This window comes from Meles meles, chromosome 21, assembly GCF_922984935.1.
Source record: "Meles meles chromosome 21, mMelMel3.1 paternal haplotype, whole genome shotgun sequence".
Classification (NCBI taxonomy): domain Eukaryota; kingdom Metazoa; phylum Chordata; class Mammalia; order Carnivora; family Mustelidae; genus Meles; species Meles meles.
Genome location: NC_060086.1, coordinates 24,974,404 through 25,262,761, shown reverse-complemented (window position 1 = coordinate 25,262,761; position 288,358 = coordinate 24,974,404). Strand labels below are relative to the sequence as shown.

The following is a 288,358-nucleotide window of genomic DNA, read 5'->3' as shown; positions in this document are numbered from 1 at the left end:
CTCAGCTGAGAAGTGAGATCTTTATTCATTTTGCTTCTTTAGAAAGTAGTGGGACTGATCACAACAACAACAGCTATCAAAGAGTGACTATTTACTATGTGCCTGACTCTATGTTAAGTGCTTTCTATACATTATTTCATTTAAAGCTTATCACTACCTTCTGAGCTGGGGTCTACTGTCATCCACATTTTATAGACAGAGAAAGGAAAGCTCTTAAGAAGTGATGTGATTTGGGGCACCTGGGTGGCTCAGTGGGTTAAGCCTCTGCCTTCGGCTCAGGTTGTGATCCCAGGGTCCTGGGATCGAGTCCCGCATTGGGCTCTCTGCTCACCAGGGAGCCTGCTTCCCCTCCTCTCTCTCTACCTACCTCTCTGCCTGCCTGTGATCTCTGTCTGTCAAATAAATAAAAAAATATAAGTGATGTGATTTGCCCAGATGGTAAAGGATGGAGCTGGTTGTAAATTTGGGGATGCTGGGCAGGAGGCAGGGGTCCTAGACAGGAGGATATGAGAAATCTTTTCTGGTTCCCTTTGTATGCAAGATTGATGATGAGGTGGCTAGTTAAAGGACATAGAGGCAAAGCAATATTTTCAGACATGAAATCTTTGCCACAACTATTCCTGCCTCTGCTAAAGGAGAGAAGCCACCATTAGAATCTCCTAAAATCGGCCTGTCGAGCAATCCCCATGTTCACGTAAGTTACTGGAGGACCTCAAGAGCTCACAGCCCCTTAAGAGCAGTAGCAAGAGATCCTGATCACCACACATACAATATCTGGGAAAGAAAGAGCCTTTGAAGATAATATAGGCTATATGATTCTTTCAAAGGAAAGAAGCAGCCATATACACCAATGGTTGGAATGATGTGTATAACCATCTGAGTGGTAGAATTCTGGATGGATTTTTCCTTATATTTGTTTTGTATAATGAACCTATTTTTAATTTAAAATAGTCTCTGAAACAGTTATTTAAAAAAACAAGCATTAAAACTCTCTTAAAAACTTAGCTGTGGATATAAACCATTTCAAAGAAAGTGGAAATGAAATGTAACATCTTTGGTTTTATGGGATAAGCTAAAGCTGGATTCAGGAAAAATAATTGCCTTAAATGCTTTAGCCATTAAATAACTAAAGTGAAAACAAATGAAATGAGCATTGACCTCAAGAATTAGGAAGAGAAGGTCAACAAAATAAACACAAGGAAATCAGGACAGAGCACTAAAAAAAAAAAACAACCAAACTGAACTAGAAAGTTTAAGACCAATAAACACTGATAGCTAACTGCAAGACGAGGTTCTTTAAAACAGCCAGTTAAATAGACAGGCCCCTGGAAATGTCAGAAAATAGGCAAAATTCAGAATGGAAAAGGAATCAGATGTATGGAATTAGAGGATCTTTTATAAGCATTATCAAAGGATATACTACAATACATTACAAATGAATTTAAAAATCTGGATGAGATAGCTTCTTTTCAAGGAAGATACAAATGAATGAAATTGACTAAAGAAAGAAATGAAAAAGTGTAGATGGATCAGTAGCCCTAAAAGAAATAGTAAAAATTATAAACAAACAAAACTCCACTTCTTTGAAAGATTCTACCCTCAGATAATTTTATGGATGAGTTATTTATTTATTTATTCACTTGAGAGTGAGAGGGCACAGGAGCGTGGGTGGGGGAGGCAGAGAGAAGGAGAGAGAGATCTTTCCACATCTAGTAGGTTCCACATCCAGCACAGAGCCCAACTTGGGGCTCGATCTCACAATCCTGAGATTATGACCTGAGCTGAAATTGAGAGTCAGACATTTAACTGACTAAGCCACTCAGGCACCCCTTTTAATTTATTTTTAAATTTTTTACTTATTTTTTGGTTTAAGTAGGCTCCATGCCTAATGTGAGGCATGATCATGACCCCAAGATAAGGAGCCACATGTTCCCCTGACTAAGCCAGCCAGGTGTCCCTATGAATGAGGTTTTTAAAAAACATACAAAGAACAAGTCATTTCAGCCCACCTGAGTAGGCAGAGCAAACAAAAAGAAAAGTTCCTCCAACTGTTTTATGAAGCTAGCATAACTAAAAACAAAATCTGATTATAAACACACAAGAAAGGAATACTACCAACCAAACTTTCTTATGAATACTGATGTAAAACCCCTAAATAAACCATCATCAAATCAATTCCAACCAAGTCGGTTCTAGTACTAACAGTACAATAAAGCATGACCCAGTCAAGCTTAGTCTTGTCATGCAAGGATGGTTTAATATTAGGAAAGTTATTAATACATCTGATTATGTCAGTAAGTACAGAGGGAAGTCAAATGATCAACGTTGTAGATTTTGTGGAAACAATGAGTATCGTTAATGTGTATTTTTCTTAACAACTCTAGGTAAACTTGGAATAAATCAGTAGTTCCTATATATAGTGAAGAATGTCTATCTTTTTTTAAAATAAGCATGTAATGTATTATTAGCCCCAGGGGTACAGGTCTGTGAATCGCCAGGTTTACACACTTCACAGCACTCACCATAGCACATACCCTCCCCAATGTCCATAACCCCACCACCCTCTCCCTACCCTCCTCCCCCTGGCCCCCTCAGTTTGTTTTGTGACAGTAAGAGTCTCTTATGGTTTGTCTCCCTCCCGATCCCATCTTGTTTCATTTAAAGAGTCTATCTTAAAACAACATCCACATTAACTTAAAAGCAAAATACTAGACATAATCCCATATGGTCAAAAGCAAAAAGAGATGCCTATTATGATTCTCATAAGATCAGTATTTAATACTGCCGGCTTTTAGGCAAAGATTTTCAAAGATAACGTTACCTAGCCAGAGACAGTCTGATGTCGCCTCTTCTAGGCGTGCTACTATTTGGTGCCTCTTCAAATCTAATTTTAAAAAGTGAATATTTGAATTACACAAGTTGTATATTCTTGTTGACACAATTAAAACAACTGACATAATTCAAGCATCTGAAGTAAAATTAATCATCTCTTCTTCCCCTCTACAGACTAATATCCCTAATAGGCACTGTTAAAATGTTGTATATTATCGTCCATATTTTCCTTTGCTTATAGAAGCAGATGGAAACATATGAGTGCGTATCTAAGTTCTCTTTCAAAAGCAGGGAACACAGAGGCTCAGTTAGTTAAGCATCTAGTTCTTTTTTTTTAAGTTTTTTTTTTTTTTTTTATTTGGCAGATAGATCACAAGTAGGCAGAGAGGCAGGCAGAGAGAGAGAGGGAAGCAGGCTCCCTGCTGAGCAGAGAGCCCAATGTGGGGCTCGATCCCAGGACCCTGAGATCATGACCTGAGCCAAAGGCAGAGGCTTTAACCCACTGAGCCACCCAGGCTCCCCAAGCATCTAGTTCTTGATTTCTGCTCAGTCACGATCTTGGGGTTGTGAGATCGAGCCCTGCACAGGGCTCTGTGCTCAGCAGAAAGTTTGCCGGGAATTCTCACCTTCCCTCTCCCTCTCCCCCTCCCCCTGCTTGCATGTACTCTCTCTCTCTCTCAAAAAAAAAAAAAATAATAGTAAATAAAGTTTTTAAAAAGTGCAGAGTGCAAAAGATATTGTTCAGCTTGCTTTTGTCAGTTACCAGTTACCCTGGATATCCCTCCAGTTAATACAAAATACTCTACATGATTGAAAGTAATGTCCATTAAACATTTATTCAGTAGTTAAAAAGGAAAAGTATCTGAGGAAGACAATTGACAGCAGTTTTCAGCCTCTGTCTGTGCCCCAGCAGTTTGGCTCCGGCCCTGAACTTGCATGCTCTAATATCCAAAATAATATCCCTGTAGTTATTTGGACCGACCTTCCTTAGACAGCAGGTTCATGGCCACCTCATTGTTCTTTAAGTAAGCCTCTAGAGGGGCTTCAGCCCCCGCTCTACAAATGGCTCAGCATATTTCTTCCAGTCACAAAGGAACCTCTCTTAGAGAGTTTTGGTTATTAGGATGGTCAGTACCATTTGAGTCTCCTGGCAGTGCTTTCATTGATGACTCAGTTGGGTCTCGCCTCATAATCCGGTTCTCACCCCATAATCTGGTTCTGAATCTACTACGAATGAGGGGGTAGGGAAATGAGCACTCATACACAGTATGTGAAAATGGGTTGTACTATTTATGTGGGGTAACTTGTGCATCCAAATTGGCATACACTTTGACCAGGTCATTTAACATAGAATAGTATAATGTAAAGAAACAAATTTACAATAGAAATAAAACGATCACGGCTAGGGGCGCCTGGGTGGCTCAGTGAGTTAAAGCCTCTGCCTTCGGCTCAGGTCATGATCCCAGGGTCCTGGGATCGAGACCCACATCAGGCTCTCTGCTCCGCGGGGAGCCTGCTTCCTCCTCTCTCTCTGCCTGCCTCTCTGCCTAGTTGTGATTTCTCTCTGTCAAATAAATAAAATATTAAAAAAAAATACCTTAAAAAAAACGATCACGGCTATGGGTAAGCTTTTCTGGACAACGTATTTACAGCATCAAAAAGTTGGGAACAATCTTTATGCTCATTGCCAGGGAATATAATGAATTTACCTTCATGCAATGGAATTCTATGTGGTTTTTTTTTTTTTTAAGATAGTGTTAATTTATTTGACAGAGAGACAGCACAAGCAGGGAGAGCAGGAGAGGGAGAAGTAGGCTCCTTGCTCAGCAGGGAGAGCTGAAGGCAAATGCTTGACTGACTGAGCCACCCAGGCACCTCTCTATCTGGCTGTTAAAAACAATGTTAAAGGGGCGCCTGGGTGGCTCAGTGGGTTAGAGCCTCTGCCTTCGGCTCAGGTCATGGTCCCAGGGTCCTGGGATCGAGCCCCACATCGGGCTCTCTGCTCCGCAGGGAGCCTGCTTCCTCCTCTCTCTCTGCCTGCGTCTCTGCCTAGTTGTGATTTCTCTCTGTCAAATAAATAAAAAAATATTAAAAAAAAAAAAAACCAATGTTAAAGAGGGGTGCCTGGGTGGCTCAGTCAGTTAAGCATCTGCCTTTAGCTCATGTCATGATCCCAGGGTCCTGGGATCGAGCCTCACATCTGGCTCCCTGCTCAGTGGAGAGCCTGCTTCTCCCTCTCCCTCTGCCTCTTTCTGCCTCCCTGCTCATGCTCTTTCTCACTCTTTCTTTCAAACAAACAAATAAATAAATAAGTCTTTAAAAAAATGTTAAAGAAAAATATTATTGTCCCAGAAAACTAGCTATAATGCGTGGTTATGTGAAAGACATGATTTTGAAATATTAAATATTATATATGCACATACACAGGGATAAAAATATTGAAAGAGTGTTTACAAAGTTCCTCACTTTTTTTTTAAAGTTTTTTTTTTATTTATTTGACAGAGATCACAAGTAGGCAGAGAGGCAGGCAGAGAGAGACGGGGAAGCAGGTTCCCTGCTGAGCAGAGAGCCTGATGTGGGGCTTGATCCCTGAACCCTGGGATCATGACCTGAGCCAAAGGCAGAGGCTTTAACCTGCTGAGCCACCCAGGCACCCCACAAAGTTCCTCACTTTTAAACATAATGTTTTGTTAGAAGTATCTTCGGAAGTTAGTTCTCTGAAAGTGAAACTGTAGGCTCACATATTACAGAGAATTTCTATTCCTAGAGAGCTAAAAGCAATGAAGATCCTGACTTACAGTTGCTACAAACCTCATAAGGGGGAGGGGAGTTTCTTTAGAGGTGCTGTGCCAGAGCCTGGGGTGGGAGGGTGTTGACAGTACAGATCTGTCCTTTCTCCTTTCACTCAGTAGTGTTCACTGAGGACCTGCTTTGTGCCAGTGTCTCCACTGGGCACCAGAGACATACCAGGGAATGAAACCAGATTCATTTCTTACTCCCACGTAGCTCACAGCCCAGTGGGTGGGACACATCTGACTGAAATAATCAGATGAATGAATGTGTTCTCAGAGAAAAAACACTTCATCTGTCCCCCTTAGTAGAGACAATTGGGAAAAAAATGGCCTTGAGCATCTGCCCCTAGCCAGGACCTGCTGTCCTTTCCCTGCTCTTCCTGGGAGCCCCCAGTGTTAAGTCTTTTCCCTAAACAGTCTTCTATGGCATCAATGAAAGCATCACTGGGTGCCTCAAATGTTGCTGTACATTGTGCTCACTGAAATTCCTCTCTAAGAGAGTTTATTTTTTTAAAAAATTTTATTTATTTATTTGACAGAGAGATCACAAGTAGGCAGAGAGGCAGACAGAGAGAGGCGGAAGCAGGCTCCCTGCTGAGAAGAGAGACCCATGCGGGGCTCGATCCCAGGACCCCGGGATCATGACCCGAGCTGAAGGCAGAGGCTCTAATGCACTGAGCCACCCTGGCTCCCTTCAAAGAGAGTTTCTTAAAAAGTTTTTTGTTTGTCGTCATTGTTGTTTTTAGGTGGGAGGGCCAGAGGAAGGGAAATAGTCTTAAGCCGGCTCCAGACCCAGAGCAGAACCTGACACAGGGCTCAATCTCACCACCCTGAGATTATGACCTAAACTGAAATCAAGAGTCAGACGCTTAGCAACTGAGCCGCCCAGGTGGCCCTCAAAGAGAGGTTGTTTTACGGTTGGAAGGAATATGATGATAAGCCATTTGTAGAGGAAGGATGAAGTGCCAGAGAAGTGCCAGAGGAAACCGTCTTCTCTCTTTGTCTTAGTGGGGCCCTTGCTGACTGCCTCCCTGGCCTCCCCACACCCTTACGCCCCCCTGCAGTGCCCAAGTATGGGACAGTTAGAGTGAGACTCCCAGCCTAAGAATAGAGCTGTTGAGGCCACCCCATGGAGAAAGCAAGGATGACTGGTATAGGAGAAAGAAGGGGGAGGAGAAGCTTCACCAGATACCCCACAGTCAAGATTAGGCCTATTTGTTTTGTAGAGTTGGGTTTTTTTTTTTTAAGATTTTATTTATTTATTTGACAGAAAGAGTTCACAAGTAGGCAGAGAGGCAGGCATAGGGCCGGGGGAAGCAGGCTCCCTGCTAAGCAGAGAGGCCGATGTGGGGCTCGATCCCAGGGCTCTGGGATCATGACCTGAGCCAAAGGCAGAGGCTTTAACTCACTGAGCCACCCAGGCACCCCTGTACAGTGGGTTTTTAAAATTGAATTAATTTCCAACATTTAAAAATTAGTGATGTTATTTTAAAATCCAGATTTCTAGCCTCCTTTGAAAAAAATCACATTATTCTGGCACCACTGGTCCCATATCCCTACATTGTAACAATTCTCAGGAGCTGCTCTAGTCCCTTAGTTTACCTACAACTTGTATTGCGTTGTCTTCCTAGGCCCTGTGACATGACTGCTAAGTACAGCTGCATAGATTGTGCACTGCACAACTTCAGAGGGTGTCATTCCCACAGATCAATATGAACAGTGCCCCTGGAATTGTGCAGTGTGGTGAAAACAGATGGTCCTATTTTACTTGCATTTTGGATCTCTAGATTAGGGATTTTTATATGTAATGTGCAATTTGCACAAAAGCCATATATAAGAAAGTCAAGGATCACTTACATCTCCATATAGTAGCAGTGCTTATTTCTGGCTGGTGGCATTATGGTTGAGTTTTATTCTTTTTGTGATTTTCCACATTTTCACATTTTTCTGCAACAAGCATGTATTCCTTCTATAATCGGAGAATAGGAGGGAAATGACAACAAATGTAACATTAAGAAAAAAGTAAATGAGGTGCCGTGAGATTCTGGCAGGAAGAAGAGCAGAGGCCAGCATTTATTTGCAAGTGAGAGGCTGGATGCAGGCAGCGAGAGGATTTCTAATGAGGCCAAGAGTCCAGGGAATGCACCAGAAGGGGGCTGTGATTACCATCTGAATCTAACAGCCGTCTTTAGAAATTACTAAGTGCACAGTGTCCTGGGAACACAGGAAGACACGGAAACCGGCACAACCAGGGTACATTGCTCTAGGAATGTGGACCGAGGTTTGCTTTCTTTTCTCTCAGTCCGCCAAAAGGAAGTGAACGTAGGCTCCGAGCTTGGGAGAACTTGAATAATTGCCAAGCTGTGGCTGGTGAATAAAAGTTCAATTACAATTGTGCTTGTTAATGAAATCCAAGTGCTAGAGTGGGAGACCAGCAGAAGCAGCCCTCTTTTCTGAAAGCACAAACAGGGAAGCTGGTAAGGGTGGGGCTGGGTAGGGGGTGCTGGGGAGAGCAGTCAGGTGCTCCCCTGGGCTGGAAGTGGCAGGGGGGCGGGGGGGAAGAGTGATTTCAGAAACAAATTGCGTTCAAGTGTGCAAGCTGTAAACCCTTTTGTACTTCAATGACCTCATCTGTAAAATGAGGATAACAATGCCTTCCTCACGGGATTATCATAAGAATGAAATGGTGTTACTAATACAAAGTTAGTTCTCCCCCTTTTTCCCCCCTCAAGCTAATTCAATATGTCAAATCCTGAGAACCTGCAGAAGGCAGACCACTGTGCTAGGCTCTGGGGGGAGGAGTAGACAGAGGGAGAAGATATGGCACCGTACTCTTTTTTTTTTTTTTTAAGATTTTATTTATTTATTTGACAGAGATCACAAGTAGGCAGAGAGGCAGCCAGAGAGAAAGAGAGAGGGAAGCAGGCTCCCTGCTGAGCAGAGAGCCTGATGCGAGGCTCGATCCCAGGACCCTAAGATCACGACCGAGCTGAAGGCAGTGGCTCAACACACTGAGCCGCCCAGGCGCCCCCAAGGCACTGTATTCTTTATGAATGTCAGCTATTTTGACATTACCACAATCCCATAAGATGTGTGTGTGTGTGTGTGTGTGTGTGTGTATTTATATTTATATATATTTAAGATTTTATTTATTTATTTGAGGGGGAAGAAGCAGAAGGAGAGTGAGAGAGAATCTCAAGCAGACTCCATGCAGAGCTGAGATCATGGCCTGAGCCAAAATCCAGAGTCTGATACTTCACTGACTGAGCTACCCAGGCAGCCACCCCAAGATAAATATTTTTACAATATTTTTTAACTTTATATTGGAAATAATTTTCAGAGTCGCAGAAAAGTTGAAAAAATGGTATAGAGTTCCTACGTACCCTTCATCCAGCTTCCCCTAATATTAATGTCCTGTGTAACCACTGTCTGGTTTTCTTTCTTCTTTTTTTTTTTTTAATTTATTTATTTGACAGAGAGAGAGAGATCACAAGTAGGCAGGGAGGCAGGCAGAGAGAGGAGGAAGCAGGCTCCCTGCTGAGCAGAGAGCCCGATGCAGGGCTCATTCCCAGGACCCTGGAATCATGACCTGAGCCGAAGGCAGATGCTTAACCCACTGAACCACCTAGGCGCCCCAACTGTCTGGTTTTCAACACCAAGAAATTAACATTGGTATGGTTCTGCTAAGTAAACTATAGACCGTACTCTAATTTCACCAGTACTCTCCCCCACCCCCCACCCCGTGCCCTCTTTCTGGTGCAGGATCTCACATTACTTACAGTCATTATGTTTCTTTAGTTTCTTGTCTTTCATAATCTTGACACTTTTGATGAGCACCAGACAGCTGTTTTGTAGGATGTCTCTGGATCTGATTTTGTCTGATGTTTTCTCAAAATCAGATTGAGGTGATGCATTTTTGGTGAGAATGCCACAGAAGTGATGTGTTCTTCTCAGTGCGTCCAACTGGGGCGGCGGCGAGGGGGGACTCATGATGTCTTAGAATAACTTTTTTTAAAAAAGAGGAGAGTTAACTTGCCTGATGTTCACAGTTTGGGACCAAGCAGAATCACTTACCACATAAAAATAGTCTTGGAAGCAGGAGAGATTTATAGATGTTAGGAATGCAGGATTGAAATGTAGGTAAGCGATCATGACTGCTCCTGATTTAAATTGCTCTTTGCATGTGGGTGTGAACTAAGCTGAGAATGTCCTTCTAAGAGGAAACAAGGAGCTGTAGGTCGCTGATTCAGTATTGGCATTAAGAGGGCAGGGGACACCATGGGACTGTTGCTTCATCCACAGGGGCAGCTGTACTCATCTGAGCTGGGTGTGGCCATAAGGGAATGTGGGCCCAGTATGGCCTGATCTTGCAATTTTTTAAGAGCGTCCACTAATCTGGATTCCCATGTGAAATGGACTATTATTTTTTAATTATTATCTCCCCCTGGTTTTACTGAGATAGAATTCACATTTAACACTGTGTAAGTTTAGGGTATCAATGTGATGATTTCATTGACATCTGTATTGCAAAACAGTGACCACAATGAGGTTAGTTAACATATCATCATCTCACATAATTGCAATTGGGTATGTGCTGGGAACATTCACGATCTACTCTCTTAGCAACCTTCAAGTGTATCAAACACTGTTGTTAACTGCAGTCACCCTGATGAACATTAACTCCCCAGAGCGTCTTCATGTAACTGAAGTTTGTCCCTTTGACCAACATCTGCCCATTCCCCCCACCCCCAACCCCCAGCAACCACCATTCCACTCGCTGTCTCTAGGACTTCGGCTTTTGTTTTGGATTCCACATATAACGGAGGTCATACTGTATGTGTTTTTCTCTGTCTGACTTATTTCACCTAACATAATGACCTCAGGCCACATCCATGTTGTCACAAATGGCACGATGTTCATCTTTTTTATGGCTGAATAATATTCTGATGTGTGTGTGTGTGTGTGTGTGTGTGTGTGTGTGTGTGAGACAGAGAGAGAGAGAGAGAGAGAGAGAGAGATTCTTTTTCTGTTCATTAGTTGACGCTTAGGTTGTTTCCATGTCTTGGCTATTGTAAATAATGCTGTGAGGAACCTGGGGGTGCAGATACCTCTTCAAGATAGTGAATTCATGGGGCGCCTGGGTGGCTCAGTGGGTTAAAGCCTTTGCCTTTGGCTCAGGTCATGATCCCAGGGTCCGGGATCAAGTCCCACATCGGGCTCTCTGCTCAGCGGGGAGCCTGCTTCCCCTTCTCTTTCTGCCTGCTTCTCTGCCTACTTGTGATCTCTCTCTCTGTGTGTCAAATAAATAAATAAAATTTTTTTAAAAAGTGAATTCATTTCCTTCGGTTGCATACCCAGAAATGGATTAGAAATGTAGCTCTATTTTTAATTTTTTGAGCAACTTCCATTCTGTTCTCCACAGTGGCTTCATCAACTTACCTTCCCACCAACACCACTCTGGTGGGTTCCTTTTCTTCACATCCTTGACAGCATTTCTTAAATCTTGTTTTTTTTTTTCTTTTTTAAGTTTATTTATTTAATCTCTATACCCAGTGTGGGGCTCGAACTCACCACCCCAAGATCAAGAGTGGCATGCTCCACAGACTGAGCCCGCTGGGCACCCCTCTCACTTGTCTTTTTGATACCAGCCATTCTAATAGATGTGAGGTGATATCTCACTGTGGCTTTGACTTGCATTTCTCTGATGATTTGTGATATTGAGGATTTTTTCATGAACAATTGACCATTTGTATGTGTTCTTTGGAAAAATGTCTATTCAGATCCTCTGCCCTCCCCCCACCTTTTTTTGCTAATAAGTTGCATGAGTTCCTTACATATATTTTGGATATTAGCCCCTTATCTGATATATGGTTTGCAAATATTTTTTCCTATGTGTAGGTTGCCTCTTTATTCGGTTGATTGTTTTTTTAGTTGTGTAGAGGGTTTTTAGTTTGATGTAAATGTTGCAAATGAATTAATTAAAAAACAGTAAGAGCAGCCCTTTATGGGCAAGCAAAACATGTCTTTTTGCTGGGCATGGCTCACATACCATCTCTGGGAAGTAAGAGCAGAAAGCTGAGAAATTATTATATTTGAAGTGGAGCAGGGGAGAAGCCAGCCACCCCCCGACCTCCGCCGCCCCAGCCAGAAGTCTTGGCCTGCTGGCTGATGTGGACCCTAAGGGCAGCACCCCAGAGGCTAACTCGGGGAGTGAGGGGAGCAGTGTAAGGTAGGCATGTCAACCCTGCTGAAAGCTGCAGAAAAGCCAGCAGAGACTGCCAGAGATCTACTCCTTCTCCTCAGTAACAAGATGCTTCCATGTAGTGGAGCTCATTGCCACTTGGAATAAAAGACCATCTTCCGCTTTCCCTTGTAGATAAGTACGGCCATGTGACTAACTGAGGACTACTGAAATGCAAGAAGAAGTATATAGGATTTTGGGAAAGTCTCCTTAACAGGCGTGGGTACACCTTTTAAAAAGGTAAGGGACACATGCTTCTTTCCTCCTATCTTTCCTTTGGCTGCCTGGAATATGGATGTAATGGCTAAGCACAAGCAGCTTTCTGGGACCGTGAGGTGACTAAAGATAATGACCATCAGGAGGCTGGGTCCCTGATAAGCAAGGAGTTACCAGAGCAATCCTGGACTCCTCCTCTCAAGACTTCTTACTGTTGCAAGAGATAAATAAATCTCCATGTTGCTCCAGTCACTGATATTTTGAGGGTACTTGATTGCATGCATCTTGAGCAAGGAATAAGGAAACGTCATTTGGAGAAGAGAGCAGTTTCCATCTGAGAGTAAATCAGTGTTTCTCAAATGGGCCATATTCCACCAGACATCATGGTCCCACAGAGTGGCCACGCAGGTCCTAAGGGACCACCCCAGATCTCCTAAATCAGCCTTTCTGCAGATAGATTCCAGAAACTGCCTTGAAACTCATTTCCTGATGGTTTTATACACATTAGAATCTATGACCTAGACGGTATGTATAGGGAGAGGAAGAAGGAAGTAGTGTATGAACCGTTAGCCTAACTCCAATTTGCTTGAAGTGGAAGGTTATTATATGCTGCCCTCCCTGTGGGAGAGTTACACATCCCTGCCCTGCTAAGTTCAAGCAAAACAGTGAGATTTGCTTTAGTCAGTCACATGTGAGCAGAAGTGACATGTGTCACTTCTCAGCAGAACGCAAGGTTTACCTTGCGGTAATACTCCAGGTAGGGCCTATCCTGTCAGCCTGTGTCCTGGGAGGAAGATGACCCGGAATGTAGCCTCCCTCAACGTGTGCTGGAAATGTAGAGTGAGCGAGAAATAACCCTCTCTGTGTTAAGCCACGGAGAGTGGAGGGTTGTTACTGCAGCAGAACTTAACCCTGACTGGTAGCAGCAATTTACCTGTAGACCATTCACCTAGTTGGCTGTGCATATCAGTCTAAAGCCATTTTCTTCCATTGGTCTAAGGAAATTTTTTACTTAATATTTTTATTTATTTGAAATGTCTAAATTTGTATCACTTCATTCTTTTGGATGTCTTTTCCCTTTTCAGTCTTCTAAATAACCTTTCTTTAATGTGTGTTTCTCCCAATACATATTTTCAGACCCGCTGCATTTTGTATAGGATTTACCAAATTCATCCCTTTTGATTATTTTTGTCTCCTTCTTGAATTTTGTTTTGTACTATGCATGCCTGAGTGTATTTCATGAGCTAAAATGAAATTATTATGTAGCTGGCATTCTCTCCTGTTTAAGAAGGCACTGGCATTTTGACAGCAAGGATGAAGACATGAGATAGAACGGTTCGGAATTGTATTGAATTCCATTCTATTTTATTTTTTAAGGTATTAATTCATAAAGGAATTCTGGGATTATGAGACACAATGATACATATAACATCGCTACCAAATGTATTTATTACTAAATTATAAAACTTCCAGAAAAGGGCTCCAGACAAGCTAGTAGAAAGTCACTAATGTATTTGAACATTCATTCGTTCAACAAATATTTATCGAGTGGCTCAAATCTACCAGGGCAATGGCAGGGATAAGACAGAAGCAGGGTGTATGGCCATTAGTACAACCCGGCAATTCATTTTATCCTCCCACCCTGGAGCCTCAGTTTCCCTATATGAGGATGATCGTAATTCACACGGTCATATGAGAAACAGATGAGCTCATGACACAGAGCTGGCAGAGGGCACATGCTTAAGGACTGGTGGGCTTGTTGGCCTTGGGCAGATGTCTTAGAGGAAGTGGAGATCGTGAAACGAGGTTGCTTTTCTAGAGAAAAGTATAATGGTGGAGGAAGAAAGATGATAGAGGTGCTGAGGGAAAGGGCCATTGGTTTAGCTCAAGACTCTCAAGGATGCTTCCCAGAAGAGGGAGAATAGAAAATTATTGAAGACTCAAGAAAAGTGAGGCAATAGGCAGGATTAAGCCTGGGAAAAACCCTGGCTGGTGTGGAATTCAGGGCTTGCGGATAAAAATTAGATCAAATCCATGAGGTGGGGTGTTCTACAGAGGCAGTAGTGAGCCCCAGGACTAGAGTGCAAAGGTGTTCGGTGGTCCTGAGGCAGAGAGGCAGAAGCTGAAGGGCCCCCTCGGTCTCTGTAAGGGAGAGGACACTTGATGTGGGGTCTCCCACAGCCTGTGGGGTCAACGGGTGCCAAGAGACCTATGGGATGATGCTGGCCAGAAATACTCTCTCCTTCCTTAGCTTTTTTTTTTTTTTTTAATAGAAACATAAAGATGTGTTTTTATTATTTTCACCTACATAAAGACATGCAGATAAATGTAGCAAAGTGTTTCCAGATAGAAGTTTTGTTCATGATGGAAGAGACTGGCGTCCGGTTAGCAGGATTCATTTGCTTTCAAATAATGACTACGTCTTCTTCCCTTAAGTTCCTTCCTTAGCTTTTTAAGAAACTGCCTTCTTCCTTGGTCCCCTAAAATTTCATTTAAAAAAAACTCACATAATTTCTAACCTGAGAAACACAACTTTTTCTCCCTCCCCCCTCCTTTTTTTTTTTTGCCTCAGGCTTCCTAGGAAACTTTTAAAAATAGGCAGGCTGTTGCTCTGTCCCCAGAGTGCCTGTGAGGGAGGAGAATCTGGTCAGCTCCCCATCACTCAGCCCTTTGATGACTTGCCATTTGCCCTCTGTTTGAGAAAGGCCAGGTGGGTTAACCTGGCTTACAGGGCTCGTGGTGACCTGCTCTCGCTTCCTCGCCTGCCACACCCCACCTCCCCTTCTCCCCAGAGGTGCCTCAGATTTTCCTATGTAGAAGGCGGGGCACCTGCCTCCAAGCCATACAAGCTTTCACAGTGGCAGAAACACTTACAACACTTTGCCTAAGACTGAGACCACCTCAGTTGTCCAGCTCCCAGAATGGAGAGGTTTTGGTGGGACCAAACTTAGAAGGCACACACTGGCTTCTCTCTCTATGCTGCAGCCATACGGGACACTTGGCTGGGTTGCTCCAGTAACTATCCGATGAGGGAGGTTTTGTGCTGCGCTGGTGCTCCACCCTGGGCCTCTGTCGGTGCTGTTCCCTCTGCATGGAACATATTTCTCCGCCCTTCCTAGCCTGCGTAATGTCTGCTCATCCTTTGGACTGTAACTGAATGGTCCCTGTTCCGGCAGCCTTCCTGGCTTCCCACCCCTTTCAACTCTGCATCTCTCCTTGTTATAATCGCCTGCTTAAACGTTTGTCTCCTCTGCTAGACTGTAGGAATGTTGTGTCCCTGGGCCCGCAGCCCAATTCCGTGCTCCTGGCACAGAGCAAAAATCAATACGTGTCTGCGGAATGACTCACCGAATGAGGGAATAAATGAATGAATTCGGTGGTGGCCCAAAAGAAACCGTGACCAACTCCAGCTTCAGGTGGAGATAGCTGGAGTAGGAAGGGCTCTCAGGAGCCCGCAGCAGGGAGAAGGAAGCAGCCTGGGATGCTGGTATGGTTCCTTACTGCCCGAAGGTTTTCATCTTTGTGGCTGGTAAGCCATGTTATACTTACGCGGCTGCCTTTTGAGGCTGAAGCTGATGTAGTTTTGGACTGTAGGTGAGGTCCTGAGTTGACGGTTGAGAAGGAAGTCTTAAGACGCCTTTGGTGCAAAAAGGTGATTTTATTAAAGCACGGTGACAGGACCCATGGGCAGAAAGAGCTTCTGCACCGGGGTTGTGAGGGGTGACTGATTATATACTCAGTGGAGGGAGGCAAGGAGAAGGGAGGTTTTCAAAAGCACTTTCCTATGCTAAAGAGGACCTACAAGATACTGGAGGCCTTGCCATTGTCAGGTTAAGGTTGTTTTCCTCCTAGTAAATCTTTAACATTAAGACAGTTGGAAGTTTGCTTCTCGAAGTGAGGCTTATTGATAAGAATGCTTTTTTTCCTTGTAAATCACTAAGTCATTTGTAAATAGAGTGAGACTCACGTCTTGCTGGACTGTTAACCACTTTTTTCCCCCTTCCCTCAGCTTTAAGGCAGCCAGAGGGCCTGGGGAATGTCACACAGATCCCACCTGGGAGTGGGGCAGGGGATTGTGGGGCGTCAGCTTGGGCTCTGCTCTCAGCTTGCCTTCTGCTCCCTCATCAGAGTGATGGCTTTTATCAAAATATGGGTGCTGAGCAGTTGCCCCGTGATTAAACCAAGACCATCAGCTTTGGAGCTGGACTTTGGGAGCTTAAATCCAGACTTTGCTACCTGCTGACTGTGAGATCTGGAGGAAGTCACTTAGGTTCCCCTGAGCCTCAGGCTTTTCCTCTGACAAACAGGCTTTATGATAATAGCACCTAGGCCCTCGCCCTCGAGATGCTAAAAGTGGCAGAAGCAAAGTGTTCAGGGGTGCTGGGCACGGACCAGGGTGCCAGCACTTAGGGATGATGTCTGAGAGGTGAGGGTTCGTAGGGTTTGGGGGCACTGGGCTCCCCTCCAGCTCACGCAGCAGCGTGGGGGCGGTCCTTGGGCAGGGCATACCGGCTCTGAACTCCTGTAGAGGAGCAGTAGAGGTTCTGGGGTATGCAGGGCTTGCGGCACGCGTCTCCACTGCTCCCCTCTTCCTCTGGTGAAAGCAGCGCTGCGACTTCCAAAGTGGCCCTTTAAATGGTTTTTATAGCGGTGTAAAAGCGCCAGCAGGCGGCAGGGACCCTCCCGTGACCTCCGGAGCTGGTGGTAAATTGTCTCTTGGCAGAGGCTGCAGGGGAGCACCGGGATCAATAGCTAAGCCTGGGCTGCGGAGGGGCACGCTGGGCGGTGCAGCTCTGGCCTGACTGCTCGCCCTGTGGCGGGGTGTCGGATTGCGGGGGTGGGAGGATTGGACAGGCAGGGCTGAAGGCAGGCCACCACGAGGCCCTGTACTGCCTGGGAGTTTGGTGTCCCTGGGTGCTAGAAATCCTGGGGATCAGAGGGAGTGTGTTGGAAGGTGGGGTGGGCAGAGACGGCACTGGGTCCTGGGTGTGAAGGGAGGCTCTAGCCCGAGCCCTCAGCAGCCCCCACTGTGCCCTTCCTGCCGGAGGGCCATGCAGGGGCTGGTGTCAAATTAGGAGACTCTTCCAATAAGATCGTGAATGCAAGCATCAGGCAACAAGTCTAGGTGTGTGATTCCACCTTTGCCTCTGTGGCTTGGAGGAAATGACTTCACTTCCAGTCTCCCTCCCTTATCTGCAAAATGGTATGATAATGTAGCCTGGCAAGCTGATGGGTTCTCACTGGTATGGCCCCTACAGTTCCTGTCTGGTCTGCCGTGGTCTGAGGGCATGTGCTCACGCCCCACTCATCTGTTCAAGTCTGCGGACAAACACAAAACGGTATTAGGAGGTGGGGCTTTGGGGAGGGGATGGGTCAGGAGGGAAGAGCCCTCTGGGATGGGATTAGTGCCCTCACGAAAGGCCCCAGAGCATCCCAGCCTCTGAGGACACAGAAAGAAGTAGGCTGTCGGTGAAACAGGAAGAGGGCTCCCACCAGACACCTGTGCCCTGATCTTAAACTTTCCAGCCCTCAGAGAGAAACAAATTTCTGTTGTTATAAGCTCCTCTCATTTATGGTATCTTTGTTACAGCAGCTGAAGGGATGAAGTCACAGTTTAATGGCCATGCAGACATGACTAATCGATGGCTGTAGCATGGATAGCCTCAGCCCTTGCTCTAAGAGCCACCAAATCAGAGTTGGGCTCAGGATGAAACCTAGAGTCCCTCACTGACCTTGGACCTTGGCAGACTAAGGGCTTCAAGCTACATCACAGTGACGCCCACTTAGCCTCACCTAAGAATGAATAACCCTGCACTTATTACCCATAAGCTTGTTCCAGCTTTCACTGCACTAAAGAAGTTTGTGTCAGCCAGGATATTTATGCATAAATGTGCATAACTTCTCAGATGTTATTTAGAGGAAGACAGTGTACCTGAGGACATTTTGTCTGCAGAATCTAACGAGCCTCAGATACTTGCTTAAATGGAAACTCTGGTTATCATTTGCCCGTTAGGACCTATCATGATGATGTCAGAGCTCACCAGGTCTTGAAAATTAAATGAGAAAATATACATAAGGTACTTGGCACCGTACCTAGAACATGGCATTTGCTCAGTAAGAGTTAGCTAGCTCTGACACCAGGATACCAGGGACTGCAGCTCAGAGGGTGAGAGCGAGCATCAGTGTTCAGTCAGGCTTAGTCTCTGCTGCGTAAGCAGAAACCACTCTGCTTGATGAGGCCATGGCCGTGCCTGACCCTCTGCCCTTCCAATCCAGCTCTCTCACCCCCGTCCCCCCAACCCACACGGGCTTCTCTTGGGAGCCCAGCTAATGAATGACTCTGATGTGAATCCTTGTTTTGAGGCCCACTGATGGGAAACCCATTCTAGGACCACCACCACTACTCACTGATACGGGCACCAGTCAGATTCTAAACCAGTTCAACTGATCAGAACTCAGTAGCAATCTTTCCCCTGCGGGTCATGCTCGCATCCATAGTAGCTAACATTCATGCCAGCCACTGCAACAGCTGCTTGACATACATGAACTGATTCCATCTTCACAGTAACTCTATGAAGTGCATACTCCTAATACTCACATTTGCAGGTGAAGAATCTGAGAACAAGAGAGGTCAAAGGATTTGCCCAAGGTCCCACAGTCAGTACATAATAGAGCCTGAATTTAGACCTAAGCAGTTTGGTTCTTAGAGTTGGGTCTTAATGGTACACTCTGTAGCCAGTCACTATAAGGCACCCAGGAGAAGTCAGGCAGGGGACATAAGGTAGGGAACTGGAATGTTCAGGAGGGCTGCTTCGTTCATGCATAGGTACCTGGGCGGGGATGGCTGAAAAGCCAGATGCTGGCTGGCACCCTGTCTCTCTGTCTCTCTGTCCCTCTTTCTCTTTTCATGTGACCTCTCCTTCTGGCTGGCCTGGGATTTCTCACAGCATGGAAGTTGTATGGTAGTCTGACTTCTTACATGGGGGTTGGCTTCCACCCAAGTGTGCAGTCAGGGGCTGTTCTCCCTCTAAAGACTAGACCTAGAACTGGCACAGCATCACTTCTGCCAAATTCCATTGATCAAGTCAGTCAAGGGCCAGCCCAGCTGAAGGGGGAAAGGGAAAAGACCACATCTTTCTGCTAGAGAAGGGGCCAAGAATTTACTTTGCCACAGACTATGATGAAGGAAGATATCGTTGGGATGCCTGGGTGGCTCAGTTTGTTGGACGACTGCCTTCGGCTCAGGTCGTGATCCTGGAGTGCCGGGATCGAGTCCTGCATCGGGCTCCCAGCTCCACAGGGAGTCTGCTTCTCTCTCTGACCTTCTCGTCGCTCATGCTCTCTCTCACTGTCTCTCTCAAATAAATAAATAAAATATTAAAAAAATAGATTATCGTTAAGCTACTAGGATGTTGGAGGATGTTGGGATTGTTTGTTACAGCAGCTGGCTTATACTGACAGATACACCCTCTCATTACTCAAGTGTAGGGGCTCCTTTCTTCTTCCCTCCTGTAGAAAGGAATTCCTTCTGCAAGGAGCATATAGTAAATGAAGCAAAACTAAGAGAGAATTGAAGACACTGTACAAGGGATAAGCTCTGGTTCTTTTTTTTTTTTTTAAGATTTTATTTATTTATTTGAGGGAGAGAGTGAGAGCTTGAGAGGGGAGAAGGTCAGAGGGAGAAGCAGACTCCCCATAGAGCTGGGAGCCCGATATGGGACTCGATCCTGGGACTCCAGGGTCACGACCTGAGCCGAAGGCAGTTGCTCAACCAACTGAGCTACCCAGGCACCCCTAAGCTCTGGTTCTTATGAAGACCTTTTTCTGATCTTCCAGCTCCTTTTGCATGAAAGGCAAATAAGTTCAAGCAAGAGATATAGGGACTCATATTTGGTTCAAAGGAAGATTTTATTAAGGAAATTGACTGGACTGTCTTGGAAGTATTGAGCTTCCCATCACTGAGAGGTGTTTGAGCTGAGGCTGGTGTCACTGAGATATTGGAGGAAGAATCCATTCGTTGTTTCTTCCATCTCCCAGATGAGTTATACCCAAACCCCATGAGATCCCAGTTTGGTGGAAAACTTTCCCACCCCAGAAGACCTCCTGGTTAGGAATCTAAGCTCTATAGCATACTGAGCAGGCAGCTAAGGAGCACGAACGTTCATTTTTCTAGAAAGTTCCAAGGCCAGGTAATAAGAAATTGGTCCCTGGCATTTGGTAGGAGTAATGTATTTTACAAAAGTCTTTTATGGACTACTGTAAATTTCTCTAGAATAGGAAGAATGCCTTACACATGCTTTGTTCCTTCCTTTCTGCCCTTCACCCCCAACATCCAGTGCTTCAGCATGACCTGCCATCCCTGTCTCCAAAATATATCCGGCATGTGTCTGCTTCTTGCATCTCCCCTGCCTCCACCCTGGTGTTGCCGCCATCATTTCCTGCCTGTAGTACTGCACCAAGCAGCAAACTGGCTTGGTCACGTTCCATTCTGTACACTTCAGGCCGAGAGACCATTTTGACATGAGCCATGTCCTCTCCTGACTAAGCTCTGCAGTGGTTTCCCGTGGTGCTTAGAATTCCTGCTATGACTAGAGGCTTTACCGGCTGGGACTTCTCATGTCTCATTGACTTCATCTCCTACCCCGTTGTTTTCGCAACTTAGGCTCGGCCCACTGGCTTTCTCCCGGTTATTCCCACACACCCATACAATCCCACTTGCTTCTACCTCGAGACAGAATGCTATTCTCTCCCTTATTGTCATCCTTATCCTGCTCAAGGTCACCTCATCAGGGGACCTTTCCTGATCAGCCTGTGTAAGATAGAGACCCTTGGGGTGTCTGGGTGGCTCAATCATTTGGGCATCCAACTCTGCATTTTGGCTCAGTTCATGATCTCAGTGTTGTGGGATCAAGCCCCATCAGGATCTGTACTCAGCATGGAGTCTGCTTGAGAGGCTCTCTCTCTCTCTCAGTCTCTGTCTTTCTCTATTCTGAGCTTGCACCTGCCTCCTCCCTGGACTACTTCACACACTCCTGCATGAACATCTGATCCAGCAAGGAGCTGGTGGGCAAGTCAGTAACTTCAAGGCTTGGTTAAGACACCGTCCACACTCTAAGTGTATTGGCGTGTTCCCGAAAGGACAGACTCTCTGGGTGGATGTAACATGTAGTCGAGAATTTCTTAAGTGCTGGTGTTCGGATAATATTGTGAGACAGGAGTTTGTATTTTCTTCCTTTTCCTTTCTCCCATGCAAGCAGGTGGCAGGCTTGGTGTTTGATTGTTTCGGGGGAGGAATGTGTCAGGGCTGAAGGCAGAAGTATCCCCCGAGATTTCTGTTGTTGTTGCTGAAAGCCTAAACATGTTGAGGATAGGTTTGTGGGAGGAGGCAGACTATCTTGGAAGACTCAGAAAGGAGAGAGACTAAAAAAAAGAGAGAGAGAGATCCCCTGGGTTGGGGTAGGGGAGAAAGGCCAGTGGGGTCCCAGAGCAGTGGGAAGTAATGGGAGTAATGGGTACATGATGCATCCGTGGACATAGAGCGTAAGGACCTGCCACGTATTCCACGTCCCACCCTGGAGTGGAAGCTGCACAAGCAGACACAGAGGTAACGATAGAACTCTCGGGGGTAACTGATGGCTGAAGATCCCGGGCCCCATGTCTTGGCATAGAACCCTGGATTCTTGACAGCACGGTCCGCACTGAGCTCAGGGGGGCCCTGGGAAACTGAGGTGGAGGTTCCTGCCAGCGCCGCGAGACTTGGAATGGAGAAGTAGGCTGGTTACTGAAAAGAGAGAAAGGTGACCATTCGCGCATGCCTGACTTCTGAGGGATTCATATCCGCTCTGTATTTATTATTGATGGGCCGAGAGAGCCGCGCGGGAGAGGAAATCATCGGCGAGCGCAGTGACCGCGTTTCTGGGTGACCGAGGGGGCGGCTGAGTCTGTTCTTGGTTTCCAGTGTGTCCTTGAGGAGTTCTAGAGCTGCTGCTTCCCCTGGGCTTCTGTGTTCACAGTTAAGGAAGCAATCCATGCCTAATGATGCCATAAGCACCATCACACCTTCTTTGTGTAAATAATGTCTGGTAAAATGAGGTGTGAGCCTGCTGTTGCAAAGAACACTTAGCTGTTAAATGCTTTCCATTCCACTCCATTGGCTTTCCCTATTTATAGCGATTCCAGTGGAGCATTTGTGTCATATTCGTTTCCTGCCAGCTGCTGGTTTCCTCATCTTCGTTCTGCAGCGAAACCCACAGGGACCTCCCCAGGACCACCCGGTCCCCGAGGCACCAGCCTCTGCTTGGGTCAGGTGTCACCAGCGAAAATGCAGGGTGAGGCCTCTTTTCACTTTCCCTCTGGGCTTGGCCCAGAAGCTTTTTTTCCAACTGAGGCAGTAACAGTTCCCTGACCTGGGTGTCACTGCTGGTACAGAACCCTGCAGAGTAGAAGGGCATGTCCTGGGCGGGGGGAAGGGGGGGGATCCTGGCAACCCCGAGTGGGAAGAAGCGTTTTTGTCTTGAAAAGAGGGTGTATGGGGAGGTACAGCCAACGTAAAGGACTCCAGTGACTCCTGAGGAGGATGGTAAGGCGCCAATACGGAAAGCAACATTAATACTAATAGTAATACTGGTTGTTAATCTTTATTGAGCTGTTTGCTATGTACTGAGCACTGTCCTAAGAACTTAAATACATTCCCATTTAACCTCATCCTGCCCCCACGAGGTAGGTCTTGAGTAGGCGGTATTGATCAGAGGGGAATCCGCTTACAGGAGGAGAGAAGATATTGCGGCTGGTGAGCAGAAGTAAAATGAATTATGTGGTACATTTTGGAGAAACCATAGAGGTCAACTCCAAGTTGGCTGGAGAAAGACAAAAAGCAAGGAACTAAAGCACGAGGAACTGTGGGATGTTTTTTGTTCTCTGACCCTCATGAGTGGATTTTAACCAAGTAGAATTTAGGTCTCGGTGAAGAATCACATAGACACTACTTCCGGGTGCCCCGGTAATAGGACTCTCGCTTTGGGATAATGACATTATCATGAGAAAATGTAAATGAATAAGCCGCAATTAGAGAAAGACCTGTGTGTGGCCCAGTGAGTGCCACCTTGGGGAAGACAGACCACTGAGGAGGGCAGGTGGGAAAGCATTTATACTAGATACAAAAGTCACCTGGAGAGGAGGGGGCATTGCACGTACCTCTGGTTTCCTCCCATGGCCTTTGGTGGAAAATGGAAGGGATGGTAAATTATGCAGCTGCTTGTCTGCATTGGTTTCCTTTTCGTCCATTGGCTTTCCCTGTTTATAGCTGCCTGGAGAAGTGTTTTCCTGGGTCGTCTTCATGGTGACCCATGGCTCTGTACTGGGCTTTGGACACTGGGGTCATGGCTGACCTGGGATCTGAGTGGACAGCATAGAGACAGCTTTTGCCTCGAGGAGGCTCAGGGCTACACCGCACAGTGATTCTGATGATCTGCTGTGTAGATTTTTCTTCCTGTCCTTACTACCAGTGGGTTAGGCATGCCCCAGTGGAGTAATGGGTATTCGCCAAGGGGTCAGAAGTTCTGGCTACTGATGTTACTGTATAGTTGAGGAAATGGAGGCTCAGAAAGCCTAAGTAATACCTGTGCCAGAGCTGGGGTTAGAACCCACATGTTCTGACTCTAGTCCAGGCACATCGTCCCCTTCAGCCTCTTATGCCCCTTCTTGAACTTCAAGAGACCCAAGTGGGGCCAAGAGGATATAACGGATTGATGATTTTAAAAAATGGTAACAGTCCTTCCCCTCTCTGAATCCCTTTGCCTCGCAAGGTGACCCTGAAGTTCCTCCTGTCAAGAGGCACTTGACTCTGGAGACTGGGCTGCCCTGGTTATGCACGATGGACGTGATGGTGTGTCCACCCTGAGCAGGCCTCAGGGGGCTCTCGTAGGCTTCCATTCACCTCTTGGAACCCTGTCATTGCCATGCAAAGCAGGAGGCTGGCGTGCTGGAGGACAAGAAACCCCATGGAGAAGGGCTGAGGACCCCCGCTGACTGCACACGCAGATCAGCCAACGATGGCCCAGTGCTGCAGAACAGCTTGGCCAACCCAGGGGCTCGGGAGTCACCTAAATGTTTCTGTTTGATACCCTGTAAGTTCTGTGATTGTTTGTTACACGGCCCCATACTGTGGCCGTAGATAATGAACACGGAAAGCTGTGGAGACTCCATCCGGAAGGATGCCCAGTAGAATATTGGACAGCAGGATGGCTACCTAGATTTGGCGGGTCACAAGGGCTCTAGACATCTGAAAGCCCACGCACTCAGATATGGATAGGAAAAAAGAGATCTTATGTAGTACCATCCTCCGGGACCCTGCCCTTGGAAGAAGAGAAAGGAAACCCAGATTCTGCCCCAGGAAGTCCAGGGTCACTCTTCCATTTTGTCCTCATAGCCACCCCCAAGGACACCATTCCACAACCAAGGGAGGAGAGGGGGCATGCTCAAAGTCACAAGGCTAGGAAGTGGCAGAGTGGGGATTCACATGGAAGTCCGATGGACCCCAAAGACCGCCTTCTTCTCCATCAATTCTGTCTTTGCCACTGAGTCACGGAGCACTATTTATTCTGCTGGGCCCTGCGCCCAGCTTGGGATTTCCTGGTTGAAGGAAAGATAGTCTCTGCCCTCAGAGAACTGGAAGTCTATGGGAAATCAGATGTTTGGGTGTCATGAGTCAGGTCTATTCAGAGTGTGGTTCCTTCCCAGTAGAGAAATGCTGGGTCAGAGGGTTGTGGATTTAGGTAATGACGAATGCAGGATGGTTTCTGATAACTCCTTGCCTTTGCCTCCCCACCTTATTCTTCATCCCGACGTGGGCTTGGGATTTGGACCCTGGTTATGGATTTAAGACAAAACTGAATGCAGGGCTACTATTTTACTGGGTTCTGGATTGGGCAGGGTTCCAGCATGAGTTATGGAGAAGGCTCTAGGGTTATACTTAGATTAGACTTTGGCTTATGTCCAAACTGCCCTGAGACTTGTTGGGTCCTTGCCTGCCTTTGAACTAAGTTTTGTGTTCCATCAAATTCTGTACTTGGCTTTGGACACTGAGGTCTTGGTTAAGCTGGGATCTTAAATGGATAAGGCAGCTGACCCTTCTGCCTTATGGATACTTCCTTCCTTCTCTTGCTCAAACAGCCCCTAACATCTCCTGGGAGGCCTTCTTCATCCTGCATTCATCATTTTCTGAATCCACAACCCTCTGACCGATACTTTCCTCCCTCACCCAGGAGTGGACATGTCAAGGCATCGTTTGGATGATTCCTTATTTCCTACTCCCCCAAACAACGATACCACTTCCCTGACACTTGCTATCGGTACATCCCCCATTAATCTATGTCCCAGAATCCAGAGCAGGAGAGCACTAAGGACAGATTCTGACTATAAAATGCCAAGGCAGTGCCTTCTGAGAGCCTGCGGCCACTGGGTTGAAAGACCCAGGTACTCCCTGTGGTCACCTTCTGGATGGGCTGGGGCTGCCAGGCTGAGAGCTGAGCCAACCTGGGGACCTGGGATTCTTTCTGGGCTGAGGTTTTTTTCGGGGGAGGGAAGGGGGTCTGAACAGAAAAGTTGTTGGTGCCCTATTTCTGCAGGGTCCAGGCCTCTGTTCAGTAAAAATCAATAGGACCAGAAACAGGTTTGCAGAAGTAAAATTCAAGATTCAGGGGACGACAGCACTGACAAAGATGGGACCACAGCTGGAAGCCTCACTGAGAGAAGATAGAGGAGCAAGGAGATGGGAAATTTAATAATCACATTAAAAAATTAAACACCAGGCCCCAGTAGTTGTCGCTTCCTCTCCGCTGAGATTCACAACACTTGACATCCAATTATAATTGTGGGTTCCTATAAAACAGCCCATTAACTGCAACTATAAATTATTATTGCTTATGGGGAGTAGGCTGCTGGTTTAGTAGCTGATACTGAAGATTATGGAAATTATTAACAAGCAACAGTGTCTCTCTGAGCCCTCCTGCTCTGCGCGAGATGTATGGATCAGGAGAACGAAGACAGCTGCCTAGGAGCGTGGAAACGCACGTTCCGCCACGGCCTACAGCTGCCTTTGTATCTGATGGAGGGAGGGCTTCTTCCTCTGTGCTCCTCCAATTTCCATCCGGTCACCTTCCACAGCAAGGAGCTTACGTGGCTGTGCCTGAGGATCTAGAATACAAATAGGTGCATGTCTGTACCCCCGCACCCCGACACCCCCATACCCCCCCACACCCCCACTTACATGCGCATGCGCACACATGCACGCACACACCTTGTGTTACTCCCGCCGCCAACCGCTGCATCTGTGAAAGAAGAATCCAGGAAACACTTGCAAAAATTCTTTAAGTGCCCATTCCATTCTTTCCTCAAGCCCTGAGTGAGCAATTCTGCTTTCTTCATTTCTCCTCCCTGGGCAGCACTCCCTCCCTGGAGGGGGCGCGCGGGAGAGCCAGCGGCCAAGGATTCTTCCCACCCCTAGCCGTGCTGGAGTGAGCAGCTCTGTTGGGAGTTTGCCATCCGTCTGTCTGCGTCCTTTTACATCTTCTGGGAAGTCCCCAGACTTCCTGAGTGTTGGTAGTAGCTTTCCCTCTCTTTCAGGTTACTCGGGTTTTTGCTTTATATTATTGCAGTGGTATTTGGGGGAGAGAATAGAGGTAAACATAGGCTAAATTCACTCTCTAGAAACCAGAAGCTGTCCATTGGATTTTGAAATTGACTAAGGTTTTTTGTTTGTTTGTTTTTTGTTTTTAAACAGCAAGAAGAGGGGTGCCTGGGTGGCTCAGTGGGTTAAACCTCTGCCTTTGGCTCAGGTCATGATCTCAGGGTCCTGGGATGGAGCTCCCCATCAGGCTCTCTGCTCCATGGGGAGCCTGCTTTCCCCTCTCTCTCTGCCTGCCTCTCTGCCTACTTGTGATTTCTCTCTGTCAAATAAATTTTAAAAAATTTTTTTTTAAAAAGCAAGAAGAATATGTAATATTAGTAACTGCTTTTTGCCAAACATCGTATGTATAGCATCCCATTAATCTTGAGAATTCTATAGGATAGGGACTATCATTACCAGCCCTGTTTACAGATTAAGAAACTGAGACACCAGAGAGATCAAGCTCACACAGCCAATACATGGCAGAGCCGAAATTCCAGCCAGGGTCATCTAAATCCAAAGCCTGTCCTTTGATCCTAACCCATGCTGTCTTTGGGCTAAAAACAGTGTTTCTTAATTACTGTCTTTTTATAAAATGTAATGTCTTGTCAAATCTCAAGAAAAGATGAAATAGGAATCATCATAAAAAGCTTCCTCGTTTTTCCTGACTTAGGTCTAACACAATCTTTATTTAAATTCCTGAATCTTCTCTTAGTGGCGCCCCACCCCCACCCGCATCCTTGTGGCCCCTGCCCCTGTCAGTTTTCTCTTCTTGGGCATCTTTGCAGAGGGAGAGCTGCCTGTCCAATCCTGGGTTTTTAAAAAATAGGTCTGTCAGAGAGCCTGGGGGTCCTTGTTGAATCTTTTGTCTCAGACAAAAGGGAGATGGAGAAGCTTGTATTTTTGTATTTATCTTTTGCTGGATTGGGGTTTTGGTTGCCTGCAATGAGTAGGAAGTGAGTTTCCAGGGGAGTCAGCATTGCAGGAGAGAAGTTTCCTGCCGGGCAAAGCAGTTTCCTTTCCGAGTTTATTTTGGCAGCAAAAGTTAGTAGGGCACTGCCCTCCCCTCTAAGTGCCCTCATTAGGAGCTCGCTGCAGAAATGCCTCCCCGTGGCTTGGCATGCTCTCTGGGGGACTCGCCAGGGCCAGCAGCTCCATGGGCCCATGCCCGCTGTCCCGTGTCCTGCCTATGTCCCACGTCCCGTGTCTCTCTATGCGGTGGATTCTTTGTGGAAAATAAGCATTAGGATTTCTGCCTGGCAGGCTCCTCTGTTTGTCGATGCTAATGAAAGTCTTTCTACCCTACACCACCTACCCTTTTTATTTATTTTTCTGTGACCATTTCAACTGGGATTTATGAAGGAGAGGAATTAAAAGCACACACTTACCTAATTATAATAAAAGGAAAATTTAAAATGTCCTTTTTAACAAGAAAGGGACTGAATGGATAAATACCCAAAGGTATGTCTGGCTAGTGGAATTATGGGTGATTTTTATCCTTTTCTTTGCAGTTCTTCTTATCTCCGTTGGCTATCTATTGCTTTTACTTAATACTTTTTTTTGTCTTTTAATTTCAAAATTTCAAACATATAGGGAATAATGTAGCAGACGTCCAGGTACCCACCACAGATGTTTAACAAATGTTAGCATTTGCCCTCTTGGTTGCAGATCTTTTTTTTTTTTTTTTTTTTTTAAGAGCATCTATTCCTTTTATAATCGAAGGTTTCCATACTCAGAGAAAGTGAATTCAGGGACTCTGTAAAGTCCTTCTGAACATAACTCATTTCTTGACAGTAAAACAGGAAGCTAACACTGTTAGCAGGAGGCAAGTAAGTAACCTGGCTGGCTGCCCAGGGACCCAAATCTGATTTGGGGGCGCTGCTCCTATTGCCACAGCCCTCAGGAGGGAGGCTGGGGGGGGGGGGGGCATGCGCAGCCTGGTCCCTGGGAGCGAATTCCAGAGGCTAGTGACATCCACTCCCTGCCTTCCAGACCCTGAGAGCCTTGCTACTCAAAGTGGGGTCTACAGACTAGTAGGGTCCCTTTGGAGCTTCTTAATCTTTTTTGAGTGGGAGAAGAAAATCTTTTAGTACTGTCTTTTTAAAGCAGCTTTATTAAAGTACCATTGTATACGAAACCCACAAACCCTGCGCATGTTCAGTGTATACAGTTTGATGAGTTGGGACATGTGCGTACACCCTTGATACCAGCACCACAATCAAGATGACAGAGTCAACACCTCTCGAAGTTTCCTTAGTTCACCTCCCAAAGTTTCCTTAGTTTCCTTGTGTCCCTCTGTGATTTAAAATATATACATATATATACATATATAACTACTTAACATGAGAGCTACACTCTTAACAACATCTTAAATACACAATATGTTATCATTAACCGTAGACACTATACAATATAACAGATCTCCAGAGCTGACTCACCCTGCATAACTCCAACTTTGTACTCATCCGGCAACAATTGCCCATTTCCCCATCACCACCCCCTCAGCCCAACCCCCAGGCAGCTTTTCAGAAATGCAGCGCTGTGCTTCTCATTCATTAACACACATTAACCTGCATATGAATCATCCGGGAAATTGATAAAATGCACATTTTGAACCTATGGAACTGGCATAGGGCCTGAGAGTCTGCATTTCTGACAAGCTCCCCAAAGGCTGATGGTGCTGGTCTGCAGGAGGCATTCTGGGTAGCAGAGGTTTTTGCATTGCTTCAAGCTGAGGGAGGCCACCCTAGCTGTGTACGGCTGGAATCTGTTCTCCTTGTCCCAGTACAATGTTGTACTGGTTTAAAAAAAATTTTTTTTTTGTTACGTTAGTCACCATACAAGTTGTACTGGTTTTTAAATCTTTTGAATATCACCCTGCTTCTGGAGAGAACATTTGAACACTAAAATGCTTTAGACTTTGCTCTCAGTTTTGAATGCCCCAATTATTACAAATTATTATCATTAACTCTTTGCATAGAGTCCATCAGGGTAAACTCAATGTAGAATCTATTCTAGAAAGAAAAAAAGGATGAATTTCTATAACTACCCAAATTATTGTTCATTTTTGATGTATTCCAAAGTGGGATGAATGTCTTGTTGGTGCATGAGAGGATTTTAGGTAGTAGATTGATAATTTCTTTAAAATGTTAATTTTGTTGGGATTTGAGGGACATAATAAGTTTTGGGGATCCAACCTTATTTTCTCCATCTGAATTCTGAATCTACTGAGAAAAAAGACCAAAGCACAAGGTGGATGGGAGATTACAACAGCATCCTTGACGATGAAGGCTAGACTGAAGCCTGGTTCCTTAGCTTCACTCATACCCTCCCACATCGCCCCCTAGCGGACACCTTGGGCAGCACACCTGAGGAAAGAGCGAGGAACAGACCCAGTTGTGGCAGATTATTGCCTTATTCCAGTCCAGGCATATAGAGAAGGAGAAGGAGACAAAAACCGGATTTTTTTTTATATTATCCCTACCAGTCAGGACATTTGGACCAATGACTATGCTCACCAACCAGGTAAATTCTCGTCACCTTTGTCTGGTCAGAGAAAAAAATATTCTACAAGATTCTAGGAATGTTTTGTGAAAATCCAGTCTTCTTAAAACCAGAGGAATAGGGGCAAAGACATTCCCTCATAGGGATAGTTACGCTTTTGTGTTTTAATTAATTTGGGCTAACGGGACTGATTTTCCACATATGATAAAAATGTAAGGTTTCCTTTCAGCATAAAAGTAAGCAAGTGAAAAGGGATGATTAAAACAAAGAGATGAAGTTAACGATAGCACAGGTAGTATGTGGGTATGACCGAAATTGTAAAGATGGTGCTTAGATGGAGAAATGCTGGTTGAATTAGTATTCCTTGAAATCTCAATGTCACATTTTGCCTTTACAAACTGCAGACCAGGGTCACTTGCTACAATGTGCTCCAGGAGGGGCAGGCGGCTTTAGTTTACTCATTTGGCCGTTGATCATGGTTTGATTCTGTTTCACTCACTAGAGAACATTTAGAACGAATAAACTAAGGCCCTTGATATATTATTGGCCTTGATTTCATGTACATAAATCATTGATGGTTCAAGTCATATGATCTTAATAGTATCGATCCAAGGCTTTTAATTCCCTCTCTTGGTTTCACCCTCTCGTTTTTTCTAAATTCACAAGGAGAATAAGAGTGGTAGGTAGGTTAGCAAATTCTGTGTGTGTGTGTGTGTGTGTGTTTTAAAATGGCATACAATGAGACTGTCCTTCAACAATCTGGCACAGTTTTTACATGAACTAGAAACATGTCCTCTTGTCCTGGCAAACAGGGAGACCAGTATCCTTTTATCCGTTGGATGTCAAGGTTATATTCACAGGCGCCAGGAGACAACATGAAACAGTCAACCAGGATAGCTAAATGGTGCCAGGTAGAATTAGCTAAATGTGAATTATGCCAAAAAGAAAACCTGCATTTGCCCCCCCCCCCCCAAAAAGTCTTGGTATTCAAATGGGAAACACTAAATTACCTACTGAAAAAAAAGTTCATTCACTCAGTTACCTGGGGGCTGTTTTGCTGCCGAATTTTCCAGAAAGGTTAATAGCTACACACTTGTACTCAAAATTGAAAGTAGTCTCCCAAATTCAGTTTGTTGTTGTTGTTGTTTTCCTTTAGATTTTATTTACTTATTTGACAGAGATCACAAGCAGGCAGAGAGGTAGGCAGAGAGAGAGGAAGGGAAGCAGGCTCCCTGCCGAGCAGAGAGCCCCATGTGGGGCTCGATCCCAGGATCCTGGGATCATGACCTAAGCCGAAGGCAGAGGCTTTAACCTACTGAGCCACCCAGGAGCCCCCAAATATGTTTTTTTAAAAGATTTTATTTATTTATTTGAGAAAGAGAGACAGAGCATGAGAGGGGAGAAGGTCAGAGGGAGAAGCAGACTCCCTGTGGAGCTGGGAGCCAGATGCGGGACTCCATCCCGGGACTCCAGGATCATGACCCAAGCCGAAGGCAGTTGCTTAAACAACTGAGCCACCCAGGTGCCCCCAAATATGTTTATGTAAGGAATGGCAGCTCCCCCCACTAAAAAACTCCTCCCAGAAAAGATAGAGTCACCTTACATTCGGGTCCTTAGAAAGTCTCCTTAGTAAAGGACTGTCTGTAAATGACTCACTTTTGAACTACGGCATATTGCTTGCACGTCCAGAAGCAGACTCAGTGCCAATCTGGGATGTGTACATAGGTTGCTGGATGGACTTGGTACCAGAGAAAGCAAACAAATTGAACACGGGTTTAGTCATCATTCCTTGTGATATGAGTTCAAAGGCAAGCGTCAGATGGAATCAAGCCATCAGAAGGTCACCTTACAGAACGAGATGTTAGGTGGTTTTGTTGATGGAATCATGACATTGCCCCTTCCTGACCAGTGATCCCAAAAGTCAACTGTCCTAATGTCCTGGGAATGGGTGTAGGGGACGGGGACTCTGGATGTCAGTTTGGATTCCAGGGGTAGGCTTGGGTCAAATCCACACCCCTCTCTTGCCCTTTTTTGCCCCAGACAAAAACCAGGACTTATGCCCAGTTTCTTCCTATTACCTCTGTTTCTCAGGTATTAATATCCTGGCCTTTGAGCATGCTAGCTTAAAGATGACACCTAGCTGTTCCTCATTCCCAGACCTGGCCATCTTTATGGATGTCAAGTATTTTCCAAAAGACAACTGATAGTTTAATGCTACAGCGCCAAGCCCCTTCCTCATAAAAGCAAGGAATTTAGAGATTTGAAGTTACAGATTTGGGCCCTGGCTGGGTGACCTTAGACAAGTCGCTTTAAAACATTCCCTGGGCCTCCATTTCATCCTTTGCAAAATGGCACTAAAAATCTTGGTTATTACAAAGAGAAAAATGCTGTTAAGGATGTGAAACCAGCTTATAGATCCTGTCATGGTTATTCCAAGGCAGGAGAAAGACTCAGGTCTTGCTTAATACCTTTGTTTCCCAAATACCTGGCCTTTGCCGTTTTATCTTTGTGCTCTGTGTTACCCCGAGTCTCGTTGCTCTGTCCCTGCCTAAGGGCTCTGAACAGCCACAGCCTCTGGAGAGATGCCTCGAAAGCCACGGTGAGGGGCCTAGCAGGGGCCCCGAGCCTGGGACCAGGCTTCTCTGGGTCATGTGAACTGCGGGGCCCCTGCTGGGCTCTGATCCAGACGTGCGGCATGAAGGAGGGGCCAGACCAGGGGCTGAGGAGCAGCTAGGCCGAGCTCTCCAGGCATCCTTCGCCCCGGGCCTGCAGAGGACCGGAGGCCTTCCTAGAAGCCCGCGGGCAGGACTGAAGGCTCATCAGCATGTGGCACGATGACAGCTCCCCCGCAGGACTGAGCCCCCGTCAGTCAGACCCGTTCCCGCAGACAGGCTCCAGGCTGAGGTGTGCTTGCTGGGTGGGCCGTGCCCACAAAGCAGGTGTCCGTCAGCCGTGATCCAATTAGTCATGTGTCGTCAATCACGTTCCAGTCAGACAGGGATCGGCGAGGCACATGTCAGTCACACAGACGCCTCTCCAGTCCTTCGAGGCACACACAGGCCCATAGTGTGCATTTCCACCGAACACTCTGCTGACCGAGGAAGGGGCGCAAACCGTGCACCCCCAGCCGTGAGCAGGGGGAAGGATGAGGGAGGGATAACGAAGCTGCTGGAAGGCCTTCTGTCCTCCCCTGCTCTTTTCGTGCCTCTTTTCTTTCAGGTTCTGGTCCCTTCCTCAGCAGTCTGGGTGTGTGTCCGCGGGCGATGCAGGGGCCAAGGGGCGGGGCACAGGAAGTGGACTGCCACTCACTTGGGGACTGGGTTCTGCAGTCACCGGGCCACGTGATGAAGGCAAAAATCACCTTGAGAAATCCCCTCAGCACCGCCACGTTTCCCTCCCATCACTGCTGTGGATTTCTGTTTATTTACCCAGCCAGGCATCTGAGGAAGGAGTTGGCTTGCGTGTAGGGGCCACGGACTATGAAAACAATAAGTAGTGGTGGACATTAGAGTCACGGCCACGGAGCAGCAGGCTCACACTGTGACGGGGAGGTGGGGCCGGAGGGGCACCTTCTCATGGTCACCATAGTTTATGTTCACAGAGCACCATGGTAGATGAAACTGCTCACGCTCTTCCAGTCCCCCTCCCCTTCTCTCGGCGTAGACTAGAATTGAATTTGGGTGAACCGAATGCTGGTATGACGTGACTCCTTGCATCATCAGGTGAAACGCAGTCAGCTTTGCCGTGGAGGTGTTGGGAAGTATGCTCGGCCCAGTGCTCAGAGCTCAGCGTCCGTCCAGGCACGGGGCACACAGGAGCATAACAGGACCCCAGGGGCCTCTGACTCGTTCTCTCAGATGTTTCCTGGCTGGGGAGGCAGGGGGATGAGAGATGAGCCACTGGGTTGCACAGCTGGCTTTAGAACAGACTCCTGAGGGCTGATATTGTAGCCTCCGGGGAGAGGGGACTTGACCTCCAGAGCATGAAATGGCCTGGGGTGGGTACCTTCCCACCAGGGAAACTGACAAAGGATGCAAATCAGATGTCTCCTCCCCACCGCCACTCACAGAGCCAGTTTGGGGTTGAGGGTGGGGAGAAGGTGGTGCTGGGGGACATGTGTCTTGAGAAGTCAAGTGGAGGTGATGGGAAGATGAATCAGAGATCGCAGACGGGGAGATACTAGGAGGTTTCGGAGATGATGGGGAAATATTGGGAAGCTAGGAGACAGCTTTTTCAAGCAGCTGGGAGTTTCACTGTAATAGAGATTGTGAATTATATCCACTCTCCTCCTTAGTATCAAAATCTTGGATTGTCAGGGAGGAGATGTATTCAGCTGAGAGACTACATTTTCTGGCTTCTCTTTCAGTTAGAGATGGTCAATGAGATAGAAGTTACTGGTAGAATTTCTGGGCAATCTCCTCAAATAGGGTTGACTCAGTTAAGTAGTTTTTTTTCTGACTTCTTTCTTTTCCTCCTCCTTCTAACTGGAACATAGATGTGGTGGCTGGTGCACCAGCATCTATCCTGGGTCATGAGGACAAAACCAATGGACTAAGGACGATGTGGCAGAAAGAGAGGAGGAGCCCAAGTCCTTGATAACAGAATGGAGCTACTATCCTAACTCTAGGCTGACCAACTCCAGATTTCTTTAAATGATCTCTTTGAGAGAAGAAACACCCAATTTGTTGAAGCAACTGTTGTCAGTAAAAAGCAGTTAGGAGTAAAATTTCTCAATTGATATGATAATGAATGATACATTCATATTTCCATTTCACATTAGAAAATGAAATAAACTTTGTCCTAAGCTTGTTTTGGGAGCTGAGGTATATAAGCTTTCTTTCTTTCTTTTTTTAATGATAAAAGTAATATGTTCCCCTTATTTATCAGGAAGCCAAGTTTATCCAGAGCCACATTCATTGTCGAGGTGGGAGGAGCCCCATCGGGCCACTGATTTGGTTCTTCAGATTTCCAGTGCTGGGCTCTGGGAGGCAGGGAGAGAGAACAAGGTCACAGATGTTCCCCATAGAAGGACTCTAAGTTAACTAGTGACCATCTTATCTGAGAAAAGACTGGATCTGCATTTCTCCTCTCAGTGTCTGGTAGGCAGTTATGAGGTACACTCTGAATTGGTTGAAAAAAAAATGAGAGAAGCCATGGAACTAGGGTGTGGCAGGGGTGGGTACAATCCAGGGACCAGAATTTAGCCCAGTCCTCTGATTCCTTGGTCACAGGTTAGTCTGGGAGCTCCACGAGGGGAGCTGAGAGGAAGACTAACACAAGTACATCCTCTGCGCCTGGCTCCTCTGCCTAACGTGTTCAGGAAATTAGATGGAGTGAACGAAATCCCATCGATGATTCCTTGTTGGATACTTCATCCAGGAGGGTCTCCGCCCAGTCTGAGGAGTGGTCCACATGATGCCATTCTTGTTCCCGGAGACGTAACGTGATCATAACCATGGTCTCTCATGGAAAAGTTGAACTTTACCTGAGAAGCCATGAGATTGGTATAAGGGGAGAAGGATCAGGAGGGATTTTTTTTGTCTTTTTAGTCTTTGCAGATTCCACCTTCAGTCCCTGCATTGGCTTCAGTGGTTGAACTTGCCTTCCTTTCTTAGGCATCTTTCGTGTGAACTGCTCCAGGACAGCATTCAGACAGCAGCCATCGAGGCTGTGACACCCTCACGTTCTAGCGATGGGAAACAGAAGCACAAGGAGCATAAAATAGCTTGTCAGAGATCCCAGAGTAAGAGAGTAGTGAGCTACACTTACAACTCAGGCCCCTTTTTCAAGTTTATTTTTTAAATTTAATCTTTACACCCAGTGTGGGGCTCGAACCCGTGACCGGAGATCAGGAGTGGCATGCCCTTCTGACTGAGGCAGCTGGCCACCCCCGGGCAGCCCATGCTTTTAACCACCATACCTGCCATCTTGCATTTACTGCACTTTGAAGCTGGACTTGCTTTGAAGGGCCGAGATATGAAAAACACAACAGTTGCCACACCAAAAGCACTCCATAAATGTTGGCTCTCCCTACGCCTTACCCTCCTCTGGTAAACACTCAGTAAGTACTTGTTGAATAGTTTTGAGTGTTCATAAGTATGAGTGAGGATCCAGGAAAGAAACAGACACACACACGAGCACGCGTCCACAGAGACACATGCGTGCACGTACCGGAGAGATGACACGTCATGGGTGGGCAATCCCGAGGCACCATGACACCAGCAGGGTTAGAGGAGCCCCTCAAAGACGGGCCAGCAGCCAGCAGAATCAAAAGCATTTTGGATGTCTCAGTGCTAATTCCAGGAGCATTCAGAGCTCGGGAATCCCAAGCTCGGGAGGAACGGTGGTCAGGGCTGCCACCCATGGTTGTACCATCTGCGTCCTACACAAAGATGGCAGCTGGGGCTGGGGAGAGTGGGGGCTGGTAGGCAGTCCACGCTGCATTTGCTATACATGCTGTGCACCTGAAAGGCTGTGTGCATCCCAGAGGGGCACCCTTTTCTCATTTATTGGCCAAGGGGAGTAATTTTTCTAAATCTCACAAAGATGCTGTGTAAGTTAATAATGGCAATAAAGGTCCCCAGAGACGGAAGAAATCCAGGACAGAAGATAGCACTTAGGGGCGGCATGCATTCTTGCGGGTTAAGCAGTAGCCCAAAGGCTGGTGTTTAGGGTCAGAGCCCCAGTAGTTCCTTTACTCAGTTATTAAGTACCTACTGTATGCTGGACATTCTGCTGAAGAAGACGGATATGGACTGCACATCCACGGAGCGTTACCGACCCACAGGCAAGACGGACGTCAGACAAGGAAACAAATCTATAATGTCAGCTAGAGGTTAAGGCCATCATGGAAGGAAAACAGAAGGAAAGACTGACAGTGACAGAGAGGAGAAGGAAAGCAATGCTGGGTAGGTGTTTGAGTTGAGAATGCGGTGATGGGAAGGAGCCTGCCGTGATATCTTGAAGATCAGCCCCTGGAGAGGAATGAACGAACTGGTGTTGGGGTTCAGGATAAGATCCAAGTAATAGAGAGCAAGTGGTTGGAACCAAAGAAAGGCAACCTAGAAGGACTGACTTCTACCCAAAGGGATGTGAGAGAGGAAGTAGTACTACTATCCTCGCACAAGCCCGGGGGGCCCCACTCACGACACGACGAAGCTGTGAGTAGGAAGGATGTTGCAGCCTCAAATGGAAGAGGCTCATTCTGCCTGTACCCCCTCTGCCCCCCAAGAGACTGAATGTTCAAATGGACAACAGCCCGGCCAAACAGACAGCAGAACTCTGACCCACAGCTTCTGGGGCACAATGTTCAGGACCTGTTCAACGCCTGCCAGGACTCGTATTCCGAGGTCCCTGCTTCCACCTCAAGACCAACCAGAAAAAACGACATAGCTCTGCAAGCCAACTACAGAGGAGGCCACACTTCTAGCTCACCTGCCTCCAGCTTCCCCTGGCCAACAGCGTCCAATCAGGGCAGACCTGAAGGCTTCCCGACACAGGTCCCTTTGCTTCGGCATGCTCTGTGTCAGCAGGCTATGTTCTCCCGTGGGAGGGTCTTCTCGGGTTTCTAGACCCTCTCTCCGCTGCTGAGTGGGGATGCAGATACGGGGTGAATCGTGAGCACTAGAATGGAAGGAGCCTGGCGGACTGTGGAATTGCCCTGCACTCCGGACTGTTAGAAACACACGCACGCAGCCAGAGGAGGCCTTTTGGTCTCAGATTGAATGGTCAGACTTCATCTGTTTAAACTGCACGGATTTGGAACTTGTGCAAGTTTGCCTGGAGTGCCCTGGGCGAAAGGGTCTATTTGCACTGGATTGAAAATGAAGAGTTTGCCGAGCAGATTCACCTACACCAGATTTCGCTCATTTAAACTGGGATTTTGAGGAACTTTAGATTCTTTCATACTTGCATACAAGGATTGATATGCTAATTACAATAGACTCCCATCTATTCAATAGTACTTAGAGTGCACTTAGACTGGGCAGCCTGGGAATGCTTAGAATGGAGAGGAATAAAGCCGCCCTGGGACCCACAAAATTCCGAACTCTTGTCACTTTTGACTGTGGACTCCCCAGTCAGGATAAAAAAGCAAATGTTACTCTTTCTTGGGTGTTTTGTATCCCCAATGTAAGTCTGTCTCTTTGGACAGCTCTGGCTGCCACGTGGCCCAGGATCACAGGATACCACTTCTGGGCGGGGGAGGGGGTCGTGTAAGGCCAGTTCACTAATGTCCACATCCAACCGGTCCTTCTTCTTGTCACCCCAGCTTCTTGGTGGTGACAGCTCCTGCTGGCCTCCATGTCACTTCCCCTGTGCCCACAGGGGAGGCACAGAGGGGGCAGACTCCCAGGACTGGCTCCGTGGTACCATGGTCTCAGCTGATCTCCTGTGAGATGCCTGGTGCAGGAAGATGGGCCAAGACACAGAACAAATGTCTTTTTTTTTTTTTTTTAAAGATTTTATTTATTTATTTGACAGACAGAGATCACAAGTAGGCAGAGAGGCAGGCAGAGAGAGAGGAGGAAGCAGGCTCCCCGCAGAGCAGAGAGCCTGATGTGGGGCTCGATCCCAGGACCCTGGGATCATGACCTGAGCCGAAGGCAGAGGCTTTAACCCACTGAGCCACCCAGGCGCCCCCAGAACAAATGTCTTAAGCTTTTGTGTCCTCCACTCTTCTAAGTCAGACTCTCATTTTCAGGAACCTTGCACTGCGCCTGACCGAGCAAAGACCAAGTGGCCCCTGGAGGTTTGGCGATCCTTGGCTTACCGGTGAGTGCCGTGGAGCTACCTGGGAACCATAACCAGAAGTGTAGTTCCTTGGAACATTCCTGTCGGTACCCCAGGCCCCCAACACCTCTCCACCCATTCACACATTCATCCATCAGACATTTTGTGTGTGCCTCCTGTAGGACAGCAACATTCAGTCTTGACCCTCGAGGAGCCGTGGTCTACGGCGAGACAGACGTTGACACAAATAATGCTAATCTAGCATGACAACAGCTGTAACTGAGATGTGTGCGAACAAGTCAATGCAGAAGAGTGAGCAGGTAACTCAGCTTGGTTAGGGAAGGCTTCTCGAATATCAAGCAGGTGATGCTTGAGTGGAATCTTATGGAAGCTTCCATTAGCTAGAGACCTGGGGTGGGGAAAGAGGGTAGGGAAGGGAGGCATTCCAGGCAGAAGCGGGAGGACTTAGACGAGCTAAGAAAGGCCTGGTGTTCTGTGAGGTTGGAACAGAGGACGAGGGAAGGAAGGATCCCAGAAACTCGGGCTGGGGTGGTCTTGGGCATCGTGCTGGAAGACATGGGCTGTGAACGCCCATGCCAACAGGGGCCGGGCAGATGATGTCCATCAGGGAGGTGGGCCTGAGTGGGCCCGAAAGACCCGGGAGCACAGGCTTCATCCAAAGGCGGCAACTGAGTGGTGCCGTGCTAGAATGCAGGCTCAGTGTCTCACGTTCCCATTAAGAAAAAAAAAATCATCTGTATTTTTATATGAACACTCCCAAGTTTTAACTGTTGGACATTATTTCAAAACATCACGCTGGCCAAGCAGAAACAACTGACGTCCTATCAGTCCCCAGGTTTCTAGTTTGGCACTCCAGACACAAAGCTTACTCAGAGAGCTGTCACAGTCAGACTGGTGTTTCAGAGCTGTCCCCACAGATCTCCACATGAGGTTTCTGCAGCAGCCTCTGCCAGCAAGAACCTCTTTTCCCCATCTTCAGCCCCTTGCTCCTTGCCCAGGTGGTTTTGGATCCCTCACTACCCTCTGGGGCTACGGCCACCCTGGCTGCCCTCCCCGACCACGCCCACCCCTCACGGCCCGCCGGGACCACGCCCACCCACAGCTGCAGGCGCCATCCTCAGCACTGACACCCCCCCCCTCATCTTGCACAGGAGGAGCCAGATGAATGAGCCGTGCTCCGGGCCTGACACACAGAGAAGAGCCCAGCATTAAGACACGAGAGAGCCATATTTATTTCACATGGACAAGCATGATTCCTTCGCATGCTGAACATGAAAGCTCGCGTGAGTAAAGTACCCGTAACAGCAGAATTCATGTGCTTTTGTCCATAGGGAGCAGGGAGGGTCACAAAGTGGTTTTCAAAGACCATTAACCTTCAAGCAGAGTTGAGACCACAGGCTTTGAAATCTCTGGTTTATTTCGTCATCGAAGGGTCTGTCTGCTAGGAGTGACTGGGGGTGCTTCTGGCCCTGCAATGTCTCGATGAGCTGCTAAGGTCAGGAGGAAGAGGATGGTTTCCTGTCCCCCCACCCGGGGCGGCTGGGGAGAGTGAAGCTCAGAGGGGAGGTACATGCCACTAGGAATTAGCAAGTCCGCGCTGGGGCGGACAGTGACAGGGACAGACTGCTGTGTTCACAGCAACAGAACCATCAGCACTTATAATATCTAGAACAATCAGAAGATCTGTTCTTAAAGCGGTTCCCCAAGGCCTCGGAGGGGCTGAGGGGAAATGATGCAGAACTGACTGGACAAGCCAGAAGCGGGTCAACTCTGCCTAGACAGACTGGGGAGAGCTAGTGGCAAGGATCCCCTGGTCTCGTGGCCTTAGCTGGTCCTCCCAGTTCCAGGACGATGGACCCCGAGATGGGAAAGGGGGCTGGAGCTTGGGTTGGGTTTGCTGGGGGAAGAGGCTCATGGGCTCCAGGGGCCAGCCTCACAGAAGAGACAAGCAGAAGAGCCCTTACATCTTGGTGGCTCACTCCCACCTGAAGTCCTGTCCAACTGTTTCATAAAATTTAATGTTATAGGGTCTATAAAATTCCCGGAGCTGGTCTATCACTTCTGGATCAATCTGTACATGAGTTCTGCCTTTCGATTTGCCCAGGCACCGAGGCAGGAGGCTCGATTCTGTTTTTCTCAAGCAAGGGAATCCTTTGGTCTTGTTGAAGTAGAAGTGCTTGTCCGTGATGAACCTCTTGATGCCCAGGAAGTCCTGGACCCGGCCCATCTCGCCTGCCGGGTCGGTGATGAGCCGCTCGCCGCTGACGAAGTGGATCTGAGCCAGCGGGAAGTACCGCAGCCAGCTCTCCAGGTGCAGCGCGTACATGCCGATGCGGATGGCGTTCCACGACACGTCCACCTGGCCCAGCGTGCGGTTGCGGAAGGACAGGCCCTCGAAGGTGGGGATGTCCGGCTTCTTGGAGAGCGTCTGCGTGTAGTCCGAGATGGCCCGGGTCACCGGGTTCCGCACGACCACGATCAGCTTGGTGTCCCGGGACATGTTGAAGATGCGACGAGGGGCCTCCTGCGTGACGAAATAGCTCGGCGTCTTCTCCAGGGTGATCTGGCTCTCCAGGGTCCGCGGCATCAGACTCCTGTAGGGCAGAAGCAGCACACTGTCAGACAGGGTCCCCCTGGGGACGGGGAGCAGAGAGGTCGTTTCCCTACACCCAGCCCCCCAGTGGGGGCCCCCCTCCTCGGTGACATCCGAGCTCCACCTGCATTCACCGGGGGGAGGCGCGCACCCGTCTCAGCCAGCACGATGGACGCCCAGACTGCTGCGTCCAAGGCTACAGGCCCTCCACGGCGTCAGATCTCCGGGGAGGGACCCACTTCAACTCGTGCTAGTTGCTTAAAAATATCTTTAACAGGTTTGCTTAAAGAGAGGAAGCAACCTAAAAGTTCATCAGTATGGTTTAAATAAATGATGGACGAGCCAATTAACAGAAATAGGCGTATCTGTTGTGGACAGAAAGGGAATGATTTCCAAGATACAGTGTTGAATGGAAAAAGGCACGATACAGCATGTTCACCTAAAGGACACATAACGGGTAAGAATGGCTGCTTCTGGGGAGGGGGTCTTGAGGTGGGGGCAGAGTATGGGGGTCAGGGATAAAGGAGAATTACTTTTATTGGATAACCTTTAATGCTGCTTAAAATTGTTAATGTATTTGTTGAATATTCTTTTGGCAAAAGATATTTCTCCAAACATATTAAGAAAATCTTTTTTTGGGGAGGGCGGGAGGAGAAGGCTTGTTTTGTAGGAACAGCAAGTGTGTTTTAGGAATGAGTCCTGATGTCTTTCTCTGCTGCAACACATCGGAAATACATCCTCGGTGTAAGCCTGAAACAGCACGAACTCCAGGCCAGTCAGGACCTCAGCCAGAAGCCAGGGAATGCAACCTTCTTACTCTTAGTCTCCTGGTTCTGCTGGAGACTTTGAGACAATGGTGGGAAGCTCCAAAGTCTCCTTCCCCGATGTGTCTCCTTCAGGCCTTGATGGAGGGGAAGACTCCTTGGCTCCCACTTGGTTCTTCTCTCTGAAGGTCACGTTTTACACTTTATATATATATATTTTTTAAGATTTTATTTATTTGTCAGAGAGAGAGCGAGAGAGCGAGCACAGGCAGGCAGAGTGGCAGGCAGAGGCAGAGGGAGAAGCAGGCTCCCTGCCAAGCAAGGAGCCCGATGTGGGGCTCGATCCCAGGACGCTGGGATCATGACCTGAGCCGAAGGCAGCCGCTTAACCGACTGAGCCACTCAGGCGTGCCACGTTTTACACTTTAGACCACCCCAGGAATTTTTTTAAAATGCAGCTGTCCAGGGTCTATCCTAGACCAACCGATTAGAAATATATGGGGTGGGTACTTTTTTAAAAAGCTCCTCAGGTGGTTCCAATGTGGAGGCAGAGCTGGGAACCCCCCAGATCATCGTTTCCCCCTGCGACCCCCTAAGCATTCCTCGTCCCCTTCTCTCTCTGGAGCACACACTCCTGGCTGGTAGTCGCCATCTTTCCAGTTCCCATCATCCACTCCATCCAGCAGCCCCCCTCCATAGCTCTTTAACCAAAATCTCCACTTTCTCTTTCCTTTTAGCAATCCCTCCTCCTCCCAATACGTTGGGTCTTGTCATTGGAACTGCCCTAATTCTGAAACGGTTCCCCCTTTAAGTTCCACTCTATGACTGTGGAGGGGTCGAATGGTGACCCTCCACAAGGTATGTCCACTCAGAACCTAGGACTGTGACCTTATTTGGAAAAAGGTCTTTGCAGATCTAAAGTTGAAGATCTCAAGAGATGAACCCAGGCGGGCCCTACTCCAACAAGCAGTGAGTAGCCTTACGGGGAGAAGCGGGGGAGAAGCGACAGTGAAGGTGAAGGCAGAGCGTGGGGTGACTGATGTACAAGGGAGAAATGCCAAGGACTGTTGGCCACCACCAGGGGTTAGTGGTTTTGTCCCCCCAGTTTGCGGTCAATTGTTCTGGGAGACCCCCAAAACGAATACAGACAATAACCACCTTTCTTTCCACCTCAATTTTACACAGTCTCAAACTCCTTATACCTGGTCTTCAAATTCATCTATGACTCCCTTGACTTCACGCTCCTCCGTGCCTGCTCTGGACCCACAAATACCCACCGCCGTAGCGCCATGGCCATGGTCATGCGCACCCTCCCCCTCATGCATTTCCTTGTTCGAGGCGTTCTCCCCATCTCGAGCAATGCACGCTTCCCGTCCCCCGTCTCCTCCATTCTCTCCCTGGACTGACAGACAGCAGCAGAGAGCACGACTGACCCTGACGGCTGGGTCCTGGATATCCTTATTAATTCTGGTTTCAGTGGAGCTCTCAGACACTGCTCAGTAAGGGCTGGTATTTGTCTTTCCAGAACCCCTTATGGTTCTTTCGAACAAGTGCTCCACATTCTCACCAGGAGCCCCAACTCGACTCCTGTTCCTCCGCCTCCGCACACATCAGCTCCTTCCTCCTTCCCCTCCTCCGCCTTCGGACTGTTCTCTGCACCCATCCTGTGTCCCTCCCGCTGGTCTTGGATGACAAGGTGGGCTCACTGATCTGTCCACCTGTGCTCACAGATCCCTTCCCCTGGCACCTGCAAACCCGCTGTGTACCTGACAGACGGACACAACTGCTCTCCTGCTTCCAGGCTCGAGGTCTAGGATGGACCCTTGTGAGTTGAAAGTTTAATATTTATTAATAGCAAGTAGGCCGATTATTTTTAAAAAACAGGATATCATTACTAGCAAACAAGTGTACATGAATAGAATTCCTTGGCTGGAATCCCTTAGAAATGTAGCTAGAGCATATTTGACCCTGGCACACCCTGTCATTAGGCGCTGGCCTTTAGGACAAGAGCGGACGACATTACGCCGGGGTGATGGTGCACTGAAGGTTAAGGACTTTCTAGGGGGGTTACTGATAGAAAGGTTTTCTCCAACACAAAAGTAGACTTGAGAAGCTACTCAACCAATTTCTGTGCAATACCCTTCATCGCACTAACAAATACCCAGGAGAGAAATGTGTGGGTACAGTTTCTTCCCAAGAGACTAAGGAGAGAGACTTTTGCCAGGAGCACCAATGAACACCCCTCTGTTACCAGTCTGGGAGAATTCTGACCAATTCCAGTGGTCTCCGGAGTATCCCGTCATGCCCCGAGCTGTGCACTGAAGGCAAGCCCTGCCCTTCCCATTCCTAACTGGTATCTCAGCTGCAAAACCAAGTTACAGACACTGAGGAGACGCTCGCACCAGACCGCAAACAACCTCACACAAGCATCGTCATGCCACGAGCCAAATGGTTCCTGTGCCCGGCGCGCTTTCTCTATCCCTTCCATACCTGCTTCTCCTTAGGTCATCGGGATAGACGGCTGGAGGCCGATCATGACTATGGGCAAGGAGAATCCACATATTCCTCGTTGCTCTGGGCATGGGCAGGTATGTGGGGGGGTGGGGCAAGAGACTTTTCCTCGAGGCTTACTTTCCCTCTTCATGTTATTGTTTAAATTTTGCTTACCCGTTTCCAGCTGCTAATAGCTGGACTTCTCTCTCTCAGTTCTGGCCTCCTTTCCTTACTAGGCTGCTCTGCACAAATTACTGGAAGCACCGTCTGACACCCCGCAGTCTGGACTCACTCACCTCCCATCTGTTAGCGTGACCTGCTCGGTGGCAATTTCCCCTACATCTGGCAACAGCCCCCAGATTTCTCGCGGAGGAACTCCCACTCCGGCTTCAGATAAAATCCCGGCAGGCCAAGGGGGTGGTTGCGTGACTGAAGCTAAGACAACCAGTGCAACTGTGTCATGGAGACCGGAGACTGTGGGACTGAACCCTCCCGGCAGGCGCGGGAGCCTGGAAGGGCCTCCTCACCAGCCTCGTCCACCAAATCCCTCTGTCTACATTCTCCTCTCCTCTTTTCTATTTATTTATTTTAGACAGAGAAAGAGTGTGCATGGGGGGAGGGGCAGAGGACAAGGGAGAGAGAGTATCTCAAGCAGATTCCACGCTGAGCGTGGAGCCCAAGGCAGGGCTTGATCTCACGACCCTGAGATCATGACCTGAGCAGAAACCAAGAGTCAGACGTTTACCCGAGTGAGCCCCCTACATGCCCTCATTCTTGTCCTTTCTGAGACCTGATTCTTCCACTTTCCTTTGTCTGTCCCTACATGTCCTTCCCATAGAGGACTACTGGTTTAAGTTAGTGAGCCTTGCTTTACCTCAAGAACCCAAATCTTATCTTTTTACAACCTGGCTTCCTCCCTATTGAAGCCCTGCTCGCCCCACTGGATTACCAGCTCCAAGAGGACGGGGCAGGGAGGCATTTTGGATCTTCCCAATGGTCTGTGGACTGGATGCCCGCCCTGACAGCTGAAGCCCCCATTTCCGCCCCCAGACTCCCTTATCTCTTTCGCCTGTCCTTGCAGGTGATGTCGCCATGAATCCACTCACAAAGCAGAAAACCCTCAGGGTCATTTCTGACTCCTCCTCGCATCTAAGGTCTTTCATGCCGGTAAGTTCTCAAGGAGCCCTTCTTCTCCCGCGCACTCACGCGGCATCCGGCTTGTCATCTTTCTCCCTGACCTCCATGCTTCCTCTCTCCTCCCTCTGTCTGTTCTGCGTCCTGCGTCCGCCACGGAAATCTTTGTAAAGCACATCCCGGCTTGTGAGGCATCAACTCTTCTTTGGAATGAAGCCCATATTCCTTGACTCAAGGCTCTGCCTTACCTTTCCAGAATGAATCGTTTGCCACTTCCTGGCAACCCGATGCTCCTGTCGTGCTGAACACAACCTCCGCTCCCTGAACACATCCGGCTCTGTCCTGTGTTTCGCTACTTGCTGAGTTCTTAGCTTTTGTTAGGACTCTGGATCGTCTTTCTTGTCTCTCTCACCCTGAACAACGCGGACTCATCTTTCCACGTCCAAACCAGAAGTCACACCACCTGTGAACCCTTTCTTATCATTGCAGGGCACGCGGCGCATCCCACTACTGGCACCCTCACCGCACCCGCATCCCTGCAGACCCCACGCGGTAGGCACTCACGCAGTGCGGCCCGTCGGCCACATGGGCAGGCTCCTCGTTCACTTTTGCCCTCCCAGCACAACACCCGGCGCTCCGCAGCTGCGCGACACAGTGTGAAAGGCAAGTATCTACTGACAGGTCATCTTGAGTCCTCAGAACCCAGTGTTCATTCAGGAGGCCTGGCCTTTTCTTGGCGTTCTGGCCTTGGGCGGAGGAAGGTTTCAGCAGACTGTCCTGGGGAGGGAGCGGTCATGGGGCCGTTTTAAAGATTTTTATCACGGCCACAGGTGCGCCGGCTCAGACCGAGGGAGGTCCAAGCTGGGCTTCAGCCAAACCTCCACGTGGAAGAAGGTAAAATGGGATGTAAGAAGGAGCACGCCTTGTGACCCGTTCTGCCGACTGCACACACTCCTTCACCCGAGGCTCCTGCGGTGTTTAGTGAGAACCGGGCCATGGTGCGTCTGCCGTGTGACCGGGCGGGGGTCGTGCTGCCCCCTGAGACCACCTGCAGCGCCTCTGGAGGTATTTAAATGGTCGGGCCCTGCACCGGACTATTCAGATCAGAAACTCTGAAAGGGGGGCCTGGACTCCCGCAATTTTAAGGCTCCCCAGTCGGCCCCAGGGTGTCCCAGGGCCAAGGACCCCTGCTGCAGTCGCATGTTCCTTCAGCCACTCAGCCTTTATAGAGTCGTTCCCGAGCATCAGGCGGGGTGAGCCTTAGAGGAAGAGAATGCATGCCCCGGCCCCGGACACTCTGCTTCGGTGGATTTGGAGAGCAGGAATCTCTATTTTTAACAAGCTCCCCCGTGATTCTTACCATCAGAAAAGCTTGGGCAGAGCCGCCTTAATAAGACGCCCGGCATCAGGAACGTGCGTGCGCTCCTTCCCATCTAATGCTCCCTGCACGTTCGCGTCTCTGCCCGTCCCCGCCTCCGGCCGCAGACGCGAAGTTCCAAGAGAACAGGGTTGGCGTCTGTCTTGCTCTCTAGTCTCGGCACCAAGGAGGACACCGGCTCTTCGCAGGGGAGCAGGAAACGTTTGCCGAAGGGAGAAACACCGTCAGGGTTTTCATCCGGGAAGAGTGAGGAAGAAGCCATTCGTGTCACTGGACACGTGCGTCTCTTCCGTGCCCCAGCTGTCGGGACTCTTAGCTTCTTCCCGAGGGAAGGATCAGACCTCCTGAGGACCCTACCACTAAAGGAAACAAAATCTAAATACTCTCTTGCCAGCGTTCTAGCCGCGTGGTGGGGCCGAGGCCGCTCCCAGGCCCTCCGCTGTCCACACCAGGGACGTCCTCTGCGTGTCAGCACACGGGAGCCAGGCCTGATGATGACCAGTAAGACTCTCTGGAAGGTTTCATTTTCTACGAAATCGATACACTCCACGTATGTGTTCTGGGAGGCCCAGCTGCCTGGGGGACTTTGGTGATTTATTAGTTCCTAACTGGGCAACTAGGCTCCTTGAAAATCACTGCGGTCTCCAGAGGGATAATTAAGAGAAGAGGGAAAAAGGCTTTATTGCAAGAAACTGGTTCTTCCAACGAAAGCTGCTCACCCCTGCATGCCGAGCCAAGCGCAGGCCTGGCCCCTGTGGCCATTGATCCCTTCCTGATTGAGAGGAGACGCGAGGACCCCTTCCTTCCAAGCCCACAGCCCCAATTCCTTATACTCATGGGACCCCCAGGAGCAACACGTGAAGTCTCATCCTGAACTCCATGAACAACTCCTCGCCGCACACAGGATAAGGCCTTGATGGCTTTATGTGGCTCCTCTTCATCTGGCCCATGGCCACCCCGGGCTCTGGCCAGACTGGACCATTCAGGGTTCTCCCGACAAGACTATATTTCAGGCTAAGGGGCTTTTCACAGGTGGTGAAGCCCTTGGCAGCTTGTCAGGCTGTAGTTCATTCAGCTCTTAGCTCGTCATCACCTCCACCAGGGAGCCTTCCTCGCTCTCCTTCCCGGAAGATGTAGGCGTTTGCTGCCCTTGTGATTCCATGGTGCCCACTGCAGACAGAGCCCCCACTTTACACACTATCTGTGTCTATATCAGAGCCCTAGAGTGTAAGGTCATGGAAGGTGGGGAATCAAACCTATCACACCGCGACATCAACAATGCTCGGCCTATGCCCGCTAGGCACTCACGTAGTCATTCATTAAACAAGCATTCATGAAGCACCTACTGTATGCCAGGGATACAAAGATAAGCAAGGTGTAGCCTCTGTCCTCAGGAGTTAATAGTCTTGTGGAAACGGGGGGGGGGGGGTCCCTTATTTCCCAATGTGAGGGCCAGTACCTGAACCTGGTTTCCTACAAGAGCTGGGGCTTCTTCCCTCTGGCCAGAGGGGCTAGGCCTGAACCCAGTTTCCCCCATAGGTCATCAAGGAGCCAGGCAGCTGGCTTTCCCAGATAACTCCTGTGCCCAGCCTGCCTGGTGTCCCAGTACTGTGTTGATTCCCCCAGCTGGCAGGGCTGCTCTCAGCCCACCACAGAAGGGAAGCCGCTGGAGGTGTGGGGGCAGAGTCCCTTCCCTGGAGCATAAACCCAGTCTGTCCAGGCCCTGGCACGTCCCCCGGGGGGGGAGGTCAGAAATCAGTTAACCCTGTGCCTGCCTCTTCTTCTGAGAGCCCCAGTGTGCAAGTTTACCCAGTAAGGCCTACTCCCTCTTCCATACCTCGTGCATTACGGAATTTGTCCCGGGTCCTGCCAAGTGACAGACAGAGACCAGAGAAGGACCCTCCTTGTGTGATCTACACATACAGAGATGTTTGGGGGGCAGTGAACTACTCCAGGGGCTGGTTGTGAGTGTGGGATCTGGAATCAAAGAGACCCTTGCAAACCACAGAAATGGGCACACAGCTTATTTCTCCGAGCGTAATAATGTGCCCCAGGTTCACCCCACACTGTTAAAAGGGGCAGGATTGCCTTCTATTTTTTTAACGGATGAGAGAAATAAGCCAGACACAGAAAGAAAGACAGATACCATACGATTTCACTTAAATGTCGAACTTCTAGAACCAGAGGGTAGAATGGCGGTTGCCAGAGGCGGGAGGGAGGGGCACTGAGGAGGTGTTAGTGAAAGGGTACAAGCTTCCAGTTGGAAGATGAGTAAGTCCCGGGGATCTAATTACAGCACGGGTGACTCCGGTTAACAATCCTCCATTGTGTACTTGAAATCCGCTGAGAGAACAGATCCGGAGTCTCCGCGCACGCGCGCACGCACACACACGGTAACTATGTGAGGCGAGGGATATGTTAATTAACTTGATTGTGGTTAATCGTTTCACGACGTATACACATATGAAATCATCACGTTCTGGATTTTCTTTTCTAAAGAAAGCCACACAGGCGCAGCATGCGTCGAATGTACACATGGTCTGCGAAGGGCTGAATGTTTATATCCTCCTTCAAATTCATACTTTGAAGCCGACCTGCTCCCTCACACCCATGTGACCATCTTCGGAGGCGGGGGCTGTGGGAGGCAATGAGGTCACGAGAGCCAAGTCCTCACAGATGGGCTTAGTGCTTTATAAGGAGCGAAGCAAGAGAGAGATCTCCCCCACGCCCCCCCCCCCCGCCACGGGAAGATCCGGCAAGAAGGCGGCGGTCCGCAAGCCAGGAAGAGAGCTCTCACCAGACACCAAATCGGCCGGCAATCGGATATTGCACCTCCAGCCTCCAGAAGTGAGAGAAGCAAACGCCTGTTGTGGAAGCCCCCACACCCCTCCGTGGCAGTGCTGAGAAAGCAGCCGGAGCCCACAGAGACGCGGTCCCCGATGCCCCGCACATAAGCTAGTGCCCGCTGCCCACTGGCGGGGGGGGGGGGCTGCTCTGGGGGGCGAGCCACCTCCCTCGGTCTCCCCATGAACTCCAGGAGGCCGCCACCCTCCCTCGTTCCTGCTCACGGGCGGAGGAAACTGGGGCACCGAGAACGCGCGTCATCGCCAAAGCAACGGCAAGTCACAGAATCTGGATTCAAGTGTGACTCTAGCACTAGAAGAAAACATGAGAATGTAAAATTAATCTTGGCACGAGGACAGCCTTTCTAAGCATGAGACAAAAATCATGAAGGAAGAAACGGAGAAGTTGGACTCTGTGAAAAATGGCAGTCTCCGGCATGGAGGCAAAAGAGAACAACAGAAATAGAAAGAAAGCGACCCCCTTGGAAACATATTGGCGGCATGTGAGAAACGAAGGGACGACTTGTTTCAGAGCGGCTGCAGATCAGTAAGAAAGAGAGAACGAGCCGGTAGAAGGAAGGCACGCAGGCCATGAAGAGAGTGAACAGTGAAAGAGCTTGAATTGAAATAAATACATGAAAAAGATACTCCAACTCTCGCAAAGTTAAAGAAATGCAAATTAAAACCACGATGAGATGACATCCACCTTCAACACTGGAAAAATACATTTTCCAAAAACGCTAACCGTTATTGCTGGCCACGGCGTCCTGAACTAAGCACTCTCCAGTGATCGGCAGGGCTGTCGATGGGGTGCAGGAGGACGGCAATGTGCAATTATCCCCCCAAATGGAAAGCGCACGCTTTAATCCAGAAATTTCACTTCTGGGGATTTATAGTCCAGGTGGGGGAAGACCTGTGTACTGCGTGTCTGTTGCAGCATCTGGGGCAGAGATGGGGAGGCCCGACCAGACTCTTGTTCCTCCCTCCAGAGTAGAGCTATTTCCAGAAGGCGGCTGCCCAGCCAAGGGCCACACTTCCCAGCACCCACCGCCTCCACACGGGGTGCTGTGCCTGCAGCTTGCCACAAGGCGGGGAGTAGAGGCCGTAGAGGCCGATGTTACCCTCAGGCCAAGGGGCTCGCACAGTAGGGGCGACCTCCTCACGGTCCCTTCTGCCCACGGGCTGAATGCAGGGAATTCTGGCAGTCCCAGAAGGGCAGAACGAGTCTGGATTTCTACCTTTCTCTTCCTGCACTCAGTGGATTTTTCTTTGCCATAACTATGTATTCTCTGTAGTTAAAAACGTAGCTAATACAAAAAGTGATGTTAAAAAGTCTCCATTGAGAACTGTTTCAGAAGAAGATGGCCTGTCTGGAAGCGGTTTCGTGGAGTGAGGGGGAGGAAGCGTGTTTGGAGGAGCTGAGGTGTGGGTGGAAAGCGAGGCATTGGGAGGCCCAGAATGTTCAGCTCCCCTCTCGGAAAGGAGGGAGGGTGACCGTGGGTGTCGGATGAATGGTGTTCGCTGCTGCATGTACAGCTCGCCAAGTTTCCAGGCAACTGGACCTCAGTCTCCCAGGCACCATCTGTGGCTAGAGTGGCCTGACCGTGGGGGTAACTCCGCGTTCCTTCTTTCTCAGTCTGGGCTTAGCTCCTTCCCCACCTGAAGCCTACCCTCCCTTTTCCCTGGGAGTGGACCCCTTCAATCAGTGCTTTTCAGACTTGAATGTGCCTCTGAACCTCCTGAGGGGTGGGATGGGACTCTTGCTGGAATGCAGAGTCTGAATGGGGAAGTCTGGGGGGGGCCCTGAGACTCTGCATTTCCGACCAGCTCTGCAGTGAGGCTGACCTGTGGTGCGTGGACCACCGCTGGAGTAGCAAGGTCTTACAGGGTCCCGATGATAGCTGCACAAACCGCAGACTCAGCGAACGTTCACGGCACTCAGTGGAATTAGCTTTTTTTTTTTTTATTTCGTTAGTTTTATTGAGCTGTAACTGACTTATTAGTTTCAAGTGTGCAATGTGTATATGTCACAAAATGATCACAATACGTCTACTTAACCCCCATCACTACACAGCGACACTCTCTTCTCCTGATGAGACCGTCTAAGACCTAGTCTCTTAGCAACTTTCAAACATACCACGTGATTAATCGTGTCACCCTGCTACAGAGTTCGAGGACTTCTGAGTTTTGAGAAGCTAATCCTCCGTTCCTTCTCCATCTCCTGCCACAGTCCTGTGTATGTCCTCTTCTCCCCCAAGTTCTTGAAATAAAGCTCAGTGGCCCCACTTGCCCTCCTCACATGCGTCCCCAACTTGTCCCATCTGTCACCCACCCCGTCACCCCGCGAAGCGGCACTCTCTGAGGACACGCTCAAACAGCAATCCCAGTTCTGTCCTGGTCTTGTCACACTTCCCCATGGCAGCAGAAGCGCCCACTCCCTACTTCGTGAGACATGTGTCTTTTCTTGGCTCTGGGAACATCTTTTGGTCTTCTTCTCTGCACATATTTACATGATTTTTCCCTCCACTTACCGCTTCCCTCTTCGTATCTAAGTTCATGACCCCACCATCCACCAGCTGCCCCAGCAGCTCCCACATCTAATCCGTGAGCAAGCCCAACTGGTAACCTCCCACCCAGTCTCTCCTGACGCCGGCCTCAGCCAGCTCACGAGCGGGTACAGCTTCCTCGTCCATGGTCAGAGCTGCAGGGAGCAGGCCAGCACTTTTCCGGAGCAAAGCACTGGCTTCTCGTATCCGTTCCGAGCCAGCTCGCTCTCGTGTGACCCTCCCCAGGGACACCAGCCTCCAGGAAGCAAGACAGCACCTGGGGGCCACCAAGTGGGACCAAGGCTATCGGTGATGATACCAAGGGGTGGCTTAGGGGATCTTCACCCCCTTACAGTCTCCCAAAGACGATCTCTGTGAAAGGAGAGAGAGGAAGGGCGGGCAGGGGAGGCCAGAGCACCCCTGGAGAACCAGCAAAGCTGGCAGACTAGCACCGCTACCAATGCCCACCTGCCAACACAAGGGGCCTGGGCACAGCGGGCAAAGCCCCCGCGTTCTGAGCTGCCCTCTGCACGCCCACCAGTTCGGACCTTTTCCACCTTCTGTCAATGAGCAAAGCCTGCCCTTCGCTGCCTGTCTGCTGCTGAGCTCACACCATACTCCAGAGAGAACCAAAGAAGCCGTTCGGATGGAGTGTTCTCACCATCCCGCGGCCAAACTAAAGCTTTTCCACAGTGACCAACCCCAGGCGGAGGCTGGAGGTGTCAGGCCAAGGGCCTTCTGAAGCCCGTGTCCCCATCTCCACCGCCCAGTGTTCCATGGAGGCACCTCCCTCCACCTGTGCCCAGACCCATTCAAAGGACCTGTCAGGCCCTCCCAGTTCTGAATGCTCCCTGGGCATCTGCAAACCCCCCAGCCAATGAGCGGGTGAGTCAGTGAGTTTATCTTTTTTTTTTTTTTTAAAACACCAAGCTTTACAATCTCACAGTCTGGAGTCCCTGGGGCTACTAAGTTTTGCAGGGAGGAGCTGCAAGCCTGCCCCACTTCCTGCAGCATCACAGTGCCCCCTAGTGGGAGGTGATCCAACTGCAGCTGTTGGCGTGAACCCACTCCCAGCAGGCCCCTCTCTGCAACTCTCCCCTCCCAGGCAGGAGACACTAGCCCCAGACAGGAGTCCCTTCCACCCTGTCTCCCACACACGCAAGTGTACTAGGACACATTAAGCTCCATGGTTGCAAAGGGTTCGCAGGGGCTGGGAAAGCCATACATAGGGCTCCTGGGAAGTCCACTGCTCATGTATCATCCAGGCCTCTGCTGTGCCCCACGCCACATGTATGATTATTGAGTCAATAATACTTCTGCAGGGTCCAAGTCCTGCCCAAACTGTACAAACCTGGATTCTAGTCCAGGCTATGGTGTAGACGGTCCAGCTCTGCCTTTCAGATCTGGAAAGCGCTCAGGATGCCCCTGCACCATGAGCTAGCAGATGCTCTTGAATCCCCCAGTCCTACCCTTTCCTGTCTCGAGGCCTTTGCTCTTCTTCCTGCCTGGGACACGTTCTCTGGCCTTCCCATGGCTCAGTCCTTTTCTCCTCCAATCTCTATTTACCTGTCACGACTCTCAGGTATCAGTCTCTATGCCCTGTGGTTTATTTCCTGAAAAGCTCTAAGCAGGATCTGTCGTCATCTTGCTTATCTGGTTGTACATCTAATGCCTCTCTGGTTGTACATCTAATGCCTCTCTCCGCAGTCTCCCCTCCCCGCATCGGGAAAGGACGGCATCGTCCCTGCTGACTGTGGTTCTTTGGTCCGTGTCCCTGTGCCATCCCTTTACAGGCAGCCAAAACCCCATGCCTCACGCGGGCTCGAATGGAGAATGTGGGAAGGATCAGCGCCCAGATGGAGAAGAGCCGAGCTCCCGGAGGAAACCCAGCAGGCCAAGCTCCTCTACAGCCAGGGCTTCCCCAAGTGCGGTCACTGCTCTTCCATCACCCGTGAGTGACTCTTGGACGGAGCTTACATTTGTTACAGTTACGTGTTTATTTTAATGTGTTTTAGGAAACTGGAACTAGGACATCACCTTCACTTCACAGATTTCACGGCTGAGGGGGAGGCCTAACCACATGGCAAACACAGAGCGTGGTGAGCGTTCAGTAGATAAGAGTACGGACGGCACATGAATATAGAGGAACAGAGATAGATCCTTCCATGACTGAAGTCTGGGAGCCTCTGGCTCAAAGCAATGCCGGCCAGGCCGAAGGGAATCCAAGCCAGAGTGACGTGGACCTACACTCGTCCAACATACAATTATTAAGTGCCTACTGTTTGCTAGCCATTGCGCTAGGCACAGAGGCATGGCTCCAAATAAAACGGATGGGGCATGAAGCCTCTAGTCTGGCAGAAGAGACGACAGACAATCAATGGAGAATTCCAATGTGCGGTGAAAGAAAACGAGAGCGAGCATAACGGGGGAACTGCGTGCGTGGCCAGAGAAACCTGGAGGCGACATCTCAGCAGAAGGTCAAGAGGTGGGTACAGGCTTGGTGAAAAGACCAAGGAAGACAGGAAAAGACAACAGGATAAGAAAAACCGCATATGGGAGAGGTAAGACGGCATTGCAGAGGAGCTACATAGGTATCAGCAGATGACGCTGGAAGCAGCAGAAAGCAGAACCAGTGATACGGAAAATTGAAATCGGAACACACCTGAGTCTGATCTTGGGCTTCTCGAGGAAGGGTCCACAAGACTGAACTGGTGAGGGAGGAGGAAACATGGAAGACAGAATTGTCATAGGCAATGCACGTCTGCAATGTTACTGAGAAGGAAATCTGAAATAGGACAGAGTGATGGGTCAAGATTTCATTGAAGAGGTATTTATGAAGATAAAAGATGGTTATGGGGGGGGGGGGAGCAGATCAAAGACCAGCTTAGTCCTAACGAAATAAAACCCACATCCAGGAATCTATCCACCCATCCATCCATCATCTATCTATACAAACACGTATCACTGAATTCTATAAATTCAGACCAGGACTTTGCAGCATCAAATGCTAGAAAAACAGAGATTATCATCTATACAGTTTTGCAGGAAAAAAAGAATTGTGACGTTCAGTACTGAGCCACTTTGCTTGTGAAGGCAAAAGAAAAGCATTACAAGATGTGCACCAGGTTGAAAAGCATTGCACCTCTCTCTCCAAAAAGTTCCCTGGAAATGAAAGCAAGGACCTGCATGACGGTGAGAAAGAACCCGAGAATGAGGAAGTTGTGCACAAAAGGGCCATGACTCAGATCAAACCAGTGCGAAGTCCAGACAACCCACGAACTCTGCTTCTAATGTCATGATTTTCCTTTCAGAAATTCAAAAAAGTAATCAACAATAAAGTTAAAAATTAGTAATCTGAGAAATCAAACCCAACATCCCAGGTTCAATCAACAAAGAGCTGGTGACAGAGGAAGGAGGGGAGGACGGCAGAGAGTGAAAGTGTGTGGGGCTCTCTCCCTAAGGACACTGCCTCCTCATTTGCTCTATCGGAGCAGAGTGTAACGAACAATTAAAAACAGGACATGTAGGGGGCGCCTGGGTGGCTCAGGGGGTTAAAAACAGGACATGTATCTTCCAAAACACTGGAAAATAAAGAAGCAAAGAAAATGCAGCTTGTATAACAAAGGAGACAGGAAAGGAAAGCCAGGGAGGAAAAACAGCCAAAATTGTAGAGCAAGAGGACAGAAGTGTATGAGTAGGAATGACTGTGGAAATATTAAAAATTACTGAAAACAGGCTAAACACCCTGATCTTTTTTTTAAAGACTTTACTTATTTATTTGACAGAGAGAGATCACAAGTAGACAGAGAGGCAGGCAGAGAGAGAGGAGGAAGCAGGCTCCCCGCAGAGCAGAGAGCCCGATGTGGGGCTTGATCCCAGGACCCTGGGATCATGACCTGAGCCGAAGGCAGAGGCTTTAACCCACTGAGCCACCCAGGTGCCCCTAAAGACCCTTTTATTTTTTTTTTTTTAAAGATTTTATTTATTTATTTGACAGAGAGAGAGAGATCACAAGTAGGCAGAGAGGCAGGCAGAGAGAGAGGAGGAAGCAGGCTCCCCGCGGAGCAGAGAGCCTGATGTGGGGCTCGATCCCAGGACCCTGAGATCATGACCTGAGCCGAAGGCAGCAGCTTAACCCACTGAGCCACCCAGGCGCCCCTACACCCTGATTTTTAAAAATGACAACAACAAAGATTTCTCATTCTAAAGTAAAACCTAGTCATTTTTGTGTTTACAAGACTACCCCAAGACACAAGGACAGGAACATTTTATATGAAAATGGAGAGGTTCAGATACGTTAGGAAAATGCCAGTCTAAAGAGAGCTGGAGTCATGATATTAATGCCAGAAAAAGACAAATCCAAGGCAAATCCAAGGCAAAGACACTGAATGAGACAAAGTGGATCATTTAGTATCAGTAAAGGGCCCAAGTCACAGGATGTCATCTGACCCAGTGGATCAAACACAGTGTTCATCTCCACTCCCTCTTGGGTCACCACTAAATTGATAGTGAATGGATAAAAAATATAAAGTCAACACATTAAGAGAAAGGGTAAGGAGTCGCTGGCAGACAATGGAGAGAGACATATTTTTGGAAGAAGGGAGGCTGATGACTGAGCGTATTGGAAGAGACAGCCAAAAACGTTAAGTGGCTCGGGGAGGGGCGAGGTCACTAATGAGAAGAAAGTGGATTCTTGCTACACAGTTTTCTGGAATTGGAGCCACCAGGGAGCCTGGTGGGGCGAGAGGCACAGGCAAACATATAGTTAGGGCCCAAGATCTCTAGAAGCAGCAGCTACACAGCAAAGCTTGCCAGCAACCCCACAGCCCGACCCAGGCCACTGCCCTCCTCCTGTCAGGGTCGGGGGAGGGGCATGTTATGGTCCACACCTGCTGAGCCGGGCAGCCCCCGGACACCTGCACGGCGGAGTGGGCCCAGACGCCTGCCAGAACGCCGGTAGGCAGGCCCACCTAGGTCAGGCTGACAAGCAGAAGCTCCCTGACCAGTCAAGATTTCGAGCACTATCTACCAAAAGCATAATTTATTAAAAGAAAAGCTGTCACGTCCCATTGAGATCCATTATCATTACATTTAATACGAAATCATAATTCAGCGCAGAAATAGGTCAGAAGAAAAAAAATGAGCATTTCAACAGATTCCGGAAAGGCACTTAGTAAATTCAACATCCATTACTAATCAAGAAAAAAATAATCTTAAGAAACCAGGAAGGCTGCCTCTTTAACATAAAAAAGAAAAACATCCATCTCGAACCCACAGGCACCAGCATACTGAAGGATGAAGTAATACCAACAGTTAACATTTACCGAGAGCCATGGGGCGTATTTTCCCATGTACTATCTCATTTAAACTCCATCACCATCTCGCCAGGTGGGTATTTGTATTAGCCTGATTATTCACGTAAAGAAATTTGGTGCAGAGACACAACCCGCCCAAGGACCCAAAGTACCAATCAGGGAAGCCAGGCTATAAACCCAAGCATTTTTGTCTCGAGTGACTTCGTGCTCCTAACCCACAGGCTCTGAGTCTCATTAAAGTTAGGCAAGACAAAGATGCCTCCTAACACAATTAATATTTAATACTGTTCTATAATTTATAGACAGTTCAATTAAACCTTTAATAAATGGAGAGATGGGAAGTCATAACGTTAGAAAGACATCCATTCTTCTCAAATTAATCTATAAATCAAATGTAGTAGCAATCTAAATCCCAAGAGGATTTGGAAAATCGAATTTGACATTACAATTACGAAGTTTCTTTTGGATGAATAAATTAAAGATAAGAGTTAATGCATCGTGCTTGAAGGAAGAATCACGGGCAGGAAACTACGATGTTGCCCAATATATACTGTGAAGCTGCAGTAATTAAAACAGTGTGGTTCTGGCTTGGGAACAGGCAAATGCATGGGCAGAATCCGAAATCAGAAAGAAGCACGACTAGAAAAGCGCACGATAAAGGGGCATGTTAAGTCAGCTGGGAAATTATGGCTCCTTGGGACTTTTTGTTGGGGACAATTAGCAAATCATGGGGAGAGGGGAACTCAATTAAGTTTCTTCATTCGCACCTACACCTATGTGAATTCAAAATGAATGAAGTAATTCAAAGTGAAAAAGAAAAAATGGAGTAAGGGGTTAAAATATCAGCAAATATGTATATATTCTTGAGAACTGCGAAAGCTTTATATTCATAATACCAAAGGAAGAAAGCAAAGAAAAAGATTTTAACAAAAGCACATAAAAATTCTAAAGTTTTGGGTGACCAAAAAAAAAAAAAAAATCACCATAAGGGGAAATAAAATGCAGAGGAACAAACTGTGCTCTGTATATAATAGATATTTAATATCTATAATAGAGTTTTACAGATCAGCAAGGAAAATATCCCACCACAAAACAGAGGAAAAGAACAATTCCCAAAGACATAAAATTGGAAAAATATTAAAACTCATCAGGTATCAAAGAAACACAAATTAAATCCAAAGAAGACAGCATTCTGACCTATGACAAAATCGAGAATTACTTAGTGTTATTCGCGGTACACGGTAACCTGCTAGGTTTTGCGTGTGAGTTTAAAGTTTACGGAAGGCACTCTTTTTTTTTTTTTTAAAGATTTTATTTATCTACCTGACAGAGAGAGATCACAAGTAGGCAGAGAGGCAGGCAGAGAGAGAGGGGGAAGCAGTATCCCAGCTGAACAGAGAGCTTGATGCGGGACTCGATCCCAGGACCCTGAGATCATGACCTGAGCCGAAGGCAGCGGCTTAACCCACTGAGCCACACAGACGCCCCTACGGAAGGCACTCTTCAGAAGTTCTCGTGTTGAAATGTGAAGATACTTGCAGATGCTTGTATTTTAAGGATGCGTAACAACTGTTTAAATTGGTAAAAGATAATACTAGAAACAACCTAAATGTATATGCATTTAATGAACTGCTATGCTGTGATTATGATAATGTTTCAGAAAATAAGACATGGGGAAAACACTGGTTTTAAACTGGCAGGAAAAAACAAGAAACCACTACATGCACATGATAGCTGGTCTCCGTGCATGCAAGTGTGTGACTTACGTGGCTGTCAGAAGGAAGGACGCAGCTACCCTGTGACATTCTGGTATCCTCGACCTCTCCCAACTGTAGGTATAAACAGACAACCTGCTGTTCCTGATGACTCTCCCTGAAAGATGTGTACAACGGCCTGCTCTTTGCCCGATACTCACACAAAACCCTTCCGCACTTTGTTCCCAAAGCATTTACAAATTTTATTTATTTTAAGATTATATTTATTTATTTGGCAGACAGAGATCACAAGTAGGCAGAGAGGCAGGCAGAGAGAGAGGAGGAAGCAGGCTCCCCACTGAGCAGAGAGCCCGATGCGGGGCTCGATCCCAGGACCCTGGGATCATGACCTGAGCAGAAGGCAGAGGCTCGACCCATTGAGCCACCCAGGCGCCCCGCATTTACAAATTTTAAATAGGAAAATTGAGTACAGAGAAATAGTCCATTTTAGCCAAATATATATATATTATATATAAAAATATATTATATATATTTATATTTCTGTTATATATATTATATAAATATATATATTATATTTCTGTTATATTTATGTGTATAAATTAAATTTATTTTAATTTATACACATATATTTTAATTATTTATTATTTTAATTTATTTTATTATAATTTCTGTAATTTCTATATTTCTATATATTATAATATAATTTATTATATTTCTGTTATATTTATGTGTATAAATTAAATTTATTTTAATTATTTATTATTTATAAATAAAAAAATTATTTTAATTAAATAATTAAATAATTTAAAAAAATAAATTAAAAAAATTAAATTTATGTGTATAAATATAACAGAAACTTCAGAAAGAAAAGAAGGTGTAGATGCATCGAGTACACTGGATGACGCAAAAGAATACGAGGCTGGGTCTCCAGGAAGGAAAACCAGAGGGCTAAGAGCCGGAAGGAAACTCATTTTCCATGACTTAACCTTTTTGCAGGCTTTGACCTTTTTTTTTTTTTTTTCTGGTCAAATGCACTTTTTTTTCTTTTTTTTTTAGAGAGAGAAAGTGCACACTTGCAAGCAGGAGGGGCAGAGCAAGAGGGAGAGAGAGAATCCTCAGCAGACCACACGCCCAGGGCAGAGCCCAACATGGGGCTTGATCCTTTGACCCTGAGATCATGACCTGAGACGAAATTAAGAGTCGGACACTTGACTGACTGAGCCACCCAGGCGCCCGTCAAGTGCATTTTCCCCCCAAATGAAGGGTGCAGAGGAGGAAAGATATAGGCTTTGGGGCCAGGCATGTGTAAGTTTGAATATCTGTTTTGCCACTCACTCACGTGCAGCATCGGGCAAGTCACTAACCTCTCTCTGAGCTCAGTTTCCCCACTAAAGGGGGAGAAAAGAGAAGTTAGTCTGCAGGACTGTGGGGAGGACTGATGATGTCTGGAAATTTTCCAGTGTGATGGCTGGTGCGTAGTAGGTGCTTGTTCGTTGTAGTTCTATGATTAATCCTGTACCTGCCTGAGACCGTCGGGAGAGCCGGAGCAGACTCTAATTATCCGTGCTGGAACAAAGCCAGCACACCTGAGTCTTGCAAAACACGCTGTTGAATGTTCAATCAAGATATGTAAGTACACATAGCCGCAGAACATACCCCGTGCTTTCCCCGAGGGCTCGGGAAGTGAAATGCATTTTACCACGGCACAGCTGCCCGTTTTTTAAAATTCCACAGCTAATTAACCAGAATCCTCATCCGCAATCTCCTTGTGGATTAACTAAACATGTCAGCAAACCCTGGCCCTTCTCTGTTAAACACAAGCAATTTCTTCTACCCACAAGTGCCTCCAGCAAGATGCTGGATGCCTGGGGAGTTGAAGAGAAAGCAAAATCCAACTTGTACTTAACCTGCTGGAAGGAATTTCTCACGCCGGAGGTCAGTGTGATAGCTCTTGAAAATGAGGAAGACACACATACTTAGCAGTTAAACCCCACAGGCTCTGGAGTCGGTCTAATATGATTTCCAATTGATCACCCCCTCAAACGAGAAGTCACCGGTAAGTTACTTGATTCTCTGGAAGCCTCATTCTTCTTATCTGTGAAATGGGGCCAGTGATGGCGCTTTACCCCACAGAACTGTTATTCTAACACTTAAGGGTATAAATGGCTAAGAATTAAATGTATACTTTCCATCAGTGTTGCTCAGCAAGGCCTCAAAACACACAGACCTATGTGCTTTTCATAAGAAGATCCAAAGGAAGGATAATGTCCTCATGAGTGCAATGGAGAAAAGGATGTATGATGTCCATACAATTTCGTGTAGAGAGATGTGGGATGTACGTAGCTGCGCTCTCTTTAAGGAACCCTGTAAATGGCCAGAAAAAATAGTTGCAAAGAACCACCACATTGTCCTCTGCTTATACATGATCTGCTTATTAAGTACCTCCAAGACAAAAAGTGAGGAAAACTGTTTAAAGGTATGATTCCATTATAATCAAAGCAATTTCCTGAAACTAATGTAATAGTGTGTGTCCACTACATTTCAACAAAAAACAAAAACACACAAATTTCAATGGTTTTGAGGGGCAAAAAAAAATACAGCAATGCTCCTTTAAGAAGAAATTCCCTTTAGAAAACCCCAAAGTCTGGTTATTACTGTGAGTATGGAATGGGATCTCTCATATATCAACACTATTCAAAGGAGGGGCTGTCATATAAATGTGATTAATTATTATTTAACTCTACACACTTATTAGAAAAGTAATTTTCTGATTAGTGAAGGAGGTCAAAGGAGGGATATCAAAGGCTTTTTTCCTCTTTCTGATTGTATAGGATTGTCTTGAGGGAGACAAGGGTTTTTTCTTATAATACCAAGAATCTTGAAATGGAAAAAGGGAGCCACTATTTAACAGCTACACCTTCAAATCCAACCTAAAAATAGTCATTGCTCCAAAGGCAGTTCTTTGTTCTATTTTTTTAAAGAAATATTTTTTGTCAAAAGTCCATTATTTTACTGAGAGCCTTTGCCCTAAGGTTGGGTACAAGACAAGGATCTCCACTTTCACCAGGTCTCTCCAGCACAGCCCAGGAAGTCCTAGCCACAGCAATCAGACAACAAAAAGAAATAAAAGGTATCCAAATCAGTAAAGGAGAATAAAACTTTTACCATTTGCAGATGACACGATACTATACAGAGAAAACCCAAAAGACTCCACCAAAAAACCCGCTAGAGCTGATAAATGAATTCAGTGAAGTCACGGGCTACAAAATCAATCTACGGACATCTGTTGCATTTCTGTACACCACTACTGAAGCAGGAGAAAGAGAAATAAACAATCCCATTTACAACTGCACTAAAAATAATAACATACCTATGAACAGACCCTAACCAAGAGGTGAAAGACCTGAACGCTGAAAACGAGAAAAGGCTGAAGGAAGAAATTAAAGAGCACACAAAGGAATGGAAAGACATCCCTTCCATGCTCATGGCCTGGAAGAACAAATATTGTTAAAATGTCTACACTACCCAAAGCATCTACACAATTCATGCAGTCCCTATCAAAATACCAGCATCGTTTCTCACAGAACTAGAACAAACAATCCTAAAATGTGTACGGAACCACAAAAGACCCTGAATAGCCAAAGTCATGTTGAAAAAGCAAACCAAAGCTGAAGGCATCATAATTCCAGACTTCAAGTTATACCACAAACCTACAGTGATCAAAACAGCATGGTACAGGCACAAAAACAGACACCTAGATCAACGGAATAGAACAGAAACCCCAGGAATAACCCTGGAATTATACGGTCAATTAATCTTCAACAAAGCAGGAAAGAATATACAATGGGAAGGAGACAATCTCTTCAACAAACGGTGCTGGGAAAACTGGGTGGGGACATGGAGAAGAATGAAACTGACGGCTTTCGTACACCGCACACAAAAATAAACTCAAAAAGGATAAAAGACCTAAATGTGAGACATGAAACCATAAAAGTCCTAGAAGAGAACACAGGCAGTAGTTTCTCTGACATTGACTCTAGCAACATTTTTCTAGGTATGTCTCCTGAGGCAAAGGGAAATAAAAGCAAAAATAAACTATTGGGACTACATCAAAACAAAAAGTGTCTGTACAGTAAAGGTAACAGTCAACAAAACTAAAAAGCAACCTACTGAATGGGAGAGGATATTTGCAAATGATGTATCTGATAAAGGGTTAGTATAAAATATATAAAGAAATGGTACAGGGGCGCCTGGGTAGCTCAGTCAATTGAGTGTCTGACTCTTGTTCAGCTCAGGTCAGGATCTCAGTGAGACGGAGCCCCACGTCGGGGTTCGCACTGGGTGTTGAACTGGCTTAAGATTCTCTCTCTCTCTGCCCTGCCCCTCATATTAAAAAAAAAAAAAAAGAAATGATACAACTCAACACCCAAAAAACAATCCAATTAAAAATGGGCAGAAGAGGGTGCCTGGGTCGCTCAGTGGGTTAAACCGCTGTCTTCGGCTCAGGTCATGATCTCAGGGTCCTGGGATCGAGTCCCGCATCGGGCTCTCTGCTCAGCGGGGAGCCTGCTTCCTCCTCTCTCTCTCTCTCTCTGCCTGCCTCTCTGCCTACTTGCAATCTCTGTCAAATAAATAAAATCTTAAAAAAAAAAATGGTCAGAAGATGGGGCGCCTGGGTGGCTCAGTTGGTTAAACGGCTGCCTTTGGCTCAGGTCATGATCCCAGGGTCCTGGGATCGAGCCCTGCATTAGGCTCTCTGCTCGGCGGGAGCCTGCTTCTCCCTCTGCTTGTGCTCTCTGGCTCTCTATCAAATAAATTAAAACCTTTTAAAAAATAAAATAAAAATGGGCAGAAGATGTGAATAGGCATTTCTCCAAAGAAGACATAACAGATGACCAACAGACACATGAAAAGATGCTTGTCATCCCTTATCATCAGGGACATGCAAATCAAAACCACAATGAGGTATCACCTCACACCTGTCAGAATGACTAGAATCAAAAATTTAAGAAACAGGAAGTGTTGGTGAGGCTGTAGAGAAAAAAAGAACCCTCTTGCACTGTTACTGGGAACGCCAACTGGTGCAGCCACTACGGAAGACGGTATGAAGGCGCCTCAAAAAGTTAAAAACAGAGATACCCTCCTATCTGGCAACTGTACTCCTGGGTTTCTACTCCCCCCACCAACATACAAAAACGCTAACTCAAAGGGACACATGCTCCCCATGTTTATAGTGGCATAGTTACAACAGTCACATTAGGGAAGCAGCCGGGTGTCAATCAGAAGATGAATGGACACAGAAGACGTGTTACATATAAACAAAGGAATAAACAAAGGAATACGATTCAGCCATAAAAAGAATAAAATCTTGCCATTTGCAGCAACACGGATGGAGCTAGAGAGTATAATAAGAAGTGAAATCAGAGATAAATACCACGATTTCACTCATACATGGAATTTGAGAAACAAAATAAATGAGCAAAGGAAAAAGAGAGACACACCACGAAACAGACTCTTAACTACAGAGAACAAGCGGATGGTGACCAGAGGGGAGGTGGGCGGGGGGATGGGTGAAACAGACAAAGGAGATTAAGGAAGGCACGGGCTGGCAGAGCCGGGGTGACCTGTGGAAGTGCTGAATCACGACGACACTGGAATGAAAAATAAACACCCAATTTTTATAAATTTTTAAAGGTTTTATTCATTCATTTGACAGACAGAAATCACAAGTAGGCAGACAGGCAGACACAGAGAGAGGAGAGGCAGGCTCCCTGCCGAGCAAAGAGCCCAATGCGGGGCTCGATCCCAGGACCCTGGGACCATGACCCGAGCCGAAGGCAGAGGCTTTAACCCACTGAGCCACCCAGGCACCCAAACACCTAATTATTAAAAAGTCCATTATTTCCCAGGAAAAGGTTATAGGCAATTCCCAAACCCCAGGTCTTAACCCCACCTCCTTAGTTGTGGTTAAACATGCATGCACACACACCCCAAAATAAACCCCGCAAAACCCCACAAAAAAACAAAAAACCTACTGAACGTGTAAAGCATGATCCCAAGGAGAATGTTTCAATGGCATAAACACTCAGGCCTGGGTGGCGGCCCAGTGTCTCCCACTGTGAGGTCAAGGCACACAGACCAAGTCACGACCACTCTAAGACTCAGTTTCCACACATAAGAAATGGAGAAAGCCATGTACTTCTGCGACGCATAGCTTTATGTGTCAGTTTGCCTGGGGTGTGGGAGGCCCAACTAGTTGGTTAAACAGTATTTCTGGGGGTGTCTGTGAGGGTGCTTCTGGAGGAGGTTAGCATTTGAACACAGAGTAAATCCTGAGTAAAGAGACCCACACCACCGATCTGGAATAAAAAAAGGCAAAGGAAGGATCAATTCTGGAATAAAAAGGTAAAGGAAGGGTCAATTGGTTCTCTGCTGCTGCGCTGGGAGGTCCAGCTTTTCCTGCCTCCCGACCTTGGGGCTCCTGGTCCTCAGGCCTTCAGGCTCGGACTGAATTTATCACCAGCTTCCCTGGTTCTCCATTTTGCAGACAGCAGATTGCGGAACTTCTCAGCCTCCATAACCGCGTGAGCCAATTCCTATAATAAATCTCCTCTTATATATAATCTATATATATCCTATTGGTTCTGTTTCTCTGGAGAACCCTGACAAATACAATTTCTTACAAGGCTTCTGTGAGGATTAAATAAAATGTATATAAAATGTTAGTGCAGTGCGCCTGCATGGAGACGATGTAATGATGTTCTGCTCTGCCTCCCTTCCTGCTTGTTATCACTGTCACTATGTTTGATTTCGGTTGCAGATTTATCACCCAAATTTTTAAGTCGGAACCTTTCATTGTTCTCTGCGCTTCCTCCTTTGTTTATTTTCAGAAATGCACGTGTGCACGTATGTGCGTTTCCAGGTTTTTCTATTCATGTTACTGTTATTTGTATTTTGTGACTGTTTCGTATTTGTCTTTGTGCGGTAGGTCGGGTAGGCACATCTATGTGTGTCTAGAGTGTAAAGGAAGACGGGTTGATCTCCATTTTCATGGTGCAACGGTCATTATAGTTTCAACTCCTTCCTCCAACAGTCACTGAGAAGGCCGCTTGCAGGTGCCAGGCGCTGTCCTTGGTGCTGAGAGCAAATATCCGGCCTGAAGGAAGAGGGCTTACAATCTGGCAGGGAAGACAAGCAGCTATAAAACGAGGAGAAATGCTGAAGGCATTCACTGAACGTGTAGTGAGGCTGAGTAAGGGAAGGACGCGTAACTCTACTGCAGAAAGTACAAGAGTCAGAAGACTTCTCATGGAGAAGATGTGGAACTTGAGAAGTAAGAATGTGCCCAATGGGCAAGGGGAGGGAAAGCATCCAGTACAAGCAGGGCCTGTGAGCAGGCATGCGGCGTTCTAGGGCAAGAGAGCTCAGGCTGGCAAGAATGAAACGGGAGGGGACGCCTGGGTGGTTCAGTGGGTTAAAGCCTCTGCCTTCAGCTTAGGTCATGATCTCAGGGCCCTGGGATCGAGCCCCGCATTGGCCTCTCTGCTTGGCAGGGAGCCTGTTTCCTCCTCTCTCTCTCTCTACCTGCCTCTCTGCCTACTTGTGATCTCTGTCTGTCAAATAAATAAAATCTTAAAAAAAAAAAAGAGGGAAATTGGGAGTATGAAGCAGCGGGTGGAAGTAAGGGGGAAAATTCAGGTAGGGGCCGAACACAGGCCTTTCAGGGCATCCTTTGGAGTCTGACCTCTACGTGGTAGTTGATGGGGAGCCATTGTAGGAGTGACAGCACGACTGTGCCACGATCAGATTCATGCTTTAGAATGGGGCCAGACGACATATATGAGAAGCCCAACGAGGTGGTTTTTGGGGAAGTGGAGAGCCTATGTCCTACCTTAACAAGGCAGCTACTCCTCAGTGGGAGGAGTCAGGAGTGTCAGGAGTGCGGACATGTGAGTTTCACGTGAATAGCTCAATATTTAGATGCTGACATCTAATGACTTTTAGAAAACCATCATGTAGACCAAAAAAATCATCTGCAGAGCATGGTGATGGCTCAAGACATCCAAAATGCTCAAGACGCCTTGATGGCCCAAGACGTCCCGATGGCAGTGTGGACGGGGCAGACGATGGAGGGAAGGAGACATGTGTGCTTCATACAGCAGGAACGATGAAGGCTTGAAGTCACCGTGTGGTCGGAGAGAGAGCACGAGGGTGTGTGTGTGTGTGTGTGTGTGTGTGTGTGTGTGTGTAAAGTCGAGTTTCGGGGGCTCCAGCTTTTGACGCAAAGGGCAAAGGGAGGAAAACGGACACTCGCCAAGGTAGGGAATCTGAGAGGATCAAGAGGGGAAGGGGCAGGCAGAGGGGCTTATCAGCTCAGGCTTTGGATGACAGAGTTTCGGATGAAGAGGAGATCATTTACGGTTGGCACTGGGGAACCCAAGCCAAGAGAGGAGAAGTGATCCGGAAGGTTGGCCCTGAGGGGTGTAGCCTGGAGGAGCTCCTCCAGAAACAGGCTGTGAGTCATGAGAGAACCATGGGAGGCACAAGAGCCTGATGAGCCGGCACAGGAAGGCGATCCGGGCAGAGGACTGAGAAAAGAGGAGAACCAGGAACACGTGACTGCCGGTTGCCCCCTAAAGCCTATTACCCCTGTCCCCGCAGGACTAGACCCTCTGGTTTCAGCTGCATGTGGGCCCACCAAGGTCAAGACTACACTTCACGGTCTCCCTTGAAGCTCAGTGTGGCCGCTGTGTCTAAACCAGCCAGATGCGAGCAGATGGGACGTGTGTCCACACCCACCCACCCCCCCCACACATGCCTGCACCTTGCTTCCTGCTGAGCCACCCTGAACCACGGCGGTAAGAACGATACTCCAGGGGCAGAGGCCCAACAAGGCAGAAAGGGTGCGGGTCCCTGGTTGGGGCTGTGGGACAGAGCCTCATCCTGCTGGCCCTGGAGTCTCCCCACACTGGTAAGTAAGAGATACATAAACTTCCGTCTTGGTCCAGCCAGTCAGTGTTAATCTGGCTCTGTCCATAATTTAACTGACCCTCTGGTGAAGTGGAAGCCAAGGGATAATAGTTTCCAAAAGTAGCAAGATGGTCAGTCGTGTCTAATGCTGTAAACAAGCCAAAGAGGTTCTTGAATAAGTAGCCCTTGGGGGCGCCTGGGTGGCCCGGTGGTTAAGCGTCTGCCTTCGGCTCAGGTCATGATCCCAGGGTCCTGGGATCGAGCCCTGCATCCGGCTCCCTGCTCGGCGAGAAGCCTGCTTTTCCCTCTCCCACTCCCCCTGCTTGTGTTCCCTCTCTTGCTGTGTATCTCTGTCAAATAAATAAATTAAAAAAAATTTTTTAATAAAAAAGAAAAGAAAAAGTAGCCCTTTTGTTTATGAGATCATGGGTGGTCTCAGGAAGAAAGGAGTATAAGGGCATGGGGACCCACTGGTCAGTTCTAATGAGAAAGACGACCCGTGACGGTGTTAGGGAGTGTCTGGGTTCAATTTTCCGCCAGAAAGCATCATGGAGACAAGGATCTGAGTGCAAGAAAGCTGAAACTGAATGCAATATGGTGATACCAACCTACCGGAAGGTGATATAAGGAGACACCAGAGAACAGGAGGAGGACAGAAAGGCCAAGAACAAAAGCGTTGTCAAGCGAGTTACGACCGTGGGCACTGTTAACGACCGTGGGCAACTGCAGTGCGATCCTGCTGGGAGGTCTGGGAGACGGTACGGAACACACGCCAGCGCCGTCCCGACGAACGAGAATGCTCGAGCGTCTATCCACCGAGCCTCCATCTGTTGTTGACGGAGTGCGGTCTCCAGGGCTGGAACCCACCAGCATTAAGACCGCCCTCTGAGGTGCCTCTGCCGAACCTCAGCCTACAGTGTGTCTGGGCGGCGACCAGACAGGGGCTTCTCCTGGGGCAGAGACCAGGGAAACAGGTGGGCGGGAGATGGGAGGCTGGGAGGGAGCAAGGTCAGCAGCTGAAGGACAGACCGCAAAGGTGCGGCAGAACACTTCTAGCAATGGGAAAGCTCTGAAATGACCCTGGGATCTGGGTGTGGGAGGCCAGCAGGCGCGCACCAAAGCGAACGCTCAGAAATGCTAGGGCCTCGGATGGAGTCTGTGACTCAGAATCCCAGAGTGGAATCGATGATCACTCGAACAGCTTTCAATGGGAGTTTACGAAACAGCACAGAAGAGGGGGGCAAAGGTCTCCTTGGGTTCTTGAGTTTGTTTTGTTTTTAAATACATGGAAACAGAAGCCACTTTGCACCAGGCCCACTACGCTTCATGCTGTGCAAGAGCTTTCCTGCCCAAGGGTGCCCGGCCAGCAGGGAGGCGGGGGCAGGGGGTGGGGAGGCGGAAATCCAGGCTCCATCTGGTTCCCCACACTGTGATGCACCAGATGCAGCCGGGCTCACCTTGAGTGGGGCCTCTGTCTCTACTGCAGGAGGCTGGCGCCGGCCCTGGGCCACTTACAAGGGACCCTACCCACCAAGGTCAGGTCGAATGGAGATCTCTAAAGGTGGGTCTAAAGGCCCCATGTCCGACAGAGTGAGGCAAGCACCCCCTTACTTTCCTGCACCCCTTCCCGAGTTATACTTGCCGAGAAAGATTTTCTGCCTATTAGTATCGGAGAGAGCAAAGAAAAGCTATATTTCAGTTTGTTTATTGCTCTAAAGCATCTGTTACTTTGCTGTGTTTTGCAGGGAAACCTGGCATCTCACACTCATAAACAGGCTGCTTTGGGTTTAATTGTGCAGCTAACTTGAGCTATCAGATGGGATCTATGGTGGCCTAGAAAGGTTTTTGAGGGAGAAGCAAATGAGCCTCAATGGCTCCTTTGCTTAGAAGATAATCTACGTGTTAACTGTACCCCTGAAAAGAACGCACAGTCACTCTGACTTGGGGTGCAAGGGAGCCTGTGCCCCCACGAGTCACGAGAAGGCAGCTGAAATCTCTGACTCCCAGCCTTTTGGCGTCCGGTGATCGGCGACTGCGCCAGACCTTCTGCGCCTCTCCCTAGATCTCGTCTGTCCCTGACCTACCACGGCCAGGCAGGTGCCGCTCCTCCAGGGAAAGGCCCCACTTTATCCCCCGTATAAGAGCATCTCTGGTAAAAACCCAGGACCAAAAGGAATCCACAGGGACACACAGTAAGGCCACTCCAGTAGGAAGTGAGGGCAAGAGCCCCAGGTTCTAACACTCCCTTCTTCCTGGGGTTCTCCTTGCTTCTGTCAACTGCCCTTCCAGGGCCTTTGCAGGGGCTCTCCCGCATCGGGGAACGAGGTGGGAAGACTTTCCAAGCTCACAAAACCTTCGGTGGCAGGGGCAGAAATGGGGGCTCGGGTGGTGGTGGTGCTTTGCGTGAAGAGTGAGAAGCCCGAGGGTTTAGAGCTGAAGATGTCCCCAGCATCAAGGAATGATGGTCAAGGCCAGTGTCTCCATGGCATCGGACGCTCCCTAACTTTTCACAGGGGGTAACACAGACAGCAGATTTTTCCCCTCCGTCTCACAGGTGGAAGACTAAGGCTGAAGAAGGTACTGAGGTCAGCCAGCTGGGAGGTGGCGGAGGTCTGACCCCTCTCCGACCAAGCCGAAGCCTGTCCTAGAGAGTGATACTCTGGGGCCCCTCCTCAGGATCAGGGAGAAGATCTGGAAGTGACTCTCCTTCTGCTATGGAGTCCTGTGCCCAGGGCCACGGAGACTCCTGCCAAAACCTACATCCTCTTGGAAAAGCACAGTGAATGAAGCTTCCGCTCTTCCTTCTGTCTTGGCAGGAGCTCCGATCTGAGTCAGACGGACCAGAGTTTGACGCTCAGCTCAAGCACTTCCTAGTGGGGCCTTAGGCACATTACTTGACTTCTCCGTCCCTTGGGTTTCTTTTACAGAAGGCAGAGATGATAACAGTAACACTCTGTAGGGTTGTTGCAAGGATTAAATAAGATAGTACGGTGAGAGAAATCAGATCGTGTGAAGCCCCTAGAAGGTCCCTGAGACACAAGCACTCTGTGTCAGATGTCTGAAGCAACTGTTACGTGGTCAAGTATGGCTCAGCTTCTTTCTTGAGCCTGTTTCTCCTCCTTTCTCTGTGTCTGTGACTTGCCTAGAATTGGAGTCCTTGTCCCACCTGAGGCAGGACCCACCAGTTCTGGTTTCCAGAGGCCAGACTGGAACCCTCTGGCTTTTCTCTCCAAGACCCAGAAAAGAGTGAGGCACTGTAGGTCCTCTCTGTGGCCGGCTGGGTGGAAGCCCCAATTTCTCCTGCAGGATGGCCCCAAGTCAGGGTTAAGGAGAGATGGGTAGCTGTAGAATGTCTAATTTTGATCCTGGGTTCAAGATGCACTCTGCAGGGTGCCTGGGTGGCTCAGTGGGTTAAAGCCTCTGCTTTCAGCTCGGGTCATGATCCCAGGGTCCTGGGATTGAGCCCTGCATCAGGCTCTCTGCTCAGCCAGGGGTCTGCTTCCCCCTCTCTGCCTACTTGTGATCTCTGTCAAATGAATGGATAAAATCTTTAAAAAAAAAAAAAAAAAGATGCACTCTGCAATCTAGCTTGGGCAGAACACAAGTGGAAATTACATTTTCATTTCCACTAAATTTAGTTGAGAACCACAAGTAGGGAAGGGAGTGATTAACCTCAATTCTCAACAGAAAGGACGTTCAACGACCATTGACGGTTTTATCCTCGAGCCAAAAACAGTAGCAAAGATCCAGTCTGGTGGTTATTCCAACAACTCCAGTGACTTTCTAAAACAGCTCACTCCCTTTTTTTTTTTTTTTGATAACAGTACTTGTGATTCCTTGAACTTGGCATCCATCTTCCACAGCACAGCGGGACTTCCACGTAACACACTTCCATCACAGAACTCTCGTATGAGCAAAATTGCTCCTATTCCCTCAACTCTTGCCCAATGGACCAGTTGTTCTGTTGTGTGTGTGTGTATGTGTCTGTCTGTCTGTCTGCTGGCCTCTCCAATTTATCTGGCTTACTCTTAAGGGTGTGAAACCCTTTGAGCGGCTAGGCTCATGTTCACGGCAGCACTTTCCTGATATATTGAGGCTGAGAAATGTTCTCCAGCCTTTTTTTTTTTTTCTTTTTTTTCCCCCATTTTATTTATTTTTTCAGTGTAACAGTATTCATTGTTTTTGCACAACACCCAGTGCTCCATGCAAAACGTGCCCTCCCTATTACCACCCACCTGTTCCCCCAACCTCCCACCCCTGGCCCTTCAAAACCCTCAGGTTGTTTTCCAGAGTTCATAGTCTCTTATGGTTCGCCTCCCCTTCCAAAATTTTTTTTTTTAATAAACATATAATGTATTTTTATCCCCAGGGGTACAGGTCTGTGAATCGCCAGATTTACACACTTCACAGCACTCACGATAGCACTTACCCTCCCCAATGTCCATAGCCCCCTCCCCCTCTCCCAATCCCACCTCCCCCCAGCAACCCCCAGTTTGTTTTGTGAGATTAAGAGTCATTTATGGTTTGTCTCCAGCCTTTTTTTTTTTTTAAGATTTCATTTATTTATTTGAGGGAGAGAGAGCAGAAAGGAGCAGAGGGAGAGGGAAAAGCAGGCTCCCTGCCGAGCCCAGAGACTGACACACGGCTCGAACCCGTGACCCTGAGACCATGACCTGAGCTGAAACGAAGAATCAAACGCTTAACAGACTGAGCCACCCAGGCACCCCTCTGAGTGTCTCTACTATCATTTCCTTTCACCCCATGCCTCTCAGAGAAGGAAGCACAAACGGGCAATGTGGCCGGGAGCTGGCATCTGTTGGCAGTTTATAGTAATCTGCAAGCATTACACAGTGATCCAAATTTGCCCCAAATGGAGCATATGGTTAGCAAGGATGTTGCTATGGTCTGGGAATCTGAATGCAGCTAAGTTCACGTGCCCCCGCTGATCCCCAAGACTCTCTTTGGAAATCCCACATATGCTGCTTTTTGTTTTTCGGGTTTTTTTTTTTTTTTTTTTTTTGAAAGCGAAGTGAGAAATGAAGATGTTCATGAGGAATTTCTCAATTATATGATTTTGGCAAGTGTTCTTAAACATCAACAGCCATGGGAAACATTAAGGACCAAGTCATACGTGTCCCCGGTGCTGGAGCCTCCCGGCCGCCACTTTGCAACCTGGGTCACTGGCATTTTCTTCCTTTCTAGAGAGAGAAAGCGAAAGAGAGCTCATGAGCAGGGGAGAGGAGCAGAGGGACAGGGGGGAGAGAGAGAGAGAGAGAGACAGGCTCAAGCAGGCTCCATGCTGAGCGCAAAGCCCAATGCAAGGCTTGACCTCACGACCCTGAGATCATGACCCGAGCTGAAGCCAAGAGTCAGATGCTCAGACAACTGAGCTACCCAGGCGCCCTAACCTTTTCTTCCTTTCTTTTACCAGGTGTCTGTTAAAGACCCGTGAAACACCAGGAACCTGAGAGAATGCTGGGAGCAGAGAAGCACGCAAAGCACCCACAGTTCTTGCCACTGTGGTCCTGCAAAGAACTAGACTAAGCTCAGAACCCAGGGCACAAGTCTCTGAGATGCTACAAAGTGTCTTCTCCAGCTTCCCAAGATCACTGGAAAGCTTTCTGTCCTCACTTCGGTGACAAGTTAGGATTATGCCGAGGCAGTCACCCATCCCTACAGAAACCTTATTCCTCCTCCAGTCAAAAAAGCTCTCCTTTCCCTCGCTTCTCACCCCTTCACAGGGCTGGACGTGCACTCTGGTATGTTCTTGGGGGCTGGTGACCAAGGGGAGATGGGGAAACAGGGATCGGGGAGAGACCAGGCAGGGGCAGGACCCGAGAGCAGCCCCCAGAGCTCGCTGTGTCCGTGAGGGTTCCAGCCTCCTGACGGCGCCAACGTCTGCACGTCCGACCACAAGGCAGGCCTCCCTGTGCAGCAGGGAAGGAAGGGGACCCTGGCAAGGTCCCAGAACAGTCAGGGGCATGCACGCTGACCCTCCCACCAGCCTACAAGGTGCGCGGCTACTACGATTCCTATTCTGCAGACGAGCGAAGTGAGCTGAGGGAGGTCCCAAGATCACAGAATCCTCAGACGGCAGAGCGGGGGTCTGAACGGAGGTCTGTCCCTTGGTGCAAGTGATGGAGACTCCACCCAAACTAGCACAAACAACAAGGGGATTTACGGCCACACGTTCTCTGATGGCAGGTGATCTGTCTGGATCCAGGGGCCCAAACAGGTCATCCCCATACATGGGTCTGTCCCCATCACGTGGCTCTGCTGTCCTTGGTATAGTGGCTTCACTTTGCAAACCACTCCCCAGTGTGACCGGCAGAGATGGGCGCTGGTACAGCTGGAGAGCCCAGAGGAAAAGGGCCCACACACCGTCCCTTAGGGAGGGGCTGACTGGCCCGGCTGCAGTCACACGCCATCTCTACAAATCTCAGCAGCCACAGAATGAAGGTCCCTGACTGGCCAGCCTGGGTCGTGTGCCCCCACTCCCCGGTAGCTGGGGCGCAGCCTTCTCTACTCATCAGCCAGGACTGCATGGCACAGAGCAAGTTCTGCACAGGAAAACCCCTGGGGTGGGCATTCAGCCACCTGCCAGCACGGCAGAGGGGACTCGGCCCCCGCCCATGCCCACCACCTGCCTTCATCCACCCGAGGGCGAGGCCAGACACGCAGGACGCCCGGCAAGAACACATTCCACAAGGGGACCTCTGTTACCTCCCGCCCCGGGAGCTCAGTAACACTTGAAGGGCCAGAAGGACAGTTCCTGACACAACGGTCCAGGCCTGTGGGGTGCTGGTCCTCAAAGGCTCTGGGGATGGTCCACCAGATGCCAAAATTCCATAGATTCTGCTGGAATCCCAAGCTGGGTTTTGCTCAGAAAGCAGAGACTGGGTTTGGAGCTGTCTAGACACAGACGCTGGGTTGGTAATGACATAGTGCTAATGTTCCATGTGTGGCCGGAGCCCAGACAGTCTGTTTAGATGGTCTTGACAATGGCTGGTGAGGGCAGGTGCTCAGCTTGTGAAGATGGAGTACAAAATGGCTGACTGAATTTTTCACTACCCTCGCCCCCACAAGGTGGTTGTAGGGATATACAGATGGGGCTTTGGGGAAATGCCAGGAGACTGAACCCTCCCCCTTACTTCAGTGAATTCATCTCTAACCACTTGCCCTCTCCCTCTCTTCCTCCATTCCAGCCTCATGGGCTATTTTGCAGCTGAACACACCAGGCACACTCCTACCACAGGGCCTTTGCACATGATGTTCTCTGTGCACAGAAAGCCTTCCCTCAGATCTCCAAGCCTCCCTCTCCTTCTTCAAGTCTGTATTCAAATGTACCTTCTCAGGAAAGATACCCCAGACCACCTTATCTAGAAGTGTAATACTCCTCCCTCTGAGCTCCTTATCTCATTTCTTGTTTTACTTTTCTCTGCATCACTTGACACCTTCTAATTACTCCACAATTTACTTGTCTCTGTTGTCTGAGTCACACCGTGCCGCTGCTTAATATCCTTCATCCGTTCCCCAAGGCTTACGGGTCTCCCACCGGGTGGGCTAATTTGGGGGTTCCTGGGGCTCAGCATCAATTAACACTGAGTCACAGACCAAAAAGGCTATTCCCCTTCCAACCTCTCCTGCTTAGCCAAGGACAAAGTCACAGTTTGGCATCAGCGTGTCTCTAACACCTGTTATTCTGCATTTTGAACAAAGAGAGAGCACGTCTCAGGCTCCGAGCCCATGGCCGGCAACAAGGTCTACTCAGACGTGAATAACACCATTTTGTTTCTGTTGTATCTATTTCTTTGATAAAAGATACCGGTTTTTCCTTCACCACAGCAAGAGAGAGTTTACTCGCTAAATAATTTAAATAGAAGATCCAAATGCCTGACACCAAGAAAAATCAACCAGGGGCTCCATGAATAACAGACGTTTAAGAAATCGTCACGCACACAACCAGTTCTGAATATCCTCACATGGAGACCTCGGCCCATCGAGATCTGGTACTGGCTTCGATCCCGCCGCTACCCTCCTTCACGAACTCTCGACTCTGGATATTCGGGAGGATTGAAGGTTCCCTGGGGCATGCTTCCCACACCCCTGCCCAGCAGGCACGTCCCGGCATTGTTCTCCAAGCGAACTCCTGCTCCTGCTTCAGAGCTTGGCGTCACCTCCTCCGAGAAGCCCCTTGCTATCCTTCCGTGCACAACAGAGGCTGCCCTCCGCCCTCTCCGCTGTGCACCTCGCTGACCCCACACTGTTGCATGGCGCTGTCTCACGACCCTTCCTCTCCTGCCCACCATGCCCAGCAAGGAGCCTGGCACAGATCAGACACCCAGTAAACGCTAAGGGGGAGAGACACCATCTCACGGACCCTGTGCAGGACAAGCTGCCAGCCTGCTGCTTCGGGGTCAGGGACAGATCTGGGGCGCGATCCAAGCTGACACCCACTGGCACCATCCTCAGGGTAAATTGTGACTGTAGGACACAGGCTCAGAGTTTCAGACCCCCTCCCCATGCTGGGACTCTCTCTGGCTGTCACAAGGGGACCATCACTCTCCTCTGTGCACTGTCACCCGGCCCACCGTGAGTGTTAGAAGGGACCTTCGTTTCCCTGCCATGACAGCCACGTGGAAAGACCTCAGCCCGACTAACTCCTGGTCTCTCCCCCCACCCTCGTGTCGCTCCCCACGGTGACTTAACTAGTTGGCCAGTTTGGGGGACGGTCCCACGGACATGGCGGCCAGCACCCCTTCCCTTCCCGGCTCCCCCACACCTAGGGCACCATCCGCTCCTCGGGGCCCTCAGTGCTGAGGGGCAGCCGGTGGGGGACACCTGCAGTCCCTCCGCTATGCTGGGGCCCGGATGAGTAAGTCTAACTCGGCAGGACGACTAGCAGGCTCTCCTGACCACACTCCCCAGCCACCTCCCCCAGGGACAGGGCTGACATTTCGATCACCTGTTGTCTGACTCTCGACTCCACTGGTCTGAACGTGGGGAGGGAAGTGAGGAAAGCAGTCTTACATGCTACCGTCCCTGTCCTCGCCCCAAACCTTCAACAGCTGTCAAGCCTTGGAAGTCTACGGAGGCCAGAGGTCCCAGGTGCAGCAGGTGACCTGGGCCGGAGCCGCTCCCCAGGGGAATTGGTCGTCAGCCACCCAGTGGCAGCTCCAGGGTCCTGGCCCCTTCAGAGAGATGTGCGTTGGTGAGAACCGCACCACGGCAAGAGTTCATCCTTTCTAGGTCCACTCATTCCCCTTCCTGCTTTCGTCCTTCCCAGCTTCTCCCCGATCTCTCCTGGCAACCTCAGGTGCTCTCCCTGACATCCTGCTGTAGGGCTTCGGGGCGCCCGAGTCCGACAGGCAGGCTCGGGCTCGGTCATCCCCCTCTCCCTTCCTGCTGGCTGAGCCGGCACAAGTGACCTCCTCTCCCGCTGTCTCAGCAACCCTGTCATTCAAACAGCACCACCAATAACACCAGCCCCACAGGGCACGCACTCGCCGTGGTGCCCGGCACACAGCAAAGACCGTTCAGCGTCGGCTGCCGTTGGGACTGGCCCATTGGGGCACGTTTCCGTAGCCTTGGCCTCCAAAGCTCTGTGTGGTTTGTGATTCGGTATCGACACTCGCGCTTTGGCTGCGGCTAAGTGTCCTGCGCCCCATCACCCAGCCCCAGGGGGGTCACACATGGGGACATGCTCATGCTGCCTCCCTGCAGGGCTGAAGGATAGGCAGGCCCTAAGCTGCACAGACCCTGGCCAAGTTCTTACCCAGGAAACCCCAGCGAGTGTCTTCTGAGGACCTCGGGGACTCAGAACACAGCCCCCTCGGGGGCCTGGCTTAGGGCCATAGAGTGCAAATATCTGAGGAAAACCAGGACATCTGCCACTGGTCCAGCCTCTTGGGCCTGCGGGGACAATGGGTCCCGGTACTCGTCCTGACTGTCCTGGGTTCTGGCCCCCGCAGCTGTCTCTGCTTGTTCTCAGCAAGGACGTTCGCAGTCCATCATGCCTTTTCCCAGACAGCATATGGCCTTGGCAGCAGCTGGCGTGCAGGAAGCCCAGACTCCCAGCCGCACGGGCTCGCTGCCTGCGCTATTCTGAGTCAGGCCACACCGGGCTGCGAGGGCTGGGGGACGGGACTCGGTGTCTCCAGGGACAGGCTCGGGCAGAGCACCAGCCCTGCGTGAAGGCTGGTTGGGGCAGCAGCCGAGGCCCAGAGTCCCTGCAAGCCCGAGAACCTGGACGTGGGACCCCGGGGAAGAGCAGGTGCCTTCTGGGTTTTCCACTTAATACAAGTTGAGGGAGTCACTTTCCAGCTTGACTTCGACTCAAGGTCGGGTCAACTGTGCAAAACCGGGGGCAAGAATTCCGCTTCTGGTATTAACGTCCTTTGGGAAAACACCCTCTCATGGTGCCTCCAAACATGACCACGTGACTTCCCCCCGCCAGAGGACACCAGCAAAGGCGACGCGTGCAGACCCTTCCAAAGCTCTCGTGCCCCAGGGCCAGCCCTCTTGCCGCTCTTGGAACCCCACGGTCACCACTGAGTGTGCCGGGGCTAACCAGCTGGAGGGTGGGGGGACCACCGGCAGAGGGGGCCCCCCTTGTCTCAGGTGTCCTGGGCCAAGCCCCACACACCAGCCAGCCTCGGTCAGCGGGCCCGGCCAAGCACCGGCCCAGAACCGCCCAGGGGAGCTCGGGCCAACACGCCGACCTGCAGGGCTGCCCAACTCCATCGGCGGCGGCTGCTCTGAGCGCCCGAGTTCTGGGCTTGTTGGGCAAAAGCACACGGATTCTACGTTGTCAGAGATCACAGAGGTGAACCTGTTCATACCATCCCTGAATGGTCATTTGTAAACTCTAAAGACCAAAGGGAGGGGTTAGGCATTCAAATCTACCCGCATCAGGAACAAAAAGCCACCTGTGGCCGCTGCCTTTCTTCCAGTCTGTTTTAGGTCACCGGAAAGTTCTAGCTGGCTTTACCCAGGGAAAATGGTCCCAGAAGCTCAAGGTTTAAACAAAGTAAGACTTAATGAACACTAAGAGTCTGCTCTGTGCCAGACGATGAACCTGATCTTGATTTTTTTGGTTTTTTTTTTTAAGATTTTACTTATTCATTTGACAGAGAGCGAGAGCATAAGCAGGGGGAGCAGCAGCCAGAGGGAGAAGCAGGCTCCCCGCTGAGCAGAGAGCCTGATGCGGGGCTTGATCCCAGGACCCCGGGATCATGACCTGAGCCGAAGGCAGTTGCTTAACCGACTGGGCCCCCCAGGCGGCCTTGAACCTGGTGTTTTAAACATCCCATTCTCAGTTTCATCATCCACCCCCCCTTCCCTGTAATAGCCGAAGGCACAGAGCGTGCTGTCCCGGGTGGAGGGGTGGGGGGTGGAGGGGCTGGGCTCTGAAACCCCCTCCGCTGACTCCGCGTTCTCACGGCAGCACAGGCCCTCCGTCCTGCGGACTCCTGCTCACCGCCGCTCACAGGCCAGGTCCTTTCCTGAACGCTTTACGTGAACAGAATAACCCTAACTCGGAACCCTAACCCTCTAGCGCGGGGACTCGTGTGGTCTTCACCTTACAGCCGATGGAACAAGGCCCGGAGAGGGCAGGAAATCCGGGGCGGGGGGGGGGGGTGGTCATGAGGGCAGCACTTGCCACCATGGGGCCTTCTGCCTCAGGCCCGTTCTAGCAAGAACATTTAACAGAAGGGGCTGGACATCTGGAAGCGATTGTAGAAAGAGCTCCTTCTCATCAGCCTGTTGCTGGGCCCCAGGCAGGGAAGGAGATTGCCTGAAAAGTCCGCGTTTTGGATTCTTTGAGATGGAGTTTGGGCAAATCTAGAGCTCTGGGGTCCACAGCTATCCCTCCTGCCCCCTCAGCGGAGCAGCCCAGTAACCTGACGGGTTACTGGTGCCTGATGGGGCTGTGCAGGGAACAGGTGAGTAGGACGGGCTGGGGGGGGGGGGGGCGGCGGCAGCCCCTCTCACCCAGACAGGAAAGCCTCTCTCCCTGCCTGCGTGTCAGAAAGCAGAAACACATCCCCGAGCGCACCGATCTCGTCAGAAAGCAAAAATATGGGTCCACCGTTGCCCTATTTCCCCATTTTCCAAGACAATCCAGAAATGTAACATTTCTGTGCTTTTTTAAATTGGCACCCAGTGGGGGAAAAAAATTTTTTTTCCCTCAAAATACCATGTGAGCCAAACAAAACATCTCGGGGCCAAATATGGCCCAAGAGCAGCGTTTGCTACATTTGGTCTAGAAGATAAAACTCAGGGTAGATGACAATAAAAATCAGAATGAGTTTAAGGGGGAACTTATCTCCTGGAAAATAAGTCTGGAAGAATCATCTTTAGGGTCGATATGAGAAGTGAAGGGTGGATTATTAAATAGTCTCTCGCGCGGGTTTATCTCCAGGGCCTGCCACTTGACATCCTAATACTCAGCTGACAAATCACACAGCTGTCCCACTTCTGTGTAGAGAGCGGATTTACAAGCCAAGTTCTGAAACTGTCATCTCGGAGAGTCTGCCGGGCGGCTGGCTCTCCAGCATCTCCAGTACCCAGATCTCGGTTCTGACAGTAGCACGAGTCCCCATCCGTCGACGCCCCCCCCCCCCCCCCACGGCCCCGGCAGCCAAGACCAGGCCTGCACGCCTGGGAGCAGCCCCGGGCCCAGACAAGCAGTTCTGCTCCCGTGCCCACATCGGAGTCCCAGCCACACAGGGCTCTCGCCCGCGAGGGGTCACCAAGACCGGCTGCTCTCAGCGTAGGAGCCTGGTTAAGCTCTCCTGGGACTTTGCCTCCAGATTCCAGGCCCCTGTGAAGACGAGATGCTGGACCAGGTTCCTTCATTCATCACATGTTTATTGAGCATCGACATATGCAAGGCACTGCTCCAGAGCCCAGAAGGAGACCGAGCAAAGGAGACAGAAATCCTTGCCTTCACAGGGCTTGTGCTGTTGTGGGGAGACGGTTGGTAAAAAGGCGAATAAAAGAGGCAGCATGTGGGACGATCCCAAGGGCCAAGGAGAGGCAATAAAGCAGGAAGGGAGCTGAAGGGTCAGGGAGGTTAAAATCTACAAAGGGCATTCAAGGAAGGCTGTGCTCAGAAGTGGGGTTTGAGCAGAGACTTGAGGGAAGGAGGCGGGAAGGCGGCCCCAGGAGGAGCGAGCGTTCCCGGCGGGGCCGACACAGGTGCGCGGTCCCTGCCATGACACGAGCCAGACTCAGCGAGGACACCAGTGTTCCCGGAACGGGATGGGCAAGGAGAGGAGATGAGACAGACCGAGTGGAAGAGACGGGGGCCAGGACCTCGGAGGTCATCCAAGGATGTGGATGTTGACTCTGAAGGAAACAAAAAGGGGAGGAGAGACCTGATCTGACTCCTGTTCCAGCAGGTCTCACGAGGCTGCGGTGCTGGGGACAGACGGGAGGAACGGGCAGAAGCAAGAATCAGGAGGCTGTTGACAGTCACTCGTGAAAGAGAGGACGGCGGCGTGTCTGAAAGTGGGCGAAGAGCAATCAGATTGTGGGGACATCCAAATCCCCAAAGCCCCAGGTGTTCGTTCCTCCCACCACAGCTTACTGGGCACTGCTGGCCGGAAGTGGGGGGAGGGGTGGACTCCTGGAAATGCTGTTTCGTGTCTGGTATGTACCTGGGTGTGGGGGGGTGGTCAGCTTAGGTAGGTCCTCCCAGGGACTGAACCATGCTCGGCAGGCAGACAGCCAGAGTTCACATCCCACAGGAAACCCTTACCCTCCAGAACCCTCCGCAAGCTTTCAAACCTGCCCGAGCCTGAGGAACGGCCGTTTCCCTCCGCTAATGTGAGAATTTAAGACGATGTTTGTAGAACACTTCAGAGCAAGTCCTCGATATACACATCAGCTACTTTTTGTCCAATTTTCTGAAGGCACTGGTGACCCAGATAAGGCGGAGACTCCACGGCTTTTGCCTTCAACTTAAGCTGCAGCACAGGGGATGACAAAGGGCTCCTTCTGTTCCCTTGGCCCAAGTTTAAAAGCAGGTTGGGGGCGCCTGGGCTGGCGCAGTAGATTAGGCGTCCGACTCTCGGTTTTGGCTCACGTCATGATCTGAGCATGGAGTTTGCTTGAGATTCTTTCCCTATCCCTCCCTCTGCTCATGCTCTCTCTAAATAAATCTTTTTAAAAATCACAAAAATAAATAAAAGCAGGCTGAAGATTCGTGGGGTGCAGTCCAGTCCCACTCGATCATCTCGAGTCAGGAAAGTGAGTCTCGGGTGAGCGGAGTAGTTTGCAGTAACCAACCCAAGACCCCAGAGCTAGAAAGCGGCAGAGCCGGGCTGGAACCCACGGCTGGGTGGTCCTAAGGCCACGTCGTTGCAATACCACGTTGCCTCCCGAGTGGGACATAAGACTTCTGCTCCAAGATGCGTCCAGCAGGGCCGGTCAGGAGGCCTCTAACAGGAGGCAGGGTCTGAACCCGCTGCCTTGGAGGGCTCGCTTCACAGAGACGCCCTTCTCTGGCTTCATGGGCTTCCTCCTGTTCTCTGAACCACGGAAATCCTAGCGGCCGGTCTCCCTGGTGAATACTTGTGAGGAAAATGCTAATTTCACTGCAGGTCCCACTGTTGTTGAGATGATCACGAACGGGTCCATCAAAAATCCCCGAGGGACGGCACTTACAAGACTCCCCTGGTAAAGTCTACTGGTGGAGCCTCTTAAAACTGCTGCTTCATTAATGGGCCATCTTCAGACTCGTTAATGTCTAATTACTGACACTAATGGGCCCATGTATTTTAAAAATGAAATTATGGGTTTTATTCAATTAGGAATTGCTGCATAAATCTGGCCAGGGACACAAAGGACTGGTGGTGAAGCAGGCGCCCCCAGCTCCGGAGACCGAAGGATGCTGTGGCAGCAAAATTCACTCCAAAAAGAAACAAATCAATGCCGGGACTTGTAAGCCGGAGCCCGGCTAAGGATGAATTCACGTGTAGATTAACAGCAGGCCTGGGTCGGACCTGGGCTCAGAAATGGATCTGAAACTTAACTGCTACCGACTTTAAAATATTTCCTGACTTGGCATTCTCTGGCTGATTTACATGGAAATAATGCATTGGATAAGCAGAAAGGGGGAAAAAATGAAGATCCTGTATAATCCCACCAAGCAGAGATAAACACTATTAACAGTGTGGTGTATATTTATTCAGATTTTTTAATGAATCTCTTTGGGTGATTTTGTGCACGCAGAGTATTTTCAAGGCTTTTCAACAAATGGCCAAGTTTCCTTCTAGAGCGGTTACACCAATGGACATTCAAAACAGCACTGCAAGAGGACCGGTCTCCTGTTGCCCAACTTGGCAGGTGGAAAAAATGCTATCGTTATTTTACTTCATCTTTCTCATAACTACGGAATGGAGCATTTTCCTTTCATCTGTAAATTGCCCATCTGACTTCCTGCTTTTGCACATTATGTGCTGTGGACACCATTACCCACGTTACCTTCTGCTTTGCCTTTACGATTTCATTTTTAGTGTAAAGATGTCTTCATGTTTTTATGTAGTCCAATTTCGTAGCCTTTTCTTTTACATTTTCCGATTTGGGTGTCATGCTTTGAAATTTTCCACCGCTCCATAACTATAAAGCGGTTTTATTTTTAAATCAAAATCTGTAATCACGTCGAGACATTTTGATACACGTGAAGTAAGATTTGTTTTCCAAATGGCTAGCCAGTTGTCCCAGCACCGTTTGTTGAAAAAATCTTTCCCACAGATTCAAATGCCACCTTATCACATGTTAAGTTCAAAATTTTTAATGGATTTTCTCTTCTATTTCACTGATCTTTTATAGCAATACCATTCTTTTAATTATTACAAACTTGTATTTTATTTATTATTGTTATTTTTTTAAAGCAGGCTCCACCCACGTCCAGTGTGGGGCTTGAACTCACGACCCTGATATCAAGAATTGCATGCTCTACCGATGAGCCTGCCAGGCGCCCCGACAAACTTCTACTTTAATATCCTCATCTTATCCCCCATGTTAACAATCTTCTCCAGTGTTCTCACTGATCTCCAGATGAGCCTTACAAGTCAAGTTTGAAAAAAGTGAAGATTTTCCCCTTCACTGTGGTTTCCATTTATTGAATAAAAGGCCCAGATTAAGGAGAGCAGACACCCAGGTACATGTCATGCTGTCCACTTTAAGTTAGGCGTTGCCCTCTGTTTACGTCATCCAGTAAGTTCTATAGTTTTCTTCATATAGGTTCTTCCTGCGTATTTATTTAAGTATTTAAATCTTTTGTTTCTGTTGTAAGCAACCTTCCTCCTGTAACAACACACACCATATTACTGAACGGGTTACTGTGTGTGTGTGTGTGTGTGTGTGTGTGTGTGTGCGTGCATGTGTCCCCTTTGCCAAACTTTACTCAGCTCTCTTATTCTTTTTTTTTTTTAAAGATTTTATTTATTTATTTAACAGAGAGAGAGAGACACAGCGAGAGGGAACACAAGCAGTGGGAGTGGGAGAGGGAGAAGCAAGCTTCCTGCCGAGCAGGGAGCCCAATGCAGGACTGGATCCCAGGACCCTGGGACCATCACCTGAGCCAAAGATAGACACTTAAGGACTGAGTCATCCAGGCACCCCAACTCTCTTATTCTTCTAACCAACTGCCAGCTGGTTCTTTTTGGTTTTGTGGACACAAAATACCATCATCCTCTAATTCTTGGTGGGGGGGGGGGTACTTCTTTTCAAGATTTGTGTCTATTTTTTCTTTTTTCTTTTCTTATTGCATTGGCGAGTCCATCCAGAACAACACTCAGTTACCGCAGTCTTCTTTGTGTTGTTCTGGGCTTTAAATATCCTGTAGGGAGCCAGTCAAACAAATAAAAAAGAGTATCTTTCAGTCCTAACTCAGTATTTTGTTTTCAGACGTGACCACTGACTTCCAGCAACATCTAACTTAAAGCCATCCAATTCTGCATTTTTCATTCCTCTGACCTGCTGTAATGCCTTGGCGGTGTTGGCAGTCATCCTGGTGACAGGCCAGTAGCACTCTTGGAATACTAGTTGGCCACAACACAGTCCCCCTAAATTCTCTAGATACGTATTTCTTTCTGCGAACGTAGCCAAATACTATCTGTTCCTGTATCATTCGGGTTTTCTGTGTCTGTATTCAGAGTCTGCTATCAGGGCAATCCAGTTACTTGCTAGTAAAACAAACAGGGAAGTGTGTTTTTCATACATATGTCTGGAACAGCACAAATAATCTGGTTCCCTGAAGATCTGACTGAATTCATACATCAGATATTTTTGGTCGAGCAGCTTTTTGTGGACACTATTTTCAAATACACCCATGGTTATCTGTTATTTTCAGTTTTTCTGTATCTTCTTGAGTCCATTTTTCCCCCCTAGGACACCATCTGCTTAAATGACATCTTCCCTAATAAGAGCAACATATATTTAAAAAAATCTGTTTGTCTAACATTGTGCATTTGAGGTTTGTGTGTGTGTGTGTGTGTTTTCCCTCCCTTGATGGTAGAGCTCTGGAGAGGTATATCCAGGGATCTATTCTGCCTTTAAAAAAGTAGCACTTGAGGGCGCCTTGGTGGCACAGCTGGCTGGGTGTCCAACTCTTGGTTTTGGCTCAGGTTGTGGTCATAGGGTCGTGAGATCAAGCCCCACTTCAGGCTCCGCGCTCAGCATGGAGTCTGAGTTTCTCTCTCCCTCTGCCCCTCCTGCTGGTACACTTGCTCTCTTGCTCTCTCTCTCTCTTTAAAATAAATAAACCTTTTTTAAAAAGCAGCTTGGGGTTATGTATTTACTACAGCGTCTTGAGGGCCATGCTCCTGGAAAAAGTAGGTAAGTGTGTGATTCCTATGCACTCAGTCACTACCACAGATACACTCTGGGCCGACAGCCCCCGTTCTGCGAACAGCCTCCTCTCCCCCAGGCCTGGCCCCCGTGGCCGTGTTTGAACTGAATAGCCGCCCCGCCCTGATCTGGACCGGACCAGCCACGGAGGTTTGGCTCGGGCTCCGGCCACCAACAGAGCCGTCTCTCTGAAGAACCGGGAACTGAGAACTGCGAATCGGAGATGGTCGTTCATGTCTGCCGTTCGCCCAAACAGGCAACTGATGCTTTGGTTCCTGCCTCCAGTTCTTTATGAGGTCCTGCCCTGTTTCCTGTACTTGGTTCCATGAAATATCGCTGTAATTTTACAAGAAATCCCCTTCTCTGCTTTACCTGATTTGAACAAGGGCCTTCCCCTTGCCCTCCCCTTAGGTAAGATCCTCAGACAGCTTAGCAAAACCCTGCTATTTTTCGTCTGAATGGACCAATATGGCCTTAGCCCAGAAGCCCCAGTCCTCTGCACACGGACCCCAGTGACAGCACGTGCCCCAGGCTCTGCATCACTCTCCCGGGAGCCCCTGGAGATGGGCCACGTGTTCCCTCCGGGACCTGGGAGTCATGAACTTCTCTATCCCGATCTCTCGCGTGGTCTTCCGTGGAAACTCCTCACCAACTGGCCCCTGGGCTCCGCATCACAAATGCCAATTTAGTGATGTCTTAACACGTGGTCACGTGTGCTCCACGGTCAGGGCCTTTCAGATGGAGCGAGCAACGCTGCCCAACTCCACTCGGGAAGGAACAGCGGGGCCTGGCCATGGGCGCTGGGCGGTAGGGGCGGGGACAGAAGAGGGTGGCGGGTCCTTGCCACCGAGCCTCCCGCGTGGCCGGACCCCTACGGGTCGTGCAAGAAATGAAACACAAACTAACACAAAAGGGCTTAAGTTGGGAGCGACTTTCTGCCACCAAACGGTAAGACTAAGACGCAGACCCCGCTGGGCCCCGGGGGGGCTCGGATGATGTCCTCAGAGCTCGGGCTCTCTCTGCTCCTCTCAGCTCTGGCTGCCTCAGTGTTTTAGTCCACGTGGCAGGACGAGGCCTCCTATGGGCCCCACGGGCACCTGGAAGAATGCAGTCCCCCTCGTGACTCCAGCAGGAAGAGTCCTGCGGCAGACACTGTGGCTCAGCTTGGACCGCACAGCGACTGCCGCAACCCGGGGGACAGATGCTGTGGGCTGTGTGAGATCTGGAGGCGGACAGGACGGCAGAGGCGTGGACGGCACACCTGGGCCTGACAGACAGCCGGCGGCTGGTGCAGAGGTCTTGGGATTACAGTCGGGGAGGGATGGGCTGGTGATGCATTACAGAAGGCTCCGCCGCACCCGCTTTCATCTCGAGGCTCAGAAAGGCGTGTGTCTGTGTTTACATGCGTATGTTTTGACCCCACATGGAGCTGTTTCCTGTTAAGTTCAAGTTCACGGGAGCAAGAAGCCTGTGCGGGGGAATTCGGATACACGGGCATTGGCGGGTGTGCTGAACTTCGTACGGGGCCGCCCACACGCACCATCACTCTGTCCCACGGCATCTTTTTTTTTTTTTTAATTTTTATTTCTTTGACAGAGAGAAATCACAACTAGGCAGAGAGGCAGGCAGAGAGAGAGGAGGAAGCAGGCTCCCTGCCAAGCAGAGAGCCCGATGCGGGGCTCGATCCCAGGACCCTGGGACCATGACCTGAGCTGAAGGCAGAGGCTTTAACCCACTGAGCCACCCAGGCGCCCCTGTCCCACGGCATCTTAAAGGCACGACAGTCTGTGCTCCCTGCTCTTACCAGGTTGGTGGGGAAAGTCATTAAACCTAACTAATTAGGGACACTAATTAGGGAGTACCGAAGCAAATGCTGTCATTTTAGCCATGGTCATTTTACTGGATACGGTTAAAAAAAAAAAAAATTTCACTCAAGTTTTCCTTGGCATCTAGTAGATTCCAAGCTGTGCTAGGTGCTAAGGATGCCTGCCATGAGCAAACCAGGCCTGGCTCCCGCTCTGCTGGGCTGCCCTCTGCCTTCCCATGGGAGACATTCCAAGACTCTGTCTCCAGCCCACCCTCCTTTCTGCCCGGCTGTCAACCAGGCTCAACTTCTCTGGAAAAACGAGAGCCATCCGCCATTCCTCGCGACCCCTGGGCCTGGTTCTCCTGCCGGCCTCCTGAGAACGATCTGACCCCTGAGGAGCGCCGTGGAGGCCCTGGAAGGTGTCCGAGTGTTCCAAGTCTAAATGATCCAGCAGCCCGGGGTCGGAAAGTTCAAACACTACATGAGCAGCACGTAAAGGAAACGCGGGAGGTGGGCAAAGTTCAAGACAATGGATGCCAAGCACCGGTATTGCAAGAACACCGGAGCCCGGTGAGTTCGCCTGTAAAGCCCTGCGGGAGGCCAATCAAACCACTTCAGCAAATCCACAGGCTCCATCCAGCTCCTCAATCTGCCAGCCCGAAACCTCTGCTGTTGATTCTCTTCAAAGGAACGGAGGAGAAGCCCCCCTCGTGAGCGAGACACCCCCACCCGTCGCCTTCAGATCCCGAAACAAGAATGCCTAATCGGCCTGTTGGTCCGTTCATTCATGCCCGCCTTCTGCAAATGCTCACGGAGCCCCCACGGAGCGCAGGCTGCTGTGCGAGGCGGGAAGGCCACGGTGGCAAAGGACGCCCCACTGTGGCCAAGCTCCGGCTCCGTGGCCGGGGGTGGGGGTTGGGGTGGGTGGAGAAGCAGGAAAACTAGACAAATAGGAGAAAGGTGTCAGCAAAAAATTCCATGGGATGGGGGAGGCCGCTCTGGACAGGAAAGGTCCCTCTGATGGGAGGCGCTGGGCTCAGCTCTGAAGATGACCGGGGGTGCAGGGCACTCGAGGAAACAAGGGTGAAGCCCGGAGGCAGGAGAGCAGTTCCACGGCTTCAAGAAACAGAGAAGGCCTGGAGGCTGGAGCGCAGGGGGCAAGTGGGGCGCGGGGGGGTAGGCTGCGGGAGTCAAGATCTGAGAGGCCAAGGCAAGGGGTTTGTATTTCATTATTTTAAGTTCCACTGACTCCTGGAAGGAAGCTCCCCACCCCCTCCCCCAGCTCTGGACTAAAACGTAATTAGCAGTCAGATGATGGCGCAGCTGCCCACCCACGGGAGCCGACTAAGGTCCTGGGGCCACCCTGTCACCTTGCCTCCCCCCACCAGATGGCCAGGGCAGAGCCCAGCCTCTGGTGTCTCTGAAACAAGAGCCACTCGCCTAGCAGGTGCGGGGTCTACACGGTTTGCACCAGCAGCCGCCCGGGTTCGGCTCTGTCCCACCGCCACAGGACACAGGCAGAGACACGGAGGCGGCTGGTGCCCGCAGAGGCCAAACAAGGAGCTGACATGGCCAAACCCTGTGACGAGACTGGCTGTTTCACCCGTTCCCTCCACAAATGATGGGGAACCTACGATGTGCCAGAAATGGTTGTACAAGGTCCGGATTATAGCCCTGAACACAAAAGCCAATTCCTGCCAGGAGGAGGGGAAGGGAACATCCCTCCCCTAGAGCAAATTAGACAGCATGAAGGGATAGGTGCTAGGAAGGAAAAAAAGCCCAGGAGCAGCGCGGGGAATTCCGGCACGTAGAGGAGGAGAGGTTGCGATTTTCAACAGAGCCGTCAGGGAGAATCTCACTCCCACCAAAGCAGAGATTCGAGCATCTCGGGGGAGCAAGACGTGTGGCTATCCTGGGGGAGAGGAGTCCAGCCAAATGCAAGGGCCGAGGTTTTGGGGCCGGGTGTGCCTGACATGCTTGGGGAAGGCGATGTGTTGGACATTAGGGTGGAAGGGGTGGGTGGAGCTGGGAACTCTGGTCCCGCAGCCCCCTCGTCCCACTCACCACCTGCCCGAATGCTGCCTTTCTGTCAGGTTCCACCTACTGCTGGAGATTAAGATTTTAGGTTGACTTCAGCTATAGATTGTTGGAATTTTCCATCGAGATGGGCGGTGGGGATTTTGATTCCGGCAGGGGAAGACCACCCTGGCCCGCTCTGGCTCCCGGCCAAGACAAGAAGGCGAGCGTGCGGGATTCTTGACCCAAGCCCAGAAAGGAGGGAAGCAAGTCTGGCATGTGCTACGCCGAACATGAGAATGAGTAGTTGTAATTCAGTGACATTTTTAGCAGTTAATAACAGAGCATGCAGTAAATGCAGTTTTCTGGACTTCTGCAAATCTGTGAGTCCCCAATCTCTCTTCCAAAATTATTTGAGGCAGTTCGCATTGTTTGCAAGTAAGAATAATTGCAAAATATTTCACACCCGTCTCTAATGTGAAGGCTCAGCTCTCTCCAAAGCAATGGCACAGCTAACACTGCCTGGGAAATCTGGGAGGGGGACACAGGGTCAGAAAACAAGACTGCGTGGTTTTATCGTATTTCTGATCAGCAAGACTTTGAGTTTTATTATATTGGTGGTGCACTTCGCAATCCATACGACAAACTCATGAACATTATCCCAGAGAAGGCCAACGAGGGAGGCGTTTCCCTCCTTTTTCAGTACAGAAACAGACTCAGAGAGATAAAGGGACTTGCCTAAGGTCACACAGTACGAAGCAGGGACTTGAACCTGGGCTGACTGCACATTTCATTCTCCTGCTGATTGGGTTTCCTCGCTAAATGGACTGCTTCCCCAGAATAGCTCACTCCTCCGACAGAAAAAACGGGTTCCAAAATAGGTCTTCCTAGAGTTATATCCGTAATAATACAGTAATCTAATTACCCCGTACTTCATGATCTGGGAATATAAAACATCTCGGTTGTCTCAGCAGCTGAATCTTCTGCCTTAAAGGCCACTGCCGTCCACACCACAAATGAGTGTTTGCGCATCTGCCTCCACAGCCCGTGAGCTGCTTCCAAGGGCCAAGTGTGTGTGATCCTTTTGCCTCCCGTGTCTAGCACCGCGTTGAATGAATGAGCAGCAACAGAAAAGCCATCCTACTTGACGGTCCCTTCCATCTCTCCTTCAGCTCCCTCCGAGGCTCCCAGTGCCTTATTAATTATGGATGGGAATGGAGATTCTGAAACAGAAGCCGATGTGGGTATAATCACACCCTGTGTTTGCATGATCATAAGTAGATTATTAAAAATGGATAAGGCAGCCATAATTGGGCTCCAGCCTACCAGAAATCTTAGAGGAAGCAGATGGAGCATTTGGGCATTTTCTGTGCTTTAATCTAAACCAGCAGAAAAAAAAAATTGATTGGAAGATTGTCTTTCACATTCCATTATTGATGGGCGGGCTATCATTAGCAAACGGGTCACTGTAAGAGCCCTCCCCAGCACAGAATCAGAGATGTGGGGATTTTATTTAGAGAGAGTTAAACTTTGTTCTGTTCCTCAGGGTCTTTGGAGAGTTTGGGCATTTGGCCAAAGTTGTAAGTGAATTTCTCCCCAAACACATTTCTCTTTCATCTTGAAATGGGCCTGGAAAGGAAATGATATTAACGCGTTTTCAACTGTTTATGCTTTAAAATCATCTCAAATACTCATCCAGAGGCTTTGGTGGGAGTAATAAGGCGGAGCTTTCTTAAAGGGAAGTCATCTGGCCTAACAAACGTGCAGAAAGATGCACTAGGGGTCTTAGGAAGCAACGAGAGTTCCTATTTTCTCGTGGAAAATTAAGACTGTGAAACACCATGGTTAATAAATAAATACGTGCATATGATCAAGACAAACCATTTATTATTGAATATGCTTATACCGCCTTGGGCAGGGAACCCAGTGCAGGGCTTGAACCCATGACCCTGAGATCAAGACCTGAGCTGAGACCAAGAGTCAGACACTTGCTCGACTGACCGTGCCACCCAGGCGCCCCGAGCACTTACACCACCTTAGGAAGCAAGTATTATCATGTCCACTTTATAGTATATGTGCTGCCGAAGCGAGCACTCATGTCCACTTTATAGAAGAGAAAATAAAGGTTCAAGGTCAAGAGACAAAGGTGAAGTCTGAACCCAGCCCCGTCTGAACCACATCACACCGTCATCCACACTTGGTGTACATATGGGAGTCATTACAATTAATACTATTTCATCCCTAGGCCTAGCATGAGGAAATACCACATAAAATCATGGGTGTGAGCCCAAACAATCTTCCTTTTTTTTTTTTTTTTTTTAAAGATTTTATTTATTTGACAGAGAGAAAGCACAAGAGAGGCAGGCAGAGAGAGGAAGGGAAGCAGGCTCTCCGCTGAGCAGAGAGCCCGACGCGGGACTCCATCCCAGGACCCTGAGATCATGACCCGAGCCGAAGGCAGCGGCTTAACCCACTGAGCCACCCAGGCGCCCCCCAAACAATCTTACTTTTAAACATCCAGGTGTTAGGGCGCCTGGGTGGCTCAGTCAGTTAAGCGTCTGCTTTCTGCTCAGGTCATGATCTTGGGGTCCTGGGCTCCCTGCTCAGTGGGGAGTCTGCTTCTCCCTCAGCCTGTCCCCCACTCCGCTTCTGCTCACTTGCTCTCTCTCAAATAAATAAAATCTTAAAAAAATGATAAACATGCAGGTGTTATTTAGCCTCTCTGAACCTTCCCTTCCTTACTGATAAAACGGGGGTGTCAGTCATAGATATCTGGGGTTTACTGTGAGGCTTAAATGACAGAGTGTATTGAAAAGAGCCGGGATGGGTCTCATATATGCTGTTACACGTGAGCACTGAAGAAAGGGTTACTGACATTATGTAGCATTGTTGACATGTTGCTATGCTTACAATTGAATGATCCTCCCAGGCATCAGATCTGACAGGTGGGAAAGCTTTCAGAAATTACTCAGCCCTGCTCCCTCCTAGAAAGGCCCAGCAAAAGAGACAGGACGTGCCCAAGGCAGAGACAATTCAAGCTTGCCACTTCCTGGATGCGCTGAAGTAACTCAGGTTGATAAGGTATCGGCTGCCATGTGGAAGCAGACAAGGGCCTCCCCTCTTCCGAAGCCTGCTCTACTGGCCCCAGAAGAGACCTCCTACCACTCTCTGCCACCAGGAATGCCAAGAGGTAAGGGGTGGGGGAAGCATGGTTTCTTAGTGAGAGTATATGCTTTGGGGCTAAGAAGTGGGGCACAGGAGAAGAATCATCTTATATTAGCAATAAGATTTCTATTTCTGGGAAATGACACAAGAGTGAGGACTTACATACTTAAACATGCAAAAGCAAACTAAAGAAACTGCATCATGCCTGCTGGCTCAGGAAAAGGAAGTGCAGCTTACAAAAAGAACCAATGAGTAACAGCACCTTAAGAGGCCTGCACTTTGATACCAGCCTCTAAGGCACCTTTATGCAGTTGGCAAAAGACGCACCATTTGATACTTCCATCTGTCAGAAAACTAAAAGTGATACAAATCTAGAATGTCTATGATGTAATTCGGGCTCCCTGAGATGTGGCATGGTTGTATAGTGCACAACCTGCCCAACTGCATAGAGCAACCCTGCTGGGTCTGTTCACCACTTGCTACTCTGTAGATACAGAGCAGTTTTACAGAATTAAGTGGACAAGTCTTCTATAACGGACATCTATTATTTGTGGCACTACCATCCATTCATCCTTCTTTTAGTAATGGTACCCCGACATTTCTTTTTAGGATTTGGATGTGGCAGATTCCAATCCCTGCTTGAGAAGTGGACATATAATCCGTGCCTAAGCCAGGTAGCATATCCCACCCCCTAGATGTGACAAGCAGTTCAAAGATGAGCATGTGACCCAATCAGAGCCAATGAGTCAACAAGTAAACTTTTCCTGAAAATGCTGGGAGAACAGAAAATATTCCTCCTGTATTTGGAATTGTGAGGATATAAGGGCTGAAGCTATAGTGGGCAACATGCCACCATAACTGAGAACGAAGGGAAGACAGACAGACAGACAGACAGGCACATTGTTTTGGATACCCCTGAACCCAGCCATACCTAAAGCCACAATGACTCCTGAACGTTTCAGTTAAACGAAACAATAAATTATCTTTTGCTTAAGCCTGTCTGGGTTTGTTTTTATGTCATTCACACACAAAAGAGCCCTGAATGTCACAAAAACCCTCACTGAGAGGACTCTGGACACCTGGGGCGTTTGAAACGTGCCACGGTACCCGCATCAAATGCGGAGTCACAGTCCTAGGCTGGGATGGTGTGTGGCCTTATCTTCCTTCTCCTTCCCCCAAGGATGTTCAATCCCTGAAAGTGCACAAACTTCCAGCTCAGGATCCACGGGGAGGGGGAGGGGATTACTAGAAGAACCCACTCGCCCCTTTGTGGGAGGAAGTGAAAGACCTGAACGGAACTCTTATCAACTAAAAATAATAACAAGAGGGTGCCTGGCTGGCTCAGTCAGTGGAGAGTGGGACTCCTGACATTGGTGAGGTGAGTTCGAGCCCCACAGTGGGCATAGAGCTTGCCAAAAAAAATTTTTAAATTTTAAAAAATTTAAAAGGAAAAAACTCGTGAAGCCTATGAGAACTGTTTGTGACATGAAGTGGGCAGGAAAAAAAATGCTTTTAAAAATGATTTTCTGCAGGAAATAGAAATGAATTCCAATAGCCTTTATTTCATACTTTCAATAAAAGCAAAGAAAATGCAGACATCATGAATCAAAAACATAGATGAGATTTTTTAAAAAAGGAATGAAAATGATTATGGTTTCGAGGCAGAAAGGAATTAAGCTGTTTAAACAATGCATTCAGTCCAGTAACAGCTAAATTAGCAATGCAGAAAAGCAATTCCCTGGTGAAAAAGCCAAGCTTGAGAAAGTTCACCAGGATTCAGAGGCGACTACGGTGTGGGAGGGGAGAAGCTCGCAGACAGGCGGTGTGACATCCCACGCAGGAAACGTGTCTCTATATACTTAAATGTAGCAGGGGCAGTATTCGATACAAGAAACAAAGTTTCCTGAATTACAGGAAAAAAACAAAGCTTGCTTCAGAAGAGTGCAAATCGTGTTGGGGGAAAAAAGAAAATTCACAGACACCAAAGCCCAGACGCACCTCCTGGTACAGTTTTAACTTCAAGGAAAAGAAATGGTCAGATACTCTGGGGAGAGCTCACCCACAGAGGGAAAGAGTCAGCTTGGCCTCAGACTCCGCCTCTGCGGCATCAGGCAGAAGGCAACGTCCAGTTTTGAGGGTTCTGGAAGTCTGCGAGCCCAGGGCTCGACACACCAGCCAGGCTGCTGGCCCCGTGTGCAGCGACAGGACCGTCTTCTCCGTTACGAAAGGCCCAGGATGTTCGCGATTCCCATTCCACACTCCCAAACTCAGACTCCAGCCAGCCATCAGCTGATCCAAAACACGATTGGGAGAGTCCGTGTGTCTGGGCGCATCAACGAAAAGTCGGACGAAACGGATGTTTTTCTAGGCAAGGATAAGTCACCCAAACTGACTCACAAGGAGTCAGCCTGCCTAGACCAGTGAGCCTGTCAGGCGTCCTGCTCCAGCAGCCAGCCAGCCTCGGAGGACGTCCGGTCTCCACGGGTCTGTATCGGCCGTGGCTGCCGGCGGTGGGAGATGCCGTCCATGGAGCTGCTCTGCACGTGGCCACCTTCCAGTCTGGGAGGCGGCCCAACCACCACGCTGTTGGCTGTTATAGGGACCTACGCCTACCGGTGGCCCTCCCCGCCCCCCCAACCCCAGGATGGGGAACGCGAGGCGGCCCTCCCTGGTACCTTCAGACCAACCTCACTGCTACCAGCGAAGCGGAAATGCCTTCAAGTTTCTACCGAACAGGTAAAGCTTTTCCTAGAAAAGTATCCCAAACCAGTGCAGAATTTCTCCTGCTGGGTTGACTATTCTCATGGGAGGGGACAGGGATTGTGGGGGGACAGGGAGGGCTTTGGTGCCGGTCTTCTCCACAAGCCCTGAATTCTCTCTTTTTCCCATTCATGGCCTCCCGAAATAGCAGTAGCAGAAGTTTTTACCGAATTGTTTCTCTTCCCTGTGGAGGAAAGCTACTGAGAGTCCTTCGAGCACACGGACAGAGAGAAGCCAGACACAAATGAGCAAACACTTACAGGACTTGTCTTAGGGTTCAGGCTCTGTGAAGTCCTGAGAACAGACAAAATTAATCTTGGGTGATGAAGACAGAACAGTGCTTACCTTAGGGCGGGGGGAGGGGGGTGACGCCTGGAAAGGAGCACAAAGGAATTTTTGGAGGTGATGGAATGTTCCAGATCTTGATCTGAGTCATGGCTACACAGACGCATACAGATGTAAAAACTGATCCAACCATACCCTTGGGCTTGTTGCGTTTAACTGTATGCAAATTATATCTCCATTTTAAAAAAACATCCTTCAAAGTGGGTGGAAAAGGTAAGGATATAAAATGGAATTGCTTGTTTGGTAGGTGAAAGGAAAAAAGGCTTCTGTAATTTCTTTTGGGCAGATTAGTCAGAACCCGATCCTTTTCTCAGTTTGGGAACCAAACTACATAAAAAGGTCCTAGGGGATGGGAGGATTTTATAAAGGACCAAAAGGAATGATTTTCATCTTTTCTGAGAAAATACAAAATGAATTAGGCTCCTCGGAGACTCGAGTCACCACCGAACACCAAGTCGTCAGGGCTGGAGGGGCCAGCCTGAAATGATGAGAAGAAAGGCTGAGCTTTCCTGCAGGAGAAAACAAGCAGTAATAACCAGCTGGAGAAAATTCTTCGGACAAATTGAATGTGACAGAGAGGGGAAGGGCCAGGCCTGGCGAGGCAGAGAGTCATTAAGGGCTTTAGGAGGCAAGGAAGAGGGCGACGTGAGGCTTGAGGGAGGGATCGTCAGGGCCTAGGGTGGTGCCTTCCTTCCCGAGGGGGTGTCTGGGAACTAGTGAGAACACAAGCTGGTGCGCTCGGCCGCCCTTGACTGGAGGAAACGACTGGGGACCGGCACCGTGAGATGGTGAAGTTTAGCGGGAAGGAGCCATCTGGGAACCTGGGTTGTAAAATGTGGTTCCCTCGTCCACCCTTATAACTGCCACTTACTACCCACTAATGCTGCATTAACCAGCCCCTCGATCTCAGGTTTTGGGGGGTTTTTTTTGGTAAAGATTTTATTTATTTGACAGACAGAGATCACAAGTAGGCAGAGAGGCAGGCAGAGAGAAAGGAGGACGCAGGCTCCCTGCTGAGCAGAGAGCCCGATGCGGGGCTGATCCCAGGACCCTGGGATCATGACCTGCGCCGAAGGCAGAGGCTTTAACCCACTGAGCCACCCAGGCGCCCCTCAATCTCAGGTTTTCAATAACAATTAGTTTTGTTCATCCAGCTCCAGGTTTCTCAACCTCAGCACTGCTGGCGGTTTGGGCCATGTAATTTTCTGTCATCGGGGGCTGTCCTGCACACAGCGCGAGGTTTCGCAGCGTTCCTGACCGCGGAGTCCCACTTGATGCTCAGGGCACCCTCCTCCTAGTTGTGACAATCGAAAACGTCACCAGATGTCATCAAATATCCCCTAATGGGCTAACTCGCTTTCAGCTGAGAACCACTGGTCTGGGCTTAGCTGGGGCTGGGCTCCGGGCCGGGGCCGGGTGAGTGCCCCACGTCTCCCGTCCTAGGACCAGCTGGCCAGCTGGTCCTTGCAGTGACTGCAGAAGTGCAAGGGGGCAAGTCCAAGGATGGGAGACGTCCCAAGTCTCTCACCATGTGACACCGGTGCGAACAGCCCTTTGAGCAGAGCGTGTCCCGTGACCAGGGCCAACACTGAGGGGTAAGGGAGCGTACTCTGCCAGAAAGGAGGGGGCAGGCGTGCGAATACTCGTGAACTATCATCCAAACCACCCCGCCATCAACACCATCACTGGGTTAAGATGGTATCAGTCTAGCAAGTTCTTTAGCTTCTGTCTTAAGTCATCCTAGAGGACACAGCCAGCAGAGAGGGGAAAACTCCCGTGAGTTTTCGGGGAATCGGAGAGCCTGCTCCCTCGGGAGGATGACCGCCCATCTGTGTTCTTAAACCCGCGTACAGTGGCTGGACCAGTCCAAGGAAGAGACAGCCGGGCTGCCGCAAAGAACAATAAAATGGACCCGGAGCCGGAAGACCTGACTTCTAGTCCTTGCTTTGCCATTTCCTACCTGTGCTGGATCTCGGGCCTGTCTCTGGACTCCACAACTTCGGTTTCCTCGTCTATGACACGGGGGTACGTTCATTTCTACCCAATAAAGCGGGGGTGGGGGGAGGGGATCAAAGGACATGATGCACATAAAATGCACGTGGCTGACCATTTGCAAGAAGCCTCCAGCATCCCTTCCCTCCCCGTACACACGGGCTGCTCCTCCCGTGAGCGCCAGGCCCCAAGTTCCCCTGCCCTTGAATCTAGGCTGGCCTCAGGGCCTGGCTTGCCTAGGAGAACAGGGCACAAGGGAGGTTCTGGGACTTGGGAAACCACAGTCAGGAGAAGTCCTGCAGCCTCCGCGTGGGCCTCCTGCAATGCTGGCTTTCAGGAGGCTTCTCCTCGGAGCCCGGCTGCCCTGCTGCACTGCGGGGAGAGGCCGTGTGTGCACACTCTGGTCAGCAGCCCCCCTGAACCCGCAGCCAACTGCCAGCCCCACATGCCGGTCTTGTCTCTGCACCACAGACGTCCATCCCTGCAGAACATTCAGATGATCACAGCACCAACGGACACTCACCACCTGTACGCAGGATACCACGCGGGAACGGCCTGGCAGAGCCCCGCCTGCCCCCAGAGAAGCAGGAGCGGCGATAATGAACGCCAGGCGTAAGTGACCACGGAAGGCTGTTTGCTACACGGCCAGGGTAAGCGGAACAGCGTCAGGCTGTAATGAGGCACTATCTAAGGGCTCTATCACCACAGGCACCCGGGGCAGCAGCGCACACCCTCAGCTCTATCAGTTATCACACTGCACAACTGTGCTTTGCACTGCTCTGTAGACGCAGTCTCTTCCTCTGATAACACGGCATCCCACGTTTGCTACGGGGGAAACTCCCTGTCGCTGCACGTGTTCGGGGAGGGGGTTTCCACTGCAGCTGCCCATTTTAGCAAATAAAAATACAGCCTATCCAGTCCAATTTGAACTTCAGATAAACAATACATTTTTTCATCTAAGTATGCCCCCTGTGATATTTGGGACTTCCTTATACCAAAGATTATTTTCTGTTGCTTATCTGACATTCAGATTCAACTGGGGAGGCTGTGTTTTATTTTATGGGAGCAATTGTATGCCTAAACCCAGCCGCAGGAGTGGGGATGACCTACATTAAGCTGAGAGAGTGCACTGCATTGCCCTAGCCATGGCGACCATGTCAGTCTGGCTCTGTTACTTAATCTGGAGCCGTGAGACAGGGACTCTCAGGATTTGTGTGGGAACTACTTGAGGGAACCCTGTCTCTCCAGCTGAACTGGGCATGTGGTGATATAAAGATCAGAACTGGCAGAGCCTGCATAGACAAAGATAATCCAGAGGGAGCAGATCCAAGTGACAGAGCATCGTATGTTCTGGATCAAGCCTTTCCTGAAGCTGCCCCCAGGCAGACACATTAAGAGCCAGTGCACACTATGGAGCATGTTCCCTTTTGGCATCTGTGGTGACCTTGGGAGCACATATCCAGAAGAAGCCTCCATGACCTGGGTCCCTGCATGACCATGATGAGTAGAGGTCCCCTGCGGATCCTGAAGGTCACTGGCACCAGGAAGGGTCACTGGGCTAAGCCATGGACGCACCAGGGCTGTGTGTCAACTTCAGCACAGTGGAGCCTACTCAGTCTGTCTACACGGACTGAGCCCAAGAAAGAGACGGTACAACGGGTGCTTTCCCACAGACAGAAGACAAGCCGTAGTACTTCCGTGTGGCAACATTTCAGTAAAAGGTTTTTTCCTCTTTCATTTACGCTGTGAGTCTCTGGGTGGGCTGGCTGATCTTAAAGAGACGGAGGACTAGACTCTTTTAAAGAGGTGAGTGTGTGTGTCTGCATGCTCCTGCTGGCAGCGGCGAGGGAGCGCGGGTGGACGAGTGAGAACCGGGCGGGGAGTGAAAATCTCGGCTACACCTGCTATTCCAGGCACCCAGCATGCTTCATGGCCCTCGGGGTGTTTTGACGCACCGTGCTGAACTTCAGGCCCGTTTCCTAGATGAGAAAAACAAGGCAAAGACAGAAGCGGCAACGCCCGCCCCAGTCACACGGTTTCGTGGTCCAAAATCGGCCGGGTTGAAAACGTTCAACGTGTGAAAGCTTTTACAGATCCTCAGGTTGAATGCAAGATTTTAGAAAGCAGCTGGATAATTTTACAGCGAATATAACCTGCTGCTAGGATGAATGCAATCAATCTAAAGGCCTCAGAAAATCACCACCGTCCACAGGAGAGTGTCAGGATTTCCACGCTCTGTGGCAGGCGTGGGGGTAATCACCCACCCCTGCGTCAAGTTCCAGTCTCGCTAACAAACGGCAGAGAACAAAAGGGAGGGGAAAGTCAACCTGAATGCACACGGTCCCCTTCTCCCAGCCCCGCAGGGAGGAAGGGGAGCGAGGAGTCCCGGGACCGAATGCGGGGACACAGAGCTGGGAGGGGTACGGTGGAGGCATGTGTGCACTCCACAACCATGCTCAGAAGCAAGCCGGATGCTTTCAAAACAAAACCAAACCAAGCCAAACCCAAAAAAAGCTGTGCAGAAGTTCTATTTTAGCTGGACCCAAAGCCACCATCTTTCATTCCACTCTACCTCGAGCAACAGTTCCTTTCTGTCTACAAATTTTTTTTTAAGATTTTATTTATTTATTTGACAGAGATCACAAGCAGGCGGGGGGTGGGGAGAGGCTCCCCACAGAGCAGAGAGCCTGATGCGGGGCTCGATCCCAGGACCCTGGGATCATGACCTAAGCGGAAGGTAGAAGCTTTAACCCACTGAGCCACCCAGGTGCCCCCTGTCTACAAATTCTTGACAGGACCCCTATCCTGTGCACAGGCCCGCAGGAGACCATAATCAAGGAGACGGCGCTTTACTGATTTACCAAGTCTCTGCTCTCTGCTCTGTACTGGGAAAAGCAGTTCACACTTCCCACCGAGCCCCGGCAATAAAACCCTGAGGTCCTTATTCTCCAAATGAGGAAACCAAGGCTCAGAAAGAGGACGTGACCTTGCTCATGGTCAGATGGTCCATGGAGGAAGCCGGCCGGACCCCCGGATCCATCGACTCTGGGCCACATCTTGTCGCAGCTGTGTAACAAAGAGTAAGACAAAAATGCTGCATTGAAAGAGCTTATCAAGAGAGTGGGGGTGTGGGGAGACGCATAAAATAAGAATTATAGGATTCCAGAGAACATGCGAGGCTGGCCTGATCAGGCAAGAATTCAAGGAGAAAATGAGACTCCCAACTGAACAAATGCTCATTTCTTTTTTCTTCTTCATCTTCTTCTTCTTTTTTTTTTTGTTAAACATCGTGTGTTGAGAGTTAATCATACTCCTTGCTCTATGGCTTATCATTGCTGTTGGTCTGTGCATGGTCCCTTTCTTACCTATATATTAAAAATGGTTTCACCTCTGTTCTCATTCTCCTCTGCCATAGGCAATCCATTCTCCTATATTTAATGTGTATCTTTTTGCTTGAGTGTGTTCTTGCAAAATGTATATTGTTTTGCATGTGGGTTTTTAAAAATTTACATAAATGGTATTGTGCTGAAAATCCCATTCCCTTTCCTGCATTTGTCACTCAGCGCGGTCCTTTTAAGGACTATCCGTGTCGCTCTGTGCTCATCTGTTCTGAGTCGAGGCACCGCAGGGGACTCTGCGCTATGGAACCCCCGATTTGCCCGCCAGCTTTCCCAGGCCAGACAGTGCGATGGTGGCCACCTCCCCACCACCGTCCTCACACCGCTGTGACTTGCTTTGTATGTGTCTCTGGTGGGGTGCCGTGAGAGCGTCTTTAGGCTATCTGTCCAGCAGTGGAGCTCTGGAGCTGCAGAGGTTTCATCTGGCATCAACGCAGGACTGCTGTTCAGAGTTACACCTGTCTGCCTTCCCGCCAGTGGTCCAGGAAAGGCCTCATGTCTCCGTGTCTGCACCAACACGCAGCAGGATCCTAATTTTTGCTAGTCTGATAGGTGTGCAATGACATCTTGAATTGTTTTGACTTTGGTATCTCCAATGACAAATGAGTTCACAGAACATACACAGATTTTTTAAAACTGCCGACCATGCACTTGGCACCGTGGGGGGCAGGACACCAGTACGTGACCCGGATCACACTAAGCTAAAATGAGGGTATGGGGTAAGGTCAGGCAAGTAACAAGGGAGGTCGCAAAGGTGGGAGGACAGAAAGGGCTTGCGGTGAGATCTACCGGGGACACCACCATCTAAAGCCAAAAACAATGTATTAGCAGGTGTTGACTTGTCCTCTTGCCACAATGTGGTGACCAGTCTGAGGGACCTGCTCACGTCTGTCCATCCTGGAGTAGTATCACACCCAAATGGTCTTTTGTTAATGAGAAGAAAATTCAATTTCAAAAGACTGGGACTTTACCAATTTGTTTTAACACAAAAGCCATCTCTTCACTGTTCTGCTAAGTTTCTTATTGAAAGCAAACGTGGCCACAATTAAAGAGACACCACGAGGGCCCATGGCAAAGTAGTCCGAGCCAATGTGAACTTTCCTATCAAAAGGAATGCTAGATCAAATATTACAATATCAAATGCATGGGGGAGTTCATGGAAAAGAAAGGGGAATCCCTGGATGCCACCGACGAAGAGAACACGGATGGTCAGAGTGTGTCACAGCAGCCCAGAGAGATAACAGACCACACACAGGCTTTAGTTGAGGAGCTGTTACCACTGGAGAAGGACCCTAAACTGAGATGATCTAGAACTGAGACCCCGTGTAAAGCCGGGAATCTTTGAGGGACTGCCATTGTTGGGATGAAGCACTAGAGAAACTCTTCCCACTGGCCCAGCAGAACCACCTGGAACAGGGTATTTACTCAGGGGTCAGGGTGGAAAACTTCAGTCTCAAGAAACCCTAAAGTTGTGTTTAGGACACAAGAATTCCAAAGCAAGAAATTAACACAAGAGTTTGTCCCAGTGCAGTAGGAGTCACTCAGCAGAAACACATCCACAGCCAGGACACATGGAACTCACAGGGGAAAAACCACCCTGGAGAAGATGAGCTCACAATTTAAAAATTACAAAACATGCCAGGAATTGATCCACCATAATGGAGAATAAGAAACAGGACAAAAAGGGAATGGATCTTTCAAAGAACGTAAGATAATAAAGCAATTTTTTAAGAAGATTTTATTTGAGAGAGAGATAGCACGTGCACATGAGCAGAGGGAGGGGCAGAGGGAGAAGAAGACTCCCCGCCGAGCTGGGAGCCTGAGGCAGGACTCGATCTCAGGACTCTGGGATCATGACCTGAGCCAAAGGTAGAAGCTTAACCAACTGAGCCCTGCAGGCACCCTATAATGAAGCAATTAAAAAGAAGATAAGAAAGCAATTTATTTTTTAAAGATTTTATTTATCTGACAGAGGGAGATCACAAGTAGGCAGAGAGGCAGGCGGGGGGGGGGGTGTGTGGGAAGCAGGCTCCCCGCTGAGCAGAGAGCCTGATGTGGGGCTTGATCCCAGGACCCGGGGATCACGACCTGAGCCAAAGGCAGAGGCTTAACCCACTGAGCCACCCAGGTGCCCCTATTTTGGTTGAAGATTTTATTGTATTATTTACTGGAGAGAGAGAGAATGAGCATGAGTAGGGGGTGTGGTAGAGGGAGAGAGAAAGGGAGAAGCAGACTTTCTGCTGAGCAGGGATCCAATGCAGGGCTTGATCCCAGGACCCCAGGATCGTGACTTAAGCAACTGAGCACCCCAACCACCCCAGCAATTTATTTTTTTAAATTTTTTTAGTTATTCATTTTAGAGAGAGACAGGAAGCAAGCAAGAGCATAAGCAGCGAGGAGGGACAAAGGGAGAGGGAGAAGCCTGATGTGGGGCTCACTCCCAGGACACTGGGATCACAACCTGAGCAAAAGGCAGAGGCTTAACTGACGGGGCCACCCAGGTGCCCTGATAATAAAGTGACGTAAAAGAAACTGTAAATATCTTAAGTTGAGGTGAAACCTCAATTAAAAATAGAAAGTTTTGGGAAGGTACAAAATAGGACAAAAAAAATACATAAATCTTTAGTCTAATTTAAGAGATTAAAAGAAAAAAACACAAATGAGAAAAGAGCACACTATGGTGGCCGGGGCAGTGCAGGGAACCCAGGCAAATGCAAGTTTGGGCCAAAATTCTGGCCTTTCCAAATTGAGCCTCTTTCTTGTTAAAAGCAGATACTCTCAAACACACGAAAACTACAAAGGAAATTTTCTATAGTTCAACCTGGAGAGCCTCAAGGAAGGAAAAAGGGAAAATGTGAAGAGCGAGGGAGCATTCACCAGCAGGTACAACACATGTACAACAGGCGGCCCCCAAAGGAGGAGGAAGAGAATGTGGAAGCAGAAACACTCAGACACATGACGGCAGAGAATTTTCCAGAACCGACAAAATGGCATTAAGCCCTCGGATTTAGGAAGCAAAATGTGTCCTGACCAAGAGAAAATAAAACCTAGTCCATACTAAGGTACAATGTAAAGAAATTACAGAACACCCAAGGAACAGCAAAAGCAACCAGAGATAGCTGACACGTTGCCTCTAGAAGAATGACGAGTGGATCTGGAGTAGATCTGTCAACGACGGTAAGGAATCTCAGAAGATGCTAGAATTACACCTTCCCAGGATTTGCAGGAGAATTACCACCAACTTAGAATTCTGCCATTAATCAGGAGTGACAGCAACATAAAGACATTTTCAGGGGGGAAAAAAAGACACTGGCAGAATATTTACTGGTGACAAGACAGCTACAGGGCATACTTGGGTAGAAACCAATTCAAGGGGCGCCTGGGTGGCTCAGTGGGTTCAGCTTCTGCTTTTGGCTCAGGTCATGATCCCAGGGTCCTGGGATCGAGGCCTGCATTGGGCTCTGCTCAGCAGGGAGCCTGCTTCTCTTCCTTGCTCTCTCTGCGTGTCTCTCTGCCTACTTGTGATCTGTCAAATAAATAAATAAAATCTTAAAAAAAAAAAAAAAAAAGAAAGCAATTCAACTCAGGAGGAGGAGGAGGTGGAGAAAGAAGTGATGTGAGCCAAGGAATTAGGAAAGTTCTGCGTAAATCTACACAGCTCTCTACTCTCTTTCAAAAAGGCAGGAGTAAAAATCACAGGATCTGGGCTGTATCTGAAATCCTACGCGGTACACGGTCACAGATGTGGGGTGGTGACAGCAATGAGTAGGCGAGGTTCCTGGATTATTTGGGAAGAAGGTACAATCCTGATATGTTCTGAGATGGTTACGGTAAAATCGCAAGGATGAGGCCTCGGAGAATACGGGCAGAAGAGAGAACTTCCAGAGTCATGGAAGGAGACACAGTGAGGCTTTCAGCAGTACCTCTGGAGAGTTCTGTCCTCTGCTCCAGAGCAAAGGAACGTTTCCCTGACAGCGTGAGGCAGGTCACGGAGGGGAACACGAACTATATCACCAACTCTAGCACGCAGCTGGATGTCAGTCCCGCTACCTCCCCACGCAGCCGGCCGCGGACCTTCACCTCTTCAGTGCACCCTGACACCATCAAGGGATTCCTATTTTACAAAAGCAGGCGGCAGCTCTGAAATAATGAAGTTTCTGTGCCAAGCAAACATGCAGACTGGGCTGGAGGTGACCTTCACCTCCTTGACGCACGTGCAAGGGAAACGATGTGGCATGAATTCCACTTAGGGAGTCTGGGAGAAATCCTGTGCTCTTTGACACAAGGCCACCCTCCTTGGGCGAAGCTGCCCATGGAATCGGATTCCATCCACTTCTACTTGCCTAGTCAGGTGCCCATCGCCATCAAGAACAGAAGTCAGAAACAACTGGATGTCAACGACGACACGTGCGCGGCCCCGCAATTCATCTTCCCTTCCCACAAACAATACTGTCAGCACTGACACGGGAGCTGCCCTTCGAGAGAACTTGAAGGCTGCTCTTGGTCTTATTTTGCACAATTTGGGGGGGTTCCCCCCAAAATGACCATTTACATGAGAAAGCGGAGGTCGAGAAAACAGAGCTCCCTGCAGAGACGACATCCCATCGCACGCATCTGAAGGAAATCAATTTCCATTGCAAGAAGATGAATCCTCTGCAAACTGTTGCAGGTCCATATTTATAAATAAGAGGGGGATGGGAATATCGCTTTCAGCACGGTTCAGAGAAATTTATGAGCAAAACGGAGCCAGAAGCATCTGAGGCATTAATTTTAACTAGCAGGAGTGGCGGGGGGGGGGGGGGTGTATATCTGATCTTTGGGTGCAAGGAAGGAAAAACTGTATATCATCCAAAAAAACACAAACCAGCATTTACTGTGCTGCCTTGAGTGGAAGGAAAAGAGTGAAGTCGCGGCCACCCAGGAAAGGAGATTCCCCCTAAAAAACCGGAGTTACCTACGCAGCGGCTTTTGTGCCAGAAAGAAAGCAACGTGAGGTGCGCTGCTCGAAGGTATGATTTCGTGTATCAACTGTGATTGACCGGCCATTCAAATTACAACTATTCTGAAGCCGCAGGCAGAAAGGAACACTGGTGTGCTCCTCCTTCACTACGTGCGCTTTTGTTCTTTTCAAGAGCTCCTTCCAGATTTCCCCGAGAAGCTTTTCACTCTTTCGTGCCTCTGCAGCTGGGTGGGCGCCGGGAGCTGTGCTCAGTCCTGCCCTGCCCGGGGGACGATGGACGGACACACACACACACACACACACACACACACACACACACACACTTGTTCTTTCGATGGTTACCAATGTCGCTAGGTGCCACGCTCTTTGCTAGGCACAGAGGACAGAGCCAGCGACGCGCCGATGCCCCCACTGCACGGCCGTGAAGGTGCGAGCACACAGCTCGTGCAGCGGGGGAGGGCATTCTGGGCAGTTGCCAAGGGCAGCGCGGGAGGGGAGGCATCGGGACCCTCACGGCTCAGCGCACACATGGGGCGACAGTGTTGGCTGGCGTCGGGATGGTGAGATGGGGGGCTGAGGGTTCGGGGCTGGGCAGGGAAGAGCAGCACCAGGCTGGGCTGGGCTGGGCAGTCCTGGGCTTGTGCGGTGAAACCAGGTCAGCAGCGTCACACCCGTGGGTCCTACAGTAATGACACCATGGCAGGGTTTCCCAGGAAGGACATCCCAGGACCCCTCTCCCTCTGCAAACGGCTACAGGGCACGTACCCACCGACACCCTAACTGCCCAGCCTACCACCCGCAAGGGGGAAGAAGGGGCATTTCAGGGGCTGCCTGTCTCCACATGCCGTCATCCCCTGAAAAAATTGCCTCCCCCTCTCTCAGTCACATCCTTGCCCTTCGTTATGACCCCCGGCCTTTCATAAACGTGGCTCTAGGAGCTTCTGCCGCTGGGCTTCAGCGGCCGTGGACACCTAATCGATAGTTTCTCATAACGATTTCCCCCCCAGCGAGGACTCTGAACCCCGCTCCGCAGTTACAAGCACACCTGGACTGAACCACACAAGGACGTCAGAGCAGCCAAACAGGCAATTTACCGGTTATGATTTCTGAGGGCTCGCTCCGTGGCTGCTGCAGGAGAGAGAGGCGTCCGCCAACTGTCAAAAACGCCTCTCTGATCCCATGTTGCCGATGCTGCGTCTGAAGGGTGGTTTGCTGGGGACGCATTCCAGAGGAATCCGAAACACATCGTTCAAAATCCGGACTGTGGAACGTTGTACCCGGAGTCCCAAATGTGTGACCAATTTTTTGCTCAGAGAGATCCTCGAGCTGGAAGGATCCTTACGGTGATTTTCTCCAAATTTAGTCAGTCATATGCAGCCCTCCACAACTCTGGCCATATCCTTGCACTTGCGTTTATTCCATGTTTCTCTTTAAAATCTAGTCACTTTTTTCTTTCTTTTTTTTTTTTTTTTTTTGGCTTACATAAGTCTCAGTCTTTAGGGTTTTTTTTTTTTTTTTCTAAAACGTTGTTAGAGCCACAAATAAAAAACCAGTATCTCTTGCCACAAACAGGAGGCAATTGTAAAAACAAATACAGAGAAGACTTAGTTCTACGCAGGTAGTATCACAGCGTCGGAGACACGTTACAGGCCTGTGAACGCCAAGCTGAGACCTTCTCTTGGATATAATCAGGAGGAGGCAATGAAAACTGACAAGTCACGTGCTCACGAGGTGTTCTGATGTATAATGTGAGCGCGTGTCATCCCCGATCACTTCGAGCGTCACCCCAGACCACCCGGTTCATGACATGTTCCCCTCTCAGGACACCCAAGCCCAGTCTAACTCTGTAATTCTATAAAAGCAAACACAGACATGAAGAACACTCAAGTCATTCGCCGGAGGGCAAAGGCAAGTCCACGAACTTACTGAACGTGGAACACAGGTTTCTTGTTTCTGGACACTACTTACTGTTGGACTGCGATTTCTTCCCTCGTGGCACAGGACCCTGAGCACCACTTAAGATGGTTCCTCAGATGTCCCCAGAAGGGCTGAGCTCCAGTCATCATACTGTCGACCAGCTCTTCCTCTTCCCTGCACCCCTCCCTCCGCACTGGTTCTGCTTTTGGCCATCACTGCCTAAGTAAACTGTCTGCACTCACGTTCTTGTCCAAACTCAGACATATGGGAAGGTCAAGAGGGCCAAGCTCATGGACTCTGGATAAGGTGCTGGATCGAAGAGGGCAACTCCTGTCTCATTCAGCGAGGGATGCTTTCCTGCAGAGACAGTGTGCACAAAGCCCAGGGATGCAACAGAAGGGAGAAGAAAGAGGCCATCCATCGGCAAGAGAGCCAGACTGAGGGGTGCCTGGGTGGCTCAGTGGGTTAAAGCCTCTGCCTTCAGCTCAGGTCATGATCCCAGGGTCTTGGGATAGAGCCCCACATCAGGCTCTCTGCTCAGCAGGGAGCCTGCTTCCCCCCTCCCCCGCCTGCCTGTCTGCCTACTTGTGATTTCTCTGTCAAATAAATAAAATCTTTAAAAAGAGAGAGAGAGAGACAGAGAGGGGTAAACTGAAAATTCGCACTCCAGTGGGAAACACCACAACGAGATCTAGAAGTTCCAGGAGGCAAGAGATGGTGATGATACTGGTTTTAGGTAAAACACCTTCTTGTACCTTCAATGCCCCCCTCCCTCCTTTCCTGGTCCCTTATGCTAATGACAGAAATGGGAGATGTCTGTGTTCTCACTGGGACCTGGGGATGCACTTAAATCACATGCCAGGAGTTCCAAGAATTTTTTTTTTACAAGATGTAATTAAGATGAGACCACAGTAGCCAAGACATGAAAACAACCCAAGTATCCACTGACAGGCGAATGGATAAGGAAGATGTTGTACGTATACACGACAGAAGACGATTTGGCCACAGCAAAGAGGGAAGTGGGTCACCTGTCCACAGCCCCAGAGAGGAGGGAAAGATCACCAGGTACATGGAAGGTTAAGGCAGTTCAAAAACTTGGTACAAGGAACGACATGACATGTTATCACAGTAGCAGACTTGTAGCAAGAAACGGAAGTAAGATCAGAAAATCGCCAGCTGCATTCTCAACTCAGGAAAACATTTCATCTGTGTGCATCCACGGAGAGGGAGTAATCCAGGGGAGTAACAGCTGCAGAATAACCAGCAGTGATGGGAAACGGAAACGCCAAGACTGGAGCTGGAACCCCAGATGCCACGTGTCAAACTACGGGTCGGAGAACAGAACAGGTCAAGAGGAACCGCAGTCAGAGACAAAGGAAGAAAGTCCTAGAAGAGGTGAGAACCCAAGAGGATAACGCTGCAAAACTGACGAAGATTTTTTTCTAATTCTTTTTTTTTTTAAAGATTTTATTTACTTATTTGACAGACAGAGATCATAAGTACCAGAGAGGCAGGCAGAGAGAGAGAGGAGGAAGCAGGCTCCCTGCTGAGCAGAGAGCCCGATGCGGGGCTCCATCCCAGGACCCCGAGATCATGACCTGAGCTGAAGGCAGAGGTTTTAACCCACTGAGCCACCCAGGTGCCCTGATTTTTTTCTAATTCTTAAAAAAGATTTTATTTATTTATTTATTTAAGAGAGAATGAGCAGGTGAGCACAGGCATGGGTGGGGAGAGTAAATGCAGAGGGAGAAGCTCCACTTAGCAGGAGCCTGACCCGCGGCCTGATCCCGGGACCCTGAGATCATGACCTGAGCTGAAGGCAGACACTTAACTGACTGAGCCACCCAGGTGCCCCTGAATAAGAATTTAATGGGGAATCGGACTAATAGGTAAGTGGGTGCTACTGATCAGAAGTGCTATTTAGTGGAGACGTAAAGTCAGGAGCCACACCTGAACATATCCTAATAAAATGTTTTAATTCAAACAATAGAGAAAAATTATATAAGCATCCAGGCGGAGAAAAAATGAAATAGTCTGTCTGTAGAGGGGGAAAAAAATGAATGCAGCTGACACCAAATTCTCCTCTGCCATATACACAGAAACACACACACACACCATAAGATAGCAGGACCACATCTTCAGAGGTGTTTTCGAAAAGATGTTGTCCTCAAATTTTTAATTCAGCCAGATTATCGCTCATGCCTGAGAAAAGCAGGAAGAGTCTCTGAATTTGCAAAGGGCTCAAATTAAAATGCTAACTGAAAAGAAAATTTTTTTCTTCCTAAGAGTTTGTCTACTGGTTGAGAGATAAAAAAAAAAAAAAAAAGAAAGAAAGAAAAGAAAGAAAGAAAGAAAAAATGAACAACTAAAGAAAGGTATTAATTATGGAGAAAGGAAGGTGAGGCTTGGTAAACACAGACTTGCGCTGTTACTACGGTTTTGAAGCTGAAGGACAACATCAAATGTAGCATCTGAAACAGAAGACACATTACAGGAGACGGTTTAGTAACGATCACTTAGCAGCAGAGTCCTGTGCAACAGTGGTTGCCCGTTCTCTGTGGCTCCTGGGGATGACCGCTCCTCAGTTCTCAGCTAAGACTGTGGCTTTTAGCTGTGATGCCTTGTCTAACTCTTCCCGTACCTACACTTTCTCCAGCAAGTCCACGATTTACCAGCAGATGAGAGTCTGGGGAAAACACTGTGCTGAAAATTAGCTTGAAAATGGTTTTCAAGATCATGCTAAGAAAATACCTCTAAGATACACTGAGTGTTTTATGAGAACTAAATATTAGAGTCTGGCTACCTCTTTCACAGCATCGTGAAGATGCTTAAGTACTTCGGGGTTTTTTAAAAATCTGTGGTTACATGCTCTTTCTCATTCCTAATTTTGCGTACGTTAGCTTTCTTTCTTTCCTTTTTTCTTGATTAGATACCATTGATGTTGGCTGATTTTACTGGTCTTTCAAAGAATCAGTCTTTGGATTTATTATTACTTTTTAATCACTGTTACTGCTTTCCTAGACTCATCTTCTGTTTTCATCTTCCCAAGGGACCCCTTCTTTAGGTCTGTTTCATCCTTTGGCTCACTTTTGGGGCGGAATCCTTAGTTCATCTTTTTCATGTCCTAAAGAAGCCAAGTTGCTTCCATATCCAGCTTGGGCTACATCTGACTGGTTTCCACAAATATTGTAGACGTTATCATTACTTCCGACACTGCATAACTTCTGAAATTCTTCATTTACCTGAGCCATGGAAAGGTGCAATTTCAACTCCCAAAGTTAGCCTTTCTGTGATTTATAAGATGTGGCGATATAAACATATTATTTGGTAATATGGAGGGACACAGAAGTCTGAGAGAACCTGAGGAAGCACAATTAGCTGTTCTGCTGCATGGGAATCAGAATGTCGGGAGTCAGGCAGTGGGATGCAATTTTGGTATTAAGTCTTATGATATTATTTAGCGGTTTAGACGATGCAGGCATTATTTCGATAAACATTAAAATCACAAAAGCAAGTGCAATAAAACATGGGGCAACCATAACACAGTGTTGGGGCAGGGGCAGGGAGGCTGGGAGTCCTGATCCTCAATTACTTTTGCTAAGGCTTTGTTTGGTCAGATGTAAGGGCAACCGTTAAAAGCAGAGACCTAGTTTGTATGACTTCCACTCCAGTAGAGGGGAGAAAAGAAAGATACACTGATCAAACAGCAGAGTCAGGGGTGGATGAGGAAAAGGAACAAAGTAAATACTAGAGAAAAGTCCAAACTGGTTGATAATCAGAACACACATAAACATGGAAACGCTCTTACTGAAAGACGATCATCAGACTGCAGAAAAATAGAGAAGCCAAATTCTATTCACCCAGAAACACATCTGGAATGAGAGGACGCTAAAGTATGAAGTGCACCCAGCATGAGCATCCGGAACCCCTCACCAGCTCTTTCAAAAAGAGAAAAGAAAAATCTCCAGAGGCAAAAACAATAGCTAAAATTTTCAGAAAATAAGTACAAACGGGCAGCAACGTGTTTAATTTGCGATCAAAATTTTTCAAATTAAAAGGAGATTATTTTCACGGGTTAGATTGGCAAAGATCACGTCGGTTGTTGATAATCACTGCTGACAAGGTTGTGAGGGGAAAAGCCCTTTCCGGCTCTGCCAGTGGAGGAGAGATGCCTCTACTCGTTACAGGGATAGGGGGCGGCCGGCAGTTTCTATCAAAAACTTTACTTTGTTCTTTTAAGTGTGCTTGTTTTCAAACCCAGAAATTCTTCTATGAGAGACTGATCATCAGGGAAAAGAAGACGGGCAAGAGACTTGCTGCTGACATTTTTATTTTTAAATAATAATATTTTAAATATTTCTTAATATTTTTAACTTTAACTTTAATTTTAAAATTTTACATTTTAAATTTAAAAATATTTTTAAATAATACAATGTGGGGACAACCTACGTGACAATAAGAGATGGGATGAAATAGATAACGGTCTAACTGCAGGCATTTAAAATGATTCTGTAGACCCAGGGGTATTGTGAGGGAAGGATATCCATGTCATACTGTTAAACAAAATCGCAAGTTAAAAAATGACGTAAAATAATATACATGTATGCACAGAATGGTATAGATCTGTCCAGAGGGGTAGAAAGCGGAATGCTAACAGGGGTTCCAACCGAAAGTACCATTTGGAGGAGGGGGAATTTTTAACTCTTTTCTCAGTTTCCTTATTTTGCCCCAATGTGCAGTTCTATTTTAATTTTTTTTTAAGATTTTATTTACTTATTTGATGGATAGAGATCACAAGTAGGCAGAGAGGCAGGCAGAGGGAGGAAGCAGGCTCCCTGCTGAGCAGAGAGCCCAATGCAGGACTCGATCCCAGGATCCTGAGATCATGACCTGAGCTGAAGGCAGAGGCTTAACCCACTGAGCCACCGAGGTGCCCCTTAGTTTTTCAAAGAATATACATACCCACAGTGCTCAACACAAAAGGTGTGTAGTGACATCTCCCTCCCACCCCATCCCCATCTACCCCATTTCTCGTGTGTATCTTGCAAAATTTATGCACGCCTAAGTAAGAAAATTCGGATGTGTATTATCCCCCCTCCGTTTCACACAAAGTGTGTGTTTTTCACCTCACTCTTTTCTCCCCTGAACAACAGATCCTGAGAATGTCCCACGTCAGGTGTGTATGTACCGACGCTGCTGAGTTCACCGCGTGGCTATTATCTTTGTGTGTGTGTTTTCTTACTTCTTTACTTAGAGATAAATTATAATCCAAAGAGTCCAGGTATTTGGGTGCTGGGGACGTTGAGGACGGTGACCGATGTCAGACACCTTGATGTGTGGTGTGATCATGGTGTTTAAACTAGGTCACTATGATTCACTGACGCGGACTGTACAAGCGCCCAGACAGACCAGCAACCGTGGAAAACAGGCAACGTCAAGAAACATAAATGGTCCTTCCCCGGGGCCAGTGCACAGGAAGGGAGGCCGGGCGTGCGCATGCCCCCGGATCCCCCATGGCGCACGCACAGACCACCCTTCGCCTCCTCCCTGTTGCTGCGTCCATTCACTCCCTGAGCGTGCCCCCTCCTGCCCCGGGCCGCCCTCCTTCTCCAGCTGTTCTGGCTCTGGAGTTCTTGCAGCGGCTTCTGCGAATCCGACCACCACCCACCGGCAGGCAAAGCGCCCTGGAAGCTCTGGTACAACCACCCAAGCAGCGTCTCCGCCACAGAAGAAACCCATTCATACCGAGCCCAGGAGAAAGTGGGATTGGGGGCAGGATGCAGGGGAGCCCGGTGGCTTTCGTGGCTGCTCTCTGTCGTGCGCATCGTCTGTGTCCACGCGCATCTCCGGCCGTGGCTGCCAAGTGAAGTCTTGTGGGGCTTCTGGGGCTCTGGGAAGCATGGTTCTTTACCAAGTACTGGGAAGAGGGAACTGCGGGCACCTCCAGTCCATGGTGCTCTTCCCTAGCTCTGGGGGTGCTCTGGCTGGAGAGATGCGCTTGAGAGCTGTTTGTCCCTGCTGGATTGGCCAGGGGTGGCAGGTGGGGGGAGCAAGGGGATGCCTCTAGCTTAGTACTTGGTCAGACACGCTGTCAGTACACTGTGAATGGTTCTATATAAGGGGAACCCGTGGATTCTTCTTCCAACTGTGGTTCATGACCCATTTTCCCCCAGGCTGCATCTCTTCCAACTGTCCCCCGGCCCCCAGTCAGATCTGCTATCCACCAGCCGGCACTCTGATTACGAGAGGCATTTCCCACTGCTGCTTCCCACAGTCCTGACATCAGCGCCTCAGGGGGAAGCCTGGCTAGATGTCTGTGCTGGCGACGGTGGCCCCAAGACCTCAGTGGAAACTTCCCAACCTTCCCATCAGATCCTAGCATCATTCAGGACTGGAGCCTGGGATGGGAGGACTGATTCTAACTCGTGATCAGGACGGAAGTGAGGAAGGCTGGTGAACTCCGGATACGTGGGAACTCGGTTGCTTTTTGGTTATTAGGATTTGGGGCATAGGATGCCCATTAGCGGCAGAGTTGTACAATCCTGGATTTTTTTTAAATCAAAAAATTTTTTTAATTTTGGAAAGTATTACACAGTGAAATAGACTTTTGACTGGTGCTCGGCTCCAGTATAGAGTCCTGTATAGAGTCATGTGACCGCCACCACAAACAGGATACAGAACGGCCCCATCACCCCCCAAAATAAATCCCCTTATCTGCTTCTTTGTAATAATATTCTCCCCCTGCCCTAAACCCTGACAACCACTGATTCATTCTCTATCACTATAGTTTTGTCTGTTTGAGAGTATCATATAAATGGAATCATACAGTACATAACCTTTCTTTCACTCGGCATAATGCCTTTGACATTCATCCAAGTCACAGTTTTTTAAAGGAGCAACAGATAAAGGTTTTACGTAGGTTGTTGGAATTGGAATTGGAAAGCAACTTTGGGTTAGCCCTCAGGTAATAGAGTAGAGCACTGAAGCTTACCAAACCTGGAGTCCAGACAAAATTATACAAAACCGATCCGGGGGGGAAAGAAAAATCTAAAAATACAGCAGAGCTGGATCTTTCCTCCCGTTCTTTGCGTCTCCATTTGCTTTTCCCATGATGCCCTGTCAATTTGCAATTAAAATTGGAATCACAGTTTTTGAAACCACCCAGACTTTGTAATGTCAGCCAGTCCCTCCCAAGCTGTTGACGGACCATGACAAGCAAGTAGGATAAAATAATACGGCGACATCAAAGCAAGAGGCATCTAAGTGGGTTGGCCGGCGTGTCCCCGAGCGTATACACACTTTGGTGATGTGTACCACCGGCTGAGAAAGAAAAATGGCAGTGGCCCATGGACACGACTTGAAATGCCACCTAATCACATCCCTAGAAAACAATGACCTTTCCTTCTTCTTTCTGTTCAAATCCTGCGATTGCATGATGGAGCGAGTCTTAGGTGCTAAAACGTTGTTAACGCCTCTCTAATGGGTTTCTTTCCCTCTCTCCCCTCATCAGAAAGAACGAGACTGCGTCACGCGGAGTATGGGCTTGAACTGCAGCACGCTGTTTGGTGTCTATGGATTGCGTTTATGACAATTTTCTACTCCGGACAAGTGGGGATTCGCAATAGGATGGTGACGTGAAGTTTCATGTTTAAGTAAATACGTTAAAGCAAAAGTTAGGAGCGGGCTCTGAGGTCATGCAAAGTCAATGAAAAATCTGTAGACACATCCAAGCGTCAATCATGAAGATGGCCCCTGAGTGACTGAAGGACCCAATGTGACATCAGATTTCAGACAGAACCGAGAGGACCCAATGCCTGAGGAGGCTTGCAGACAAGGTTAGCCCCCAGGCACCACAAAGCCAGCTCTTCCACTGATGGTTCAAGCATCCAGGCTCTCCATACTGACCATGCCACCCATCCCAACAGAGCTCCCTTCCCATCAAAGCTTTGCGTGGCTTGAAAGGGAACTGTGTCATCTCACCACAGCTGGTCCCCCTCACAGGCAGCTGCCTTCTCGGCTCCATCATGATCTCTCTCCCCAGCCTCCTCTGCAGCCCTCTTCCCAGTGTTTCCCTGTCATTCTGAAGGTGCCAACTCCTGATCAAGGCTGAAAAACAATTCTTCTAGACGGACCTTTATGTCCACCCCTCACCCATCCCTAGCCTCTCCTTGTTAGCAAGACCCACTTTCCAGGGTGGACTTCTGTCTACACCAGACTACCGAGTCAGAGAGGCAGACACCTTCTGTGCAAGCAAGGTCATCTCTAAAGCATGGACTGCTGAGCTGCTCTGTCCTATCCAGCTATAGAGGCCAAAAGAAGGATACAGGAGGATGGAGAGCCCAGAGCGGTTTGGAATGGCACACGCGCTGGGGGCAGCGACCTGGGGGACAGGGATGGCGTCACCAGCTCCACATCCTCCAGGGACCCCAAGGGCACCTGCGGGAATGAAGACAAGGAGCGCTGGGGAATACGGACTCCCTCCCTGGGGGGCCGCTCCAGAACCACACGGGTTCCTCCAACCGTAGGTCATCCTGGTTTTAGATTCTTCTCCTCCCTATTGGCCCAACCGAGAAGACTCCAGCTTTCCTCACTTTGACAAAAGTTCACGTTGTGTCTCGCCCTCCAGGCATGCCCATCAGCTTAGTGATGGTCATACATCCTCCAAGCATGATCCAGGAAGGGGGAATCACAACAGGGATAAAATCTAACGCATACTTATGACATTGAGTCACTACCACAGTCTGGGAGGTAGGAGCACCTCCCACCGCCATCACGCACAGGAGAAAGCAAGGCTTGGGACGGCTGTGACTGAGCCTCAGCCAACACAGACCGAAGGCGGGACTGGCGAACAGCAGGGCCTGTTTCGACGACCCAGCCCATCAAGGCCATGAAAGGACAGTTACAGGTAACATTCAGCTCCCCAACGTGTTCTACAGAAATTGCGAATCAGTAAGACAATTATAAACAGAGATTCGCTTTTTTTAAAAGGTGCCATATTTCAAGCTTCGTTCTAAAAAAAGGAACAAACCTAGAAGATCTGGCAATAAATCTGTTGAGATTAACTGGTAGTTGTTCCCCCTAAATGGGACAAGCGCCCTCTCTACCTGGGCCTTATCCTTATTGTCCCTTCTCTTCACTGTCCCACAGCCAACTTCATTCGTTCACACCTGTGTCTACAGAGACCCTGGAGGGTGCTGATCTGGGACGGCATCATTGCTCCAAACTGTTCCTCCACGAGATGCAAGGTCTGGACAGTCGGTCACTGCCCCTGTCACTGCTCAAAGCTCTCCACGCTTTTCATACCTCCCTGGGCATCAGCCACCCAGATAGGGTAGAGGTGCTCAGGGTTCACGTTTGAGAGATGACCTTGCTGGCACGCTTGTCATTTGAATGATGTCCAAATTTGACTGCCCATCAAAACAGCTTTGAGGGGCGCCTGGGTGGCTCAGTGGATTAAGCCGCTGCCTTCGGCTCAGGTCATGATCTCAGGGTCCTGGGATCGAGCCCCGCATTGGGCTCTCTGCTCTGCAGGGAGCCTGCTTCCTCCTCTCTCTCTGCCTGCCTCTCTGCCTACTTGTGCTCTCTCTCTCTCTGTCAAGTAAATAAATAAAATCTTTAAAAAAAAAACAGCTTTGACATAAGAACTTCCCAGAGTCATTTATGCTCATTTCCCCCTCTTTCTCCTCAGAGGGAAAGAGTAATTGAATCAAGTCAACTTCTTTCTCTCCCAGAGAAATGATGGACACACGGCGATCCAGGCAAGGTGCTCCAGGATTTCTGGCTACGGGAGAGGTCTGTGCTGGAGAAAATACCAGGGCGTGGGGGTAGGGGCGACTTCTGGTAGGGATTTTGCCACCACAGAGCTATGCAATGACTTAACTCATTTTTCACAGAATTAATAATTCAGATCCCCCACGGTTTCGGCCAGAAGTGGCCATAAACTGCAGAGAGTTTAACCAACCACTTCTGAAAATGGGGATTGATCCTGGGAAATGCTACTCCACTTTCAGCCCTCTCGCCTGAGCAAAATGAAAGCTGTGAGGTGATTTCGTATCTTCATTAAAACCATCAAAGCAGAAACACTGCGAAGAGGCTGCCAAGGCAGAGAACATTCCCCCGTGCTCCGGCAGCTCTGCGGAAGCTGGGGAGATTCAGATCCCGATTATCCTGCAGGAAGGCTCTACAGTACTCAGTTCTGTTTGAAGGGACCCACACACGCAAGCCCCCTAAACCCAGCGATGCCAGCGAGGCCACTACCTTGCCGTGCATGCTGATGAGGCTGGACTGAGAATAAGACACTGGGACGGGGACACACACGCACACACACACGCACACCTGGAGTGGCAAGTACCTCTTCTGGGCTGGGACGAAGGTCATTCAACCTTCAAAGGATCTCAAGTGGTTACTTAAGAATGCTGCATTTGCAAAAAGACCTCAAAGACCCCTAGAAGGAGGGACTGTGCCATGTCCCACCTATCTGGGGGTGACCCTGCAGCCCCCAAGTCACAGTAGAACATGACTTTCCTGTCTTTGGTTAGTTCAAGGACACGTACAGATAGACCCTTGGCCAGTCAAGCCAAGGGCTGTCACGGGAAGTCTGTGAGGGTCAAACCCCAGGCTGCCACTTGTCACAAGCCAGCAAGCCCTTCGTGGAGGCTGTCAGCAGCGAGCAGCACCGCCACCGTCCTCATTCCACTGCGGGCTTCCCTGATGCCGACCTCACGCCTTGCCACAGCAAAACCCCTCAGCGTGTCCTGCCTGTGTGTCTTTGCACCACACCCAGCACCCGACCCCGAGGTCTCTGAGTAGGTCACATCTGAGCTGGAACCCACACGATGAGAAGCAGCCAGATCTAGGGTACGGCAAAGGTCAAGCCCCTACAGCTGAGGCATCAGCTCCCCCTTGGGCCTCTCTAACCCAGGCTGGGTGGGGACCCCTCCTGCGTGATCCCACAGTCATCGCACAGTCCCTCTGCTAGTCTCGCTCCTGGACTTGTGTGCCCTTCAGCTCTTTAAAGGAGATCCTAGTTCTCATCTTTGCTTTTTCAGGGCTTGGCACAGCGCCTGGTACGTAGTCGGTGGTCAATAAATGTGTGCAGGACTGAAATCAGAAGGAAATCACCGCATGAGTGTATTTAGAAACACCCTTGACCGCCCCGCCCCCAGCTTCAGCCACTCCCTTTGAAAAATCCCCTCTGCCCCCTGAGACCCAAGTAACATACTGCCTCCTCCGGGAAGCCTTCCAAAATTCTCCTAGTTGGATTTCATCTCCTTTCTGTGCTGCTATAAGCTCTGCTTGGGTCTCCACATGGTATCTCTTACCATCTGATTTTCCATGAGCATCTCGTAACCACATCAAACCGCGAAGAGCCTAGCGGCGGGACCCATGCCCGATTTGTCTCTAGGCCCTCAGCACCTAGCTCAGTACAGATTGGATGAAAAAAAAAAATCAATGACTAATAATGACAGGTAGCCCTTGTTGGACACCTTGCACTTGCCAGAAATCTGAGCACTGGTGCACAGTCCTCACAACAAGCTTAACGAGGTACGGCGACGTGACTCGTCCTGATGTGCAGACGGAACTGAGGCACAGAGAAGCTGCTGCTGGTCGGTGGGTGCACACCTGGCAGGTGGTAGAAGTGAGAGCCCAACCCGTTCATTCTGGTTCCAGAGCCGAGTTTTTAATCATGGCCGGAACTGCCTACTCCGGGGCTCTCTGCTTCCTTACCCCCATATCAAGGTCGTCTCGCCCACGCCCTTTGAATCCTGGCTCCTCTCTCTCCTTCCAATGAGATGCTTCCTCCCATTCCCCCAAAGGAGCACGGCTCCCCCAAGAGCCACAGCTGCAGTGCCTGGTGCATCTCGCTGCCAGCCAGCCTCCAGGAGGATGCAGGACTCCCTCACCCAGCTGTGAGTGCCCAGACCAGTGTGGGGGGTGGGGGGGAGGCTGAGTCTGCAGGAAGCCACCCTTTCATCAGCGCTGATGGCGACTGGCCACGCTGAAGGCAAGCTCGAGAGCCCCGCTGTCACAGACACCCTTACCATCGCCGCTGCTGGATATGGTTCTATCCAGGGACAGTAAGTCCCAGGGACGATTTTTCCCCTGTAGAGCTCCCACTACAGAGCTGAGAAGGCCCAAGTGTCACTTTATCCTGCCACTAGGCTGAAATCTCACATCATGCACCCCTGAGTGAAAGGGACTTTGCATCCTGAAAATTTAAAAAGACACCCTGTCTCCCATAAGCCTCAAAAAAAAAAAAAAAAAAGAAAGAAAAAGAAAAAAAGGCTTAAGCTTAAGCCTCATTCCCATAAATTACCATAAACTGCCGAGTTGCTGGTGGAAACAACTTTATGTGTGACTTTTGCAACACCAAAGCCTGTAGGTGTGTATGTAACGGCCTGCATCAATCTGATAATCGGGGCGGGGAAGAATGCGGTTATTACACCCTTGGGAACAGTGAAAAAACCAATGGCAACTTTGAGAGGGTTTCAGATCTCCCCCTCCCCCCCTTTCTGATATCTGCTATACCCTTCATTCTGGGAACCCTGTTCTTCTGAAGGCTCGACTCCCCTGTAAATATTGCGAGTCAAAATACTTCTGGAATGCTCTTATTTGTTCTGAGTTTTCCTTTGGCTTGTCTCTTCCAATCATTAACACATCAAAGGAATCTGAAAGCTGGAAACCTGGCAGGATTTACTTAGGGTAGATTGCCTGCAAATTCTAGCAGCGCTTCCCCGGATGGGACGGGATGGGACATCGTCGGCTGGATGGCCTGTCGTCGGCTGGATGGCCCAACTCCGTAATTCGGAGTACTCCACAGACCAGGTAGTTATGAACTATTTATGAAGTATCACGGACTATTCCTCACAGAGAGAAAACTTGGTTTTTTTTACATTTTGATTCTACTCCTTCCATTCTCCCACATCAAGGAGAAAGGAAGGGCTCATGCAGAAATGAAGATTTCTTTAACTAGCTCCTACTAGTATCCTCTAGTCCCTTCAGACAAAGACAGGACAGGCCACAGACTTGGAACATTCCACCCACCTGAGAAACCAGACTTTGATTACAACTGTTTTGTTTTCAAACTATCCCGATGATTCCCTCCTAATGATGGCACGTGAGGCTGGTTTTCCATGTAGCGTGGTTTTGAAATCAAGTTGTGTTTTAAAAACACGTATTTTCACTCTATCTGCCTATCCCGTGTTGGGTTTACAAACGCACGTCTCTAGAAGGACACGCCGAAGTGGGCGCCTGTGATGGCTCGGGGAAGAGGAACCATGCACGTAGCCCAGACACGGGGGTGGGGAGGAGGGAAATAATTTTCACGGGACATCCCTTCGGAGTTTGCATTATGTTTCCAAAATATTTGCACTGAGGAGAAAAAAAAAAAAAGCCCAAATCTTTATGAGAAAATTACAGACTGTAAATGTGCTAACTTAAATAAAAATATTATGGATATAAATAGCAGAGGCCATGCCAGTGTTTGGCAAATACTGTGAAGGTGGTACAGGAATGTCTGAAGCTTGGAAAAGGAGGCCCTCAGAGAATGGGGGAGAGACGCTGCCCCCCTCAGAAGACGCAGGGAGAGGTCCTTGGCCTCCACCCCGAGCAGACACCCCAGGTTTCTTCCTTGTGGGAGCTGACAGCCATGGGCACGGAGCCTCTGATTCCAAAGTTTGGAATTCACCAAATCCAAAGACACCCCCCGTGGGCTTGCACCTGGGAAACCACATGTCACCCGAGCACCAGATAACCCAGTCAGCACCCCTGGCCTGGGTCCCTTGGAAGAACATGCCAGTAACACCCCCTTGCCCCTCTCCCTCTGCCATAATCTTGCTGAGAAAGCCCCCCCCTCCCGTGAGCGCGGCCCTGGGCCAACAGCCCAGCTGTGCGGCTTGACACACAGCAATTACGTCTGAAATGCTGAGTTACTTCCACTCACTAGTGGCTTTTACCCACCTCGTCAAGCCGCCCGTGGACTACAAACACCGCAGCCCATGAGGAGAACAAAGTGGCAGCGAGGGCTGGCCCCCGGCAGCCTGGCACGGAGCCTGGCGCACGGTAGGCGTCTGACAAATACATGGCTTCGCCCGCCCCAGGGTCAGCTCCAGAGGAGAGAGGGAGTCCTGCGGAGTCGCATAGGCCGTGACCTCTCTGACCCCTGCAGCCTGACTCACTGGCCACGTGCCGGTCTACCGCCCCTCCACCCCGGCTGCCGGGCCCTCCGTGCGCAGACGGCCTCCCCTCCGAGTCCTCCCGGGGACCCCGATCAACAGAGAGCCGTGTGCTTGCACCCACTCCCCACCCACTCGGCACGCAGGCATCCAGGGCTGACTCACCGAGGTCTCACCAAAGGCAAGAACGCGGCTCTCCAGGCCCACGCGGCAGACGCACGGGCTCATTAGCAAGCGTGCGGGCAGCAGCACCTGTTGGGTACCGACCAGGCCTCGAGCCTGTCAGGGACTCTCAGGATGTGCCTCCCCATATCTGGGTGGCCCAGCAGCCCGCGAAGAACATGCCCACCGCAGTCTCTTGTTATCACCTTGCGGGAAATCGGGCTACACTTTCTCGAATGTCAGGAGGGACATTTCCGGGGAGAAGGCATGGGTGACACAGATCTAAGACGGGCACAGCTCCCTGACCCTCAGAAGAGGCCCCTGCCGGCTGCACAGACGGCAAGCTGGGGGCTCCCTCCTGGACCGGGCGTTTGCGACCTAGCGTCAGGCTCTTGGGGGGGTGCTTCCAGTGGGCCCCCACGGCAGACAGCACCTCCGGGGGAGACAGTTTCCACCCAACCCGGAAGCATCACCTCATCGTGTCTAAGACCCCATCAACTGTCAGATACCCTCATTTAAGTGATGTTAAAATGGGGGGGGCGGGGCATTTATCTTTAATAAGTGGTATTTTCACATCCAGAACAGCCTTAACAGTGTGGCACTGAAAAGCACCAAGGCTGTCAGGGTCTCCCCCCCCCACCCCCGGAACAACCACACACCAGAGGCCGTGGGGACAGCCTGTCCCAGGGCGCGCTCTCCCACCGTCCCTGGGAACCCCAGCGGGAAGGGAAGCTAGCTCTTCAGAACACGTCTCTGGCCGTGACCATCGTGCTTGCCCCCGATGAATGTTCCCTGGTGCCTGACAACCGGACACGTGCTAGAGCTAACTATGCCATCTCCGGCCCGCCGCCAGCTGACAGCGAGCACGCGAAGGACGGGGGATTTATGGACTCGATGATTCCCTTGCATCAGCATGGATGACATCCTCCTGGACCGAGGCAGGAAAACTCCGAAAACCTGTGTCTGCACGGACGATGTAATCGTGCGTGCAAGGGCACACATGTGGGGTGGGCGCACACCTGATGGGCACCGAGCAGCCCACGTCACCTGTTGCTCAGCTGGTTAAAGACGGTGGAGCCTTCTGCCTTTGCTCTTATTTCTTTCTAAAGTTTGGCTTGGCTGTTAGAATCTCAGCTCTGGATTGAGAGGAGCCGGAAGCAGTGAAGACCATATTCTCGGCTTCGGATTCGCTGTCCTACTTAGACGGTTGCGTCCATGGCGGGGGAGTGGGGGGCGCATTGTGTTGTCTCTGCCTTACACCCTCCCCAGCACCACCGACGCTGAATAGCCTGAGATGTGACGTCTAAAGCTTACACAGGCTCATCTATCAAAATGCTGTCACCAGGCACAGAGTCAATGACTGCATCTCAGCTTGCTCATGGTGGCGTTCTGATGCGTTTCAGAGAAGGTTCAGTTCCTCCTGACACCCCGCCCTCACCTCCTGGCCATCCCAGAAAACTAGCAAAATCCGGAACACTTCCGACGACACGCAGCTCCCCCTAAAACTCGAAAAACTACTAGACGATGCACCGTGTGTTTCTCCTGACCAAAGAGAATAATTCTGCCTCACACCCAACCATCGCTCCACAAGGGCGTCCCGCATAGGACCTTAGATGAGGAGCAGCCTCTTCGCATGCTGTCTCACTCGAGTTTGAGACTGTAAAGCAGGTGGGACGTTCTGTTTTAAAGGTGAGCAAACGGACACCCAGAAATGTGAAGCGACATTTTATCGACGCAGGAGGAAGCAAGGGGGATGGGGGGCGGGGGAGAGAGAGAGAGAGAGAGAAGACCAAAAAACAAAAAAAAGCAAACTAAAGCACAGCTGGAACTGGAACTTAAGACTCAGGACCCTGCCTCGTCTATCACGGAACCACTTTTCTAGCAGTTCCTCAATCCCTCAGCCCCATCTGGTAACAGCGGCAGGGCTGGAGACCCACAGCTTTAAGTACTACAGGCCATCCCGAAGCGTCGGTAGGGAAGCACCAGTAGCCACAGGCAATGGTGATCTTTACACACCACGGACGTTCCCAGGGCACTTGCCACACGGGGTTTCATTCATTCTGCAAAACCACCTTCTTCGATGTGGCTGCCAGCCCCATTCTAGGAGGAAGCCGAGACGCAGGGGTACCACGGTGGGCCGATCCCGCAGCGTCTGGAGGGCCTCCCTGGTTCCCTCGTCAGCCTGCTGTCGCTTTGCCTACCTGTCCAAGCCCCCAGCCGACACCATCCCGTAGGTCCAGCTGCCACTGTGGGGAGGAAATTGGGAGAGGGGAACCAGGCCTGACATGCTGGGGATGAAACTCAGAGAAACCTCTAAGGGGAGAGATCCCCAAGCCTAGGGCTGGGCTCTCCGAGGGTGGCACAAACGGGGCTGGTTCCCAAGAGGGGCTCGGGGTCCATGCAAGGCAGGCACAGATTCTGCCTCCTGGTCTCTCTGGCTGCATCGCTCTGCCTTCAGGCGCCAGGCGTCACCTCTCAGCTCAGCTCTACAGAAAACAGGCTTTCCTTCCGGCTGGGACTGAAGTTGGATTTTCCCACTGCCCCTCTGTACTGGGGCCTTGGGACCCAGGAAGTTGCCCCCCCGGGGCTTGGCCGTGGGCAGATCATAATGCGATCCATGCCCTACTACTGTGCCACGCTGAAGCCCACCTCTGGAAAAGTCTGGCAGGGCTCTTCGGCCATGTCTACCTGGTGGGCACTGGCCCTACAGTGGCCAGCTGTGCAGAGCGGGAGTCAGAGCACTTGGTTGGAAATGCACAAGCTACCGTTCACGTGTGCACACACACGAGAGCATATGGATTTCGGTGGGATAATGCATGCCAGTGACTTCTGGCTCGCCAATTTGCTTTGCAACCCCCTTTCAGGTGCTCTTTGTTTTGGGGGCTGCAGTTTTCCCACCTGTGAAATGATGGGCCGTGGACAGAAAGAGGAGCATCCTATCACCTGCTGTCCAAACTCACAGAATTTGGGGATAAAGTGAGAACATGGGTTTCTAAAGGATCCCAGGAATCCCTGTCACTTCTGCAAATTAATGCCTATTTCTTGACTAGTAATAAAGGATAAAGCACAAACAGAGAAATGTTCTGGGAAGTCTGAAAACAGCACCCAAATGGGGCAGGATTACCTAGAAATGGCAATCCACAACCAAACCCCCGGACTCTGAGGGTGTGGGTCTGCAACAGAGAGAAACGCAAACCACACAGCCCTTTCCTGAGCTGTATACTCCTGGCTCTCCTGGGGAAGTGGTGGGATGGGGCAGTCTGGGCCAGACCTCTGGGCTCATCATTCTAGAAACACAAAGGCTGAGAGGGAGGGTAACTCAGACCCTGGGAAGTGGAGGAGAGAAGTGGGGCTGTCAGTGTGCTTAATGTTAAATAAAACCTACCAAGACTCAGCTGAGAATTTTAGCAGAATCCAAATGTGCTATAAAAAAAAAAAAAAAAGGCACGGCTCCCATCTCTAAGGTTCACAGCTAAGCTGGCTTAGAATCACACATGCCAAGGTTAAAAATAAAAAGCAGCCATCTCTGAATGACACGGGCTCCGGGAAGGAAGCCTGGGGTAAGTTGTTTGCTGGTGAACCCAGGAGAGGGGAGTGCAGAAGCTGGGTGTGGGGTACTGGTGCTTATTGGAAGACACAGTATCTAAAAGCCAGATGCTCAGAATTCTGCTGTTTCGCACTTAAAAGGCACTTTGTAGTGGCAAAGGGTTTCATAATAATCTTCAGATTTTCCATCGAGGAAAGCCTGCTGTGCATCAGAGCGTGACCACGGCTGACCCACGCAGGGTTCTGCTCTCCACGCCTTTGCCTCCCTCACCCTGGGGTCTGGCTCTGAAGCCGTCCTCGCACACCTAGGTGCGATGCCTGTGGGTCACAGTGCGGAAAGCGCCAGACCTGTGTCACTCTATTCCATTAAGCCAACACTGCGGTGCCAGGACCACCAAGAGGCCGGAGATCCCCTGTTGGGCTCCAGGGGAGACAGTGTGCGTCCGCCTCCTGAGGACAGTGTACGTCCCATCCCTTGGCCCCACAACCACGAACACTGCAAGTCAGGCCTATCGGCCCCGTCAACCCCTTGCAAATCCAGGGCCCCTTAGATGAGCCCAGTGGGGTCCCCCTTCTAATGAAGTTTTCATTTGTCCAATATGCTTATGACTTCTACTCCCTAAAGGGCTTATTTTTTTCTTAAAGATTTTATTTATTTACTTGACAGACAGAGATCACAAGTAGGCTGAGAGGCAGGCAGAGAGAGAGAGAGAGGAGGAAGCAGGCTCCCTGCAGAGCAGAGAGCCCAATGCGGGGCTCGATCCCAGGACCCTGAGATCATGACCTGAGCCGAAGGCAGAGGCTTAACCCACTGAGCCACCCAGGCGCCCTAAAGGGCTTATTTTTATAAACATTTTTAAAAATTGGCTGTAGTTCCTGTGTCAGCTACCATGTTATTCCTCCCCAGCTGTATGACTATGCAGACATTTCCAGATGGTCTTCAAGGGGTCAGGTGATGATGGGAATTCTGTGACCCATGTGTTATGGGGCGCCCCTACATTACACCACCCTAGGGGATGCTCTGATTCAGCCCACATTTGGGCCAGTCTTACACCACGACACCATGCAGGGATTGGGAGCCGATGGGCACTGAACAGGAGAGGCGGTCACCTTCCAGAAGCTTCAGGCTATCCCTAGACACCACTAGCCTTGGTGACTGTCATCCCTGGCAGGGCAACGGAGGACTGGACAGTCTCTGACTGGCTCTCCCCAGGATCCAGCCAACCCTTATCTGAGGTGCCCACCAGTATCCCAAATTCCATATCCTGGCTGCTGGTTTGGAAGTACCCCCCAGGGACAGGTGTCTTTTTCACACTCTGAAGGCACTTGAGAAAGACCTCGGAAAGCGGATAAGGGCAGGGACGGTTTTCCTGCCCATTACGACGGATGAGAAAATCGAGGCTCAAAGAGTTTCAAGTATTTGCTCAAGCTAAGTCACAGAGCATGACTGAAATCCAAGGTTCCCTTCCACCACCCAAGACCAATAACTCTGGGTCAGAGCGACTGGGGGCTCTCAGCGGAGGCACAGCAGCGAACACCTGGAGCTGGGAAAGAACCTCCAGAAGGGACCTTCCTCATCCCCACACCTCTCCTTGGGCCTCTCCACCCAAGCGCGGGGCCCCGCCACAAGGGGGCCCTATTCTGACCTTCCCTGCTCAGGGTCCTTCAGATGCTTGTTAAGATCGCCAAGGTCAGGAGACGGCCCCCTTCTCCCGGCACCCTGCTCCACCCGAGGCTGGACAAGGAGGCAGCCCACCGGCTCCGCCCCGAGGTTTTGGTTAGAGATCCCCCTTCCTTTCCGGCGCCTCCAAAAACAACTGTCCTTTGCCGTTCGAGAACGCGCCGTGGTCTACACCATCCCTGGAAGTTCTGAGTAAATCCTGCTGGAGTCTCCCCACGTGTCAGTCTGAACCCACACAACGAACCCGGATTAAGGAGAAGACACAGGAGGAGGCCCTAAGGATGAACCCGACTGGGCACCCGACGCGCCCGCTCCTTACCTGTACCAGTCGAGCCCGCGGCCGTAGTTCCTGTCGAAGAAGTGTGGCTCCGTGCCCAGGGCCCGCACGTCCGGGTGCACGCGGATGAACTCCAGCACGGCCCGCGTGCCCCCCTTCTTCACGCCCACGATGAGGGCTTGGGGCAGTCGCTTGGTGCCCATCCTGGCCGAGCCCGAGTGGTTGGCAGCCGGGAGGCGAGGGGCAGACGCGGCGGCGGCGGCGGCTGGAGCGCTGGGAGCGCCGGGCGCGCTGGGCGTGGGCCCCGGGGGATCGCAGGGGCGGGACTTCGGGAGAAGTTTCTGGCCGCCCGCGCCGGGGCCGCGCAGGCAGCGAGGCGCGCCGAGGAGGCGGCTCTGGCCCAGGTCGTCGCAGCAGCACAGAAGGCTGTAGCACAGGTAAGTGCAGGAGAGCGAGAGTGTGAAGGCGAAGAGCAGCCTGCGCGCCCTCCGCGGCTGAGCTGGCCCCGCGCGGCCCAGGACCCTATAGGCCATGGCTCCATGGGCCCGCGCCGGGGGTCATGGTTTCCGGGGGGCGCCGGCGGCGGAGCTGCTGTGGCCCTGCGGCCGCCTAGAGGGCTGGCGCGGCGCTGCCCCGGCCCCGTGGGTCGGGCGTGGGGGGCGCCGTCTTCTCCGAGCGCTGCCGGCCGGGGCGCGCACCATGCCCGGGAATCCCGGGGGCGGCGGCTCCTCGGGGCACAGGCGGCTGCGCGTCCCACATCTCCCCGTCCCGGGCCACGGGGCTCTGGACGGCGTTCCTTGGGTTCTCACGTGCGCCGGCTTCGGAGTGCGCCCAACGCCCGAAGCTCCATGTCCTGCCCCTGGAGCGCGGCGCCCCGAACGCGGCGCGGCCGCGCGGGCTGGCGGGCGGACCGGACGGTGGCGCTGGCGCGGGCCCGGCTCGGGCTCCTCGAGAAATGCCGAGCCGCGCGCGCTACCGGCTCTATTTAAGGAGTCGCCTGACGTCAGCCGCGCGGGTCCCCCGAGCCCGCGCCCCGCCCTGGGACCTGGCCCGCCCCCTGCGCCCCCAGTCTCCTGCCCCTCCCAGGGACGCGCTAGCTTGGGCTGGCGAGACATTTACTCCTTCCGGAGGCTGAACGCCCCCACCACCCCCAAGGCTGGGAACCCCGGTCCAGGTTGCGCCAACATCCAGACCCGGGCGCAGACGCAAGCACTCTACACTGATACACGGTCCCACAACACGCACACACACGCACGCACACACACAGGTACACACGTACCCTGACCAGGACACACCCCCTCACCCCACATGGGCGTGGAAACACGACAGGGACCCACCCCTGTCCCCCTCATCCCTATCTCACCAGACACACACACACAGCCTGGAATCGGACATCGTGCCGTGTGCGCACACACGCGCGGGACTGGGACACACGCTCTAGACGGGGATGGGTGGAGGAGCCGAGCGTGAGTGAGATTCCGTGACTATTCACGGAGCTCCCTAGCCCCCCGCGCGCTGACTCATACGCAGGCGGCTCGCTCTGTCTCACACCCGTGGAGAATGCGCCCCCACCCCACTGTCACCCCACCGTTCCTGGGACGTGTCGGAAGAGTGAGCCCCAAAGGAGCGGACTCCGCGCGGGGCTGGTTCCTCTCTTAGCGGCCGCCCCCTAGCGGCGGACTGCTCCCCGGGGAGCTGTTCTGGGGTCCCACAGCGTCCCTAAGATCCAGAATGCTGCAGATTTCACCCAGGGACATGAGGAAGAAACAGGAGGACTGATCCAGGAACAATTCCACGTTGGTTTCGAATGATTCCCAAGTAATTGCCCACAGTGACCATGCCCAGAACCAGCATGTGTGACCAAACCCAGTGCTGCCCTGAGTGGCCACATCAGTGGATCAGAGCAGACCTAAATGACCCTGTCCAAGAACGCAGTTGTCACTCCACAGCAATGCCAAATCCCCGTGCCCAGGCGTTCACCAAGTGCTACCCCCGCAGAATGTCTGAGTGACCACCATCTCCTCCCACAAACTAATAAACATCCTTCTTCAGGGAATGACCTGATCTGAGCTAAGGCTCTGTGGACCTTAGCCCAAGCCAGGGAATATTCTGTCCCCAAACCAGGCCCATCCTAGAAACCTTAGGCCAACCCTTCTATTACAGATCATAACTACCAACTTCATTTCAAGCCCTCCCATGTTAACTCATTTAACAAGCCTAGGAGCTTGTTACCATTATCCTCACATCACCTCCCTTTCTTAATTCTCATAGTAGCTAACAATTATTGGGTGATTGTCTGGTGCCCGTAATGCATGTATCACTTGACATGCTCTACCTCCTTAGTCTTTGGAGATAGGTACTCGCTTATAATTCCTAATTTACAGACAGTGCGATAAAGGCTTAATGAACACATAGTAGTCAACAGGGCTAGAGTTAACCTGACTTCAGGATTCAAGCTCTTAATGACAGTGCTTTACAGTTCCCTCTCTTCCTTTGATCATTCCTAATAGCATTCCACCCTAGGCTCCTCTCCCAGGTGGAAACTAACATCTGTATTACCTCCAAAACCTGACACCTGGGCCCCAATGAGGACTTCCAGGTGTAGGGTGAAAAGTTCACCGGGAGGTTCACCTTCCTTCGGTAAACTCTGCCTCTGGTGATGCCACCTCTGACTCCATTATCTTTATCGTGTAGCTACGTCACACTGCTGACATTTCAAACTCACAGCCAAGTTCCATCTCTAAGTGTCTCTTACAAGTGCTGCTGATTAAGGCATGTCTAACCCCATACTGTGCTTGTACAGTGGGCTTTTTTGGACCCAACATGTAGGTCCTTATGTATCTGACCTGATTAAATTTTATCTTGTCTCATCAGCTCACTGCTCCAGTTTTTAACAAATGTCTACTTGAATCTTGAATCACAATGCAGCTTTCAGTTATTCAAAAAGAAAACGTAGAAAGGTTGAATTGCGGCAGCCTGACCCTTGATTCCCCGTGTACCTTGGGCAAGTGGGTTGACCTTTCTGAGCCTTGGTTTGCTCAGCTATAAAATGGGGAATTAGGATTAACTAGGAAAACCTCCTGGGGTTCCATTATTCAAGGCATGAACCACACTGCTGGCATTATGGCATCTCTGGGTTTGAGTACAATTTCATTAATTCTTCACTCACATTTTTAATAATAATGTCAAAACAAATATGCTGGAAGGAGCTCTAAGATACACCTTTGACAGTTTTTCACATTGTGAACCTGTTATTTCTGCACTTGATTGTTAGAATTACAAGGTTAAATGTGGATTAATTCACTCTGACAAGAACTTTTTCTTGCAAAAAAAAATGAATGTAGTTATTTCTCATCATTCTCTACTTGGCTCAATTTAAAAATTATTTTTATCCTCGAATTCATAATCTGTGAAATGCCTGGGTATTCCAACCCATCAGAGCCAGGCAGACTTGCCTCTTCAGTTTTCCAACCAGAGTAGTGACCGTGATTTCAGTGGAGTTTTTCAGGAGTAAGACAGCAGACATGCCTGCTCCTCATCCCCCACCCCTCTTTTTTCCAGAAGTACGGCGATTCTTCTTTGAGAGCATGGGGGAGGATTATCCACAGACTAGGACTGGAATCCTTCAAAAATCAGATACAGTTCTAAGATCTGGCTGCTTTTCTCTGTCTTCTCTATTCTTCTCTGGACTTGTTTTATTTTCTTCTCACTCCTATCTGCCTTTTTGCCCCCTTCATTTATAAACCAGGAAGGGCTACTGAGTTGTGAGCAACAGAAGCTAACTTTGGGCTAATAGAAGAAAACGAGTGATTTGGAATAGCTTAGCAGTCGCTCACAGAATGAAGGTGGGGGAACCGGGCGCATACACAGGACACAACTCCTTCTTTCGCCTTCCTTTCTGAGTCATCGTTTACTCGCTTGCATGAGCATTCTCTTGAATCCTCCCTTCCACTCTTATAACTTGCATTTAAGACCTTGAATTTGAAATTATTAAACAAGAAAATTTTCTTTCCCCTAAGTCTTTGGACCCAATCAAGCCTTATTCAGCCGTATTTCCATGTAAGTTTCCATTCCTTTCCCCCTAGAGCCTAGTTTTGCAAAGTGTGAGAAAATGTTCCAAATAGGGTGGTTCCTAAGAGGCAAAGGACTGTGAAATGGGCTCCCGCAGTCTTGCAGGTTGTGTGAGGTGCAGAGTTCACATCTGAGCTGGAGGGTGTGCGTGAATATTCTACCTTTAGGAACAGACTGGGAGTGAGGATGAGAGGTTTTCCGTGTGCTCCACTCTCTGGCTAAAGTCAGAGAGTGAAAATTCAAGGGACCAGATGCTGCCTACAGAAGGGAACCAAATCTGAAAGGCCAGGAACCATGGCTGATTTTAAGCACTTTGTAAGGTTCCAGACCTTCTGTCATCTCCATGTTGGTGTACTTGTGCCGTCGGCAGCATCCACCATCAACATAATAGACACGAAGTATTGAGCGTTTATTAAGCACCAGGCCCTGGGCTGAGGCTTCAGATGCAGTACCTCATCTAATCCTCGCAACAGGCCAGTGCGGTAGGGCTTATTAGTATCCCTGTCTTATAAATGTGGAAGCCATCTCAAGGAGGTTGATTTTTCCCTTGTTCTCCCAGATGCTGTAGGCTGGAGAAGGGGACAACCAGTGGGGGGAGGGGCATGACTGGGGTACCTGGGTGGCTCAGTTGGTTAAGTGTCTCACCCTTGATTTTGGCTCAGGTCATGATCTCAGGGTCATGAGATCCAGCCCCGAGTCGGGCTCCACGGTCAGCAAGGAATCTGCTTGAGATTCCTTCTCTCCCTCAGCCCTCCCCCTGCATGCACACTCTCCCGCCCCCCCAAAATCAATCAACCTTAAAAAAAAAAAAGCCTAAATGGGGAGGCTGATGATCAGCTTCACCCACAGCCTTCCCTTGGGTCAGAACTGCTTCGTGCCCCACCTCCCATCCTGCATTATGTAAACCCACACAATCTTCTGCTCACCTTATCTTACCATCTTGTGTTCTTAATGTGACGGAAAACTCCTTGGGGGCCAGGGACTAAATAGCTAGTTCCTGATCAGCCTGGTACTTAGAATCTGGGCTGCATATTCATTCTGGGACTCCCCTGGATTCCCGATCTCCTTTCTCCTCCTTGATGGACCAAGGACCACTAACTATTACCCTGTTAGGGGTAGGCTTCCAAGAAAGAACTAATATTTCATTTCAAAATTTACCCAAAGTGGATTATTTATAATGTCAGGGAAGATACTGACCTTGTACAATAATGTAGCAGAGCTGATCCAGAGTACCTGGTGATACTCCCTCTCATCTTCTTGTCTTTAACCGAATAGAAGCAGATGAGAATATCACTATTGGTGACTCCCCATTTGCCCATTTCTGAAATGCAGATCTTAGTGGTATAAGAAGAGTACCCAGCTACAGAGAACAACTTGAGGAGACATACCTGTTGGCTTGTATTGAGTCTTCTGTTTCCTTCAACATTATTATTATAGATTATATTATCCTGAATGTAGAAACAAATGAAAATTCTGAGAAGCAAAAAGAAAAAAGTCCCCCGTATAAAAATACTCAGAAATTACTATCACTAATGTTTTTTACATCCTTCCAATTATACACGTGTTTGTTAGTTTATGGATCAGCCCATGTCTGCTATTTTGTAAAATGCTTTTTTACTTGACAATATTGTGAATCTATTTCATATCACTAAATACAGACCTATGTAGGTCTAGTACTTTCAGAAAGAGAAAATACCTTGCTTGCTTTCTATGGATGGGGTAAGCTGGCAGCTACCATGAATGGAGAGAACTTAACACGTTTGTGAACTAATTCAACATGTAAGTAAGCAGAGGGAAAGGGAAAGACTGAGTCCCAGCAATAGTGTTTGACTCCCTGGATCCAGCTTTGCCTGAAGCTGTCTCTTCAAGAGACAGTAAAGCATAGTGGTTAGGAGTGCAGTGTCTGGAAACAGGCTGCCTGAGTTCAAATCCTGGGTCCGCTAGTGAGATTAAACAAGATTATAAATGTAATGCACTTAGAACAGAGCCTGCTAATAGTAAGCTCTTGGTAAACATGAGCCATTATTATACTGCAAACTTTTCAATTACATCCATCCATAAATTCTTTTTACTTATTTTGGTTGATAAAGATATGTACTTTTCAATTAGATCTGCATCTTTCAACCTACTTAAAAAATTTTATCAACAATAAAATTAAGTCAGGGGCGCCTGGGTGGCTCAGTGGGTTAAGCCTCTGCCTTTGGCTCAGGTCATGATCTCAGGGTCCTGGGATCGAGCCCCGCATCAGGCTCTCTGCTCAGCAGGAAGCCTGCTTCACCCTTTCTCTGCCTGCCTCTCTGCCTACTTGTGATCTCTCTCTGTCAAATAAATAAATAAAATCTTTTAAAATAATTAAATAAATAAATGAAGTCAACCTGTGTTCTCAGTAATCACCCAAGATCCCTCCTGCTTTGGATCCAACTTATCTTCCTGATACTTCAGATGCTTCTAGGGAAGTAACCACGTATCCATTTGGACCTAGTTTATGGCAAGTGTGCCATAAATGCTTGTTAGATAAACAGGTAATACCCCAAAGACCCCTGCACCTGGAGGACAATGACTCTAGCATGAGGACATGGGATAACTTATCTTAAAGGACTGGATTTTCTCACTGATCACCCCCCTGCTGCCCCTTCTGCACAGATAAACATGCTCTATAGTTACTTTTTCCTTATACCATCTATTCCTTTGACCCTCTCTCACTGCGCTATTATTTTTTGGTTCAGATCAACTCTCTGCCCACTCCGTGCCCCGTGCCCATACCCACACAGCTGAAAACAGCAAATGCACAAGCACGATGACTAGTCCCACTTAAAATCCATCATTTCTAATTTCAAGTGGACCCTTCACATTTCCTGGCAATCATGCTACATTTCCCTTGGCCACTCATTCTCGGTTCTCCTGTGTAAGTGTTTGGTTCCTTCTCTCTTCTTCTTCTCAACAGCTCCTCCCCATCCTGATCAGCTGGCGGCCTTGCTTCCGCCATCCTTCACCGGCCCCTCCATCTGTGTACCCTATCCAGCCTGCTCCTGTCTGCTCAAGGACATGACTCCAGCCAGCATTCCCTTTTCCTCCCTCCTTATCAGTGCCTCCTCTCCACAGGGTCCTTCCTATCAGTGTATCAGTACATTGATATCTCTTCCATCTTCAAAAGAAGAGAGGCAAGCAGCCCTGTCTTGACCTCCCCTTTCCCTCCAACTAGAGCGCCATTTTCATCCCTCTCGTACTCAGCTCCTCAAAGGTGATCTCTCCTCACCGCTACCCCTATCTCCCCATCCCCTCACCCTGAGCCCATCCCAGTCAGGCTTATGCTCCCGCCTCCCCTCTGAAGCTGTTCTTCTGGAGGTCACCAGTGACATCCATCGTATGAAGCTGAAGCCAACTCTTCATCTTAGTGGCACAACCCGTAGCACAGCCGATCCTCTTTCCTTCCCGAAACTCTGGTCACCAGGATTGGAAGGTGCCACATCCTTCTGGTGTTTTTCCCACTTTTTTGCTTCTCCTGTTTCCTTTGATGGCCTATTTTTACCTCCCTGATCTCCCACTTGGAGTACCCCAGGCACTGGTCCTTGAACATTATCTCTTTCCTGTCAACACTCCCTCCCTTAGTGACACCAGAGGTCTCCTGTGTGTATCCCATCCTATGCTACTGTATCTCACATTTGTAGCTCCTTTCCCTGGAATGTCTTCCGGCTAAGAGCATCTCCACCTAACATGTCATGTAAACGGAACTCTTACTAGTTCCCTAAAACCTGCTGTCACTGTAATTTTGGTCATCGAAGTAAATGGCAATTCTCACCTTCCATTTGCTCAAGCCAAGAATAATCTAGAGTTAGGGGCGCCGGGGTGGCTCAGTCAATTAAGCATCTGCCTTCAGCTCAGGGTCCTGGGATTGAGTCCCACATCGGGATCCCTGCTCAGCAAGGAGTCTGATTCTCCCTCTCCCCTACCCCTTGCTGTGGTCTCTCTCTCTCTCTTTCTTTAATAAATAAATAAAAATCTTTAGGGGCACCAATCAGTTGGTTAAGCCTCTGCCTTCAGCCCAAGTCATAACTCCAGGGTCCTGGGGTCAAGCCCCACATCGGGCTCCCTGCTCAGCAGGGAGCCTACTTCTTCCTCTCCCGTTCCCCCTGCTTGTGCAGTCTCTGCACAAAAAAAGAAAACTTTTTTAAAAGAATAATCTAGTGTTAACCTTGACTTCTCTTTCTGTCATACCCCACATCTGATTTGTGAGAGAATCCTGTTGTCCACACCCCACCCCAAGGCCACACACTGAATATGACTGCCTCTCATCATCTCCACTGCTAATATCCCGGCAGGCTTCGAATTTGTTCGAGTAGCTTGGAGGCTGACGTGGGCGTTCCTGTGGCCTCAGCAGCACAGAACTCATGGGTGTAGCAGACGCTCCACCTCTTAAGACACCTCTGGGGCCTAGAGGATCCTACAGTAGTGGGAGTGTGACGGCCTGGCTTGCCGCTAGGCGGGTGTGGCTGTGGTCCCCGGGGCCGCGGACAGTTGCAGGTGCTCCGGAACCCAGAGCCAGGTAGCAGTCGCCACGACATTTTCCCTTTTGCTTCCTCAGCCTGCGTGGGGGTGGCTCCTGACCTTATTTCGCAGTAACTCCATCCTTCCCTTTTGGTGCCATCTACCCGGTCAGTACTTTTAGAACCAATCTCCTGTATTAAATCATTTCAGTTTGACATACCTAGAGTGTTTCCCTTTTCCTGACCAGACACGGACGGATCTAGCCCCCACCCGGTCTTCCTTAGATCTTCTCAACAACGAGAGGGATCCTTCTGTTGAAAGCCCTCTGTGGCTTCTCAGCTAATCCAGAGGGAGGATCCACCCCAGGGGCTAAAGAATTGTCAACGTGGTAAGAATTGTTGGGAGATAGTAAGCCCAAACTAAAACAGCCAACTGCTTAGACTGTTCCCTTCCACCTCCTACCCCTGCCTCCCCGCTATTCACAAGCAATGAGGCGTCTTAGAATTGACCTCATTCCAAAATGAGAAATAATTAGAAGACACTGGCAGGGGACACCCAGGAATAGGAGGGTGATTTTAACCTCTCCCCTTGGTTCATACCAGCACACTTCTCCTTTTTCTGCACACGGTGAGATCTCCGCGCCTGGAGCTCATCTGAGTCATGTTTCCTATAGAACAAGCGACTCCAGAGTGGGCAGCACACATTCCCAATGGTATGCATGGCAGGCGATACCTAGGGGGCCGGCTGCTCAGCCGGCACCTCTCCCCTGCTTCCTGCAGCACCCGATGCCTCCAACTACTGAGCTTTTGGGGATCCTCTCCAGCAGTCGCTCCTGTTTCCAGTGTTCGGTTGAAGTTTCTCAGCTCTGCGGTGCCAGGTACCGCTCCCGGTATTTTACTGTAATTTCTCATTAGCTGTTGTGTCCTCTCCTTTTGTCCTTGTAGATTAATACCTTGATTTCATTCTTTTAGACGCAGTGGTATTGTAAGCAATGCAATCTGTGCGACAGAGGGGTTCTGAAAGAACCTTGAACTTCTCCAACACGAAGCACTCAGGTGGTGGCTCTTGAGCTAATTTCTGTGTGCCAAAGCGGCTGCCCCTGCAAGTCTGAGTCTGCGGCTCTGACAGCTCTCACATGTGGACCTTGCAGGCAGTGAGCAGCAGGCAAGTGAACAGTTTGAGAAGGTCAGCTGGTGGGTAGGTGGGAAACCTAATTAATTTGTACCATACAGGTAGTACACAAATCATTCCTTTTGTATGAAGGTGGAATGGCGGCGCCAAAGGTAAGGGGCCCTTTGGCCATCCCCAGCAATTTCTCTTCTCTCCCCAAAAGTTCGTAACATTGCACAGCTTACATAGTATATCTTTAGCCTTTCTTCTGTGCTTTCGTGTCTAGAAAACTAGGAAAACTCGACCGAGTTTATTAGGGGTTTGGAGGGGAGAGTACAGGAATGATGAGGCCATTCTGCACCGTGCTTTTTTCGCTCATGGTAATGCCTGTAGATTTATCTCGACCTCTGCAAAGTATTTCTTCAAATATAGGAGGCTTCCAGTTGTTTACAATTTATATTGTTTACATATCATGGTTGATTTAGCCATTTCCCTGTTAACAGGCATTTACCTTTGTATCCGTTGTGATTAAACGTGGCTGCCTGTAACCGAGATAGCCAAAGTAGCAGCAGTTTGACCAGGATATTCTCTGTCTCATTTAAAGGAAGTCTAGAAGGTGGTGGTCTGGGTCAGCCTGGTGACTTCTAGCTCTTGGTAACCCGACTCTGTCCCCCTGCCTGTGGTTGAAGTTGGGTGCTACAGTCTCCGCAAGCACCTCCTCTTTCCTGCGACTGCTTGGAGGAAGGTGAAGAGGGTGTTCCTCCTGCCTCGCGAGATTTCCCAGCAGTCCCACACGAATGCGTGCTCACTTCTCATTGGCTGGTATCTAGTCACGTGGCTGCTCGGGGCTGCAAGGGAAGCTGGGACAGGCACTCTCTTTCTGGGTGGGTGGGAATGTGAACAGGTTCTGGTTTGAACAGATTCTGGGCCCAGAGCTGGAAGGGGGTCTGGGAGTTAATCTCTGGAATTGATTCTGACTCTTCAGGTGTTGATCACAGGACAGTGTGGGGTGGGGTGGGGTGGGGGGAGGGAGAAAGTTAAAGTGGCCTGGGCAGTGGGAGTCAAGGACCCTTGCAGGACGTGAGGTGGAGGCTGTCTGCCAACCGAATGGGAAACAGTTCAGTATCTCAGTAACTGGTAGAGCCCGCCTGTGTGTACCCTTACTGTGTGCCCGTGCTGCTGTTTCTCTGAGTACATCCACGAGGTCATAGGATGTGTGCTTTCAATTTGGATAGCTCTTCCCAAATCGGCTCCGCTGATCGTACCCTCCCAGCAATTCCCTCGCAAGCTCATCGACTCTACGTACTAAAAGATTATGTTTTAAAAGTAACCTTGCCAATCAAACAGTAGAAAACTGGTATCTAATTGTTTTTATTGTATGGTATTTTATTGTTGTTGTTATATACATTGCCCTGATTATCACTGTCGGTAAGATTCTTTTTATATGTTCCTGGGCCATTTAGGATTCCTTGTCTATAAACTGACTGTTCGTGGAGTTTGCCAATTTTCCCAGAATTTACTTTTGTATATAATCTGAGGTAGCACTGTAATGTTTTCCAGTTACATAAGCACATGTCTGAAATCAATACCTGAATAGTCCTCTCTTCTCTTGCAGATACAAAATACTGTGTTTCCTGGGGCGCCTGGGTGGCTCAGTCCAGTTGAGTATGCGACTCTTGATTTCCGCTCAGGATCATGAGATCCAACTTGGCATTGGGCTCTGCACTCAGCATGGGATCTGCTAGATATTATCTCCCTCTCCCTCTGCTCAAACATGTGCATGCTCTCTCTCAAATAAATAAATACTGTTTCCCATGTGTGAATTCTTTGGTTCCATAGATTTGTCAGTATTTGCAAACAATATTGTTTTAATATGCATCAATTTTGTAATAATTTTAGAGGAGTTTCTAAAATACTATTCAAGCAAGAATCAAAGAATAGACAGAATGTTTTTGAAAATAAGAATGATACACAGTTGACACTTGAATACAGGGGTTAGGGGTACCAGCCTCCATGCAGTTGAAAATCCATGTGTAACTTCTGCCTCCCCCGAAACTTAACAATAGCCTATTGTTGACAGGAAGCCTTACCAATAACATAAATAGTGAACACATATTTTGTAAGTTATATGTATTCTGAATTCTATTCTTAGAATTAAGTAAACTAGAGAAAAGAGAATGCTAATAAAATCCTACGGAAGAGGACATTCACAGTACTGCGCCTTATTCATCCAAAAAAATCCACCTATAAGTGGACCTGCATAGTTCAAACCCATGTTATTCAAGGGTCAACAGTACTTTTTGCAAGATCTTAAACGATAAAGTGACAGTATTAAAACAGGGTGGTCTCAGCTCAAGAGAGTACAGACAGAACGATCAGCAAAGGAGAAAGCTCACAACTGGGCCCTTATGTCCAGTATGTGATGGAGATGCCATTTGGGTGTAGATATGAAGGCCATTTCTTTGCCAAAAGAAAGTCCAGGTGAATCAAAGTATTTAGTGTTGAAAACTAGGTCATAAAGTAATTACAAGAACAATTTAAAATAAAAAGGAACTTGAGAACCTAAAAGTAGTGGAAGATACCAGGGAGGATGAGACTAGGAAATTTGGCATACATACGTAATTTATACTTCTATATTTTAAAGTCTCAAAATTAAACATTGAGAAAAAATACTGGCAAATGTACATGACATACAATTCAAAGTGAAATATATCAATATACCATTAATATGCCACATATTAATAACCATCAATACTGTCATATAAAGTCTTTAAAAATCAGCAAAAAATGACCATCACAATGGAAAAATGGTCAAAGCACATGAAGCCACTCCAAAAAAGAAATACAAATGATAATCTACAAACAGAATTAATGAACATTAAAGAAGTACAAAGTAAAATAATCTTAAACAGAATTTATTACTAACCAAGATCGCCAATAATTTTTGAATTATTGAAACTTTAGGAAGTATCTTTACCTTTTTAATCAGAGTAAGAATCTATCCCAAGAAAAGAGATTATGGATCCATACAGAGGTTTGCACATAAGGTGGCTGGTTCATTAGAGCATTATTAAAATAAAATTAGAAGCAATCTTAAAACTGCACCCATCGGTTTTTGCTTAAATAAATTATGGTCTCCTGCTCTTTCAATGCCAATCCTGTGTCTCCACCCCAATTCAGAATGTACTAGGAAGAGGTAGGAGATCACAGAGAAGGAACAAGACTGGCATCCCATGTGTGTCTGAACTCGGCCCCTTAATGATCTAGCCTGTTGGCTCTCGGCTGGGCTGCATATGAGATTCACCTGGGGTGCTTTTAAAGAATGGCTTATATTCAGCCCCACTGACGGTCCTGGGTGAGGTCTAGGCCTGGTATTATTTTTAAAGCTCCCTAAGTGATTCTGCTGTGCAGCCAGGATCAAGAACCATTGCTAACCAGGACTCCCTTTAAGTTGATTAATTACATAGGCTATTGACCAGAGCTGGAACTAACGGCCTCCAGAAGCCCCAGGGAAGCCAAACCATTGCTTGTGCCTGGCTGATCGCAAGTGGGCAGCGGCCAACCTCATGCCCCAAGAGACTGGCCTCCCTGGCCTTGCTACAGCCTATCCAGCCAAGTGTCTGTTAGATTTAATACCACCAAAGAGGTCACGGGTGACCTTGACAAGCACAACTTACCGGCAAGGGATTCTTGACTGTTCTGTGACAAACTGCCATAACAAAGCTACACACCAGTTCATGTTTCCATTTTTAGCCTCTTTATTACCTCCATCTGTTGATGGAGATGAGGCAGCAAGCACACGGAGTGTGAGCTGCAGTGTTCTCTGGTACTGTATAAATAAAGACCGCCAGACTCCTACAGCCTCCCACTTAGGGTGGGGGCCAATGCTTCCTCTGTGGGTCCCTCCTTCTGTCCCTTCCTCTCCACCTCTATGACACGTTTGCAGTTTACACTCCATTTCACACAAACAACTTTCTCGCACTTCCTTGCTTATCCAGTGATGGCTTGAGGCTTAGCTGCAGACCTTGAAAATCCTTCTTTATTTTCATCAGCGACTGCCTCTTCCCTAATGCCCCCCCCAGCCCTATCTCTGCCTGACCCACCCCAACCCCTGTCTAATGATACTGCGAGCTCCAACGATCATTGCTCATTTTAGATCATTAACATAAAGAGGAGGGGATGTATTAGTATCTAGAATCTCCCCCCTTCTGTGTGAATATAAAAGAGGAAAGATGTGGATCGTATTTATTGGGGTTCTTTAATTTTGTGTGTGTGTGTCCTGTCCTCAGATTCCTTAGAGAGAGACAGCAGGAAATTGGGCATGTTCTAGGGTAGCGTACCTTGAATTTCAGTCATTTACATGGCACCTCCATGGCCCTACCTGTGTACCAACAATAGGATTACTTCTATAACATTTCTTTACACCATCCCCTCCTTTTATACTTAGATATTTTGAAAGTGAGTCTGAGTAGTCTTTCCTAGTGTGGATGTATCCATTTCTTTAATCATTCACCCAGGGAAGGACATTTGGGTTTTCCAGTTTTGCCAATTTCAAGTAGAGCTGCTGTGAACATTCCCGTATTTCATGCAGACATACGTTTTTCACTTCTCTGGGATAAGTGCCCGAGAGCTGAAATGCTGGATCCAATGGTGGTTGCGTCTTGACTTTCTAAGAAACTGCCAAACTGTTTTCTAGCTAGCCTCCTCTCCTCTGCTCTGTGAGTGAGCCAGTTTCTCTGCATTCTCACCAGCATTTGGTGTTGTCACGATTTTTTTTTTATTTTAGCCATTCTGCTATGTAACTCATGGTCCCTTATTGTGGTTTTTTACTTACGTCTTCCTGATCACTAATCACACTGAACATCTTTCCATGGGCTTATTTTCCATCTGCATATCCTTTTGGGGGGAAAGTCTTCTCATGTCTTTGGCCCATTCTCTAATTTTTTGTTCACTGCTGAGTCTTGAGAGTTCCTTATATATTCTAAATACTAATCTTTTGTTGAATGCGTGGTTTGCACATCTTGCTGCCTGAGTCCCATCCCCACCCACTACTGTCCCCAATCTGCAGCTTGAATTTTCATCCTTTTCACAGGTCCTTTGCAACACAGAAGTTTGTAGTCGATGAGGTCAAATGCATCAATCTTTCTTTTTACAGACTGCTTTTGGCATCCGATCTCAGAGCTTTTGGGTTCTAGATCCGAAAGGTTTTCCCTCATGTCTTTTTTTTTTTCTAAAAGTTTTATAGGTTTACATTTTTATGATCCATTTCCAATTAATTTTTATATAAAATATGAGGCTTAGGTCAAGATTCAGATTTTCCCCAGGTTCGATATATAAGTACTAGTACAAATACATGTTGTTACGAAAATGAGTTGCATCATATCTTACATCCTGTTCTATAACCATTTTCTCCCAGAGCACAATGTATTGTGCACCTCTTCACCCACCCACTAAATGTATTTATTTTAATCTGTACGGTAGTTTCTAATGGCCGTATAATAAGTCATTGCACTATGTATCATGCTTTATTAAAGCAGACATATTTTAAAGCCTTCTAACACTGTTCTAATACCCATTTAATGGAATTCTTTCTAGCTTACAGCAGACAGTGTCAGTATCTGTTGCTTGAAGCTAAAAATTCACGCAAGCATGTAAGCGGCTTTCTGAGAGGTTATTTAAGCAAACATCACGTGTCAGATGTGTCAGGAAATGTGCTAGAACCTTGAAACAGTTCTTTCCTTGAATCCCTTCAGGCCTCGGTGTCAGGACTGAATCGGAGAATCTTGCAGCGTCAAGCTTACCCTCATCTTCGTGGGTGCGAAAATACTTCCCAACCCATGGTGGTCATGTTCTTTAGGTTTCCAGTGTGTATCTGAAGGCTGACATAGATTTTTTTTTTTTTTTTTTTTTTAAGGACCTGAGTCACTGCCAAGGTTGAGGTCGGAGCTTTGGAGGTCATGCACCTTGCTCCGTGATTCTTCCCTGGGAGTTCTTACCAGCATCATCTGGGAAGAGTTTCAACTTGTACCTGCTCAGCCCTTACCTGACCTTTCTAGATCATACTCTTCTGGGATGGGACTTGGACCTGTGTGCTTGGGGGAAACCCGTCAGGTGATTCTCTTTCACACTCAGAGTGAAGAATCCCTGCTGCGGTCCAGTCTCCCTCCCTTTCAAGTATTCCAAAGTAGGGATTTCTTCTTAAAAGTTCTCCTTGGGGCGCCTGGGTGGCTCAGTGGGTTAAAGTCTCTGCCTTCAGCTCAGGTCGTGATCCCAGGGTCCTGGGATGGAGCCCCGCGTTGAGCTCTCTGCTCAGCAGGGTGCCTGCTTCCTCCCTTCTCTTTCTCTGCCTGCCTCTCTGCCTACTTGTGATCTCTGTCAAATAAATAAATAAAATCTTAAAAAAAAAAAAAAGTTCTCCTCATTGACCACCACAAGAAACATGCTCTCCTGAAGCAGCCCATTCAGGGGTTCACATTCCCTTGACTGTAGAGAGTTCTCTCTACTGGGTATGTGTATATTTGTCTTAGAACCTCCACCCACAGACTGTTTCACGATAAAGTTGTGCTTCCTGCGCTTGACTTGAAACTTGACCTTGAAACCATTTTGGGGAGCTGTGAGAAATGGTGCTGCCTGAGTCCCATCCCCAGAGAGTCTGTTGTACTGGTCTGGGGTGCAGCGTGAGTATGGGGGAGGGGTGGGGGACTTGTAAAGCTCCCCAGGTGAACTGAATGCCAAGGCAAAGTTGAGAACCTGTGGATGAAACGCACGAGGGGTCAAAATGCAAACACGTACCGTAGCTAGACAGGCAATGAAGTGAGGACTGTGGTGAGCTAGAGAGCTCTAGATTCTTCCAGAAGGGACCTCAGCTAATCAGCTCCAGGAAACTGTTGCCGTGCAGGAAGGTGAGCCCCCATCATCAAATGTAGGGATTTATTTTTTATTTTTTAAAGAAAGGGCTGGAATTCCAGATCTTTATGTGAAATCTTAGGATCCTTAAACATTAGCCAGTGGTATAAAAATACCCGTAAGCCTGATCCAGTCGTGGGGCTTGGACCTCTGCTCTACAACACTGCAGTACAGGAGTGCCTTCTGTGGTTTCCCAAGCTCAGCACAGTCAACATTTTGGGCTGGATAATTCTCTGTTCTCCGGGCGAGCCTGTGCACCACAGGACGTTTGGAAGCATTCCTGGTCTGTACTTAACCAGATACCAGGAGCCACCTGCCTCCTCCCACTGGTGACAATCAACGTCTCTCTCTCCCGAGGGGCAGGAGTGCCCCTGAGAACCATTTTCCTGAAACAATGCTGGTTGATTGCCTCCAGTGATGAGGAACTCACTCCGGAAGCCACCCACTGTTGTTTTGACAGGTCTAAGATAAGGAAGGTGTTTCTTCGTCTCAGTAGAATTTACCCTTGCCATGATCTGCATCCCTGAGCGACAGTGCCATTTTCCAATACCACACAAAACTTTAAACTGCCTCCTGCGTCCCCCTGCCAGGCCTTCAGTCCTACTTGCTAAGTTCCCAGATTTGTTTCCTGCTCCTCACGAGGTGCCTTTACCAGACCGTTTGCCCTCTGCCGAACGCCCTCCAGGCTTTTGATGGCCCTCATAAAGTGCGGTGCCGACTTGAACACAGCATTCCAGGGGCGGCCTGACCAGCAAGGCCAGCGCAGGGGCTATTTCCTGCCTTGCTCTGAACATTGTGCTTCTATTAATGCACCTTTGGGTCGCATTAGTTGTTTTTTTGGCAACCACATCCCACTGTTGACTCAGACTGAGCCTGTGGTCAATTAAAACCCACAACTCGCGCTCATGCTGCTCTAAGGACAGTTTTATTCCATCCTGTATTGCTGCGTGTGTATGTGCACGCGCATGTGTGTGTGCACGCACGTGTGTGCACGTACGCACACGCTATGCACTTTAACCTAATTTTAGCATATTGCGCTTCCTGTTGTTGAACTTCGTCTCCTTGGTCTCAATGTATCACTCAAGTATACTAAATATTTTGAATCCATATTCATTGTTCTGTTAGGCCCAATTTTCTGTCATTCACAGGTTATTAGCTTGGCAGCCCTCCTGGGTCCTCACTTAAGTCATTGTTAGAAATGCTGTCCAGGGCAGTCGGGACCGGAGTCTTGTGGAGATTTCCTGAGACAGGTTTCCTCCCCCCATGACACGGTCTCAGTACAATTTCCGTATCCCACCCTTCAGTCTGCATTCCTGCCATTTAGCCACAGGATTTCAGGAGAAAATTTATCCCATTCAAATTGAGATACGCTATTATTCAGCCTTTGAAAGAAAAGAGATTCTGACAGACGGCCACAGGGATGAACGTGAAGACGTTGCACTAAATGGAAGGAAGCCAGTCATAGAAAGACAAATATTGTGTGATTCCTCACAGAATCAGAGAGTGGTCAAATTCACAGAAACAGAACACAGAATGCTGACTGCCAGGGGCTGGGTCAAGCGGGGGCCCTTGAGGGATTCTTTCAAGGGTACCACTTCAATCTGGGAAGCTGAGGAAGTTCTGGAAGGGGATGGTGGTAATGGCTGCCTGGCAACATGAATGTACTTAATGCCACGGACATGTACACTGAGGGGGTTAAAACTGTAAATTTTATGTTGTATATATTTTACAATACAAAAAAAATTTTAAAGATACATTATCTAGTAAAAAAATATATATATATTGGTCTACAACCTGCCCAGAATTTCCTACACCTGAGGAATATTTTGTGGGGCTTCCAGGAGAAAAGGCAAGGTACTGTAAGCTGTTTGGAGTATTCAACAGGAAGCAGGAAAATCCCAGAGTGTGGCCGTGTTGGACTTGCTGGCGGCAGGGGAGCAGTGGCCCTCAGGTTCCCCAAAATGTCCTACCTCAGGTAGAGGAGATGCTTGGAGACAATAAACCATTAGTTCACTGTCATCAGAAGATACTGTACCTGACCTCCCTGGTAAAGGAAGTCACACACAAACACACACATATCCAAGCACGTGCGTGTTCACCCTGTCCGTGGCCTTCCAGAAAGGCCCAGCTGAGGAGAGACTCCTCTACTCACCTTTCATCAGACTGCACTGTAAACTGGGGGGAATATGCCCAGAACCTGGATGGGTAACCTGGTTGCCTAGCTTGTGGGGGGAAAGGGGGGGTAGAAAAACACCCATGAAATGAAGTGGTGGGTTGGGTGGACAATTAACCTTGGGTCTGGGGACTCGATCTCATTTAATGAAGCAAGACTCTCTTCACCTCCCTCTGTTGTTCTTTAAATTTTTAACGGTTTCTTGTTTCAAACCTGAAGACCATTTTCTTTGTGGGAAACAGAGTAAGACCCGAGTTCTACTTTTCCTCTGTCATCTGTTGGCACCATCCTGCCATTTATCTGCTTGCTTCAAATGTGCCCCCAAATCAATTTTTCTCATCCTTCACATTTTTGCAAACCTTAGCTCTTTTTTTTCCCCACAGCCTCCCTGAAACCATTCTTGTCCATGCTTAACGACTTTTGTATTCATCTTCAGTTTTGTGCCTGTCTTTCCATTTTTATGGACTGATCAGTTTAAGATCAGGACTTGCCAGAGAATTCCTTGTAAGAACACACTAATTTCTTCAGGGATTTACTCCCCCCTGCCCCCCATATAGGAATTATATAGAAAATTATCAAACATCCTTTTATAGGAGTTCCATGGATCCTGCTTTGCATTTTTGGCCATAGGACTCTGGCCTATGAAAATGTCTAAGTCCCTGGGGAAGGTATGTGCTATGATGAGTGCTGTGAAGTGTGTAACCCTGGCGATTCACAGACCTGTACCCCTGGGGCTAATAATACATTATATGTTAATAAATTTTTTTTTAAATTGATTGTGGTGATACTTGCATTAACTGTGAATATATTAAAACCCATTTAATGGGGTGCCTCGGTGGCTCAGTGGGTTAAGCTTCTGCCTTCAGCTCAGGTCATGATCTCAGGGTCCTGGGATCGAATCTTGTATCAGACTCTCTGCTTGGCAGGGTGCCTGCTTCCTCCTCTCTCTCTGCCTGCCTCTCTGCCTACTTGTGATATCTCTCTGTCAAATGAATAAATAAAAAATCTTTTAAAAAACCATTTAATTGTATATGTTAAAAGAATAAATTGTATATGAATAAAAAACTCTCAATAAAGCTGTTAAAAAAGGGCCTGAGCCTGGGTGGCTCAGTTGATTAAGCGACTGCCTTCAGCTCAGGTCATGATCCTGGAGTGCCAGGATAGAGTCCCACATTGGGCTCCCTGCTCAGCGGGGAGCCTTCTTCCCCCTCCCCCTCTGCCTGCCTCTCTGCCTACTCGTGATCTCTTTCTCTCTGTCAAATAAATAAATAAAATCTTTTAAAAAAAAAAAGCTGTTAAAAAAAAAAGAAAAGAGAAAATGTCTAAGTCCAGTAACTCATTTGAGCTTCACAGCTGCCCTGTGAACTAGGCAGGACAGATATTAATATCCCCCCCAACCCAGCTAAGGCAGATGAATCTCAGGGAGGTCACATGAGGTTATAATCGAGACAAAGTTCCAGATTAGTTGACTCCGAGTCATCACCAACGACACAGGGCAACAGTCTTGACTGGGCACCTACCATGGGCTGAGCACTGTTCCAGACTGTGGGGATAGAGAGGCAAAAAAATAAAACAAGGGTCTCATGGGACTTGCATTCTGGTGGAGAACGACAAACTGTAAACAAGTAAACAAAGAGAGTACATGAGGTCGTGATAAGAAGGGGAAGGATGTTGCTTTATATTAGATCAGGGGATATATTTGAAGGACATGAGGGAAATGAGGGAGTCATGTGGATAAGAGGGGAAAGAGAGAAAGAGTATTTCAGACAAGAGGAAGAGCCAGTGCAAAGGCCCTGAGGTTGTAATGTGTTTGGAGTCTTGAGCAACACTGAGGAAGTTAATGTGGCTGGAACAACTGTGAGTGAGAGAGAGTAGCAAGAGATCACACCAGAGGGTCCAAATCATGCAGGATTTTATGGGTTATTGTAAGATCTTTGGTTTTTTACTCTAAGGCATAGGGAAAGCCACTGGATTTCCTGGAGAGTTGGACTTGGTGTGTTAGAGTACAAGAGGAGTCAATGATAATTCAAGGTTTTAGAATTCGACAATTGAAAGTTTGGCGGTGCCATTAATTGGAATAGGAAGGATTGTGGAGGAAGCCGGGGGGCGGGGGAGGTGGGGAGAGTGGAGATTGAGCTCAGCGTGGACACGCCACGTATTGGAATAAGGAAGTTCAAAGGAGGAACAAGTGGGGGTGGGGGCAGAGGAGGCTGGGATGTAGAGGCATTTATTAATCACAAGGCAGGAGTTCTAGAGCGTCCATGGAAAGGTTTGAGAGAATGCTGCCAGAGATGCAAAGAAGGGTGAGGCTGAGAACATGATTCCAGACTCACAGATCAACTTGCTTCCTTGGTCACAGCACGTGGAGGTCTTAGTCTCTCAAACCGAACAGGTTCAAAGCCAGTCCACTGATCTGCAGCCTCAAATGTGTGCCTCCGCCCATTCAGTAAATGGCACTCATCTTCCCAACGCATGCACCTGAAACCTGGAACCTTCTTCTGCCCTCGCCCTCTCCACCCCACCGCCAGTGCGGTGTCTGTCAGCAAGCCCTCATATGCCATCCTCCTACAAGAGAGACCCTATACCCAGCTACTTCTCTTCCCCACCATCAAGTGCCAGACCAGGCCCACATCACTTCTTGCCTGGTGTAGGCAAAGCCCTCCTCATTCCTGTGCCCACCCTGCCCTTGGCCTGCTAGTCTGTTCATCACACAGCAGGCTGGAGAGTTATCTTTAAAAAAAAAAAAAAAAATCCATAAAAAAAACCCAAAAAACAAAAAAACATCCATCAAATCACATCACTCCTTTGCTTAGAACTCTTGGGGGCGGGGGGGCTCTTAACTGCAAGTTTCAAAGTTCTGCATCTTTCTACTTGGAGATCTTTGCAATACCATTCCCTCTGCCAGGATCTGATGCGCTTTTGTGTTGTCTTCATACCTGGATACCAATGTGGATGCGTGAGTCAGAGCCTTCTTTCCTCCAAGCCATACAGGCACCATAGGGTCTAGGGCGGCATTTATTGCTGAAGCGGAAAAGCCCGAGCCACCTCTTTTAAATACATTATTTTGTTTTTCTTTTGTGTTTGTGGGTTTTTTAAGACTTTTATTTTAGAGAGAGCTAGAAAGTGTTCATGGGGGAGGGGCAGAGGGCGAGGGAGAGAGGGAATCCCAAGCAGACTCTACGCTGAGCACGGAGCTTGAGCACAGAGCTTCCTCGATCCCAGGACCCTGAGGCAATGGCCTGAGCTGAAATCAAGAGTTGGACGCTTAACTGAGTCAGCACCTTGTGTTTGCTTTTGAAGATGACTATTTCCCTGCTTGATGCTTACACCATATTTTCTTTACTTTCAAAACGTAAGAGACATTTTTAGATTGTGTTTATGCAAGTCTCCTCCCATTAATGTTTTCTTTTCCCTGAAAAAATAATGAAGTTTTTCATTTAAGAACAGGAAATTTTTGCTTATTATGTCTTTTTCATAATTCTACAGTTGCCACACTGCTATTTCCTTGCCCTCTTTTATATTTGACTTCTGCTAGCTATGGCTTTTCCAACGCTGAGGAAGAATACGTAAATCCCGTGAATCGAAACCCTTGACCAGACCACTGGTGGCCTCCCACCACAATCACGGGACTCCTTTTGAGCATCTGGCCCGACTTCCCTTTTGGGTTGTTCTAACAGGATCACGAAAATGTCCATTCATGGGGCACCTGGCTGGCTCTATGGGAAGAGCATGCAACTCTTGATCTTGGGGTCACGGGCTCAAGCCCCGTGTTGGGTGTAGAGATTACTAAAAATAAATAAACTTTAAAAAAATGTCAATTCAGAGATACTTTTGGCCCCATCCTCAAGAAGCAGAGAAGCCAGCGGAAACAGCAAATAAGATTAGAGGCAATATTCTGGCCTTGATATCTTTGTCAGGTTCTGAGTAGAATAGATCAAAGTTTGTCTTTATTTCCACAGCCAAAAAAAAAAAAAAAGAAAGAAAGAAAGAAAGAAAAGAAAAGGGGGCCAAAGGCCAAAAAATGTCACTGCTAATTCAATTTTTCTTCTTCTAATGTGTACGTCACTCAGCACCTTTTGATTTCGTGGCCATTCGCCAGCCACCATATTTTCTAATCCCGTTAGAACTGAACTTCATGGCCTGCTGCTTGGTCTCACAGAGGCACACATAAGACCCTACGGACTGCCTCTCTGTCCGGCAGGGACTCCAGTTATGAATTTTGGGATTACGTGTATCCTATAAAAGCCTCATAGAGAAAAACAGCCATTCACTAAAGTCTTTTCCCAAATACCTACTTTTTCTCTTTCCTGCTTTTTTTTTTAATGAACAAAACTAGTAATTTGGGGTGGCAGAAGTGATACTCCAGGTTTTTTCACTGCAAAAGTTAATTCCACAGGACAGAACCAGGGTTCATTCCACAACGCCCAAAATTCAGGCAGAGTCACGGTTGAAATAGTACAGAGCCTTTTGAGGTCGGCAAAAAAAATCATTAAACATACAAAGCTTCCAGAATTTGTAATCTGAATCTATAAACAGATTTCCATACACTGATGTAGAGAAAACACAATTATCATTCATCACGGGTGTGTTATTGTCAGAGAATCTGAGCCGCGGCCGGTCCAGCAGCTTGAACTCGGGCTTCTGCCGCCACGCCCCAGCTAGAGCCCAGACTGATGGGGACGTGATACAGACACTGAATAATTCAGGCCCCCTGTCACCACCACCCCCCACCAACTCCCTCTCTGTGTGTATCATTCTCCGTGGATCTGGATGGTTTTGTGCACATCTATGAGTTTGAATCAGGAAATTATCTCTATTGATTTTGTCAGAGTGTGTGATATAAATTTACATTGCCTCCCTGCCCCCAAGCTAAATGCCAGCAAGGGTCCCCTTCCAAACAGCCAAGTACATGGGCCATTCAGCTGGCCCTGTCGTTTGAGAGCCTGTGCAGGGGTGGGGAAGCCACGCTCTGAAGGTACTTTCATTGTTGTCATTTTAATTTTTGGGTTTTTATTTGTGGAACTGTTTCAAACATAGGGTAAATAACAGACAGCTCTGTACCCAGAACCCAAATTGTGCAGTTTGTTCACATTTTCCCCAGATTTGCCCTCCTCCCCACACATTTACGCCCCACCTGGTCTCCAGACCCCTCTCCTCAGGTGGAGACCCGGCCAGCCCCAGCGGCTGTGTATCCTTTCCGTGACCATTTCAGTATTTTGATACCGGAGAAATTAACACCGTGCTCTCCTTCTCATCAACATTAGGGTCTGAGATTTCTCCACATTGAAAAATGGAGATCTAGGTTATTTTAACTGTAGGATCATATTCCACTAAGTAGATAAATCTGACCTTTTTTTTTTTTTTAACTAGACTTTCGGCTATTTTCAATTTTCACTATTGCCAACAACCCTACAACGGATACTCATCTTGACCCCCCACTGTGGGAACACGTGTGAGGCTTTCTTTATGGCAGGGTCTCTTTGATTCTTTTCTTTACCATGAACCCCAGAAAGCATACACTGACATTCCCACCAACGCACGCACAATTTTTACAAAGTCAACACCGAATCGTAATATGGGTAACGCATCTTGATATTCTCTGCTTCCTCCTCGTTTGCTCGGAAGGCTGTTTAGGATCTTTCTGATGCCACGACCCCCTCATGGGTGGTGGCCAGGCCATGCCGTGCGCTCAGAGACGGCAGACTCTGAGGGTGTGCGGGTTAGTTTGTCTAGCTGCTGACAAGCCTCCCAGATCTGTGGCAGCCCCGACACCACCAACCCACCGCCATGTGGGAGCTTCCCGCCGTCTCGTATCGGTCCGGGTGCTTGTCCTTGCCAGACTTGTGCCAAGACCTCTGCCGTACTGATAGGTGTACCAGGATCTCATTACTTCGATTTGTATTTCCCCCATTTCTACTGCACTGGCCGCTGTTCGCTTCCATGTGAAATTTTAGAATCAGCATCTGCATGTTTTAATGGGATGCGGTTTTTATTACTGCTTCTGTCTAAATATGTTATGGTCTCCATCAGATTTCTTCTTTGGCCTGTGAATTGTTTAATAAAAGTATAATCATTTCCCTAGGGCGCCTGGGTGGCTGTCCCATATGCAGCCAACTCTTGATTTTGGCTCAGGTCATGATCTCAGGGTGGTGGGATCCAGCCCAGCGTCAGTCAGGAGAGGGTCTGACTGCTTTTCTGCCCTTCTGCTTCAAGTTTCTTGCATCAGCAAGGAAGGTCGTCTACACGCATTGAATCTTTAGCATTTTTGAGACTTGCTTTGTAGACCTGGAAACTTCTTTTTGTATTCTAATTTTTGGTTTCCATATCCTAAACATGTTCATTAGACCAAGTTTATGAATTGTGATATTCAAAACTTCAATATCCTTATTTTTCATTTCCTTTGTGCATCAGTTTCTACAAAATGTTGATTGTAGATTTATCAGATTCTTGTCATTCTGTCATATTTGCTTTATCCGATGCTGTTTTGTTAATTGAACACAGCTTTCAGTATTTGTATTTTACTGGTGAATTCTCCCCGTTAGTAATTACACCATGGTCATTTTTATCCCTAATTATGTTTTGTCCTCTTAAATCATATTTTATCTGATGCCACTCTTTGATCGCCAGCCTTCTTCTGGTCAGCCATTCACCTGAGATATCTTCTTCAATCCCATTACCTGCAAAATTATTTTCTTAGGTTTATCTCTAATAAGTAGCATATACATACCTTCTTTATCTAACCCCAGAATACCCGTGTGTTAACTGATGACAGCAATCCATTCCTATCTACTGTGATGGCACATCTAGATTTATTTTGACCATTTTACGTTGTGAATTTATTTGATGTTACGTATGTCACCGTGTTTATATTTCCGATCTTTGCACTGAATGAATTAGGTGTTCTTTCCTCTCTACTATTTTGGAGGTTATGCATTCTACTTCTATTCTTCTAGCAGTTTCCCTTCAGTTTCTAGTAGGCATACTTTGTCTCCCTAGTTGTTAGCTATTTCAGCTCTGCTCCCCAACACTAAGCAGCCCCTACGAGGATTAGCTCTCACTGCTTTCCTTTCATTACACTCATTTTTGTTAACTGGTTATTTTCTTTCCATCTCCCCCATTATCAGTTACTGTTGGTTTTTTTTTTTTTTTAAGATTTTTATTCATTTATTTGACAGACAGAGATCACAAGTAGGAAGAGAGGCAGGCAGAGAGAGAGGAAGGGAAGCAGGCTCCCCGCTGAGCAGAGAGCCCGATGCGGGGCTCGATCCCAAACCCTGGGATCATGACCTGAGCCAAAGGCGCCTTTCTATGATCAGTTTCCTTTTTCCAGAATGCATCCATGGAGCATTAACCTTCCTCCACCTTTTCTGTCTAGATTTTTTTTTTTATGACCTTCGTTGTTGATGTTTAAACTGAGTACAGAATTCTAGTCTGACAGTTTTCTTCAGCAGGGGTTTAAAGGGACTCTTCCATTGTTCTGGGCTTCTCTTGCAGCTATCAACCTGTGTTTCCTTTGCAGATAATTTCAGTTTTTAGTATTTTCATCGTCTTTGTTATATTTCAGTTTCAGGTTGATGGCTTCTTGTGTATCCATACCCTGTTTAGAACTCAGTGTACTTCCTGCATTCTGAAAATTCTCATTGAATATTGCCCATTTCCCATTTTCTATATTCTTTCCTGCTAGAATGCTCCTCATACCTGTTCTCCTTTTATCCTTCTTGCCCATCTCGTCTTCCATGACCCTTATTTGGGGTGATGTTCTCAGCTCTTTTACTTCCGTAATTCTCTTTCCAGTGGTGTTTAATCTGCTAACACATTTATTGAGGTTTTATTTTCTGTGCCCATGTTTGGTTTTGTTTTGTTTTTTATAGGCAGACATCCTATTTGCTTCTCTTTTCAAAGCTGCTGGTTATTCTTTTCATATTATCTTATTCTTTAAGGATGATTTCTACTTTATCTCTTTACAAATCTTAAACAAGCTTTTTCATATTGCCATCCTGTTGCCCAGAGTTCCTGAGGAGGCTTATTTAACTGTTTGTGGTGTCTAGGGACTCTTCCTCATGGTTGACCATTTCTTCTATGGTTGTACTAGTCTAATGATAGCTAAGTTCTGTTCATACCGTGGGAGTCCCATGGAACCTAGGGTTATGGTAATGGTATTGTAGAGTACTTTTGCTTTTGTGTCTGCAGGGAACCTTGGGGGTCTCACTAGTTTAGAACACGTTTACAATGTGAACTCATCACTTTCAGAAATCCGGCACTTACCAATAGCCTAAGTTTGATTTTCAGCATCACCATGAAGTGCAGACTTGGTATCTTGGCTTCTCATGAGTGAGTTGGTTTTGTTAATTTTCTAACCCAGGCCCTGGGTAGTGACAGAGTCCCTGTTTGCTTCCCTAGGATGATGGACACAGTTTTTCTAAATCCCTTTAACTGAGGCTAGAACCCTCCAAGGGTTCTAGCTTTAGTTTACTTAGACATCAATTCTCAATCCGCCCCCACCACCCTGGGAGGGACAGTAAGCAGAGCAACCCAAACTGACAGGTAAGGGTTGAGCTTTCAATGACCAGTGATGCTGACTCACCATAACAAAGGCCACTGTTTCCACATTCCCCAAGGTCAGTTCTTTCTCTGTTGGTTGTAGATCGACACTTCAAATTTCAAACTCAGATACTCAATAAATATGCCTCTTTTTTTCCCAGCATAATTTCATTATCCAACCGCATTCTCTCTGTCCCTCTGATTTGTGGAAAAAGTTAACTTTGGTCCTTCTTAGGGTCAGTCGCCTCCATGTTTTGCATCCGAAGACTGGCTATATTTGATTCTCAGTTATCTGTCTACACAGGTTGCCACTGATGCATCAGTTGTCCACATCTGCATGGCTTCTTTGTGTCCACTCCCTTTCTGTGTCTTTGTAATGCTCACAGAGAGTCTTCTGGGAGGCTTCCCACGGGCCCACCTATCTGGAAGCACCACAAAGCTTTCGGTCTCCAATGTCGGTCACCTGTCCCCATGGTGCTGCCGGAGGGTGAGCTCATCTCTGTTGCCCAGGGACTCAGAGGGTGCTGTCTTGTTCCCTGTCTCCTTCTCTCTCCTTCCATCCATCTCTCTCCCTTTCTCTGCCCCCGCCCCACACTGCTCATTCCTTCTCTCCTCCTCCAGTCTAGCAGATCCTAATTCTAGTGAAATAAATCTTGCCATTTTTCAAGCCAGCACTCTGTGTTCTTGGATCCCTTTTCCTTAAAGCCTTAGGCTTTGGAAGGAAAAGGCCAAAAGGAGACCCGCTTTTCTGATTTTCACTCCACTATAAATGCCCCATGAGGAAGAGGGCGTCTCAGAGACTTCTCCCTACTTGAATACAGGGAAGGAAATAGGAATACAGAGAAGAAGGGAAATTTGTGGGAAGAGGAAAAAAACACATTAATACTTCATAATATCTTCTTAGAATGATAGTTAAGATTTTTTTGGTTTTGGAATCTGACATACTTGATTTCAAATCCTGGTCACACCACTGCTAGTAATGTGATTTGGTGCTACTTTCATAATACCTCCTGACATGTGCTTCCTCATTTTTGTTGGGGGATAATAAGATTACTTACCCTGTAGGTTTGTTGTGAGCAATAAATGAGATAGTAGATTAAGTAAAGGATTTATTTCACTACCTAGCACATGGCAATTTAATTAATGACTTATTAATTAATTCAATTAATTTTAAAACTACTGACTTAGTAGTTATTCTTACGAACACATAGCTGTTGTTAGGATTCACTTTCTACTTAGAGCTAGATCATCTGGGATGAGTTATTTAAGCTCGGTTCCCTTGCGTGTCATGAGTATCAAGGGACACCATTTTGAATGAAAGGATCTACAAATCCAGAGCCACCAGGACCCTCTAGGCACCCAGCTCCTGGTGGTGACTGCTCGGGCCTCATACTTGCAGGTTTCTTAAGTTAGCTAGAGCCCCCCCTCCCCCCCGCCTGGAGATGCCCCTGAGATTACAATGTCCCTCTCCAGAGCCACCTGCAGCCAACTGACGGGTGTGGAGGGTATAAAAGCTGGCCCCCTTGCTACAAGACAGTACTGACTCTGTGAGGAATTCACCTCTAGAACTCTTTCCAGGCCTGAACTAAGGCACCAAAATCCACCGTATCTGTGTCCAGCTTCTTACTCTGCTTCATCCCACCTCTCTTGCTTTTTCACACGTTCCTTCCTGCGAGTAGTCTCATCATTTGCAAAAGAAGGTCCCTCTCAGGTTGTGCCTCTAGGAACCCCACTAAAACAGAGCCCAGATTCATAGTAAGCCTGAGAACACAAATATTTCAACACCAAGGATGAGAGTCTTAACTTCTCCATTATACTGTCTTCTCTGAATTAAAAGTTATCTTACAGATACATGCTCCAATGCCTAAGTGATGGCATATTTATTCATTTATTCAAAAAAGTATTTACTGAGACTTACTACTTATCGAACAATGTTGTAGACCCGAGAAATTACGCAAGAAGCGTAAGTATGTAAAAAAAAAAATCCGGGATTTTATAATGACATTAATAGTTACTGTTTATTGACAATCTATTACATGCTAAGATACTTTATATATTATATCTAAAACCCAGCACAACACTGCAAAGCTGACATTGTTTTTGCCAACTTTTGTCATAAGGCAATGAAGATCCAGAAAGGTCAAGTGACTTGTCCAAGGTCATGCAGCTAGGAGGTGGTGGAGAGAGGAATCATACAACATACAATCTTCGCTGCCTGCTTTGTTGACCAGAATTTCAGGTGTCTGCTTAACCGTCTCCATCCCCCCAACCCACCCCCACTAGACTTGAGTTAATGGCAAGACAAGATTTTTCCACTTTAATATCCCAGACATGGGGAAATGCTTCACATCATAGGCATCCAGAAGTGCCTGTGGAATCAATAAATGGGGATGAACGGGCAGGACTGGGGAGTAATCTGTTTCCAGAACCGATACTGTGGCCCCTCTTTCCTGCAGGACTCCCATCCACTTCCAGTAAGAGGAGACACCATCTAGCTTTTAGCAGTCATTTTAGTTTAAGTGAGCATCTGCTATGGGCCTGTTCCTAGGGCCTGTCCATTCCCAGCTAACAGTCAAACTTGGCTGAGGCCGATGCAGCTCATGAGTGGAGCCCTGGGCCCCGCACGCTGAGAACCAGTAAGGACAAAAGCAACTGGGGGCAACAGAGTAGCCAGGTAAGGCAAGCAAGATTACGCCAAGTTCTGGGCATACCCTGATGTCTAGAATGAGACTGCACACCCAGGTATGGCCATTTATCAGGAAATGTCAGGTCGAGAAAGGGTCTGTGAAGCAAGCAGACGGCTTTTCCAAAGGTCAGACAAGATAGCATCTGACACAAGCTTCTGTTAGCTGATCTGCCAGTCCCTTATCACTGATTGACATTATCACTTATCCCTGAGCAATATTAATTGCTCAAAGCCATAGCTCTGTGTCTCTCCTGCAGGACGCTTCTCCTGGCCACTGGCGACTGGGTCATGGGCAGACACTTAACCCAAGCTGGGCCAGTCATTTTTCTGTCTCCCGAGAAACTGAACTGATGGCCCCAGAGTCCCGGAGCTGGAAGGTGTGTCGGACGGTCCCGGCATAGGTGCAGAGGGATGGCTGACCGAGTCCTGTCTGGTCCTGGGGTCCCCAGGGCCCTCCTGGTCCCCGCAGTTTCTTGAATTGCTTGCGTATCTTCTCCTTGGATTCTGAGAACTACTATATCCTTCCAACAATTTTCTTTTTTCAACTTAAACTAGAAAGACTGAGTTTCTGTTACATGCAATAAAAAGAGCCTTAACTAAAACATTGCCGGGTAAGGGTGGAGGAGAGACTCCGGTTGCTGCCTTTTATCTGTGTTTATCCTTTCTTCCGTGTATTTCCCCCCTGATTCCTGAGAGAGAAATAGAGGCGGCTTCTGACACTTACAGTCTGGAGGGAGAGGCAGACGTACACAAACCGTTTCCACACGATGTGGTAAGTGCTCTAATAGCTATGATAAGAGTGTCGTGGGAGCAGAAAGGAGGAACCGTCTAACTCTGCTTGGGGCCGGGGTGGGAAGGTTTCGTGCAGAGCGGAGTCTCTGAGGATGAGTGGGAGTTCTGATATACGGATATATTTTCAGGAGGATCAGAAGAGTGTTAACAGCTTTTATATTTCTTAAAAGGATAAGAGATGAAAGAGGAAATAGAGTAGGGTGTAATTTGCTTCTGTCTTTAAGAGGTGTTTTAGCCGAGACAGTCTAGATTTTGCGGAGATAACATTAACTCTGGAATCTCAGCGGCTTTAACGCAACAAGTTCTCGTTCCTTCTCAGGGTGCACACGCAGCCAGGCCACTGGGAGCCGTGCTCCACAGAGACCGTTAGGGTTTTAGGATGGGTTTCAGGAGGCGCTGACATCTTCTCGTTGCACCATCTGGGACAGGAGACCTCCTTGGGCATCAGAACAGTGTCATCATGGCAGATGCTTTGGCCCAGGAATGACACAGGCCACTCTCGCTCCAGCCCAGGATCACGGGGGTCAGACTGCATCATCCTCCAGTGTGCCCTGGAGAAGAGGGCTGGCAGCAGAAGTCTCCCCCCACAGCAGGAGACCATCATTACTCTTCTACCCCGATCTGAGTCTTGGTCCCTGGGCCTGACACTCCGTCTTGCTCATCTGTCCCAAATCCCACTTAGTCTTCTCTTGCTCCGTCAGTGACACCCCTGCCACGTCACAGAAATCGTAGGGATTTCTTGCTACTAAGTAGCAAGGACAGAGGGTAGTGTGGCTTTAAGACCCTTAGGAAACCTTGTGGACTTCAGGAAACCCATCAGCATCAAGGCAGTGGTGCAGCTGGCTTACGTACAACTTAGTCATGAAGTCCTTTCGGAGAAGGATTGGATGGGTAAACCCCGCATCTTCTTCGCACACGTCCCCAGGTCCCTCTCGGGTCCCTTCAGCTCCCAACTTCTCAAGCCACATTCCGTGACAAATCTGAGGATGTTATGAGAAGCAAAAGAAATGAGCCTCCAAATGTCCAAAACCGAGTCCCTTGTCTTCCCTCTCAAAACTCGTCCCACAGCATTCCTCCCCGGCACTAAAGACAGCCCCATCCTTGGACTTGTTCACAGCCACCTCAATTGTTCCCATCCTTCTCCCCGTCACAGCCAGTACATCACGAAACCCCCACCGGTGCAACCTTCGGTGTGTACTCCAAACCCACCTACTCGCCACTTTCATTCTTCTCACCCTGGCCACACGGAGCCACTGTCATCTCAGGACTGTTCCATTAGATTCTTTACTGACCTCCCTGCCTCTGTTCTTGCTTAACTACAGTCTGTTCTCCAAACAGCAGCCATCAGAACCTACTGGGAGGTATGTCGGAGCATGTCATGGGTCTCCGTGTCATTCAGAGCAACAGCCGAAGGACCAACAATAGCCTTCCCACCCCATCTCCTCCATACTGTTTTCCCTCTGTTCTACTAGAGTGTAAGCTCCTAGAGGGTGGGTTCTTTCCCACTTTGATTCACTTGGTATATTCCAACCATCTATTCACTTGATACTTTTCTTGGCACATGGTAAGTGCTCACTAAGTATCTGTGGAATAAATGAATGAAATCTGGTTTCAGAGACATCTGCTCTCAGTGATTCCATATGGTGAACTTTTCTTTAAAAAAAAAAGATTTTATTTATTTATTCATTTGGCAGAGAGAGAGAGAGAGAGAGAGAGGAGGCAGCAGAGAGAGAGGGAGAAGCAGACTCCCCATGGAGCAAGGAGCCCGATGCATCCCAGGACCCCGGGATCATGACCTGAGCCAAAGACAGATGCTTAACTGACTGAGCCACCCAGGGTCCCGTCCATATGGTTAACCTTTCTCATCCCTCACGATCTTGGGATGAGAAAATACCACTCACTAGCACCAGAAAGGTGGCAGAGAATGCCAGAGCACTTCTAATACTCACCCTAAGGAGAACATTGGGTACATTTGTAGGGCATCCCAAAGGGATGAGATAAATTACATGAATCCTACAGACATAAGAGGGGGAAGGTAAAAGAACACTTGGTACAAAGAAGGCAGATCAACACAGGCTAATCCTATACCCAGATAAGAAAATGTGAAGTGTTAGAAAGTTCTAGCAAGAACATCAGTGAGCCAGAGCATCTGAATGTACATCTCTGCCAGAGGCCGAGTTCCTCCTTTTAATATGTCCTCCTTGATGGCCAGTCAGTGCTCACACAGCATCTCACTGGAAACCTAGTCCCACACTTGGCCATTCTGCTCCAGATGCTGCCTCCAGCCTGCATCCCTGAATAGGACTACGTTCATGTGGGGAAACGCAATATGGCAGATTGGGGTGGTAGAAAGAGCTTCAAAGTCAGACAAATCCGAATAGAGATCCTGAGTCTCAGATCCTTCATCTTCAAAATGTGGGTAATAGTGTATGCACATCTACTATGGAGTTATTAAAAAGAGGATTGAAAGACACAGTGGGTGGTAAGACTCTGCACAGTACCTGGCATGGAGTCAGTACTCAGTCACTGCCTGATCCTATTTTATGTTCTGATCGGTAAGGACACTCCCATTTCCTACAGGCCCCTCAACCCTGATTACTCATCCAGTCTATCACCTGTTGTCTAATGATGCCACTGACCCCAATCTGCCCCCCAGTCCTGATGGCTGAGTCTGTCTACCAAGGAATTAGTCTATTACCAGAGCACAGCTCAAGATATGAAGTTGCTTCTACCACTGGAAAAGGAAGAATGTCTCTGGAGTCTTGGGTGGAGAAATTAGTTTTAGTAAAAATCTATTAGTGTGAATCTCCTGAAGGACCAAGTCTGATTCTACATGACTAGAGTTCAATTATGCTTGACCAAAACATAACAAATGTTTTAAGCTGCCAAACTTAATAAAAAATCCTCTGAATACCAAATATTTCCCTAAGGAAGAGACTGGAGAATGAATATATCATATTGAAGGTGGAAAAGGACTAAGTGTGATAACAAAGACAGAAACTACAAATTAAAAGACTGGTATATTTCAAAGAAAAACTTCTTAATGTGTTCCAAAACTTATTTTTAAAAGACAGAATTTTCAAAACTGGTATGAGTCATTTGCATGTAATATATAAAGAGCTCTGACAAATCAATAAGATAAAGATCTACCCACTAGAAAAATGGGTAATGTAAATGAAATATAAATTTATAAAGGACACAGAAATGACTAATTTAAAAAATTCTACACCACGCAAAAGCAAGTAGATGCAAATAATAACAAGAAGATACAATTCCCAGCTGTTGAATCATCAAAGATAAACCAGAAAAATACCACCTAGTATTGGCAAGTTAACATTCCCATATACTACATTTTTAGGACTGTAAATATTTTTCCAGTAATAAAAACTATAATATTAAAAAATAATAATAATAAATAAAAATAAAACTATAATACTGTGCATATGCTTTAACCCATCAGTAATCACAAATGGGCACAAATACTTGGCTATTCAAATTCTTAATCAAAGCACTGATTACATTAGCAAAAAAAAATCCAGAAAGGTAAGGCCAAAAGGAAGTTGATTCTCTAAGCTATAGCACCTTTGAACAACAGAAGATGATTTAGTCATTAAAAACTAAAATGAGGGCACCAGGGGCTCAGTCTGTTGAGTGTCCTATTCTTGATTTTGGTCATGATCTCAGGGCCATGCGATAGAGCCCCATGTCAGGCTCCATGCTCAGCACAGAGTCTGCTTGTCCCTCTCCCTCTGCTCTCCCCCGACTTGTGCTCTCCCTCGCAAATAAATAAATAAATAAAATCTTTTAAAAAATTGAAATGGGAGAGGAAAAGTCCCTGCAATGGAACATCCAGCCATTCAGCTATGTCCACTCACCCAAAACCACGTACTAACTACATACTCCTTATACTTAGTGCCACTGATGTCAAGATAAGTAAAACAAAGTCCCTACCATCATGGGACACACATTTTATTAAGGGATACATTTAGTGAATGACACAAAAGAGCTGTGAACTGAGCGTGGCTCTACTCTCCTCCTTTCCCCCTCAAGAACATCTGTTCTGGCCAGCGGTCCAGATTTGGGAGAACCAACAGCAGCACTTTGCGGTTCTGCACCATAAGTAAAGTGACCAGAGGCAGAGGTGGGATCAGACTGAGAAGGAATTGAGCTGTTGAACCTCCAAACGTGAAGGGAGTGTGCATTAGTTCTCTAGCACTACATAACAAACAATACTACCACACACTTAGCAGCTTAAAACAACTCACATTTGTTCCTTCACAGTTTCTGTGGCTGAGGGGCTGGGGCATGGCTTAGCTGGATCTTCTGCTTCAGGGTCCCACACGGCTGCAACAGGCCTTGTCAGCCAGGTCTAAGATTTTATGTGAAGGCTCAACTCGGGCAGAGCCAGCTCCTAAGCTCACGGGGCTATTGGGAGGATTCAGGTCCTTATGGGCTGATGGGCTGTCAGACTGATGGCCTCCGGTTCTTACTGGCTGGTGGCCAGCAGGTGCTCTCAGATCCTTGCACTTGATCTACCCCACCCCCACCCCCACACCAGCATGGCCACTGGCTTCATCAGAGACAGCAAAGGAGGACAGTCTGTTACCAAACAGATACTACAGTCTTATGTAATGTGACATCCTGTCACCTTTGCTGTATTCTGTTGGTAAGTCACGGGTTCTGCCTACACTCAAGCAGAGATTGCACAATGACACAAGTATTAGGAGGCAGGGATAATTTGGGACCATCTTAGTGTCTGTCTACAAGACAAGACTGGGTACAAGAAAGAAACATCAGGTCACTGAAGTTGAGCCACAGGGGCAGCTAAATCAGCAAAGTAGTGTGGGTTACAATAAAGGAACTCTCCCAACTGAGCCCAATGGAATGGTCTTGGCCTCACCTGACTACCAAATGATCCCCAAATTTGTAAAATGGTCCGTTCGGTGGCTCTTTCTAAGACTGAATGTGTTCTATCTGGGGCAGGAAGCTCAAACTCAAATACCCACAAAAGCCAGGCAGATAACGCAAGATATACGGCTGAAAGGGTAATAGGGAAAGGTGAGGACTGTGGCAAATGAGCCCTCACAGCCCTCTGCAAAATGGCAAGCACTATGCAGCCCAAGGGGATCCTCACTGTGTAGGAACGCAGGCCTGCTCCTGCCAGAGTTTGTTATTTTACAAAGAAGCCCCCAAACCACATCTGTACATGAAACTTCCCCAAATTTAAAATTATTTGTGGATTAAACAAAACACATCTGCTAGTCAGGGCCAGCCCCAAGACCCCAATTTTAGCCCTGGACCTGGCCCCTCTGTGCCTCTTGCAGGGACACCGAGCAAGACCATTTGCTGGACTGCAAGCTGACATTTTCCACTTTGCTCGCTCCTGGCTGTTACTAACTCGTGCTCCTCTTGTTTGAGCTTCTGACTGTGTGAACTCCTCACATTCAAAGTCGTCCAGCTTGCTGATTAGCTTTAAAATTCAGGAGCTTTAAAGCCTCCAAATTTGGAGGTAAGCGGACTCTCATTAAGAAGTCATTTGATAAAAATTAATCCCTCCAGGAATATCTTGGACTCAGAAGAAAGCCCAGGCTCTCTCATTAGCTGGTCGTAACTACTTGGTCCACCTTGGAGGCCCCTAACCCTCCCTGGGTTTGACTCCAAGCCTCCAAACAGCTGCCTGAGAGGCTGGGGATCAGAGGCCAGCGATCTAAAGTCACAGGAAAAGATGCCACAGAACCTGGAACTTGGAACTCCAGCCAGCCCCCAGCCCCCTGCCCCGAGTCCGATTCCTCGGATGTAATCATTTCCACTTGAGCCAGAGAACGAAGGGACAGATTTTCATCTTACTGAGTAGATTTCAGAGCTTACCACGCCTAATCCCGGCAGATCTGTCACTGACCCAGCAAAGAGAGTAACTAAATGAACGTGCAGTGTCGCCCAGAGGGGCTTCTTGGAGGACAGAGCTTCAGAGGAAGCATCCCTCTGGGCTCCCCTCTTGGGGTGGCAGCGGTGCGTTCCTGGAGGCCTGTGAACCCATCCAGAATAGGCCCCCACTTTAATCTCCAACTAACCCAGTTACAAAAGCCTTTATATAAGTCAGTGGTTGTTTTTGTTTTTTTTAATATTTTATTTATTTGACAGAGAGAAATCACAAGTAGGCAGAGAGGCAGGCAGAGAGAGAGGAGGAAGCAGGCTCCCCGCAGAGCAGAGAGCCCGATGTGGGGCTCGATCCCAGGACCCTGGGATCATGACCTGAGCCGAAGGCAGAGGCTTTAACCCACTGAGCCACCCAGGCGCCCCTCAGTGGTTGTTTTTAAGCAAGGTGGTTATATTCTTTTCTAAACGTCTCCATTTTGGTGCTTTGAAAACATAACGCGCACAGACAGGGTTTGAAAACATGCGAACAGAACAAAGGGACTCCTGTGCAACGTCAGCCCTCCCCCCCCCCAACCTCTGTGTCCCCTTTCCTCACCCCACAGCAATCGCTGATGTAAGTTTCTTGGGGAAGAAAGATGGCTGTTCTTAAATTTTCTAATTTGGTCTCAAAAACAGCCTAAGGCCAAAGAGAGGCCACAGTAATGTAATTAAAATGAGTGATGGGGTTATATACCTAAACATGCCATGGGGGGAAAAAATCACAGACACAAACTCACACCTACAAGAGAAAAGTGTGTGTGTGTGTGTGTGTGTGTGTGTCCCCGAAAGTGTGGGTGGAGAGAGTGGGTGGAGGGTGTGTGGAGGATGTATGTGGAGGTATAATGTCTGTGTACTTGTGTGTGGATAATGTGTGGGTGTGTGTGCGCGTGCATGCTGGTCCCCCATCTCTCTGCAAACTTCAGTCAATTCCATAAACATTTATTGTGTGCTATGTGCCAGGCCCTGTTCCCAGTGCTGTGGGTTATACCAAGATAAATCATACAAGGTCCCTGGCTTTGGGGAGCTTACAATAAGAATAACTCACATTTGATTGGCCCCTTTCCCTTTACAGGGGAATTTTCAGGCAGAGTTATGTCATAACTCAGGCTGGCCGCAGCCCAAGGCATGATGGAACCTGAGCAGCGGGGGCTGGCGGGAGGGGAAGCTATCATGGGGGATGGGGAAACGGAACAGCAGCAGGGTCTGGGTCTCCAAGAGCTGCTGATGGCCGCTGGGGCTCGGGCTGGAGGCTGCGGCCCCTCAGAGAGGTGCAGGGAGGTGCCACATCAAAAAAGCAGGGTGCCGGCTGCTTTGGCCTCTAGTTCTGTCATCAGACAGCCCTGCTTCAAAGCCCAGCTCTGTCACTAATTACAAGCGTGATCCTGGGCAAATCACTTAACCTCCGTGCCCCTCAGTCTCTTCAACAGAGACAAATGATAATTCTTCCTCCTACAGCTGATACAGGGATCAGTGAGATAAGGCAAGTAAATGTGGGCACAGTGTTACAAAGTAAATGCTCAGCAAAGGGTGGCCTCACTGCTGTTATTATACTATTATTATTCAGTAGTGTGGAACTCTGAGTCTCTCTGGTTTAGTATGAGGAGGATCCCTGGCTAAGAGAGATGTCTGATCAAGAGCCTGTGGAGGCATCCTCCTGGATTTCCCTTTGCATCGGAGCCCCTCTGATTCTGGCTCTCACTGCTTTTCCTTTTAAACACCAGTCCCAGCATGGCCTCAGGAAAACAGAGCAGAATTTTCAAAAAGTCTGGGCTCAGTTTTAAGGGAAATCAGCACACCACATTAGAATCTGACTCTACCCCATCTAGCCAGCTCACCAAGACTTTTGGGCCAATCTCTTTCCAACAGAATGCCAAGGAAAGAGGCAAAAGTCAATCCCTCACTTCCTGGATCTGTATCTGATAGGTACCAAAGTTTTGAAAGCATTTACTAGGCATTCTGAGTTAGTTCAGGAAAACATCCCAGAGAAAGCAATACTTGGGTAGAGACCTGAAGAATGAGTTGGATTGTGTGGATCAGAGGTGAGAGGAGAAGTCAGGAATGCAAAGAGAACATCCCAGGCAGAGGGGACAGCATATGCAAAGGTCCTGGGACAGAAAGGCATGTGGTGAATTTGAGAGGGCTAAAAGAAAAATCAGTGCACCTGAAAAGTAAACAACAAAGAAAACAAAGAACAAGACTACAGAGGTAAGTAATAGCCCAATTGCAAACAATGTTGTGGCCATGTGAAGGAACACTTGTTAGAATATATAGGAAACTATATTATAAAGAATCAATAATTAAAATATTAATGGAGCTGTAATGGAGCTAAGATACAGAAATGAATGGAACTGAATAAAATTTTCAGGAATTCATATAAATATACAAAAGGCAATGTGTAGCATGTGATAAAATGGGCATTCTTCCTCAGAAGGCTTACTCAATAAATGATATTAAGACATGTGATAACCATTTAGAAAAATGCATAATAGGGCGCCTCGGTGGCTCAGTGGATTAAGCCGCTGCCTTCGGCTCAGGTCATGATCTCAGGGTCCTGGGATCGAGTCCCGCATCAGACTCTCTGCTCAGCAGAGAGCCTCCTCCCCCTCCTCTCTGCCTGCCTCTCTGCCTACTTGTGATCTATCTCTCTGTGTCAAAAAATAAATAAAATCTTAAAAAAAAAAAAGAAAAGAAAAATGCATAATATCCCTACCTCACATCATACACCAAAATGAATTCTAGGTGGTTTTCAAAGTTGTATATAAAAGAGAAACCACAAAGCCACTTGAAAACATTTTAGATGAATTTTAGAATTTGTGACAGGGAAAGACTTCCTAAGCATGACACAAAGGCAGAAAACATAAAGCAAAAGGCTGATGAATTTTATTACAGAAAGAAAAAGTAAACACTTAACTATGTCAAAATCCACCATAAATAAAAACTGAAGGGCAGATGGTACACAGCCCAGCCAAATACATCTGCTAAATATGAAAATATCCTTAATATTGAAAAAAGTCCTTCAACTCCAGCAGAGAAGATGAATATCCCAACAGCACCTGAAAATACCACTCACAACAGAAAAACTGCAAACTCACTGAAACGCATCAAAAGCCCGTTTCACATCAGTAGGAATCAAAGAAGTACAAATTAAGACCATAACCAAATGTCACCTTTCTCCAATGCAATTGTTACAAACTAATGGGAATTATGTGCTGGCTGGGATGCAGGGATGAGGCATAATCATTTATGGCAGGCAGAAATATAAGTAGACTCACTGATCCTACAGTTCCACTATTTCTAAGACTTTACCCTCAGAGGATGATGGATGTATACGAAGTTATAGTTCAATAATGATATTCTTCATAGTGCTTTTCAACATGGTGAAAAATAAGTAAGGGCTACACTGTTGGGAGAAGTTGGCTACATACAAAATGTTTTTTTCTTTAAAAAAGGTGAGAGCAAATATAACAAAATATTAACAGTTGTTAATTGTACATGGTGGGAGTGTAGGCGTCTATTATGTTATTCTTTGTACTTTTCTGTAGCTCTAAATTCTTTCCAGATTGTGGTCAAATATGTTGTTAGTGGAGAATAATTGTTGGCATGGGGAAATAGTCAAAATATATTTTTAACAAAAATAAACACAGATTACAAGGGATGCAGGGGAAAACAACTAGTATGCCAAGTTATTCATGTATGAATAGCTACATAATTTTTATTTTCTTCTTTGTGCTTTTCTGTATTCTCTAGAGTGAACACATTATTTCCTTTGAAACATGCTAAAATCAGTATCTAAACATACTTCGAAGGCATGTCTTACTTCCCATGCTTTATGACTATATACGTACATCAAATTCTTTTTTAAAGCTGCAAAGGTAAGAAGAGCCCAGCACAGCGATGCCTGGAGGCTCGGTCGGTTAAGCAGCTGCCTTTCACTAAGGTCATAATCCCAGGGTCCTAGGATAGATCCCCAGCTCAGGCTCCCTGCTTAGCAGGGAGTCTGGCCCCGCCCCCTGCTTGTGTGCCTGGGTGTGCTCTCTCTCAGATAAATAAATAAAAATCTTAAAAACAAAACAAAACCACCAGCCAGTACATGTCACTTTGGGTGTCACATTGAATTTCTTGATGTAAAAAGGTAGAAACAAAGTGAATGGGATTCAGATTTCTTAAATTTCCTTCCAGAAAGTTCTGGTGTTTTTATCCATTCAATAAACAGTCACGAGCACCACGTTCATCAGGATTCTTGGGTTACATGTGGTGGAGTCCCAAATCAAAATGACTAAAGTTTTGTTTTTTGTGTGTTTTTTTTTTTTTTTTTTTTGAAGAAATGCTTTGTTCACAAAGCTGGTGTTCTAGGGGTTGGTGGGTTAGGCTCTGCTGGGTCCCGAGTAATTTCTCTGCTTCTCAGGTCTCCTCTGTGTTGAATCCATGCTCAGGTAGACTCTTCCCCAGATGGCAGAAACTTTTATTTATTTAAGATTTTATTTATTTGAGAGAGCGAGCGCACAGGCAGGGGAAGGTGAGAGGGAGAAGCAGACTCCTCATTGAGGAGGGAGACAGATGTGGGGCTTGACGCCCAGCTCTAGGGGAGTCTCGAGGCAGGGCTCAATTCCACGACTCTGGAATCATGACCTGAGCTGAAGGCAGATGCTCGCTTAACCGACTGAGCCACCCAGGCGCCCGGGTGGTAGACTTTTACTTTACATTCTCTCTCATTACACTGTATCCTTATAACAGTCCAAAGAGAGGGTGTCTCCGCCCCCGTGGCTCCAGGCAAAGTCCAAGGCGTGGCTCTCATTAGCTCCACACACAGGTGTTTATGTCTGAACCAATCAACATGATCAAGAAAAGCAAACTGATTGGCCAGGCCTGGGTCACATGTTCACCATGTAATTTGAGGGAGATCAGCCCCTACACCAAGAAACTTGAGAAAGGGGGAAGAGCGGCTTCCCCAGGGAAAATGCAGGATGCAGTCATAGGAACAAGGACAGCTGATGCTACTCAGGCAAAAACCACTGTCTCCTTCTTCAAGGACATGCGCACCTTCTAAACAACTCCATGAGTGGGCAGCTGCTTGCCATGAGTTGCCTCATTGGCTACAATGCAATGCCCTGGAGGATCTGAAGTGCCTTCACATTTTCTTAAAAGACTCTTCAGAAGGAAAGGTGGCTGGGACCTGCAGCCCTGGTTTATCTTCCCCGATTCCCTTTCAAACTGCTCACTTCCCAGTACTCCCTTCTCTCCTCCCTTGATTTATGCTGTCCAAAGCACTCTCCGTTTTACTTTGTTTGGTACCTATCTTTTGTCACTAGGAGGTAAGCTTCTCGAGGGCAATGCTCCGCCTCATTCATTACTGTATCTCCAATGCCTAGAACAGTGCCTGGCACCCAGCAGGTGCTAATAAGTATTTCTTGGCTGTATGGATGGATGGATGGATGGATGGATGGATGGATATATAAAGGATAGATAAACGGATGGAAGAATGCAAGGATGCAAGGTTAATGGACAGATGGATAGATGGATGTGTGGATGGATGAAAGCATGAATTAATAAATCTATCAAAAGAAACATGCTTCCCTTTAAAGCTCTGCTCCAACCTCAATACTCCCACCCTATCCTGTAGCAGAGCTAAAGTAGCTGGGATATTCAAATAGTTAAATGCTGAGAGAGAACAAAAGAGAAGCAAACACAGAGAAAAATGAAAAGAAAAACATCACAGCTAACCAAGCAAATTTTTTCATCCTGCCACACTGACCTTGATTCCAGAATTCTAAAGCCTTGTCCAATTTCACATGCTGTCTTGACACCGTGCTCCAGCCCCCAAAGGCTGGTGTAACTTGGCTTCTCCTTTTGGTAGGTCCCATGCCCCCACCAGGAGCTTCCTGCTAGACATTCTCGCTGTGCCTAACCAAAGAGCCTGAGCCCAGCCCTGAGCGGCACTCCCAGCTCTCTCTCAAGTTTCATGTTCTGGTCTGCAACACACACCTCTTTCCTGAGCAAGCAGCACCAGAAAAACCTTATAACTAGACGCCCAGCTCCTACAGAAAGGGAGGAGCTTTGTCTCCCACCAAACCTCAACACTGTAACAATGCCTTATTCAATACAACAGCCATATTCATACAAAGCACCTACGCAGAGAGGAAGGCAGGCTGGGGAATTGTTCCCTTACAGCATCAAAGGTTCAGATCTACAGAATTCAAGGTCAGTCCATGTTTACTGACCTTCTCTGTTCATAAGCGTTTCTTCTGTTCCCTGATGCAGAAGGCAGAGAACAGCAGGAAGAGGATCCTAAGGGCCCTCGGGAATGTGTTGGGAAAGCAACTCCAGGAACAAACGGAACGTTCTCCTTATTTTGGCAAGTGGTGTGTGGAGTTGTTATGTTTGACCATTTGGGGGCGCTCGCTGCGTGCAGGCACTGAGTTAGTCACTTCACATACTTGAAGTCACTGAATCCCCATGACAACCTACTATGACCCCCATCTAATAGCCAAATCAGGGAGGTTACGCGATCTGCCCGAAGTCGGCTGGTTAGTTAGTGGCAGGGACAAGATTTGAACCCAGGTCCTCTGACTCCAGCTCCCACACTCCTGACCACCACACCAAACACACTTCTTATGACTATCAGTTACACATTAAAGGAAATGCATTCTTATTTTTGTCGTCTCAGACTAGTGACTGAGGCGACTGCAGGGTGACAGCTGAGCTCTGTCTGCAGCCCACATTTCCTCACCACGACCGTCTGGGCATCAATTTCTCACCCGTGTACAGGTCTCTGGACATCACCATTGCATGGGGCATGGCCTGATGCCTCCATCCCTAACCTTATCTATGAAGAGATCAGATGCAGATCCTAGAAAGACGCAACTGTAGAATTTATCATGGGACCCCGCCCCCTCTCCAGAGCTGCCACCCTCCTTGCTAGCAATGTTGACTTACAGGTAATGGAGCGTTTCTGTATCAGAGACACAGGACTGATACTCGCTATAAAGCACTTAACCCCCACAAGAGGCCCCAGTTAATCAGTTCTGGAAAATCAGTGAATGCTGTATTAGTCAGCTTGGGCTACCACAACAAAATACCACAGACGGGGATGGCTTTAAGGAAAAGACATTTCTCACAGTTCCGGAGGTGGAAGTCTAAGATAACGGGTGCGCATGTGGCTGGGGTTCTGGTGGGAGCTCCCTTCCTGGCTTGCAGACAGTCACTGCCTCACTGATTCCTCCTACGGGGGAGAGGGGTAGTGAGGGTATTGGGGCAGGGGAGTGCAAGGTCTCTTTACTTCCTTCTCTTCTTGTAAGGGCTCTAATCCCATCATGAGGCCCCCATCCTCCTGACCTCATCTGAACCTAATAACCTCTTAAAGACCCCACCTCCAAACACCATCATTCTGGGAGGCAGGGCTTCAACATACAAACTTGAGGAGAGGAGACACAATTCTGTCCACAGCACACTCCAACATGGAAGAGAAATTCATTCCTGAAACCCCATCAATAGAATTAATACAAGCCAGTAGAATAACAGCGAAGGCAATATACTCCTGGTTCCGTAAGAAGGTAGTAATGATACATGGTTTTCTTTATGAGGGGCTTGAACTCACCACCCTGAGATCAAGACCTGAGCTGAGATCAAGAGTCCAGCACTTAATCAACTGAGCCACCCAGGAGCCCCCTAGAGGTAGTAATATTATCAACAGCTAACACTGAGCCCTTACCCAGTGTCGGGAAATATTTAAAACGTTTTACATCCATCATCTTAAAATACTGCGGTGAGGTAGATACTACTACACACCCATTTTACGGAGGAGGAGAATGGAGTCACAGAGAGGTGGGGTGAAATTTACCCACGCTCCTATGGCTAGCCAGAACACTGACACAGGGAGAGGTGCACCAAAGTGTCGTCCTGATTGTTACTGGGCAAGTTTCCTGAAGTACCTGGGGCTCAGTCTCCTTACCTGTCAGATACCCAGTAGTATTGACTCCACAGGGTCACTATAAACACTTAATGAAACAGAACGTGTAAGCTCTTCCTGCTGCACGTAGCACATAATGAGAGCGCAGCACAATTAGCTAGGAATACGACTAGTACCATGCCTTCAGAGAGGCTCTCTGCAACCATCCAGAGAAGTGCCTGGTCACATGCCTGACCACTCTGTCCAAAGGGAAGCTACATTGGCAAAGCTACTGGAGTCCCCAGGCCCCACGTTCGGCACCATGTAGGTGCTCAGTAAACATCTGTGTTTGAATGAATAAATGAAGGAATAAATGGCCCAAGTAACCTCCAGCTCCAATGACTGAGTCTGCTCTCATCCTACTGGAATGCACATTGATTTGTTCTGGATTTCTTGATAATTAATCTCTTGACAAAATTTAAGACCTGTTAATTACCCCTGATTAATTAGGGTGAACTTTTTAATTGCTTCCCTAAGCTGAAATACACTGTCAATAGACCCCATAATTAGTGACCCAGTAATCAGTTTTAAACCAATTATCCCAGGGTAACAAGTGGAACTAGGCAAGAAGCACCCTAGGGGCTTGGGCCAATTTCAGTGGAACTCAGAATAATACAAATTGGCACTCATGTGGGTGAAGAATGCATGTTCAGTGTAATTGGAAATACGGATATTCATATTCTCTTGGGTGTTTCATTTGTCTGGCTTTTCACTGATGTATTATTTGAAAACAATAAAATAGGTGTACTCCCCACCCACCCAATCAAAGGTCTAGAGCAGCTTGGAGTTGCCTGACTGCCTTTGGGTACAACTAGGACCACTGCATCAGGTTGTACAGGTTGTGTACTGCACAACTCCAGGGTGCCATTCACACTGTGGTCTATGTGGATAGCACCCCTAAAGGTTGTGGAGGGTATAACCTGGGCACAATAACGAGGGGGTCATATGGTGCAAAGCATAGGGGCCTAATCATGAAGAATTCCTCCAAAGGTAGTGATGGGCTTGGAAGTGCTCTGAGCCTTCTCGAAATGGGGAAATGCAAGTGGCAGGCACCTCTCGTGGTCTGCCTAGTGCAATGGAGTAGTATCACCCACACATTTAATTTCTGAAAATCTAACTCGTTGGATTAAAAAAAAAATTAAAAAGAACCAGTAACCTTAAACAGTATAAGCGATCTTTCCTGCCACCCCATTCAGGAAGTGCACACCCCAGAGCAAGACCGAAACGGGGCCTTGAATCTGCTGCTCCTTGTGTGCCTCCGATGAAGAGTACCTCACTGTGTGCAGTATTTAAAGAAACAGAATCCTCAAGCCAGCCATTCACATGATGCCCACTGAAGAAATAGAGGTGTCTCCCCATAGTGGAGGAAAACTGTCTGGGCTGGTCTTTTTAAAAAATGGTACAACAGCCTCCAACATGGCACTTTCCTAAGTGACTTCAAGAATAATTCTGACAAAGTGAGATTTTTCTCCTTTTCTGACTCCTTGAGAACCTAATGTCCTTAAGCTGAGGCAGCATTCTCGTCTGAAAAAGTGGGGTGCTAGTCATCTGATGGGGAGCTCTTCTCAATGTGTAAGACTCCCGGTAGACCAGTTGTTTCTCAAGATACAGCTGGGACCAAATGCACAAGAACTGCTTTGAATGCTTGGTTTTTTTGTTTTTGTTTTTTAAATTAAATTAAAAATTGTTTAAGATTTTATTTCTTTGAGAGAGAGAAATCCCAAGTGGTGGGGAAGGGGCAGAGGGAGAGAGAGGCAGGCTCTGCACTGAGCAGGGAGCCCGAAGCAGGGCTCGATCCCAGGACCCTCAGTCATGACCTGAGCTGAAGACAGACACTTAACCAACTGAGCCAGGAGGCTTGTTTTTGAAAATGCCGATTCCTGGGCCCCACTCCAGGCCTACTCTGTCAGAGGATCGAGGCACGTGGCCGCGGAGGCTGCACTGTAACGAACCGCACGTGCTTCAGATGGACTCCCGGTACCCGTGTCAGCGCCACGTCCTCGTGCCCCGCACGTGGTGGGTGTTCAGCAGGTATTAGCTGACTGAGTGAGAACAAGCCTCTGGCCCTTTGTCCTGACTTACCAATCCACAGGACAGGACAGCAGTGAAGGTATCAGCCAGGTTGGGTCTTGAAGAAGAGGAGGAAGAGATCGACCTCTTCCCCCTTCTCGGGACTTCTTCAGGACCAAGGCCGAGGACTTGCCTCAGGACAGCCTCCAGTCCAGCCTGTTCCCTGCCACCTGCGTCATGTCCTCACGGAAGCCATTAGCCATTCATTTAGTGCCTAATCCTCTAATCCAACTGCTTGTTGATTTGCCAAGTGAAACATATGCAGAAACACAAGCCACTTGTTCCCAGAGTTATTTCCAGCTGGTGGGAAGGAGGCAGCTGGGGAAGAGGCTTTCGGTTTAGTTCTCTGAGCCAGAATGATCCTGGGATGTGGTTCCCCCGCTCAGACCCTTCTGATGTGAGGGTTTCACCCTTCTGATGTGAGGGTTCCTCTAAGAGCCGTTCCCAAAAAGAGCAGGACGTCTTAACAGTCCTGGGGGGCCTGGGTGCTGAGGAGACAGCCGGATGCTTCCAGCCTGAGAACGAAAGCAGACAGCTACACTCCGCCCACGCAGCTCATTCACACCGCAGGTACTGACGGAGCCTGTGCGTGCCAGGCGCTGCTGGAAGTGCTCGGGACACACCAAGCAACAAGGCAGAGTCCGGTCCCTGTCTGTGTGGAGCTGCCAGCAAGCCTCCTGCACTCCCAGTTCTCTGTCCCTTAAGCAGAGGACGGCCCCTCCTCGGGGGCTGAGCTGCCCACCCCAGCCAAGTTCCCGGGCAGCAGTGCTCTGGACTGTGGCCCGCAATGTGTTCTCCAGCCTCTCTTCCTCCTTAGTCAACGTGCGGGTGGGCTAGTGACCTGACACTGCAGAAGGCAACTCGGTGAGTTTGGACCGCACCCAACAGAAGCCTGACCCAAAGAAGCCTTAGAAATCCTCCAGCATCTGCCGTTTCCACTGCCTATGCCTGATGTCCCCATTTGTCCCTCCAGATCACCCCTCACCGCTCCCCTCCTCCCTCCCCCAGAGGATGAGCTGTCGGCACTGTATCCGCGAGCTTCCATGTCCTGCCACATGGCTTTGGCCAGGGGGCAGCGCCAGGAGCAGGAAGGCAGGACACTTGTTCCTCTGGCTCCCTCTCTGCGAGGCAAGCTCGGTCTGCTCCGTCCCTCAGTGGAAGGTACCTCTCCAAGAGCCTTGCCTTGTGCAGCTCTCCCTCCTCTGGTCCCTGCAGGCTGTGGATGGCGACAGCCCCACCCCTGCCAGCCCCCTGGTCTGCACTCCTCTTGAGGCTCCCCACACCCCACCCGTACTTTTGCAATCTGTTTCTTTCTTTTAAAAAATCTCAAACTGTACCCATTTGAATGTGCCATCTCTTTTCTGAATGGGCCCCGACAAGCCCCCTCTCCTCACACTTTTCTCAAGGACTCTCTGTGAAGACTCTAACATCAAGGTTGCAAACCAGTGTCTCAGGTCGTACGGGGCTCAGAAATAGGCCTGCCTACTTGGTAGTTGGGAAGCAGGGCATGAGTAGATTTCTTTGTAGAAATCAAGACCGTTCCTACTTTTTAATACTGAATCCCCTGCCTACTTCACTCATTTTTGTTACCTTCCAGACTCGAGTAAGCATTTGTTGGCTTTGAAATACAGCTTTAGCTAAATCTGTCTTAAGGGCATCAAGCAAGAACTCAGAATGAAAGAGAAATGAGTAAGGACTAGATTAGGCTAAGGTGGGCTACGTGGATTTTAGAACAAGTGCATGTAATACTCCCCAGCTTCTCATTCTCCCTCCCCTGAGCTGTAGTTTCCTGGAACCTGGACTCCAAGAAAAGAGGCCAATTCTAGATAAGTTAGAGTTTACAGGAGAAAAATGAAGATTGATAAAAAACTGATGTGGCCTCACATTATATGCAGACCTTCATTTATGTCACCTTATTTTTTACCTTTTGGGAAATGGGAACTAACACATAGTGAGTTTTAACACACTAGCTCTTTTTTTCTTTTTTAAACACATAGGCACCACACCCAGCTTAGAGCCCAATGCAGGGCTCAAACCCACGACCCTGAGCTCAAGCAAGACCAGAGCTGAGATCAAGAGTCAAATGCTTAACTGATGGAGCTACCCAGGCACCCCTAACATACTAGCTCTTTTATTTTTAAGATTGATTATTTATTTATTTATTTATTTAAGAGAGAGAGACACACACACAGCGAGAGAGGGGACAGAAGCAGAGGGAGTGGGAGAGGGAGCAGCAGACTCCTACTGAGCAGGGAGCCGGATGTGGGGCTCGATCCCAGGACCCTGGGATCATGACCTGAGCCGAAGGCAGAGGCTTAGTGACTGAGCCACCCAGACGCCCCCATACTAGCTCTTTTAAACTGCCTGAGAATTCTGTGCAGTGACTCTTCCAACTTCCACTTTAGATATAAAGAAACTGAGGTTCAAAGAAGTTGTGTAACTTGTCCAAAATTATACAGATCCTAAGTGATGGGAATGAGAGTCTAGCCTTCATTTTTCCCTCTTTATTTCTTATAACCTCAGAACAGAGGGTAAGTTAGAAGCAAGCCGGGTGTTCCTCATGCTACAGGATACAAGCCTCGCTTTCTTTAGTTAACGGTACAGTGGTCTTCCCACAGCACCGCGCATGGATTGCACCTCCTTCCCACTAACAGCTGCAGAGCATCTGGATGAACCACAGAGGATTTCACTGCTCCCCTACTGCTGGACACTTCGGCTGCTTCCCAGCGTTTCAGGAAAGTCCTGCAGTGTCCATATCCGTATCCGCATCTACATCCAGACAGAACAGACACACACACGGATAGAGATACGCAGTGATACTGACTAAGGTCACATACAAAGATACCTCATACGTTTGTGACTAGCTCTACAAAGTAAATTACTGGAATTGGAATCCTTTTCTCAAGGATAGGTCTATTTTAAATTTGGAAAGCTACTGCCAGATTGTCTCCTAAAGCTGTTGGACCGACTCACAGTCCCCACTAAGTGAATGCCTGCTCCACAACAACCTCATCAACAATACGTAGGGTTACTATTCTGCCATCTTCGCCAGACCAAGTAAAAACTTGACATTTCATTATAATTTTATTTGCATTTGATACTATTATTATTGGTTGTTTATTGGTTACTTGAGCTTTGTCTTCTATAATTTGACTGTTATTGTCTTTTGCCCATTTGGGACAGGGGAGCAGCCCTTGATGTATCCCATATACTGAAAATCTCAACTGAGATGAAGTCAAGAGATAATGCACATGATGGCAAAAGGAACCTCAAACAGGGTCTCTGATCCGAAGAAACATAGCGGTCTCTCAGATGCTCTGGTTACTGGGAATGTGTTTGGCCCAGAGCCTTCACCTGATGGCCTCAAGAAGAACAGACAACAGTGCACAAACCAGGAGGGCTAGACAAAGAGCATTTTAGGGGGGATTCCCCCCAGTACGGGGCAGTAGTTCCTGCATGTCACCTTGCTTCCTTAAACTCCACACCCGGGAGGTCTCCAGGTCAGGAGCCCCTGCCCCGCCGCAGCTCCAGGGAGTGCAGTCCTGGTGTGGGAGACAACCGCAGAAGAAGGCCACCACAGACAAGAGCCGAAGAGAAAGCTGCAGGAAGAAAGAATTCTGTGAAGATTGGGTACTCAGAACTCAGTGAGGAACCTGGTACACAGACTCCAAAACACGTGTCCAAAAATGTGCCTGCTTCTTCCCACTGAGAATTGTTGTCCAGAGTTGGAAACAGGGAGAAGGGAAAGAAGATTAAAATGAAGGGAACGCCTTCGCATACGGAGAACAAAAAGGATTATGTGGATCCCACTCTGGTAGGTAAGGTCAAGCCATTTACTTGTTAGAAAGACAAGTTCCTGGGCTGCAACCTGACGCACAGGTATCAGAATCTCTAGGGGAAGTCCTAGAAAGCTGTATGCTTGACTGTATGCGCCCCAGGCGACGCACACCAGAAGGGAAGCTAGGGAATTACTGCCAGAGAACAGTGGTTCTCCACACAAGCTGCCCAGCAGAATACCCTAGGAAGGTTCCAAACAAAAGCCCTGAGCCCCACACAGAAGGATTCGCATTTATTGGTCCGGTATGAGGGCCAGGCACCAGTTTTTGTTGGTGGTGGTGTTTCGTGTTGTTTGTTTTTAGCTCTCTTGGTAATCCTACTGGGTAGCCCATGTTGAGAATCCCTGGCTAGTTCCTTGGTCTCCAGAATCATGTGGGATGCTAGAACACCAATTCTACCATCCAGCCGAATCAAGATGCAGACTCACAGTCTTCAACTCTGAAAGCTGAGGGTATGACTGGGGAGGGACCTGGGAATAGTCACAGTTACAATATCCAGTGGGAGCACAGATTTACTTGACCTGCAGGTTAGGATCCTCTCCCAGGAAGACAAGTTCCCATCATGTGTTAAGACAAGGAGATGGGATGCTAGGAAGCAGTAGCTTTCCAGAACTGTGTGTGTGTGTGTGTGTGCGCGCGCGCGTGCGCACGCCTCCTATGGAATTAGTGCCAAATTGATGTACCTTCCTACCAGGCACCCTTCCAGAAGATTCTATTTGAGTGTGGGTCTTCCCATATCTCCTCCCTGACTATGAGGGCTTAAAAGAGGTGGGCTGGCACTAGGATCGTCACTAATCATCGTGCTGTAGAACAGAGGCAAATTCCCTTGCTGGATACTGCTGCAGCTTCTTCCTGTGAACAGCACAAAGCATGTAGAGGCCTCAGACTTCCCACATTGTCAAGGGCCCAGACCCTAAACCACTGGCCTTGACCAATGTCATGCACCATCGCCCACTTGCTCCCCGATTCCATTTCTCAAGTGTCTCACCTCTCCTCTTAGACTTGACCCTGACCCTCCCAATGCCATGGGGATTAGTGTTTCATCACACGAATTTGGGTGGCGAGGGGGTTGGGGGGGTGGGGGTAAAGGAACATAAACATTGAGTCCACTGCAGCTCCTCTGGCTGGAAGTAACAGAAATACATGAGAAAAGTCACTGGAAAACTGCTAGGATATCAGGGACTTGACAGAGGTTTTGGGTATCCAGTCCTCGGCAAGGACAGGGACCAGGATGATTTGGGGTCTCCCAGCAGTGGGTGTGTGTACCTTCCCTTTGGAGCAGTGACCCCCAAAATGGTGGTATGTGCACACCCTTGGGAGTGACAACTCCATCCCTTGAGATTCAGGAAGAAAAATTCCTGTTCCTATTTAGTATCATCTCACTTTAACTTTTTCCTATTTCTTTCTGCTTTATAATAAACATAACAGTATGGTATTTGTGCAATTTATAAATAAATAACTACACACCCACTGGGGTATATGATCCAGAAATTTCTATTACAAAAAAGAGTATGCTATATAGGTCCTTCCTTCTCAAAACTGGTCTAAGAATCAGCAGCACAGGCAACACCTGGCACTTGCTAGAAATACAGAAGCTCAGGCCCTGCCCCAGACCCACCTAGCTAGACCTGCACTTGCACAAGACCCTGGTTAACTGACATGCAAGGGTGAGAAGTGCTGCTTTAGGGCATTACCCTGAATCGAGTGTGCCCTTTGACCTCTATCCATAGAAAATTCCAAAATCCCAGAGGAAAAAGCTGACTGGTCGAGCTCAGGTCACGTGTCCACCCCTGAACCTATCAGCTATTGCTGGTAGGGGGTGAGGATCACTGGGAGGGAACATGGTTGCAAAGAGCCACTTCTGTGGACAGAATAGGCCATCTAGGGAAGTCCAGGAGGGAGGTGTCCACAACACAGATGCTTGGTAAGTGTCTGGTCTGTCAGGATGTGCCCGGTCCCTACAAGCAGGATTCAGGTGCCTGGGCCCCTACACAAACCAAATGCCAAGCTGGTATTAAGCAACTGAACCTGGCCTCACGGGAACTTTGACCTTGCTATTGATCGTGGAGCTCAGTTTTCTTTTACAGAGACTACCGAACCAGCTGAGCCCCGGCTAGGACTGGGGGGCGGGGGGTGGTCACAAGCCACCCGCTGTGTCCTGCATATAATCTAAGTAATATGCTCTGCCCTGGTCTCTTCCATTCATAAAAAAATTTAGGCCATGAGTATTTAAAGCACTAGTGTCAGTGGCTCAGAAGCACCATGCTTGGGACAGCAGGACTTCATTCCCCGGTCCTTTCTCTCGGGGGTCACCAGTGGGGTGCCCCGACCCACCATGACCTCATGCAGCAGACCACCAGTGGCAGCCACCTTGCAGATCTGCCATCCTCTCTCCCCGTGTGGCTCCCATACGTCCATATCTGGCATCTACAGAGATGCTTGAAGGGGTCTCCCCACCCCACACCATTCTTAACATGTCATTTCCACAGCTCTGTCAGCTCCTCGACGCAACCCCTGACTTCAGAATGGCAGGTTTCTCTTCCCTCCATCCTCTTCCTTTCTCGGGCCGCCTTCCCCACCAAACTCCCTGGGGTGTGAATGGACTTAGATGGCAGCATGGCGGACGGATGGCGTGGTTAAGGAGAGACTGAGCGTTTTCTTCACCAGCATCCGCTAGTAAAGATGCCCAATTACAAGTATAACCGTATTATTTTCTTATCACTCATGTAATGTGCTTTTCTTAAATTGATCTGTGTTCCTTCTAAAGTACCATGGCAACTACTCCTGCAGTTTGGTCCCCGGATTGTGTGAGCTGGTGGAAATGAACATGGCACGTAGGGATGGCCGGGGCAGAGCCAGGACGTTGCCGAGGTCCAGTGGGAGGGACCCGTGGGCTGTCACTCCCAAGCCAGGCAGGGAGGCCACCTGACGCAGGCATGACTTGGGAATCACTGCTGCCATATCATCACACTGCTCACGTCTCTGGTTTGGCTGTTTGCATCGGACATCATTGCTTTATTTGTTCTAAGTAAATACTCAGCAATGCTCAGCTCACCAGCTTCTGCGACCGCATTGTTTTCCACCGCCCTCCAACGTGCATCTCTCAGAAAGGTGGACACACGGGCACATCTGCTTTATCAAATGGAGGCAATCTGCGCGCTGAGACCAGTCTAGAGCCATGGCCTCCTCTTCACTGGCTTTCTCTTTAGGCAAGCAGCCAGGTCAGAAAGGCCAAGAGACCCTCCCACACATGGACTTGGTTCGCCACGTGGAATTAGCTCCATTCAGAAGAATGCGCCTTCCCCAATCCAGTGGTGTCCCTCAGGCAGCGACCCCACTCCCACAGTCCTACACCTCCTCCCACTTACTGTAGCTTTCCAGCTGGTACCTCCCAATGGCCAAGAGGCCTCCCTCCTGATGTAGGGCGAACACGGTTTTATAGGGAGACTTCGAGGAGCCAAATTTATCTGCAAAGGACTGTATTTAAAAATTGAGTTCCCTGCCAAGGTTCCTCCCTGACAGCAAAGAAAAAAATATTTGAGAAATGGGCCAGCCAAGGGACTCACAGTTAATGCAGAGTGTCAACCTCTGAACTCCTAGATGTACGCACTACAATAAGAAACTGATTCTTTCCAGTTGGTTCAATGGCCCAACAGACAGGGCAATGAATATGCTTTCACATGTGTCTTTCCTCCCATCAAGGTTGCTAAAGAGAGACTTTCTAGCTACTAAGAATTTCTGCCTTCATGCTGTCTAGGGGCCTATAATTAGCATAATTATTCCTGAGGTTCTGCATTGCAGGATGGACCAAGCTTCAGAGCAGCCTGGAAGGTGAGGGGTTCTATCTGCAAGAACCACGCCTCTAGAGGATGGTAACACTGACCCAGCACCTAACAGCCATTTTTCCTACAGATATAGTTTAATATAGTTAGAACAAATGATGGATAAGCATTATCTATTTTACTTGGGGATAAGTATTATATATTGGTTAATGCTTAACCCCTCATGGCTTTTCTCCCTTCTATGAGAAGTTAATTAGGAAAAGTCCATCCTCCCCTTCCCAGCCCCCACGCCATAATGAGCTTTCCAACGGCTGTCTCCAAATTAGCTTTTACTGATGAAGGGACTCGTAATCTACTTTCATTTGATCCACTACCTCAGGTGAAATAAAACTCTGGGGGAAAAAAGAAAAGAGAAGACCTTTTGCACCAGAATTATTTAAAACTTCACAAATTATTCACATCAGCTAACTAAGAAGTAGTTCAGCCTAGCCTACCATCTAAAGAGATGACCTCAGTACTTCCTGAAAACAATGACTATTTTATAGGATACCTTCTCTCAAAATATCTGCTAACTTTATTTTTAAAACACTATAGGCTTGGATCTTCTGTCCATGATCTTACCTGGAAAGCAACCCAGACTGAGTGTACTTTCTCTTCTACCGGTCACCATTACACATTCTTCCACCTAATGGAAAAACAAAATAATTTACAATTCATCTTGGTCCTTGATCACGTGGAGAGGAGATGGCTACAAAACAGTGCAAACACAACATCCGTCCACTCATTCAACAAGCTTGAGTGGAGGCCTGCAAAGGGTCAAAGTCCTGGGAACAAAGATGGAAAAAACTGGTCCTGACTACAGAAAAGTGATTTCAAACACCAGGAGCAATTATTAAAAATACAGATTCCAGGACACCTGGGTGGCTCAGTTGGTTAAGCGTCTGCCTTTCGCTCAGGTCATGATCTCGGGGTCCTGGGATGGAGCCCCACATCAGGCTCCTCACTCAGCATGGAGTACGCTTCTCTCTCTGCCCCTTCCCCTGCTCATAGTCTCTCTCTCTCTCTCTCTCTCTCTCTCTCAAATAAATAAAATCTTAAATAAAAATACGGATTCCAGGGGCACCTGGGTGGCTTAGTCAGTTAAGCACCTGCCTTGGGCTTAGGTTGTGATCCCAGGGTCCTGGGATCGAGCCCCACATCAGACTCCCTGCTCAGCGGAGAGTCTTCTTCTCCCTCTCCCTCTGCCTCTCCCCTCCCCCCCACTCATGTATGCTGCCTCTCACTATGCTCTCTCTAATAAATAAATAAAACCTTTAAAAAATATATGGATTCCAGATTCTCACCTCAGGCTTCCTGGGTGAGTCAGATTCTCTAGAGGTGGGGTCCCCCAAAAGATGTTTTAACGAACGCCCTAGTGCCTCAGCCACAGCCAGCGTTGGCCATCTGTACGATGGGAGAACTCCTATTGATAGGGGATGCCAGGAAAAAACCAGCTCGGGACAGTGGCACAGATCCCATGGTAGCACTTCCGACAAGGGTCTCTGCAAGTGGGCTTATCGGTCAGGGTCCGGTCAGAAGGCAGAAGCCATACCTGCCTGGAGAGGGGTTGGGGGGCAGTGGAGGATTTAGGATAAAGAATGTTAAAGAGGTATAAAGTGGGAAACCAGGAAAAAGAGAACTCCAAGGTATTACAGAGACAGCTCCTGCCGGAAGCAGCTACCATCGCTCCAGTTGGGGCAACAAGGGAAAAGGCTGGAATGGTTAAAGCTCAGCAGCCCAGAGGAAGGCCTGCTGGTTCTGGAACCCAGTCCTCTTCGAGGGGGATGCTGGCCAGCTGGGGATGGATTCTCCCATCAGACTGGTTCTGTGAAAAAGCTACAGACGGGATCCCAGGCAGAGAAGTATGGTTAAGGAAATGTGCAAGGGGGCCAGAAGAAGTCAGTCTGACCATCCTCTTGCAGCCTCTCCGTCTCCCTCTAGTGCCCTCTATGCAGAGAGCCTAAATTGGAGCAGCTGACACCACAAAAACGCAGCAGCCAAGTCCAGGTCCCAGCACCACAAAGCTCAGTAGAGAGGGCTGGGTTTGGAGCTGAGAGACAATTTAACAACCACACAGTGGATGAAGGAAGAGAGAGGGATTTACTCTGTAGGCATCGTGCTACTTTACAAATGGTATTATATTTAATTCTCACAACCGCATGAGGATGAAACACAGAGAGGTTAATTCACCCATGAAAGGTCACACAGCAAGTAAGGGGTAGAACCGGGGAAGTCCCTATTAATTCCATGTGATCTGGCTCCCGGGACTCTCTCAAGGGACCCCAATTGGGTGTCATTCTTCCTTCCACAATTCTTTCCCCTGGAACTGGCTATCATTCCACTTCCCCTTCCAGATGGGCTGTGTGTGCCCCAGATATAATTTAGTTCTGTGAGAGGTAAGTTTTCTTTTTCTGATTTTCTGAATTTACTAGCATTTCCATGGAACTGGGGTGTCACCGACAACTGTCCCAACTAGACGGATGAGGAGGGCAGTCTCAAGCTGGAAGTGGCAGGACCCCCTCCAGCGCACCACTACTCCATCAGTATCCTAGATCCCACCCCCAGGGCCTTCTCCTGGGGTGCTGTGGAGGGGCGAGTGGGACAAGGTTCACATGGTGCCTACTACGGAGACAGGAAACCTCTGGTAAGGACAGGCCATGCCTCTGGGTACATCAGACAAGCTGCTAGATGCCCACACAAAGAGCCAATGGGAGTGACGAGAGTCCCTGGACCCAGCAAAAGGAAGTGACCAGCTCCAGTGGAGGCTGGGCTAACTCACCCTTCACTCACTGGCTTAGAATTCAGCTCTGGACCTTACTGGCTCACTTCTCATGTTTCTCCTCCTCTGTAAAAGCAAATTTAAAAACCTTTTCCTAGCCCCACATCCTCCTCCAGGCTTCACAGCCCCCAGAAGACCCTTCAAAAAGTTGTCTACTTTTACAGTATTCCCTCTTCACCTTTCACCCACTCTGATCTGGCTTCTGTCCCCACTTCTCCACAGAAACAGTTCTTACTAAGGTGACAGATAACCTACTGGCTCATAAATGCAATGGGCCTTTCGTAATCCTTCTATCACTTGACTTCCAGCCAACCTTTGGCACTGCTGACCGTGGTTTCCATTCTGAACCATTCTCGCCCGTTGGCTTCCAAGACTCGAATGTAGATACACGTCCATTCTACCTTCTAGCTCAGCCTCATCGAGAGTTCTTTGATCCCAAACAACAAAACCCAACTCTGAGGTAATATCAACTTATCAGGAGGCTCTGAACTAGTTCACGGTATGCCTTTGACTCGTAATAGCTCTGATTCTTCACGGCTCCCTGTGCCCACACTCTTTGTAATGTGACTTTGTACCTCCTCCCACTCCTGTAACTTGCTATGACCAACTAGACATCAGCAGCTGTGACACCAGGAGAGGCTTGAAAAAACATGGCCGCTTCCCACTGTCTCCCTCGTCCCTCTGTCTTTACCTTGAAAACGTGTCCTGCTAACTTGTAGAAGGATGAGACATGTTGGATACAATTGAGTCACCCCATTTGTCCCACTGAGGTCACCCTGGAACTCACTCAGTTCCCAGATGACCCCGCAGACATAGAAGCATCCATCCAGGACCGCCCATTGTTTCGTGGACCTTCAGCCTCCCGTATATCCAGGAGGGAACCTAACAGAGACCGGAAGACCATCTACGTGACCCAGATTCATGAGCTCAAGAAATGCTTAGCGTTCTAAGTCACTGAACTTTGGGATGGTTCGTCAACTAGCCTGGCAGGGCTGCAGTGACAAAACACCATAGATGGGTGGCTTATACGACAGAAATGTATTTTCTCACAATTCTGGAGGAGAGAAGTCCAAGATCAAGGTGTCAGCCAGTGTGGCTTCTTCTGAGGCCTCTCCTTGGCTTGTACGTGACCACAGATGGCTGTGTCCCCACATGGTCTTTTCCGTGGGTGTGTGCACGGGGACCGATTCTCTGTGTGCCCAAATTTCCACTTGTGAGGATACCGTTCAGGCTGGAGGAGGATCCACTCTAATGATCTCATTTTAACTTACTCAACTCTTGAAAGGCCCTGTCTCCTCATATGGTCACATTCTGAGGTTCTGGGGCTTAGGATCTGAACCTATGAATTTGGGGAAGACACGATTTGTCACAATTTGTCACACAGCGTTCTTATGGCAATAAATATCTGATAAATACGATCAAAGGCAAAGCTGCAGAACTCCCGACAGGACAGGGAAAGGCAACACTAAGGATCCCCAGGATAAGATCTGCACACGGTCTCTTCAAGCTGCTGCTCTCAGGTGAACCAGCTTTTTTTTTTCTTCTGTTTTCTTTCTGGGTGGGAAGAAAAGGGTGGGGAGCTTCCCCTGTGCCATTCTCAACAGTTAGGTTGCAGAGAAAGAATCTGATTGGCCCTGCCCTGCCCTGCCCTGTACCCTCCTCCTGCACCTTGATTGACATCTCCACCAAAACTACGTGGGGTGGCAGAGGGATTAGAGCCCTAAGGTGACACTGAAGCACGGTTGCCAAAAATGCAAAAATGGAGCATGACTCCAGGGTAGGCGGGAGCAACATTACACAACCAACACTACAAACTCTGGCTCTTCTTCCGGGCTCTGTAACGGTCCACCTGTTCCACGAGCCAGCACAGGAGGAGCGCTGGCCCACGCCAGTTGACAGACGGAGCCCCCAGAAGCTCCCTGGACGAAGCTAGCGGGCTGGAACTGAACAGGGATTAATGTGAAGGCCTGCACGTGAGTGCAAGGGAAGTAACAGCCGGTGGAGGACAAGATGAGAGTGTCGACGCTTAGTGGTCGCTTGTGCGGAGTGGAGAACACCAGATGCTTGGGAAAAGCCAATAATGGGAGGTCTGGCCAGCGATGCAGGGCTGACGCAAGGCTCAAAGAAAGAGTGAAGGAACAGTGCCTGTCCCTGACAATGCCTGGGGTTCTGTGTGGCTCGCTTGGAGGAAGAGCAGCCTGACTGAGCGCCTGCCACACACCAGGCACTGTTGTAGGTGCTTCACCGGGATCACCTGAGTTAATCAGCACAAGCACACAGGGCTGGTATTGCCATTTTACAGATGAGGTGAGTGAGGTGGGGAGAGGTTAAGTCACTGGTCCAAGGTCACACAGCTTTAATGGAGCCCGATGTGAACCCAAGCGCTCTGACTCCAGGGCCTGTGCTCAGAGCTGCCGGCGAGGCTGGCTCCCGGGAAGTGAGACACTGACACTCTGCTCGCAGGTGCGGGACGGGAGGCAACAGCGCCTGCCGTGTCCTACAGCCATGCTAGGGCCTTTAAGATGCACTAACTTACTCCCTTCTGGAAGATAAGCATTGCAGTCCCCATTTGAAACATGAGCCTCGACAGGAAAAGAAAGGAAAAGCCGGCTGTCTGAAGGAGTCTGGATGAGTAGCTGAAGGACCTGTCCATGCCCACTGGAAGGAAACAGAGATCGGGGTACAGTTAGGAGCAGGGAAATACTCGAGGGTTGTCAGGATTCAATTTGTTCCGTTCTGCCTTAAGAGGATGGAGTTAGGGCAACACGCAGAGTTTAGAGCAACGTCATTTTGTCTCAAAGTTATACAGGTCTTTCTGACATAGTTTATTAATACTTATATCATCCTACATATAATAGTATAAATATTATGCCACTCACTAAGCATTTAGTATGTGCTGAGAACGGCACTGTCGTTATACACAATGTCATCTGAATGATAAAACCGCAGCACTTACTCTAAGCCAGGCTCTGAGCCACAGCTCTGAACGGTGGACACCATTACTCCCATTCTATAAATGATAAAGTGAGCCACAGAGAGGTTAGTAAATGGATCCAAGGTCACACAGCCAGGAGGAGGAACAGGATTCCCGCAGCCCGTCTCCAGGCCACTGTCCCCCTAGGCAGCAGTGAGGAATCCCGGGCTCATCTCTGGGGAACGCCAGAAGTCCATCAACAAGTGTGCGACTGTCCCAGCTCAAATCTGAGGCTCCTGCCACCCTGAGAATCCACAGACCAGGAGCACAGACCCGGGTAAGAGCAGATAGAGCCCCCACACCAAGGGCCTGTGCAGCCGTCCCCCACCCCCGGTTGCAAGGCCAGGATGCTCCCCGCTGTGGGCCCTGCTGAGACCAGAGTGCATGTGTTTTATTAAAAGGAAGTGTTTACCCGGCCTCCTCCTGGCAGAGCTGCAGCGGCAGTTTATTAGGACTTCATTTGGAGTGTAAATTGTTGCTGGTTTATAAAAAGGCTCTGCAGAGCAGCTCCGCCGGGATGGCCCCAATCCGCAGCGCAGGGCATGTGAGGCTTTAACTAAATCATTGATTTCCCTCCGGAAGGAGCAGCCCAGATATGAGCCACTCATTTCGCTGCTTAGTGGCTGTCTTCTTGCACCTGGAGGGCAAAGGTGGCAAGACTCCCTCCTCCCTCCATCTCTGTAGGCGCAGGCACACTCGGGCACACGCATATGCACACACACACCGCTAAGCTAACTTCTCTGCGGGCCTGGGACATTCTCGTACACTGGTCCTAAAAGGCCCTCAGAGGCCAGGAGATTCTGAAGAAAACCTGACTTTGAGCGGCATTTGAGAGCTCATTGCCCGTTGACCTTGTGTTCAGTTACAATACCTGATCCATCTCTAAAGTCAGACAGATTTGGGCCCAAATCTCACTTGGATAACCTTGATCTTGGGATGTCAGATCGACCAAATAAAAATACAGAACACACAGCTAAATTTGAATTCCAGATAAACAATGAATAATTGTTTTGGAATAAGTATGGGACCTGCTTGTCTGAAAATTTACATTTAACTGGGCGTCCTACCTTCTGGCAACACTCTCCTGGGCAGAGGACTGACCTTCCCTCGCTAAACCTAAATCTCGCGATTCTTCTGAGACTCGTGCACAGCAAAGCCTGTAAAGTGTCCAACGTCATGGCTAATGCACTGTTACTGCTCAGTAAATGTTATCTGCTATCTACACGCTGTATAACCCAATCTGCAGCCTACTGTGGCCACCTGTGTACATCACCACCTTGGGATTCACCATAAGACTGGTCCCTCTGAATCCTTGTGCTGCTAATGCCCAGGAAATTCCTGGAAAGAGGAGGTGGACGCTAGGAATGGACACTAATTAACTTAACTGATCATCAATTTAACAGTTGCAAAAAAACGAGGAGCCAGGGAGTGAGAAATCAATGATCCTGGGAATATTTATCCAAAAAGCAAGATTCCCAACTTTTTTTTTTTTTTTTAAGAAGACTACACACCCAGCACAGGGCTAGAACTCACAACCCTGAGATCAAAAGCTGGACACTCCACGAGCTGAGCCAACCAGGTGCCCCAAGATTCCCAACTTTTTTTAAAGAAACTTTTATTTATTTGAGGGAGAGAGAGAGGGTGGTGGAGGAGAAAGAGAGGGAAAAGCAGACTCCATGCTGAGTGCCAAGCCCGATGTGAGGCTCCATGCCATGAGTCCAACCAAGATAATAACCTGAGCTAAAGTCAAGAGTCAGCTGTTTAACCGACTGAGCCACAGAGTACCCCAAGATTGCCAACTTTTAAGAAGAAAGAGCAAAAAATTAAGAAGTCAGGAAACGACAGGTGTCTGCGAGGATGCAGAGAAAGGGGAACCCTCCTACACTGTTGGTGGGAATGCAAGCTGGTTCAGGCACTCTGGAAAACAGTATGGAGGTTCCTCAAAAAGTTGAAAATAGAGCTACCCTACGACCCAGCAGTCGCACTACTGGGTATTTACCCCAAAGATACAAATGCTGTGATCCAAAGGGGCAGCTGCACCCCAATGTTTATAGCAGCAATGTCCACAATAGCCAAACTGGAAAGAGCCTAGATGTCCATCAACAGATGAATGGATAAAGAAGATGTGGTATATGTATACAATGGAATATTACGAAACCATTAAAGAAATCCTGCCATTTGCAATGACCTGGATGGAACTAGAGGGTATTATGCTGAGCAAAATAAGTCAATCAGAGATAGACAATTATCATATGATCTCCCTGATATGAGGAATTTGAGAAACAAGCAGAGGATCATGGGGGAATAGAGGAAAAATGAAACAAGACAAAACCAGAGAGAAAGAGATGAACCATAAGAGACTCAATCTCAGGAAACAGAATGAGGGTGGCTGAAGTGGAGGAGAGAAGGGATAGGGTGGGTGGTGATGGACACTGGTGAGGGTATGTGTTATGGTGAGCTCTGTGACTTGTGTAAGACTGATGAATCACGGACCTGTACCTCTGAAACAAATAATACATTATATTTTAATTAAAAAAGAGAAAGAGCAAGATTGTCCAGGGACATGTACTGATAGTGTCCCAGTTAAGATAAGCACACCGGAGACAACTCACTGTGGTTTCAAATTCTGACTCGTCCTCTGTGGTTCTCAGTCTGCTCCTTTGTAAAATGGAGGTAATAACAGTACCTACCCCAAAAGATTTGTGAATGTTCCTATGTGTAAAATACTTATAGTCCCAGGCATGTGGAACTTGGTATGTTTTAAGAGTAGCTATTATTTATGCCAGCCCTAGTCCTGTGGAAATTGACAGGACAGCAGGGAGCACAGGAAAAGGTGGGTCCTGTGGAAGACAGGGAGGATACCGCTGCTGCTTGCCCACCCTCCAGGCCAGAGCAGGGATGGCCCACCTGTGCCCTCAGAGGAAAACAGATGGCCTCCAGGAGGCCTGGAGAAGGAACACAGTCTGCAGAGAGGCAGGCCCACGACGCTTACGGATACCTGACATATTTGTCTACTGTCTACCTCCTCCTACCAGAATGTGACTCAGGGACAGTAGAAATGCTTGAATTCTTCTTTACCAGACTATCCTGGAGAACACCCGGCATGTAACAGTCAGTTGTCCAGAAAGGACAATGTAGAAGGGAAGTTGAGGGAGATTCTGTATTTTGTCATTTTCCTTCCTTCCTTCCCTTCTCCGTGCCCCCATCCCTCACTCCCTTATTTCCTTCCTCTAAGTTGTAAGATGCTCCTGCATTTGAGGCCATAGGAAAAGAGCCAATGAAGGAGGAGAGATAGAAAATAACAAAGAAGCACACCCTGCAGAGGTGGTGGGAAGGGACGGAGCCCTCCCTCATGTCTCGGGTAAGCTCGCTCACCCAGCAAATCCCTCTCCTACACCTACTGTCATGTTAGGACTGAGTGCCCGCTCTCACCCACCTCCCTCTGCAGGGAGGGTTCGAAAACACCCCTCGGCCACCAAAAGAATGAAGCTTACCTTTATGTTGTGATTTAGAAAGTCGTCCCAACATATATTAAGTTGGGAGAATGTTGAGAGGATTGTATTTTCTCAATAATGCAGGTGCACACGTGTGTGTGTCTTCATATCACATAGAACATTCCAACGACGATGCAAAAAAGAAACTGCTCATAGCGGTTGCTCCTCAGGGAGAGAAGTGGGAAGGGGAGGTTTCTGGAATGGAAGTGAGCTAATTTTGCATTGTATACCATTTTGTTTTATCGGCTATTTGGCCATATACACTAATTACTGTTTTCATGTTTAAAGTAGTATTAAAAATATTTGGGGACCAACCAAAAATATTTTTACATTCTTTCCTAATTATCTAACAACACATTCTGGGAAACGATTCCTGGGATTCCGTCATTCAGATATAACCACTGCTAACATTTTAGTGGATATTCTATTATTTCCAATGTACATAACCTCTTTTTACCCCACCAGATACTGGTGTTTTGTATCCTCAGTGTTTTTTGTGTTTTTTTTTAATATTTAACCATCTGTTGGGGGCAGTTGCTCACATCATTAAAATAGATTTCTGATTACAATGGCCATGGTAGAGCTATCCCCTACTGTATTTAATCAGACACATTTTTGGACATTAGGTTATCCTGAGTCTTCTAGTCATTATAAATAACACTGTAATAAACATCTTGTAGCTACTCCTTAGATTACTTCCTTAATGAAAATTCTTTGATATGAAATTGCTGAAAGGCTAGATGTGTCTATTTTAATCCATATAAACACAGAGAAAAATGTTTATGCTATATTCAGAGAAAGGCAAGATATAAAATAGTGTGACTCACTTCTGCACAGCCATATGTGGGTGTGTATGTGGGTGTATGTATATACACACACACACAAAACACAGTTCATATACATACTTACATCAGTATGATTTAAAGACTGAGAAGATATATACCAAGAAGTTAATCCTTTGCTCGGGGTAGGAGGGTGGGATCTGGGGTAATTTTTTACTTTCTTATTCCTGTTCCTTCTAAAATGGATACTGTGGTGGGATCTGGGGTAATTTTTTACTTTCTTATTCCTGTTCCTTCTAAAGTGGCTACTGTGGTGCCCCCTCACCTCTGCTCTCTGCTCCAGCACCAAACTACTCCGGCCCCCAGTTCTAGACACTTTTCAGAACTTATCCTCATCTGAAGGAGTAGCCTCACCCACAGTCACACCTGCACTTCTAGTGGACGTCGGCAGCCAACGACTGGTCCATGCTGGCATGCAAAGGCCTGGTCTCTTGATCCCAGCTCTCGACCCCCCACAGGATCAGCTAGGACCTTGGTTGTGATTGTATCACAGCCTCATTTCTCTCCCTCTGGCAGGTCCTGCTTTCCAGGTAAGCCAACACACAACATCTAAAATGAACACTTCCTTTCAATATATTAAAAAAAATCCTTAGAAAATGTCTTGCTTTTTTTGTCCTAGATGATTTTCTACTATAAAAAGTTGTCCGCTCTCCAAAGTGACCAACGAAATGCACTATGATATCTGCTCCCCTGGGTCATGTGGTGGTGGTGGGTAGGGGAAGGCACTGAAGGCAATTAATCTATTAGATTTTTTTGTCTTCCAATAAATCCCCTTCCAGCGGTGCCTGACGCTGGCCAGCAGACATTTCCATAACCCACTTGCCACCTTACGTGTGTTAAATGACTTCTTATTGTCCTAAACTTGGAGATTTTAATCTCATCTATTAAGCCAGCAGGCCCAGTAATTCCCTGAATGCATTTTTATTGACTTTGTAAATCAGACTTCCCCACGTCAGGGACTGTGACCAGGAGAGAGGTGTTTATCTGTGAAATTGGCTGGACACAGACCATTGACTGTGATGATAACCAGTGATTTGTGGGGCCAGACAGACAAGCCACATGCACTAAGCAGATTAAAATATAACAAAACAAAAAGGTTCTATTACCAGGAATACTGGCAAAGGGCAGCAGGATGTTTGTGATAAAAGATAGAAAACAAACTAATTCCAAGTCTGGAAGGAAGCCCAAAACAGCGCTTTGCTCCCTCTTCACTGAGCGAAAGAGAAAAGTGTGGGGCTGCTAAACACAGCTAAGTAAACCAATTTCTGAAAGCCCTTTAGCAAAAGTCAAAGAAAGCTTGGCATTTGCCCCGCCGGGGCCCATATTCATGATGTTGTGCACACTTGCCTGCCTCTTATAGGAGGTAAGGCTTACAAAAGGTGCAGTGATGACCTTAAACAGCTTCTAAGAGGAAAGCGGTTCTGGTGGCCTTAATCCCCCTGAGGATGAAATCTAAACTGTCTGGCCTCTGCCTACTGCTCTGACTCTATCCTTCATCAGTGGTCTCTAGCCCCACTGCCTTCTTGCTCTCAATCCAGCACCAACACTTCCTGCCCTCAGGGCCTTTGCACTTGCTGTTCCTTCTGCCTGTAATGCTCTTAGTCAAACACTTCCAAGTCCAGCTTATCCATTTGACTCAGGTCTCTGGACAGATGTCACCTCTTCACAGATGCTCCCCTGGTCACTCAAATCTGCAATGCACCCTGTCCCACCACTCTCAATTTCTCCATTAGCTAGTGTTTCTATTCACGGTATTTACTGTGAACTGTCATCATATTATTTATTCATTTATTTTTTTAATAAATTTTTGTGGAGGATCTACAATAAGCCAGGCATCATGCTGAGTACTGGTTCTTATACAGATCATATGATATATATATATAATCCACTATCAAATTTAAGGTGTCGCTTAGCAACAGTGTCCGTAGTTACTGGAAAGAGTTAGGTGTAAGTTTCTCTTCTATAGTAAACCGGGAGATTATTATTTTGTGACCAAATTCTAGCCAATGGGATGCGCACTTACATGATGTGTACATTTTTCAAGAGTCAGTCCAGTGTTGGCCAGTAGAAATAAAACGTGAGCCACATACATAATTTCAAATTTTCTAGAAGGCATATTTTTAAACATTTATTTATTGATTTGAGAGAGAGAGAATACAAGTCGGTGGGGCAGACTCCTCGGTGAGCATGGAGCCTGATACAGGGCTCGATCCCAGGACCCGGACATCATGACGTGAGCTGAAACCAAGAGTTGTTTTTTGGTGTTTTTTTTTTTTTTAAGATTTTTATTTATTTATTTGACAGACAGAGATCACAAGTAGGCAGAGAAGCAGGCAGAGAGAGAGAGTGGGAAGCAAGCTCCCTGCCGAGTAGAGAGCCCGATGCAGGACTCAATCCCAGGATGCTGGGATCATGACCTGAACCAAAGGCAGAGGTTTTAACCCACTGAGCCACCCAGGCACCCCAGAGTTGGTTTTTAATTTAAGTTTAAACTAAGTAAAATTAAATACAAAACTCACTTCCTCAGTTTCACTAGTCACAGCTCAGGTGCTCGATGGCCACACAGGGCTAACAGCTACCATGATCGATCCTAGAAAGGACAGGCATGACTGCCCTGTACCTTCCCTCCTCCCACTAACTGGGAGGCGGTTAACAATCGGAAGTCCAACTTGGACCACAGATGGAAGCCACATGTTAGTGTTGGCAAAACCACCCTTCCAACCTGTAGATGGTTGGTGAGAAAGAGAGAAAGCCTCTGTATTTTTAGGCCCCTTTTGTTGCAACAGCTGAGCCTAACTAATACATCCGTGGAGAATTTCCAGTACCTCCCGGTCCTAGCTTCATTTCTAAAACATTTATTATTATTAATAATACCATCAGTACTAGTATGTCTCAGCTTATATTTTCCTTGGGGCATTACATCAAGCATCCTTCACTATCTCAGCTTGTTATGTCAGCAAACTTTCAACTTTGGACTCCAGTGGGAGCTCAGGGTGGGCAGAGACTGCCTGGCTCAGGCTCCACCACTCTGAGGGTTAAGTGTATGCACTGACTTGACCGGGCCTCAAGATGCCCACACATTTGGTCAAGCATTATTCTGAGTGTGATATTTGGCAAGGGTGTTTCTGGATGAGATGAACATCTGAATGAGTAGACTGTCCTCCCTAATGTTGGTGGGCCTCATCCAATCAGTTGAAGGGCTGGACAGAACAAAAGGGCTGACTACAGAGGGAATTCCTTCTGCTTGCCTGACCAGGAGCTGGGACACTGGTTCTTTCCTCTCTTCAGACTCTGAAACATTAGCTCTTCCCGGGTTTCATGCCTCCCAGCAGCATCACCTTTACCAGGTCTCCACCTTACTGACTGATGATAGGGACTTGTCAGCCTCTGTAATCATGTCAGTCGGTTATTCATTATAATAAACCAATCTCTGTCTCTCTGAGACAGGGTTCCATTCCCTCTTGCTTCATCTGGAAGACAAGTCTCTTCATTATACGTTGTATCTCTACTTCTTTGACCTTTTCCCTCTGGAGAGGAGAGGGAGATGAGGGAGAGAGAGTGGGGAGATGGGGAAGAAGAGGGAGGGAGGGAGAGAGAAAGGGAGATCCTACTGGTTCTGTTTCTCAGGAGAACACTGACCAATGCAACCACTAACTGGCTGTGTCACCTCTGTGCCTCAGTTTCCTCGGCTGAAAAACGGGAGAAATGATCATCCCCCACTAACTGTCAGCTATTCTTGCTATCTTATCACCATGACACAAGGACTGTGGCACACTGCTGGGGGCGGGGACTCCCCCACACCAGCACGTATGGGGGGCATTTCACACGTAAGGTCTCCAGCTGTGTTTGGTCCTCAGCGCACAGGGCAAGGCCTAACCCCTCCCTCTCTTGCTCCCCTCAGCAGCTGGTGTGCTTCGGACCCACATTACCACCTCCTTTTGGCCCGTAAGTTAGCTGGATCCTCTTAGACTCAACCCTGCCCTCCATTTCAGAGAGAAAGGATGGCTTCCAGGCATGAACTTGTTAATTAATTTTGTTTCATCTGTTTGTGCTTTTGATCCTACGCTCTCTCCCTCCTCAGGGACACTCGCTCCACATTAACTCTTCTCTCTGTCCTGGACTGCCAGCCTCAGAACTCATGCCTGGGGCCATCTGAGTGTTAAAAGCCTCTCTCTGTCCAGCCTCTTCCTAGCACACCCTTGTCCACTCTCCGTCCTAGGACTCCTCATAAACATGGCCTCTGCCCCTACCATTTCACATACTGCCTAGCGCTCCCTCCAGAAGAGCTAAGGAAAGGGAACGAGCCAGGCAGGTTGCTGGGGAAGAAGATTCCAGACAGAGGCTCCCAGGTGTAAGTGTGCTTGGCTTGGCTGAGGAACATCAAGGCCCGTGCGGAGAGTGAGCACGGGGGGTGGGGGCAAGGGACCAGGGGCTGAAGCTGGGCCCACACGGGGAGGGGAGTTGGCTTTGGCTCTGAATGAAGTGCGGAGCCACTGAAGGCAGTCAAGCAGAGGAGTCACGTCTAACCACCTACATCTGAAAAGGCTCCTTTTGCAGAGAAGCGAGAGCCAACACAGGAGACCCATCAGAAGGCAGGTCCAATAACCCAAGCTGGACTAGAGGCGGCTCAACTGGAAAGGACACGTCAGGAGCAGCGGGAGACGCTGTCCCACTCCGACTGTTTGGAAGACAGAGCCACGAGAACGTAAAGGGGCTTCGGGGGTGCATTACATTACAGGAGAGAGGGAGGCACGAAGGATGTCCCCAAGCTTTGTCCTTTCTCACCTGCCACGTGCCCTGCCCTCGGCTACCTGTCCTCCCTTCCAGGGCTGTCATGGGTCTCCGGTTTAGAATTTTGGCCTAAACCTGTTCCCCAAATTAACAAGGTAAGTACATAAAATAATTATAGCAGGAAGATGTGAGAGAGATGTAGCGAAAAGTGAGTCGAATTCCTGTCCACCGTAGCTGGCAGTCAGCAGGGAGTGCACATGTTCATAGCAGAACAGCTGTTTTTGCGTGTCTGTTTAGCTGTAATATGGAGGTGACTGCCAGAAGAAACAGTTTAAAAGGGTTAAGATTGGTTGCTGCTGAGAATCAGGATTTCAAGCGGGAAGCTGCAGGGCAAGAATACTGTTTTCCATTGAAAGCGATTTTGTGCTGTTTCTTTGTCTCCTGCTCTGTTGTTAAAGCGATGAGCGTGTGGTCTTCCAAGCTAGCATTCTTCAGCACAAGACGTATTATATCCTCTTGTGTTCAACTGGTGGTTACATTTCTTTCTTTGTTTGGGTTTTAAAAATTCCCTGTATTGGCATTATAATGTTGATCTTGCCATAAATTTTTTAAAGAGCTTCAGCAAAACAGAAATGTTTTAGCTCCCCAATGGCACTGCCTGTGAACACCGTTTGTAAGCTTGTTTCCCACAACATTTCGAATGAAAGAGCTTAGTATTTCAGATCAAGTGAGCTGTTTACATGTTTGGGGTCTCTCTGACATAGACTGCGGCATGTGTGTCTGACAGCTATAACGTGAAGGCCATCACAGAGAGCTAATTGGCACGGTTTCCAATTTTTAAGCTGCTTATGAAATATCCATGCAAAACAAAATCAATCTTGGCTGGCTCCACGTTGTCTAAAGTCCAAGGCATGGAATAAGTGGCTTTTGTAATCTGGACCTAATCTCTCTTTCCTACGTCACTCTCTGCAAGCCCTGTCTCCCCTTGGTGCCCTCCTCCTGCCCACCTCCTCACTCTGAGTATTCAGCACTCTGGACAGCACTTCCTCGCCTCTGTGACTCTGTCTGTGCGGGTTCCTCCTCCAGGTGATCTCACCTTTCAAGGACTAACTTGAACGTGACCTGATCAGGGACATGTCTTTCTACTGCTAGACCTACTGCCACTGCCCCCTGTGTTGGTTGGTTCCCTAAGCTTTTCTTCTATCAGGCTTAAGAGCCTTGGGACAGACTCTTGGGGACTGCCACCGAACTACTCCATCTCTGAAGGCTGCCGGAGTGGGAAGCTCCGAGCTCCCCTCTCTGTGCTCCCCCGGCAGGCAAGCGCTCTCCCTCCCGCACTGCACACATCTTCATGAGACATCTCTGCTTCCATCAGAAATGCCCTAGTGGGCCCAGTGCCAGAGACACAAACTAATAGGAAGAGACATCCGTAAAAGAAATGACAACAGTGTCATGGGTGCTTGAAAAGAACATGTACAGTGTGATGGGAGAATGTAAGTAAGGATGACTGAATGGGGGAGCAGAGAGAGCTAAAAGGAAGTGATATTTGTACTGGTACCTCAACTCTGTGTAGCAGTTTGACAGGAAGGGGGGTTATGGAAGAAGGAGTGTGTCCCAGCGGACATGACGGCACGTGCAGGAGTCCAGGAGGGCTGGGGATGGAGTCAGTGGACTGCAGTGCCACAGGCATGAGGGAGCAGGGGACAGCAAAAGACACAGGGCTACCCAGAGCCAGCTCATCGAAGGCCTGGCGAGTCAGCTCCCTGGAAAGGGGGGCTGGACTTTGTTCTAAAGCAACAGGGAGGGGCATCTGGGTGACTCAGTGGGTTGAGCGGCAGACTTCATGGCAGACTTCCGCTCAGCTCATGATCTCAGCATCCTGGGATCAAGCCACTCCTCGAGCCCCATGTCAAACTCCACACTCAGGAGGAGTCTCCTTCTTTCTCTCCCTCTGCCCCTTCCCCTGCTTGTGCTCTCTCTCACTCACTCTCTTAAATAAATATCTTTTTTAAAAATTTAAAAAATAACACAAGAGGGAGCGGTGGACAGGTTTTAAGCAGTTGGGGAGGGGCCCAACATGACCAAAGCAATGCTTCTTCATTCCTCTTTGCTTTTTTTTAAAAGGGTTATACTGTTGGGGCACCTGGGTGGCTCAGCTGGTTAAGCATCCGGTCTTGGGTTCAGCTCAGGTGATGATCTCAGGGTCTTGAGATCGAGACCCAATCGGACTCTGTTCAGCAAAAAGTACTTGAGATTCTCTCCCTCTCCCACTCTGCCCTTCCCTTTGCTTGTGCTCTCTCTAAAATAAAATCTTTTTTAAAAAGGGTTTTACTTTAATTCCACATGAAAATAAGAAACAAAAAAAATAAATATGAAGATTTTTCAAGTTGTAAAATCTTATAGGATGTACAGACATGTTTCCGGGCCTGTATGTTTTTCTGACATCCTTATGGGTATTCATGTTTATCTGATTTTAACATTTATTTATTTGAGAGAGACAGAGAGGGACAGAGCAGGGGAGAAGGGCAGAAGGAGAGACAGAAACCCAAGCAGACTCTCCACTGCATCCAGAGCCCAATGAGGGGCTTGATCTAATGACCCTGATATCATGACCTGAGCCAAAACCAAGAGTCAGGCACTCAAACTGACTGTGCCACTCTGGCACCCCTATTTTTTTTAAGATTTTAAATTTAGGGGCACCTGGGTGGCTCAGTGGGTTAAAGCTTCTGCCTTCAGCTCAGGTCATGATCCCAAGGTCCTGGGATCGAACCCTGCATCGGGCTCCCTGCTTGGCAGGGGAGCCTGCTTCCCCCGCCCCTGCCTGCTCCTCTGCCTACTTGTGATCTCTGTCTGTCAAATAAATAAATAAAATCTTTTTTTAAAAAAGATTTTTAATTTATTCATTTATTTTAAAGAGAGAGAGAGAGAGTGCATGTGCAAGCTGGGACAGGGACAGAGGGAGAGGGAGAGAGAGAATCCCATGCAGACTCCCTGATGAGCACGGAGCCCAATGCAGGGCTTGATCTCACAATCCTAAGATCACAACCTGAGCCAAAACCAAGAGTCTGACACTCAACTGACTGAGCCACCCAGACACCTTGTACTCGTGTTTATTAATAATTTTAATTATAAGGTAACATGTAGATATTGCAATGGAGATTTTTATAAATTTTAAAAATTGTGCTGTGACATTAATTATAGGTATTATAACAGGAAACACAGAAAAGACAAATACAAGAGTCACCCCAGGGCTCGCCAGGAGACCAGAGATAACCACCGTTTTCCTGGGCACAGATGCACAGAGCCACATAAACCCACACTAGCCACCTGACATCGCTCAGGGCTCCGTGCGTAACTCACTGTGCAGTCTACTTTTGTCACTTCACAAATATCCTCATCATCATTTTGTCATTAAGCATGTTATTCAAAAACTTCATGCGGGGAATGTTCACGTAGAATTCTATTGTGGTTTTCTATTACTCACGTAGTAATTCTCAATTCAGAAACCACAGGAAAAATGAAAAGTCTCAAACATAAAAGTCAGTCGTCACCAGGTAACCAGTTTAAGTGAATGTCCTTGGCATCTCTTATTTCTTATATACCTGTTAATTTCTAAGAAAAACTCGGGTTTGTTTTCTGGGTCTTTTTTGTTTTGTTTTGTTTTGTTTTTTAGAATGGGAAAGAAAAATACATTTGTCTTAGAAATAAACATTGCACTTGTCATTTGGGAGCCGCTTTTCCTTTAGCAACGTGACGTGCATGTGTTTCCAGGTTTGATAAGTATCTCTATGCAGAGCTGGAAGATGCTGGATGTCTACCCTCCACTTTCATCAAGAGCCAGCCTTACCAGACCTCTCTTGTCGCTCTCAACCTCAAGAGCTCTCACTGCTAGTTCTCAGGGTTGGAACAGGCAGGAAAAAATGCTCCTTTGTTTTAAGCTGCATCTCAAGAACTCCAGCGTGGATTCCTGGTTCCCTCAGCCCTGCAAAATGCTAGTGATCTCCCCATGAATCTCCTGGTGAAACCGGAGCGATGCCCCTCCTGGGAACACCGTGCTTCTCCCTCCCCTCGATGTCCATTTACGTTCACTCATTTTTTTCAATCTTGCACTTACTATTTTATACAAAAGTTAGTTTTCTCTATTTCCTTAGTTATCACTATTTAAAGAAAAATTTTTATTCACACCCTACCGTACACCAGGTTGGTGTCAAAGGAATCAAGTTAGAGTTTCAACGCACACACAGCCGGCAGGCTCATGGAGGGTACATGGACGAGCAGAGAGATGTAATGCTGGGTAACAAGCACAGACTCCGGTGTCAAAGATGGAGTGTTAGGTGTTACGGCAAGAAGAGGAGCATCAGGAGGGGGTGGTGAGGGGGTGGTCATGGAAAGCTTCCTGGAGGAAGGGACAGCTCCCCTGAGACTGCTACTGGTCTTCCCAACGTCATTAATAACTGTCTAATTGCCTCTTTTCAACCCAAAGGCCTCCCTTCAGTCTTCGCTCTGTGTGATTTCTCTGCAGGACTTGACAGTGCCCCTTGCTCACTACTTCACTCATTTGGTTATTTACCAAATATTCATTGAGAATATGCATTATGTGCTGAGGATGGGGACACAATGGTGGGTCCTGGCTTTTTGTGATATTTCTCTTGATTCCACACCTGTGACCATTCATCCTCAATCTTCGTCATGAATCTGTTTTCCTTTCTTCAGTCAGCCCAGGTCCCTGTCCCCCACGGTCCCTCAGCAACCTTAGTTTTTCAGTGACTTTGAGAAGTCGCCAATGATCCATAAATCTCAATCTCTAAAGGCAACTTTTCTCCTAGTCTCCATAGTACACTTCCAGTGGCTTCCTGGCTATTTGACATGGGGCTGGCGTGCTCGCTTCGGCAGCACATATACTAAAATTGACATGGGGCTGGCTGGGGGAAGTTTTGTCTACTCTGTGCCAAGCCCGGTGCTAATTACTGGAACTAGAAGGCAAAATCCATCCTCTCAGAAGCTCACAGTCAAGTGGAAAGTTAAGTCTCTCTAGCTCAAGTACACTAAGCACTCGCCGAAACATGTCCATTCTAGAATATGTAACATCTGGTCTCTGACATGGCTCATGTGATAACACTGACCAGGGGTTGTCTACACTGTTGAGTAAGACCCTCTCCAGTTGAACAGTACACAACCTATACAACTTTACATGGTGGCTTCCAGTGGACTCCGTGTGGGGCTGAGAAATCATAGGCTACAACTGTTGGCCCTAATGGCTCCCTTGATGGTTTCCCGTCAAGGTCAATAGGTTAAATATGGATTATGTTTCTCCACTTTGAAAATAGAGTCCTTTATGAGCAGCGTTCTGAAAATACCAGCCTCCTCCTCCCAATAAGAAAAGAGAAGCAAAGCCCCAAAGGTTGTGGGACCCAACATTTAATCTTCCCTGTTTTCATGAGGGCCACACATAAATGTAAATCATTGAAATCAAAGAATTTCTTCACAATCCAGACCCAAGGTTGCAAGCAGGTGAGCTACACCATCTATGTCATGTGCGACCTTGCAGAGAAGTGTTTTGAATTTAGCTGCCAACTAATTCCATGTAAAAAGCCAGATGTTCAGCTTCTTTTGAAAAAAACAGAAGAGGAGGCAACACTGAGCCCATTCCCACAAGGCAACCTTCAGCCCTCAGCTGAGGTGAGTGGCAGCATCCCCTTAGTTGGGGGGCGGGTGCAGGGGACAGCTTGCTTTCCAATTCTCCTCAGCCCCACCTCTACCCATCACTTCCCTGACCTGGCTGGCCTCCCTCTGTCACCTCCCTGACCCCTGTAGTCAGTCATATTCACTTCAATTTAAAAAATTCTTTTCACCCAGAAATAACCTACTAATTATTTTATTGATTTGCAGAGTCCATTTATTTATTGAATTTTCTAGTGATAACAAGTCTTGGCTACAAAATAAAAAATAAAAAACCTTACAACAGAACAGATTCCAAGAGCCGTTTTTCCATTGCACACAAACAACCAATTAGTCCTGAGGGAACACCATTCCCCTCCCCTCGCTTCTCCCACAAAAGCCACCCAGCAACGATTACATTTTCAAAAATCATCCCTGATCTACCTCAAAATGAGCTCAGAGATCTCCCAGAGCTGGTACAATTAGTCTACCTCTAAGGCAGGGCTCCCCTGCAGGGGGATAAGGCCATTTTCCATTAACCCTTTGTGACCTGAGCAGACACAGATGAAAGAAGAGATCTGACTCGTAATGTGCAAGCCCACAAAAGAACTGTGAATCCAAACAAGGTCCGGCATTTTCCTCCCAAAGAGTACCACACATTAAAAACACAAAACAAAAACAAAACAAAACAAAACAAAAAAACAAACCTTTCCAGTGAAGGAAAAGAGCAAGCATTCTTATTTCTTGTTTTGAGCAGGGTGAGCTGGTTTACCTTTTAGGAGAGGCTCTTTAGTGGTAGGATTCAAAATAATTTATGTCTATGTTGCAATTCTCGAGGTTGAGCGTGGCTTTCTACCACCTCCACTCACGGGTGGCCAACAGGGGGTACAGATGGGGAGCGGCTGTCCTATTAGGCGCTTCAAGAAGTTTCTGCCCAGTGCAGCATAGACAGGACCAGGTGAAAGGAGTTCTTTGAGGTCTGATACCTCCTCAGGACGGTGGGGTGTTGGGAAGTCAAGGGGACAAGCTGGCAGGGACGCCACATACACCCTTTGTCCCTGAGTCAGAGGGGTGTGCGCTCCAGCCACCAGCAGGCTGAAACCCGGCTCCTGACCCCTTCCCAGATGCTTCTGCCCTGAACAGCCTGCAGGACAGGCTCCCTTGGGCTAAGACCAACCTGAAGGGCTCCACGCATGGAGTCGGCCAGGGGAGGTCATCCTCCCGCACCCTGTGAAGATCAACACACCCAAGCGAGCAAGGGAATTTCCTCCATCAGACCCCACACACACACCTGATGCAACAGTTGGTTTTCATACAAGGAAAACAGCAAAAGAAACAAAACACTCTGCCCCCTTCAGAAGTAAACACACCCTCCGGGGCTCACAGGAAGTGGGACTGCTCACCTCTCAGGTCTCGGTGGACGTTCTTGGACCTACTCCTCCTCCCACCCTGCCCACCACCCCCTCCCACAGCCTGAACAGTCTCTGCTTCCAGAGCTACCAACCCTCCCTATACATCCCTGTGGGGCTCCCCTTGCTCTAAAGATGAAGCCTGGGCCCATAACTGGGACCCAGGCAATCCTTCTGACCTCATCTGGTACCTCTCACCACACCCACCCCTCACCTCCTCTGCCCTCCCCTTCCCCCAAGCCCCATATTTTTATTTGTATTCTGATTCCTCAAACAGCTCAGGCTTCCTCCCACCCGAAGTGTTTGCACTCCTTCTGCCCGGCAAGCTCTTCCACCACCCACTCCGGCTTGCGTGGTACCTATTCATCCTTCAGATCACAGCTCAAATGCCACCTCCTCCAGGAAGCACGCCCTGACCTCCCTCCCCACTCCATTACACACTGAGTTTGTAATGAGCCTTTCTTTGTGTTTATTAATCATTAAGTTAACACCTGATGATGACCCAATCGATTAAAGATCCCATGAGAGCAAAGAAAATGTCTGTAGCTCCAGCACCGAAAACAGTGTAACTGAGCCTATTTTCAAAATATAATTTAAGTGAAGATCGAGCTTAGAACCCAGCCTCCCTAGCTGAGGCAGGGATGGGAGATTGGATTTAAAAACCCAAACTCAGAACTCCTTAGCCCAGCCAATTCTCAACTAGTGATTGATGGAGTAAAGCCTTCCACCTACGGATCTGTGAGATCTTTGTATATGGGTGGAACAGTTCCTGTCTTCCCTTAAAGACCGTGCTGTACACATCGTACGCCTGGACCCTAGATGTGCCATACAGAGATGCGGGCTTGCTTCTGGCGCCTGTGACAAAGCCCCATGCCGTCGCACTCAGAGACTCTGTTCCTTCCATTATTCCTGACCTAGCCCTGTACGCACCCCTACACGAGCTTCTGGGTCCCTAAAACTGATCACTGACTAGCAGTCTTCCGGGGTTTCCTTTTCTCTTCCTGGGGATCCCTCTTCAAAAATCTGGGCAAATACGCGAAGCAGCATGAGGCATAAAAAATAGTAAACAGTTAAAGGAGGGGAACCTCTCTGTAAGGTCAGGGGAAATTAATTTCCTACCAAATAAACACGAAGAGGAGGAAGAAGGAAAGGCAGAAGTTAAGAGGAAGGGCAGGGGGAAACATTGTTAAAATATATGATCTGTGATTTCCACAAGATCCAAGAAGTCTTTCTGATCTATGAAATGGGGACAAGTGGTCGCCACAAGAAATTAATTGTGGATTAAGATGTCTTATCTAAAGATGAAAAACAATCAAAATAATCAAGTTAGGCCACTTCAGAGGCAGCTCATAGGAGACAAGGCCACAAGGAGGGCAGAGTCAGCAGAGTAGAAGAAAAACTTGAGAAAATGCACTTCCTCTCCCACTAAACTCAGAGGAAATGGGAACATAACAAAAAGCACGAGAGAAAGCAACCCCCCCCCAAAAAAAGTAGTAGAAGTGGACACACTGTAGAATGATGGAAGAAAAATTTGGGATCTAAATAAACGATTAAGAGTTTAAAAGTGGAGACTGGACTTTAAATTCCTGTGAGTATCTAGAGGAAGCATCATCTTGGCGCCAACATGGACTCCAGAGCACAAAACGGCAGAAAACACTGAAGCCTCAGTTACAAAGCACGAACGGCATGACCAAAGAATCCTAGATCCAGCCAAGATGCAATCTGAGAAGTCGTCACCAGAAAGATTTTCTCCCTTTTTTTTAAAGATTTTATTTATTTGAGAGAGAGAGAGAACACGAGCTGGGGAGAGGGGCAGAGGGAGAGAGAGACACGGACTCCGCACTGAGCTTAACAACCTGAGCCACCCAGGCACCCCAAGATTTTCTCAAACATACAAAGCCTCATCCCGAATAAAATATTGAAGACTCATGCTGGAAAAAATGCAACAGCAGTCAGAGGTAAATACTCAAGAGTGGGGAAGCAGTGGCCAGCTGTGTGGTGCCCATGGCAGCCAGTGGAATAGAAATGGTAGCTCTAAACTGTGGTCTTGGTATGCCTACAACATTGATGATCCCCCCGTCACCACCGCCAAATTTGTCTTTTTATAATTAAAAAAGTGATGGAGTTAAATTCACAAAATCTGAGGCAGGAAAAGTATCAAAAATGAAATTTCTCAGGGCACCTGGGTGGCTCAGTGGGTTACGCCTCTGCCTTCAGCTCAGGTCATGATCTCAGGGTCCTGGGATCGAGCCCTGCATCGGGCTCTCTGCTCAGCGGGAGCCTGCTTCCCCCCACCTCTCTCTGCCTGTCTCTCTGCCTGCTTGAGATCTCTTTCTCTGTCAAATAAATAAATAAAATCTTTTTTAAAAAATGAAATTCCTCATCTTCCATAAAAAAGGAGAATTCCTTCCAAGATTGCAGTTCTGGAACTGACGCAGATGGTTTAATTCAAGGACATCTTTTCAAATCTCGAAGATAGCTACTAAGAAATTTAAGGTGTATGCCTTCTAGGTCTTCACAAAATATAACAGAAATCAAAACAATTTACAGAGGGAAAAAAGAAAAGTAAAAAAATGGCTCAATCAGTTAAGTGTTCAACTCTTGGTTTCAGCTTAGGTCATGATCTCAGGTCCCGCGTTTGCGCCCTGCCTCAGGCTCCACACTCGGTGGGGAATCTGCTTAGATTCTCCCTCTCCCTCTCCCTCTGCTTCTCCTCCTGACTGAACAACCCCCTCTCTCTAAAATAAATAAATAAATAAATAAATAAATAAATAAATAAATATTTAAAATAACAACAACAACAATAATAATAATAAAGAAAACATTAAACACAAAATGATGAAACTCAAGCAGGGTCACCAGTTGGAAAAAGGCTGTTGGCATCATCCCAAAATAGTCTGCGAGGGCCCATACCTGGGAGGTGGCAGTAGGGATGGAGTCATGGCCATGTTTGGAGATCACTGAAGAACTTGCACCTGATAACTTGATGGCCGACTGACTGGACATGAGGTTGGGGAATGGAAGAAAGGGAAGAAATCAAGGATCCCAGGTTCACAGCCTGGGTGACCAGAAGGATGAAAGAAAGACTCAGACATGGAGTGTCAGTCCAGCTTTGGACACATCAATCTGCTGTCCCTGGATGTCTCAGCGCACGTGCAGGCTGTGTAGATGGATGGCCTGGGCAACAGAGTTCCCCCTGCAGTAGGAGGAGAGGTCCGCCCGGCCAACATTTTCACCATTTATGATACCTGGAGGGAGTTCTTAGCTCAGGACTTTATGAAGACCACAAAAAGACTTATTTAGAATTATACAACCCCCACCAAGGAACAGGAACCATATACATTTCACTCCGAGAGGAGGAATAACTAGAAACAACAAAGTACGAATGATTTACACCTGCAGCTCCGATTTCTGTCCCCAGGAAGGAAACCGTGAGGACCACAATGTCACACTCCGTTGCCCAGGCTTATTTTCAATTCTGACTCTACTATTTACTGGCTTTGATGCCTCAGTTTAGTCACTGATACAAGGAGGACGACATTACAGCCCATCACTGGGCTACTATGGGGAATGACACACATTAAGGGCTTGGAAAATGCCTGGCGCTCAGCAGGACCTGACCCACCACAGTTCCTGTCAAGATCCAACCTAGACTCTCCTCCACGGGTCCTTCATCCCCAACTTCACTGTTTAAGGTGGCTTCCACCTCTGCTTTTAATCCAGGTTTTATTGTTATCCGCAAGGATTCTTGCTTCTTGCCCCTGCACTTGCTTATACATCCAAGGGAGCACCAGGATTATGAATGGTTTGTAAGGAGGAACTGCCTCCCTCCAGAAGGACCTCAGGAAGTTTCAATGAAACGCTAAACACACTCGATTAAAAAATATCCTGATCGAAACATCTAACTGCGTATGTGTGGGGGCGGGTGGGGGTGTGTGTTTAGTGGACTGTCGGATTCAACACCTGATCCCAGCAAAGCTGCTCTCCAAGATGCCCTACAGAGGACGGCCGTCTGCTTTATCCTCCAGTTTGCAAATGACTCCACCAGGTTCCAGCTTCCAGCCCTCACTCCCTACACTGCAGGTTAAGTGTTCTGGTCAGCTCTTGCCACACAGAAGCAACGTTCAGGGACTTGGGTTGGATGAGATACTTCTCGAGGCAACCTGGGCTGACAGTGAACTTCCCCCATTGGATGTGACTGCTGGCACCTTCATGCTTCCTTCAGCGCTTTCCAACCTTACAATAACGACAACCAGCAGGACAGGGGTAGAGCCCTGATCTCCACGGGCCAGTTACAATCACACCTGCAAGGGAAGCAGTGGTCTGGATGGTGCAATGCCCTAGCCATTCCCCAAACACAAACTCAGAATGTCCCTGGGATTCATGGCACTGGCTCCTCCGAGTGCAATCCCTCTCTTTGTTCCCTACATAAGCCCCTCCCCAACCTTGCTCCAGATGAGGCAGGCAGGGCCTCGCTCTGTCCTGCCCAGAGTTAACCTTTTCTTCCCTGCTTGTTGCCGCGGAGTCCAGGCCACTGGGAGTGGCATCTGCAATGCCCACGACCTGGGCCTCTGATCCATGTGCTGAACCCTGCTGTACTCTTGGTTCACCCCATTTTATATCCTGAAACACACTCCAGAATTCCTTCTTCTTATCTCATGTGAATCCTCAACTATCTTTCCAATCAAGACGTGTCCTCTCAAACCCAACCCATTTCTACCCATATGAGAGACCACTCCTCAGCTGATTTAACCAAGTCATCAGACCTTAACAAAAACCTGTCAAAAGAAAAAGGATTTCCCCACTCAACAACACTTCTGACACAAAATGGGGGGGGTCCACTCCACCCAACTTTCCAGTTTTCTGTGGACACCAATGGAGTGTCCTACAATTTAATTCAACTCTGATACTAACCTCTCAGAGTGAGCGCAGACCCCACAGGTGAAGGGCTCAATCCCACAAGACTGCCCCAGACGTGTGCCAACCACCTCCATCCAAATTGGCCACAAAGCAGGGGTTCCCACAACCCCTCCTCAGGTTTGATAATCTGCCATGACGGCAAACACCCAGGGAAACACTTTACTTACTATTACCCACTTACTGTAAAGGATATTATAAAAGTTGCAAATTAAGGCACATAAGACAAAGTCCAGAAAAGTCCCAAGCACGGGAGTTTCTGTCCCCATGAAGTTTGGGGTCACCCACCCGAAACACTTCAAATCTCATTCTTCAAGAGTTTTACAGAGCTGAATCTCCAGAAGCACACCCCCTCCCACTCCCAGCACACACACTCCTAAAAGGCCAGGGGGTGGAGCTGAAAGTTCTAACCTCATCATTTGGTCTTTCTGATGAACAGCCCTATCCTGAGGCTGTTGTCTAGGGCTTCCACCCTAGTGACCTCATTCGCATTAACTCAGGTTGTTAAAAGGGCTCTTTTTTGAGAGAGAGAGAGAGAGATGGTGAGCCGAAGTGGAGAGGAGACGGAGAATCCCAAGCAGATTCCCCGCCAAGCATGGGCTCGAGATTCCCCCCAACCCAGGGCTTGATCTCATGACCCCAAGAGCATGACCTGAGCCAAAATCAAGAGTCAGAGGCTTAGCCGACTGAGCCACCCAGGTGCCCCCAAGGGCTCATTTTTAAGTAAGAAAAGGCACTCCTATCATTCAGAGAATACCAAGAGTTTCAGGAACTCTGCCAGAAACCAGGGACAAAGACCAAATATATTTATACCATTCCTGTAAAAACTAAATACTGTTTATATACATACCATCTACACTAATAGACTTCCCTCTTCCAGTATTAAAGGTTTTCCTTCTTTTCAATATTACTCATTGGGGCACTAATGATACTTCATGATACTTCTTTTAATTATTTATTTATTTGTCAGAGACAGAGAGAGAGCAAGCAGACAGACTGGCAATCAGAGGCAGAGAGAGAAGCAGGCTCCCCACTGAGCAAGAATCCCATTTCAGGGCTCGATCCCAGGACTCTGGATCCCAGGAACCATGACCAGGATCAAGACCTGAGCCAAAGGCAGCAGCCTGACTGACTGCGCCATCCAGCTGTCCCGACGATACTTCTAAGTAAGATGTAATTACTATTCCCCCAGGCCAAAGGTCCTCATAGGATTTTCTACTTAATTACCATCCTCCTGGATGATGAGCCTCTGCTTATTCCAATCCTCTCCATCTTCCTGAGTCAAAAATTAGATCCTGGATCCCTTTTTATTGACTTTGTTTTTCAGTTAAAATTCACTGAGCACTAACACAGTACCCAATTCTTGTACCCCTGATGATCTCATCTCTACGACAACCCACCAGTTAGATGTTATTAATCTTCATTTTCAAGCTGGCACAACTCAAGCACAGAGGGGTTGAGTAACTTGTCCAAGGCCACACAGCTGGTGGTGGAACAGGCTTCTAAGCCAGTTGGTCTGCTCCATCACAAAGAGCAGTGTCTCCATCCTCCAGCCTTCTCTGCCATCAGACCTGCACACCACCTCCACCTTGCTAAGCAAGATGCCCACTGCACCCCGTACACAGTTAATGCTTGAGGTGCTTCTCTGAGTTATGCCGGCTCCCACTGACATCCTGATTAGTTGCAGGCAGGCATCCCTCAGTTTAGGTGGGTCTGTCATATGCATGTCTGAAACGGTGGGGACCATCCACTTATGGTTCCTCTGACTCTCAACCCCATGCTCTGAATAATTTCCATACAGTGGAGGTGAGGATGAGTTCCAGACAAGGTGTGGTGTGACGTCTGGGCTGGAGACAGGCTGGGGTTGCAGGCGTACTCTGGGAACACAGTTGGAGGCGCCTGGCTGTGGGACAGGCCAAGGCGTATATGGTCATTGAAGCTGGGTGGAAGGAACACTGCAGGCAATACAGAACCTATCTTGTCACTCTTGCCGGGAACTCTGTTGAGAATCTCACTGTGTTACTAATCACTGAACTAGAGGCCTGTCCCTAACTCAGCTGCACCCTTCCATGACCAGTGGCCACCAGAAATGGGATGTCTGCCAAGCAACAGTGTCCATCCCGCAGTCCCCTCACACAGGACAAGGGCCCTTAGGCATCAGAATCGAAGCAAAGTTGGGTCTGGTTTTTAACGTGCTCCTGGCGCTAACTGGGCATTGCATGACATGGGCCCAGAGTGGCATCTCTAACAGATGACTCAAGCGCTCTATTTCAATCCGTTCCAAGCTCTGCAGTGACAGTCGATTTTTTAAGCCTTGTCATCCTTCAGAGTCATTAAGTCAGCAGGCGCATTTGTCTGGCACCGAGACATGGCTACGGCTTCACAAGGTTTAGCAGATGATCCATAAAAGGCATTTCTCTCCACTCTGCACCAGCCCACCTCCCACCCACACTGCTTCACACGCAAAAAAAAAAAAAAAAAGGAAAAAAGAAAACGGTACTGTCACCCAAAAAATAAATAAGTATAGGGTATGCCTTCGGTGCCCTGAATGTGGTACTGCACAAAGAATCTCAAAGACATCCAAGTTATCTCAGGACTTGAACTCAGCGGGGGCAGTAGCGGCACGTGTTCGGGGTGTGTGCTAGGGTGTCCAGTCGCTTACGAGCACTGGGGTCTCGGGAAGTTCCTTGGCTCCCGTGAGCCTCAGTATCCTCATCTGTGGCCTTCGTGAGACCAGCAGCACCTACCTCCGTAAATTGTCAATTGAATGAGATGATGTATGCCAAATTGCCTGCCTGGGGCAGGGGCACAATCGGCATTAGCGATTCTTAGGAAAAAACAGAGGGAGAGATTAACTGGATGAAAATTATCAGCAAAAATCCAAATTCTCATAAGGAAGCAAACAGAGTCAAGGATAAGGTTCTGGGATGGAGTAAAAGGTATGGTTTCTGACAGCAGGATTCCCCAAGGTTTCCGGAGAAACTCTGGTGTTTCTGGTCTGGTTCTTGCATGTTTAAAAAACAAAACCGAAAACGTCGTAGATTTCTGCCTACCTCACAAGCAGGGCGACATGACCAAACTCCTTGCTGCTCAGTGGACTGAGCTCTCTAGAGGAAGGTATTACCTAAACAAAAGTTACTTTTTAATCTTTTTATAGGCAGCGAAGGTAAAGGACTTTCTTTGAACTTAATTACAGTCAGAGCTGGCCCTGTTTCCAAGTCCCTCTTTAGCCTTACGAAAATGGAAGTCAGATTTCCCAGCAGGGCAGGAGAAAGGAAGGTTTCTTTAGAAGAGGACTGCGGGGCATTTCTCTTCCAGCCTCCTTTGGGCAAGAATCCCAGGTACTCAGACCTCCATTTAGAAAGCCTCAATGGGGAAAATAATAATCATATGTTTCCGTTCCTCCCAGATTTTCGAGGGTCACACAGGTATTAACTAATTAATTCTCCAAAGTCAGCAGAGAAAATTGCTTCCAAGGGTTTCTGAGCACTCTTGAAATGTAAATGAAGTCTCAACCCAAACTGTCCCTTCCACGCCTGAAGAATTCCAATCGCAATCCGTGTACCCGGAATAGAGGCGAGACCTACCTGCAGGTCTCATCTCGGATGCTTCCTAGAGAGGGCTCCCTGAACACTCTCTCCAGCACACTGGAGTGTCTGTCTCTTGTTTTCCATCCAGCGTTTCTCATCAAGTTAAGCTGCCTTATGTCCCCGGTGTGCTTGCTTATCGGTTGATTCGTTCGTGCGTCCCAGCTAGAAGGTGAACTCCAACAGGATTTCTGTTCAGTGCTGTAGCTCCAGCACTTTTTACCATGCACGGCACATAGTAGGTACTCACTCACTTCTTGGTGAACAAATAAATGAAGGTAAGAGCAATTTGATTCATTTACCGATGCCCAAATTCATTTTATTTTTATTTTTTTTATTTGAGAGAGCACAGGAGCAGGGTGAGGGGCAGACTCCCTGCAGAGCGGGGAGCCCGACCCGGGACTCAATCCCAGGACCCTGGGATCATGACTTGAGCGAAAGGCAGATGCTAACCCACCTGAGTCACCTAGGTGCCCCTACCCATGACCAAACTGAAAGTAATGATATGACATTTATGAATAGAATGTCCATCTTTAAGATGCTTGCAACTCTTACAGACATTATGCCGGTGTTGATCCTGTCCCCAAGCGATCTTCCTTTGCCTTGAGTAGACTCAGAATGTCCTCAGAATGCCAAACCCATGCCCTCTGAGGACAAACTGCTGTGCCCATGTTCTCAGCATGGCCCCCAGTACTCTGCCCACTTTGGAGGTTGTGCTTATGGCCCTGCTCGACACCAGTGGAAAGCCCCGGGCCTCGAGATCGTGGGCTGTCTACCTTTCAGAGCTAGAGTTTTGGAGGTGTTCTAACACCTTTGATGAGGAGGAGCCAAGGGTGAGAGAAAAAGGTGCTCACAAAAAGACAAATCCCTAGCGAGCCAAGGACCAAGGGTTAGAGGGGTTGGGCCAAGAGAGTCACCAGGAAAAGAGACCTAACAGCAACTGAGCACCTATGTGCCGGGTACCACGCGAGGCACTGCACGTCCTGAGCCTCGCCTCGTCCTCCCAACACCCAGAGGAGGCATTACTGTGCCGGTTTTACCAACCAACAACCCAACAAGAAGAAAATTTAAGTTCCTTTGTTCCAGGCCATGAGATGTCAAGGTTAAGAGGCCAGATTTGAATTCAAGTCTATCAAACCTCAAATTTTGTTACTTCACCTCCCATCCCTCCTCCTCCCTCTTTCGGTGGTATCACTGGTATCTCTCATTCTTCTCCTCCTTCTTCTTTTCAAGCAGCCTCCACACCCAGCTCAGAGCCTAACGCAGGGCTTGAACTCATGACCCTGTGATCAAGACATCAGCTGAGATCAGATGCTTAACGGACTGAGCTACCCAGATGGCCCTGTATCTCTCATTCTCCTAAAGGTAACGTGGGCTGACATTTCTCACAAAAGCTACCGTATTTCCAACAGTAATATTAAACCAGAACATGAGGGCTTTCTGCCAGACCCCGGGCTGTTATTACCCCAATCCTCCAAGCAGCGCTGGGAGGCGGAGGTGAAACGAGGCCACCCAGATTTCCGTTACAGCCCCTAAAAGCTAGCTGAGCTCCATCAGGCATTATCTTTCTGCGCCTCAGTTTCTTCCTAGTAAAATGAGGGCAGCACCATCTACCTCACAAGGGCACCGTCAGGATTACATTAGTTATTACACGTGAAGTGCTTAGAGCCACACCTGGCACGCAGGAAGCATCAAGAAACGCTTTCTATTATTACTCATTATTGTTAAACCGATGAAATCAAGGTTCTGAGGGGGGAACACAAAGTCTCCTAATCTCAAATTTGAGACGTTGCAGCGGAGCTCCTCATGCTCCTTCCTCCTGCTCCCTGCCTGGACTGCACGGCTGCTCAGATGAGAAACCTCAAATACCATCCCCGCTCCTGCTCCCTCTCAGACCCCCCATTCAAGGGGCCGTGTCCTCTGAACTCTCCCTCCCCATCTTCTCTGCCTCTGCCCAGTTCAGGTTCTCATCTCGGATCCCTTAGAGGCTTGTGGTCATTTCCTCACTGGCCCCCCTCATACCAGCCAGCCCTTCCTGGACACCGCGGACACTGCAGTCTCCCTAGAAAACGGGGCTGGTCCAGTGGGCAGCCATGTCCTGTTGGCCCGAGATCTGTTCTGGCCCTTCTCCTCCCCGCTGTGCTTCTCAGGCTTCCCTGCCAGCTGGGTGCTGGTCAGGTCTGGCCAGTGGGACGCACTGGTGGGGTATCTGGGGTGCAAAAGACAAAAATCAGCTTCAAGCAGTGACTGGCAGCTTCTGCATCTCTCCCGTGGCCTGAGCTTGGTGGGACAGCCCCCACCGTGGAGCTCCATCTCACTGCACGGCCCCAGCTTCTGGATTCTGGTAACACTACCTCCTCCCCAGGTACTGCCAACCCAAAGACAGCAGCTGGCTTCCTGCGGCTGGTAACCTGGGAGGTGCCATCCCATCCTTGGTGGGATCCTCAGCTTTTCCCTCTATTAGATGATTTTTCCTTGAATAATCTAAAAAAGTTTATGTTGTTCTGTTTGGACCTCATCTGAATGATACTTTCTATCAATCCCCTTCTAGAATCTTTTCTCCATGGTAAGTCCAAAAACTGTGGAAATATCCTTTGGGACTTGAAAGTCTGGAAACAAATCACATTTGCAAATGCATCTTACTCCAAGCACACTAGGTTCCAGACACCCTGAAATTTCTCTGTTCCCCTAGACAACACGCATTCCTGACACAGGTCCTGTGGCCTTTCCTCGCTCTGAAATGCCCTTCTCTGCCTGGCATACTCTGTTCACATTTCCAATCTTCTCCCTACAGCTCATTCTCCATCCAGTGGCCAGTGACTCATTCATTCAACACGTAACACTGCATTCATTTTAGGGGTAAAACTTAATGATTTTATATATATATATATATATGTATATATATATATATATATATAGCAAATGATTACCACAGTAAGCTTAGTTAACATCTATCACCACACATAGTTATAAATTTTTTTGTCTTGTAATGAGAACTTTTACAATCTACTCTCTTAGGAACTTTCAAATAAACAATACAGTACAGTTAACTACAGTCACCACACTGTACATTATATGTCCCCAAACTTATTTATCTTACTTATTCATATAACTGGAAGTTTGTACCTTTTGACCACTACTACTCCTGCCTCTGTATCCATGAGTCCGTTTTTCTGTTTTCCTTTTTGCTTTGGTGTTTTAGGTTCTACGTATGAGATTACAGGGTATTTGTCTTTCTCTGAATTGCTTCACTTAGCATAATGCATTCAGGGTCCAATCACGTTGTCACAAATGGCAAGATTTCCTTCTTTTTCATAGCCAAGTAATATTCCTTTGTGGGTGTACACACACACACACACACACACACACACACACACAATATCATGTTGTCCTTTCAACTCCTGCTGGACTCCTAGGTCACTGCCATGCCCTGACTCTTATAAATAATGCTGCAATGAATACGGGGTGCGGCAATCTTTTCAAGACATGATTTTACTTTCTTCAGATAAAGAAACACCCATACAATATGCTGGATCGTATGACAATTCTATTCTCAGCTTTTTGAGGACCCTCCATACTGTTTTCCACAGAGTGACACTTTTAAGTTCAAATCACATCATGCCCTTCTTAAAACACTCTACCACCTCCAAATAAGATCCAAACTCCTCGCCAAGAGATTTAAAGGGCTCTGCGTGGTCTGACCACCTCTCCTACCACTGCCTGCCCGCTGGCCCAGCCTGGTCTGGCTGTAAGGGCCTCCCAACTGGTCCGTGAGCAAACCCAGGTGGATTCCTCCTAGGGCCACTGCCCCTTTTGCTCTCTCTGCTTGGGAGATCCATCCTTGGCTCCTTCCTTCTTGCCCCCATGGGCTCAGCCCAACCATCGCCTCCTCAGAGCGGCTTTCCCTGGTCACTTGCCTTGTGCTGCCCGCCAGCATCACTTATTTGATAGTGAATCCGTCCAGGCCTAGTTCGCTATCAACTCAGAGCTGCCACAGAACATGACGCATTTGTCTCACTGTCACCACCGCTGCTGACTTATTAGGCACTGCACTTACTATGCATGAGACACTTTCTATCTTTATATCTTTATATCTTTATATCTTTCTATCTTTAGCTTTACTGTATTACTTCATTAAATTCTCACAACTCTGTGACAGTACTATTCACGAGGGGGGAAACTGAGGCAGAGGGGCAGGTGAAGTTTCCACGGCCACTCAGCTGGCAATTACCATACCCCCAGGACTGTAAACACCACAAGGTAGAGAACATGACTTTGTTCCTTCCTTGCCAAGTATTTATTAAGCGCCAATAGTGTGCTCTGTGCTAAACCCAGGGTGTGGGGTGGAGGTGGGGTATAGTGGCAAAAAAGCCAGAATGGCCTGTGTTCACACGGAACTTGGGTTCTAGGAGGGGAAGAGACAGTAAACCATATTTAATTACATTTCTTAAATTCTACTTGAGCTAGGTGCTAGGAAGGAGAAGCACAAGGTGCCAAGGGTGGGAACTATAAGGGCCTAGAGTCTTGGGAATGCCTTCCTGGAAGAGGCCTTAACGGGCAGGACAAAGGAAAGAACTTCCCGAGCAAAGAGAAATGCTCCATGCAAAGGTCTTGGGAGAAAGGAACTAGGTGCTTGGAGGGCCTCAAAGGAGGTGAATGTAGCCCCAGAGGGCAGAGATGGGAGCTAGAAGGCTGGAGGGAAAGTCATCCCTAATTCCAGGTGAGCCAAGAGCTCTGGGCTCAGTCGTCTTGTACTCCCCGTCCCAGGCCAGACACAGTGGGCACTCCACAGTGGTTTGTGCTGTTGTCACTGGTCTAAGTGAATGAATGAATGAATGAATGACAGAATGAAGAAATGATTCTGCATGTTCTGGCTGCCAGCAGCTGCACTACCTACGGGCTGTCCAAGTCAGGGATCTTTAAAAGAGAGAAAGGCAGTTATCTTTAGACTTGGTGCAGAAAAATCCCACCAGGGAGAAAATTAGATTTTGAAACAAAACAGACTGGTCTCTCTGCACTGGGAAGGGTGTATGCTTTCATTTATTGGTGTTTGGACAATTGTTATTAAAACCATAGGAAAGGCTAACCTGAATCTCTAACTATGGATTTTTTTTTATTTTTACTTTTTTACTGAACCTGAGCTCAAGAGATTGATGTTCGTTACAAGAAGAGTCTATGGTTTGAGGGAATCTTTTATTTATAGCTATCCAGTATTTGAAATAGGTATATTGAAATGTGATTTACAGGATAGTCACTTAAGGAAATAACTGCACGGGCCTTGGAGAACAGATCTGTTTGTCTAGTCTGAGGCCCCAGGAACTGGTGGGGATTAAGTAGGACAGCACGACTCCCTGTATGTGAATGCACTCTCTGTGTGTCTCTGGGTTGGAGCTGCAGGAAGAAGCCCGAGTAGCCAGTAGACCACTCTACCAGGAGGGGCACAGAACCTCCACAGCAGCCACCAGCCAACTCCCCTTGGCCCCCATCTAAGCTACTGTCATCTGGACTCCACTGTATGGAAGGGAAAAGGAAGATCAAAAATACAACTAAGGGGTGTCTGGATGGCTCAGGTGGTTAAGCCTCTGCCTTCGGCTCAGGTCATGATCTCAGGGTCCCGGGATCGAGTCCCGCATCGGGCTCCCTGCTCAGCAGGGAGCCTGCATCCCTCTCTCTCTCCATCTACCTCTCTGCCTACTTGTGATCTCTGTCTGTCAAATAAATAAATAAAATCTTTTTTAAAAATACAACTATAATGCTAATGCAAATAATAACAGCTGATGTTTAGTGACTATTTTGCAGGGAGCTAAACCAGATGAAACGTTATAATCCTCACAACCACCCCATAGGCCAGAGCTCATTATCTCCCCCGCGTGGTGTGCATGAAAACAAACGAGGTACCATGAGATTAACAGATACACACACTTGATAAGCAGAAACTCTGGGATTCTGGAATCCATCTAGTTTCAGAGCAAAGAGAAGAGAGAAATGAACAGAGGCAATAATCAAACATGCAGAAGAAAATTTCCCAAGCCTGAGTTCAGGCCTCTGTCTTCAACATGAAAGGGCCCACTGAACCATAAGCAGCACAAAGTATGAAACTGGATTTTCAGAAAGTGTTGTGAAGATCAAATGAATGTATACATATAAAAAGCCTAGAGGGGAGCCTGGGAGGCTCAGTTGGTTAAGCGTCCAGCTCTTGATTTCAGCTCGGATCATGAGCTCAGGGTCATGAGATCAAGCCCTGCATCAGCTCCGCACTGGGCATGCAGCCTGCTTAAGAGTCTCTCTCTCTCTCTCTCTCAGATAAAAAAATAATAAAATTTTTAAAAATTAAAAAAGAAGAACTAAAAAGCCTAACAGGACCACATGTGTGCATGTTCAATATTATTAGTTTGATGAAATCATTATCACATTTAAGTCAGTTAAGAAAACTTTAAAAGATGAAAGCAATGCATAAATTCATTTATAAATATAGATACACAATTTTACATAAAGTATAGAAAATTAAATCCATCAGTTCATCAAAAGAATAACAAAGACTGTTAGGAACACAAGGATGGCTTAAGATCACAGTATCTTCACTGTAACCCACTATATCAGCCAGTTAAAGGAGAAATTTCATATGTCATATGGTTATAAGATAAATCTACAAAAATCAAGAGTTTTTTACTAAACTAATAATTACAAATATTACTTTTAATAATGAACTTAGAAAAGTGGGTTTGAATTCTTCAACATAGTACTGGAATTCCTAGCCTCAGCAATCAGACAATTAAAAGAAATAAAAGGCATCCAAATCCGCAAAGAAGAAGTCAAACTTTCACTCTTTGCAGACGACAAGATTCTCTATTTAGAAAACCCAAAAGACTCCACCAAAAAAATTGCTAGAACTAATACAGGAACTCAGCAAAGTTACAGGATATAAAAATCAATGCACAGAAGTCTGTCACATTTCTATATGCTACCAATGAGGCAGAAGACAGAGAAATCAAGGCATTCATCCCACTTACAACTGCACCAAAAACTGTAAGATACCTAGGAATAAACCTAACCAAAGAGGTACTGGAATCTGCACTCTAAAAACTATAGAACACTTATGAAAAAAATTAAGGAAGGCACAAAGAACTGAAAAACATTCCATGCTCATGGATTGAAAGAACAAATATTGTTAAAATGTTGATGCTACCCAAAGAAATCTACATATTCAATGCAATCTCTATCAAAATACCACTAGCATTTTTCACAGAACTGCAACAAACAATCCTAAAATTTGTATGGAACCAGAAAAGACCCCAAATAGCCAAAGGAAGGTTGAAAAAGAAAATCAAGGCTTGGGGCATCACAATGCCAGATTTCAAGCTGTATTACAAACCTGCAATCACCAAGACAGTATGCTACTGGCACAAAAATAGACACGTAGATCAATGGAACAGAACAGAGAACCCAGAAATGAACCCTCAACTCTATGGTCAACCAATCTTGAACAAAGCTGGAAAGAATATCCAACAGAAAAAAGAGAGTCTCTTCAACAAATGGGGTTGGGAAAATTGGACAACTTTATACAGAAGAATGGAACTGGACCATTTCCTTACACCATACACAAAAATAAACTCAAAATGTATTAAAGACTCAATGTGAGACAGGAATCCATCAAAATCCTACAGGGGAACACAGGCAGTAACCTCTTCGACCTAGCCGTAGCACCTTCTTCCAAGACACATCTCCAAAGGCAAGGGAAACAAAAGCAAAAATGAACTATCAGAACTTCAAGACAAAAAGCTTTTGCACAGCAAAGGAAAAGGCCAACAAAACTAAAAGGCAACCTAGGGAATAGGAGAAGATATTCACAAATGTCTTATCAGATAATGGGCTAGTATCCAAAATCTATAAAGAACACCCAAAAAAACAAATAATCCAGTTAAGAAATGGGCAGAAGACATGAACAGACACTTCTTCAAAGAAGACATACAAACGGCCGACAGACACATGAAAAAATGCTCCACATCTCCTGGCATCAGGGAAATACAAATCAAAATCATAATGAGATACCACCTCACACCAATCAGAATGGCTAAAATCAACAAGTCAGGAGACAACAGATGTTGGAGAGGATGTAGAGAAAGCGGAACCCTCCTACACTGTTGGTGGGAATGCAAACTCGTACAGCCAGTCTGGAAAACAGTATGGAGGCTCCTCACAAGGTTAAAAACAGAACTACCCTATGACCCAGCAACTGCACTACTAAGTACTTATCCAAAGGATACAAACACAGTGATTCAAAGGGGCACTGGGACCCCAATGTTTATAACAGCAATGTCCACAATACCCAAAATATGGAAAGAAGCCAGACGTCTATTGACAGATTAATGAATGATAAAGAAGATGTGGGGGGTGTGTGTGTGTGTGTGTGTGTGTGTGTGTGTGTGTGTGTACCCTGAACTCTAGGAAACAAACTGAGTATTGCTAGAGGGGAGGGGATGTGAAGAGGGGATAATTGGGGGATGGGCATTAAAGAGGGCACTTGATGTAATGAGCACTGGGTGTTATATGCATTTAGTGATATGAATCACTAAATGCTACCCCTGAAACTAGTAATGCAGTATATGTATATGTTAACTGCACTGAATTTACATAATTTTTTAAAAATGAAAAGAAGGTTTGGGCAATATGAGAAGATCCCAGAATGCTTGTCCAAAAATCGTGTATTTATTAAGTACACAGTGGGAAAAAAATTAAACTGGAAAATAGCATAAATGGGTCTATTTTTTTATTAACATATAATGAATGATTTGCCCCAGGGGTACAGGTCTGTGAATCATCAAGTTTGCGCATTTCACAGCACTCACCATAGCACACACCCTCCCCAATGTCCATAACCCAACCACCCTCTCCCTATCCTCCCACCCCCCAGCAACCCTCAGTTTGTTTCATGAGATTAAGAGTCTCTTATGGTTTGTCTCCCTCCTGATCTCATATTGCTTCATTTTTTTCCTCCCTAGCCCCCACGGGCCCCTGCCTTGCCTCTAGAATTCCTCATATCAGAGAGATCATATGATAATTGTCTTTCTCTGACTGACTTATTTCACTCAGCATAATACCCTCTAGTTCCATCCACGCCATTGCAAATGGCAAGATTTTGGGGGTTTTGATAACTGCATAGTATTCCATTACATATATATACCACATCTTCTTTTAAATGGGTCTATTTTTGTGGAGATGGGTAGCTGTGGAGATACTGAAGGCAGAGACTTTCTGGGAAATTATTGAATCAGTCTGGTTAATAATAATAAGGAACTGAGGTGGGACAGGGATCTTTCCAGCAGAACCATTATTAGTAATATTTGGGATAAGTCAATAGAATCTGGTAACTAAAGACCAGACTGGAGGAAGGTAATACTGTCAGGCTATGTAGTGAAGGGCAAAGGAGGTAGTATGGAAAAGCTGACATTGAGTTCAGTCAAGCTGATTTCAAAATATCTCCAGAACATCCAAGTGGTAAGAAATACGGATCAGAAGCTTCAAATAAAATGTAAGGACTAGGGGCACCTGGATGGCTCAACTGGTTAAGCATCTGACTCTTGGTTTCAGCTCAGATCATGATCTCAAGGTGGTGAGGTCAAGACCTGAGGTGAGCCTCAAGCTGAGTGTGAAGTCTGCTTAAGATTCTCTCTCCCTTTCCCTCTGCCCTTCCCCCTGGTCCCTCTCTTTCTCTCTAAAATAAGTAAATAAAAATCTTAAAAAAAAAAAAAAGTCAGGACTAAAACATGAATAGACGAATCATTCCTGGGGAGTTGACAGTTGGAGCCATGACAGTACAGGAGGTCAGCTAGGAAGACTGTACAGCCGACAAGGAGGGCCAGAACAGAGCTGCAGAAAGCGCCAACATTTAGGGGATGGGATGAGGACACGGAGTTGGTATGAAGCTTGAGCAGCTGTGGGAGAGGAGCCAGGAGTGTGCGGAACCACATAAGCCAGGGATGAGCTCCAAAGGGACTGCGGTAGCCAGCGGTCTGGAGCGCCAAGAAGGGTCAAGCAGGAAGAACACTCAGCAATGTGGCCTCCAGGTCTCTGGGGGAAAACAACTTGGGAGAAGAGCTGCGGTTGAGTGGAAGCTTTGTGCAGTCTGCTGGCTAAGCAGAGATAGGGAGTAGGCAGACCAAAGCATCTAAGATACTGTTTCCATTAAAGTGAGTAAGAGCTTAAGGCGGGGGCTCAGATGACATGGATTTGAATCCCACCTCTCTGAGCTCAAGTTTTCTTATTTGTAAAACAGAAGTGACACCAATTTCGTAGGAGTTGTGGTAACTGAGCTCATTCATTTCAGGGGCTTCCATGGCAACCAACCCAGGGTAAGTGGTAAGTGCTGAGTATTACTACTACCGTAGAATACATGACGACCATCAGCTGAGAAAGGGCAGGAAGCAGGAGGAAAAGGCAGAAAAAACATGTCACATGTATTTAAGTAGACTACATCTCATAGTTTTGAAAAACAAAACAAACAACCAGGAGGCAGCAAAGGGTCAGTGGAAGCCAGCGGAGACGAACTTGTAATGAGCCCAAACCACCCACACTGTCAGGCCAGTCCTCCCTGCAGCACTCAACCACTGAACAATGCGGTAGGAGAGGAACACATGGATGGCTGGGAGCATTCTGGCCTGGGGATGCAAGGGTTAAAACAAATCTGGTGTGGGAAAGGGACCAGATGTGAGCAAAAAAAGGAAGATCCCACTAGACCTGGAGGAGAGGGCAGGATGTGGGAGTGAGGGTCGGATGAGGGCAAAAAGCAAGCTAATGGATCATGAGGAAGGGAAAAATGTCTAAAAATGAGTACCTTGATGGAGAGGGAGAGATTCAGAGGCCTGGGCATCTCAATAGCCTTTTTCCTTCTCTCTCTCTTTCAGCTAGGCTCCAAGGCCAGCATGGGGCTTGAACTCACAACTCTGAGATCAAGAGTCATATGCTCTACCAACTAAGCCAGCCAACCATCCCCGTTTTCCTTCTGTTTCTGTTGCTTATTCTACTCCTCCTATGTTTAGTCTCTTACCTATGTACCTCTGGTACATTCAATAACCATTTCTTTTTTTTTTTAAGGTCTTTTTTATTCATTTATTTGAGAGAGAGAGAGAGAACATGAGCCGGGGGGTGGTGGGGAGACAGAAGCAGGCTCCCTGCTGAGCAAACAACCAGGTGCGGGGCTCAATCCCAGGACCCTGAGATCATGACCAGAACTGAAGGCAGACACTTCACGGACTGAGCCACCCAGGCGCCCTCAATAATCATTTCTAAGTAACAACACTAGTTACAGTGACACTATTCCGAGCCAGGCGGGAACTGGGTCAAGCACAGTTGCTGTAATCATCCCATGGGTCAGAAAGTCTTTGATGCCCATTCCTATTACTAAGCTTGCTCAGGGTAAGTGGTGGGATTGGGATTTGAACCTGGGTGACCCGAATCCCAAGGCTGGGCAAGTAACCATGGCGCATGTAGCAATTTGAGCATTATGGCAGATGACCTCTAAAATGGCTCTGGTAGTCCCTGCCTCCTGGTCCCACCCTGTGCAAGTCCCTCCCATTGACAGTGGGCTGTATTCTTTGTGGCGGGCTTCTAGCAGCAGACGTGAGGAGAGGTCACCTCTGGGATTAGGTTACAAAGAGACAGTGTCTTCCATCTGGGATGCTGGCTCACTCACCCTCTGAGGGAAGCCAGCTGCCACGTTGTGAGGTGTTCGGTGAGAGGCCATGTGGCAAAGAACTGAGGAAGTTCTCTGGTCAACAATCAGCGGAAAACAGCAACCCTCAGTTCCATCAGTCCCCGAATAACGGAATCTGGCCCGTAACCATATGAGCGAGCTTAGAAGCAGTTGGGCCTTCCCAGTTGGGCCTTCACGCACACAAGACGACAGCCCCAGTCTACTCTGACTGCAACCCTGTGAGAGGCCTGGAGCCAGAGGCACTCAGCTAACCCATGCCCAGATTCCCAACCCACTGAAAATGGAGGTAATGAATGCACATAATATTGGGGTTTTGAGGGTTTTTTTTTTTTAATTTTAAACTTTATTTGCAGATAATATCAGTTTTCAGCTGCTGTGTTCTAGGGTAGTTTACTGTGCTCTGATAACTACCACGAGCATCTACTCCATGCTTGACACTTCCTGACGCTGGGAACACAGAACTACGTAAGACTCAGTCTCTGGCACCTGAGAACGAAGAAGGAACAAAACTTCTCTTGATTCCAAGAGAAGATGGCCCAGGCACAGTGGTGGGAGGACTAGTGGTCAAGTCCAATGCGGGAAACCAGAAGACGTTCACAGACGAGGTGAAGCTTGGTCTGGGTCTTGAAGGAGGAATCACAGCTAACCAGATGTGCAGGGGGGGACGGACAGTTTTATGGAGAGGGAACAGATACGTGCCAAACTGCAGGAGACAGAAGAGCAACTCAACTGCAGCTGCGTGTGGCTGGCATCAGAACCAACGAAAGGGGCACCTGGTTGCTTGTGGGTTAAGTGTCGGCCTTTGGCTCAGGTCATGATCCCAGGACCGAATCAGGCCCAAGTCTGGATCCCTGCTCAGCAGGGGGTCTGCTTCTCCCTCTGCCCTTCCCACTTCTCATGCTGGCTCTCTTGATCTCTGTCTCATAAATAAATAAAATCTTAAAAAAAAAAACACCAAACAATGGAATGTCTTCTGTGCAGAAACTCCCAAACATCCCAAAGACGGTCATGCACAATACATATTTGATTTATTCAAGAACTTGGGCTACTCTGAAGTCATTTTTAGGTCAGAGGTCACAAACTGACAACCCATGAGGAATATGGCCTGCACACAGGCCTGTCTGACCCACAAGGTTATGTTACTACTTCCAATTGGTTGTTAATATTCGACAGATAAGGGATTTCAGAAAAATATGCAGATATCCCACTGTGATTAGAACAGCAAAAGATCTGGGGCGCCTGGGTGGCACAGTCAAGTGCTGACTTAGTTTCAGCTCAGGGTGTAATCCCAGGGCCCTGAGATCGAGCCCTGCACTGGCGCTGTGTCCTGCAGGGAGTGGGCTTGGGATTCTCTCTTCCTCTCCCTCTGCCCCTGCCCCCCCTCATGCTCACACTCTCTTGTTCTTGCTCTCTGAGCCCTTCTTGCTCTCTCTCTCAAATAAATAAATCTTAAAAAAAATAAAATAAAATAGCAGAAGATCTGCAAACTGAGCTTGCATTCCCACTTAACAACACTTGTCCACAGTGAGACAGCAGCTAGCCCCTTTAAACAGAGCGCATGCGCCTCAGCTTGCCACAGTTCCCACCTGGCCTGCTGAAGACCTCTGACTTTGCATCTCTTTCTCTGGAAGACACATGTGTACTGAGCATAAACATCACAGCTGTCAGCAGGATGTGTTGGTGAACTCCCATCACCTCATCAACTGAGTGACCACTTGAAAGGATTGAGTAGAAAAAAGTATTGATTTAAAGCAGTGATTCTTACCCTTTAATGTGCATGTGAATCACCTGGGGTCTTGTTAAAATACAAATTCTAACTCAGTAGATCTGCTGAGGAGCCTAAGATTGTGCATGTCTAACAAGCTCCCAGGTGATATGGATTGGATGCTGTTGGTCCAAGGACCACACTTCAAGTGCCAGGGGGCAGGGGGCATTGGCCCTGACCTCTAGGATCCAGAGCCAGACTTCTTCTGGGATTGGAACATGTCCTCTCTGCTAAAACAGAACCTCTTCTAATAGGAGTCAGCCCTGGATCTGGGCTCTTTTGGGAACAGTAGCTGAGCAAAAATAAAATAACAGGTATATTGAAAAATGATCCTTTCTAGAGTTCTGTAGAACTCATGGAAAAGAAAGTAGCCCTTACTGACATCTTTTGTGTGCCCTGGGTTATCTCAGCTAATCTCAACCCCTACCTCACACCACCTCCCCCAAAACCCCTACAAAAACAAATTCTAAGTGCAGGGGGCAAGAAAGTGAGCTGCGGAGCCAAGACGGCCTAGGTTCATATCCCAATCTGCCACTTAATTAGCTGTGTAGCTTTGGCCAAGTTACTAACCTCTCTCTGCTTCATTCAGTTTTCCATCAGGAAAACTGAGGGTGGTAATAATACCTACCTCCTGAGATGTAACAGGGTAAAAACATGGATTGCGCTCAGGACAGCATCTGGCATATGGTAAGTGGCCAACAAAGACTTGATATTATTAATATCCCTTTTTTACAAATGCAGAAAAACAGCCTAGGAGAAGTTATTTTGGTCACACATTAAATGGTGGGCCCAGTTTTCTTTTCAATGACCCTAGGGGGTAAGGACAGAAAGCCTTGTGTGAGTAAGGCTGTATCTACAAAACAAAACAAAACAAAAAAACAGCCCACACCCTCCTTCTAGGTCCTTTTCTATCCTACTGTGCAGTTCACTCTTGTTCAGGAGACTTTGGTACATGGCAATAATAATAACATAAAATTTACTGAATATGTATATCATCTTATTTAATCCTCACAACAATCTTTTTTTTTTTTAAGATTTTATTTATTTATTTTAGAGAGAGGAGAGACAGAGAGCACAGGGTAGGGCAGAGGGAGAAAATCTCCAGCAGATTCCCCACAGCAGGAAGCCTTACACAGGGCTCAGTCTCACAACACTGAGAGCATGACCTGAGCTGAAATCAAGAGTCGACACTTAAACAACTGACCCATCCAGGAGCCCCTCCTCACATCAATCTTATGATGTAAGAGCCATTGCATTGTTATTCCTCCACTTTGCAGATGGGTGTCTGGAGACTTGCCCAAGTTCACCTACTGCTAAGTTTTAGAACTAGGACTCAAACCAAGGCAGTCTGTTCCCCGAACCCAGGGAGCTATGCTACCTGGACAACATCTGGATACGTAGATGGCTTTGCTGATGAATTCTATCAATCACCTAAGGAAGAAGACATAATACCAGTTCTATATAAACCCTTCTAAAAAGTAGAAAAAGGAAATATTTTTCCCATCTGATTCTATAAGACCAACATTACCCCACTACCCAAACAAAGGTATTACCAAAAAACTGCAGACCAACATCCCTGATTATACATGCAAAACTGCTAAATAAAACATGGGCAAGTTAACACAAACAGTACGTAAAAAGGATAATAATTTTGACCAGTAAGTCTTGTCCCAGGAGTGTAAGTTTGGTTTACATTCAAAACTAAATCAAGGGGCACCTGAGTGGCTCAGTGGGTTAAGCCTCTGCCTTTGGCTCATGTCATGATCCCAGGGTCCTGGGATTGAGTCCTACATCGGGCTCTCTGCTCAGCAGGGAACCTGCTTCCCCTCTCTCTCTGCCTGCCTCTCTGCCTACTTGTGATCTCTGTCAAATAAATAAATAAAATCTTAAAAAAAAAGAAACAACTATATCAAGTAATTCACCATAGCAGCAAACTAAAAAAAGAAGAGTCATTTCAATAGATGCAAAAAAAATCTCATTTGTGAAATTCCAAAACAAACGTTGGAATTTTTTACTCATTCATAACAAAAACTCTCTCCACAATGTGGGACTAGAGGGAGCTTCTTCAACATGAAAAAGAGCATCCAAATAACCTAACATCACCATGAAAGAATGAAAGCTTCTCCTCTGGGATAAAGAAGAAGACAAGGATAGGATGTCCTCTCTTGCCACTTTTATTCAATATATACTAAAGTTTCTAACCAGTGCAATCAAATAAACAAACAAATAAATAGAAATAATTTTTTTTAAAAAGGAAGGCACCCAGAAAAGGAAGACATAAAAGTGTCTTTATTTGCCGATGGCATGAACATCAAGCAAAAAAATCTGCTGTGATCAACAAGAAAGCTAGTAGAACCAGTAAGTGAGTTTAGCAAGGTTGCAGGATATGTCAATACACGAAACTAAGTTAGATGTCTCTATAACAGCGAGACAGTCATGAACTGAAATTAATAAAATGATACATTCACAATAACATAAAAATAGGACATATGTAGAGAGAAATCTGACAAAATCTGTGAAATGCTCATACATTGAAAATTATAAATACTGCTAAGAGAAGTTTTAGAAAAACCTAAAGAAATGGAGGGATACACTATGTTCATAAAGATTCAATATTGTTAAGACAACGTAAATTCTCCCCACTTGATCTATAGAACCTGTGCAATCCAAATGGAAATCCCCAACAGGCTTTTTTGGGGTAGAAATTGACAAACTGGCTCTAGAATGTATATTGCGGGGGGCACCTGAATGGCACAGTCAGTTGGGTCGCTGACTCCTGGTTTCAGTTCCGGTCATGATCTCAGGGATGTGAGATCGAGCCCCATGTCAGGCTCTGTGCAGAGTCTGCTTCAGATTCTCTCTCTCTCCCTCTGCCCCTCCCACTCATACCCTCTCTCTAAAATAAATAAATCTTTTAAAAAATAAATTAAACAAAATGTATATGGAAATGCAACGGACCTAGAAGAGCCAAATTACCTTTGGGGGGCGGGGAGGAAGAATGAAGTAGAGTACTAACACTCTCTGATTTCAAGACTTATAAAGCTTTAGTAATCAAGACAGTGTGGCAATGGCATAAAGATATAAAGATAAATCAGTAGATCAATGAAACAATAAAAGTCCACAGACAGACCCACATGTGTATGGGCAACGGATTTGTAACAAAGGCACATGGACAATTCAATGGAGAAACGATAGTGCCTTGACACACGGTACTGGAAAAATAATTAGGTGCTCATATGCAAAAAGGAAAATGAACTTCTATCCATACTTCACATCATATATTAAAATTAACTCAAAATGTATCATAACTCATTTAATGAGTTATTTTAAGTCTTAAAATAAGACTTAAAACTTTAAAGCCTTGTAACATAGGAGAATATCTTTGTGTAACCCTGCTCTGGGATTTTTTCAGATTCATCATCAAAAGCATAATCCATAAAAGGACAAATGGTTAAGTTGGACTTGATCAAATTTTAAAACTTCTGCCCTTCAAAAGACACTGGTAAAAGAATGAAATACAGGCTGCAGGCTGAGAGGATCACATATCTCATCAATCATATAGCTGATGAAACACTTACATCCCAAATATATCAAGAACTCTGAAAACTCAACAATAAGTCAACAAACCAATAAAAAGAATTACTCAAAATATTTGGACACATCACCAAAGAAGACGTATCGGTGGTAAATTAGCACACGGAAAAAGACTCAATCTTCAGTCTTTAGAGAAATGTAAATTAAAGTCACATACCACTAGTATTCCTACTAGAATAGCTAAAATTTTAAAAGACTGACCATACCAAATGCTGGTGAAGATGTGGACAAAACAGAAGCCTCACAGACTGCTGGTAGGAATGTAAAATAGTGCTCTAGAAAATAGTTCGTCAGTTTCTTACCTTTTTAGGTAAAAATGTGCCTGCTATATGAACTAGCTATTCTACTCTTAGGTATGTATCCAAGAACAAATAAAAAGATATGTCCGTAAAAAATAGGTATACATCTTCACAGGAGCTTTATTTTTTAATAGGCCAAAGCTTAAAAAAAAAAAAACAAACCTAAATATCCATCAAGAAGTGAATTACAAACTGTGTATACTGTTGTGTCCGTAAAATGGAATACTACTCAGCAATAAGAAAGAATGTAGGGGTGCCTGGGTGGCTCAGTGGGTTAAAGCCTCTGCCTTGGGCTCAGGTTATGATCTCAGGGTCCTGGGATCAAGCCCCACATCAGGCTCTCTGCCCAGTGGGGAGCCTGCTTCCCCCTCTCTCTGCCTGCCTCTCTGCCTACCTGTGATCTCTGTCAAATAAATAAAATCTTTAAAAAAAAAAAAAAAAGGAAGGAAGGAAGGAATGCAATATTGATACATGCTACGACATGGAAAAATCTCAAAATAATCATGCTAAGTAAAAGAAACCAGACCAAAACCCAAAGCACATTATTTCACTTTGATAAAACTGTAGGAAATGCACTGCACACGGATAGAAGGCAGATCAGGAGCTGTCTGGGAAGGTGGGTGGGAAGGCCTACAGAGGTGCACCTTTTGAGGGTGATGGACATGTTCATTATTTTGATCGTGGTGATGGTTTCACTGGTGTATCCATAAGTCAAAACTTACCAAACTGTACACGTTAAATATGTGTAATCTATTGTATATCAATTACTCCTCAGAACGGCTGTTTAAGTATGACAAAATTTTTCTTCTGATTTTTTTAAGGTTTTATTTATTTAAGAGAGAAAGTGAGTGAGAGAGCATGAGCAGAGGGAGGAACAGAAGGAGAAGCAGACTCCCCACTGAGCAGGAAGCCCTGATGTTGAGCTCTGATCCCAGGACCCTGGAATCATGACCTGAGCTGAAGGCAGATGCTTAACCAACTAAGCCACCCAGGCGCCCCTAAGTATAATAAAAATTTTTAATTGGATGGAGGGGTAGGTGAGTAGATAGATGGATAAATGAATGGATAGATGAGTAGATAGGAGAGAGAAAGGGAGCCATCTTTCCTTCACTTGTGGCCTAAGAAACAGGACATTTCCCCACTGGATTTTTGGACAAGCTTTCCTATCACCTTGGGGCTTATTTGTCTCCCCACTCACATTGCATTTATTGTCTGTCCAAACCCCTGCCACCCTAAGGACCAAATCTTTGATCACTAATTACACTGTCTTTGGATTGGATTCCCTCTGGGACTATACAACCTTTCAGAGCTTTTCATTTTCTTACCTCACCATATTCCCAACACCACCCTTAGCACACACATTAAAAAGGCATTCAATAAAGATTCTTCTGGTTAATTGATTTACTGATTAATTAATTGAAAAAACTATAAATTCTATAAGGTGTTAATTCTTTTCAAAATCCAGTGGGATTTGGGGAATTGGAATTTTATTAAACTGCTTACCTTCAAAAAAAAAATTGGATCTTCGACTTCCAAATTTTTCCATAATTGCCCCACAATGCTTTTATAATCAGAAACCGGCTCTAAAAATAACTAAATAAGTACATGTACCATTCAAATTTTAAAAACAACAGCCTTATCACATTCACTGGCAACTCTAGCAAATCAGACTGAGTCTTTTCACTGTGTTATGCCAGAGGCTGGCGTCCCATCCTCCTCTCCTATTTAAGCTTAAAGTGGTTCTGGAAGATTCCAGCAGAAACCACAGAGTGAACTGAAACAACAGATTCATGGAACAAGACAATCAGGAAAGGCAGCCAAGGCCAACTGAAGTTGTCTGCTTAGACGAAAGCTCTGATCCAGCAATTTCCTCAGAAAGTTCCATCTATATTTATAGCTTTGGAAAGATTTAGGGAACATGGGACACTTGGGCTGGTGGAATCCTGGCTCTGAGAGGTACTGGGAACAAAATGTTCCCTCCTCACTTGGATTGCAAGAAAGCCAAGTGTTGGTTTTCTGAGTCCTTCCTGATCTCAGAGGAAGGAAGACTTCTGGCTTCTCTGTGCCCCCAGGGTCTTCCTTTGTTTAATGGAATTTCATTTTCCCTACTTGACTCATAAAGCATAGTAATAACCACCACCACTATGTAGTTAGTACTCGTCATGTGTGAGGCACTGGGCTAAGAGTCACTTTATTTTCACAAACACTTACTATTTTTAATGCCCATTGTAGAGACGGTGTAACTGAGGTGCAGAGAGATAAAGTAACTTACTCAAGGTTCATACTGCCAAGTAAGTGGCGGATCAAGGATTTGAGACTGGGTCTACCTGGCTCTAGAGCCTTAGGTCTCAACCTTTAAACTGCTGAGGGGCTGAGATTAAACGTGATAAAATACAAACAGGAAAAGAGAGGGAACAACTGTTTGCTGAGCCTCTTTTATGAGCCAAGCCCCTTACACCAGTCACAACTACAAACTGCTCTCAAACAGAAAAGTCAAAGTAGTATTGTTTATCTATCTAAATCAAATACAATCCAGCTGAAACCCACCTTACCCCAAGAAAACAGGGTTATCCTTAAGTTAATGTCCCAGGTTAGGCCCTTCGCTCGATCACTTTCCAGGTCCCCCTTCTTTTCTGGGGTCCTGGAAAGCCCCAAGTCACATCTGTGGTCTGCTTCCCACCGAGTGTCCAGCGGTCTCATCCTCTCTGCTTCACGGAGGAGGGTGGAGGGTTACCAGGGACCTGTGACACCTGCCCCCAGCCCCCAGCCGGGGACTTCCCAGGCTCCTACTCATAGTGCCTGCTCTTCAGAGACAACTTCCCAGCACTGCTTGCAGGTAAAGATCTCTGAAAACCAGGCAGTAGCTATGGTCACCATCAATCTTTATTATACACCTTTACATCCAGGTAATGCGCCAAACTCCTTAAGTCCATTATTCCATTTAATCCCACAACAACTAAGAAGTGTTACTGCCCCAGTTTTGCAGATAAGAAAACTAGAATTTAAAGAAATGGAGGGGGTTTTTTGCCAAGGTCTCAGGGCCAGCAAGTGCTAGAGGTAGGATTTGAACCCAGGCAATCCAACTACAGAGACTCCACTGGCTAGAGCCCCAACCATGAGGTAGCAATTACTACTCTCTTTTCACAGCTAAGGAGAGTTGCAGAGGTGAAGTAACTCACTCGAGTTAATAGGGACAGAGCCAGAATTCCACGTCACACCAAAACAAAGGCAGCCTACTAGAATCTTTGCCAACACGAAAGGAAAGTGTTTTGAAAAGCCAAAGAGAACATGCACACCTAAACCTAATTCTGCTCAAAAACCTGAGTTTGGAGGTGCCTGGATGGCACAGCTGGTTAAGCTTCGGACTCTTGATTTCTGCTCAGTTTATGATCTCAGGGTGGTGGGATCAAGCCCCGCATCTGGCTCTGCGCTCAGCACACAGTATGTCTGAGATTCCCGCTCTCCCTCTCCCACTGCCCCTCTCCCCTACTCTCTCTCTCAAATAAATAACTTCTCCCCCACTCTCTCTCTAATAAATAAATCTTTTTTAAAAAAAGAAAAAAGAGGGGCGCCTGGGTGGCTCAGTGGATTAAGCCGCTGCCTTCAGCTCAGGTCATGATCTCAGGGTCCTGGGATCGAGCCCCGCATCGGGCTCTCTGCTCTGCAGGGAGCCTGCTTCCTCCTCTCTCTCTGCCTGCTTCTCTGCCTACTTGTGACCTCTCTCTGTCAAATAAATAAATAAAATCTTTAAAAAAAAAAAAGAAAAAAGAAAGAAAGGGAAAAAAAAAAAAAAGAGCCTGTGTTTGTCTCCGCCCCTAGAGTAAAATCAGGTTTTTCCCCAGGCTGTTGGATCGTGGGGATCTGGGAATAAAGAAAGACTCATGGCTCCCCAGAGGGCTCCACTCGGTCACAGTGACCATCTAATCTTTGCCGGAAAAATGTGCAGAAACCTATGAAAAAATAATAGCAAATTTGTCTATGGTGCTTACTATGTGTCAGGCCCTGTTCTAAGCAATGTATAAACATGTTCACTATTTAATCCTCCCAACAACCTCATGAGGTAACAGTAGTGTGCTCTTAAGTTTAAGAAACGGCTCTTGGGGGAACGTCTGATCTCACCACGGCCAACTTCAGGACACAGATGTGAGGTCATGGGCCTCGGAGCTGGGAAGAGATGTGCAGGGACACACCAACATACCACCGCCATCAAAAGCACTTCTGCAAGAAAAGCTCCTAACCATCTCGCCTATGGCTTCTCTTGCAAAAGTGTTGTTATCTTTCTGGTGAGCACGTCAGCCCGGGTTTTCTTCTGTGCTTCTCTCAGGAAACTGCCAGTGCATTTGATCAGAGACTGCAGAAGGGCTCCGCGTTTGCGTGCAGCTTCTTCCCCAGGACCTTGGGCAGGAGCTGAGGCCCCCGCCTGCCTCGGTAGCACAGTTCTCCGCTCCCAGGCCGGGCGATTGGCTGCAGACGCCTCACCTGGCAGCGCTCCACATCCGGCGGGCTGGGCCTTGCCCTCGAGGCCCAACTGCGCCTGCGTTCAAACCGCACATCCATTATGGAAAGGAGGGTCCCTTAATGTAGCGCAAATTATAGCTGGAACACAAGCAAATTGCCGGCTTTTACTAGCACATAAACTGAGCGGAACCTTTGAGATAGATCCGCATTACCCTAAACGGCATCCATAATTCATACCTGCAGCAGAAATGCTTCCCTCTCCGAGGGCTGGAGCCGATCTATTATTGATGGGCCCCTTAGAAGGCCACGGCAGAGTGTTTCTCATGCTCCAGCCATCTGCCGGCGTGGTCAATTCCTCAGGCGGCAGCAGCACATTTATTCATCAGAATCAACTCCCAATTAGTTTCCTAGTAGGATCCGGGGGGGGGGGGGATTTATTTGAGGAATCAAAGTGAGTGTTTCTAGAACAGTACCCCCATCCCCACCCCTGTGATGCTAATCAATACATACAGAAGCAGAGAGCAGCGGGCAAGCGGTCCTGCTCGCTCAGAAATGCCGCCGCCTTTGGAAGACATAGGGAGCAACACGGAAAAGCTGTCGCTCCTCCCTCCCCACAGAGGGCCTGGGATGACGAGAGACTGCCTGGGGTCTGTGCAGAAGTCACCGGACGGTCTAAGCACAGACATCACCTGACGGAAGGCACACGAGGATTCCGTCCTAGGTGCTTTGTGAAAGTCCTTAGAAAAACTCTCTGAGAAGGGTAGTTAGTACATTCCCTTTATACATGGGGACACTGAGGCAAAGTAACTCACCCAAGGTCACAAGGTTGGTTAAGTGGCAGTACCCAGAAGTAGGCCCAGAAAATCTGATTCCAAAATCCAAGGGCTTAACCACTACTCCATGCTGCCACCTGGAGGGGGAGGAAAGGGAACCCACAACAAATCCCTAATGAAATGTGGACATTCAGCTACAATAACAGGGCAGGTTGACAATAACCCCAACAGACTGGTTAAGTAAAGGCTGTCTTTTTTTTTTTTTAATGTTATTGCTATTTCATATTGCGATTTATTATTTTATGGAATGCCTAATTTTTAAATGTCTAAATGGATTAATGGCTATTAATAAACACAAATGGTTTTAAAAGACTAATCATTTTTAAAATTTTTTTTTTTTTTTTGAGAGAGAGAGAGAGAGCATGAGCAGGGGGAGGGGCAGAGGGAAAAGAAGAAACAGACTCCCTGCAGGAAGCCCAATGTGGAACTCAGTTCTAGGACCCTGGGATCATGACTGAGCCAAAGGCAAACAATCAACTGAGCCACCCAGGCATCCCTTTATTATATTTTTAAAAGATTTATTTATTTATTTTAGAGAAAGAAAGAGTATGCAGTGGGGAGGAGTAGAGGGAGAGGAAGAGAAACCCCAGCAGACTCCCAACTCCGCATGGATCCTAACTCACCCCATGACACGGAAATCACAACCCCAACTGAAACCAAAAGTTGGACACCCAACCCACTGTACCACCCAGGCACACCAAAATTAAATCTTTTTTAAGTGAGGATTTGGGGGATGGAGGATGATGAATCATGAAAGAGGCACCCAGAATTTAAAAGGTTGAGACACACTAGGCAAAGATATAACCATTAGGGTTTAGAGCCCACAGGAAACATTCACCAAGCACTTATGTCTGTTCAACATCTTCCCAATACCAGGCTCTGTGCACGGCACAGGGGATACAAGGACCAACAAGGCATAGATTCTAATGTCCGCAACAGACTAGTCAGGTAGAGACACAACTAACTCCAACATGTGGCAAAGCAACACGGGGCTGGATATGAACAAGCCTCCCCACCACCAAGCCCCTTCTTTCTTATCCCAGGGGAGGCTGGAACAGCACTTCATCAAGCTGCAAGTCACGATCACATGGCATTCTGTTTGCTTGTCTGTTCCTGCCACAGGACTCTAAGCTCTGTGGGGGCAAGGATTGGGTTGTGTTCAGTTTTGCACCCACTGGTGCTTAGTACAGTGTCTGAACCAGCAGGTGCTGTTTGCTGAACGGACCCAGCACTAAATGAATGAATGAAGCGTTAGACTGTAAGATCAGGGAATGAGCGCAGACTGATAGCTCAGGGACACAAGCCCAACGGCAGTCCGGAAAAACAACAAGCCCCGGGACTGCTGTCCCAGGCCGACTCGCACAAAATCTAAGCAGCAGGTTGCACCCAGGAACCAGCTCTATTTCAGAGCTAGGGCTCAGCGGGGCACTTTCCTCCTGTCCTCCTGACTCCCACACAAGGCTAGTTTCCACGTCTCTTTCTAAATCCCACCCCTTCATTTTATTTTCTGCCCTCTGTTTTCTCTACCTTTAATGGGCGCCTCTTCTTCAAGTTTTCCTCCTCGGTGCCAAAACAGTAGCTCCCAACTTCTCAAAGTTAAAATAACAAAAGCGTACGCCTCTATAGCAACCTGCCCGTCCCTCCTCCCAGAGCCAAGCCCCGGGTCTAGGCTAAGAAGCTTCACTTCCACAAAGGCTTGGAGGGGGTGCCCTTCACATGGTGCCAGGAGAGGACCCCATGACTGGGAGCACAGGTCTACAGAACAGTGCAAAAGAAGCCCAGGAGCTGAGGTCCACGAACGAGGTCAGAGAGGACGCTGTACTGCCAAATCAAAGGGGCATTCCGACTTGTGATCTTGGCTTCTCTGCAGAGGGGTGGCACCATCGTCCCTTCCCTCCTTCTCCACCCTTGGCTTCTACGGTTCCACTCCCTCAGGTTTCCCTTCTCCCTCTCGGAGTGCTCCTCAGTCCCCCTATCTGTCCCTTAGTTCTTAACTCTTTTCTCTTCTCCTTTCTTCCATCCTTTCTCTAGCTGATCCTGTCCAGGTCTTGGACTTTCACTACCTCTTCATCACCGAGAACTCACAGCCCTGCATTCGCCACTGAGCTCCAGCCCACCTGCGGCATCGGCCAGCTCGTTTTCTCATCTCCCAAATCCTAACTGTCAGCAACTCCTATGGATCTGACTTAACCAGTCTGTGAATCTACCTTCTTACTATCCCTACTGCGGCTGCCTTAGTTGTCCCTCACCTGACTCCTTACCTCCATTTTACCCTCCCCATACATACCCCATCCAGCTGCCAGCGTGCCTTTTCAGTGGAATGAGGTTCTCTGTACCCTTCATCTCTTCAATACTTCCTTATCCTCACCCCCAGAGAGGACATCTTTCAACTGCATTAAATCAGAATACCGTATTTCATCCAACCGAAAACATCTGATGCCGGCAGGTCTTTCTGAGTTTACAAGAAAATGTCCAAGGAAAGTTCTCATACAATGTGGTTAACTTAACATCATTTGTAAATGCACAGAGCAGAGGAAAGGGGGGGAGGGAGGAGGAAGAAAAGAAGGAAAGAAAAAAAGGATGGAAGAGGACAAGAAACTAAGAAAATGTACTTCCAAGAGACTTTTCTAAGGTGATTCTCTATGGACAAAGAGGACTCACATTTGGGACGCCCTCCGCTGGATTCTGACTATACCCGATTTGGTCCAAGAAAGCCTGGTTCTTTCTGGTCATGTGCAGGTTGTAAAGGCAAGTTTGACAAATGCAAATTCCATCTCACTGTTAAACTCTTTAGAACACTCTGATGCCCCTATCTCACATGACCTACAGGAAGGAGTCCAACATGTGAAAGAGTACTATGAGGGTCGGGACTTGGAGAATGTTGAAAATATCCCAAGACCTCTAACACACTTCCCGCCCCTTACTGGCAGACAGCTTACGAAGCGCGGCTGCTACAGCAGGTGGGTAGGAGGCAGTGAGTGAGAAGCTGCCATGCTATCTGTCTGGCCCGGCCTGCCCAAGAGGCCAGCACCCCATCACTCCCCAATAAATCAGGAGGTCATTTTTCACTGAACTGAAACTCAATACTCCCATCGTTTTCTCCCCTAACCAGCCCCGAGATTGCTCTGTGCTCTTTATTACCTTTCAATGACTTAAGCCCCTGAACTGAGTAACTTCATCAAGGTGTCAACCTAAACAGATTTTCCCCATAATGGCCCAACTCTCACAGGTTCTTAATGAAAAATATTGATTCCCAAGGATTAGTTGCAGATTTATGTGTTGGGATGCTGATCTCTCTGTCACCTAGCACCTTATCAGTGGATGAAAGGACCTAGTTCCCCTTCATGGTTTTAAAAAAAGCAATCACTGGCTATGTCAAGGGGCAGCTTAGGTCCAGAAAAACAAATAAAATTCTGTGTCTGGATCCCTTGGAATACTTAACAGATGGGGGCAGGGGGCACAAAGACACCTGTCTGTCTTCCCTCATTAGCATCTTCACTGGCTGGGCTCTTGGGGACCAGGCACCGAGAAGCTGGAAGAGAATGTGACAAGCAGCCCTCCCGGTACGACTGATCCCGGGGACACAGTCTGGAGAAAAGCATGTTGTCTGGGGCTGAAGACACCAACTGGCAGGAATTCCGCAGCTGCTGTCTCAAAGTGACCTTCAATCAACACCAGCCGAAGGCTGGCTCTGCCAACTCACTCTGTGAAATGCGGTTCTCGGGGGATAAGTTGAGACGCTGGCACCTAAAACCCCAACAAGCTGCACAGCAGATTCTCTCCCATCACCCAGCGGTGGATGGGATGGAGTACGAGTCATCCGCTGTTTGGTAGATACGTATCTGCTGATGGTCCACTATGGGCTCAGTACAGTGCTAGGACTGAGGACACCACAGTTAGCAAAACCAGATATGGGTTCCCACACTCACGGAAAAGGCAAACAAAGAGAAAACCATCACAAATAAATGCAAAACTGCAGCTGTGACAAGATGCTGGGGTTGGGGACAGAAGCCCATAAAAAGGGGATTTACCTGGTGAGAGAGATCGAGAGGTCGTTCTCTGAGGAAGGAATGGTCAAGGTAACACCTGAGGAGGGGAAGGAGTCCACTGGAAAAGCAGGGAAGGTGGGGGACATTCAGGCATGGGAAGTAGTATGTGCAAAAGCCCTGGCTTGGAGGGAGCCCAGCACACGCTGTGTGGCCGGAGTGCAGACAGAAGTGGGGAGCGTGGCCTGAGAGGACTCTGGACAGGCAGGCAGAGGCCAGACTGTGGAGTTGAGCCCCTATTCTAAGAAAAACAGGAAGCCACCAAAGGATTTTAAGCAGGAAGGTGACCTGATCAGATACACGTTTTGCAAAGACCACTGAGGCTTGTCTGTGAAGAGTGGATGGAAGCAGAAGGTAGGTGGGGGACAGTGGTGGTCTGGGTGGGAGACGAAGCCATGATGCTGCCAGAAGGGAATGACATGGACAGAGTCCAGGATATTTGGGAGGAAAACTCAACCAGCACTGGCGCTGAAGTGACTTTGAGGTGGGGGTAGGCTGAGGCAAAGGAGGGGATGAGGATGACTCTTGGACTTCGTGCCTGAGCTGCTCCTTCTCTGAACTGATGACCACCTCAGGCCATCAAAGGTTCTCTAACCCTGAGGAGTCCCTACAGCAGGGCTGGCAAAGTTCTTCTGTGAAGGGACAGACAGAAAACATGTCTGGCTTTGAAAGTCTCTGTTACCTGCTCTGTTGCTGTAAAGGAATAGCATCCAGGACAACAGGTAAACAAGCAGGTGTGGCTGTGTTCCAATAAAACTTTATTTAGAAAACAAGTGGCCAACTCGCCCAGCTGTAGTTTCCGGACCCCTACTCTAGGGAACCTGGAGGAATCTGAAAACTAGCCCGAACTCCTGGATTCCCCAGTCCCAAAAAGCTGGAGTATTCCATTGAATTGGGATGTTCATTCCCAGGCCTGGAAGCCTTGGACCTCCCCAGAGAAATGAAGTAGAGCATTGAGGACTCTGGGGAGCCCAGAGCCCCACGAAAGACCTGCAGAAAGGGTCCTGTGAGACTCCCAGAGCTGGAGCTGGGCGGATAAAATAGATGTCCAGCTTCCCCGGGCCTCCTTGGAGACCCCAACACCTTCCATAAAGGAAACCCAGAGCAAGTCCTTCCTATACATTTTCATGTGTACTCAAAGCAGAATTTTATTTTTTATTAAGATTTTATTTATTTGAGAGAGAAAGTACACAACAGGAGGAGTGGCAGACAGAAGGAGAGGGAGCAGCAGGTCCCCCGCTGAGGAGGGGCTCGATCCCAGGACTCTGGGATCACCACCAGAGCCGAAGGCAGATGCCCAACCGACTGAGCCACCCCGGTGTCCAGAGAAACACCAGAAGGGCACCCAAGAAACTAGTAAGTGCTCTTCTGTAGGCCTGGGAGTGGGAATGAGACTTTCACATGTATACCTTTTATATCGTTCTGATTTTTGAACCATAGGAATATACTAAAGTATTATCTACTCAAAAAAATTAGTAAATAAATTTCTTCATAAAACATACTGTTTCGGGGCGCCTGGGTGGCTCAGTAGATTAAAGCCTCTGCCTTCGGCTTGGGTCATGATCCCAGGGTCCTGGGATCCAGCCCCGAATCCCGCTCTCTGCTCAGCAGAGAGCCTGCTTCCTCCTCTCTCTCTCTCTCTGCCTGCCTCTCTGCCTACTTGTGGTCTCTGTCACATAAATAAACAAAATCTTAAAAAAAAAAAAAAAACTGTTTCTATGTGGACAGAAATGTATGTAGTTGCCTACCATTAGATTTTAACTATGAAAAAGATCTATATCTATCCCTGAAGTCACAAACTAAAATTGGGCCCGGGGCAGGTTTTTCAGCTGCACGGCACATGGAACCGTGGAGTTAGCTGTGAGTAATTAACAAAAGCACCCTTTTCTGGTTTGATTCTCAGGTCTGCTTCCTCCGTTAGTACACATCTACTTCCCGCTTCTCCTATGTTCTTAACAACCCCACCCCCATCTCCAGGTAACAGCTCCTACTTTTATTGTGGGATCCTCCCCTCCCGCGTTGGAGACACTCTGGTAGAACTGTCAATCAAAAGGTTCTCCCCGCCTAGATGCTGGTCATGTGACCAAGCTAGACCAATCAGATTCCCTCTCCCCGGACCCAGTCTGGAGGGGATCCCCCAGAGAAGGAAAAATGGTAGAAGTGCCTTGAAGAGTTTTCTGTTAGTTCCTTTTGCCTAGATCTTTGAAGCAGCTCTTTCTAAACATATTGTTATTTGACCTTTGTTTCCTTTTTTTTTTTTTTTTTTTATTTGACAGAGAGAGATCACAAGCAGAGAGGCAGGCAGAGAGAGAGAGGGAAGCAGGCTCCCCGCCGAGCAGAGAGCCCGACGCAGGACTCGATCCCAGGACCCCGAGATCACGACCGGAGCCGAAGGCAGCGGCCCAACCCACTGAGCCAGCCAGGTGCCCCTTGTTTTGTTTTACTGCCTAAATTGGCCAGTATCCATGTTTTTTTTTTTTTTTAAAGATTTTATTTATTTATTTGACAGAGAGAGATCACAAGTAGACAGAGAGGCAGGCAGAGAGAGAGAGAGAGGGAAGCAGGCTCCCTGCCGAGCAGAGAGCCCGATGCGGGACTCGATCCCAGGACCCTGAGATCATGACCTGAGCCGAAGGCAGCGGCTTAACCCACTGAGCCACTCAGGCGCCCCAGTATCCATGTTTTTGAGTTGATACTGATGAAGTGATCCTGCTCAACTATTTCCAGTGCGTCCCTGTGGCTTACAGCGAAAGGGCAGGCAGGTGTACGAATCTCACCAAACTCTGGCTCAGGACACCTCCTCTCTCCTCGTCCTCACCAGACACCCTCTGCTTCAGCCCACTAGAATTTCTGCCCTTTCTCCAAAATGCACAAACTAGATACCTCTGTGCGCTATTCCTGCTTTGGCACCTAGAAACGCTCCTACTGATCACTTGAGGCAGCAGACTGGGGCAGATCAGAGTACAGTCCTGGTGCCAGTCTAGCAGCCAGTGATTGCTTTGTGACAGGCCCTGCGCCCCAAATATGAAACCAATCAGGCTCTTCTCCCTTGAGAAACATGGCAGAAACTGCCACAAGTCTAGGACCCCCTGAGCCCATTTCAGAGATCTGAGATATGCTGTGGTTAGGACAGCACTGAATTCAAGTGTTTCTGCCAAATGGCCTTGGGCAAGGTGTTTCCTCCTTCAAGGTCTCAGTTTTCTCATCTGTAAAATAAGGATATGAATTCTGCCTTCATCCTAGAAAGGGCTTATGTATGTATTTAACGAACACGCTGTACCAGACATTGTTCTAAAGACTTTACATATATTGATTCATTTAATACTCATAACAACATCACAAGGCAGATACTATTATTATCCCTGTTTTGCAGGTGAGGAAACTGAGGCACAGAGACATTAACTTAGTTGTCCAATGTTACAGAGCTGGTACGGGGACGAAATGAAAGACTGCATAGAAACTACTTAGCACAGGGCCCAGGAGATAATACATATTTCATAAAATGCTAGTTACATGGACTGAACTGTGTGTCCCCAAAATTCATGTTAAAGCTTTCACACTCAATATGTAACTGAGATTAAATGAAGTCATAAGGGTGGGGCCCTAATCCATTATGATTTGGTGTCCTTATAAGAAGGAGACACGTGGGATGCACACACACGGAGAAAAGGCCATGTGATGACACAGAAACCATCTGCAGCCCAAGGAGACAGACCGCTCCAGAGAGAGCTCTGGGCAAACCAAACCTGCCAGCACCGTGATCTTGGCCTTCCAGCCTCCAGAACTGTGAGGGGTCCATTTCTGTCGTTTAGCCACCCAGTGGGTGGGATTTTGTTATGGCAGCCTGGCGTGCTAATACACTGTTGAGAAGACCCCACCTTGTGGGGGACATCCCAGCTATTTTTCAAACGCCTGTCTGACAACCTCCCACCAGGACATCTTCTCCTTCAGCGACCCCCTGCCCCATTCAGCATAAAGTCAGACATCCCTGGCAAGGTCTACAGGGCCTTCCAAAATACCTCTCCAGGTTCATCTTCTATCACCCACCCAGTCCCGCCTTCAGTTCAACCAAAATGAATTTCACACTTCCCTAAACATGCCAGGGCTTTACACATACCATTTCCACCTCGCATGTCCTCCTCCTCTCGTGCCTTCACCCATCCCACTTCCCTGACGAGTTCCTAGGCATCCTGCCAAGACCCAGCCTCAGTATTTCTCCTGAGGTTTTCATGGCACTTCCCTGGGCAGAGTTGGATACTTCTTTCTCTTTGCCACTGCCATAACTTGCACATGGTTCCGCTTTATTACACCGCTGCTACCTGACCTAGTACCTCTCCACCAGCACCACCACCACCATCTTGCAGAATGAGTCTGGTTAGGAGACTGCCTCTGTAATTAAATAAAAACTTATTCAGGGGCAGGGGGGCGTCTGGGTGGCTCAGTGGGTTAAGCCACTGCCTTCGGCTCAGTTCATGATCCCAGGGTCCTGGGATCGAGCCCCGCATCGGGCTCTCTGCTCGGCAGGGAGCTTGCTTCCCTTCCTCTCTCTCTTCCTGCCTCTCTGCCTACTTGTGATCTCTGTCAAAAAAATAAATACAGGGCGCCTGGGTGGCTCAGTGGGTTAAGCCGCTGCCTTCGGCTCAGGTCATGATCCCAGGGTCCTGGGATCGAGTCCCGCATCGGGCTCTCTGCTCAGCAGGGAGCCTGCTTCCCTCTCTCTCTGTGCCTGCCTCTCTATCTACTTGTGATCTCTCTCTGTCAAATAAATAAATAAAATCTTTAAAAAAAAAATACAATCTTTTATAAAAAAAAAAAAAAAAAAAACTTATTCCAGGGGTGCCTGGGTGGCTCAGTAGGTTAAGCCTCTGCCTTCAGCTCAGGTCATAATCTCAGGGTCCTGTGATCAAGACCCGCATCAGGCTCTCTGCTCAGCATGAAAGCTGCTTCCCCCTCTCTCTCTGTCTGCCTCTCTGCCTACCTGTGATATCTCTCACTCTCTGTCAAATAAATAAATAAAATCTTAAAAAAAAAAAAAAAACTTCTTCCATTATCTGTCACCTGGTCTCACTGCTCAGGATTCGAATCCTAGGAAGAAAGCATCAGAGCATCCCAGCTTGGTTCCTGCGCCCACTCCAAGTCTAGGAGAGGACAGGGTCTCCAGTTACTGTTCCACAAACCTGCAGTAAGTGGGAGAAAGGTTATTCCTCAAAGGAAATGTAAGAGAGTCTAGAATTTGACTCACATGTAAATAAATGATTTTCAACAAGGGTCCAAGGTAGTTCAATGAGGAAAGGGTATTCTTCCAACAACTGGTGCAAACACAATTGGGTATCCGCATGTCAAAAATGAACCTAGACCCTTAACTCACACCACATGCAAAAAATTAACTGGAAATGGAGCATGATCCAAATATAAGAGATAAAACTTCTAGGAGAAAACAGAACAGGAAACTTTTATGACCTTGGTTTACACAAACATTTCTTAGTATTGACATTAAAAGTGCAATCCATCAAAGAAAAAGTTGACAAATTGGCCTTCATCCAAATTTCAAACTTTTGCTACAAAGAATGAAAAGAGAAGCCACAGACTCCATAATAAGGAAACAGACATCTCAGTTTTTTAATTGGACAAAATGTCTGAATGAACACTTTCCCAAAGAAGATACACCAATGAGTAGTAAGTGTGTGACAAGGGGCGCCCACCATTAGCCACACAGAAATGCAACTGAAACCACAATGAGATGCCACAAAACACTCAAAGGCTGAATAAAAAAGATGGATAAATCAAGGGTTAGGACAGAGAATAGCTACAATCCTCGTGGGAATGTAAAATGGTACAACCACTTTGGAAATGAGCTGGTAGTTTCTTTAAAAATCACTTAGTATACAACCCAGCAATTTCTCTCCTAAATACCTACTCAAGAGAAGTGAAAATATGTGTCCACACAAAGACACATATGCAACTGTGTAGAGCAATTCATAACAGCCAAAAACTGGACAAGCCGAGTATCCATCAGTTGGTGAGAGGGTAAAACGGGGTTTATATCCATGCCAACAATAAAAGGGAACTCTGGATACATGCAGCAACACAGATCTCAGAAACACTAGGCTAAGTGAAAGAAACCAGCCACAAAAGGCTACCTATTGTACGATTTGATGTACAGGAAATTTCTAGAAAAGACAAACTGTAGTGACAGAAACACATTGGTGGCCGCCTACAGCTGGTCCTGGGAGTATGCACCAACCATGAATGGGAATGAGGGGATCCTGGGGAGTGACGGAAGTATTCTAAAACTGGATTGTGGAGGTAACTGCACAATTATAAAAATTTGCTAAAAAACTCATTGAACTATACATTTAAAATGGGTGAATTTTAATGAATGTAAATTGTGCCTCAATAAAGCTTTTAAAGATAAGTGATAAACTATGAAAGAAAGAAAGCAAGCAAGCAAGCACTGCTGTTAGCTGGGTTTGGAGAGAAGAACACACACACGTATCACCTCATTTTATGCACTAGGACAGTGAGAAACAGTGAGGTGCCCGGTGTCACACAGCTATTAAGTGACAGAACATAGATGCGAACCTCAGCTCTTTGGCCCCAAACCTATGCTGCTAACCCCTCCACCAAGTGAACTTTCTTCCCTGTTGTGCTGCCTGCCTCCAGTCAGCACCACTGCGGACGGAGCCATCATGAGGACTCTGCTCCCATCGCAACGTGACCAGAATGCTCATCTGAATGACATGTAAGCAAGAGACACGTGGAGGCCCGATGTCCTCGGACGCTTCATTTAAGTTGCAGTTGTTACTCTTCTTTGAGCGTGGTGTGCTCGGGTTCATTTGGTGCTTTTTGTATATTGCTCATCTGGCAGAGAATTACTACTCTACTCTACAAGTTCCCACAGATGGCTTTATTTTCCATTGCTATTAAATTGGTTTTGAACAAGACATAATTCTTCAAGTGCCTAGTGAGCTCTCTGGGTTTGCTCAGGCAAGATTCCATAAAAATGTAAATAATCGGAACACTTCTGGGATTATTTATCACAACTGACTTGCGGCTGTAAATTTATGTATTAATTTCAGCTATAAGCTACAGTGGGGAAAAGATGAACAGCTGAAAACAGACTTGCCCACCTAACATCCTCTCTGTGTCCCCATTTCCCCTTGGCTTCCAAGGAACATACTGTAGAATGGCCCACAGATCTGGGCCTGAAAGACGCTGGACAGCGCCAGAAAGATTAGGTGGCAAGCAGGGAAAAAATCATCCCTCAGCAAGCCACAGGCTGGTCTCTTACCACTGCCCTCTGCTCTTGGAACTCCAGCCACACCAGCCTTCTTTTACATCCTCCTGCTGATTCCTGCCTCAGGACCCTTGCATATGCTCCCTTGGCTTACAACGTTCCTTTCTCCCTTTTATTGCCCCGTTCTGCTGTAGTCAACCTTCAGCTCAGCATCATGAAAAGCCTGCCACGCCCACCCATCCACCACACCAGGGTCTACTCTGGTGGTAGCAGGCCTTCTCATCCACAGCACTATACACAACTGTAATTCCTCATTGTTGTGGGCTTTTTAAAACTAACTGTCTGTCTCCCCTACTCAATTTTAAACTTCATGAGGGCTGGGCCCAGGTCCTTTGTCACCTGCATCCCCAGAGCCTGGCACAGAGTGTGTACTGAATGAACTGACAGGTCCACGTTAAGAGCAGAAGAACACAGCTGGGCTTCCAGGGCTCTGCTCACACACACTCAGATCGCTTCATCACTGTCTGCACACAAGCACGGGTGTGAAGCACAGATGTGCCTTCACTCAGCCAGCACCTGTATCTCCTGGTCAGAGGACTGCTCTCACCTTGCCTGGGTATGCCAGGAGCCTGAAGTGGCTAGGTACTTCCATTCCCTTTAGCCTTTAACCAGCTACAGGTGTATAACCTTACCAGCTCTCTTGTCTCTGTGGGACAACTGTCAGCCGTGACCTGTACTGTCCCTGGAGCTCCCCTGCGGGACTAAGCCATGCTGGCCGTCCATGGGACTGTGCTTAATGATACCACCCTCTTGTCTCATACAGTCCCCATCCCACTTCCCCACTTCTCTACCAGTGCTCCCTGTGAACTCTTTTTTTTTTTTTTAAGATTTATTTATTTGACAGACAGAGATCAGAAGTAGGCAGAGAGGCAGGCAGAGAGAGAGAGGAGGAAGCAGGCTCCCTGCTGAGCAGAGAGAGCCGGATGCGGGGCTCGATCCCAGGACCCAGGGATCATGACCTGAGCCGAATGCAGAAACTTTAACCCACTGAGCCCACCCAGGCGCCCCTCCCTGTGAACTCTTATAAATCATGTTACACAAATCGTCATCACAGGGCTGCTTCTAGGGAGCCCAACCTAAAACCAAGAGCTTACTTCTGGAGAAGTTTCTCGATGAGCTGTGATTAACATCGTAAATTTTAGTGCAAGAAAGCATTCCAGCCAGACCATTTGCTGGTTCAGACGAGGATAGGTCCTGCCAGTAACTCTCTAACTGGCAAGAGTCATGTCTATGAAGAGAGGGCACTAAAACCCCTCCACTTTCTAATTTTCACAGACATGACCCAGTGCCCCACTAAAAAGGAGTCAGGAGGCTGTGCCCCTGGCCTTCCAATCACACTGGACGTGGAAACCTACTGGCAAGATTGTCTTGAGGGTGAGCCAAGATCATCTCTACCTGCTCCTTCTCCAGGATTTCAGCTCAGCCTAGGCAAGGGCAGGACCGAGCCTGTGGGTGGGGAGAAAGGGACAAAGGGATCCGGCTGGCTAGAGGACCTTAGGGGGTGGAGATGCAGGCTGTTAAGGTCTGTGCAATCAAAAGAGGTTTAATAATGGGGCATATTTATCAAGGAATCTGCAATAAGACAAAGTCACATGGTGTTATGAGAGGAAGGATCAGGGGAAACCTACATAGATGGGACTGGCTGAAAGGCCTGAGGAGGTTCATTAAATTCAACACCAGAGAGTCAGCTATGTCGGGAAGTACACTGACCCCTCCAAAGATGTCCACGTCAGAAGGCACTTTACAAACGTGACCGAGTACAGAATTGTGAAGTAGGGCAGTTATCCTGGATTAGTCCATGGGACCCACTCTCTTCGCAAGGGTCCTCATAAGGGAAAAGGGGAGCAAGAGAAACAGGGGTCTGAGTGATGTGGCCAGGAGCCATGGGATCCAGGCAGCCTGTACTTCTGGAAAAGGCAAAGAAATGGATTCTCTCTCTAGAGCCTCCAGAAGGAATACAACTTGATTTCAGCCCACTGAGACCCACTTGGGACTTGTGATCTCCAGAACTATTAGATAAAAAAAAAACGCATGGGGTTTGTTGTTGTTGTTGTTGTTTAGGGAAGGTTTTGGTTTTTTTGTTGAGAGAGAGAAAGAGAGAAAGAGAGCGCACACACAGCGGGAGGGGAAAGGGCAGAGAGGGAAGCAGCTTCCCCGCTGAGCAAGGACCCTGAGATCATGACCCAAGCCAAAGGCAGATGCTTAGCCAACTGACCCACCCAGGCGAACCGAAATGTGTGTTATTTCAGGCCACAAAGTTTGTGGTCATTTGTTACAGCAGCCAGAGGAAAAGAATATGAGCATCATCACGCGGGAACAGTTGTGTACAAAATTCCGGGGCCGGGGGCCTTTTAGTGTTATTAGGAAATATGAGGGTAGGGGCGCCTGGATGGCTCAGTTGCTAAGCAACTGCCTTTGGCTCAGGTCATGACCCCAGGTCCTGGGTTCAAGCCCCGCATGGAGCTCCCTTCTCAGTGGGAAGGCTGCTTCTCCCTCTCCCACACCCCCTACTTGTGTTCCCTCTCTTGCTGTGTCTCTGTCAAATAAATAAATAAAATCTTAAAAAAAAAAAAAGAAAAGAAATGTGAGGGTGACCAGTGTGGCTGCTACTTAGTGGGTCAGCCGCTGTGACAAGGTGAGAGGTAAACAGGGCCCAGATCCTGTGGGGCCTTAACAGACCACTGTAGGAAGCCTAGATTTTATTCTAAGATTCTAAGTGGGAAGCCATTGAAATTTTGATATAATCTAATCAGCATTTTTCCAGTATTGCTGTGGCTGCTGCATGGAAAAACAGGTTGGGGGCTTCATGAGGACCGGTAGGAGGGGCACACACACCAGGAAGCCGGTCCAGTCACCACAGAGTGAGATGGTGACGGTACGCATCAGGGCAGTGGGGAAGTGGGGATGCAGAGAGAAGGCTGCAAGATATATTTCAGACACTGATTTACTGGCTCTGAAAAAAATCAAATAAAATAATTTGGACGTCTTCATGCCAGAGGCCCTGCCATCAAATAAGAACCAGTTTTTCAGGGACCACATGTTGGCTCCTGACAGTGACAAAATGGTATCACCGCAGAAGTAGTCCCAGAGCAGGGACTTGGGGATGCTCCAGCAGAGCAGAGAGGAGTAGAAGGAAAATGTGTGTTCCTTCCTAAATGTCCAGCAACAAATGACTGCCCAGTGAGAAAGAAATTGAGCCAAAGTGCAGGATGGTCTGGCTGTGTTGTGGACCCTTGGGAGGCCAGCTGTGATTTATGGGGACAGTGACTTATTCTCCTAAACAACTGCAAAGTCCTGACCTGTCTGAGTTTCATGAAAACCTCCAGTTCAACTTCCAATTTGAAGTTACAAAAATAAGCACGGATCCTTCAGGAATTCAGACTTGATGTAAAGTATATCCAAAGACCTGCCAACAGATGTTACAGCATCTTGGAAATGTTAAAGACTCATGCCGGCTGACAGCAGTGTTAAGTAGAATCAGTGTTCTGATTTTTTTTTCAAGATTTTATTTATTTTAGAGAGAGAGATTGAGTGCGGGGGTGGGGGGGGCAGACTTCCTTGGTGACCAAGGAGCCCAGTGCAGGGCTCCATCCCAAGACCCCGAGATCATGACAGATGCTTAACGAACTAAGCCACCCAGGCATCCCTGATTTTTTTTTTAAGCCAGGATGAGGGGATGGTGCTTGTCATGGGGTGACCTTCCTGAGACTCGTCCGTTCCTCACAAGAAATAGTCATAATGATACTAACAACAAACCAACAATAAAGCTCACATTTCTTGATTACTTACTATATAAAACAATCCTACAGACCTCTTGGTACCCCCATCTTAGATAGGAGGAAACTGAATCTCAAGAAGTAAAATAATTTACCAACGTCACACAAGGAAGTAGTGTAGATGAGTCTAACTATAAAATGAAGTTCTAAACCACAGATCTGCAAACTCTGGCCTGAGGGCAAAATCCCATCTGTCACTTGTGTTTATAAATAAAGTTTTATTGGAACATACCCACACCCATTTATTTACCCACTGTGTATGGCTGCTTTCCCAGTCAAGGACAGAGCTGGGTAGTTGCAACAGAAACCATATGGCCCACAGAGCCAAAAATATTTATGTGGTCCTTGACAGAAAAAGTTTGCCAATTCCTGTTCTAGATCATACATGACACCAGAATGTTACCTCATAATACATTCTCCCACTCCTTCATGACACTTCCACAAGTTAGAGCCTATTCCAGAGCACTGAATAAGAGACCCAGAATCCTGGGGTGCCTGGGTGGCTCAATGGGTTGAGCCTCTGCCTTCAGCTCAGGTCATGATGCCAGGGTCCTGGGATCGAGCCCTGCATCTGGCTCTCTGCTCAGCAGGGAGCCTGCTTCCCCCTCTCTCTCTCTGCCTACCTCTCTGCCTACTTGTGATCTCTCTGTCAAATAAATAAATAAAATCTTTTTAAAAAAAGAGAGAGAGAGAGAGGCCCAGGATCCTTCCACTTCCCAGATGCCTCCCACTCCCACAGTTAGCCTGGCAAGACCCTGGCGACCTTCCTCTTCAGCCTGCTCTGTGTTGAGAGGAGACTGGGGTGAGGGCTGCAGTACGACAAGCAGGATCCCTGGTGCCTTGTGCCTCCAAGAGTCCCACATGGGAGAGAATGAGCCAGACTACTCACTGGGGGACCACCCACTGCAGGCATGGTTTTAGAGAAGCATGAATGTTATTTATGAGACCATTTACTGTTCTAACCAACCATAAAGTCCTGACCTGTGTGAGTTCTATGAAACATCCCAAGCATGATGTCTACTATATGAGGCCTTTCCTTTGGGGGCTTGGGGGGCTCTCCTAGAGAGTCTACTCAGCTGGAGGGAGGGGAATGAGGATGCAACGGCAAGGGTGCTTCTGACCATCTTGTAGCCCTTCCCCAAAGCCAGCAGGAAGAGATGCAAAGGGAAGATGGGGGTCAGAGTAAGGCATGGTCTTTCCTCTTACTGGCTGACAACTATACCCACAACCCTTCCTAAACTTACTTGCCCTACCTGGTTCCTTTACTCCAGCTTCCACTCCTCTTCGATTTTTTAAAAAGATTACCTTTGCATCTTTTGTTTTTCATTTCCCATCTTTGGTGACTGTTAAAGAAATACATGGCTAAGAACTGTTCCACCTCCCTGGTTCGGAATTCCTGCGCCACGGCACCCTGTTTGAATTGTGAGAGCTTTGCAATACGTTATCATATCTGGTGTTTCAAGTCTCTTGTTAGGAATCCTTTCCTATGCTGTCCTCACTGGACCACAGAATTATTTTATTAAAGTAGTAAACAGTAGAAATTCCATGTGTTCATCTGTAAGCTAATTTTGGAAGAATTTAAATCTCTAAACTCTTTAGGCTCCTATTCAGGCAACTGATACGTCTATTTATCTAAACCACCTGCATTGCTCAGTACATTTTTATTTTTATTTATTTATTTTTTAAGAGAGAGAGCATGCACAAACATGCGTGCATGAGTGAGGGAGAAGCTGAGGGAGAGAGAGAGGAAGAATCAATGCAGAGATCGACCTTAGGACCTTGAGATCATGACCTGAGCCTAAATCAAGAGTCAGCTGCTTAACTGACCGAGCGCCCAGGCGCCCCTTAGTCAATTTTTATAGTTTTCATCATGCACTTCCTCCTCTTACAGTCTGATTATTTTTTGTTGATATTGCCAATAAGACATTTAATAATAGCTGTCTTATTGGTTATTCATCCATAAATGTCTGAGACCCAATCATGTTCCCGAACCATCCTACTGACAACGTTCCGGTTCTCACGACACGTCACTTATGAATGATACACTGGTCTTGCTCATAGTTGTGTCTCTATCTCTGTAATCCCATATGGTCGTTGATCAAAAATTTCACAACACACTTACACAGTAGCGGTGTACTGGTCCGTTTGGGCTGCCATCACAAAGTACCACAGGCTGGGTGGGTCAAAAACCCGAAATTTACTTTCTCATAATTCTGGAAGCTAAAGTCCAAGATCAAGGTGGCAGTAGGGCTGGTTTCTTCCAGAGCCATTGGAGAAGGATCTATTGGCTCACAGATGACTGCCTTCACAGGGCATTCCCCTGTGCCCTTCTATGTCCTTATTTCCTCTTCTCACAAGGACATCAGTCACACTGGATGAGGTCCCATCCTCGTGACTGCATGTTCAGTCAATTACCTCTCTAAAGACTATCTCTCCAAATACAGTCCCATTCTGAGGTTCTGGGGATCAGGACCTCACCATATGGAACTGGGTGGGGGGACACAATTCAGCTCCTAACAGTAAGCATCATCATCTCTAATGAAAACGCATTTCATGTTCACTCAGCAAGACTGATGGATAGCTTGTTTGTTCAAAAGAGATAATTTTATCATATTTCTATTTCTCAAGTTTCAAAGAGCTTTTTATAAAAAGTAATCTCTAGTTCTACTGAAGGCCTCTTTGGTATCTAGCGGCGTATCATACAGGGTATTTTTTTAACCTATTTCTCTGGTGTAATATATTAACACATTCCTTGTTATTAAATGGTCCTGGATCAACAGAATATAAAAAGAAATCCTACAAATCAACAGGAAAAGGAATTTTTTAATCTAGTATAAATCAGACAAAAGATATATAAAGAGAGAATTCGGAGAAAAGGAAACACTCTTGATCACTGAACACTGGAAAAATCAGGGAAACAAACGAAAACAGAAATAAACCAATCCCACACAAGAATTAGCAAGGCTGTGGGAGACAGAACTGTCACACCCAGCAGACAGGAGAGTACACTATAATGTCATTTACACGTGCACGTGGGGAAAAGAATGCAATGTTTGTGGGAGCATTGTTTATAATAACCACCAAAATCAGGGAAACAACCTAAATGTCCACATGTAGAAAATAGAGGCGAAATAAAAGATAGTGCACTCATATAATGAATGAGCTAGATCTACCTGTGTCAACATGGGTACGTCTTGAGAACATAATGCCAAGAGGAAGAAAAAAAAATCAAGTTCCAGGGGAACCCACTCAGAATAAAGCCAGTTATGAAATGTTAAGGACGTACAAAATAATATGCAGTTGAGTATTTATGGACACATGAAAATTACAGGGATACAAAATGTAGATTAGGGAGCTAAATACCAACTTCAAGATAGTTGTTTCTGCAAGGGGTGGGGGATGGAAGAAGGGAAGGTGGGGAGAGAATGAAATCCAGGAGGGGTGCAGAAAAGGTGTCTCAACTAATCTAGGAGATTTTCTTTTATTTCTTTTTTAATAAAATTGATCTGAAAAACAAAAGTCTTTGCATTCTGAAGCTAAATCCTACTTGATCATGGTGAATGATTCTATTAATGTATTATTGAATTCTGTTTGCTATTATTTTATTTATAGTTTTTCATCTAGTGCCATGGTCTTCTGTTCTCCACCCCTTTTCCCCCACTATATTCTTCAAGATTGGATTTCAGGGTTGTTCCATCCTGATAAAATGCATTAGAGAGTGTTCCATGCTCTTCTATAATCTGGAACCGTTAGTCAAGTATAGGAAAAACTTGCTGCTGGAAAATGTAGGAGAAAAAACATTAGAAAAATCTCTGTTCAAGGAGGCTACTTTAGAGCTACCATTTAGTAACACTTTAACGTTTTAATTTTTATATGATCATTTTTCTTTTCACACATTACTTTTTCATGAGCCCATTTCTGTTGTCGAGATGGCACAAAAAATCGGCATCACTGGATTTTTTTCATTTCTTTAGAAAGATCTGCACATGGCAGTATCTTGGGTTTTATTCTCCCACATGTCTTTTTTAGTTCCTCATCTATAATTTTATTTGTTTTGTTTTTCTTCCCTTCAGTCAATATGCCAGTGGTTTACCTGCATTATTAGTTTTCTTCCAAGAACCACTTCTTGGATGCATTATATCTTGAGCTTTTCTGCTTTTGAATCCATGGATTTCTGCTTTGTTCTTGAAAAGATTTATTATTTTTTTTTTACTTCCTGAAAATTTTTTTTCTAATTTTCATAGTTCCTGATTTTAAAGCTAACTTCATTCGTTTTTATTTTCAACAATAAAAAGCAATTTAAGGGCTTTGGCTATATCCTGTAAGTTTTCATATGTATGAGTCACATTCTCATTATTCTCTAAGTGGTCTTTGATTATATATTTTATTTTTCCTTTGACTCAATAATTACTTGGGAGATTGTTCTTTTTTTCTTTACTTCCACATAGTTACAGCCGTTCAGTACAAATGTGAAAAACACAAAGTACAAGAGGAAGGCCAGTGATGTGCCTTCCCCAGTGTCCAACATTCCATAAACATTTGCTTAATAGATGTGCTGACTGATCGTGACGCAAACATAAAGGCTGGTGACCCTGAAAAATAACATCAACTCCCTAGTTACGTCCCAAACGTCCAAAGAGTAACAACAAAATGAAAAAGGAAAATAAGGAGAGTCAAAATCCTCTCCCTTTAGCCCATCACACAGTTTGAATGTTAGATTCCACAGAGGGTCCACAGATAACCTTAACCCACCACAGGACTGTGGCACAACCAGAGGAGGCCACTCAGACCTCATGAACGGCAAAGACCTTTTGACAACCAGGGCCTGACCTCATCCTCTCTCCATGTACAAGATAGCGTATTTGCTGAAACCTAACATGCACGCCCCATGTGCACCTAAGGGGTTCATTCTTCAGATGGAAGGTCCATCACAAACAGGGTCAGTGGCGGATACCACCCCCTTGTGGCAGAGCATGGTGGCACGGACATCACAACCAGCACTGGCAGAGGAAGCTTTTACCAACTACCTATGAGACGGACCCTTGACAAGAGCTGCAGATTCATACCCTCCACCTCCGTCACCCCTCCCTAAAGAGTTAAGATGCTACTCCATTGGAAGTCCAAAGCCCATCTGTTGTTCTCATGTTTCCGGGACACAGATAATACCCTGTCCTCTTTAAAATGTACTTTGCTGAATTTCCCTCTCAAACTATAATAACAACACATACTCACATGAACTCTTCCCTTCAAAGTAACTTATGTCAACTACATGATATGTATTTTCCCATGTTTTTCTGGGGCTAATGCAAACAGGCATCTATATAAAGTTACATGAATAGGGGCGCCTGGGTGGCTCAGTGGGTTAAAGCCTCTGCCTTCGGCTCAGGTCATGATCCCGGGGTCCTGGGATCGAGCCCCACAACGGGCTCTCTGCTCAGCAAGGAGCCTGCTTCCTCCTCTCTTTCTGCCTGCCTCTCTGCCTACTTGTGATCTCTGTCTGTCACATAAATAAATAAATAAATCTTAAAAAAATGGATAAAAATGTCCATGGATAGATTTTTTTTGGTCAAAATGAGATCATCCTATACAAATTTGCTTTCTTAACAAGATATTATAGGTATAGCTCCATGTTTTTTCCCTGGTAGCTGCATAAAACTCCAGAGTATGAAATAATATAATTTACTCAGTAATTTCCTATTTTTGTACATCTGGACTGTTTCCAAATTTATGCAAGTATCCAATATGCTGTAATAACCAAACATTTTTCTTTTGACCTGTATTTTTGTCTATCCAAAGGGTATGTCTATTTTGAATTTCAGTGACTACTTCCAGATTTTTGTTTACCAATAGTCTAGTTAAACAAATCACAAATTATTGTGAATGGTTAAAACAATTCTTGCTCATGCCAGCAAAGTATGAGAGAGTCCTTATTTCCCCCACATAGTCAGAAGCTGTAGGTTATGAATCATTTCCATTTTGGCCAAACGAATGAATTTCTAACATGATCTTACTGGCTTTTTATTTACATTTCCCCTTCCCCCATATGAATGAGCATAATTCAATTTGCTTATTGGCCATTTGCATTTCCTCTTCTGAAAGCTGCCTCTCTTATCTTCTGCCTACTTCTTTATTGGATTTTTTAAATCTTTTCGGTTTGCAGTACAGTAGAAAAATTAACTCTGGGGCTCTCCCCAGTACTTTTGCTAGAACTGTCCAAAAAGCAGCACAGTCTAATCTTTTTTGTTGAAGTCACTGGTACAAGAGCAATGGAAGCCCAGAGGTGCTGGTGCTATCATTGCCGCCATGTGAAAGAGTGAAGAAAAGGAAAATCAATACAGAGAAAAAGTAAGTCAGAGTTGGGGAGAGGGAAAGAACTAATGACATCATTGAATGCCCAGATACAAGGGCACCTGGGTGGCTGTCGGTTAAGCGTTTGGCTCAGGTCATCAGGCCCTGCATCAGGTTCCCTGCTCAGCAGACAGCCAGTTTCTTCCTCTCCCGCTGCTATTCCCCCTGCTTGTGTGCTCTGTCAAATAAATAAATAAAAATCTTTTTAAAAAAAAAAAATGAATGCCTGGGTGGCTCAGTGGGTTAAAGCCTCTGCCTTGGGCTCAGGTCATGGTCCCACGGTCCTGGGATTGAGCCCCACATTGGGCTCTCTGCTCAGCGGGGAGCTTACTTCCTCCTTTATCTCTCTCTGCCTGCCTCTCTGCCTACTTGAGATCTCTGTCAAATAAATAAATAAATAAATAAATAAATAAAATGAATACCCAGATACAGCCAGACTTGAAGCTGGAAGGGTTTAGCCATAGCAGTTCCCAATTAAGAGTGCCAACACATTTTCTTTGGAGTTTGTGCTGGGTTTTTGTCATTTGCAACAAAAACATTCCTGGCTATAGTGAGTCTGCGCACAATGGAATCCCACATTCTGATCCTGGAACAAGTCCCTACGATCTGAGAGAACTGGACATGCTAAATTCCAGATCCAGATAATATTTGAACTGGCCTCATCACTGTTCCCGAATGTCCCCAAGGTTTCCACCCATGTGACAGCCTCTAGAGGATTTGTAGCACAACAGCACACCAAGCCATGGGAAGAGTTCCCCCAGTGTATACTTGTTTATTGGTCACCGAAAGAATTCAAGTCCACAAGTCACTTGGTTTACACCTATATACAGGCAGGACACGCTAAAATGAGACCCAAGCCGACAAATGTGCAGAGGCCCAAGGTAAACAAGTCACAAGTTACTCTTGGAATGGCTGGGTATTTGTATAAAAGGAGTGCTGGAGTCCACAGATGAGTCAGAAGGCCTACGCAGGGTAGGTCTCCAACTGCTCATTGAAAACGCAGTGGTTCCCCGAATGGGCTGGTATCATAGGCTAAACTTCCTTAAACTATGAGATATTAGATAGTGTTGTAATGAAGAGGCAAAAGTAATTACAACTATGTGTTAGAAGGCTTTGTCTATTCTGGAAACTCCAACAGAGGGGAATCAAGCGAGCCTGCTATGGGACTCCTGATTAGGTTGGAGGGCCAGATACTGAACTGCTAACAGTTCACAGAAACACTGAACATACTATCGCGGTATCACAGATAGGGTCATTTAGACACAACACAGAGGCATCCCCAACTACAGCAACAAGACCGGCAAGCGCTTTCATTAAGTACCTGCTGTGTGCCAGATAACGAGTGAAGCAATTTTTGTGTATTACTTTTTTCAATTAACAACTCAATAAGGCAGATACCAAAACTTAAAGAAATCAAAGCTTAGAGAAGGTGCACCTGGGTGGCTTAGTCAGTGAAGCTTCCCACTCTTGATTCTGGCTCAGGTCATGATCTCAGGGTCGTGGGATCGAGTCCTGCATCAGGCTCTGTGCTGAGTGTGGACCGGGCTTGAGATTCATTTTCTCTCTCTCTCTTCCTCTGCTCCTCCCCCTCTATCTGACCCATGTCTCCACAACTGCTGTGATAGGGAAAACATGGCATGCTACCTCTTAACGCTTCCACAGGTAACTGACACCCCTCACTTCTTGCATGTCATTAACCAAACAAATCTCAGGCTGCTAGCCAAGTTCAGGGTTCGGGAAGGAGTAGAGTGCAAGCCTTCTTGTGCCCAGAAGGAAAAGAACTGGAAAGAGCTGAACTGGTCAGAACTGGTCTCACTGAGCACAAAAGAGCTTGAGACAATGCGGCCTCTTCTAGAAACAGATGTGTCAGAAACTATAGAGCACTCTTTCTCTCTCTGCAACTGCTCCAGGTTAACACTTTAAACCTGAAAGTCTCTTTGCCTCAACTACCCACAGATGACTGTATCTCTAATGTCATGGCTGCCCTCATAGCCAATGATGCTTAGACCACCAACACTCAGCCAGAATTTCAGAAGGAAAAAAAAATTTTTTTTATTTTAAGAAGGAAAAACTTTTGATGTGTTCCCACCAAGTACAATCATTGTGCTGTGCAGGTCCTTCGATGGGTTTTTTTAGAACTCCATGGTTAGATGTGGGCAAACAGATTTCTCCTTTAGATCACATGCCACCTGGAAAACTTCTAGAGCTATAGCAAAATGCCTATTTGTAACAAATAGGTTGCAATATCTGTAGCTAGGCATCCATATACAGACAGTTTCTGAATTATAAATGGTTCAACTTACAATTTTTCAACTTTACAATGGTGCAAAAGCAATACTCACTCAATAAAATACCTTTCTTGGAATTTTGAATTTTGCTTTTACCCAAGCTAGCAACATGCAACAGGATCCCCTTCCATCATGCTGGGCAGCCGCAGCCACAGCTCCCATTCAACCACACGATCACAAGGGTCAGCAAACCACTCTGCACCCGTACAACCATTCTGTTTTTCACTCTCAGTATAGCATTCAATCAGTATGTGAGATGACACTTTACTATGAAACAGATTTTGTGTCCGATGATTTTTTCTAATGTTTCAAGTTTTAAAATTCTAGTTAGTAAACATATAGTGTAATAGTGCACTGTATGTTTCAGGAGTAGCATTTAGTGATTCATCACTTAAATATAACACCTAGTGCTCATCGCAAGTGCCCTCCTTCATGCCTATCACCCGTTTAGCCCATCTCACATCCACCCACCTCAAGCAACCCTCAGTTTGTTCTCTATCATTAATATGGTTTGTCTTCCTCTTTTTTTCCCTTTCCCCTATTTCATGTTTTGTTTCTTAAATTCCACGTGAGTGAAACCATATCGTATTTGTCTTTGACTGACTTATTTCACTAAGCATAATATGTTCTAGCTCCATCCACACTGGTGCAAATGGCAAGATTTCATTCTTTTGATGGCTGAGTAATATTCCATTGTGTATATATACCATGTCTTCCCTTTTATATAAGATTTTATTTATTTGACAGACAGAGATCACAAGTAGGCAGAGAGAAAGGGAAGCAGGCTCGATGCCAAGCAGAGAGTCCAATGCAGGGCTCGATCCCAGGATCCTGGGGTCATGACCTGAGCCAAAGGCAGAGGCTTTAACCCACTGAGCACCCAGGGGCCCCAATATACCATGTCTTCTTTATCCATTCATCGGTCAATGGATGTCTGGGCTCTTTCCATAATTGGCTACCATTGATAATGCTGTTATAAACACTGCGGTGCGTGTACCCCCTTCAAATCAGTATTTTTGTGTCCTTTGGGTAAATACCTAACAGTGCAATTGCTAAGTCATAAGGTAATTCTATTCTGAACTTTTTGAGGAACCTCCATATTGTTTTCCAGAGTGGCTGCACCCATATGCCTTCCCACCAACAGTGTAAGAGGGTTTCCCTTTCTCTGAATTCCCACCAACATCTCTTCTCTCCTGTGTTGTTAATTTTTGCCATACTGACAGGTGTGAGGTGATATCTCATTGGGGTTTTGATTTGTATTTCCCTGATGATGAGTGATGTTGAGCATCTTTTCATGTGTCTGTTAGCCATCTGGTAGGTCTTCTCTGGAAAAATGTCTATTCATGTCTCCTGTCCATTTCTTAACTGCATTATTTGTTTTCTGGGTGTTGAGTTTGATAAATTCTTTATAGATTTTAGATACCAACCCTTTATCAGAGATGTCATTTGAAAATATCTTCTCCCATTCTGAAGGCCGCCTTTTAGTTTTAACTGTTTCCTTCACTGTGCAGAAGCTTTTTATCTTAATGACCTTTCTTAACTGTCAGCTAATGTTGTAAGTGTCCTGAGCACATTTTTAGGCAGACTAGGTTAAGCTATGGTGTCCAGTAGGTTAGGTGTATTAAATGCACTTTTGAATTATGATATTTTCAACTTACAATGGGTTTAAAGGGACATATCCCCATCTTAACTCAAGGAATATCTACACTTTCTAAATGTATAAAAACATAAAATTCAAGTTTCTTAAAGCTCCTCCTAGAAGTATGCTTTATTCACAATTTGGTCCCCTCACTATCCCCCATTTTCTGTCTATAATACCTTTCTACAAGAATTCTTTTACTTTATTTTAATAGAAATTTCCACCTCCTGGGCATAAAACTCTTTAGAAAGTGCACATTTGGTTCAGAGAGGTTGTTGTGGTTTTTTTTTTTTCCCTGAGAAGTTTAAAAACCTTCATTTTGCATTCAGGAATAAATGAGAAGTGGTGTTATTTATAATTGGCTCCTTCTAATTCAGACTAAATGTAGATTAATCCTAATTGATAACACATAAAATTTAATTAAACCTTAATAAAGAACCTGGGAAAGAGTTCTCAAAAGATAATATCAATGGTAATGTTGGATGCCGCACACTGCAGTACTTGAGATAAAACAGTTCGTAGGAGTATTTTCAGGGCTTTGTGCAAGTCCAGATATGGGTCATTATCTCAAATAGGACATTCATTAAAATTGTGGATAAATCTGAGAGATGGTGTTCTTCGTGCAGCTCACCGATAAGAAGTTTGGACCATAAGAGCCCCCAGTGACCTCCTCAACCCTCCCTCCTCTCTCTAGCCTGTTGGTCAGATGGTAGCTCAGCTCCCTGACGATGGAGTCACCCTGAATCACTGCCACGAGCTGCCATCCCAGCCTACAATGCATCAGACAAACCCCAACTGGCTGAATCTCTCATTGTAGAAATCCAATTACCAATCTACAGAAACATCAACCCTCTGATCAATGTTCCCAGCAGAGAAACATTTTCATCTCATGTATTCACGAATATTTTTGTGTGTTCAGGAGTGACTGAGGACTGATCTTCCATGGTCAATCACCCCAGTACCTAATTACTTAAAACATGGAGAGAGAACCCAGAAAGTTGGGAGACCAGGCCCACAGGAACAGGATGCCTGCCTCAGAGATGGGAATATACACTCTAGCTGCTGGCAAAAAAATAAAAGGAGCAAACCCAGATGCCTCCAGGGACCAGAAGGTGACCCAAGTGAAGACAGTGCATTGGGCTAGGATCACAGCAGACTGGAAAGGATCTGCCTAGTCCAAAGGGGGCGAAAATTTCTCCATTCTACCCACACTTTCTATTAGGGACTGTGGACCCAATGTTACCAGGTCATTTTAGTCTTCATTAGAATTTTTAAATTTGGACTGTAATCTGGAAAATAAAACCATATTTTTGAGTGGGTAGCAAATCTTTTTAAATGTTTAAATACTCTGCAGGCCTTATGATTTCTCCTGTATAAGCTGACTCTAGATCTTTGAAGTTCCTTCCCTTTGGTTTTTTTTTAAGAGAAAGAACACTCACAAACGGGCGGGAGTGGGGATAGGTAGAGAGAGATCTCAAGCAGGCTCCATGCTCAGCACAGAGCCCAAAGCAGGGCTTGATCTCACAATCCTGAGATTATGATGTGAGCTAAAACCAAGAGTTAGACACTTAACTGACTGAGCCACTAAGGCACCTCCTTTTGGTTCATTCTTTAGCAAACATTTAATTTTTTTCTGAGCATTATAGGAAGAAGGAATAGCCCATGCAAAATGCCCAAAATAGAGGAGTATGCCTGGTGTGTTCAAGAAACAGCAAATATGGGCACCTGGCTGGCTCAGTCAGTAGATCTCAGGGTCATGAGTTCGAGTCCCATGTTGGGCATAGAGTTCACCTACAATAAAAAAATTAAAGTATAACATTCTAAAAATTAAAGGTATTAAATTAAAAAATTAAAAACTAAAGTATAAAATTTTTAAAAAGAAACAGCAAATAAACGAATGTGGCTGGCACAGAATGAATGAAGAAGGGAGTAGGAGGTGAAAGGCGAGGCACAGAGGAGGACGGAGATCACAGCGCTGTGGAGCCTCTGAGTCACTGGAATGATTCTGGTTCTTAGTCTAGGGAAGACAGGGAGCCACTGTCTTTTTTTGAGCAAAGAGACATGGGAAGACCATGTGTTTTTCCCAGGAATCTTCTGGCTGCTGTGTTGAGGAGACCGCTGGAAACAAGCCGGGAGACCAGCTCAGAGGCTGTAGCGGTGTCCAGGAGTGAGAGGACAGCGACTCAGACCAGAGTAGTAGCAATGGAGATGGCAGAGAGATAGCCAGTTTCTGTTTTAAAGGTAAAGCCAACAGGAATACCTGATACATTGGTTATGGGGATGGAGAAAAACAAAGGGTTCAAGGACAATTTTAAACTTTTAGCTTGAATAACTAGAAGGATGACACTTATCAATATATACCTCCAACCCCAAATTTTCCCATAAGGACTGCAAACAGCCAGGACACCCCATTTTCCATCCCCTGTCCAATAATGATGATGACGTTAGAGTATTATCTTTTTATTGAGCGCTCACTCTATGGCCAAGCATTTTCTCTTTTTTTTTAAAGATTTATTTATTTGACAGAGATATCACAAGCAGGCAGAGAGGCAGGCAGAGAGAGAGGGGGAAGCAGGATCCCTGCCGAGCAGAGAGCCCGATGCAGGGCTCGATCCCAGGACCCTGAGATCACGACCTGAGCCAAAGGCAAATGCTTTAACCCACTGAGCCACCCAGGCGCCCCTGGCCAAGCATTTTCTGTGCATGACTGCCTTTAATCCTCCATCCACTCTGTGAATTAGATCCTGTGGTTTAGTGCCATTTCCTCCACAATGACAGTGAGGTTCACAGAAGTTACACAAGTTGTCTATTTTGCAACACTCATAAGTGACAAAGCCAGGATTTAAACCCAGGGCACAGTGACTGCAAGGCCCAGGACCATATTCACCATGCTCTCTTCAAATCTACCTTTCTGTATGTCAGGCACAGGCTGGGTCCTTTCACATATGTGATTTTACTTAATCTCTCTAATCTCTCTCTTAATCTCATTTTATGGAGTTGGTACTCATGTTCCCATTTTCAAGTGGAAGTCAACGGAAATACGTACCCAAGCCTACTTCCCTTATTCAGAAGTCGTCATTCTCCAGGAAACTACAATAAAGTCAAGTGGCATCTTCCCACCCAGCCCAATCAATACTGGCTTGAGTAGAATAACTGAGGAAATAGGGGGAGATATAAAGAGACAAAAGACATAGTGTCCTCTATACGGAGTGTGACTCTCTCAGAGAAGACGGTCAGTTACCCAAGGCCAGTCAAATGCCACTAGGTCTTAGTATGTGCCTGCCTTCAGCAAGCAGCCCACCCAGTGCACAGAGGGCTTGCTCTGTACTAGGCTTTGAGAATAGAAAGATGGACAGGAGGAATCTCCCACACAATCTAAGGGCAATTAAGAATTTTGGAGGCATATGCATTTCTGTAAATGATGTGCAAAGCTGATTTAAATGCATCATAACTGCCACTGAGCTGAGTGTCTATTCCCAGTTCTTTCCCTTAAATGTTAAAGACTAAAGACAGCACTTACCATCTGCTATAGCTTGAGATCTGCTCCTTCCCCCAAGGTCTCCTGACATGGCAAGGCCTGGCTGGCAGCCCCCTCTGACACAGCCCACCAACAACATCTAGAAGCAGTCAGAACATCTGCTGGTCTTTTCTCTGCAACACGCAGCTGCTGAAGACTTGTAACCCTTGCCTCTCAGGTCACTTCAGCCTGTGGACAATAAGGAACCCAGATCTGAGGGCATTTAGCTCAGTTCTCATCCAATCTGGGTCCTCGGACTCCTGGTTATTTGTTCAACATGTCTACTAAGCACCTTCTAAGTGCTGAGTGTGGTTATAGATAATACCATGGTAAACAAGAGAGATGTAGGCTCTTCCCTGATGGAAAAAAAATCTAGAAGGGACACAAATTTTGAATATGTTCACTGGCTCTCAGGAAGATGTACAGAGTATTGCAGGAACATGTAATTGGTGGATCTAAGCCAACATGGGGTACCCTGGAATTAGTGATCTTTGAGCTAAGAAATGAAGCAGGCATTAGCTCAGTGAAGGCAGGGGCTGGTGAATCATTCCAGAGAGAAAAGTGTGAGGAAAAGTCCTCAGTCGGGACAGAGCACAACAGTTGAAAAGAAAGAACTACAGTGCCATGGGGGAGAGATATAAAACAAACATAAGACACCAGATCTTATAAAGACTGATCAACATAAGGAGTTCTATCTCCTGAAGGCAGTGGGGAGCTATTAAAGGGTTTAAGCAAATGAATGGCTTGATGAGATTTATATTGTTAAAAGATCATTGTCATGGCTATGAGGAGATTGAGGGAAGGAAACAGGAGAATGAGGAGAGCCGTCCAGGCCATTGCACCAATGCAGTGGTCCAGGTGAGAGAGGATGGTGTCAGAGGCCATAAGTGGGACAGTGATAATGAAGAGGATGGGGTCTAGGTCTGTTTTTGGAAGACTCAACAAAACATGGTGACACTGTATAAGGTAGACAAAAGGTAGAGCTGAGGCTGATTCTACCTTTCAGGAATGATGGTACCATTTGTGGGATGGGGAAAAGGCAGAAGAGGGGTAAGTTTGGTAAGGGTGATGAATTCATTTCCAGACATTCTAAACTGGAGAGGAGTACAAGACAGGAGAATATATGTGTCCAGAAAGAAAATCTAGCCAGCCTCCTATACTGCTTGGTTATTTGTTCTGACTCTTCTCAGGTAAAGGTGGCATAGCCAGGAAAGAAAAACTTCCATTCCATCCTGTGAGTCCTGCCTAGTTCATGCCGCTGCTGTTGCAAATAAAAACGTACATACGGATACCTTGGACATCCGGTGATGTTTTAGCACACATCAAGCAGCACCTTGGACAGATCCCTCGCTGCTCTCCCCACAAAGTTACGCTCAAGTCATTCTACCATGCATCTTGCCTTTTATTCTGCCCCTTACACACCACTGATCTCAAACACTACTTTCTGTCTGTCAGTTCATCTGTTCCCCCTATTTAAGTCTTAGAACCCAAAAAACATAACCCTGAATTTAAAGTCTTCCACCATCTGACTCCTGATGTGAGATGCCATGAGACAAGCCTAAGGAAAAGTAAGGTCTGGGGACCAAGGAGGATCTTCCCAGCATCTGACATGGGGTAGAGGACAACTAAACCAGGGAAAGCATGAAGAGAGAGACTAAGAAATTAATGACGTACCGTGGATCCTTCTAAAAGCTAAAGTTTGCTTCGGAGATCAAGACCAGGTGAGTCCTGCAGGGCATGGAGCTAGAGACTGGAAAAAGCAACCAGGGAAGGTCATGGGAGAAGAGGAGCTGCACGAGAGGGCTCTTTATGACAGAGTTTGCAGCGACACCAAAGAACAATCTATGCTTAAAATGCTGTGTGAGTGGAAGGATGAAGCTTGGTAGTGCACAAAAACACGCCAGTAATGGTATTGATTTAGGTGCACAACTTCTAATTAGGAGATAAAAGGAAACACAAGAGCATAAGGTAATTCTTTGTGTGCCCACATCACATAATGTTCACAATGCACTCTGTTTTGAGAGAGGAGAAATGGAAAATTTGCGGTACAGAATGCATAGTAAGGTCTTGTTTATGTTTACAGAGAAAATTCAAAGTCTGGCAGGATATACCCTGAACTGTTAGCCACAGTCCTCTTTGAGAGGTGGAATCATAGTAAGGTTCCATTTTCTCTGTAATGCGTTTATCTTATGATTCTATACTAGGTCACTGTTTGGCCAGTATACACAAGTGCAGCCCTGTGGGTTGCTAAAATACTTCTGATTGGTTGGGAAAAGCCACTCTCCCAACACCCTGCCCTCAAAGAACCCTCCACATGCTCCAGCAGGTGAAGGGTTGACACCAAGTACAGCTGGGAGCTGCCAGGTCCCCTCCAAGGCCAGTGTCCATTCTGACTGTTAATTTTTAAAATATTTGTTGTTTGCAAAAAAAAATGTTTATTTTTTTTAAAGCATGGTACTGACTCCAATCAGAATTGCATAATGACTGTGATGCTGGGAGAATTTTAGAACACTGGTCTGCAGTTTTTACTGTGCTCACCACTCACATGTCAAATGACTTCCACCTAAAGGACTCACTTTTATAGGCTTCCCCGGATGCTAAAAATTACTTTGGAATTTTTAAAACAAACTGTCCTGCAGAGACTTTGTTTCTTCCTATTTGCACTTCATCCAGATGTAGCTGCCAAAATGAGAGTCCTAGCCCGGACTCTGGCTGATGCTGTGTCACAGCCCAAGTGGGGCCGCTCTCCCCTGAAGTCCTGTGTCAGCTCCCTTTTCTCCATTCACGTTACACTTGGCCTCTGTTCCTTAATATTCTTATTATTATATTCTGTCACCCTGACTGCTTCGTAAGCACTCTGAAGACATATAATTTGGCAGGCTTTTTTGTCCTCGCTCTACCTAGCCTACTGCCTGGCTTGTGGAGATTTTCAAGGATATCTATTGTTATTGATACTGAAACGTGTTATTTGCGAAGTGATCCTCTTCCCTGGTTACTGTCAAAACTGTCCCTGCAGGGTTAGTGTGGTAGAGGACACAGAACCTGTCATTGGAGGCTTAAACACGACTGGGATGGGACATATTCCCCCTTGTGAAGAAACAGCAATCATTTGTTGGCCTGCCTGTCCCAACGGGTGTTGCTTTTACAACCCTCTCTTAGCTTCAATATCCTTTTCCACTCATCCCATTATCTGCTAATAAATATCACTGTTTTCACTCAGAATAGCTGTTACAGGACAGAGGTTCCTTACCTATCCTGTATGTTCCATGCTGGACATTAGGAGTCCCACTGCTTTTATTAGCGTCCCTGTCTCAGGAGGTCAAAGCACCTTAAGTCCAATAAAGATTATTCAGTGGCGGGCTGATGAGCCAGAGGACGGTAAATGAAGGTAATCCTTGCAGGTGCAATATGCAAATCCCCAAATTCCAGTGACTTGGCATAGTGCGTCCTGATTTTTCACTCACATCAAAGTCCAGTGAGTGTTTCTGCTCAGCAGGCAACTTTCTTCCATGCAGTGACCCAGGAACCCAGGCTCTTTCTGTCTTATAATTTCACTTTCCCCCAGAGCTTTGGGATTACCTACACTTGAGCACCCACCTCTTCAAAGACCTTGACCGAAAAGTGACATGTCACTTCTGCTCATGTTCCCTTGGTTGAAGGCTAAACGATGACCAAATGTTGATGCAAGGGAAGCTGTGTCTTGTGGTCCCTGGTCCCACAAGCAACACCATGCTGTCAAAAGGGGATCATGAGCTCTTGGTGGATAGCTAGCCATCTGCCGTAGCAAAAAAATTTCCAAAGGCTTGGCAGATCATCCAATGACACTCTTAAGGAAAACCATCTCCCAATGAAAGCACAGGAAGCATTTTCAGGCTTATGTTCTCCAAGTCCCTTAAGAACACTCCTGTTACTTGCCATAAAATAGAGTTTTCATGGAAATGGGGAAGGGTTTTGAACTGGGAGGGGATTGTGCAATGTGACAACCCATATAAACCTTCAAGCTAGGCTTGTAGCATTGTAGGACCTGCCTGCATAAAGTGTGTGGGCATCAGGAAGTCAACTGACATCCTGCAATCCTTTGCACCAAACTGGTTTCCCTTCGGAGTTACCACTGCCCGACACAGCACCCCCGCACTGTCCTCGTCCATACATCCAAACCTTGAGGCAAAAATCAAGCCCAGGAGGGAACACTGAAGTAAACTCACAGAACACGTGTCTAATAAAACTATTTCTTTCCAAAACAGAAGCAACTGCTACGGGTCCATAATGAACATTTTTATTTTTAAAGTATTTTCTTTCATAGGGAAGAAATGTAATTCATTCTTTTCCCCAAAATAATAAGGAAAATTGCTGAGAACAGTCTGGCATTTGAAACCTAGTGGGAGATTTCTCCAGCAGATGGTTTTGTGGCAAAAAGCTTTTAAGAATTTCTAACTGTTAGCAAAAAATATATGAGAGAGAGAGAAAGGAAGAGAGGGGAAGGGAGGGAGGGAAGGACGGAGGAAAGGAGAGGGGAAAAGAGAGAGGGAAAGACTGATTTGATATGATCAAGAAAAGATGTCCCCAAAGAAAGCAACCCTTATTCAAGTTCTCATGACTCAAATGATCCACAGACTAAGTTGTAGATTCCAAAATCTGGCTGGGCACCAGAATAGCATGGCAAGCTTGTTTAAAATAACCATGGAATCAGAATATCTGTGGGTGGTGACCAGACATGCATATTTTTTTTAAAGTTCCATAGATGATTCTGTTGAAACCCAGTGGCCTTTTTTTTTTTAAAAAAAACTCTGATGATGGTTATGCAAACCGGTAGGCAGCATTTTTAGCTTAGCAAAGATCCTGCCCTCTTTGCCACTTGGCCATCATTTGCTACATGCGCATGTCCACCAGCAGCAGGCTATTCAACATGTCCCTCATCTCACCACACAAAGCACTGGGGTGATGTTCTTTAGAACCCCATGAACAAAGATACCAAAGCAGTTAATTATTTTATTTGGAAGCAAGGGAGACATATTTCACAGCCAATCCACCCAGCACTATCTGCAGAGAATCAAAGCTATGTCACAGCCAATGGCCCTGCCAAATACCACTGGCCACCATCCTCTCAGAAGGTTGGTGGGGGTTGGGGGGGGGCTGTTCCTGGGAGGCTTGGCAAATCAGCTTTCACTCCTAACACAGATGCCTACTAGCTGAAAGGCCAGGACAAGTCCCTCTGACCCAACCTGCTTACTTATAAAATAGTAACTGAAAATTCTGACCCCAGAGTGCTGTGAGCTACAAATGGGAAAAAGGTGAGAAAAGCACCTGGAAAAGAACCTGCCACGGAAAAGGAACTTGATCAATGGTACTTTCCTTACTGCATTTTTTAAATCTCCTTCTCCCTGGAAAAAGGAGAAGCAATTATCAAAGGCCGACAGAAGACAGTCTCGTTTTCCCAGTACTCCATGAGTTGTCTACAGAAGGGTTATCCAGCATAGTATTGGAGACAGCTGTCGATCTCTATTATTCTTTATTTAGGGGCTACCACCGAAGAGACTTACTTCTAGCCCCTGCTGTCACCTCAACCAGAAAGCATCTCTTGGTACCTGCAGCCATAGTAGGAAATGCCAAGTACGGCTTTTGCGGCCATAACTTGGGTTATGGGCATGATCTCTGTGAGTCCCACATGGTCTAATACTAAATTATATGGGATTCAAATTAATCATACAGACAGTCACAAAACACCAGACTCTAAATATTATTTACCCAGCATCAAGCAGATGTTTGTTTCCAAAGCTACAATCTCCTCTAATTGGCTGACATCGTGCTGCATAAACACCAATGCAAGCTTATGTTCTCTAATGAATGACAAATGCCTAGAAGAATCCTCTGCGAATTGGCAGCCTCCCCCTCCAGCATGCAAATTACATGGAAATTCCATCAGTACATGCATATAAGCTGATCTGCACGATTGGCAGACTGGTGGATAAACACACCCATGGATTCTGTGTCCAAATTCAATTTGGTGGGTTCATCTCTGCTTTTAGGGATCATTTGTTAAGTTACTCATCCAGCCAACATTTACAGAGCAGCCATTCCACAACAGATATTGTCTTGGGCTTTAGGAGTACAAAGAGGACTGAAAATGTGGTCTCTCACTTCAAGTAGTCCACAACGAAAGAAGGGAGACACGACTGGTAAAGAAATAAAATTAACAGTGTGAGAGGTGCAAAAACAGAATGTGGGCAAGCATCTGCGGTCAGAGAGGGAATAAATCAACTCTGCCGATAGGGGCTGGGGACAGCCTCCCAGATTTTCAAAGCAAAACTCCGAGCAAGATCTTAAGAGTCAGCTAGACAGACAAAGTGTAGAAAGGGAGGTCACAGTAAAGAGAGTAGCAAGGACACATGACAAAACATGTCGGGGTCTGGGAGCCGACAGAGTTGGAACTTGCTGGAGCATACAGAGCAAGCAACTATCTGCTATTCTAGCTCCTTAAAAATGCGTGCCAACCACAAACCATAAGAGACTCTTAATTTCACAGATCAAACTGAGGGTTGCTGGGGGGAGGGGGTTGGGAGAGAGGGGTGGGGTTATGGACATTGGGGAGGGTATGTGCTATGGTGAGTGCTGTGAAGTGTGTAAACCCGGCGATTCACAGACCTGTACCCCTGGGGATAAAAATACATTTTATAAAATTTTTTAATTCAATAAAAAAAAAATGCGTGTCAACCACACAGCCCCTCTGAGGGGTAACATGGCCCTAGCTATTGAAATTTAAAATGTATCTTGTTTGTATAGCAGCAAAAGGGGGAAAAGTGCTCCTCTCTAAGGGACTAGTTAAATATGGTACGTCCACATAAAGAAGTACGACCCATACTAAATACTCTGTCAAAAGTCATGGGCATGTGCCCCATAAACTTATAGAAGACTTACAGTTAGGGGAAGATCTCCAGAAAATACTGTCAAGTGAAAAAATCATGAGATAAAAAAAGATAGGATGCTACTTTTTGTGTAAGAGAGAAGACAAAATAGGAATATCTATTCTTCTTTGCTTTACTAATAAAGAAACCCTAGAGGGACATACAAGAAACTAATACCTGTAAGCACTGAGGGGGGTGCAGAATAGATTAGAAAAGAGCTGGGGGTGAGCTTCTGCAATGCAGACCTTATAGACCTTTTTTTTTTTTTTTTTTTTCCAAATCACATAAATGCATCACCTCTGAAAAAGACAGACCAGGGGTGGGGCGCCTGGGTGGCTCACTGGGTTAAGCATCCAACTCATAATTTCAGCTCCAGTCATGATCTCACGGTCTGGAGATCAAGCCCCGCATTGGGCTCCTTGCTCAGGAGGGAGTTTGCTTGAGAGATTCTCTCCCTCTGCCCCTACCCCATCCCATCTCTCAAATAAATAAATCTTAAAAAAAAAAAAAAAAAAAAAAAAGTAGGACCAGATTTTAAAATGTATCTGCCTCACGGCCCACCAATTCCAGTCTTGACATCAATTACAGACAATCACTTACACACGTGCCTAAGGATATTTGTTGTAGTACAGTTTTTGTGCAAAAAAAAAAAGAAAAAAGAAACAACAAAAATATTCATTAATAAAATCATAGAATAAACAAGTATGTTCATACTTAAGAATATCAGGCAGCAGTTAAAACTGTGAAGTAGATCTTTCCACCCACAGGGACAAATCCAAGACTCCCAGAAGGATAAGACACTATTACTGTAACACACACACCCCAGGTAACACCTTGCTAAGCTGAAATAATTCACACCTGTTACCAGTGCTTACTTGTGGACATGGTCTAGAGCAGTAGTCAGTGATCATCTTCTACAAAGAGCCAGACAGTCAATGTTTTAGGTTTTTCTGTCCTTACGGTCTCTGTTGTGCCTAATCACATATGGCAAACACAGCCACAGACAATATATAAATGAATAAGCTGTGTCCCAATAAAACTTTATTTCGAAAACAGAGAGAGAGCCAGATTGGGACTGCAGGCTGTCGTTTGCCAACTACTGGTTGAAAGAACCAAGACAGGAGGTGTTGATTAAAAACTCTTTAATTTTTTTTTTAAACAAGGAGAATAAAGTATCTCTTCCTTATCTAATTAAAGTTAACTAAAAATAACATGATATATTAGTCTGCTCGGGCTTCATAACAAAATACCATAGACTGGGTAGACTGAATAATAAGCATCTATTTTCTAATGGTTCTGGAGGCTACAAGTCCAAGATCAAGGTGCCAAGGGTGGTTTTTGGTGAGGGCTCTCTTCCTGGCTTGTAGGCTGCTGCCCTCAGTCTGTGTCTTCCCATGTTTTTCCTGTGTACATGGAGGCAGAAAGAGCATTCTGGTGTCTTTTCCTCTTCTTACAAGGCTATCAGTCCTACTAGATAAGGGATCCATCCTTATGATGCCATGTAACCCTAGCTACCTCCCTAAAGGCGCTACCTACAGTCACATTGGGGGTCAGGCCTTCAACACGTGAATTTTAAGGACACACAATTCAGTCTATAACAGTGGGTCAGGACTTGTGCCCTATAATAACAATACACACAGGCTCCTCCTCCCAGAATCCAAAAGAAATAATCAAGATTGTGATGGTTCTTAACATCAGAAGGCCCAGCCAGGGGTTATACCTTCCTTCCCTAACCCTCTCTCTTCCTTCTCCTGGCAAGAATGCTCCCCTCTCCAAGACAGTGCTGCTGTCCTGCCTAGGTAGGAAGTCTTTACCACCCCCTCCACCCCTCACTGACACTGACTGCCTCTCTCTCTCTCTCTCTCTCTGGATTCCTCCTCACCTGTCAAGAGGTGCTAGAAAGGCATGTGTTGAGAAAACCATGACAATATACCCAGATCCCCTTTGGGATTTAAGTCTATATATGTCTCTATCTTCCCATATTTATCTATCTAAAACAATCTATTGAGAGAAATTATAAGGAACTGGCTTATGCAATTATAAAGGCTGAAAAGTCCAGACCCAGGAGAGCCAATGGTATAGTTCCATCGGAGTCTGAGTTCAAATGCAAGAGAAGACCAATGTCTCATCTCAAAGACAGGCAGAGAGAGAATTCTTATCCACCCTTATATTCTCCTCAGGCCTTCAACTGATTGGATGAGGCCCACCCACACTAGGGAGAACAATGTGGTTACTCAGTCTACCGAATCAAGTATTAATCTCATCCAGCAACTCCCTTACAGATACACCCAGAAATAACGTTTAACCAAATGTTTGGCACCTTGTGGCTCAGACAAACTGACACATAAATTAACCACCACAGCCAGTGGTGTTAGAAACACCACGAGAAACAACTCAAACGTCCACCAGTAGAAGACTGACTGGTTAAATAAATTACGGGACAGCCAAAGAAGTGATACGTACAACTGTAAATTTAAAAAAGGTAAGAAAAAAGAATGACCTTCTCTAAATACTGTCACGGAAAGATCAAAAGTGGAAAAAGCAAAAGGCAGAACATGTGTCTAACAGGATACATCTGAGGAGAAAATGAGGAAAAACTACTATTTATATTTGTATTTTCTTATATATATGTAAAGAACCTCTAGAAGGAGTACTAAGAAACCACACTGCTTTCCTAAGAAGATAGAACTAAGCATATACAAAACAAAGAAGGGAGGGAGAATTCTGGCAGCTTCTTCACACTGTCTGGATTTTAGCTATGAAAATGTAGTACCTGTCCAAAAAAGATTTTAAATAACTGATGACGGGAAAAACAACTGTTGGGCATCTCCGAAGGTCCAGTCTGGAAGTCTTCAGTACACATCCAGCCAGTAGTGAAAGCCATGAAGAAAATGAGGTTGTCCCGGCAAATACGGAGAGAAGGAAATAATGTGGAAGTCAGACCCTGGGGAACACCGACATTTCGAGGGGTGGGAGGGTGCAAGGAGATTGTGCAGGAGCAGACAAAAAGGCAGAGTACAGGAGAGTCAGGTGGTCTCAGAGGGTATGTAATGGTCTCACGACGACAAGAAATGTAAAGTACAGACAAGCATTCAGCGGTCGCATCATTTCTGGGATGATATATTTAACCAGAGTCTGTATCGTGTTTGCACTTTCTGTAGGAAATAGATCATGTAGTTACATCTCTTCCCTGGAATTTCTTTAGCTGCTGTCAGTGCAACCTGATTTGAGATGTAAATAAACTGCGGAGATAATGCCGGGACCTCGGCAGACTCCGTTCGGCCGCCCGCCCAGGACGAGGGCGGTGATGGATGGTGCCAGGGCCACTGCATAATCTCGTCTGTTTTAATACTCGATTATCACATCCCTCATCTTCCCCAGAACCCGACTCAACACATTAAAACCTCTTTGTTCCTTCCACAATGCTAGTATCTCTCTTGCATCTCCAGCCTCCTTTAATATTGTTCATTATTGAAATAAACACAGAAAACCAATTACCCGGGCGGCAGCAGGAGTTGGTCATGTGCCCACCCAGCCGCTCCGGGAACCTGATTCCCATTGAGATAAACGAGAACCCCCGTGCACAGCCAAGCTGCTCACCTCTCCTCAGGCTCCTGGGAGCCACCCCGACACAGCCACAGCCACGGGGTTTCAGACATTCCTGTTCAGCTAGTTCGGTGTGTGTTCGTTGTCACCAGATGCTATGGGAGGGTGTGGCGCGACCAAAGTGCAGGGCCAGGCAGCTCTGCAGGCAAAGCGGTTGTTAACGCAGTGAGGGCAGAGACTCTCAGAATACCCGAGTTCAAATCCAGGCTCTGCTAACAAAGCTGTCTGGATTGGGCCGATTCTTAACTTCTCAGGGCCATGGATCCTCATTTGTGAAATGTAAATAATAATAGTACCCACCTGGGTGCCTGAGTGGCTCAGGCGGTGAGGTATCTACCTTCTGCTCAGGTCATGGTCGCAAGGTCCTGGGATGGAGTCCCATGTCATCGGGCTCCCTGCTCACTGGGGAGTCTGCTTCTCCCTCTGATCCTCCTCCCTCCCATGCTCCCTCTCACATTCTCTCAAATAAATAAAATCTTTAGAAAAAAAAATAGTACCTCCCTGTTATGGGTCGAATTGTGCCCCCCCAAAAAGTTGAGAGTCCTGACCCCCAATACCTGTGAATGTGACTTTATTTGGAAATAGGATCTTGGCAGATAGAATCAAATTAAGCCTCCTGGATTAGGGTAGCATCTCAGTGGGGTGACCAGTGTCCCTGTGAGGAGAGAGATTTGGAGCCACAGAAAACACATGGAAAAATGCCACGTGATGGCAGAGGCGGAAACGGGAGTGATGCAGCTCCAAGGTGGGGAGCAAGGGCAGTCACCAGACGTGGAAAGAGGCGGGGAAGGATTCTCCCTGAGAGGCTTCAGAGGGAGCACGGCCTAGCCAACTGCTTGATTTTAGACTTCTAGCCTCCAGAACTAAGAGAGAATACATGTCTGTTATTTTAAGCCACCCAGTCTGTGGCCACTTGTTACAGCAGCCACAGGGAACTCATACACCTCCCCAAAGGGCTGGTATGAGGATTAGTTAATTATACATGCAAAATGCTTAGGAGAGTGTCTAACACCTAGTGAGTCATACAGCAGTGCAGCATTATTGCTATTACTAATTATTATTATTATTATGGTAGTTTTGTCCCATAAGCAGGCAAGTGTCCCTCAACATGTCAAATATCAGCTGACAAACAGATCGGGGGCCTCCCACCTTCACAGAAACCAGAGCTTGCAGTTGGTAAGCAAGTCCTCAGGCTACCTCTGGAGCGGGTGTAGAGCCCAGCTTCTCCCATCTACACTCTTTGAGCCACCTTTGCAGGGGTATTGTGACAGGAAGGATGTCCAGGGCATTTGCATAGGCTGACACCTTGCCAAAGATTAGGCTGGTTTCTGCTATACTGAACCACTCTGGTGGAAGAACCAGTTCCTCACTCAGGGTTACTGAGGCATGGGAGCACTGTGGCTAAGCACATCGATCTTGGAGCCAGACTATCTGGTTCAAATACCAACCCCTCCCTTACCAGCTCTGTGATCTCTGACAATTCATTAACCCCTCTGAACCTCAGTTTCCTTATCTGTACAATGGGCAAAAGCTAGTATGAACTATGTAAGAACATACAGGTGAATAATCTAGAGAAGGTGGGGAAGGAGGCAGTTTGTTCAGAACCAACACAGCCTCTCCTTCTCCCCCACGCACACATCCCCCGACCCAGTGGCACTTCTCAGGGCATCCCTATAGCCTAATATAATCATCTGTTCTTTTGTTGGTCTCTCTGTATAGACTAAGCTCCTTCACAACAGAGCGTGAGTGTGTTCAGAGCATCCCCAATATACAGAGTCATGACCAAGAACACATACTGAAAAAGTGTCTCAATCCTAAGGCATTTACACCCTGGCTTTACGATTTCTCCTCTACTTACTCCCTGAATTCTTATTTTTAACAGTAAGTTCCTTTCACTCAAGGGTCAACTAACTGCAGGCCCAATTCGACCACACCCATTCGTGTTCTATCATCTGTAGCTGCTTTCAAGTCACAACAGCAGAATCAAGTAGTTTGCAGTAGGGACCATGTGACCCACACCATGAGACCCACAAGACTGAAGATATTCACTATCTGGCCCTTCACAGAAAAAGTCTGTCAGCTCCTGCTTTCCATCAATTTCTCGGTTTTTCACTTAAGTGTATTTTTTTTAAGATTTTATTTATTTATTTGACAGAGAGAGAGATCTCAAATAGGCGGAGAGGAAGGCAGAGGGAGAGGGGGAAGCAGACTCCCCACTGAGCAGAGAGCCCCATGTGGGGCTCGAACCCAGGACCCTGGGACCATGACCCAAGCCGAAGGCAGAGGCTTAACCCACTGAGTCACCCAGGCACCCCATCATTTAAGTGTATTTTTAAATAGGAAACTTTCTATAACTAATGTGACTGGAAACCAGTATCTCTTGCCATACAGGGAAGGCAGCCATCAAGTCAATACTTGAAATAAAGCACAGACCAGCTACAAGGACTTACCAGGCCTCAGGAAGCCAGGCTGCAGAGCACAGAGTGGAGGCCTCGGCCGGAGATGCCAGGACGGCCGGTGGAAGCTGGAGGCAGGCTACTCTGCAGGAACAAATGCAGAAAGGAAAAAGGAAAGTGTGAGTACCGGATCTTGAAGGACAGCCACACAACAGTGTGTAAGGAGGAAGACTATGCCAATAAAGGACTCAAAAAAGAAATCCTCGGTGCGGAAAAGGAACCAGAATTTCTAAGAGCAGGAGCTCCGAGGACACACAGCCAGAGGGGACACTGAGAAAGGCAGCAAAGGCTCCTCACAGAGGATTGAGGAAAAAAAAAAAATTTTTTTTCAACATCTCAAAGTAGTAAGCATAATTTATAAGCTAGATTAGAAAAGAACATCTCAGCATATTTATAATGAAAACGGCTGATGCTAATGAGCGCAATAACATTTAAATAGAAATCTGTTTACCTTCGGGAGATTCATGCAGAACCTCGCTGCTGTACTGACTGATTTAAGGACCAGGGACGGGGCTGATGAACCCTCCTGAGTTTTCTGGATTAAAAGCGTAGCTGGCTGAGGCGCAGAGGCATACTAAGAACCTCGAAGCCTAACCAACCTGTGACTGAGTCATCAGAACCAGGTGACAAAGAGGTCACAGCACCCAACCTGGCCATATGCTTCCAGTTCTTTCCGTTATGAGGACCACAGACTCCTTGAAAAAGCTGAAGAATGCTAGGCCCCTCCTTCCCAGAAAACTGCACAGAAATACGTACACCAAAACTTTTGCATTTAATTTTTTTTCTATGTTGGAAATGTATTTCCTACACATGAAGAAAAATGAAAAGCAATCTTTAAAAAAAAAGTCTTGGCCTCATTTTTTATAACACATTAAGATTCAAGGTCTATTTGAGTGGTAGAGAGAATAGATCTAAAATAAAACAAAAAATTTTTCAATTCTTTTCAAAATCTCATTTTAATGAGATTTCTGCAATTTCTTGGCCTGAATAAAAGTTGTAATTGTGGAGTGTGGTCTTTGGCATCAAAATCAAATTGTCTTCAAATTTTCATTTAAGGGAAACCTGGGTGGCTCAGTTGGTTAAGCATCTGCCTTCAGTTCAGGTCATGATCCCAGGATCCAGGGATCAAGTCCCACATTGGGCTACTTGCTCAGTGGGAAGCCTGTTTCTCCCTCTGCCTGCTGCTCCCCCTGCTTGTGCACTCTCTCTCTCTCTCTCTGACAAACAAATAAATAATCTTTTAAAAAAAAATTTTTTTTTTCATTTAAATGGTACCTGCATGGACAAAAACCCTGAGCCCCAGAAATACACAGGAAATGAAAAAATTAATAATCCTATTACTCACTTGGCTAACTTAGAGTGGGGTTGTGTCAATAAATACCAAATCCTCCAAAATATTTTTAACATTGAATTTACATCAATTTTTTTTCCTCTCATCCTTAAGTTAATGAGCCTAGGTGGATGAGAGAAGTCCTTATGAATCATGTTTCACTTTGAAGATGGACTGGGGGACGCCTGAGTGGCTCAGTGGGTTAAGCTTCTGCCTTCGCTCGGGTCATAATTTCGGGTCCTGGGATCAAGCCTTGCATTGGGCTCTCTGCTCCACAGGAAGCCTGCTTCCCCCCCTCTCTGCCTGCCTCTCTGCCTACTTGTGATCTCTGTCTGTCAAATAAATAAATAAAATCTTTAAAAAAAAAAATGGTTTGAAGATGGATTGGGGCACCTGGGTGGCTCAGTAGGTTAAGCATCTGCCTTTGGCTCAGGTCATGATCCTGGGATCTGGCTTCCTGCCCAGTCAGGAGTCCGCTTCTCCCTCTCCCTTTGCCCCTCCCCCTGCTTCTGCTCTCTGTCAGGCTCTTGTTCTCTCTCTCTCTGAAATAAATAAATAAAATCTTTTAAAAAATTTTTTGGAGGGGCGCCTGGGTGGCTCAGTTGGTTAAGCAGCTGCCTTCAGCTCAGGTCATGATTCCAAGCTCCGGGGATCTAGCCCCACATCGGGCTCCCCGCTCAGCAGGACGCCTGCTTCTCTCTCTCCCTCTGCCTGCTGCTCTGCTTACTTGTGCTGTCTGTCAAATAAATAAATAAAATCTTTAAGAAGAAAATTTTTTGAAGATGATCTGAGTAACTCTTGTTAACCTTAAAAATAAAATGGCCAGTTCTTTTACCAGCAAAAATGGGTTTATCTGGGAATAGCAGAGAACTGCAATTTAGGACAAGCACCGGCAAAACCGCAGGCAAGTCTGGAGAACAAAGAAAAGAAGTGTTCTTTTAAAGGGGAACGGGGGATTTAGGGGAGGCTGTTCTAAACTAAAAGTCCATTGGAGTAAACTGGGAGTTTGAAGTGGAGTGGCTTCTCTTTGTCTGGGCTGTTGCCAGGGGAGGAGGAAAGCCTTTCTTCCTCCTGCTGGAGTAGTCAGGTCGCGGCTAAGGTAGCGGCTCCTGTAAGCCACGACTCCTCCGTTGGCTTTGCAGCTGACTGGTGCTGACCATGACAGCTCCCCCTGCCGGCCTCCCACCTCCGTCCTAAACAGAGTTTCCTTTTTATTAATTTTCACATCCTCCCCTCCCTTTGATGGAGATCTCTGAAAGACACTGCTGACCGAGAGTCACATTTTCCACGTTCGGTGGTTTTTGTCCCTCAGCACCAAGGAGGACCTTTCCTGGTTGCCATGTACTACACTGGAGGGAGCGTGCAACAGCAGCTGGAAACTACGGAAGGCCATGTTTGAGTAACAAGGACACTTAGGAAGGAGAAACTCTCAGGCCCTTCCCATCTGTCATCCAAGACGGGTAAGCCTTGGAGATCATTTCGAGGTGTTGAGGCAGCATCACCTTACTGGGCACATCATTTTTTTTTTTTTAAGTTTGAAAGGCAACAAAATACGAAACTTCAAAAAATTATACAACAGAAGAAGTAACATGACCATTCCAAATGGTAAGATGGTTCTAAATCAGGACTCTGGTCTGAAAGTAGGCAACTAAAATACTTATCGGGACTTATTCCAACCTCGGGAAGAACGGTCCTCCCTATGGAGGCAAATCTGGCCTCGTGTATGCCTCCCGGGGTCTCCGCCTAGAGCGGCCGTGAGAGAAGAGTGGCCGCCTCAGGAGTGGACTGAAAGAAAGAACTGACCGGTGCATCTGGGAAGATGCAGTGCAAGGTTAAACAGGAAGTGATCGCTGATGAACCTTCTGCGCAACAGTACAACTTCAAAGACATTTTTAAACAGTACTGTTACCACAAAAGATAATGAATAATACCAAGTATTATTCATAATGGTCTGTAAAGTTATAAATTCAAAAATCATGACTGTGGATGAGAATGCCAAGTTGGTGAATAGTTCAGATGACTTTTGTGGATTCTGGAACCTTCTAACCCTTCAGAAAAAACAAGTGAAAGAAGAATTTGTCCTGGTTTCAAGATGAGTCTATTCCCTAAAGACTGTAATTTAAAAAAAAAAAAAAAAAAGGAAGTTTCTCCCTTTCACCAGGACTTGGGAAATGCAGACAAGGGCATTATCTTTCTACAAAAGAAAGGAAACACCAGTGAGAAAAGATACATAGGCCTCGTCCGACGTCTTGGAAAAGCTGTCACACGTCGCCTGCCTCAATTCTGGGAAATCTTAACTTTCAGGTCACCAGATGGTGTGCGGGTCCAGTCAGGGGTGGGTGCGCTCTTTAGATATTTCATGTGACTGCAAGAGTTTGTTCCCTCGAGTTTGGTGGCACAAAGCAGTTCCTGATAAGGGTTTTTCATCAAGGCTAAAATCTAGGGGTGGGGGGGTGTCTTTTCTAATAGATGAAATCTCTCAGTAGCAAGATGGAATGCCTAAGGTCATTGTCTCCTGGAAGCACACAGTGAAAAAATTGCTCCACCAAAGCATGGCTATTTTAATAGAAGCAATCAGGCCTTTACGATACTGAAACGTATCTCCTTTCATCAGCTACGTGTCAAAGGAGAGAGGGGCCAAGTACATCGGTCACCCTGTGACTATCTCAATGGGTGAGAGTCTGTGAGTTCCAAACGGGGTGGGTCTGAGATTAGAAGGACCAATTACAGTGCTTTCACCCAAAATATCTGGAGGGTCTCTACACATTTTGCCAGTTAGTCTCATGGAGCCATCAGTGTTTGAGTAATCCTGAGGATAGAGGATGGTGTGCACAATGGAAGTGTTGTAAAACCAGCCAAAACAGCACAGACTTGTGGAAACACCTGACCAATAAAATGGGTTCTCCGGTCCCTATGAAGTTCAGGAGAAGTTCCTCAGGTAGGGATAATCTTTTCTAACGGAATTTTGGCTACAGACAAATTGGCCTATCTACAAGAGAAAGCGTGGGTCCACTAAGAAAACACGCAACTATAACTAAAACATATTTATATCCATGAGACAGAGAAGCTATATGAAATGTATACAAACAGGTTTCCCCAGATTATACTTGGGACAGGTGCGAAAAGTAAGGCAGGCACTTTTTGCAGCCTTATTAATATTCTCCCACCCAACCCTGGTTCCTAAATGCTAGCATTTTGTCAGCAGACCAATGGTTTAATGCACACAGAGTGGTGAATAATGGGAATTTTAGAATTTCTTATAGGAATGGATGGTTACTTGGTCCAAACCAGAGTTCTCTCTTTTTATTGAGTCAATGATTATGAGATTTCCAATATTGTTTTTCCCTCTCTAGGGACAATAGTTGGGTATCTCTAGTCAGTTTTTCCAAATTATCATTTGAAAGAACATCCCTTTGGAGCATGACAGAGGTTTGGCTACATGTTTCCCTGCCAGAAATATCAGGGAGGTGGTTTACTCTGGCCTTCAGGGACTGGAGTCTGGAAGTCTGGAATACCCAGGAACCTGTGAAAGTATGGCATCTAATAAATTTTGGACACAGGAGCCTTTTTTTTTTTTTTTTGAGAGAGAGACCAAGCAAAGGCACAAGCAGGGGTTGCTGGGTCGGTCGCTCCGGGAATGCAGGAGAAACAATAGAAATGACTGCCGGGCCACCATCTTCCAGGCACCCCCCCCCCTTTCCTAACCCTTGACTCTCCCGCCATAAAGATGTATGCCCAGGTCACGGCTCCAAAAGTAACCCGATACCTATGCAAGAAACAGGAACATCAGGACTCCCCCAACCCTCCAATCCCCGAATACCATACCTTATATGGCTGTGTAACTATTCCCTGTCTTAACCCAGATAAAATACCCACTCGACCTCCTCCCAGCGCGACTTCCCCAACTCCTCTCCTTCCCCAACTCCTCTCCAGAGTCGCCGGAACCTCGCCCGAGGGCACCTTTAATAAATCTTGCCTTGTGCCTACCTGGCCTGGTGTCGTGTTTATCTCGCCTATAAAACCTTACAGGGGTGGAGGGGCAGAGAGAGTGGAAGAGAGAATCTCAACCACGCAGGGTCTATGCTCAGCGTGGAGCCCTACACAGGGCTCAATCTCATGACCCTGAGATTATGACCTGATCATTGATTCCTGTTATGGAATCAAGAATTGGACGTCTGGGGAGCCTGAGTGGCTCAGTGGGTTAAGCCTCTGCCTTCGGCTCAGGTCATGATCTCAGGATCCTGGGATTGGAGCCCCTCGTTGGGCTTTCTGCTCAGCGGGGAGCCTGCTTCCTCCCTCTCTCTCTCTCTGCCTGCCTCTCTGCCTTCTTGTGATCTCTGTCTGTCAAATAAATAAATAAAATATTTAAAAAAAAAAAAAGAATTGGACGTTCAACTGACTGAGCCACCCAGGTGCCCCCTTAGGAGCCATTCCAAATTTTATTCCAATTGGAGGTAAGGAAACCTTGTTGCTTCCATAATATCCCAAAGTATGAACTACCCCAAAAGCATACGAGCTATTGGTATAAATGCTTAGGGTCGTCTTGGCTAAAGTACACACCCGATTAAGGGCTGGAGTCTGAAGCTGCCATCTCAATGACTTCAAAGAAATGCAAAAACATATTCAGCATATTTACCATTTTCACCCCTTTAAATAAGAACCATCAGTATACCATGAAAAATCTGCTTTGGTTTGAGGAGTTTCCTGTGAATTTCCACAGGGAGTCAAAAGGTAATCTGTCAGGAGTTAAGCAGTCATGAAGGGTTTCATCTGGGTGGAAATGTAGTGTGGTTGTTTCAAGACCAAATGCCCTAAGTATAGAACCTGAGTTTGAGCAAACTGCAATTTTTCTTTGGAAACTTTGTGTCCCTTTAAGGCCAAAAGTTGCAATAGGTGAATAATGTTTCCTGTGAAGAGGTTTCAGAAGGGGAGCAGAGAAGCAAATCATCTGCATATTTTAACAAAGTAGAGCCTGCAGAAAACTTTCTATCAACCAAATCAGCTTTTCAATGTTTGTGAAAAGTAAAGACTCTGTGAAACCCCGGGGTATTACTGTCCAGGTGCATTTCTGTTCCTACCAAGTGAAAGCAAAAAGATATTGGTTATCCTTATCAACAGGAATATTAAAAATGCACTGCACATATCATCTTCAATGAAAAATTTGCTTTCAGTGGGACTGGATGTCAGCAACATATGGGGGTTAGGAAAACAGGGTGTTGAGGGATAAAATGCTTATTGCTGGGAGGTCCAGGACAAACCTCCATCTTCAACCACTGGATTTTCTCACAGGTAAAATGGGGTGTTTACAGGGACTACTAGTGCAGGGGATAATGAGACCTCGAGCTTTGTAATCTATATTGGCTCACTGTCTTGAAGGACTTCCTTATAGGCTACTGATTAATTCTGGGAAGAGGTTTTGAGGGATCTGTCTGAATCCTGATAGGAGCTGCACAGTAGATTCTGCCCATAAAGAAGATGGTAGCTGATCCAACAGGAATCAATGATCAGGGTCCCTAGACTCAGCTACAGGACAACATCAGAGATGGAACCAAGAAAAGATGTCGAAGGGCCATTTAATTCCCCTGGTTGGCTATTTTGGTTACTACTGTTAAATTCCAGAATTACTTTCCTCTTTTGAGAGGAAGAAATTATGACAAAAGACTTTTCTAAGAAGTCCTAAGAAGTCCTAAGAAGGCCTACTAAATGAATAGGGGCTGAGGAACTAAGGTCCTCTCTCTCAAAGGACCTAGACAAAAGGGAATAAGTTCAGAGACAGGAACATGTTGAGGTTTATCAGAGACCCCCAGTATTTGAACTGTCTTAGTATCCTGAGGCAGGAGCTGCTTTATGACAGTGGGGTTGGGCACTGAGAGGGTAGCTCCAGCATAACCAGGGACACAGGCAGATTCATTCTAAATGGTCTCTCCATGTCAAGGAATAGGATTGGGAAGTTCCTTGGAGTCCACCATTAGGAATTGAGAGGACACCAGAAAGACTGAGCAGAGGGCACAAGGTGCCTGGGATGCTTAAATATTTAACATCTTAAGTCAATGCCCTGGCTCTCTGTAATAACAGGAGAAACTAGAAGGGTTTTGGTTTTGTTTAGGGGCCCTCAACTGCTGGAGTTGAAAAATTTGAGGATTTTAGCAGTCTTTTAATGGACTCATATAGGGTATGAGCAAGCAGGTTTGCCAAATTAACTAAATCTGAACTGCCCAAAATTTCCCATTCCATCCTGGTCCTTTGGTCTGATTCCTTCCAGAAGCAGACTGTTCCAGAGTAAAGAAGAAATCACCTCAGCCTACTAATAAACACAGAATTAAATACTACCCTGATAGATTCAACATCTAAAGGAAAAACAGGGGCGCCTGGGTGGCTCAGTGGGTTAAGCCTCTGCCTTTGGCTCAGGTCATGATCTCAGGGTCCTGGGATCGAGCCCCGCATCGGGCTCTCTGCTCAGTGGGGAGCCTGCTTTCCCCTCTCTCTCTGCCTGCCTCTCTGCCTACTTGAGATCTCTCTGTCAAATAAATAAAATCTTAAAAAAAAAAATAAAGGAAAAACAAAATTTTCTTTAAAGGCAATCTAGAGTTGGTTGTAATAATCATGAATAGGTTCATCAGGCTTTTGTGTGTAAACTGGAAGGTTATTCCAATCAACAGGCTTAGAAGAAGCTATTCTAACTGTTCTGTGGTGATTTCCATTGTGCGTCCCAGCCTCTTGCCAAAGGTCAGGAGTTTGTTTCTCTAAATCCCCTTCAGGATGTTCCCATTGTGCTAGCTCTAGCCCATGCTGGCCTGACCTTCAGCAGCAAGCATGAAGACTCACTGATATAAATCTGAGAAGTCAGGTTGGTAAGTTCGAATACCGATGCTACATCCTTGAGCAAACCTATGGGAGTCCTCAGCCACCTTAGGAAACTTTTTTTTTTAATTATTTGACAGAGAGAGGTCACAAGTAGGCAGAGAAGTAGGTGAGGGGCGGGGGGAGGGGAGAAGGCTCCTCACCAAGCAGGAAGCCCAATGTGGGGCTCGATCCCAGGACTCTGGGATCATGACCTGAGCCGAAGGCAGAGGCTTTAACCCACTGAGCCACCCAGGCGCCCCAGGAAACTCTTTAACTATGGCTGCCGTTCAGCCTTAGTCCAGGAAACATAAAGACCTGGGGGTTTAAACGGATTCTCAGAAGACTCAACTTTAAAGAGGAGGTTTTAACAGGCTCAGGAGAAGAGGGAGCAGTGGGAGGTTTCAAGGAAAGGGAAGTCTGGCAGAGAATAGAGGGAAATGGCACAGGAGGCACGGCCTGAGGGCAGGTGGCTGCCAAGTGGTAGGAAACCCAGGAGGAGAGGAAAAGAAAAAAAAGAGACATTTTTAGTTCTTTCAATTATTTGTTTGCCTCAGTTAATTTAGAAATACTATCTTGCAAAGAGGCAAACTTAGAATCCCGAAAACATTTGGAAGCCTCAAGGTACAATTTACAATAGGTATCTCACTCAGTTTGGTTGGCTTTGTTTTAGGAGCCCCAGCTTTCTAATTTAATTTTGAGTAAAATAAGTTAGGTGAGCTCGGAAGTTCCCCATAATGGCCATGGATGGTCTAAACTACTTTTTTATTAAATCGGTCGTTTCCTTAGAAATGAGCACGAGGAGGGACCACGGTTTTTAAACATAACACCAGTGCCATCCCAGTAGGAGGTGATCTTCAAGCATTTTGATAACTAGGATCCCACTTCTTAGAGCTTTTTCTCTAGAGCAAAGAGGGAAAATTCCTGAACAGCACCTTTTCAACAGGAACAGTCCGGTTGCAGAGGAATCAGCACAATTCTAAAGGACACAATCCGGGACCAAAAGCCAACCAAGTACACTGAGGAAGGGCAAAGACTTAAATAAAGGCTGTAGAGAGGCACCTGGGGGGCTCAACTGGTTAAGCGCCGGCTTTTTTTTTTTTTTTTTTTTTTTTTTTTTTAAGATTTTGTCAGAGCGCGAGAGCACGTACACAGGAGAGTGGCAGGCAGAGGGAGGGGCAAGTTCCACGCTAACCCGGGAGCCCCGTGCAGGACTTGATCCCGGGACCGATTATAACCCGAGCTGAAGTCAGACGCTTAACCAACGGGGCCACCCAAGGTGGCCCATAAGTGCCAACTCTTGATGTCTGGTGAGGTCATGATCTCGGAATTGGGAGGTTGAACCCCGAGTGCAGCTCACGTCATGATCTCGGAATTGGGAGGTTGAACCCCGAGTGCAGCTCACGCCGGGCCTAGAGTCTGCTTGGGATTCCGTCTCTCCCTCGCCCACTGCCCCTCCCCCACCTCGCTCCCTCTCTGAAAACAAACAAACCAAAAAAGCCTGAGGAGTTCAGACACAAAGACAGCAGAGCTCCGTATGCAGGAGAAAACTTACCCTCAGGCTCCAGGGTCCCTGAGAAAGCACTGAGCTCAGCTGGCTCTGTGGGCCCCGGACCAGCTCGTTCACCAGCCTCAGAGCTGTTTGGGGTCTTCTCTGGATCCCACCTCTGATCACCAGGTAACATGACCCTTAAACATAAAACTACCAGGTGTTTCACCAGCAAAAGCAGACTTATCCTACTTGTTACCACCACAACTCCTCAAAGCAAAGGCGAGGCATTTTGTTTGTTTTTTTAACCCAGAGGAAAGGGGCGGCGTTAGCGGGGTCTCTTATAAACAAAGAATCCATTGGCGCAAACTGGGAGTTCTGAGTATAGTGGCGTCTCATTGGTTGAATTGTGAGAGTCTCTCATTGGCTGGGCTGTTGCCAGGGCAGGAGGTAAGCCTTTCTTCCTTCCCTGTGCAAGGTTCATCTCTTCCTTTTGGGTCTGCGGTTGACAAAGAGTGATGGAGTGTGAGAGCTCTCCCCCCGCCCCCCGTCTCCCAACTCCATTCTAAATGAGGTTTCCTGTTGGTAATTTTCACACCCTCAAATGA

The 288,358-nt window shown here is 47.3% G+C and overlaps 1 protein-coding gene and 1 long non-coding RNA gene across 2 annotated transcripts; both read right to left on the bottom strand.

Moving 5' to 3' along the window:
• Positions 1 to 40,209: 40,209 nt before the first annotated feature.
• Positions 40,210 to 129,738, bottom strand: HS3ST2 (heparan sulfate-glucosamine 3-sulfotransferase 2). Its single transcript, XM_045992494.1, has 2 exons — positions 128,857 to 129,738; positions 40,210 to 41,595 (listed from the first exon to the last, which is right to left on the bottom strand). The coding sequence occupies exons 1-2, from the start codon at positions 129,345 to 129,347 to the stop codon at positions 40,977 to 40,979; spliced, it is 1,110 nt and encodes a 369-aa protein (XP_045848450.1). The 5' UTR covers positions 129,348 to 129,738; the 3' UTR covers positions 40,210 to 40,976.
• Positions 129,739 to 158,144: 28,406 nt separating this feature from the next.
• Positions 158,145 to 288,029, bottom strand: LOC123933957. Its single transcript, XR_006816713.1, has 5 exons — positions 287,817 to 288,029; positions 278,086 to 278,170; positions 275,630 to 275,774; positions 183,749 to 183,812; positions 158,145 to 160,558 (listed from the first exon to the last, which is right to left on the bottom strand). It is a non-coding gene; the product is annotated as an uncharacterized LOC123933957 (long non-coding RNA).
• Positions 288,030 to 288,358: the final 329 nt, after the last annotated feature.

What these genes read in the sequence shown, in the direction of transcription:
- HS3ST2 (XM_045992494.1), bottom strand. Translation starts at nt 129,347, where the DNA reads ATGGCCTATAGGGTCCTGGGCCGCGCGGGGCCAGCTCAGCCGCGGAGG. An exon ending in CGCGGGCTCGACTGGTACAG is followed by an intron (nt 41,596 to 128,856) that starts GTAAGGAGCGGG and finishes TCTGCCCTACAG; the next exon opens with GAGTCTGATGCCGCGGACCC.